This window comes from Ceratotherium simum, chromosome 26 (assembly GCF_057802395.1).
Source record: "Ceratotherium simum simum isolate JZ-2026a chromosome 26, ASM5780239v1, whole genome shotgun sequence".
In the NCBI taxonomy this organism is placed as follows: domain Eukaryota; kingdom Metazoa; phylum Chordata; class Mammalia; order Perissodactyla; family Rhinocerotidae; genus Ceratotherium; species Ceratotherium simum.
Genome location: NC_141925.1, coordinates 26,972,139 through 27,260,496, shown reverse-complemented (window position 1 = coordinate 27,260,496; position 288,358 = coordinate 26,972,139). Strand labels below are relative to the sequence as shown.

The 288,358-nt window shown below is 38.7% G+C and overlaps 3 protein-coding genes across 4 annotated transcripts; 2 read left to right on the top strand and 1 right to left on the bottom strand.

Moving 5' to 3' along the window:
* Nucleotides 1-49,431: 49,431 nt before the first annotated feature.
* Nucleotides 49,432-271,004, bottom strand: LOC101393488 (S-adenosyl-L-methionine-dependent tRNA 4-demethylwyosine synthase TYW1). 2 transcript variants are annotated; one of them, XM_004439505.3, is made up of 16 exons: nucleotides 270,843-271,004; nucleotides 269,676-269,803; nucleotides 268,913-269,050; nucleotides 261,523-261,624; nucleotides 259,756-259,950; nucleotides 257,583-257,870; nucleotides 248,499-248,621; nucleotides 233,033-233,150; nucleotides 227,340-227,392; nucleotides 200,637-200,755; nucleotides 188,013-188,122; nucleotides 177,250-177,427; nucleotides 156,644-156,779; nucleotides 96,109-96,219; nucleotides 87,872-88,039; nucleotides 49,432-50,640 (listed from the first exon to the last, which is right to left on the bottom strand). In XM_004439505.3, exons 1-16 carry the CDS (start codon nucleotides 270,844-270,846, stop codon nucleotides 50,419-50,421), a joined length of 2,193 nt encoding a protein of 730 aa, XP_004439562.2. In that variant the 5' UTR covers nucleotides 270,847-271,004; the 3' UTR covers nucleotides 49,432-50,418. The 2 variants fall into 2 exon arrangements, with proteins under 2 accessions (XP_004439562.2, XP_087273534.1); XM_087417408.1 differs by lacking the exon at nucleotides 248,499-248,621.
* Nucleotides 196,749-197,388, top strand: LOC147913643 (translocon-associated protein subunit delta). Its single transcript, XM_087417407.1, has one exon. The coding sequence runs from the start codon at nucleotides 196,771-196,773 to the stop codon at nucleotides 197,290-197,292; it is 522 nt and encodes a 173-aa protein (XP_087273533.1). The 5' UTR covers nucleotides 196,749-196,770; the 3' UTR covers nucleotides 197,293-197,388.
* An 885-nt stretch (nucleotides 271,005-271,889) lies between the features above and the next one.
* Nucleotides 271,890-277,030, top strand: SBDS (SBDS ribosome maturation factor). Its single transcript, XM_004439504.3, has 5 exons — nucleotides 271,890-272,183; nucleotides 272,850-272,979; nucleotides 273,791-273,991; nucleotides 275,486-275,650; nucleotides 276,230-277,030. Exons 1-5 carry the CDS (start codon nucleotides 272,056-272,058, stop codon nucleotides 276,356-276,358), a joined length of 753 nt encoding a protein of 250 aa, XP_004439561.1. The 5' UTR covers nucleotides 271,890-272,055; the 3' UTR covers nucleotides 276,359-277,030.
* The last annotated feature ends 11,328 nt before the right edge of the window (nucleotides 277,031-288,358 follow it).

Genomic DNA, 288,358 nt, shown 5'->3' with positions numbered 1-288,358 from the left:
ATATATTAGGTAACTAAATATCAGTAAACAATATCAGTAAACAATAATAAGCTTCACGTGGAAAAATAAAAATTCAATAATAGCCAGGAAACTACCACAAAATAAAAACTATGAGAGGCAACTAGCCCTATCAGATATTAAAATATACTACAAAGCTTTTATAATTAAAATAGTGTAGCCTTGGTACATGAATAGAAAAACAGACCAGTGGAAAAGAATAGAATATCTAGAAATAGATGCAAGTACATGGGGAATTTTAGTGTATGATAATGGTGATATCTCAAATCACTTGGGCAAAAATTGACTTTTGAAATAAATTATGCCAGGACAACTGATTAGCCACTTGGAAAAAGATAAAATTATATCCATCCTTCACACCATTTACAAAAATAGATTCCAAATGAATCAGGGATTTAGTTTTAACCTGTCTAGTTCCATCAAAAGGCTTGTTGGTATTTTCATTGGGATTGCACTGAATTTTTAAATTAATTTAGGAATATATATATTTATATCCCTAAAAATATATATCTTATATATACATTTTATATTTATTATAATTATATAACATTTTTATATATAATCTATACATATAGTCATCAATTTCTATTTTCTTGAGTGTTTTTGTCAGGAAAAGCTGTTGAATATTGTTGAAGGATTTTTCAGCACACATGGACATAATCATATGATATTTTTCACTTACATTTCTCAATATAGTGTATCACAGTATGGATTTTCAAATATTGAACCAACCTTGCATTTCTGAAATAAATCCCTTTTGATCACCATTCTCTTAACATAGTGTTGGATTCTTTTTGCTACTATTTTATAGAGACCATTTGAATAAACGTTCATAAGTGATTTAGATCTATAATTTTCTTATTTGTACTGTCTTTATCAAGTTTTGGTATCAATGTTCTACTTGCTTTATAAAAATAATTAGAAAAAGTGAAAAAAGATAAACATACTCCCTAGATTTCTCTTTTCTTTTTCTAGAATGCCTAGTAGAGTGATATTGGACTTCCTAGATTGCCTCTTTATATCTGAAATGTATCTTTCTCTCATTCCTCACTTTTCTTGGCAGACTACTCTAGTTTTAGGGTCTTATTCTGCACAATATCTCCGCAGTCTCTCTGATGATATTGATTAGAATTATGTAATTTATCTTTTCACCAAATTACCTATTTCTTCCGGGTTTTCTTGTTCTGTTTATTCATCTTGATCATTGTGTTATATGCTGTTGACTCTCTTCAAATATTCAAAGATCCTTAATAGTCATTCACATTTATGAAGAAAGGACTAAGTTGCTTAATAAGGGAAGCTGATCTTATTTTTCCTGACATTGGTTGGTTTATATCTCTGGCCAACCTTTCCCTTGTGACTTTGGAACTGTGAGCAACAGAATAACCCACACTCTTCACTTTAAATGCTCAGGTGTGGCTCAGGTAAGTTTGCCAAACCCTCCCAGGGGCCAAAAGAGGAGGTTTCACACCAGGATTGTGACTCCAGTATAGTTATCCAGCCTTAACAGTAAAAATTTGAAACTTTGCACACAACCTCAACATACATGTAATTAATTGAAAATTACATGTACAATTGTAATAGTTTATCATGTACACGAAAAACACACAAATAGAAATTATAAAAGGATTTGCCAAAGATTCAATAAATATGAGTACACAATTTTTAAAATGTATTTGTAATGATATAAAAATATTTTTCTTGGCTACCTATAATAAATGATCACAGCAAAGGAACTGAATGTGTAAATCTGAAGTGATTGCTATTATTCTTACTTGGTGATAAGTGCTGGCTCTGCTATTATGTTGTGGCGGATGTTCCTTGTATGATTAGTATTACCTTTCATCTGTGGTTTTTGCAGAAAATTTCTAAGCCACTTGTCTGTTTTGTGAGGGTTATATGAGCTTAAACTAGATAATATGACCCACATACCCACTCAACCAGTCAACATGCAGACTGCAATATGCACAATGCTCTGAAAGCGAATAGTGAGTGAGGGCACTGAGGACCTTTGCAGTTCTTATTTCGTGCTTCGCCTCAGGAGGCCTTGTGTGCACTCACAACCCATGACTATCAGACACAGGCAGAAAGGGAGGGGGCCAGGGTCAATCTGTATGGTAAATATCAGTAGAGTTTAATTTTTTATTTTCATAAAAATGGATTTAAATAAAAGTCCTAATATTTCCTTCTCACGGGCTGGTGGATTGCCTTGAACTTCAGCTGGGATACATGTTTTCCTCTTTGGAGACCAGAGCTCTAAGATGCCAACACCCTCATGAGGAACCATATCATTCCCAAGGAAGTCATTCGATTTCATTTCACCTTGGCTCAAAATCTGCTTCTTCTCCCTCCAGCCCTCCCCCAACACATGTACTAAGCCAGACTCAGCTACGAATGTGCTTTAGGAAAAAACTAACAACAGGAACTCTCGACATGGGACCTGCACTCTCCAGTTTTCCACAGCCCCCACTGCTCTCTACTGTAGTAAGCCTATTCACATTTGAATTTTCTACACTGCTTCAAAGTTTGGTTCACCCATTGTTAGCACGAGGGTAAACCCCATTGTTTCCATGTGTTCTGAACATCCATTCATTTATTCAGCAAATACTGATTGAGCACCTACTACCTGTTGGTCATTGTAAGCACAGGGGAATAAAACCAGACAAATTCCCGGCTCTCACAGAGCTTACAGTCTAGATGGGGAAGAAGGTGATGAAGGTCACGGTGGTAAAATGAAAAATTAAGAGAGAAAAGAGACAAGGATGGGAGGAGGGACTCTTCTAGATCAGTTGGACAAAGAGGCCTTTCTGAGAGGTGACATTTGAGCAGAGACCTGAATGAAGGGAGGGAGTGGGTTATGTAGGTATCCAGGGAAGAATATTCCAGGCAGAGGGAGCAGCAAGTGTAAAAGCCCCGAAATGGGAATGTACCTGCTGTGTTTGAGGAGCGGCAGGGAGGCCAGGGTGACGGGAGCAGAGCAGTCAGGGGAAAGCTGTGGGAAATGCCATCTAAGAGGCTGATTCTTTATGAGAATCAAATCCCATAGTCTTGAACACAATGGTAGGGAGTTTGGATTTTGTGATGACTGTCATGGGATGTTATGAAGTCTTGAGTAAAGAAGTGATATGGTTAAATTTCCTTTTTAAGAAGTTCACTCTGATCGGTCTACAGAAAAGTACACTTTGGGGCAAGGATGGAAAAAGGAAACCAGGTACCACGTTTTGTCAATTCTAAGACACACATTCTTTTCACATTTTAACTTCTCTAAAATCAATGTATGTTTACAGCTGAAGACTCACAATCACTCTTGGCCGCTGGCACAGATGGCTTAGTTGTCCTGCCCCGAACACATCCAGATAGTAAAAAGTGCCTGCATCAAGACTTCCAGAACAAGTGTTAACAGCTTATAAGAAAACCTGACAACACAAGCCATAGAAAGCAAAGGGACAAGGGGAGTGGATGAGATGAATCAGAGGTGTTTAATGATGTTCCCAAGCAGGATAAAAGGTGGGCTGGCTCAGCTGTCTTCTTTGCAGAAATTGACAAGCTGATCTTAAAATTCATATGAAAATTGAAAAGGACCCAGAACAGACAAAGCAATCTTGAAAAAGAACAAAGTTGAAGGGTCTTACATCTCTTGATTTCAAAACTTATTTCTAGTAAGTGTTACTGGCATAAGGATAGACAGATAGATCAATGGAAGAGAACTGAGATACCCCAAAATAAATCTCTACATTTATAGTCAAATGATTTTCAACAAAGACGCCAAAAAAATTCAATGAGAAAAGAATAGTCTTTTCAACAAATGGCGCTGGGAAAATTGTGTATCATGTGAAAAAAAGATGAATTTGGACACCTACCTAGTTGTATATACAAAAATTAACTCAAATGAATCAAAGATCCAAATGCAAGAGCTAGAACTCTTAGAAGAAGACAGAAGAAAATCTTTATGATCTTGGGTTAGGCAATGGTTTCTTAGATATGACACCAAAAGTATAAACAACTAAAGAAAAAATAGACGAATTGGCCCTCATCAAAATTAAAAATATTTACACTACAAATGCTACCATTAATAAAGTAAAATGACAACCAACGAAATGGGAGAAAACTTTTGCAAATCATATATCTGATAAGGGATTTGTATCCAGATTATTTGAAGAACTCTTAAAACTCAATAATAAAAAGACAAATAACGCAAATGAAAAATGGGCAAAGGGTCTGAATAGACATTCTCCAACAAAGACATACAAATGGCCAATAAGCACACAAAGATATGCTCAATATCATTAGTTATCAGCGAAATACAAATCAAAACCACGAGACACTACTTCACACTCACTAAGATGGCCATAATCAAAAAGACAGATAATAAATGTTAACTTGGATGTGGAGAAATCGGAACCCTCGCAAATTGCAGGTGGGAAGGTAAAATGGTGCACCACTTTGGCAAACAGTCTGGCAGTTCCTCAAAATGCTAAACATAAAGTTACCCTGTGACCCAGCAATTCTACTCCTAAGTATGTACCCAAGAGAAATGAAAAAGTCTATGCAGACTTGTACTTGAATGTTCACAGCAGCATTATTCTTAATAGTCAACAAGTGGAAAAACCCAAATGTCTCTCAACTGATGAATGGATAAACAAAATATAGCATATTCATATAATGGAATACTAATCAGTAATAAAAGGGAACAGAGTACGGATACGTGCTACAACATGAATGAGCCTCAAAAACATCATGCTCAATGAAAAAAAGCCAGACATAAAAAATATATATTGCATGATTCCATTTGTACGGAATTTCCAGAAAAGGCAAATCTATAGAGACAGAAAGTAAATTAGTGTTTGCCTATGATTGAGGGTGGAAATAGGGAGTGAATGTAAATGGGCATGAGGTTTCTTTTAGGGTGATGAGAATGTCCTAAAATCAGATTGTGGCAATGGTTGCACAGGTCTGTAAATATACTAAAAATCATTTAATTGTACATTTAAAATGGATAGATTTTATGTTGTGTAAATTACAGTTCAATAAAGCTATTTTTAAAAAGTGGGCAGGCTTTATATAATAGCAAAGTCAGCTGAGGAGCTCAGCAAGGATGGCCCTTAATTTTTTATGGATTCTTGTAAAAAATGCTGCATCACCTACATTCTTAATGGTTCATGAAATTATATAAAAAACACGCACATCAATAACTATGAGTTAAAAAGTGATTCAGAAGAGCGAACTCTGAATGTGAAGAAGTATTAGTCATACCTTAGTCCAGTGGTTCTCAAAGTACAGCTCCTGGACCAGCAGCATCAGCTCTCCCTGGGAACTTGGTAGGATACAAATTCTTGGGACCCACTGAAGCAACCCTCCTAAATCAGAAACTCTGGAGGTGGGGCCCAGCAATCTGTCCTTTAACAAACCCTCCAGGTACTTATGATGCATGCTCAGGTTTGACAATCAATGTCTTATTCAATTGTTTCACTTATCTTTTTCTTTTCATGGATGTGTAAGAGTAAGGTAGGATTTTAAAAAATCTATTTCTATACAACCACAACAAAAAGAAAAAAATATCTAGCAATAAATTTAACCAAGGAAGTGAAAGACCTATGCAATGAAAACTATAAGACATTATTGAAAGAAATTGATGATAACATAAAGAAATGGAAAGATATTCCATGCACATGGATTGGAAGAATAAACAGAGTTAAAATGTCCATACTACCTAAAGCAATCTACAGATTCAGTGCAATCCCAGTCAGAATCCCAATGACGTTCTTCACCGAAATAGAACAAAGAATCCTAAAATTCATATGCGGCAACAAAAGACCCCAAATAGCTAAAGCAATCCTGAGAAAAAAGAACAAAGCCGGAGGCGTCACAATCCCTGACTGGAAAATATACTACAAAGCTATAGTAATCAAAACAGCATGGTACTGGTACAAAAACAGACATACAGATAACGGAACAGAATTGAAAGCCCAGAAATAAAACCACACATCTATGGACATCTAATCTTCGACAAAGGAGCTAAGAACATACAATGGAGAAAGGAAAGTCTCTTCAATAAATGGTGTTGGGAAAACTGGACAGCCATGTCCAAAAGAATGAAGGTAGACTGTTATCTTTCGCCATGGACAAAAATTAACTCAAAATGAATTAAAGACTTCAAGGTAAGACGTGAAACCATAAAACTCCTAGAAGAAAATATAGGCAGTACACTCTTTGACATTGGTCTTAGAAGGATCTTTTTGAAGACCATATCTACTCAGGCAAGGGAAACAAAAGAAAAAAGAAACAAATGAGACTTCATCAGACTAAATAGCTTCCGCAAGGCAAAGGAAACCATGAACAAAAACAAAAAGACAATCCACCAGCTGGGAGAAAATATTTGCAAATCATATATCCAACAAGAGGTTAATCTCCAAAATATATAAAGAATTCATACAACTCAACAACAAAAAAACAAACAACCTGATCAAAAAATGGGCAGAGGATATGAACAGATGTTTTTCCAAAGAAGATATACAGATGGCCAACAGGCACATGAAAAGATGTTCAACATCACTAATCATCAGGGAAATGCAAATCAAAACTACAATGAGATTTCACCTTATACCTGTTAGAATGGCTGTAATTACCAAGACAAAAAACAACAAACAGAGAAGATGTGGAGAAAAGGGAACCCTCATACCCTGCTGGTGGGAATGCAAACTGGTGCAGCCACTATGGAAAACAGTAGGGAGATTTCTCAAAAAATTAAAAATTGAAATACCATATGACTCAGCTATTCCACTACTGGGTATTTATCCAAAGATCTTGAAATCAACAATTCAAAGAGACTTATGCACCCCTATTTTCATTGCAGCATTATTCACAATAGCCAAGACGTGGAAGCAACCCAAGGGCCCATTGACTGATGAATGGATAAAGATGTGGTATATATACACAATGGAATACTACTCAGCCACAAAAAAAGACAAAATAGTCCCATTAGCAACAACATGGATGGAACTTGAGGGTATTACGTTAAACGAGATAAGCCAGACAGAGAAAGATAAACACTGCGTGATTTCACTCATGTGTGGAAGATAAACAAATACATGGACAAAGAGAACAGATTACTAGTTACCAGAGCAAAAGGGGGTTGGGGGTTGGGCATAAGGGGTAAAGGGGTACATATATATGGTGACTGACAATAATAATGCACAAATGAAACTTCACAATATTATAAACTATTATGACCACAATAAAATAAACAAAAAAATCTATTTCTAAAAAATCTTTGTGTAGGTATAAAGATAAGAATTCTAAGTGTCAAGAAAGCATTGTGTCATCGTTTCATTAATGCTACCTGAAGAGATGGTGGGTCTGACAATCAGTGAAGTCTGGGGGGATGAAAGCCGCAGGCAGGCTGTGGGAGGTGGCATGCACGCGGGACAGGGGTCGGCCATGGTGCAGCTACTGCTCAGAGGGACCTTGGGGTGGCAGCTGGATTTGCGCCCTGTCCTCCTTTGCTCGCCATCCTTCACTCTGGGCTTGAGACTTCTCTGCGGCCCCACTGAGCAAAAGGGCTTCCCCATCCTAGCATCTCTTGGACCAAGGCTGCAGAATCCCTCAGCAGTTCCTCCACATCTCTGGTCAGCTAAGGTTTCTCTCCACCCTTGAGTCCTCGCCCCATGTTCACATCTCCTTGTGCTTCTTCTTGCTCATTTCAAAGGGAGTTGGGGGCAGGAAAGGCAAATGTGGGTTCAATCCGATGTCTTAAACAAAACCACCTTATACTTTTCAAGGAATAAATAGTTTTGATGTTAGACAAAGAAAAGAAAAAAAACTAGAACCCTGATATCAAAATCTGAAAAAAAAAAAAAAAAAAGCAGGAAGGAGGAAAACTCTACCCAAACCTCAATGACAAATGCAAATTAAAAATAGTGGCAAACCAAATCCAACAATACATTGAGAGTCACAGCTCCCTAGAGTTTATCCCAGGACTGCAAGAGAGTTGACTATTAAAATGTCTAATATTATGAAAAGTCAAAAAACTAGGTCCAATAAGAAAAATCACATCACAATTTCAAAAGAAGCCCTGAAAGACCTATGCTATTTAATACATACTTATTCTTGATAAAACACAATAACTAGAACTAAAGGGATTCTTCTTTAGCACGATAAAGATTTTATATCTTAATTCAACAGCCAACAGTATAACTCACAGTAGAGAACACTTTTTTTTTTTTTTTTTGGTGAGGTAGACTGGCTCTGAGCTAACATCCGTTGCCAATCCTCCTTTTTTTGCTGAGGAAGATTAGCCCTGAGCTTACTTCTGTGCTCATATTCCTCTATTTTGTATATGGGATGCCGCCACAGCATGGCTTGATGAACCGTGCATAGGTCCGCATCCAGGATCCGAACTTGTGAACCCCAGGCCGCCGAAATGGAGCATGAGAACTTAACCACTGCACCACCAGGCCTGCCCCAAGAACATTTTTGACTGGGGAATTTCCATAAAAACAAGAATAATACAAGGATGCCAACAAGCATGAGTACTATTTTACAGTGTTGCAGAAGTTCTGACTGATGCAAAAAGATTTGAAACAGACACAAAATGTATAACAACAGTAAATACTATCACATATTATCAATAGGAGTAAGTAATAGCACTATTATCAAATACCTAAAAATTCAAGTCTGTAAGAAACTCTGAAAATTAACAAGAAAATTCAGTAGGAAAGAACTTTTAAAATTAATAATTTTTCCACTTAGAAAAAAATAGAGGGTGGGGAGCGAATCAAAATGATAACAGGAAAGTACCCAAAATAACCTAACAAGAAAGTTTTCTGAGATATTTAACAGCATTGAGGTTGAATGTATTTTTGATGTTGAATTGTCTGGAAAGGTTTTATTTTTACTAAAAAGTGTTATGCATACTCTTTAAAAAGTCAAATAGGCTCACCCCACCCACCACCCTCAATTCCCTGACACATGGCTACTTCTTGGCTTTTCAGTTTTAGGCATGTTTATGGACTTCCCACTGTGGAAGATGAGGATTTGCCCTTTCATGTCGCATTCCCATCACTCCCACACGCCCTTCCCATCCCCCACATTCACAATGTGTTTATATCAGATGTGGGGGTAAATTACCATTCTGTTTACACAGATATTCCCTGTCATATACTATGAATCCTTTTCCTCTAGAAACAACCTCTGCTTCCCCTGGAGTTAACACATTTTTTGTTTTATTCATTGCATTTTATTTTTAATTAATAGACTTTATTTCTTGGGGAAGTTTTAGGTTTACAGAAAATTGAGCGGAAAGTATAGAGAGTTCCCATCTACCCCCTTCACCCCCTATACACACAGTTTCCCCTATTATTAACATCTTGTATTACTGTGGTACATTTGTTGCAATTGATGAGTCAGTATTGATACATTAGTACTAACTAAAGTCCGTGGTTTACATTAGAGCTCATTTTTTGTGTTGTATATTCTTTGGGTTTTGACAAATGTGTAATGACATGTATCCACCATTACACTACCATTCAGAATAGTTTCACTGCCCTAAAATCTCCTGTGCTCCACCTGTTCATCCCTCCCTCCCTCCCCCTGAACCCCTGGCCACCACTGATTTTACTACTGTTTCACTGTGCTTTGTTATATATATACTTAGCACTAATTCAAATCTAAATGCTCCTTCAATTGTCTATAACTCCTCTCCTCATATTTCAATGCAACAGATATTCGTCAATTTCATATTCTTGAAAAACTCTCTCCAGGTGTCTCCTGACCTGCTTCACCGGGGACCTGTTGCAGAAACTAATCTCGAAGGCACCTGGACTTCCCAGCCTCTGGAACTGTTAGAAAATAAATTGCTGTTGCTAACCCACCCAGCCTGTGGTATCTTGTTATGGCAGCCCAGGCTGACTAATATAGGAGTCATTGTTAGTTTTCAAAGGCATTGTTCCATTTTCTTCCAGTAACCAGTTTTATACTGAGAAATTCACAGCCATTATTTTTCTCTGAAAACCTCTAGGATCTTATTTTTCCCTTCAATGTTCTGAAATTTCACAGTGAAAGGGTGGCCTTCCCTAGCTGTCCCATCTAAAATTGCAGTCCCCTCCTTGCTATTTTATAGCTCCATTTCCTGCTTAATTTTACTTTTTTATCATGTTGATTTTTGTCTCCTTAACTAGTCTGTGCTTCTGTGAGGGCAGGGACGTTGGTCTTTCTGTTCACTGCTGTGTTCCCGAAGCGAGACCAATGCCTGGCGTGGAGCATCTGCTGATGGTGAATGAATGAAGGTCTGTGGTGTGGGTCTGTTTTCGTTTGTATCTTCAGTTTTGGGAAACTTTCTGGAACTGTTTCTTTCATTATATGTACCCTCCTGTTTTTCTGTGTTCTATCTCTAGAGCTTCCCTTTGGATGTTGGAATTCTCCCAGTAGTCCTTGAATTTTCTTTTCTCTCCTGTTTCCATCTCCTTTTGCTCTACCTTATGGGAGATTTCTTAATTTTGTCTCCCCAAAATTCTATTGAGTTTGTCACGTCTCCCAGCACGCGTTTAATTTCTAAGCGTTCCTTTTTGTTCTGAGCGTTCCTTTCTTTTTTTTTAAAGTAGCATCCTGTTCTGTTCTTGCTTAATGAACATATTATGCCCTCTTACTTCTCTGAGATTATTAATGATTGTTCTTTTTAAAGATTTCTTTTTCCTGAATTGTCTCTGTTTCCTGTTTGCTGTTTGTTTGTGTTATAATTTGTCGTGTTAGAGCATTTCCTTAGCCATCTGATATTCCTTGGTGTTCTACTCATGTTTAGAAGTTGCGGGCTAAGAAGCTGGCTGGAACCTGTGAACTCTCAGACTATGGCCTCGCATGGGAGGTGGTCTGACGGGCCCATTTTCTCAGAGATACCCTGGTGTCAGGCTCCTCAAGTCTTTTTCCTGGGCTGGTCAAGGTCATCAGCCATGTTGGGACTTAGTAAGAGAAGAGGGCTGGAGGTGGGTCTCTGCATTCAGAATAGAAATGTTCATTTTATTTCATTACTGTTCATTTGCCTTCACTTGGGCTGGTGTCCCCCATCCACCACAACACGCATCCATTTTTCAGATAACAAACCTCTGATCTTCGGCCAGGGTGAAGGAAGGCTGTTGCAGGCTGTATATTGGGGTGGGAGTGGGGAGCTGAGGATGCAATTGCTTTTCTTTTTCTTTTACTTTCTATTTTGAAATAATTTTAGACTTAGGTCGAAGTTGCTAAAGTAGTGTAGAGAGTTCTTGTGTATGCATCATTCAGCTTTCTCCAGTGTTAACACCCTACATACCATAGCATAAGAATCAAAAGCAGGATATTGAGATGGATACAACACCATCAACTAAACTATAGAACTTATTTGGATTTTACCAGTTTTGTATGCACTCAGGTGTTTTTTTTTCATGTATAGTTCTATGAATTATAGAATATGTATAGACTTGTGTAACTACCCCCACAATCAGAATACGGAATAGTTCCATCACCCCCAAAAACTCCCTGATTTTATTAAGATCACACCCTCTCCCCACTCCTAACCCTGGCAAACACTACCCTGTTCTCCAACACTACAATTTTTTCATTTTACAATGTTATATAATAGAATCATACAGTGTGTAATCTTTTGAGTTTGACTTTTTTCACTCAATGTAATGTCCTTGAAACCCATCCACCTTGTTGCGTGCTTCAGAATAGTTCCTTCCATATTGTTGCTGAGTAGTATTGCATTCCATGGATGTCCCACAATTTGTCTAACCATTCATATATTGAAAGACATTTGGGTTGTTTACAGGTTTTGGCAATTACAAAGAAAGCTTTTAGAAACATCTATGTACAGGTTTTTGTGTGAACTTGAGTTTCATTTCTCTCTGGAATGGAATTGCTGAGTCATAGAGTAAGTATATGTTTAACTTTTTAAGGAAACTGACATACTGTTTCCCTGAGAGGCTGTGTCATTTTGCATTAACACCAGCAATGTATGGGAGTTCCGGTTTCTCCACGTGCCCACTATCAGTTGGTTTTGTCCGTATTTTGAATTTAGCTATTTCTAGTAGATGTGTAGTGGTATCTCATCATGGCTTTAATTTGCATTTCCCCAATGGCTAATGATATTGAGTATTTTTCATATTCTTATTTTTTGTCTTTATATCATTTTTGGTGCAATGTCCCTTCCAACCTTTTGCCCATTTTTAAATTGGATTGTTTTCTTATTATTGCGTTTAGAGAGTTCTTTATATATTCAGGATACGTCTGTTGTTGGATATATGATTTGCAAATATTTTTTCTAGTCTGTAGCTCTCTTTCCATTCTTTTAACATCATCTTTCACAGAGCAAAAGTTTTAATTTTGATGAAGTCCAATTTATCATCTTCTTCTTTTATTGATTGTGCTTTTTGTGTCATGTCTAAGAAATTCAAATATTCCCAGTTTACCAAGACTTTCTTCTACGCTTTCGACTAAAAGTTTTACTTTCTCTGTTTAGATCTATGATCAATTTTGAGTACACTTCTTGTATAGGATGTGAGGTTGAGGTTGAGGTTCGTTTTTTGTTTGTTTGTTTGCCATTGGATGTCCAATTGTTTCAACACTATTTGTTGAAAAGATGATTCTTGCTCCACTGAATTGTTTTTGCATCTTGTTCAAAATTCAGTTGGCTGTACTAGAGTGGGCTTATTCTATTGATATGTTTTCTATCTCTCTGACAATACCCTACTGTCTTAATTATTGTAGGTATCTAGTGTGAGTTCTCCAATTTTGTTCTTCTTTTTTCAAAATTATTTTAGCTATTCTAGTTCCTTTTGGATTTCCATATAAGTTTTAGAATCAACTTATCTATATCTACAAAACATTACTCCTGATATTTTGATAGGACCTGCATTAATATTTACCTGGAGTTAGCCAAATGGCAAGGTTTGAGAGCACAGTCCTTCAGACTGCCAAGTTCGCTCAAGACTTCTGAAACCAACTGCAAGGTTGGGAGTTTCCCAAAACCATGCTCAGGTTCAGTAATTAGCTAGGAAGACTCCTAGAACTCATTGAATGCTGTTATAGTCATGGTCATGGTCACACTTATTACAGGGAAAGGATACAAATTAGAACCAGTGAAAGAAAGAGACATATAGGGCAGAATATGGGATGGGTCATCCTCTCCCAATGGAGCCATGGCTGGTGTTACCTTGTGACAATACACACACACAATTGCCAATCAGGAAAGTCCACTCAAGCTTTGGTGTCCAGGGTTTTTATCGATGTTCTTTATGTAGGCATGACTGACTGATTCATTGCCCATGTCATCGAACTCAATCTTCAGCATGCCCACCCCACTCCCTGGATATTAGGCTGATAACACATGGTCCAAGAAGCCTATCGTGAACAACCTCATTGGCATAAAGGATCAGATGTGGTCTAAGAGGCCCATCATGAATAACAAAGACACTCAGGAAATTCCAAAGGTTTAGAAGTTAGCCAGGGACAATGGCCACACCTCTCTTTGGGTGAGGCCAAATTCCTTACTCCACATACTAGATCAATTTGGGGACAATTGACATCTCTGTTATGTTGAGTCTTTCAATCCCTGAACATGACATCTTGCTCCATTTATTTAGGTCTTCTTTGATTTCTCTCATCACTGTTTTACACTTTTTAGCATACAGATCCTGTACCCATTTTGTTAGATTTATACCTAAGAATCTCATTTTGGGGACACTATTGTGTATGGTATTATGTTTTTAATTTTTGTTTTCAATGCTAATATATAGACATTCAATTATTTTTATGTGTTTACCTTCTATTCTGTGATCTTGCTAAGCTCACTTTTAGTTCTAGCAGTTTTGTTGTACATTTCTTGGGATTTTTCTCCATAGACAAGTATGTGGACAGTTTTATTTCTTCTCTTTTTCTTGCCTTATTGCACTGGCTAAGATTGTCAGTACTTTACTGAATAAGAGTGGTAAGAGCAGCTATTCTTGCCTCATACATAATTTTAGGGGAAAGTATTCTATTTTTCAATATAAATTATGATATTATCTGAAGGTATTTTTGTATATGCCATTTATCAAGTTGAGGAAGTTAGTTCTCTGCTATGTCTAGTTTGCCAAGATTTTTCATGAGTGGGTGTTGAATTTAGTTAAATGCTTTTTCAACACCAATTGATATGACCATGTGGTTTTTCTTCCATGGACTGTTAATATGGTGGATTACCTTGACTGGTTTTTGAGTGCTGAACCAGTCTTGCATTTCTGGAATAAAGCTCACTTGGTGGTAGTATATTATTCTTTTTATATATGGCTGAAACTGATTTACTAATATTTTGTTTAGTATATTTATGTCTATGTTTATAAGGGATATTGCCCTGTGGTTTTCTTTTTTGCACTAACTTTGTCTGGTTTTGATGCTAGAATAATGCTGGCCTTATAAAATTAGTTGGGAAGTGTTTTCTCTCTATTTTCTGGAAGAGATTATGTAGAATTAGAGTTATTTTCTCTTTAAATCTTTGGTAAAATTCACAATTGAAATGATCTGGGCTGGCGTTATGGGCTGAGTACCCTAAAGATTCATATGTTGAAGACCTAACCCCCAGTTCCTCATAATGCAACTTTATTTGGAGATAGAATCTTTAAAGAGGTAATTAAGTAAGTTAAAATGAGGTCCTTAGAGGGGGCCCTATCAAACATGATTGGTATCCTTATAAGAAGAAATTAGCACACACACACACACAGAGGATGTGAAGACACAGAGAGAAGACAGCCATCTGCAAGCCAAGGAGATAGCCTTCTGAAGAAACCAACCCTGCTGACATCTTGATCTCAGACTGCTAGCCTCTAGAATTGTGAGAAAATAAATTTCTGTTGTTTAAGCTACCCAGACTATGGTACTTGGTTATGGCAACCCTAGCAAATAATACAGCTAGGGATTTATTTTTTGGAAGGTTTTAAACTACAAATTCAATGTCTTTAATAGTTATAGGACTGAACAGAGTATCTATTTCATTTTGAGTTAGTTTTAGTAGTTTGTAGTTTTTTAAGGAATTAGTCCATTCATCTAGGTTATCAAATTTATGAGTGAAAAGATTTTTGTGGTATTTTCTTTTTATTTTTTAAATTTGTGTGAGGTATGTAGTGATCTCTCTTCTTTCATTCCTGATATTGGTCATTTGCATCTTCTCTCTTTTTATCTTTGTCAGCTTTGCCAGAAGTTTATTAATTTTAATGATCTTTTCAGAGAACGAGTTTTTAGTTTCATTGATTTTTCTCTATTGTTTGCTTGTAGTTTTATTGATTTCTGTTCTTATCTTTATTATTTCCTTCTGCTTGATTTGGATTTGTTCTGATTTTCTTGTTCTAGTTTCTTGATGTGGAAGTTTGGATTATTGGTTTGAGACCTTTCTTCTTTTCTTCTATAAGCATTTATTGCTCTAAATATCCTTCTAAGCTCTGCTTAGAATGTCAAAAGTTGATATGTTTTATTTTCATTTTAATTCAGTTCAAAAATACTTTCTAATTTCTCATCTGACTTCTTCTTTGACCTATGGGTTATTCAGAAGTGTGTTATTTAGCTTCCAAAGATTTGGGGTTTTCCAGATATCTTTCTGTAATTTATTTCTAATTTAATTCCATTGTAATCAGAAATTATACTTTGTATGACTTGCATCTTTTTAAATTTATCAGGTTTTCTGGCCCAGAATATGGTCTATCCTGAAAAGAAGGTGTATTTTGCTGTTGTAGGGGTTCAAACATGCCCTCCCAAAATATGCTGCTTTGGTGTATTGATTATTTCGAGCTGAAGGCACTTGAGAAACAGCAAATGAGAAGGCTCTCTGACTTTCCTCTTTTTACACAAAAGCAGATCATAAAATTTCCCATAAGAAAGATGCCCTCCCTGCACCAGGAAGAGAAGGACATTCTTTTTTTTGGTGAGGAAGATTGGCCCTGAGCTAACATCTGTTGCCAATCTTCTTCTTTTTTGCTTGAGGAAGATGGTCCCTGAGCTGACATCCATGCCCATCTTCCTCTCCTTTGTATATGGGACACTGCCAGAGCATGGCTCGATGAGCACCTGGGATCTGAACCCGAGAACCCTGGGCCGCCCAAGTGGAGCTCGCGTACTTAACCACTACGCCCCCGGGCTGCCCTGAGAAGAACATTCTCATCACCAGAGACTGGAAGTTGATGCCAAAATGCACCTGCACAAACGAGCTTACCAAAGAACTCTTTTCCCCCGTTAGTTTCCCCCATATATTTCCTGGTCACTGTCCCACAATTTACTGCCCCCAGCCCAAGCCCCTTTGCCTTGTCACGTCCCCACAATTTATTGTTCTTTGTGCAAAAAGGTATATAAGCTTTGGGGCCTCATAGCTTCTTCAGGTCCTCATTTTCCTTCTGAAGATGCCCGTCTACACGTGAAAAATAGTAAATCAATCTGTGTGCTTTTCTTCTGTTCATCTTTCTTATGTCAGTTTAATTCTTAGGCCAGCTGCAGAACCTAAGAAGGTAGAGGAAGTTTTTCCTCTCTTACCCCATTGTTGGATGGAGTGTTCTATAAATATCAATTAAGTCAAGTTGATTGATAGTGTTGTTGAAGTTCTTCTACCTCCTTACTGATTTTCTGTCTACATTTTTTATCAGTTTTGAGAAGATTGTTAAAATATCCAACTATAACTGTAGTTATAGCCATTTCTGCCTGCATTGCTGTTAGTTTTTGCTTCATAAATTTCCAAGTGCTCTTTTCAGACGCATAAGTGTTAGTAGTTAGGATTGTCGTGTCCTCCTAATTTATTGAGCTCTTAATCATTGTGAAATGACCTTTTTATCTCTGGTAATATTCTTTGCTCTGAAATCTACTTTGTTTGATACCAAGATAGCTACTCCAGCTTTCTTTAAAATTAGGGTTGGCGTGGTATATTTCTTTCCTTCTTTTTACTTTTAATCTATTTGTGTCTTTATATTTAAAGCGGGTTTCTTGGGCCCGCCCGGTGGCGTAAGCGGTTAAGTGCGCGTGCTCTGCTGTGGCAGCCCGGGGTTGCCGGTTCAGATCCCGGGTGCGCATCGACACACCGCTTGTCAAGCCATGCTGTGGCGGCGTCCCATATAAAGTGGAGGAAGATGGGCACGGATGTTAGCCCAGGGCCAGTCTTCCTCAGCAAAAAAAGAGGAGGATTGGCAGATGTTAGCTCAGGGCTAATCTTCCTCACAAAACAACAACAACAACAAAAATAAAGTAGGTTTCTTGACGATGGCATATAATTAGGTCATGATTGTTTGTCCAATTTGATCATCTCTGCCTTTTAACTAAAAGGGTGTTCATGCATGCCTTTTAATTAGGCAGTGTTTATATTATTTATGTTTAATGTGATTAATGATATGGCAGAATTTAATTCTACCATTTTGCTACTTGTTTTCTATTTATCCCACATGTTCTTTGTTCCATTTTCCTCAACACTAAGGTAAAATGCTTTTTAGTACTCTATCCAACGCTATTATGGCTGGTGGGAACAGGAACTGTTCCTGGTCCTGTCTGAACTCTGAGGATTGTTCCTGCTAATCTTTCCAGAGGATTCTTTCCCAACGTCAAGGAGTTCCTCACATGCACGCAGTGCTCAAAACTCAGCTAAAGTCTGAGTACCTTCTGCAGATCTCGGGTGCTCTCTTCTCTCCAGCCCTCTGCCCTGGAAACTCTAGACAGTTTGTCTCCCTGGACTCCCAGCCCCGTGTCCTCAAGTCAGGGAGACTGTTGGGTCTGCCTACTTTCCTCTGCATGCACCGTGGCCTAGAAACTCACCTTAGGCTGTCAGCTGGGGCAAGCACAGGGCTCATCTCATTGTTTTTTGTTTTAGGGATCACCATTCTTCATTGCCTGGTGTCCACTGTCGTGAGAGTCATTATTTCACATATTTTGTCTGATATTTTACCCAATTTTTGGTTGTTTCAGGTGAGTGGGTAAATCCAATCCCTCTTGACCAGTAGCAAGAGTCTAGAAGTCAGACACATACAAATTTTGTATATGATGAAGGAAGCATTTCAAATCAATAGTGAGGGATAATTTATGGCATGAATGGTTTTAGGGAAAGCAGTGAAATATATGAGAAAATATCAAATTAGATCTTGATTTCATGACATACACTAAAATAAACTACAGATAAACAAAAGACTAAAATAAAATGCAAAACATGAAAATACTAGAGGAAAATATGGATGAATATATTGATGATCTCTATGGGAGAAAATTTTCTGAGTCTGAAATAATGAAAAGAAGTAGAAGTAGAAAATTAAAAGATGGATTTTTTTGTTTTTAATAAACTTTTTATTTTGGAATAATTTTAGATTTGCGGAAAACTTGCAAAGATAGTATAGAGAGTTCTCATATACTTCTGGCCTATTTTCTTCTAAGGTCATCATCTTACATTATCACAGTGCTTCTGTCAAAGCTGAGAAGCCAACACTGATACATTTCTATTAACTAAACTTCAGAGTTTATTCTGATTTCACCATTTTTTCTACTAATATCTTTTTTCTGTTCAGAATCCTGTGTATCCACTACAAGGCATATTGCTTTTAGAAGACATTTTTTGAGTATATAAAAATCATTCAATTACTTATTTAAATATGCAAAAACAAAATAGGAAACTGACAAGCTGAGAAAAAGATTTGTAAGGAAATAAAGGATCAATAGCCTTCAAAATAAATAAGCTCTTGGGCCGGCCCCGTGGCTTAGCAGTTAAGCGCGCACTCCGCTGCTGGTGGCCCAGGTTCGGATCCTGGGCGCGCACCAACGTACCGCTTCTCCGGCCATGCTGAGGCCGCGTCCCACATACAGCAACTAGAAGGATGTGCAGCTATGACATACAACTATCTACTGGGGTTTTGGGGGGAAAAATAAATAAATAAAGTTTAAATAAATAAATAAATAAGCTCTTAAAAGTCAACATGTAAAATACTAACCCACCAAAAAAAAAAAAAAAAAAAACAGGCAAGGGACATGCACAGATGATTCAAAAAAGAATAAATACTATTTATTGGCTAAAGGACATAAAGAACTTTAGACTTTACTAGTAATCAAAGATATACATATATACGTATTTTTTCAACCTATCAAACTGGCAATGATTTAAGGAATAATACTAGTCAAATGTCATTAATCAGGTCCCTCATACACTGATGGTGTGAGCATGATGTCACATAACTGTTCTGAAAAACCTTAAAAATAAAGCCCCTTGGGCCCATTAAGTTCATATCTAGGATGTAATCAGAAATGTGGGCAAACTCTCTGGGTACACTACCACCAACTCCTCGTGTGGCACCCCAACTCCCTTGCCTGCTTCCACAGCCACTGAGGACACCCCACTAGAACCTCTGCATGGCCTCTCTCCCTCGTTGGCCTGCCTCCCTGGACGCTGGGTGACAGCATCCTCACACTAGGAGGGGAAGCAAGATGGGAAGGAAAAGGGAAAGGAACACAGAAAGGATAGAGAATATGAGAAGGAAAGAAAGGGAGAAATGAAAAATAGCAGTTACATTTAATGGAGAAAGTGAGAAATAATCTAGAGATCCAGCAATAGATAGATGTTAGTAATCATATATACATATCTATAGCTATATCCATATCTATATATCATGCATTCAAATAGGTTTTTAAAGAATATTTGATTGCACGGAAAAAATGTTCATAATAAATTTAAGTGCAAAACATAGACTAAAAATCATCTTTCCAGTTTTTTAAGAGTTAAAAAGTACATATTTGTGTAAGCAAAGAAACTCTAACCGTGGCTATATCTGGGCTATTGAACTATAAATGATATTTACTTTTTATATTATCGAAATATTCTATAATAAATATGATCAAAAATAACACTGAATATTTCCTTTTAAAAAGTTCTAATTTCTGCATAACTTGCCTGTGGCTTATAGGACTGAAAGGATGGTTTTCTTGTTCCAATCTCACGTGTTTGGCCCCACTGTTCTTGTCTGTCGGGAGCCTTCCTGCTGTGCAAATGATTAAGTGCACAGATTTTCTTTTGAACCAAAAGGAAATGTTATCAAAAGTCCTTAGATCAATCCAGAAGAAATGAATTAATTCTCCAAAGAAGAAAGAGACTTAACAGACCATTTGTGTTTGATGGTTTCTCTCTCTCTCACTCAGTCTCTCTCTCTCTCTCTCCTGTGTTCCAGACTTGGAGCAAAGATCCAGGCCAGGCCTAGCAGACTAACCTGTTTGGTGGGAAAGAGAATCGGTAGTGTCAAAGAGACCTAAGAAATGGCAGGGAGAAATTTCTGAGCCATGAGAAAGAGTAAGCATGAGCAAGACTTCAGAGGGGCGTTGGAGGACAACTGCTGTCCCCGGAACAGGGCTGGGCTGGGCTGGACTACACCTTTACAATATCTTGGAAAGGAGATTTTGTTCTACATCACTTAAAGACACATGAAGAGCCTTTACAGACAATTTGGTCAGTGATTGCAATATTCCCCTCCAAATACCCTCCATGTGTATATTTCAGTAGTCCTTGGTTCTCCATATCAGTGTTTCTCAAAGTAGCCTGAAGACCCTCAACATCAGAATCTTCTTGGGTGCTGGTTCAAAATGCTGACTCCAGAGATCTACCCCAGATCTACCTAAGGCGAATCTCTGGGCAGTGGGGCCTGGGAATCTGGATTGTAATACACACCAAGAAGTCTGATAGACATTGGACTCTGAGAATCATTTTTCCATATTCTGCTATTATCCATCAATGGAGGAGAATGGGCAAGGCTAGTCAGATGTATAGAGAATTTCATTTTCACGCATCATTCAATATATATTTATATTCCCTACTGTGTGTCAGGCAATGAGTCTAGTCCCATCAGATCACAGTCTAAGAGGGAAGGACATAGCTGCTCACAGTGGAGAGCAATTCATGTTCCTTAGGAAGGCTGCATTAGTGAAGATGTATTCCACTGTAAGTTAGAGACTAGCTAGCCAAAAGCAGCTTTAAATTACAGATATTTAATTATCTGTTAAATCAAAGAGTTTACAGGGAAAGCATTCTGGATTTGGTGAGCAGGTCAACAGTATCATCAAGGCTCTTGCCCCCTTAGCAGGCTGCCAGCATAGAGCAAATGTCACCTCCTTTGTCCTAGACGTAATATTTCTTTTAAAACTTGCTGCTTCTAAGCCACTTCACTCCGACATATATTTTGCACAGATCTGCTTTTATTTTTCTGTGTTGTTTTTCATTTAAATTTAAAAATTAACCTTTCCAAGACGGATCCTTTGCAGAGTAGCCTTGCAGAAGAGGAGTCACCCTCCTGCAAAGCAGCACAGAAACTAACTGCAGCCCAGCGCTTAAGGCCATCAATCCCACCCATCCACAAGGCTTGGACCTCAAACTCCTGATCACACAGCAAAGGAGGAGGGTGCTTCATCTGTGAGCTCTTATGTGATAAATCCTGTCACTGGGAACTGAAAAGGTTCATCTCTAGCCTCCTGATCACGCCAGGACAGAGGATGATGCCCGTTCCCCCCACACACACCATCTTGAGCTGGTAGGATGAGGCTGACGCATGCAAGATTCCAGCATGTCACATGGTTATTTTATCCTGGCCTCTGATTATGTGAAGTGTACATTTTGCCTACTGCTTTTCTAATTATGTGGCTTAAAAATCCCCCAGCTTGAGAGTGTGGGGAGATGAAGGCAGTTAGAGCTTGCAGAACAGAGTATAAGAAAGGACAGAGCGACCCAGAAAGAGAACCTCAGAGATCTGCAGAAGCTTCCCCTGGAGAATTCAACCAACATTGATCAGCACATTAGTGTGAGGAAAACGGCCCAAGGCTGGGGACAGAACCATCTGAAAGGATTAGCATGAGCTGTGCCTGGTGTTCACACAGGCACAGGGATAATGCCTGTTCCCACTGGTCAGAGGGGAAAAATACATAATTCATGGGGCACTGGGTAGAGTGTTCAAGAAGGTCTTGCCTCACAGTGGGGAATCATTACCCTAGACTGAACACTGCTCTGATTCCACCTAACAAATCTTTAAAGCAAGACTCCAAAGTATCAAACTGTTTCCAAGTTACTTAGCTGCATTCCAGAACAAAAGTCAAGGAAGACATGGGGCCAGCCCAGTGGTGTGGTGGTTAAGTTCGTGTGCTCAGCCTCGGCGGCCCAGGGTTCACAGATTCAGATGCTGGGTGCGGACCTACACATTGCTTATCAAGCCATGCTGTGGTGGCATCCCACATATAAAGTGGAGGAAGATAGGCAAGGATGTTAGCCCAGGGCCAATCTTCCTCAGCAAAAAGAGGAGGATTGGCAACAGATGTTAGCTCAGGGATAATCTTCCTCACAAAAAAAAGAAATAAAAGAGAAAGAAAGAACGGGGAGCGGGGGAAGAGAGAGAGAGAGAGAAAGCAAGAAAGCAAGCAAGAAAGAATATAGGAAAACAAAAATATCCAGCACCCAATAAGGTAAAATTTATAATGTCTTGCATCCAATCAAAGATTACAAAGCTTACAAAGAAGTAGGAAAACAGGACTCATCAGGAGGAGAAAAGGCAATCAACTGAAAATGACCCAGAACTGACAAAGATGTTAGAATTATCAGACAGGGACTTTAAAACAGTCATTATAATTGTATTCTATAAGTTCAAAAAGTTAAGTTGAGATGTAGGAAACATTCTTTCAAAAAAGATTCTAGAGATGAAAACTACAATACCTAAGATTAGAAACACAGGATAGGATTAATGGCAGATTAGACATAGCAGAAGAAAAGAAAACTTGAAGACTTGGCAAGAGAAATTATACAAAATGAAACACATGGAGAAAAAAGAATTTAAGAAAATGCAAACAGCCTCAGTGAGCTAGTCCTACAGGAGGGCAAGGCACAGAAAAAATATTTGAAGAAATAACAGCTGAAAATTTTCCAACTGTGATGAAAACTATAAACAAGAAACATGAAGACAACTACACCAAAGCGTATCGTTATCAAATTGCTCAAAACCAGGGATACAAAAGAAAATCTTAAAAGCAGCTGCCAGAGAAAAAAGGACATGTTACATACACAGAAACAAAGATAAAAATGACGGCAGATTTTTCATCAGAAACAAAGAAAATGAGAAGATGGTATAGCAACATCTTCAAAGTAATGAAAGAGAAAAAAGCTGAAAACCTATAATTCTGTACCCAGTGAAAGTATCTTTCAAAAAAATGGTGGAATAAAGAGGTTTTCAGACATAGAAAAGCTAAAAGAACGAATTAATAGCAGAGCCCCAGTCCAAAAATGTTGTTAAAGGAATTCCTTCAGGCAGAAGGAAAAAGATACTGAATGAAAGCACGGATCTACACAGAGGAATGAAGAGTACCAGAAATGGTAGACATAAATTTTTGTTGCTGTATATATCTCTTTAAAAGATCATTGACAGAGTATACAAAAATGAAAACAATGTATTGTGGAGTTCATAGAATAGGTAAAAGTAAAGCATAGGCCAACAATAACACAAATGTTATGGGGGAGAAATGGAAGCATCCTTTTAAAAGGTTCTTATCGTCTATGTGAGACTGTATAATATCACTTGATATATTCAATAAATCCTGAAGCAACCACTAAAATTTTTTAAAAGTGTTAGAGTTAATGAACCAACAAAACAGATATAAACATCATAAAAAAAAAACTCAAACCAAAAGGCAGCAAAAAAGGAACCAAGAATAGATGGAACAAATAGACAACAAATAGCAAGATGATAGATTTAAACCTAAGTAAATTAATAGCATATTATGTTTAAATTGCTCTAAACATCCCACATAAAAGGCAGAGATAGTCAGCTTGGGTAAAAAAGTAAGACCTAATTATATGTTGCCCTTAAATTGCACTTAAATAAAAACAAATAACTGTAAATAAACAAGAAAGAAAATAAATTGAAAAAGATATACTATGTAAACAGTAGTCCAAAGAAAGCTGGAGTAAATATATTACTATCAGGCAAAATAGATTTCAGAGCAAAGCATATTACCAAGAAGGTCATTTCATAGTGATAAAGGGGTCAATTAATCAAGAGGGCATGACAATTCTAGATGTGAATAATAAACATTGCTTTAAAATAGATGAAGCAAAACCTGAGAGATTACAAGGAGAAATAAAAAAATCCACAATTATAGTCAAATATTTCAATACCTCCTCTCTCAATAACAGAAAGAATAAATAGGCAGAATCAGCAAGGATATAGTAGATTTGAACAATATTAACTTGATCTGATTGACTTCGTGTAAAGCACTTTACCCAACAACAGCAGACTACATATTATTTTCTGGTGCACAGAGAATATTTATTGAGATAGATCATAGTCTAGGCCATAAAACACATTGCAATAAATTTAGAAAGAATCAAGTCATACAAGGAAGAGAAGATATTAGGAATGAAAGAGATGATGTCACTACAGATTTAACAGATATCACAAGGTTTATAAGGAAATATTATGAACAAGTTTATGCTTATAAATTTAATTACTTAGATGAAATGGACAAATTCTTTGAAAAATCACAGAGCTCAGTGAAGAAGAAATAGATAACTTGAAAAGTTTATATCAAAGAAATTGAATTTGTGGTTTAAAAACTTCACACAAAGAAACCGCTAGACCCAGATTGCTTCACTGTTGAATTCTACCATTTAACAAAGAAATAAAACCAATTCTGCTTAATCTCTATCAGAAAATTGAATGAAAGGGGATACTTCTCAACTCAATCTACAAGTCCAACATTATTCCAATACTAAAATTAGACTAGGACACTACAAGAAAATAAAACTACAGCCCAATATTGCTTATGAATATAGATGCAAAAAATTTTAACAGAACTTTAGAAAACTGAATTCAATGATATGTAAAAAGGATACATCACGACCAAGTGAGGTTTTACCCAGGAATGCAGAGTTGGTTTAACATTCAAAAACCAATCAGTTTAATTCACCATATTAACAGACTAAATAAAAAGAAAAATTGCACAAATATCCCAATAGATGAATAAAAGTATTTCACCAAATCCAACATCCACTCCTAGTAAAAACTCATATCAAACTAGGAATAGAAGGGAACTTCCTCAACCCTGAAAAAGGGCATCTACAAATACCTATAGCTAACATCACACTTAATCATGACTGAACAGTTCCCCCATAAGATCAGGAAGATGACAGTCATTTCTGCTCTTACCACTTCTATTCAACATTGTACTGGAGGTTCTAACCAGTGGAATAAGACAAGAAAAAGAACCAAAGTCATCCAGATTAGAAAGAAGTAAGTAAAAATTTTATTCACAGATGATATGATTAGTGGAATCTACAAAAGAGCTACCAGAACTAATAAATGAGTCTAGCAAGGTTGCAGGACACAAGATCAATATACAAAAACAAAAATAACTGTGTTTCTATAAACTAGCAATGAACAATTGGAAACTGAAATAAATAGAATACAATGTCATATACATAGCAGCAAAAAAATATGAACTAAGGGAAAAGTCTGACAAAATATGAGAAAGACTTGTCCACTGTTAACTACAAAACAGTGCTGAGAGAATTTAAAGAAGACATAATAAATGGAGAGATATATCTTGTTCATGGGTCAAAAGACTCAATGCTGTTAATATGTCAATTCTCCCCAAATTGATCTATAGATTCAGTGCAATCCCTACCAAAATTCCAACAGCCTTTTTTGCAGAAATGGAAAAGCCAATTCCCAAATTAGTATGGAATTGCAAGGGGCCACAAATAGCCAAAATAATATTGAAAAAGAAGAACAAAGTTGGAGAACTAACACATGCCAATTTCAAAATTTATTCTAAAGATGCAGTAATCAAGATATTGTGATATTGGAGTAAAGATAGACAAATAGATCAATGGAACTGAAAAGAGTCCAGAAGTAGATTCACATATATTTTTGGACAATTGATTTTTGATAAAGATGCAAAGGCAATTCAGGGAAGAAAAGAGAGTCTTTTCAACAAATGATGCTAGAACAATTAGATATCTATATATGAAGAGAGAGAAGAACTTTGATCCATACCTTGCCTCATATGCAAAAATTAATTCAAAATGGATCAGAGACCTAAATGTAAAACCTAACACTTTAAAACTTGTAAGAGAAAACATAGGAGAAAAATCTTTGTGACCTTGGGTTAGGCAAAGATTTCTTAAATACACCACCAAAGTGTGATCCAAAAGAATGAACTGATACATTACACTATCAAAATTAAAAACTTCTGCTCTTCAAAAGACACAATTAAGAGCATAAAAAGGAAAAAAATTCCAAAACCTGGAAGAAAATATTCATAAACCATAGATCTTATAAAGGACTTGTGTCCGGAATATATAAAGAACTCTCAAACCTCAATAATAGGCAAACAAACAACCCAATTTTAAAAAATGGGTGAAAGACTTAACTTCATCAAAGAAGATACATGGATGGCGAATAAGCAGATGAAAAGATGCTCAACCTCATTAGTCATTACAGAAACGCAAATTAAATCTACGTGAGATACCACTACATACCTATTGAAATGGCTAAAACATACCCCATATCCATATGACTGTGGAGGAACTGGAACTCTCATATGCTAGTAATAGAAATGTAAAATGGTACAAACGCTTTTTGGAAAGGATTTTGGCAATTTCCTTGATAGTTAACATATACCTTCCTTACAATCCAGCCATTCAATTTCTAGGTACTTTCCCAAGAGAAAAAAAAGCATATGTTCATACAAAGATTTATATGTGAATGTTTATAAAATCTTCGTTTGTAATAGCCCCAAACTGGAAACAACCCAAATATCCATTAGCAAGTGAAAAGAAACACAAACGGTGCGATATCCATACAACGGCATACTATTCAGCAATCAAAAGGAATGACTATTGATACATACAAAAACATGGATAGATCTCAAAATAAATATGCTGAGTAAAAGAAGCCAGACAAAGAAGAGTACATACCATATGATTTTATTTATATAAAACTCTATAGAATGTCACTAAACGAATCTTTAGTGACGGCAAGCAGAACAGGGATTGCCTGGGAGGGAGGAGCAGGAGAGTTTATAAAGAGACACAAGGACATTTTGGGGGGGTGATGGATATGTCCAGTATCTTGCCCAGCAGGCTGCCCCTCAAGCTCTCAAAGTGGAGGGAGCGGCAGCCCTGCTCAGGAAACCTGAACTCCTGGTTTCCTTAGATAGAAACTGATGAGCAGAATGGGCCAGGAATCTCAGAGAATTTGTCATATGGGCAATGGTGGAAGCTGTTGGTGTGTGGTCTGGAGAAGAGGGGAGACGGGAACCTCAGTGAGCAGTTTTAACCGACTCTACTTTCCAAGGTGAGAACCAAGACCAGGGGATGAGAACTACTGGGGAAGATTTGTTCCCACTCAACTACCAGACTGTCTTGTTAGTGATTTCATCTCTGTAGAGGTGTGCTCCTTTCAGTGGTGGTAAGGTTTTTATCACTAGAGGCATTCCATTCTGGACAGGACAACACCAGGTCAGGATTCTGTAGAAATAATCAAAATACTGGCTGGGAGTTGGGTTTCAGGACTTCAAGTGTCCCTTTAAATCTTCAATTCTCTACTTAAAATACCCATGCATTTTGTGTGCTATGGTTACCAGGCAGGTTCATATTGCCTTTACATTGGGAAGATTCCATAGGAAAGACTTGAAAGAAACACACACACGCACACACACCCTGACGTTAAAAAGCCTCAACCTCAAATATTCAGTTGGCTGAATATCTCATTTCCAAACCATTTCGGAAAACTGGGACATTATTAACCCTCATCACACCGCCTTCTATTAGAAGACTGGAAAGTTATTCTGGCAGAGACCCAGGAGCCTGAGGAGCCGATGATAGGAGTTGCTAACCCTATGCCAGGAAGAAGTACAGCAGAGGCTCTTTCCAAAGCTGTAACGGAACCAAGTAAATCAGCATCCCGGTGTCCAGCCCAGCCCACTGTTCCACACGGAAGGGAAACAAGAACATTCACTCAGACTCATAAAATAGAACCACACTGCCCATCTCAGGATGGTCAAGTATGGTCATGACTGCTATGGCTCTTGAATGACACCTTCTTGTAGGCGTCTCCCTCTAGGAAAACAGACAAAAGGAAACTGCTAGAAATTGATCATAAACAGGAATACAATTCTCTTAGTATTCCTCAGAAATAACTCAATGTCTTCCAATTGATTTACGGAATCCATCTATCTGTGACACAATAGGAAAGGCTCTCTCTCAAGGGAGCACTTTGGTTTTCGTGGCATAAGCAGAGGACAGAGGCCAAATCCCCCATCGATGCTCTCACATTTTGTTCTGTGACAATGACGAGATGATCACATTCACATGGCTGTTGGGAATCAAAGTAGAAAAACATCAAATAATTCTAGCGCATTTTATTCTATCTAATTTCCATTTGTACCTGAAAGAAAATGAACGTCTTAACAGCCCGGGAGAGCGAAACTGTCAGATGCAGTTGCCAGGATCGGAGAGGGAAACAAGTGGGCTCTCTGAGTCGAGAAGGGCTTCGGGGCAGCAAGCTGGCTTACCACGGGGGAGGCTGTTCTGGATTGTTCCACTAGAGCCTCTGTGTCCCAACTTCCTGGGGCCCCCAAAGCTCATGAGTCATAGGCCCTCCCCAGTGCGTCTGTCCACGGCAGGTCTGGCCTCCCCAGTCTGCCTTGGTTTCTCTGATAGCCCCCCACGCAGGTCCTACTGGAAGTTCAGCCCTGCCTGCTCCAATAGGGCATTCCCCGCTGCCCACCTCCCGCCCACCTTCTTCTGCATTCTTTTTCCAACCCTCCCTTCCTGCTCCAGCTGCTAGTGAGAGTCCGGCTGACAGTGGGTGACCTGAGACCACACAGTTGAGGCCTCTGCACCCCTGTCCTGGGCTGTGTCTAACCTCTGCCCGCCCAGATGTGAGCCCGTCTTCCCCACGTCCTTTCAGGCTTCTGCCATTACCTCACCTGCCCACCCCTTGGGGCCAGCCTTGAGTTTGCTTTTGGCTTTCCTCCTGTGATGGTTAATTTTTTGTGTCAACTTGACTGGCCATGGAGTGCCCAGATTAAACATTATTTCTGGGTGTGTCTGTGAGGGTGTTTCCGGGAGAGATTAGCATTTGAATGGGCAGCCTCGGTAAAGCAGATGGCCCTCCCGCACTTGGGTGGGCACCATCCAGTCCGTTGAGGGACTGAACAGAACAAAGGTTGGAGGAAGGAAGAATTCACCCCTTTTTTTCCCTGCCTCACTCATTTCATTTTCTCCTGCCCTTGGACTGGGATTTACACTGTTGACTCCCCTGGTTCCCAGGCCTTCAGACTTGGACTGAATTACACCACCGGCTTTCCTGGGGGTCCAGCTGACAGACGGCAGATCTGTCTCAGCCCCTATAATTGCCTGAGCCAGTTCCTCTTTATATACACAATCTCCTGTCGGTTCTCTTTCTCTCGAGGACCCTGACTGCTACACCTCCCCACCCTGCAGGCCATGTTGCTGAGCCCCTCCTGTTGTGTCTCAAAGCCAAGCTTTCCGGAATAGGATGTACACATATGGCACAGGCACAAGTCATTGCTCCCATCTGCCCTGGTTTGGTTTTGGGTCAGGTGGGAGCATGGAAATTTATCAGGACATGTATTTCCAAGGTCCAGTGTTGAATCTTCTCTTTTGAAAAATCCTGGTATATCTCTTTGGTGAAACAAATTGACGACCAAAACCAAGACCTCCATGCAAGAAGGAAAGGATGCACGCTGCCAGATCCCGACAGAGATTTAAGCTGTTTGCACTGATTTAGATTCAATAATTTCAAAATATTGTACTTCCCATTATCCACAGGGGACACATTCCAAGACCCCCCAGTGGATGCCTGAAACTGCAGATAGTAACGAATTCCACATCCACCATGTTTTTTCCTATATATACACCCCTATGATAAAGTTTAATTTATAAATTAGATATAGTAAGAGATTAACAACAATAACTAATAATAAAATAGAACAATTATAACAATGTACTGTAATAAAAGTTATGTGAACGTGGCCTCTCTCAAAATACCTTCTTGGACTGTACTCACCCTTCTTCTTGTGATGATGTGAGATGATACAGTGCCCACCTGATGAGGAGAAGTGAGGTCAATGGCGTAGGCATTGTGACGTAGCATTAGGCTACTATTGACTTTGTAACGATAGGATACGTCAGAAGCAGAGTCATCTGCTTCCAGACCTCCGTTGACCTCGAGTAACTGAAACCGTGGAGGCCAAAACCGTGGATAAGGGGGGACCACTGTATACATGATTCATTAGAGCACCTGGGGCTGCTGGTTCCAAGATGTGGGTGATTCTAGGGACACGCAGGGCAGACCCCCATCAAGTCACATGCCCAACAAAGTACCACCTAGAAGCTGCTGCTATGTGTGGAGTGCAGCTCAGTTGAATTTGGGGGACCTCTTAGGAGCCCCACATATATGGGATCCCCTTGCAGTCAAACCTGCTCTGAGTAATCTTTTCTCCCCTTCTTGTCCAGCAGGAGGCATGGTAACATTTCCTCACACATGAGCAGATCCCTGGTTTGCACTCCCTTTTGTCTGAGAACATTTTACCTTCATCGTCACCATAGATCATCAAGCTTCAGAAGGTAAGATGAGGTTTCTGAGGTCAGAGGAGGAAGTGAAACTTGCTTCCCCCATCCCTTTCGAGGCTATTCCAGCTCCTGTCCCAGAATGTGTTGTTATGGTGATGGGGGGAAGGGATGCTAAAACTGGAGATGGTGACATGTTGCAATGGGAAATGGGGTTTTGGAGGTTTAATGAGTCTTCTTCAAAATGTACCCCTTTTAGCAAGCTAAGGGGTGTCCCATGATTCAATGGGCTTGTAAGAAAACTTCCTTAGAGTTTTCAAACCTGTAAACCTCTGTCTTCTCTGCATGACCCTGAGCATCTGTATCAGTCAGCTTTCGCCATGTTATGCTGCAGTGATGAACAACTCCAAAACCGCAGGGGCTCATAACCACAAACTTTTGTTTCTTGCTCGTGTTACATGTTGACTTGGTCCAAGCGTCTTCATCTTTCTAGGGAGACAAGCTGAAGGGGCAGCTCTAATCTGGGACAGGCCATTCTCTTGGCAAAGGGGAGAAAGGAAGAGAGCTGGTAGAAACACTCATTGGTTCTTAAACCTTCTGCTGGGATATAATGTATGTCACATCTGCTCGCATGCCACTGGCCAAAGTAAGTCGAATAGCCAAGCCTGAAGCCAGGGGTCAGGAAGGAAGCCTACCCATCCCATGCGGGGGGGAACCAGGGAGGGCCCTGAAGTGATGGGCGCTCAGGTCCGTATCAGGACAAAAACATCAAAGATGCTAAAATATTTTGAATCCACTGTAAGAAAACTGTGATACAGATGTTATGACTCATTCAGAAATGTTCTCATTGCAGATTGGTATCCCTGAAAAGGATAAATTGGTCCTGCTCAAACTCAGAAAACCATTTAGGGCCTTTCAAAACCAAAAGAGGTGCCAAGGCATTTTGAAAGAGGCCATTAGTAACAGACGTGGCAAGTTACCCCTGACTTATTAAAAAAGAGAATGATTTTATAAATGAGTCCATTAGAAAGTATTCATGAGATATTAGAGCTCTGAGAACTGGTTGAACAGGAGGGAAGAGAAGATAATTAGGGCAGTTAGGAATCTGTTATTTTGTGAGCTTGCCAAAGGAAATAATTCCTACGTTCATTCTTCGGCAGAGTTATGACGGCTTCATAAGGGGCCTGCATGGAGCTGGGCACTGCAGGGAGGAAGTGACGGGGGCGCCGACCCCCGATCGGGAGCTCACTTCCGAGTGCGGGAGGGGAGGCAAACATTTAAACCAATAAAATGCAACCCCACGTGCAATGGACAATTCTAGAAGTGTGTACAAAGAAAGGCGCAGTTCCCTCCAGTGGGGGCACGGAGGGCCTCTGAGGGGCCGTGATATCTCGGCCATGAATTGAAAGTGAACAGACGAGCAAGAAGAGGGGGAAGCCGGGAGGGCGTGCCAGGTGAAGGGAACAGCAAGTGCAAAGACAGGGAATGTACGACTGCGAGGTGCATTTGAGGGCAGGGCTGCCGTGGCTGTGCAGCACACACACACGAATTAGGAAAGACACCACCTTTATATAGTTTAAAAAATCGGTTAGGAATATTATTGTGTGCTCTCCTAAGAGTGAGCCTGTGAAGGTTTATGTGGGAGGGCAGTGTTGATGAGAAGGCCTCTGTGCTCTCCTGTAAGCTAGTGTATGTCTGTGCTGTGAACCTCCTTACATGCAGCTCCCTTGTTTAGTTCACAACCTGAACAGCTGTACATGCAGTGCCTTGTTGGCAGGACTCTAAGCATCTGATATCGTTAGAACATAAAGTATAATCCTGATGAAGAGAAGAGGAAGCAGTGGTGGGAGATGCAGTTAGAAAGGTGGGTAGAGCCAAATTGTGAAGGGCCTTGCATGCCTGCCGACAGTTGGCAATGGAGAGCCAGAGAAAAAGAGATTTCCAGGCAGCACGTTCAGAAGCTCACCCTGGCTGCAGGGAGGGTGTGGGAGGCTGAGTACGGAGCCCCAAATCTCCAGGTCCTAATCCTTGGAACCTGTGAATGTTACCTTACATGGCAAGGGACTTTGCAGACGTGATTCAGTTAGGGATCTTAAGATGGGGAGATTATCCTGGATCATCTGGGTGGGCCCAAAGAAATCACTGGGGGAGGCGGAGGGAGATTAAACCACAGAAAGGAAGAAGGTGACAGCAGCCAGAACCTGGACCGGAAGATTCCAGGTAGAGTGTGAACCACAGAGCTGCCAGAGAAAATACTAGAACTTGTATTTTTATGGCATCCTTTTAAACGTCTATTTTGGTGAATGTTTTCTAACATATTAGTAAAGGTTTATGTATATAATGTATAAATTCACACGCATGTCCTAGGAGTGTCTGCTGGAATTTTTGTTTCCGGTAGGAGTGTGTGATCAGTAAGTGTGGACACCCCTGGCGCAGAGGCAGGGCGGGCAGTGGGGAGCCTCGCAGAGGCCCAGCAGGAGGTGGGGAGGGCTTGACCGAGGCGGTGACAGCAGTCGAGGGACGAGTGGAGCTCCACGAGAAGGCCTGCGACTGTGAGCGACGGCAGAGCAGAGCAACCGAGGATGCCCGCGGGGTCCTGACCTGTCGACGAGGGGGGTCGAGGTGGGTAGCGTCCAGCAAGGCTGGGGAGCAGACCCGCTGAGTGCGAGGAGCCGGGGGGGGGGGGGGGGGGGGGGGGGGGGCCAAGGCAGTCAGATAAAGGGGCTGGTGGTTCAGAGGAGGAGCCCGGGCTGGGGCCACCCATTTGAGAGTGATGAAGCCCTGAGTGGGCCGGGGAGGGAAGCTGGGGTCACAGTGTGCAGAGTGGAGAGGAAGGGAGAGAGCGGCAGAGAAGGCCGAGAAGTGCCTCCCCGGGCCGGAGGAGCGGGCGAGGGCTGAGGGACAGCAGGGAGGGGACATGAGAGCGCAGCGGTCCTGGTGGCGAAGGCGCCGGGAATCAGGACGCGTGAAGGAGCTGCAGCTGGATCTGCGGTTGGGCCGGTCCCTGGGGACTCGGCTCGGCAGATGCGGGGTCGTGGCTGCGCGGGCAGCCGGGCGGGAGCAGGCTCAGCAGGGAACCGATTGCGGTGAGGAAGGGGGTTTCTTCACCTGGCCTGACTCTTTATTCGTCAGAGTGGGAAAGGCGAAGCTCTCTCTTAGAGAAACATTTCCAGTTATTTGCAGGAAATCCTGACGCGGTGAGCGACTGGGTCCGGGCTCATGAATGTGAGAGCTTTATTTGAGAGCTTTTTCACAATAGACAGAGGGGCCAGGGGACCCGACACCCCGGGGAGCAGCGGCCTACCCCGGCCCGGGGCTCCCGGCACAGGCGCAGCCACGCCCGTCTCTCCACCCCCACGGGGCCGGACACCTGCTGTGGGGGTCCCAGCAGGCGGGGAAGTGGTCGTTAATGAGATAAAATCTTCAAGCATCATAAACACACACTTTTTCTTTTTTGGTGTGTTTGTGTGAGGCAGTGACTTTTTTGGTACTTCCTTATTTTCCAATAAAATTAAATAAACACGCATTAGCTTTAGTAAACAGAACACAGTACAATGAGTGTGCCGGGATGAGGGGTTGATGCGGTTTCCCTTGGTTTTTAATGAAATGAGTTTTAGGCCTTCCCTTCACCCCCTGCCCTGCTGCAAACAGCACTGCTATTCCGCCCCCCACAGTAGTCTTCGCCGTGTGATGAATTACATCAGCACCCCCTCCCGGAGAGATGGGCTGACCCCTTTGGAGGGGGTGCTGGGAAGAGCGGGACAGGATGCAGTGGCAGAAGAAATGACCAGTGTGAGATTCTGAGTCATGGATTGTCACAATTAGAAGGCAGACAGAGTGTGTTGCTGTTGCTGCGTTTGCTGCCTGTTCCCGGGAAAAAGCTTTGGGAATTAAAATAATGGGCTTTTAAAACAGGAGCGGGGTAGGCTCTTCGTCATGGCCTGTACCCGGCGCATTAGCTGCACACAGACCCAGACAGCCCTGCGGCCGACCGGTCCTAGTGAAGCCAGATTGAAATGTCACCCTCAGCAGCCCCCTGGGCGAAGGAACAAGGAGTCCAACAAGAGGGGACCCTCATGAGTCGTGGGAACAGGCTAAGAAAGGAGTCCCAGGAACCCTGCCATCGAGGCTTAGGGAATCGGGTCGGCCTGTTGAGGAGTGTAGCTTTGTGATTACACAGTAAATCGCTCGCGGACAAACCCCAACTCTTGAGCACCCTCCCGTGAGAGAAGGGCCCTGCTGAGACAAGGGCTTCGCGGGGCTGGGGGAGGCTTGGGAAGAGGGGAGACTGGCGGGAGGAAGGGGAATCGCCTGCTCTGGAAACCAGACTCCAAGACACGGCGACGCCCTGCGGGGTCAGCAGCATCAGCCTTCTCCATCAGCAAGGCCCCGGCCCAGCCCCGCTCATCAGGAGACCCGCACTGCATACTCGGGTAAGCGGAGAAGGGGAAGGAAGGGAAGGCCGAGTGGGGGGAGCCAAACCTTCCCGCCTTTTAGGTCCGTGTGCAAGTCTCCACCCAACAATCCGGGTCTTTTTATAGGCCTTGTGGATGGTCTTGCCAGCCCAGCTTTCCTCGAAGGAGTTACGTCGGGTTCCCAGCTCTCTGACTCACCTCCTCGCTGCTGCCCAATGGACTCCCCTCCCCGCCCAGGGTGTTGAGAGCTGCATCGAATCCCAACGCTGAGCTGCCCCTCCCCACTCTGTGCATTTCACTCCTTCACTGCATCTTCTGTAAGGCATGACTCGGCAGGGAAAGAGGCAGGGAAAGAGGAAGGCACTGTCTTCTCGCTGGTCCAAAAAGTCCTTGGGTGTCCCCTCCCCAGTGGCCATCTAGGGTGGTAGCTACACCTGCCCATCTTCCGCTAACACAGCCCTGATTTTGCTCAGGTGCCAGCTGGAGTTCCTTTGTGTGCGGGGAAGGCAGTCCTGGTCCCTGGCCTACTGGTGGGCATGTGAAATGCGGCTCTGGCCAGGGAGACATACAGGGAAGTCTGCTTAGAGGCTTCTGGGAAAGGCATTCTCTCCCTGAAAAAGGGCAAGGGCCGAGCAAGCATCAAGTCTTTGGCTGCCCTGGCCCTCCTGCCTTTGAACGTGGTTGTCAGGCCTGGAGCTATGGTGATCGTATTGTAAGGACAGGAAAATGGAAGGATAGAAAGACTTTGGGTCTTTGTTGACATTGCTGAGCCCCCAAAGCAAGTGCAGGACACCCACGTCCAGACGTCTTACCATGTGAGATGATTAAATGTCTTTTGTGCTTAAGCCACTGTTGACGTGGGATTGTTACCTGCAGCCAAATGCACAACGTCGGACCTCTGTGGTCTCCTCCATCCACGTCGACCCATCAGTGATGTCTACGCTCACCACCTCTAGTTCACGTGCTCCCCGGGTGCCCAGCTCTACCTGCGCCCCTGGGATCAGCCGTAAGAGCAGGTGGTGGCAGATCTCAGGACTCAGAATGGAATATGGGGGACCCTGCGTCAGGGCCAGGCCAGCTGAGACTGTGGGCAACGGCAGCAGCCTGGAGACCTGGGGTTCCAAACAGAAACTTAATGGGAGGCTGCCATGGTGGCCCCAAGGACATCCCGGCCCGAGGTCCCAGCTAGTTTCCTGAATCCTCACAGCAAGGCAGAAACAAGAGCTGGCCCAGGAAGGGGGAGGATTTAGGCCTTTCCTATGGCGCCAGCCAGGGACCCCAAAGGCCCCCCTAAGCTGCACAGGGGAAGGAATGCTGTAGAAGCAGGAGCAGCCCCGTGGCTGGCCTGGAGCTGCTCCTGAAGCAGACACTGCGATACGTTGTCATTTGAAGGGAATCAGAAGCCCACCCACCCCTAAGAAGTCCCTCAGACATCTGAAGTGTCAGCACTAACAGTGACTTCTTGGGAGTAAGCAGTGTCCTCTTTCTTGTTCCCTGTAAACTCGAAGTCCCCACATACAAGCAGTGCAATGAGTGCTCCTTTCTCTGGGAGATTTGGGTGGAACAGAAGTCACCAGAAAGCCGAAGGGAAATGACAGAGTCTGCAAACCTTTTCTGTAAATACTAAATAATTTAGGCATCAAAGGGCCATATGGTCTCTGTCACAACTGTTCACCTTCTGCCACTGTAGCGTGAAAACAGCCGCAGACAATATGTAAATGGTTGGGTGTGGCGGCGTTCTAATAAATCTTTCCTTACGGACACGGAAATTTGAATTTCATATAATTTCACATGTCATGAAATATTACTCCTGATTTTTTTTCAACCACTTAAAAATGTAAAACCCATTCTTAGCTCACAGCTGTACAAAAATAGGTCGCAGGCTGGATTTGGCTCCTGGGCTGCGGTTTGCCAATGCCAACCCCTGGGGTAGAGCGCTCAGGAGGAGAAAACGTACAGCCGAGCAGCCACTTATCTGATTATGGGAAAATCGTGTTGATGAAGGCTGGGAGAAACCTCAGCTGGTGGGCAGCCTGGGGAAGGGAGCTCTTGGGCCCAATGTGGTGGTAAAATGTTGCTGCTTTTGCCTGTGCCTCTGTGCTCTGGCCCACGGGTCAGCAAGTTACCCGGCTCCCGCGGGCAGGCAGACCCCCAAACACAGGGGTGAGGGCAGGGGCATCCCCCAAGTCGGGGTGTCATTGGGGCTGAACAAAGAATAAATGCCCCACACAGCAGCCACGCCACTCACTGCGGTTCTGAAGGACTTCGGTCCTCCCGACTGGAGAATCCCCAAGTGGAATGAGCGTGAATCTCTGCCACTCTAAGACCAGCCAAAGGGGCCGTGCAGCTCAGCCTTGAGAAGAGGCGGAGGTCCTTCAGAGCCGGGTGCTGACCGAGGCGGCAGAACTAAGAAGGGGTGGTGGTGGTCGGCTTTTGCAGAGCTCTGGACCTGCCCTTGCTGCTCCTTGGCCAGAAATGGCGTTTTCTTGCCTTCTTCATCTGGTAAACTCCTATTTTTCCTTCAACACACAGCTCAAATGTCACCTCCTCCGTGAAGCTCTCAATTCTCCACGACCAAGCTAGTTTCTCAGTCCTGCTCCCAGGTTTCAAGAGTACTCTGCATTTACCTCACTGAATTTCACTCTCTGGCTCATGGGTACTGCTGCTTTCCTGGGCAGGGAAGGAACCGAGTCTTACGACATGAAGGTCCTCTTCTAGCTCCCAGGGCAAGAACCTGGCCCTCAACAGGTGCTCCCTACCTGTTTCACAGGTAGATGAATTACATAGGCAAGAATATACCTTCTGTGGCAGGTGGAGTTGTTGTCCACTTTCTTCTCTCCTAATACAACCCACCTGCCATGACAGAAACTGAAAATGCCAGAAACTTGCACTCTCAGCCTCCCTTGCAACTAGGGGTTGCCAAGTGACCCACTTATGGTTAGTAAGACTTAAAGAGATGTCTCCAAGGGGCTTTTTTCCCCTTTTGATAAAAAGAGCAACTCGAGAGAGGAGGGCTCTCTTCCTTGTCCTTTTCCTTCCTGTCTTTGAACACTACTGTGAGAGAATGTGATGGCTGGAGCTGTGGCAGCCATCTTGAGATCTTGGGGCAACAGCCTGAAGACAAGAACCAGTATGTTCAAAATGATGCAGTAGAAAGATTGGAATAAGCCTGGGTCTTTGATTATTCATCCCTAGATCCGACCTGGAAATCGCCTACTTCCAGATTGCTCATATGAGACAATAAAAATGCCTATTGTTTAAAACCACTTTTAGTGGGTAATTCTGTTACTAGCAGCAGAGAGCATGCTAACTGCTACATGCTTTCACGCCCATAACAGCAATTAGGGACTCTACAGAATAAACAAACCTCTTTTCCTGTCTAGCACCAGTTTAGCAAAATGAAAAGACAAAACCACCTCAAACTTATTTTCACTTAAAATTATGAAAATATTATCCATGTTTTGTTTTCAAATTAAGTACACCAAAGTGAGTAATAATGTTCTGTGGCTTAAGCATAAACCCAGAGGTCAGAACTCCTGGGTCGGCACCTGAGCATGTGCAGTCTTGCTCGTCTCCTTTGGGGAGCATCACACCCCTCCCCAAGGCTCCAGGCCTGAAGACCAGGGCAACGTGAATAAGGATGCTCTGCCACCAGGGTAATCTCTCACTCGATCCGATCCTCACATGCTATGAATTATGCAAATATGTTGAAAAGCTCTGTGCTAAGTTGCCTTAGGTGAAAAACATCTAGGCAAATGTGTCCTTTACCAGCAAGCCAATAGAAGAATCTGAATGAGCTGAATCACAAACTCAAAAGTTTGAGTTGACAAACTGAGCAGGAGCTGGTCGGGGCATGGAGGGCAGATGGGAATCCAGATGGAAGCGAAGCACGAGCTGGCCCACAGGAGTGGAGAGGAGAGTGTGTAGGAGAGCAGGGGTCAGAGTCAGGCTCTCACGTCAGCCTGAGGAGTTGGACTTGTCTTGGGCTTGAAGGAGAGATGGGAGGGTTTAGGTGGAAGGCACATGGGTCAAATGTGCATTCTAGAACTGTCTCTCTGGCAGCCTGTCTGGCAGCTGGACAGAGGAGGGAGACAGAGTTTGGGGTCAGGCACAGAGTTAAGTTCTGACCAGTGCCTGCCATTTAGACCCCGAGTCTGGAGGGTGTAGGCATGCACAGTGCCTGGTATACAGGAAGGGCTCAATAAATGGTCACCATTACTGTTTCTATGCTGTGTGTCCCCCAGCACCGTCTGCAGACTGATGGCTACAGAGCACATCAACCAGGGGAACCCTGCGGCTGCTGGGCTTCTATCAGCCATCAACACCCCAACCCAACAATACAGCACACACTTGCCGACAACCTGTGACGGCGGCCCTTCAGCTGCGCCCTCCCCTGCCCGCACATCTTCCCATCTCCCACCTCCACATACATCTTCCCCGTCTCTCCCTTCCACGCACATCTTCCCGTCTCCCACCTCCACCGTCTACCTGATTCAGGAGGGCCTTGCTTGTCAGGCTGAACCCCAGCTCCAGGTCCACACTGGGGGACGGAAGCTGACTGTTACAGGAGCACCGACTTCTGGTCACCTGGGAGGGGCCGGCTCAGAGACAAGTCAGAGGAACCCGAGTCCCTGGTAAGAAACGTCCTGGGTGCCCTGGGGCCCTTCACCAGGACTCCCTGTTCTGTGTGCAGCAAGTAAGTGGCAAGAGTTCCAAGAGCACCCCGTGGCCCTGCAGCCATCACAGTGGGACTGCAGCCCTCCTGCTAAACCCAGATGTGCCGAACGCCCTCAGTGCGTGCTCAGGCAGCCCTTTTAACGGTCTGGGCTTGTCCCCTGTTGGCATGCTTTCAGGAAGCCATTTCTGCCCCGCTGCTCGCTGCTCGGGAGGCAACTGGACTGTCGTGACCCTCCTGGGCCCTCCTCTCTATGCCCTCACTTACCCTTGGGTGGGAGCAGCTAATACAATGAGACTGGCGTTTCCTAATCCCTTCCAGAGCTGGGGTCACATGTTGGGGGACAGCCCAGGCCCTCTGACTGCCCAAGTGACAGGCACAACAGGGGACCTGCAGGCTCCTCCTTGCAGGAGAGGGGAGGGGAGGGACTCGCTGTTGAAAAAACATTTCGATTTTTCAACAGTCCAAGTTACTTTATCCAACTTCTCCTTAGCCAATCATCAGAGAATAAATTTCTAACAGTCCTCGGTGAGAGCCAGTTAATTAGCTACACCATTAATTAGCTTCCTCAACGAGGAAGGCGAAGGCATTATCACTGGCTCACAGCGTCTTGATAAGAATTTTGCAAAAACTAGAGAAGGAACTGCAGATGTTTGCCTGTTCAGATTTTCTGCAAATACACGCTCTTTTCTCAGCCAGAATTGGGCAGTTCCCCTCACAATTAGTTGCAAACACACTCGCCTTATATTGAAGTCTGTCTGTGGCCACCATAGTATTTCTCTTTTTCTAACATCTAGGCCAGAATTCCTGAAATCAGTGAGTAGAAATCTGGACGCACTGGGGTTTCTTCCAAACAAGAGGGTCTTTTTCCTCCAGAAAATGCCCTGTACCAAACAGCTTCAAAGCCTAGTCATAAAGGAACGTGCTTTATCATAGTAAATGGAAAGGAATGGGTAAAGGACAAGAGCACTGAGCAGGCTAGTGGCCAACCAGCTCAGTCACTGCCAAGCTGCATTAAATCAACGGTGCCCCAGGAAGAGTTCATCAATTTGTATTTAAACAAAGAGTGAGAAAAACAACCCAGCACCCTGAAAAAACAACAAAAAAGATTAAATCATCTTTCAGCTGACAAAATATGCTGTTTGAATATATTTAACTCCAACCATAGGCTGAATTCCAATTTCAGGATCTTATTTAAGGAAAAAGCTTAGAGGCTTACTCCACAAAGTAGAAAACACATTTCCTCATACCTTTTATTGTGTTATTCTCATTAAAATAATACACATTCAGTCATATGTTTCTTCATACACATGATTTTTACATAATTAAGATAACTGATTTCATATTCTATGTTTTTAAACTTAGCGTTATATCATAAACCTCTCTGTCATTAAAAATCCTTCGGGGGGGCTGGCCCAGTGGCGTAGTGGTTAAGTTTGCACGCTCCGCTTTGGCGGCCTGGGGTTCTCCAGTTTGGATCATGGGTGTGGACCTACACACTGCTTATCAAGCCATGCTGTGGCAGCGTCCCACATATGAAGTAGAGGAAGATGGGCACAGATGTCAGCCCAAGGCCAATCTTCCTCAGCAAAAAGAGGAGGACTGGCAACAGATGTTAGCTCAGGGCCAGTCTTCCTTACACACACACAAAAAAATCCTTCAGGGGCCACCCGCATGGCGTAGTGGTTAAGTTCAGCACTCTCTGCCTCAGCGGCCCAGGTTTTCGGGTTCAGATCCCGGGTGCAGACCTACACCACTCATCAAGCCATGTTGTGGTGGCAACCCACATACAAAATGGAGGAAGACTGGCACAGATGTTAGCTTGGGGGCTAATCTTCCTCAAGCGAAAAACAAGGAAGATTGGCAACAGATCTTAGCTCAGAGCGAACCTTCCTCACCAAAAAAAAAAAAAAAAAAAAAAAATCCTTCTGTAACTTTCACCAGTGCCAACGCTCCACTGAAAGTGTTGATCAGATCCTTGATCCCCATCAAAAGGACACTTCCTGTCATCTTCCGTGGGTTCACGTCTCACTGGCCTCTGGCACTGCTGGCCAGTCTTTTCTTGATCTGCCCTCCTCCCTGGGTTTCTGTGACTCCAAAGGACTGGTTTCTCTCCTGTCTGTCCTGTTAAAGATGTCAAGGGACTTCTCCTCCTTCTTCTGCTGTGCCACTACCTGCTGGAGCTCCTCGAGGTGGGAATTCTCTTCTCACTTTATGTTCTCTCCTTAGGTGACCTCAGCCCTCCTTGAGGCTTCAATTATAACTTACAGTGATGATTCACACATTTCTTCCACCCCAGGCCTGTATGCCCGACCTCTGTCTCAACCTTCCCCTTGGAAGTCAAAGCCCACGTGTCTACAAATGAACTCTGGATCTCCCCCAAGCCTGGCCCTCTTCCAGTATTAGCCAACCTGGAGAATGGCACTATCATCCATCCTGTTCTCAAGCCAGAAACCCAGGAGTCATCGTGACATTCCATCCCCCTCCCCCCTAATCTAACCAATTTGTGGTCAAATCCATAAGTGTTTCCTTCTAAGGTCTCTTTCAAATCCTTCCACTGCTCTCATCCCAACAGGCAGGGTCAGCATGTAGGGGTACGCACTGCACAAATGCCACCACCCAGGCCATTACCTCTTGCCTGCTCTACAAGAATATCTACCAACTCATCTCCTCCCCTTTAGGTCTCTCCAAGCAATTTTCCAACCAGAAGCTAGAGGGATCTTATTAAAATGCAAATCTAATCACGCTGTTCCTTTACATAATTGCTCTCAGGGCCTGGCCTGGCCTGCATCCCCTGAGTCATCACCACTGTGTTCTCCTGGTTTCTCTGCGTGGCCGGGCGCTTTCCTACATCTTCTGCAGCATCCTCCAGCCACTGCGGCCTTCCTACAGCTACTCAAATGTGCCATGACCCTCTCCCTACGCGGCCTTTGAACATCTCAGTCCTCTACCTGCAACGTTCTCCTTCCCGACCCCACCTCTGGAATCGGGCACCCTTCCGCCGACTAGGGAATCTCTCCAATTACACACTTACGTGGAGACTGTCCTCTCCATAGCACTTATCATCACAGTGCATTTGATGTTTAACATTTATTTGTGTGAATCTTTGTCTTTGGTGAATGTCTGTCAGCATCACAATGGTAGGAATTATGTCTCTCTCTTTTTCTTTTACTTACGAATGAATCCCCGGCAAGGAGAACACAATCAGTGCTCAATAAATATTGGTTGAAGGAATGAATTACCTAGACAATATGTAATATAATTTTGCCATTCTTTCAAGAAATATTAAATGCCTACTACATTTTACATTTAGGTTTCCTGGTTTTTGCTATTATAAAATGCTATCATAAATATCTTTAAACATAAAACGATTTTTTCTTCCAATCATTCAGTCATTTTTTAAAAATAAAGGCTCTTGATATACATTGCCTAACTGCTTTTGAAATACCTCTTTTCTACCTTAATATAATGATAAACTTTGCTAATTTGATGAAAAAAAACTTTAATTTGCATTTCTTTGCTGAAAGTGAAGGTTTTCATGTTTTGTAGCTATCTATATTTCCTCATTGATAAATGTCCTGTCATTTATTTAATCAGTCAAGTCTTAAAATTTTTTAAATTAAACTATGTGAGCTTTTAGAGTAAGGATTTGTCAATCATATTTCACGCAAATTATTTTTCCCAATTTTTGCCTTTTTAGTTTATGTGATGTTTGATATTATTAGATACTTAAACATATTCCACAAACAGCTTTTGACCTTTCCTTTATGAGTTCTTACATTGTTTTTATATTAACGAGTGGTTCTGAAAGTGTGGTCTCATAGCAGTATTTGCATAACCCAGGAACCTGTTAGAGACGTAAATTGTTCTCCAGTACACACCTGTAATATCAGAAACTCTAGGGTGGAGCCCAAAAATCTGTGTTAACAAGCCTTCCAGGCACTTCTGACACATGAAAAAGTTCAGAGCCACTGGTCAAGAAAGGCCTCTAACCTAGGGTTTCTTCTGAGCTTTTCGTTTCATTTGACTCTTTTTGGTTTTTAGTGTAAAGAACAGAATTAAGTTATTTTTTTCTTCCAAATCCCCATTGATTCATGATGCTTCCTTTATCCTATACTGTTTTTTATAAACATTCAGGTTTGCTTCTGTGGGTTTTTTTAAACAGCTTGAGATATATCTTACATACCATAAAATTCACCCATTTAAAGTGTGTAGAATAGTTTTTAGCATATTTGCAAGGTTGTGCATTCATAGCTGATTTTAGTTATTTGCACCTTCCTTTTTCCTTGGTGAGTCTAGCTAAAGTTTTGTCAATTTTGTTGATTTTTTCAGAGAACCCAACTTTTGGATTCACTAATTTTTTCTATTACTTTTCTTTCCTTTCTTTCATTTATTCTGCCCTAACATTTATTATTTTCTTCCTTTTGCTTGCTTTGCCTTTAGTTGTTCTTTTTCTAGTTTCTCAAGATGGAAGGTTAGGTCATTGATTTGAGATGTATCTTCTTTTTTTTTGTGTGAGGAAGATCAGCCCTGAGCTAACATCCATGCCAATCCTCCTCTTTTTGCTGAGGAAGACTGGCCCTGAGCTAACATCCATGCCCATCTTCCTCTACTTTATAAGGACGCCGACACAACATGGCCTGACAAGCACTGCACTGGTGTGCGCCCAGGATCTGAACTCGGGCCGCCAGCAGCAGAGCGTGTGCACTTAACCACTAAGCCACAGGGCTGGCCTGAGATGTATGTTCTTTTTAACGTAGGCATTTACAGCTAAATTTCCCTCTAAGAGCTACAATAGCAGCATTCCCTAAGTTTTGGTATATTGTGTTTTCATTTTCATTCATCTCAAAGTCTTTTCTAATTTCTTTGTGATCTCTTCTTTGACCCAATGATTATTTAAGACGTTGGTTAACTTCTACATACTTGTAAATTTCCTGAATTTTCTTCTGCTGTTGATTTCTAATTTCATTCCATTGGTCACAGAACATACTTTGTATAATTTCAATCCTTTTTAATTTATTGAAACTTGTTTTATGGTTTATACTGAAGAACGTTCCATGTGTACTTGAGAATGATGTGTAGTTGGGTGGAGTGTTCTATAGAGGTCTGTGAGGTATAGTTGCTTCATAATGTTGCTCAAATTTATTTCCTTGTTGGTCTTCTTTATAGTTCTATCCATTTTTGAAAGTGGGTTATGCAAGTCTCTGATTATTATTGGATTGTCCTTCTCCCTTCAAGTCTGTCATGTTTTCCTTCACATATTTTGGGACTCTGTTGTTAGTGCATATATGTTTATAATCATTACATCTTTCTACTAAGATATAATTATAACTTAATTATAATAATTATTATAATTTATCATTATAAAATGTCTCTCAATTTTGTCCCAAAAAATGTACCAATTTTTGGTCTTAAAGTCTATTTTTTTGACATTAGTATAGTCACTCCAGCTTTCTTTTGGTTACTGCTTCCATGGTATATCTTTTCCCATCCTTTTATTCTTTGACTCTTAAAGTGAGTCTCTCGTAGATAGCATATAATTGGATTTTTAAAAATATCCATCTCTGTCTTTTGATTGGGGTATTTAACCCACATATATATATATATATATATATATATATATATATATATATATACTTACTCATATGGTAGGATATATGCCTGATATTTTTGCTTTGTTTTTTGAATGTCTTATGTCTTTGTTGTTCTATTCCTCTATTACTGCCTTCTTTTGTGTTAAATACTTTCTAGTGTACTTTTTCAATTCCCTTGTTGTTTCTTTGTGATATTGTGATTTATAATAAGAAATATATGTTTGCTCTTTGTCCCTGTTCCTGGCACAGAGCTCCTAACACCCTTAGAAATTCCTAAGTGATGAGTGGGAAAGGTCTTTTGCTATGTTAATGAGGTGACTTTTGGAAAGCCCCTAGGTAACCTAAGGATGAGGGCTGCCTGCCAGGGGAACCAACCGTGTGATCAGAGGACTGGAACGTTCAGTCCCATGCCCAGACCTCCAGGGAAGGGAGAGGGGCTGGAGTTTGAGCTCAATCACCAGTGGCCAATGATTTAATCAAGCATGCCTAGGTAATGAAGACGTCATAAAAACCCAAAAGGACGGGGTTTGGAGAGCTTCTGGGTTGGTGAACATGTGGAGGTGCTGGGAGTTTGGTGCTCTTGGAGAGGTCATGGGAGCTTCCAGCTCACTCTTCATACCTTGCCCTATGCATCTCTCCCACATGGTTGTTCTTGAGTTATATCCTTTTATAAAATAAACCAGTAATCTAATAATTTTTGAGTTCTATGAGCTGCTCTAGCAAATTAATCAAACCCAAGGAAGGGTTTAAAGGAACCTATAGCCGCTTGGTCAAAAGCACAGGTGAGACCCTGGACTTGTGATTGGCGTCTGAAGGGGATTGGGAGCAGTCTTGTGGGACTGAGCCCTTAACCTTGGGGATCTTACGCTGTCTCTGGGTGGACAGTGCCAGAACTGAACTGAATTGAATTGAATTATATGATACCCAGCTGCTGGTGGAGATTTGCTGGGTGTGAGGAAAAAACTCCACACAATTAAAATTGGGAGTAGAATCACAGTCTTTTACTATATTTTTAAAATTTATTCTGTCAGTGGATGCTCTTGGAATTACAACTAACAACTTAAAACAATCTACTTTGGATTCATACCTATTTAATTTCAATACTGAGTAGTCAATAATTGCTCCAATATACCTTTGTTCCTCCAGACTCCTTAGTGCTATTATTGTCATACAAATTATATCTTTATACACTATAAGTCCATCAACACAGCTTCATAATTATTGCTTTAGGCAGTTAGAACCAATAGGAGAGTTACAAACAAAAATATGTTTATACATTTAAAATGTATATAGTTACTTTTACCAGTGCTTTTTATTTCTTCATGTGGCTTTGAGTTAGTGTCTAGTGGACTTTCATTAAAACCTGAAGGACTCCCTTTAGTATTCCTCATAGGGCAGGTCTGCTGGTGATGAATCCTCTTATTTTTTATCTGGAAATGTCTTAATTTCTCCTGTATTTTTGAAGGAGGATATAGTTAGATATAGAATTGTTGGTTGAAAGTCTTTTCTTTCAAAAGACTTTCTTTGAAGATATCATCCCACTGTCTTCTAGCTTCCATGTTTTCTGATGAAAAGTCAATGGTTAATTTTATTGAGGTATAGTAGTTTCTCTTAATAGATGATTTTCTTGTAAAGCTTTGGTTAAATGTCAAAATTCTAAAATTCATTGATTTTAGTTGTTTTGCCTAGATTTTCATTGTTTTAGAGGGAGAGTGAGTTCAATAAGGTCCTTACTGTCAAGACATTATTGGCAGTTGATCTCTTATTAATATCATATTGTTTTAATTATTTTATTTATTTATTTATTTATTTTTTTTATTTTTTTTTTAATTTTTTGTTTATTGCAGTAACATTGGTTTATAACATTGTAAAAATTTCAGGTGTACATCATTGTACTTCTATTTCTGCATAGATTACATCATGTTCACCACCAAAATACTAACTACAACCCATCACCACACACATGTAACCAACTATCCCCTTCACCCTCCTCCCTCCCCTTCCCCTCTGGTAACCACCAATCCAATCTCTGTCCCTATGTGTTTGTTTATTGTTGTTATTATCTACTACTTAATGAAGGAAATCATACGGTATTTGACCTTCTCCCTCTGACTTATTTCACTTTGCATTATACCCTCAATGTCCATCCATGTTGTCACAAATGGCTGGATTTAAAGTTTCTTATGGCTGAGTAGTATTCCATTGTGTATATATACCACAGCTTCTTTATCCATTCGTCCTTGATGGGCACTTAGGTTGCTTCCAAGTCTTGGCTATCGTGAATAAGGCTGCAATGAACACAGGGGTGCATGTACCTTTGCAAATTGGTGTTTTCAAGTTCTTTGGATAAATACCCAACAGTGGAATAGCTGGATCATATGGTAGTTCTATTGTTGATTTTTTGAGGAATCTCCATACTGTTTTCCATAGTGGCTGCACCAGTTTGCACTCCCACCAGCAGTGTATGAGAGTTCCCTTCTCTCCACAACCTCTCCAACACATGTTGTTTCCTGTCTTGTTAATTATAGCCATTCTGACAGGCGTGAGGTGATATCTCATTGTAGTTTTGATTTGCATTTCCCTGATAGTTAGTGATTTTGAACATCTTTTCATGTGTCTGTTGGCCATCTGTATATCTTCTTTGGAGAAATGTCTGTTCAGGTCTTTTGCCCATTTTTTAATTGGGTTGGTAGTTTTTTTGTTGTTGAGATGCATGAGTTCTTTATATATTTTGGAGATTAAGCCCTTATCAGATGTATGGTTGTTTTAATTATTTTAGATAACATGTTTTAATATCTTATAAAGAAATTTTCTTTTAATAATTATTTTTCTAGAATAATTGCCTGTTTGGCTAATTTTTCAGCTGAATGTTAGAATCATTTGCTCAAGCTCCAAAAATAACTTCCATTGGACATTTAGAATGCTATTTTTTAAATATCTCACCTTCTTAGAACATTCAAGCTTCCCATTCTCTTTTACTTTAATACTGCTCAGCAAACTTACTGAATTTTTTTCACATAGATTCCACTGTATTTTCCTTAGCCATTTAAAATTTTTTTGTGTGTGCGTGTGTGTGTGTGTGTGTGAGGAAGACTAGCACTGAGCTAACATTGGATCCCAATCCTCCTCTTTTTTGCTGAGGAAGACGCCCTGGGCTAACATCCATGCCCATCTTCCTCTACTTTACATGGGACACCACCACAGCACGCCTTAACAAGTGGTGTGTGGGTGCGTGCCCGGGATCTGAACCGGCGAACCCCGGGCCGCCACAGCAGAGCACGCGCACTTAACCACTTGCGCCACCAGGCCGGCCCCCATTTAAAATTTTTTGTTGTGACTGTGAACTTGGATTAATATGCCATGTTATTTTTTTTAATATAAACCAAACATTTTCGGGGGGGGGGAGAAAAACTACTCATTTATATACCTGAAGTTAATGGAGTCAAGAAGGCTCATTCTGAAGGTGAGAGGTTTGCTATTTTTTTTTTCTTTGAAGCAACAGAATATTCTTGCCCAAGTTAAATCTTAAGCAGAACCTCAATACATAAAAAATAAAAGTTGTCTGGTTGAAAGAGAGATTGAGAGAGAGATGGCCCAAAGCCCTGCACACTCTGTCTCCTGCCTCGCTCCTCACGGCAGCCTCGGAGGCATTTTACAACAACTGGCTGCTCAGTTACCTGTCACAAACAGGAGCCCCTCTGTGGGCTCCTTAGCACAAGCTCTTGCTTTTTAACACTTCATTCCACTTTAAGGTGTTTTCCATCTCTATTCAATGACCACTAACGCATCTGAGTTTCAAGGAGATGCTGCCTCACTGACCTAGACTACTCCTGTCTCCCGTCTGTCTCATACATCAACAGAACAGGAGACTAAACATAAGCTTGAAGATGTGGGTTCAAGAAAGAACATAAGATTTCTGCGATACTTTGTCACTATCCCATCCTATGTCACAACTGAGAGAAGTGTTTTGACTCTATCACTTAGAAATAAATACAGTGCCCAGTTTTCAACTAAATGAGTAGGTAGATCATATTATCTATGAATTTTACTTCAGCAGAGAATAGAGGGTGTTACAAAACAGCTGATGTATGAGGAGGAAGTGGTCTGATAGGGCTTAGAACCACACAACTAGAAACATCTTTAAAATGAGCACTCAAAAGAAAATTTGTGTTCTAAGTCTTTACAAAAGATGTTTTATTAATTAAAATTTTAGGATAAAGGAATTTTAAAAATAACTACGATACTTTAAAAAAACCTACTGAGTAGTTAATGATGTTTCCAATTAGAAAAAACTTGAACCATAAAGAACAGATGGCATGAAGTAGCTGGGGCTACAGAGTGAAAGAAGCCGGAGACCTGCTACATGTGCAGCAATAAGAGGCTTAAACACTGACTTTTTCAACAAAAAGCAAATCGTACTGTTTCACAGTTTGTTTGTGAGACTAATTATTCAATGACATCCTATGGCAATTCCTCTTACAGAAGAGAACTTTTACTCTAATCCAGCCTATCTGTTACCTTCTATGGCAATTCGTATGGCAACACAATGAGATCTAGCACAGTTTCAGATCCAACTCAATTTCTAAAGCATTGGCACTAAGAAAAAATTTAAAGTAATCTATGTGGTATTTAAAAATAATTGAGAATTATGACAACTTAAATTACTTTCAGGAGGTGTTATCTTAAGATATAAGAGAAAGATGGAGGTCTTAGAGGGAGCAGATACACTCACCTCAGGGAGTATAATCCACAAAAGCCAACAGCCCACGAGGGGAAGAGGAAGAGATATTCATTCTGCACAACACTTTTCTGAATAGCATTCTAGGGAGGCTTACTAATTATAATTCAAAACTGTCAGTTATATTCTAATAAGGATGTGTACTTCCCCCCTAAAATGACTTTCCTCTCAGAAGTAAATCAGGAAGGGGACTGAGTTCTGGAAACGGTGAGGCCGAGTCCCAGGCACTCAAAGTTTGGATGCTGCCTTCCCCAACCCCGGGACCTAACTTGCATTCCCATGTTTTGCCTTATGGTCTCCTCAATATGAAATATAATTTGTGTTAGTTTGTCCTTGGAAAAAATCACAGTGGAGTCTGAGAACCTTCTGGGGCCATCAGTTTTTGTCCTTCAGTATCCTGAAGTCAGATAATCTCAACATCCAGAAACATCCTTTGATTTGTTCTTTCTCTGATATCTTGTGTCCTTGGGATCAAAGCCTCTTTCACTGGCACCAAATAAAGCCCAGGGAGGAGTTTTAGCCGTATAATCTTCTGCGCTGAAAGTTTTTGATCCACCGCTGTCTTCATATTCCTGGATGAGCTCCTGGAAGCGGTTATAATCGATCCACGTCCACCATTCTCTATCAATCTTAAACTGGAAAAAAAAATGTCATCAGGTCAGAAGTAAAAATATCCATAAAATAATATCAAATAAATAAAAAATGAGTCTGATCTTTTCCCCCTATCATGTTAGAGAAAATTCTTTCATGCTCCAGATACAGTTCCATATCAAAGCAGAATGTACTACAGTCAAAGGAGTTTCTTTCCCCTTAGGACTGCTGCCACACCAGACCGAGAAGACCCAACTGCTGAATAAAGAATACATCCTGGAATTGAAAGTCAAGTTTATCTTGACTTTCAATGATACTGCTTGAGCAGTATCATTGAAAGAGGGTTAATTAAATTTTTTGGCATAATCATGTGTTAATGGTCAAGCTAATTCTAATTCCTCTTGTTGCCACTTTTTATCTGCTATGAATTTTCATGGTTGTGTTAGCAGCACCTAGTGGAATCCTTTTTATTACTAAACTTCGCTTGAGTTATTAATGAAGCTTTAATCAATGACTTCTAATTCTGAAATGCTAACTTAATTACTCAAACTAGCCTTTTTAGTCTAACACGAATACAATATCTCATTAGGGGAAAGCCTTATTAAGAATTTCAATTCAATAAAGGGGAATAATCCAATTTTTACTGTCTTAAGAAAATTGCTTTTCAAAAGTCATTGTAGAAAATGACCAGGAATGAAGAAAACAGGAAGTTGAGGATGCTCTGAGGGAACTACTAATTGAACTGTGAAGGCTTTTAATTCAAAGCATCTATTTGGCATTCATTCCTGTAAATGTATAATACACTCATACTTGATTATAAACAGACAAATCTTTCTGTTATGCCACCATCTTTTAAGAAACCCTGATTATGAACCAAGTTAAATAAAAATTTCATGTTCTAGCTGAGAAAAATATTGAAAATATATAGGTTCCCGGATTTAGAATATTAAAATATACTGAATGTCAATGACATCTGATTTTTTACCCAACAGCTAAGAGCTTTCTAGGGGGAAAATTGCCAAATAAATGGAAAAGTTTACAATATCTATGAATCATGGGAAATTTTCTTCTAATAAGACCATTCTTTGAAATGGTGCCCCAAGGGCTCTTACGAACTCTACAACCCAAGACGTAAAATCCACATCTCTCCATCATTTTCCCTCTCAAGACTGACTGCTCCCGAGTGTTCTCTTTTACTGTGAAGACAATCACTGTCATCCCTGGGGGCTGGGACTCAAAACTAGAGTCCTCCCTTCCCTGGCCCTTCACATCCAAAAAACAGCCAGGCCCCCATCGCTGCTTCTTCCTTAGCAGCACTTCTACAGCCAGTGCCCTGACATGGCCCTGACGCAGGCCCTTACTTCTGGGACTCTGCAACAGGCTTCCAGCTGACTGATCTTCTGATTCCAGTTTTGGCTGCTTGCAACTTCTGCAGACTGCCTGAGATTACTATGCCTACAGCAGAATATAGCCCCATTATCTAAACATACAGTCTAAATATCAAATCTCTATCTGGAAGCTCTTCATGAGCTACCCTCCTCTCATGTGAGTGCCATGCTGTTCCCTCTGTTTGATTAACACCTACTTAGGCCACAGGTCCCCTCATAAATGTCCTTTGCTCTGGGAAGTCTTCCCAAATCCCTTTAGACTATGACAGTTGCCCTGCTGCAAGACCTCACTGTACCCTGAACTTGCCCAACAGCATATTATAATTGCATCTGTAGTTACCTCCCCCATCCCACTCTACCCTGCCAAGACTGCTGGCTTTGTGAATATAACTGACTTACTGTAATTTATACTGTCACTTAGGACATATAAGGGCCTAACCTCTTCCTCCTCACCTCTTAACAAAGCTAGAAGATCACATAATGAAAACAATTTCCACCTGTTCCACTGACATCTTGAGAGACAGGATCTAATTTTGCTGCTATTGGCTCCATAGTATAGTACGGACTCTTCACAGTGTATTTTCATGATAGAAGGCATGATATTCACACGTGTCTGGAAGCAGTGTGACTTCCCAACCAGTACAGGAATAAACACGTCAGTAACATGTATGACAGTAAAATAAGGCTGATAATGATGCCTACTTTTTATTCCTCCGTCCTATTAACATTTATGGAGTGCCAACTATGGACTTGGCCCAGTCATGGACATTTTAAAAATAATTACAGTACAATATGATCAATAAAAATAATATATATAACATTATATAAAATAAATAAAAATAATATAATATAACATCGTGTGTGCAGTGAACGAGGTTATGCACAAGGCACTTTGGGAGTGCAGAGAAAGATGTAATAAATCACATCCACCTCCCAGGAGCTTGGCCCTGCTAGAAGAATCCTTTTGGGGGCTCCTTGCTTTACTTGCTGAGTAAAATAGATAACCATATTCTCCTCTTCCCTATGACTTTCCGTTTTTGGGTTTGGATCTCTAGGTCTGAAGTCTGACCCCTCAGGGTCCACAGTCTTGGTCTTTTTCCCTCAAACTCTAACAGTGATGACTTGCCATGTATTCTAAGAGGGACTAAAAGATTACCTTGGACTAGAGCAATAGACTTAAAATCTTTTTTTTCCCACAACCTACAATAAGAAATACATTTTATATCTCAATCTAGTACACATACACACGCACACACATACACTCTCTCCCACACATACTCTGGAAACACAGTTTTCAAAAAACTATAGGCAGTGTATTTCATTTAAAAAATTGCTGACTGCAACCCACGAAACTGATTTCCTAACTCTAACGCGGTTTGAAGAAGATCTGGTCTCTTTTGACTATAAAATTCTACCCTGGCATAAAAGGGAAGAAATTAGTTGCACAGATATGACAATTGTAAGGTAATATCTGACAAGTGACAATTCCGATTGCCAATGTCTAAGAAAACAAACTAGAAGACCAAGGAACTGTAACACAAAGTAGGTGCCTTAGTTTGCTTGGGCTGCCATAACAAAATATCACAGACTGGGTGGCTTAAACTACAAAAATTAATGTTCTCACAGTTCTGAATGCTAGAAGTCTAAGATGAAGGTTCCAGCAGACAGCCACCATCTCACTATGGCTTCACAGGGCTTTTCCTTGGTGTATGTATGCAGGGTGCTCTCTGGGTCTCTTCTTATAAGGACACCAATCCTATCAGATCAGGGTCCCACCCTTATGACCTCATTTAACCTTAATAACTTCCTTAGAGGCCCCATCTCAAATATAGGCACACTGGGGGTTAGGACTTCAACATACGAATTTTGAAAGGACATAAAAATTCAGTCTATTAACGTAGGTTACTTTTAAATTAATGCTGAGCCATCAGCCCCCTCGACAAAACTGAATCTACATATGCCCCCTCTCAAGACAATCTGAGAATAATTACATTGAACGATATGCTCAGAAAAAGTCAAACCGCTTCATGCAAAAGGGAGGAGCTAAAAGGGCACATCTTAGTAAGATTCGTACAAAAATAATGCTGAAAGAGCTGCATAAACAGAGGAATGAAACCCCAAATCACAAAATTTGAGGTTAAGTATGCTGAGACATGAGATCATGAGATCATCTTGCTTCAAGAATTCCTCAAATCCAACAGTAAAGGAAGAGGCAAATCTATGCAGAATTACAAATAAACTCAAAAGGTCATAGATGATCTCAAAAACACATCAATTGTACAACAAGGTACGGCCTTGACTAAATAAAGCCAGGCTGCTAAGGATCTGTGGCCTTGCTGGCCAGATGAGCCAGTTCTACCAGCTCCCATTGTCCAGAACACGCAAACTGCTGCACAAAGGGTCTTGTTCTCATTAGTTCTCACCCTTCACACAGGGAAAATTTCACTAAACAGAATAATGACAACATAGGTTCTTTGTTATTTTAAATGTTTAAAAGATTATTTTAGATTATTTTTAGATTATTAAAGATGGCAGATAAACACTTTTACTTTCATTTCTTCTTGAAATCCCACTAAAATGACAGTAAAGGCATTTCTAAAAGATATGTAACCTACAAAAACAAAGAGATCAGGAGAGGAGAAAACAGTTTCAAACTTTTAGAAGCTGAAAAGACGATGAATGACCAATCACTCGCTTAGCAGACCCAAGAGAGCTGAATCGTAAGCTAGCAAATAAAGAAGTCCAAGATTCAACCCAATTTATGCTTCGGAATTCCCCAAATGCTCAAAAACTGTTGGCACCAGTCACCCTCAGGAACTGGGGGTAGCAGAGGCACCAACCCTCCCCCTAAAAAACCCAAAGATAGGTTTACATTCTATTTAAGAAACTGTTAGATCCACAAGTTCCTGACCCCCTGTACATGCACATAGCTGACCAGCTGCCCAGCCCACTCACCCTACGCCCAACAGAAGACAGAGGGGTTATTCTCAGAAGACAATACAAGAGAATCTATGGTCTGTGGGATAGCAAGTAGAGCTGAGAACAGGGCTGTCATACCGAAAACGGGACTAGAACAGCCCCATCACTCCCTACCTGCTTCCTGACTTCTGGTGGCCACACAAGCTGGGGAAAATTCAAAGACCCTCCTGACCAGCCCCAGAGGACTGACTGAAAGATACTGAGTTTGGGTTCCCTAAGGAAATGACCCAGCTAGATTTCTCTAAGATAAAGTCAAGCCCCATGCATGCACTTAGGACTCCCAATATGCTTTTTAATCTCCCACTTAAATATGAGCAGAAAACGAATGATCATCTGAGGAAAACTTCTAACATGAGAGATAAAAATAAACAAAAAGAAAAGAGTAATAGAGTAAATAGATATTATGCAAGGAGAAAATGACAAACGAAACAAAACGAAATAAAAACCCAAACAGTGAAACTAAAACAACTTATCCTCAGAGAAATGAGAGAAGATACTGTATCCATAAATAAATCTACACTAGGAAAAGGAACACTCAAAGAATAAAAAGACCTTAGATTTTAAAACTGTAGGGGCAGAAATGCAGGATTCATGAGAAAGTTAAGAAAATAAATTAAGAAAATTTCCTAGAATATAGAGTAAAAAAGATAGAAACTAGGAGAAAAAATATTAAAAAAAATTAAAGGACTAGCCCAAGAGACCCAATTTTAAAATAATAGGAGTTCTTGAAAGAAAGGAGGAAAAACAGGAGGGAGAAAATCCTCAATGAAATAATTCTGCAAATATTTTAAGAAGAGAAGGCCAGGGGCCGGCCCCGTGGCTTGGTGGTTAAGTGAGCGCGCTCCACTGCTGGCGACCCGAGTTCGGATCCCGGGCTCCCACCGGCGCGCTGCTTCTCCGGCCATGCTGAGGCCGCGTCCCACATACAGCAACTAGAAGGATGTGCAGCTATGACACACAACTATCTACTGGGGCTTTGGGGGAAAAAATAAATAAATAAAATCTTTAAAAAAAAATAAAAAAAAAAAAAAAAAAAAAAAGAAGAGAAGGCCATGAGTTTCCAGAGTCAAAGGGTCCACAATGGATAAAAATAGAAACCGTGTCTGAGGCACACCTCAGTGAAATTTCAGAACAATGGAGATAAAGAGAAATCTAACACGGAAAAAATGGTCATATACAAAGGATTTGGCATCAATGCCTTCAGAGTTCTCATCAACCTCATTTTATTGTGCTTTGCAGATATTGCAGTCTTTACAAGACCCTCCACTGGCAAAAAGATTACAACTCAGTGAAGGTTCAGATGATGGTGAGCATTTTTTAACAATAAAGTATTTTTAAATTAAGGTATGTATATTGTTTTTTTAGATATAATGCTATTGCACACTTAGACTACAGTATAGTGTACATGTAACTTTTATATGCACTGAGAAACCAAAAAATTCATGTGAATCCCTTTATTGCAGTATTTGCTGTATTGCAGTGGTCTGGAACCAAACCCACAATATCTCCAAGGTAATGCCTGTACATAGAAAACTAAAAGACAGTGGCTCCAATTGCACAGGGAAAATAGTTTCCAACTTAGAATTTTATATCCAGCCAAACTATCAATCAAGCATTTGGGAGAATAAAAACATTTTTGGACATACAAGGTCTCAATAAATTGCACCTCCCACATATCCTTTCTCAGGAATCTATTGGAGGATGTTTCACCTGAATGAGAAAGTAAATCAAAAAGAGACGTGGGATCCCAGGAACAAGACATCCCATACAGGAGAGAGCTGAAAGAAATCCCAGTATGACAGCTGTGTATTCCAAAGGGTGAGTCAGAGAGTGCCTCTGGAGAGACTCCTTTAAAAAGACAAATGATAGAAAACCTAACACGTCTAAAAGTCTGAAAGGAGATATAGATGATGGTAGAGTTTGAGAGTTGATTTAACTAAAGAACATAGAAATCTAAACAGAGAAAAAATAAGATAAATATTAACTCCAAGGAAACCAAAAAGTTGTGCTGGAAACAAACAGCAATCATAGGAAATTGCACTGCTCAGCAGTGAATAGTGTTCATATGGTCATAATAATGCATAGAATTATGATATACACATGTTGGGACAGGGAGGGAATAGGAAAGGGTATGATGAGAAAAGGTAGAAGAGAGCCTAATCCTCATCCTCCAAAGCAGAGAGTAAAGATAAGGAGCAAATAAAGAAAAAAAAAAAAGCAATAAATAGCAGCAATATTAAGTGTGTTAGTTAGATACATGGAGATAAATTACAAAAGAATCACCTGGAAAAGCTGAAAGTGGTTATCACTCGATAGGTGGGAAAGGAGGCATGTGTTTGAGGAGAGTACAAGGTACTGCTGATTTTTATAATAAAACTTTGACTCTTTAAACTCTGTCTATGTAGAATTTTGATAAAACTAAAGTTTAAAATAGTAACGACCAATCCATCCAAGCAAGGCAAGAATCTATTATCACCACCATAGCCAATAAATTAGGATGGAGGAGAGGAGAAGGCTTGCATGACAGTGGTAGTGACAAGTACTTCTGAAGTATCCCACTGTGTACTAGGCACTTGTGTATTCTACTTAACAAACACGCGTGGTTGGATTCCCATCTTTAAAACCAGGGCAAAGTCCAAAAAAGCTAAGTAACAAACGTGCAGAAGGTGCCTATCCTCCATAAGTGGACGAGCCAAGATTCAAATTCGAGGGTGTTCAAGAGCCCATGGGCATCACACTCCCACGTTGTCTGTTAGCTGTCAAACCAGAAAAATGACATAACTAATAATCATCATCATGTCTTTCAAGTATTTCTGAATGTAAGGAAAATTTTTTTTTACCCCAGACTTATTTATGTATAATATTTCTAAATTACCTCTCTTTGTTTAACTGATCTAAAAGTTACAGAAAATAATCTGTCTCTTCCAAATTCTTAGTGCACTTCAAACTCCCTGAGCATTAAGTCTAAACAGTGAGCACCCTCAGATGAAGCACGCTGTCTATGAATTCTCTCTCTATCCAAGTACAGCACAACAGAGAATGTCTGCTCCAAGGCAACTGCAGGGGAACCAAAAGCTTTATATGCAGATCTTTCAAGTCAGCTTGCTCTGCCTTTGACTGGTTCTGTTTTATTTACATAGCTTTCATCCCTTCTGGTAAAATAATAATTTAAAAAACTAAACTGCCATACTGAAAGACACTCCTCGCATTACCTGAACGGGTTCCTGTTATAGCAGTATAGGCAAGCATGCTGCTGCTGCTTCTGTAGATGAGGAACTGACTTCCCATTAGTTTCACTGTATCTTCCATACACACAAGTCCATACAGAAGATCCACAGCTACTTCGAACTCAAAACGTCACAAACAAAAATTCTTACCATCTGGCCTCCCCTATCCCCTGCTTCAACCACGCTCTGCTGAAGTTATTTCAGTTTTGAAATTATAAATACCATCTAGCTACTGAAAAAGTTCTAACCATTCAAAGGCATCACATTTCCATACATCCAAGAGTTAAAATAAGGAGGAAATCCTGCATATGAGCTGAAAAGAGCAAATCAAGAGCTATTTATTAACATCAACATTGGAGGTATTTTGTACGAGTATTCCTCCACGTGATACTGTACTATTCTTTACTGAAAAATAAAACAATCAGCACCTTTAGGGAAGAGCCTTTATTAAGAGCCTGTGGATGAGCAAAGCACTATTTTAGATGCTTTATATACACCATTTTATTTAGCCATCACAATAACCCTGTAAACAGAATTACTCTATTTTGCAGATAAGAAAATGAGAAATGGTGAGGCTGGGATTTGAAAACATACATATACATACACCAAAGTTCAGAAGTCTCCAAGACCACCCCCACTTCTGCCACCAATTGCAAATTTAGGGATTCCCCAGCCCACCTTCAGGTTTGACAATTCACTAGGGGGACCCACAGAATTCAATGAAAGCTGTTCTACTCATAGTATGGCTTTTTACAGCATAAGGATACAGATTAGACATCAGCCAAGGAAGAGGCACAAGGGGGAGAGTCTAGGCGAGTTCCAGGTATGGAGCTTCCAGTTGTCCTCTCCCAGGGGAGCCCTGGACAGTGCTTACTTCACTCAGCAATGATGTACGAAAATAGGCATGGAGTGCTGCCAACCTGGGAAGCTCACCAGAGCCTTGGTGTCCAGTTCTTAGTGGGTATGGTCACCTAGACATGGTTGATTGCCAAGTGGCTGACCTTAGTTTCCAGCCTCTCTGGAGCTCGAGCAGATACTGTATAGCCCCAAGCCCCTACCCTAAATCACATACTTAGTATAGACTATCCAGTGTGGCCCAAGGGCCCCAGATAAACAAAGACACTCTTGGGGGCCGGCCCAGTGGCATAGTGGTTAAGTTCGCGCGCTCTGCTTTGGCGGCCCGGGGTTCGCGGGTTCGGATCCCAGACGCGGACCTACACGCCACTTGTCAAGCCGTGCTGTGGCAGCGTCCCATATAAAGTAGAGGAAGATGGGCACAGATGTTAGCCCAGGGCCAATCTCCCTCAGCAAAAAGAGGAGGATTGGCAACAGATGTTAGCTCAGGGCTAATCTTCCTCACAAAAAACAATGACACTCTTATTAGGCAGGACATTCCAAGAGCTCAGAGATCACCTCCTAGAAGCTGAGGGCAAAGGTCAGCCCTTCATTGGGTAAGATTAATCCTCTTCTGTATTAATCAGTCCTCAAAGTCCATATTTAATAGACAAAGTAGAATAATACAAAAATAAGAATCATACATACCATTTTCATTTTCACACACGTAAGAAGGGCTTTTATGCGATCTTAGTATAAATTATTTTTTAGTTGGGTCCTCCAAACATACAGTAATACTTACAAACCAAACATCTGGGAAAGTTCTGGTTAAAGGATGGAAGAGGGGCTCTGCCAGACCTTGTCATTAACTCAGAAGAACATGCTAATTGGGAAGAAGCAGAGTAAGTTCCAGGGTAGTCAGAGGGAGAAGTGCTTTTGGAATACAAAAAAAAAGTGCTACAGTAGTACATTTTGAATTTCTCAGATTTATGAATTTTGTTCTTGCCTGTTGTAGCTACAACTGTGCTGTTTGTTCTTTGGGTTAAGAGGAGGCTAAGATCACACAGACAGACTTCAAAGTGCACCTGATTGCCTGCGACAGTGGAACACCGAACAGAGTTGACACCTTTTTCTAAGTTTACTGGTGACAAGTAGTATTCTCATGGCACAGCTGCCAGAGGAACCATTTTTAGAGGCAAAACTACAACAATGCGATTGAATTCTAGATAAATCCAAGTGCAATTAAAAAAATTTTTTTATCTGGAAACTCAGTTTCTGAGTTTCGATCTTAATCTCCAATTTTGTTGCAGCAGAGCTAAGTCTTCTCAGCAGTGTCACCAAAATGCCATTTTTCTGATATTTCTTTGAAAGTAATTACCGAGAGCATTCAGGCCTCTGATATGAGTGAGTTCCACATGTAACATAGAAGGGAAAATATTTAGTCAGTAGGTTTTGTTCAGAGAACACTGCACAAAACTCAAATGGAGACACAGCATTCTCTTCTTATTCTAAGAAGAGAAGGCATGGGGAGGTGACAGCTCTTCATTCCCTCCCTTCACAGATTGCAAGTTTCTATATCCAAGAGGGAGGCCTCTGTGATCAGTGCTTAATTACCTACAGGGCCTCAAATTGGGCAAAAACTTTCTCAGAGTTGATGATCTTGGAGGAGATCAAGGAGACTGCTGGTTGGTGAGCTGGGATAGAGGATTCTCCACCTTGTTTCCAATGGCCACTTCTCTTTCCCTATCTTGTCTACAGCATTTGAGAGTACAATGTTGTGGTACAAAGTAGGCTTTGTATTTTGAAAGATAACGGATTGAGCTCTAACTGTGCCCTATTTGTCCTTGGACAAGACTTGTACTCTCTTAGCCTGAGTTTCCTCCTTTGGAATATGAGGAAAAATAGTATTTATGACTCATAAAATTTTTGTAAGAATTAAATGAATTAATGCATGCACAGTGTTACCAAAGAGACCTTAATAAATATTACTGGTTATTGAGTTTATCAGCAGACACTAAAACTGAAGAATGATATAAGATATCTCATCAATGACGAAAGATGCTAGAAGATACTGAAAAGATTATGCTGGAAGACAATAGAATAATATCTTCAAAGCACTAGGAGGAAATACCTCAACTTAGAGTATTCTACTTTGATAATCTATCATTCAAGAGCAAAAGTGAAATAAAGATGTTTCAGTGGAAAAAAAGACTGAGTTTACCAATCACTTCAGCAAGAAGGTAACTGCACCCAGCAGGAACAACTGGGATGCAAGAAGTAAAGGGGAACCAAGAATGTGGGACTTATATGGATCCATCGAAACAAGCATTAATTGTAGGAAAGAGTACTGGGAAGTCGTTGTATTGTGCTGAAGGAGGACAGCAATGTTGATTAACTTTAGAATTAAACTAAGCATAAATTTTAAAAATATAAGAGTATAGGATTCTGGGAAGATGGTGAAGTAGGAAGCATCAAGTGTACTTCACCCCACCCAGACAAAAATTTTACTGGCAGAATCTGTCTGATGTAACTATTTTGGAACTCTGAAATCTATTGAAAGCTTGCAACTTGCAGCGGAAGGTTTGGACTATAAATTGCAGTTAATTTCAGCTTAGACTGGCAGCAGCTACCCATTCCCCACTCCCCACCCCCATGGCTGCCAGCTGTGAACATATTCCTGGAGTAGCCTGTATGCAGCCTTGGGAGACAGAGTGGGCAATAAGGACCCTGTCCTCCAAACACCGGGGATCTGTGTTCTGATTGTTGATTGCTGCTTCTGATCACAGAGATGTAAATAGATTAAACTCTCCAATCAAAACACTGAGATTGGCAGAATGGAGTAAAAAAAAAAAAAAAAAAAAAAACCATAATCCAACAATAGGCTGTCTATAAGAGCCTTACTTTATATGCAAACACAGAAATAGGTTGAAAGTGAAAGGACAGAAAAACATTCCACATAAATAGTAACCAAAAGAGAGCAGGAGTGGCTATACTAATATCACAGAAAATAGACTTCAAATCAAAAAGGTTACAAGAGACAAAGAAGGCCATTATATGTTAATAAAAGGTTCAATACAGCAAGAAGATATAACAATTATAAACACTTATGTACCCAATCACGGATCATCAAAATATATGACGCAGATACTGACAGAATGGAAGAGAGGAATAGAGTTCTACAATGATAGTTGGAGACATCAATACCTCATTCTCAGTAATGGACAGAACAACCAGACAGAGGATAAGTAAGAAAACAAAGGACCTGAACAATACAATAAATCAACTAGATCTAACAGACATATAAAGCACATTCTGCCCAACAAAAGAAAACAGTATACATGGGACATTTTCCAGGATAGACCATATATTAGGCCACAAATTAAGTCTAAATAGATTTTAAAAGACAGACATCATACAAAGTATCTTCTTCAACAATAAGGATAAAGTTAGACATGAATAACACAAGGAAAACTGGAAAATTCACAAATTTGTGGAAATTAAACAAAATACTCTTAAACAACCAATGGATCAAAGAAGAAATCACAAGGGAAATTAGAAAATACTTAGAAAGTAATGAAAATGAAAACACAACATACCAAAACTTATGGGACACAGTGAAAGCAGTACTAAGAGGAAAATTTATAGCTATAAATGCTCACTTTAAGAAAGGAGAAAGACCTCAAATCAACAACCTAACTTTACAACTTAAGGAACTAGGAAAAGAACAAACTAAACCAAAAGCTAGGATAAGGACAGAAATAATAAGGTCAGTGCAGAGATAAACAACTAGAGAATAGAAAAATAGAAAGAACAAAAAAAAGCAATGAAATCAAAACATGGTTCTTTGAAAAGACGAACAAAATCGACAATTCTTTGGCTAGACTGACTAAGAAAAAAAGAGGAAACATTCAAATTACTAGAATCAGAAATAAAAGTAGGGACTTACTACCAATTCTACAGAAATAAAAAGGATTAAAAGAGAATATTATGAATGATTGTAGCCAACAAATTAGATAATCTAGATGAAATGGACAAATTCCTAGAAAAACAAAACCTACCAAGACAAAAATCACAAAGATACAGAAAAATCTCAATAGATCAGTAACTAGTAAGGAGATTGAGTAAGTAATCAAAAATCTCCCAATAAAGAAAAGCCCTGGACCTGATCGCTCAATAGTGAGTTCTTGCAAACTTTTAAAGAAGAACTAACACCAATGTTTCTCAAACTTTTCAAAAACTGAAGAGAAAGGAATACATTCTAATTCAGTCTATGAGGCCTGCATACCAAAGCCAGACAAAAACACTACAAAAAAAGAAAACTACATACAAATATCCCTTATGAACACTAATGCAAAAATTCTCAACAAAATAATACCAAACCAAATTCACCAGCATAGTAAAAGAAATATACACCATAACAAAGTGGGGATTTATTCCCGGAATGCAAGGATGGTTCAACATAGGAAAGTCAATCAATGTAAAACACCACATTAATAGAATGATGGAAAAAAACACATGATCATCTCAATTGATGCAGAAAAAGAATGTGAAAAAATTTAACACCCTTTCATGATAAAAACACTCAACAAACTGGGAGTAGAAAGAAAATACTTTGACATAATAAAAGCCATATCTGAAAGATGCACCACAAACATCATACTCAATGGTGAAAGACTGAAAGCTTTTCCTCTAAGATCAGTTAACAAGGCAAGTATGCCCACTTTCATCACTTCTATTCAACACACTACTGGAAGCCCTAGCCAGAGCAATTAGGCAAGAAAAAGAAATAAAAGGCATCCAAATAAGAAAGAAAGAAGCAAAATTATTGCTATTTGTAGATGATATGATCTTATATGTAGGTGAGTCCTCTTTTGCGAATTTGGCACTTGAGATTGAACCAAGTGGTGGTGAATGCTTGAACTAAGTTGGTATCAGCAGTGACATGAAAATGAAAAAGCAAAAGAAGTCAAGAAAGAGAGAGGGAGAAAGGAAAAAGGGAGGGAGGCACTCAGAAAGACTGACAGACAGGTGGATCTGAGGAGTGCCTGACAGCTTCCTAGTTCCTTGTCCCAGACAGGTTCACTGGTGAATTCTACCACACATTTAAGGAAGAAATAACACCAATCCTCCACTGTCTATTCCAGAAAATAGAAGAAGGAATACTTCTTAACTCATTCTATGAGAGAAGCATTGCCCTAATACCAAAATAAGATAAAGACATTACAAGAAAAAAACTACAGAACAATAACTATCATGAACAGATATGTAAAAATCAACAATGTATAAAAAGAATTATACATCATGACCAGGTGGAATTTATTGCAGGTATGCAAGGCTGGTTTAACATTCAAAAATCAATTAATGTAATCCATCACATCAACAGGCTAAAGAAGAAAAATCATATATCATATCAATAGTTACAGAAAAAGCATTTGACAAAATCCAAACAGATTTATGATTAAAAACTCTCAACACACTAGGAACAGAGGGGAACTTCCTCAACCATAAACAACAACTACCAAAAAACTTACAGCTAACATCATACTTAACGGTAAGAAACTAGATGCTTTTTCACTAAGATCAAAAACAAGGCAAGAATGTCCTCTTTCACCATTCCTATTCAACATCACACTGGAAGTCTTAGCTAATACAGTAAGACAAGAAAAGGAAATAAAAGATATACAGATTTAGAAGAAAGAAATAAAACTGTCTTTATGTACAGATGACATGATTAACCTATGTAGAAAATTCCAAAGAATCAACAACAAAAATCCCTCCTGGAACTAATAGCAAGGTTGCAAGATACAAGGTTAACATACAAAAGCTAACTACTTTCTTATATACCAGCAATAAACAACTGGAACTTGAAATTATAAACACGATACCATTTACATTAGCTTAAAAAAATGAAATACTTATACATAAATCTAACAAAACATGTACAGTATCTATATGCACGAAACAACAAACTCTAATGAAAAAAATTGTGGAAGATCTAAATAAACGTAGGAATAGTCCATGTTCATGGATTGCAAGACTCAATATTGTGAAGATGTCAGTTTTTCCTAACTTGATCTGTAGATTCAGTGCAATCCTAATCAAAATCCTGGCAAGCTAGTTTGTAGGTACTGACAAATTGATTCCAAAGTTTATACGGAAAGACAAAAGACCTGAAATAGCCAACACAATAGTCACGAAGATGAACAAATCAGAGGACTGACACCACTCAACTTCAGACTTACATAAAACTATAGAAATCAAGACTGCATAGTATTGGTGAAAGAACAGACATATAGATCAATGAAACAGAATAGAAAGGCCAAGAAAAAAAAAAGAATCTAGATATAGATCTTACAGCTTTTAACATGTACCTTAGACCTAAAGATAAAATAAAAAAAACTATAAAATATTCTAGAAGATAACAAAAGAGGAAATCTAGGTGACCTCGAGTTTGGAGATACAGTATGATCCATGAAAGAAAAAAATGATTAAGCCTAACTTTTTTAAAATTAAAAAGTTTGCTCTGAGAACAGCACAGTTAATAGAATAAAGAGTTAAGTCATAGACTGGGAGACAATATTTGCAAAACACATCTGATAAATTACTTGTATCCAAAATATATAAAGAACTCTTAAAACTCAGCAATGAGAAAACAACCAGTCCAATTAAGAAATGGGCAAAAGACCTGAACAGACACCTTGCCAAAGATATACAGATGGCAAAAAAGCATAAGAAAAGATGTTCATTCATCTTTTCAAGACATTATGCACTTCTCAAAGGCTATAGAACTTTATAGCACAAAAACTGAACCTTAAAGAATGCAAATCAAAAAAATCACTTAGGAGGTCAGGGGAATCCCAGGAAGAGGTGCAGACTGTGACAAGAGACTCTAACTAAATTACAAATGTGTGAAATAACTTCAATAAAAGGGAAGGAGGGGAAAAGGTGCTGACCTAAGTAATTTTGGGAATGAGTGGAGCCTGTAAGACTAAAGGCAAAAGGAACTACATATAAGCACCGTATTCTAGGGTTAAAAATTCTGATACTGCTATACATGTATACTGGAATTGAACAATTAGGTAAACAGATGACTGACCATAGCAGCCAGGTTTCTCGTTGTTGGAGTGGGGATTTACAAATAAGCAAGGAGAGGAGGCTAGAATGAGTCATGTGGTAATGGATTAGAGTTTGACACATCAGTATGTTTAGCTTAATACAGATACAAATGGTTACATATGGAAATATTTACAGACGTGTGTATATACAAAGGTTAGTATACACAGATATGTTTCTTCATTCTGTCATCTGAGAGGGCCTAAAAGAAATGACACCTTAGTAGCAACAAGCACATCTTTATTCAGATCTTGGTTTCTAACACCGTTCTGCAATAAAACGAACCAGGGCTCCTGAGAGAAATGGCTTATTCTAGGACTGGGGCAGTAAATATACAAGATGAGCCTGGAGTAGGCTGTAGTGCCAGAAAGCAAGAAGTGCTCAAAACAAATAAAAACAAACACCTGCCTCCACATTAATGGTGGTATGTCAAAGGAGCACAGGAGCCAACTAAAAGAGCTCCAAATGGCCAAAGCGAGATCAATTTGAGCAAAAGAAACAGAGTAGAATTGGATTATAACCTAAAATATAAAATAAATATCCATGAGTCCATACTGATATAAAAAGTGATTGAATAAATTAATAAATGGGAAGAAGAGACAAAACTGTGCGGAAGAATTCTAAATAAGTTAAATAGATATTCCACCCTCGAAGATGGAGAGCATAACTCTCACTCCTTAGATATGGGTTGCGTATAGTGACTTCTCTCCAAAGAGTACTGTACAGAAAGGGAGAGGGGAGGAGTAATTTTACAGTGGAGAAACCTGATAAACACTACCTCAGCGAGCTGATCCAGGTCAACATCAACAGTCGTAAATAATGTGGACAGTATGCATCCTTAAAATGATGTGATGAAAATGGCACTTGACCTCTGTGACCTTCCTCCTAAAAACCCATAACCTGGGGCTTGCATGGTGGCGTAGTGGTTAAGTTCACACATTCCGCTTCAGCGGCCCGGGGTTCGCCAGTTCGGATCTGCTCACCGCTCATCAAGCCATGGCGTCCCACATAGAATTAGAAGAACCTACAACTAGGATATACAACTATGTACTGGGGCTTTGGGGAGAAAACATTTTAAAAAAAGAGGAAGATTGGCAACAGATGTTAGCTCAGGGCCAATATTCCTCAAAATAAAAAAACCCCAAAAACCCATAACCCAAGTCTTCTGGGAAAAACATCAGACAAATTTCAGTGGTGTATGCTACAAAATACCTCATGAGCACTCTTCAAAGCGGTCAATGTCATCAAAATCTGAGAAACTGCCATAGCCAAGAGGAGCCCAAAGAGACAAGACAACTAAACACGTGTTGTCTGAGATGTGATTCCAGAACAGAAAAAGGACATTAGGTAAAACCAAAGGAAATCTAATTAACAAACCATGGACTTTAGCTAATAATTAATGTATCAATATTGGTTCATTAATAGTAACACATGTACTATACCAATGTAAGATATTAATAACAGGCCAAATCCAGGGTATATAGGAACTCTGTACTATCTTCTCAATTTTTCTGTAAATTGCAAACTGTTCTAAAACATAAAGTCTATTTTTTTAAAAAGTAAAGAATTAGGTTTCAAAACAATGCTATGTGGATCCTGCAAGCCATACATATAACCTACCACTTCGTTTCCATAGGCAATGATCTATTATCATAGGATATCACCAAAATGTAGAGGGAACTATTTCTTAACTAAAGTGATCAAAATGTACTGGATTCATCAGGGCTTTATTAGTTTGCAGACTGACAGGACTAAGGTTACATTTAAGCTGCTAGACTGGAAACCCAAAAGTAGAAGGCTGATTATACCTCCTTATCCCAACTGCCCACTCCAAAGCACAGAGGTCCCCTCCTCTTGTAGACTGTCTCCTGCGGGCAACTGTTGTCATTTCTTTGTCCCTCTACCTCAACCTTGGAACTAAAATATGCTGACCTATTTATCTTAATGTGAGTCTGTTATGTCTTTCCTTTGTTCAAAGTCAGAGAAACCCCTTGAACTTTCTACTCCCATTTACTCTCCCATCCACTAAGCAGCCTGCCTCGTATCAATAGCAGAAACTTCTTTATCTAAGCATCACTTCTAAATGCCAAATTGTTCTATAGAGATAATAAAAATAATCATCCATGTAAAAAAATATTCCACTATTTAAGAACTGCTTTGCATGTGATATAGCATATGGCAATGACAAGATCAGTGTACTGCAAATGACCACAGGGTATTCTGGGTATGGACAAGGTAATAAAAATTAAATGGATTCTCCAGAGGCTATTTCATGTTGTAAAAATCTTACAAATTTAAGGTAGGATCTTTAAAGGTCATCTAAATGTAAATATTCAACCAATGCTTCAGATCTCCCGAGAATTTTTTTTTAAGATTCACCTTACATTTGGGACTATACAGTATCCTGGATCAGAGGAAATTTCTAACTTTTGAAATGGGTAAAGAAAGAAATGCCACAATTGGGGGATTTTCAATGCTCCACTTTACGACAGTGTTCTTATTTCTGCTAGCCAACTTTACTAGAATCAAAAAGTATACTACAATAATAAGAGAAACTTGCAACAAACATGGATGGGCATCAGTTTCATGCTGCAGAAAAACAGAGAGGAATGGTGAATGAAAAGGCAACTCGATTGACAACTAGCAGATCACTGATAACCTTTAAAATAGCAAACTCAGTAGAATAAATATTTATTGAATAAACAAATGAGTGCATGAATGATAAGGAAGAAGGAAAGAAGGTACCAAAATTAGCAAGATGGAACAATGTCTCTGATTTCAGAAGGTAAGATAATGAAAAAGGAAAGCAGATGAAGGTAAAGAGGTGGTTAATTCACCAAACAAACACTGAGAATCTAATATGTACCAGGTACTATAGGAAGTGCCAGGCATGATGGTCCTCGTGTTGCAGGAACCCACATCTTGCAAGAGAAGGCCACCTTATGTATGTGCATACAGATCTGAGAGAAGTGGTCTCCAAGTAGATATCTGTTCTACAGTTTTAAAGAGCAGAAATTCACCAGGGCAACTGGAGTGGTGGGGTGATGAGGGCATTTCTGGCAGAAGACATATCTTGGGCACATGTATAGAGGAAAGAAGCAACATGGCAGTGCCTTGCAAAGTAACAGGGAGTGGGCATGAAATGATGCTGAAAAGGACTTGATTGTGAAGGCCATTACAAATCAAATAAAATGTTTTCTCTCTTAAGTGCTCTGTGAGATGTTTCAAAAGTATAGCAGAGAAACAATAAGCTTGGGATTAGTAGCATAAACAATGAGGATGTTGAACAGTCGATACACACTCTCAGTTATTTATGCATTAAATGATCTGTTTTGTGCATTCGTCTAGTCTGTAGGTTTTGTTTTTCTTTTAGTTTTTTTCAGTTTCTTTCTTATGTATGCCTTTTAGTTGTATTTCTGCTTTTGATACCCTTAAAGAGGCATTAGTCTGTAAGTTGCTGGCCTACTTACTTTTTTTTTTACATGCAGTGAAGTTTATTTTTTTTATTTTTTATTTTTATTGATGTTTTAATAGTTTTTAACATTGTGAAATTTTGGGTTGTACATTTTTGTTTGTCCATCACCATATATATGACTCCCTTCACCCCTTGTGCCCACACCCCACCCCCCTTGCCCCTGGTAACCACAATACAGTTTTCTCTGTCCATGTGTTGGTTTATACTCCACATATGAGTGAGATCATACAGTGTTTCTCTTTCTCTTTCTGGCTTATTTCACTTAACATAATATGCTCCAGGCCCACCGATGTTGTTGCAAATGGGACGATTTTGTCTTTTTTTATGGCTGAGTAGTATTCCATTGTATATATATACCACATTTTCTTAATCCAATCGTCAGTCGAGGTACACTTATGTTCCTTCCACTTCTTGGCTATAGTGAATAATGCTGCAATGAACATAGGGGTGTATAAGCCTCTTTGGATTGTTGATTTCAGGTTCGTTGGATAGATTCCCAGTAGTGGGATGGCTGGGTCATAGGGCATCTCTATTTTTAATTCTTTGAGGAATCTCCATACCGTTTTCCATAGAGGCTGCACCAGTTTGCATTCCCACCAGCTGTGTATGTGAGTTCCTGTTTCTCCACATCCTCTCCAACACTTGTTTTTGAAGAGACCTTCCTTTCTCCATTGTATGTTCTTGGCTCCTTTGTCAAAGATTAGCTGTCCATAGATGTGCGGGTTTATTTCTGGGCTCTCAATTCTGTTCCATTGATCTGTGTGTCTGTTTTTGTGCCAGTACTATGCTGTTTTGATTACTATAGCTTTGTAGTGTATTTTGAAATCAGGGATTGTGATGCCTCCAGCTTTGTTCTTTTTTCTCAGGATTGCTTTGGCTATTGGGGTCTTTTGTTATTTCACATAAATTTTAGAATTCTTTGTTCTATTTCTGTGAAAAATGTCATTGGGATTTTGATAGTAATTGCACTGAATCTATAAATTGCTTTAGATGTCTGTAAAATACAGACATTTTAACTGTGTTAATTCTTCCAATCCATAAGCACGGAATATCATTCCATTTCTTTGTGCCTTCTTTGATTTCTTTCAAAAAATGTCTTATAGTTTTCAGTGTACAGGTCTTTCACCTCTTTGGTTAAAGTTATTCCTAGGTACTTTATTCTTTCTATTGTGATTGTAAATGGGATTGTATTACTGATTTCTCTTTCTGCTAGTTCGTTGTTAGTGTATAGAAATGCAACTAATTTTTGTATGTTGATTTTGTACCCTGTAACTTTACTGTATTTGTTAATTATTTCTAATAGTTTCTAGTGGATTCTTTAGGGTTTTCTAGATATAAAATCATGTCATCTACAAATAACGACAGTTTTACTTCTTCCTTTCCAATTGGGATACTTTTTATTTCTTTTTCTTGCCTAATTGCTCTGGTTAGGACTTCCAATACACGTTGAATAAGAGTGGTGAGAGTGGGCATCCTTGTCTTGTTCCTGTTCTTAGAGGGATAGCTTTCAGTTTTTCACCACTGAGTACGATGTTGGCTGTGGGTTTGTCATATGTAGCCTTTACTACGCTGAGGTACTTTCCTTTTATACCCATTTTATTGAGAGTTTTTATCAGAAATGGACACTGAATCCTGTCAAATGCTTTCTCTGCATCTATTGAGATAATCATGTGATTTTTATTCATTTTGTTAATGTGGTACATCACATTGATTGTTTGCAGTTGTTGAACCATCTGTGCATCCCTGGAATGAATCCCAGTTGATCATGGTGTATGATCCTTTTAATGTATTATTGCCTTTGATTTGCGAATATTTTGTTGAAGATTTCTGCATCTATGTTCAGAGATGCAGAGATGCAATTCAGAGATATTGGTCTGTAATTTTCCTTTTTGGTGTTGTCCTTATCTAGTTTTGGTATCAGGGCAATGTTGGCCTTGTAAAGTGAGTTAGGAAGTGTTCCTTCTTTTTGAATTTTCTGGAAGAGTTTGAGAAAGATAAGTATTAAATCTTTGAATGTTTGGTAGAATTGACCAGAGAAGCCAACTGGTTCTGGACTTTCATTTTTGGGAGGTTTTTGATTAGTGTTCCAATCTCTTTATTAGTAATTGGTCTATTCAGATTCTCTATTTCTTCACGATTCAGTTATGGGAGGTTGTATGACTCTAAGAATTTATCTATGTATTCTAGTCATCCAATTTGTAGGTATATAGCTTTTCATAGTATTCTCTTACAATCTTTTTCATTTCTGTGGTATCCATTGTAATTTCTCCTCTTTCATTTCAGATTTTATTTATTTGAGCCTCTCTCTTTTCTCTTAGAGAATCTGGCTAAGGGTCTGTCAATTTTGTTTACCTTTTTAAAGAACCAGCTCTTAGTTTCCTTGATCTTTTCTATTGTCTTTTAGTCTCTATTCCATTTATTTCCACACTCATTTTCATTATTTCCTTCCTTCTACTGACTTTGGGCTTCATTTGTTCTTCTTTTTCTAGTTCTTTAAGGCACAGTGTTAGATTGTTTATTTGAGATTTTTCTTGTTTCTTGAGGTAGTCCTATATTGCTATATACTTCTCTCTTAGATACAGCTTTTACTGTATCCCATAGATTTTGGTATGGTGTGTTTTCTATTTTCACTCATCTTCAGCTATTTTCTGATTTCTCCTTTGATTTCTTCATTGATCCAATAGTTGTTCAGTAACATGTTGTTTGGTCTCCACATATTTGTGACTTTTCCAGCATTCTTCTTGTAGTTGATTTCTAGTTTCATATCACTGTGTTTGGAAAAGATGCTTGATATGATTTCAGTCTTCTTAAATTTCTTGAGACTTGTTTTGTTTCCCAACATATGGTCTATCTTTGAGAATGTTCCATGTGCACTTGAGGAGAATGTATATTCTGCTGCATTTGGATGGAATATTCTATATATATCTATTAACTCCACCTAGTCTAGTGTTTCATTTAAGGCCAATGTTTCCTTGTTGATTTTCTGTCGACTTGATCTATCTTTTGATGTAAGTGGCATATTAAAGTCTCCTACTATTATTATGTTGGTGTCAATTTCTCCCTTTAGGTTTGTTCTTAATTGCTTTATATACTTTGGTGCTCCTATAGGTGCATATATATTAACAAATGTTTTGTCTTCTTGATAGAATGTCCCCTTTATGATTATATAATGTCCATCTTTGTCTCTTGTTATCTTTTTTGGCTTGAAGTCTACTTTGTCTGCTGTAAGGAATGCTACACCCGCTTTCTTTTTTGTTACTTTTTTGTTGAGGAAGATTCGCCCTGAGCTAACATCTATTGCCAATCCTCCGGTTTTTGTTTGAGGAAGATTTGCCCTAAGCTAACACCTGTACCAATCTTCCTCTATTTTGTATGTGGGGTGCTGCCACAGCATGGCTGATGAGCGGTGTAGGTCCACACCTGGGATCCGAACCCACGAACCTGGACCACTCTGATGTTGCCATTACTGGGCTCTCCACCGCCTCAGGTGCTGTTGCCACATGCACCACCTGCACTGCTGCTCCCAGGTTTTCTGTGGGTAGAGGCACCACTGCTGCCAGGTGTGCTGAGCTTGCAGGTGTCACTACCACTGCTGGATGGGCTGGATTAACAAGAGCCACTGAGGTTCCTGGAGCCTTTGACCTCGGGCACTGGTACACTTCCTGGAACCTCAGGTCATGGGCATCTGCCGCCGCTGCCAGAGGCATCGGGGTCTTGGATGCAGCCCCCACTGCTGGGAGGGCAGGGGTTGGAGGTATTACCACTGGAGGAGAGGGAGGAGACTGGGTTGCAGGTATCACCGTGGTTCCTGAAGTCTCTAGTCACAGGCACTGCAGCAGTTCCTGCGGTGTCCGGGAGCATGGGCTGCCTCAGTTCCTGGGACCTCTGTTCACAGGCATTACCACATTTCCTGGAGCCTCTAGCTGCAGGTGCAGTGAGCCTACTTATTAAATGGGATTTGATTAGGATTAGGAAAAAATGTTTCTATATAAGTTTCAGGGAAATTTTTCCAGTTACACTGCAGAGGCAGCCTTGCAACCATACTGGGTGACACTTAACATAAATAAAGAAAGTAAGTTTACATGGAAATAATCTGCTAATAATAAACAGTGCCAAGTGGACTGGCAATACTGTTTGCTGGGGAGATATTAAACCAAAAACTATAAATATAAAAACTGTATAGTTATAAAACTTCTGGTTCTGGACAAGATGGAGTAGATGTATTTCTCCCATTAAGTACAGCTAAAAACCCTATACATTATGTATAAAAGAAACATAAGGAGACTCTGAAAGGCGGAGATAAGAAGGCAGACTGGGGGCTGGCCCGGTGGCGTAGCAGTTAAGTTCGCATGTTCTGCTTCGGCAGCGTGGGGTTCACAGCTTCAGATCCTGGGTGCGGACCTACACACCACTTACCAAGCTATGCTGTGGTGGTGTCCCATATAAAGTAGAGGAAGATGGGCATGGATGTTAGCTCAGGGCTAATCTCCCTCACAAAAACAAAAAAAGAAGGCAGACTAGCTAGGGACCTCGAGACCCGAGGAACAACGTAGTGGTATGTTCCTTGAGTTTTATTTTTGGCTCACATATCCTGGACTGGGTGCTGGAACCAAGAAGCCTGGTTGAAGCCTTTAACCCAGAAAAACCAATGGGCACAAACAATTAAAAAGGAACAAAAGCACCAATAAAGCCTGCTGTCCCTAGCCAAAGGACCAGGAAAAGGGTAGCCCAGCAAGACAGAAAACTTTCAGACAATAAGCACCCTAGGCCATGAGAAAAACTGGCCTCATTCTTACCCCAGTCAGTAAACTGAGTGGGGAACCTAGACTTCCACCTTTGCCCAGCTGTACTGAGCTGAAACTGGCCCCCTCACTCCACTCCTCGGGAGGTGTCAGAGAAGGTGGAGTGGAGAATCTTGCCATCCCAGCCCCGCTCCATGGTGTCAGTGGAAACTCTGCAGGGAGCCTGGACTTTCACCCCGATCCGGTTGTAACAAAATCCCAATCCACACTAGAGTAGTGTCAGAGGAAGTTTAGCGGAGAGCCAGGACTTTTACCACTGCCCAGGCATGATGAGGCCCCCACCTCCATGCCACAATGTCAGTGGGGAGCAGCAATGAGGTGTCCTCACTCCTAGTCAGAGTGGTATCAGAGGAGGCTGAGGGGAGTGCCTGAATTTCCATCCCTACTTAGCAGCAGCAAGGCACCCCTCCCCCAGTAGATCAATGGAGGCTGAGTGGGGAACCGGGACTTCCACATCTACCTAGCAGTAATGAGGCGACACTCTCCCACATCTCATCCCCACTGGTGGAGTGTCAAAAGAGGCCTGCTAGAACAGAAGATTTAAATGAGATCCGGAGTCTCATAGCCTAATACCCAAAATGTTCAGGATACAAAGGAAAATCACTTGTCATACCAAGAAACAGGAAAGTCTCAACTTGAATGAAAAAAGACAATCAAAAGACACCAAGATCAAGATGATACATATGTTGGAATTATCTGATAAGGATTTTAAAGCAGCCATAAATACACTTCAATGGACAATTACAAACACTTAAAACAAGTAAAAAACAAAGTTAAATAAAAGAAAGAAGAATTAAATGGAAATCCTAGAACTCAAAAATACAATACCAAAATAAAATTCAATGGATGGGTTCAACAGCAAACAAGAGAACAGAAAAAAGAATCAGTGAACATGAAATTAGAACAATAGAAAGTGTCCAATCTTAACAACAAAGAGACAAAGACAAACAAAGCCCCAGGCACCTGTGGGACCATAACAGAAGATCTAATACTTGTGTCATCAGTCCCAGAAAGAGAGGAGAAAGAGAATGGGGCTGAAAAAAGTGTTTGAAGAGACAATGGTTGAAAATTTCCCAAATTTGTAAAAGACATAAACCTACAGATTCAAGAAGCAGAGCATACCCCAAACAGAATAAACCCAAAGATATCCAAGCCAAAAACATCATAATCAAATTTCTGAAAACTAAAGACATTAAAAGTAGAAAATCTTGAAAGCAGTGAGACAGAAACAACACCTTACCTATAGGAGAAAAACAAATAACAGGATTTTTCATTAGATACCAGGGAAGCCAGGAAGAAGTCTTGAAAGAAAAGAACTGTCAAACCAGAATTCTTATCTAGCAAAAGTATCCTTTAGGAATGAAAAGGAAACGAAGATATTGTCAGATGAAGGAAAACTAAAAGAACTGGTTGCATCACATCAGCTCTAAAAAAATTGCAAAAGAAAGTTCTTCAGACACGAAAAGATTCCAAAGGAAACTTGGAACATCAGGAAGGAGAAAGAACAGAAAGAGTAAAAATATAAGTAAATACAATCAACTTTTCTTCTTTTCTTGAGTTTTCTAAATTATATTTGATGGTTGAAGCAAAATTTATCACATTATCTAATATGGTTTTCAATGTATGTGTAGGAAATATTTAAGACATTTCAATGAGGGAAGGTAAGGGACATAAAGAGAGACAAGATTTTTACACTTCACTCAAACTAGCAAAATGTTGACACCAGTAGAGTGTGATAAATATGTACAATGTGATAGTTAGAGCAACTACTAAAAAGTCTGTACAAAGAGATATACTCAAAACACTATAGATAAATCAAAATGGAATTCTAAAATAGATTAGCAGGTACGTTAAAAAAGCATGACCCAGGGGCCGGCCCGGTGGTGCAAGCAGTCTGTGCGCGTGCTCCACTGTGGTGGCCTGGGGTTCGCCGGTTCAGATCCCGGGTGTGCACTGATGCACCGCATGGCAAGCCATACTATGGCAGCATCCCATATAAAGTAGAGGAAGATGGGCATGGATGTTAGCCCAGGGCCAGTCTTTCTGGGCAAAAAAAGAGAAGGATTGGCAGATGTTAGCACAGGGCTGATCTTCCTCACATAAAAAAAAAAAAAGCATGACCCAATTAGATGTTGTCTTCAAGAAACTCACTTCAAATATATGATATAGGTAGGCAGAAAGTAAAAGGATGGAAGAAGATATACAAACAGCATATTAAAAACACGCAAACAGCAATAAAAAAAAAAAAAGTAGGAGTGGCTACTTTATAGTCAGAAAAAGTAGACTCCAAAGCAAAGAAAATTACTAGAGACAGAGAGGGACATTACATAATGAAAAAATGGTGAAATCCACCAAAAAGGTATAGAAATTCTAATTGTGTACGCATCAACCAACACACTTGCAAAATATGTGAAGCAAAAAAATAATGGAACTGAAAGGAGACACAGAGAAACTCAGAATTACACCTGGAGACCTCAATACTTCTCACTCAACAATTGACAGAACTAATCAGCAAGGATACAGAACTCAACACCACCCCCAACCAGTAGGATGAAGTAGATGTTTACAGAACACTCACCAAAAAATAGTAGAATACTTATTCTTAGCAAGTACACACAAAACATTTACCAAGATAGACCACATCCTTGCCCATAAAACAAACTTCAACAAATCAAAAAGAACTGAGATCATACAGAGTGTGTTCTCTGACCATAACGGAATCAAACTAGAAATCAATAACAGAAACACAAGAGGAAAACCTCCTAACACTAGCAGACTAAACAACGAACTGCTAAATAACCACGGGCCATAGAGGAACATTTATAGCATTAAATGCTTACATTAGCAAAGAGGAAAAGTCAATAATGCAAGCTCTCATCTAAAGAAACTAGAAAAAGAAGAGCAAAAGAAACCCAAAGTAAACACAAAAAAGGGCATAATAAAGAGAAGGGCAGAAACCAATGAAATTGAAATCTGAAAGACAGAGAAAATCAATTAAACAAAAAGTTGGTTCTTTGAAAGACCAATAAAACGAACAAACCTCTAGAAAAGACTAACAAAGACAAAACAGAGAAGAGACAAATCAAAAATGAAATGGGATGTTGTGCAGACATCAAAAGGAAAATAAGGTTAACACTATGAACAATTTACTCACATAAATTTGACAACTTAGATGAAATAGACCAATTCCTTGAAAAGCACAAACTACCACGACTCACCCAAGATGAAAGATAATTTGAACAGTCCTATAATTATTAAAGAAATTTAATTCATAATTTTAAAACTCCTCCAAAAGACATCTTTAAGCCCAAGCAATTTCACTGGAGAATTCTACTGAACACTTAAAGAAGAATTAACACCAATTCTACACAACCCCTCCCAGAACACAGAAAATGAAGAAACATTTCTCAACCTATTTTATGAGGCCAGTATTACTCTGGTAACAAAACCACAGAAAGACAGAATTTAAAAAACCCAAAACTACAGACCAATATCCCTCATTAATAAAGAGACAAAAATCTTTACCAAAATATTAGGAAACTGAATTCAGCAATATATAGAAAAGAAATACACACCATGGCCACATAGGGTTTATTCCAGGAACACAATGATGGTTCAATAATCAAAAATCCATGTAATCCATCATATTAACAGATAAAAAGGAGAAAAATCACATACTCACATAAATTGAGAAAAAACATTAGACTTAATTCAACATCCATTCATAATAAAAACCCTCAAAACACTAGGAATAGAGGGAAACTTTCTCAACTTGGAAAAGAATATGCACAAAAACACTCGAGTTAACATCACATTAAATAGTAAAAGGCTAAATGCTTTCCCCCTAGAATCAGGAAAAAGATAAGGATGTCCAAAATCATCATTCTTATTCAATAAAGTATTGGAAGTCTTAGTCAATGTAATGGAAAGGAACGAATAAAACTGTCCCTATTTGCAGATGACATAATGATCTATGTAGAACGTCTTGAGAAATCTATAAAAAATTCTTCCTAGAATTAATAAGTTCAGCAAGGTTGCAGCACACAAGATCAACACACAAAAATTAATTGTATATCTGCATACTAGCAATGAACATGTGAAACTGAAATTGAAAATGCACTATAAATTAAAACAGCAATTAAACAAACAAGAAACATATATTAAAAAATTAAAAATACATTAGAAATTTAAAATACCACTTATAATTGCTAAAAAAAAGAAATACTCAGGTATAAATCTAACAAAGAATGTTAGGACTTGTATGCTGAAAACTATAAAATGCTCATTAAAGAAATCAAAGATCTAAATAGATGGAGAGAGAGATCGTGTTCGTGAAATGCAAATTAAGACCCAATGAGACCACTACAAACCTCTTAGAACAGCTAACTTTAAAAACGTCAGTATCAAATGCTGGTTAGGATACGGAGAAACCAGATTTTTCACACATTGCTGACAGGAATGCAAACTAGTACAACCACTTCTTTAAAAATCAAGAAACAAAAAAACCCCAAAACATACACTTACCATATGACCTAGAAATTGTACTCCTGGGCATTTGTCCCTGAGAAATAAAAACTTACATTCACACAAGAACCTGTACAAAAATGTTCAAAGCAGCATTATTTGTAATGGCCCAAAACAGGGAAAAACCACAATGTTCTTCAATAGGTAAACAGTTAAACCATGGTACATCCAGACCATGGACTATTACTCAGCAACAAAAAAGAACAAACTACTGACATGTGCAACAAGTCGGATGAATCTCGAGGGCATCACACTGAGTTCAAAAAGCCAATTTCAAAAAGTCACATATTTTATGATTTTATGATGTATGATTATATACAATTCTCAAGATGAAAATTATAGAGATGGGGAACAGATTAGCGGTTGCCAAAGGTTAGGGATAGTTGAGGGTGGAGGGTGGGTTCGACTATAAAGGATTACCAGGAGAAAGATCTTTGTGGTAAGAGAATAGTTTTTAACTTGATTGTGGCAGTGATTATATGAATCTACATGTGATAAAATGGCACAGAACTACACACACACAAGTGAGTGAGTTTAAAACTGGTGAAATCTGAGTAAGGTCTACTGATTGTACTAATGTCTATTTCCTGGTTATGATAATGTACCACAGTCGTGTAAGATGTTATCACTGGGGAAAACTGGGTGAAGGGTACAGGAGACCCTTCTGTACTATTTTTGCAGCTTCCTATGAATCTATAATTATTTCAAAATAAAGAGACTTAGTATTCAGTTTCTGGCTGTCTTCTGGTATAACAGGAAAGCAGTCCCTCCACGCAACTGTAGCTTGTACTCTCATTCAGAAGCCCTGGGATTACTAGCAGAAATTAAGCAATCTCCTGAGAAAACAGGGAATGATAAACAGTTGTTTGATGATTCTGACCTCTCTGTTTCAGGGGACCATTCCCAGCTTGTGAGAAAAAAGAAAGAGCCAATGTACCAGGTATGAGAAGTGACTACTTCATAAGAAGTCATACCATATTTTCATTTCTTTTACTACACACTACATAGGAACAGAGAGTAGGAAATGACTGGAAAATTATGAGATGTGCATACTTTGATCTCAACAATGAAAAGGAAAAGAAGCACCAGGAAATAGAAAATTGTAAATAATCCAAATGAGATTTCTATTTCACTTTGGATGGATTTCTGCATTATTTCCTTAGAGCCATGGTTCCCAAACTGTGAGCACAGAGTACGCACTATGATATTTTAAATTCTGGGGGGAAATGTAGTGACAATGGACATCTGTTGGGGGCCACATAAACTACCAGCTTGTAAAAGTTCACAGTTTCAACATTAGGTTGTGTTACATTTCTTTCAATTATGTCATAATAAATGGAACTGTCAGGTATTTCTTTCAACCTACAGTTCTTGTGAAACAAGTACTGAGGCACTAGGGCACCATGAATGAGAAAGTTTGAGAATTTCCGTGTTAGGGCATGCCTTAGGGTGAGCATTCTGGAGGACTCACCTTTGACCATCTTTCTCACTTTATGCATTCTAAGCAGAACCTCTCTCAATCTGGACTCCATAATCTGACATCTATATCCTTACTGAAATTTCTTGCTAATATCGCAGAGTAAACTTATTCTCTCTCTACCCCCATGTCCCCAAACAACAACAACAACAAAAAAATGCAAATAACATTACCTCAGTGAAACACACTATCACTACCACCCACTTACCCAAGTCAGGAACTAGGGAGTCACACTTGAATCCTCCCACTCTTTAATAGGCCTCATTTAATATTTTGCCAGGTGTACCCCTCTCTCTACTCTCCCCCTTCACACCCTTTGTTTCAGAGCCTCATCATTTTACCTTCGGACTACAGGACTATTACAACAGCTTTTAACTGGTTTCTCTATCTTATAGCCTTGCAATTCATCCTCTATAATGCTGCTAGAGAAATTTTTCTGATACTCAAATCTGACTGTGTCACTCCCCTACTTAAAACTCTTCCTGCCTGCCCACAACCTATAGGAAAAAGCACATTTATGATGCCATTCAGTGCCATCAATGGTCTTGCCCCTGCCTAATCGTGCCCCTTCCTCTCCCTTCAACCCTTCTCTTGACCTCCTGCCATACCAAATTACTTGTAGTTCTCCCCATGTGCCATGCCTCTGTGCTTCTCCATGGACCTTTTCTCGTACTGTTTTCTGCCTAAATATCCTTCCTACCTTGGCCATCATTTAAGATCCAGTCAAACAGCAACTCCTCTGTGAAATCTCTCCTGATAGTACCATATAGTTCCAAGTATGCCCCTTTGGACTCCATTCTATTCTTCCATCATTGCTCTGATAAAACTTTGGGGCATTTATTTGTTTAGATATTTGTCTTTTTCTGTTAGACCATTCTTAATAAGGCAGGGACCAGCTTTTTACTCATCTTTGTATTCTTTGTACCCAGCATAGTGCCTGACACACACAGGTACTCAACAAACATTAAAGGAAATAATGAAGGTCAATCTCAGACTCTCTCCTCTGTGCTGGCTTATACTCCATACCTATGAAGTAGCTATGTTACAGCATTTATCACACCAAATTTCAGTTATTTGTTTGGCGCCTTCTAAGGGCTCCCTATGGATAGGGGCAGGCCAATAAAAGCAGTAGTAACAACTACTATTTATTAACTGTCTATTTAATTTTAGGTTCCCTTCTAGGTACTTTAAATATGTTACCTCTAATCTTGACAATAACCTCTAAAGTCAATATTATTAGTATCACTTTTGAGATGAAGTTTAGAGAGGTTTAATGAGAGAGAGAGAGACAGAGAGAGGGAAGAGAGGAGAAACAAGCAGTGTAAAACAGTGGTTTAAAATAATTAAGTACAGTAATGAATTAAAAACCATTGAAAAACAGGAACTCATGAGTCCATATTATAACAAATAAATACATAAACTGAGGTACAGGGAGGGCTTTCGCTTACAGTACAATGCTGAGAGTAAATGTGAGGGAGTGGCTACTACTCAACATTTTGCAATCAAGGTGAAAATTTGTGCAGGCAAAAACCACCAATGAATGCTAAAGCTAGGGGGAAATTTTGATGAGAAACAGGATATTTGCATTGTCTTAAAGTGACTTTCCATAGATAGCTCATTAGTTACAAGGGAGAAAAAATGGAATTATACAGTAGAGAAATAGGACAACACTTTGATAGGATGAACAAAATCATCCTCATCAATGAGGGAGAGATGGACACCATGTGCCTCCGGGTATGACACTCTGAAAAGGACACATCATCAATGCAGAATTCCATCTGAGGATGCATAATCTCATCTAACCACAAGGAAAAAAAATCAAACAAATGTGAAATTAAGAACATTTCTATTAAAACAAAAGGAAGGGGGAGACTGTATTCTTCAAAAATATCAATGTCATAAAAGAAAAAAAAGGCTGTGGAAATGTTCCAGATTACATGTGACTAAAGAGATATGACAACAACACACAACATCTGACCCTAGACTAGGGGTTGGCTGACTGTGATTAGTAGGCCAAATCTGGCCAAATTTAGCCCACGGCCTGTTTTAAGAATGGTCTTTACATTTTTAAAGGGTTGTAAACCAAACAAACAAGCTAAGAAGAATATCTGACAGAGACTGTGACCCACAAAGCCTAAAATATTTACTGGGCCATTAAAGAAAAAGTTTGCTCACCCTGCAAAGAAGATCCTGTACTGGAGGGGGGAAATGTTATAAAGAACATTATAAAGTCAACTGACAATAGGGCCGGCCCCGTGGCTTGGTGGTTAAGTGAGCGCGCTCGACTGCTGGCGACCCGGGTTCGGATCCCGGGCTCGCACCGACGCACTGCTTCTCCGGCCATGCTGAGGCCGCGTCCCACATACAGCAACTAGAAGGATGTGCAGCTATGACACACAACTATCTACTGGGGCTTTGGGGGGAAAAAATAAATAAATAAAATCTTTAAAAAAAAAAAATAAAGTCAACTGACAATAGATGGTAGATTAAAGTAATATATCAATGTAAAGTTATGAAGTGGCTAAAATGTACTGTGGTTGCACAGGAGAATATTCCCAGTCTCAAGAAATGCACACTGAAATATTTAGGAGTAAAGGACCATGATGCATGTAACATTTTCTCAAGTGGCTCAGAAAAGAAAGGTGTGTGTGTGTGTGTGTGGAGAGAGAGAGAAAGAGAAGGGGGTGGGAAGAAAATGCAAGAGGGAAAGAAAGAGAGCAAGTAAATGACAAAGCAAATGGGGGAAAACGGTAACAAGAGGTGAATTTGTAATGTGTGTGTTCTTTGTACTATTTTTATTTTTGCACTTTTTGTAAATTTGAAATCATTTCAAAACTTAAAAGAAAAAAAAAAAAAAAGGAAAGAAGGGAGAAAGGAAGGGAGGGAGGGAGCAAGAGAGAGAATATAGGCTCTGAATTCAAATGCCAGGGTCTGAATTTCATTTCTACCACTTACTGGCTATTGCATCTTGAACAAGTTACTTAACCTCTTGATGTTTCAGTTTTTGCATTTATGAAACAGGGATATTGGGCCGGCCCGGTGGCTTAGCGGTTAAGTGCACGCGCTCCGCTGCTGGCGGCCCGGGTTCGGATCCCGGGCGTGCACCGACGCACCGCTTCTCCGGCCACGCTGAGGCCGCATCCCACATACAGCAACTAGAAGGATGCGCAGCTATGACATACAACTATCTGCTGGGGCTTTGGGGGAAAAAATAAATAAATAAAATCTTTAAAAAAAAAAAAACAGGGATATCAAAAGTTACCTACCTTACAGGGTTGTTATGAGGATTGAAAAATACACCTGACACATTATCTGTCAGATATTAAGTACTCATCAAATTAGCTAGTTTTATAAATAATACAAATAACAATAACTGAAGCAATAATTGAATCTTACTTTGAACCAGGTGCTGTGTTAAGTATTTCAAAACAATATTCTAAGGTAGTATTGTGCCCATTTTCCAGATGAACACCTAGAAAGAAATCGGGGGCAAAAATTCAAACCCTAATCAACCTGACTCCACACATAACCTCTTAATCACTCATTTACTGTAAAAAAATTAAACAACTTGCACAAATCCACCTAGTTAACAAGCGGTGCTGCTAAAATTTATGCCGTCTCTTTCAATGAATCCTGTATGCTTTCCATTCTTCATGCTTCCTAAGGTGTTGTGTCCCTCACTGCACAGCCCAGTGTCCAGAACTCAGCAGGTATTCAATAAACACTTACAGAACAAAATTGGCCTGAATGAGATAGGGTGCTATTTATTTCCTCGATTTCCGTGTCTATACTGGGAAGAGAAAAGAAATCTTAGAGACTGATGAAAGTATTGGTCTAAAATAAAACTGTCCTGTTTTAAACTTTCCTTTGAAAATGCTCAGTGGTTTCAAAAGATGCCCTGTAGTATAAGAAAGACCAACAGATGAGAGGGCAGAAGTCTAAATTTGGCTCAGCCATTTTATGAGACTTGAAGCGAGTCTCTCCACCATTCTGACATCAGTTTCCATATAGAAAAAGTGAGAGGGTTAAATGATATATCTCTAAACTCTCAGAAGAGATATTCTGATCCTAGATCTCATATTACTTCTATAAATAGTTTTCTAAATACAATGTACACAACACAGTCAGATAACAAGACACATAAGGAGACAAGAGAACATGAATGAGAACCAGCAGGAACAACAGATAACAGACACAAATTCACAGATACTCTAGATGTCGGAATTATCAGACACTAACAATAAAACAGTTATATTTTCAATATTCAAGAAGATAAAAGCAAAGCTTGAAAATTTCAGCATGGAACTGGAAATTATACAAAGTGACATATCATATTTGAAACAAACAGAAATTATACAACTGACAAACACAATATCCAAAATTAAGAAATTTTGATGGTTGAATTTAATAGCATATCAGACATAGCTGAAGCAAAAATTAGTGAAGTGGAATATAAGTCAAAAGAAATTGTCCAAAATGAAACATGGAGAGACAAATGAATAAAAAACACAAACAAGAAGTCAAGACATAAAAAATACAGTGAAGTCTGACATATGTTTAATTGGAGTTCCAGAAGAAAAGAGATAATGGGGAAGAAGAAATATTTAATGAAATAAAAGCTGAGAAAATTTCCAGAACTGATAGGAAGTATCAATCCACAGATTTATGAAGTCCAAGGAGTCTCCAGCAGAAAAAACAAAAAGAAGTCCACATCTAGACACATCAGAGCATAAAACCAAACAGTGACAAAAAGAAGCCAGAGTGAGAAAAATGGCTGATTACCTTAAAAGGAGCGACAAACCAACAGCTGACCTTTTATTAATGGAATTTAAAAGACAGGGGAATATCTGTATTGTGTTGAAAGGAAACAAATGCCAACCTAGAATTTTATACCCAGGCAAAACATACATTTTCAGACAGAGAAAAATTGAGAGTTTGCCATCAGTGGACCCCCACTAATGGAAATTTTAAAAGGTGTTTTTTGGGGAGAAGGAAAACAATCCCAGATGGAGGGTCAAAAATGCAGAAAGAAATAGAGAGTAAAATAGTGTTAAAAATGCAGGTAAATCTAAATGAATATTGACTACACAAAGTAACAACAATATTGTCCTTATACGTATTTATAATCAATATACACGACAATAACAGCATGTGAGTCAATAAGGGAAAAATAGAGGTTAAGTGTTCTAAAGTCCTCACTTGGAACAGTTAGGGGGTAAAGGTATTCTTTAACATTAGACTTTGATAAGTCAAGGATGCATGTAGTAATTTCCAGTGCAACCACTAAGATAACAGAAAACGGTATATAATTCCCAACCTAACTGGAGGAAAATTAAGACCTACTGTGTCTGAGAAAATGAAAAAACTGCAGAAAGAGAGGCAAGAACAGTTCAAGAAGCTGGAGAGGTAGACAGAGGCTGATCACGCAGGGCCATAGGGGCCACATTAAGGATTTTGATTTTCATGCTAAAAGCAATGGGAGGTTACCAAGGCCATCTAGGCAGCAGAGATGTGCATTCTATAAAGATTTCTTTGGCTATGATGTGAAGAAAAGACTCCATGGAGGACGAGAGAACTTTACCACCATTGTCAGATTTACTTCCAGAGCACTGCCTCTTCAATAAAAAATTTTTTTTAAAGGTACTATCTTACCTAAAAAAGTAACAATGAATAAAAAGCTAGAAAATAAAATTCAGCTTTTTGGCTTTAATTTTTAAGATTTACTTTGTAAGTTAATTACTTTTGTAGTTACTTTAATTAATATTTCAAATACCAGGTGGGCTTTATTTCTTTGTTCCTTGATGCTCCCAGAAGATATTCTTCTGTCTAAGTATTTAAGTGTGATAGATCCTAGGTCAGCTATATACAGTCTAACTGCACCCAAAGCACGAGGGCCTTTTAACCTCATATTTGTTTGACATGATAGCATGTGAAATTTTAACCGAATGATTCTCATATTATTAAATGTCATTAACCCAAGAAGCTGGTTCAGGAAGCCACTTAGGTTTTTGGGGAGGAAAAATTGAGCCTTTCATGTTCAAAGTAAGCCTCACTTTATCTGCATAAAAAGCATCTATAGGGGCCGGCCCAGTGGTGCAGTGGTTAAGTTCATGCACTCTGCTTTGGTGGCCCAGGGTTCTCGGGTTCAGATCCGGATCCTGGGTGCGGACCTACGCACTGCTCATGAAGCCATGCTGTGGCGGCGTCCCAAATATAAAGTGGAGGAAGACTGGCACAGATGTTAGCTCAGGGCCAATCTTCCTCACCAAAAAAAACAAACCATTTATATAAGAGGTAGTCCATCCTTGACCTTTATCACCTTTTTGGTATTAATCTGTCTTTTGTGATATAACTCACATACCACAAAATTCAGCCTTCTAAAGTGCACAATTCAGTGGTTTGTTGTATAGTCACAAAGTTGTGCAACTAACACCACTATATAATTCCAGAACATTTTCATCACCCCAAAAAGAAATCCCATACCTATTAGCAGTCACTTCCCAGTTTGCTCTTCCCCCAGCCCCTGGCAAGCAGCAATCTACTTTCTGTCTCTATGGATTTACCTCTTCTGGACATTTCACATAAATGAAATCATATAATATGTGGCCTTTCGTCTAGCTTCTTTTCACCTAGGACACTGTTTTCAAGGTTCATCCATGTCCGCTTTTTGTGAAAAATATTTTTTAATGGAGAATTTGGACAGAGAACTAGGCAGAATAGTATAATGAACCTCTATGTATCCATCATCTAGCCTCAACAACCCTCAACCCATCCACACACCCATGTACTTCTCACCTCGTATCATTTTGAATCAAACCCCAGATGCTACGTTATTTCTATGTAAATATTTCAGTAAGAACATACCATTATCATAGCTACTCTAACACTAGTCTTCTGATTAGAGTTTTTTCCTTCTCATTTTAATGACCTACCTCTACCAAGAACTGAATTTTTCCCTTGTTAGGCGTTATTTACACTAGATTCGGGTACCTATTCTGTCTAATAAATGCACTAAAGGGGAAAAATGGAAACTAGAATCCCAGAAAAATTTCTCCAGAGGCCAAGATTCAAAGTGATCTAAAATTTGATAAATACCTCAATATTTCTTCTTACAGAAACACTCATATGGGGGCTGTTTACTATTTTAGCTTTCCCTTGTCATTCTGGGAAAGGACTAGAGGTTATTACAAGGGTGTCTTGCTTTTCTTTTTTGGCATGCATCAATTACAAACCAGAAAGTACTTCCAGTGCCTAGGTGAGGGCTAAAAACAAAGCAATTTCACACAGAAAAGAGAGCTGATGAGCCCAACAGGCAGAATTCAGGACTTTCTTAATGTTTGTTTTAGGAAAGGTAGCAAACAAGCAGATATTCACTATAATAAGGTGAGGGGAAAATAAAGAGAAAAGAGCAATAAGGATAAGAGTGATAGAGAGTGCATATCTGAGTTATTCTTACCTTTTTGTGAGCTATCAGGAGGCAATTGGAGTGTTCATGTTCACAAGCAATTTCATAGCCGGGGATCAGATCCACCAACTCATGGACAAAGCGTACCACTTCCTCATGCCAGGGCACATTGGCCATGGTAAGACTGCTTGCCGAACTCTCTCCACAGTAGGTAACACCCTGTGGAAACATTACAACAGTTAGATATGATTACAGACCCACTTAAACGTCATAGAGTAAGAGTTTCAGAGCTGGTAAGGGTTCTAGAGGTCACCCAATCCAATCCAATCCGATCTGTATTTTAAAGTGAAGAAAGTGATACAAAGATGATAAAATCTGCCTTGGAACTCATACAAGCAGGTAGTGACAAAGACAGCACTGGAGATCCGAGGCTGATGCTCCTTCCACTCTATGACAACGCTGGTGCCTGGGCACCTGTGCTTTGTGCTATGTCACATTCTATGCTGTCTAATCACAATAATATTTTTGAACCAATAATATATCTTTTCATTCAGATTCATTTGTGCACTATAATAGATGAATTCTCAAGGGATTATAACCCCCTAGTACAATAATGGAGGCATAGTTGATACCTATAAAAATTCACTGAACAATTTATTCACTGGGAAAATAAGATGTCCTCCCATTTTTCAGTATAGTTTAGATTTGAGGTTGGTAACTTTTCTGAAAAAGGCCAGAAAGGGAACCCTTTGATTTATTCTTTAAGGAGAGTATTTTGCAATGCATTTTGTATACGGTACATATAAACACAGAATTGTGCCAAAAAGGAAATACAATTGTGGGTATACATACTTATCTTTACACATACCTCCCTGTATATACATGTACCTTACCTCTAAAGACATCCCTATTCAGTACAATGCAGTAAGATAAGTTGGCTTCTAACTCTTTTGAACTCTACCTGACAGCCCAGGCACATAAGACCCAAAAGTTTTGTAACTAAGTTCTCTATTTGGTAAGTTACATAATGATAAATGATTAATAACTAATTTTCTAATAATAAGAGATATTTTAACTTTTTAGGCCCTTTAAAGACCCCAGAATCAAACTTTCTTGACAAACAGTTTGAATATTCTAGATACGCTGCTACTAAGGGAATAACTAAAATAAAACAACAATAAAAAACACATACACAATCCCTCTCAACACAATGGACACAACACACGGACACACACACACAGACTAGAGGGGGTAGAATGACATCAAATGAAAAACCCACAAATGAGCACTGCAGAGTGAGTGACCCTGATCCTACAGATGGCAGAGCTGGGAGTTGGCTGAAAACTCAGATGAGTTCTGCAAAATGCTCTACTCCAGATGGCTGTTCAAAAAGATTACTGGTACACGAAACTGAGATGACCTTTGCTGAACATAAACTCAGGCGACCCGTAATAAACACGAGAATCTTCTCTATCAGCTCAATGATTTACAGAATTCACTAAACTGAGTTGGAGTTTTAGGTGAATAAAAAAAGCAAATAATACAGTAGTTTTAAAAAATCTTCAAGAAAGCAGGGCTGAAAAATTGTGCTAAACTTACCCAAATGTATAAAAACATGAAAATGATTTATTGATAGGTCAAATTAGTTATAAAAATAAACTTTACTTCAATTTAAATACTGTTTGTGATGTGTGAATTACATGAATAACCATGTGTACGGTAGCTAATTCAAAGGAACTTATTTTTAATATTAAAAAATTAGTTCATTGAAGCAGAGGTTTTAGATAAGATCTTACATTCATGACAATGGCTTGAAAAGTATTTTAATATTTCTTATTCAGCAATAATAAATCATGAAATGTTAAGGAGAGATTTGATTCAGAAATGAAATGAAAGAATGAATGCAATCATTATTATACCTTCGCATAATACTTTTCCATACGTTCACATGATGCTTATAGTTAACAAAGCATTTTCACATAAAAGTTCTCATTTTAGCCAGACAAAATCCTCTGAGGTAGGCAGCACGGGTAACTTCCTGAGCCAACCAGGACCTGAGCCTTCACTATGACAGAAATGCTATGGGCAGAAAGTGGTCTCGGTGAATCAGCATGTCGAGTCACCTTTAGGAACCCCTGAACCTTCACTCAGTGTGGCTCCTAATGCCCCATTCTCTGGTCTTCTCCTTTCTGCTTTGGCTACTTCACTTCATCCTACCATCTAGTCTACTGATGACTTGCCCTGACTTTATTCTTCATCATACTTGACGCTAAACTGTTTAAAAACGCTTCATTTCCCCTTCTATCGCAGCTGTCTGCCACCTTCTCATCCCACCATTACCCGTACCGCCACTCCCCATTTATCACCAGCAGCATGTTCTGCCCTCACAATCTTGAAAAAAGAATGACCTCAGGAAAACAGATGGGTACAATGTGGTAAGCAAAAGGCATTCACTCCAGAATCTACAGGCTGAGGAGTGATAAGCAGACCCAAAGAAAGTTCCTGAAGAACAGGAGCACTTATGAATCTCCAGGTTTGTAGTGAAAAGCATAACCTACATCATTACACTGGTGACTTCGGATGGATCACTCTGCTCTAGGAGACAGAGGCCATAAGGTCTTTTTTACTGGCTGCTTGGAAAGTTTACCTGTGGATTCAAGATCTGTGGGAAGAGCAGGATTTTGGCAGTTTGACTATTTGACATTCTAATTAAACTGACTGGGTATCAAAAGACTTCTGATGTTATTTTTGTCCCCTATAGTTTAATGAGAAAAGAAATGCTGTCTTATGACTTTTTGCAGCAATATACCCAAAATATGTCACTCCTTTATCCTAAAAATGCCTCAATAGCTCCCCCGCCAAAAACAGCCCAAGCTTCTCAGCATGGCACATAAGGCCTTACTGAACTGCACCATCAGCATCCAGTCTTTACCTGGCTACATTCTCCACCATCTCTTTAATCTCCATTCAGGAAGCCCTACCCGATCTGACCCCAATCTCACCATCTCCTGTGCATATCTCTTACCACATAACTCGTATAATGATGTGCCTCAATTCGGAGCTCTTAGAGGGCAGTGGCTGTACTTTGTTCTTCTCTATACCCCCAGCCAATCTATGCTAAATGCTCTAAGGATCAAGTCACATATTCTTCTATGACATTAAACTCCAGAACTCTTTTCTGATCTAATATAAAACATCATTCATATTATTCAGGACTTTTCTACTCTTTAATGATTATGAACCAACTGATAAACACTAGTTAGGTACCACTACATACATGAACAACTAGTAATGTTCCTTACCTTTGTGTGGAGAAAGAGAGCGAGGCTATGCTAAGACATCTGTTGTGCAAGATGCATTCTGCAAGGACTGAGCTCTGTAGGCAATTACAGTGCTAACAGTAAGAGAGTGTTAAATCATTTGACAACAAATAATTACTGAGCACTTACTATTGTCAAGGTGCAATGCCAGGCAGAGAACACAAAGACAGCATTTCATTTACAAATGGATTGTGTTATGAAAACTTTTTAGTAAGACAGATGTTTGTAACATGAAACATTTTCACAAACATGCAAGCAAATAATCATAGTTAAGATTTTCAGGCTAGCAAATAAAGGCCTGTTTAAGCCTAATGGAGCTAAAATATATGTTAATTTATAGGGAATATAACAGAAAAAAATATTTTACAAGACTAGCAATGAAAGAAAAGAAGAAATCAATAAAGAAATAGCTTCTATTGATTCACTTTAAATAAATGTACTTAATGGAAAGTGATCTAAACATTTACTGAATCCAGGCCTATGTTACCCCATTGAATTCTCAAAACAAAGCTATTAAATTGATATCATTCTAATTTTAATATTGAGGAAATTTAGGCTCAAGGAGGAGAAGTAACCTGTCCTAGACCACATCAGTACATTTGAGGACGGTATCAAAGCTGTGCTCTCCCCCTTCCTCATATGACATTCCAGTGTGTGCAGATTATGAGACCTCTGCACCCTCTACATACACACACGTCCGGGAAATATAGACAAAGGATATGAACAGTATTGTGTTTGCTTCTGCAGAGAGCCCCAGGCATATCACTAGCCTAGGGTCAACTCGTATTACCAATTTCTCATCTTCAGGGCATTTATGTGACCTTGAGGTACTATTAAATTTTAACGCCAACCTCTTTTGAGGGTTAAGCCCTGGGAGACTTTTTCTTTTTACCAAGAGCATAGTTAAGGGACAAGCCTCCAAGTGCCATTCTGTGTCAGTGGGTAAATTTCGCCCTTTCACTGAAGGTGAAAAGGCCTAGTCTTCTGTCCTTTAAACCCAAGTCCTGTCTCTACCGGAGCTGTGGAGTACCACCAGGCTGATCTCTCTTCTTCTAGCCCCTAAAGAGTTCCCTTATAGACCTGACAGATGGCCTATGATCTCAAAAGAATGTTTACCATAACATGTTTACTTCTAAGTGTTTGTTTTTGGAGGAGTTTGAGGTTATCTCAGCCTACCACATTGCTAGCTCCCATCAAATGTTTTTTGGAGAGGGTTTATTATAATTTTTAAAACTCCTCTTAGAAAATTTTTTTTTTTTTTTGTGAGGAAGATCAGCCCTGAGCTAACATCTGATGCCAATCCTCCTCTTTTGTGCCAAGGAAGACTGGCCCTGAGCTAACATCCATGCCCATCTTCCTCTACTTTATATGGGAAGCTGCCACAGCATGGCGTGACAAGGAGTGCATCACTGCATGCCCGGGATCCGAAACCACGAACCCCGGGCCACCGAAGTGGAGTGCATGCACTTAACCACTTGCGCCACCAAGCTGGCCTCCATATTTTAGAAAATTCTAACTTCAATTAATAACAAAACAACAACAAAAAGTTCCCTTTTCAGACATTAAATAGTTTAACCCTACTGAACAGGAAAGCACGCCTTCTCCATTTACTGATTTCATTTCAATCATATGAATCACAGAAGTAATGTATGCTCACTGTAATAATTCACACAACACAGAAATATGAAAAGTAAAATTAATAAGTCTTTCCTTCCCTATCTCCCAAAAAGAACACCGTTAACAATCTGATATATACCTTTCCATACTTTTCTTATATAAATATATGTAAACATACAGTTAAAAATGTATCAAATAACAAAATATTATTTTATAACTTGTTTCTTAATAGTACACTATATTCTGTAAACATCCCTTTTCCTACTTCAGTTTAAAAGGAAGATACTCCATTAACTTGCTGGACAAATGAGAGCTGAATTTAACAAAGCACATGATTCAGTCCCCAGTGGCCCAGCTACTTGATATTGCAGGTCTTCTAGAGACAAGTTCATCATCACCATGCCTTCCCCCACACAACACAAACTGTTATCTATCACATTATATTTTATCATTTAAATAAGACATTTTAAATTGTGATTAGATTACAAGCTACCCTCTCAAAGTAGCTCATTTTACTTCTGTAGACTTTGCCTTGTTCAATAAGACATTCATTTCCCAAATAGCATATCCATATCAAATTTTGTATCTCTGGTGCTTTGATGCTGCCTGGCACATGAAGAGAGCTCAAAAATATTTGTTGAATGCAGTGATAAAATAGTAAATGAAAATACTGTGTGAAAGAAACTATGTTGTTACAAAATCTCAGCTACAGACAGAAGGCTTTATCTATTTCCTAGTTATTTTAATAGTTTACCCAACTAAAAAATACCCATCAGAGAATTACACTGTTTACAAAGTAGCCATCTTTCTTTAAAAAATAGTATTGGTTGATTCTTTTCAGATTATAAAATATCTCATTCATTACAGAAAACATGACTGCAAAGAAAGAAAGAAGGAAGAAAGGAAAGAAAGAAGGAAAATGGAAAAAGGTGACGTGATCCAGCCAAGTTGCTTTATAATAGAGGTTTTACTGCAACATAATTTGAGGCAGCATTCTTTAATAGCTAAATCATAAATTGAAACACCACTAATCCCTGGTGTTGGCAAGGTTTTCTTAAACCAACACATATTTTTCAGATGTAGTTTGTATCTTTGCATCATTAGAGTTCTTGTCAAGGGTAGCCTTTTGAAATTAAGAGCAATTTCAAAAGAAAAGAGTGTCTTCGGCCTGACTAGAGATAAAATGCCACAATTCAGACAGCAACATTTCATCTGTTCCCACCTCCCCACTCCTCCAGAGTACAGTAATACAGAAAGCTGAATTTACTAAAAGACAGCTGTAGAATTCTGAAATAGCCTCTGATAGGACATAGAGTACATTCAGCCTCATAAATATCAACTGAAGAGTGGAGCTTTTGGACACTGGGTGAATTTTCCAGTCACTTTTTCTTATTTTGTGGATTCTTAGTTGTCCAACAAAGCCATTTGCCTCTTAACACTCCATAGCTTTAACTACCATCTCATGCTGGTGACTTCCAAATCATTATTGCCAGCCCTGTCTTATTCCAAGACCTCCAGACTTATATAACCCATGGCCAATTTGAACCTATACTTGGATATTTACAAGATACCTCAAATTTAGTAAGACCAACATAGAACTCATGAAATTACTCCCCAAAGTTGCCTCCCTCCCCCACCGGTCTTTTCCATTTCAGTAAACTGTTCCACATCCACACAATTGCTTAAGTTAAAAACCAGGTGCTCTTCTTGATTCCTTTTGTTCTTTCACTCCCTACATGTCATCTAGCAATAAGTTCTGTTGGTTCTCCTTTCAAAATTTATCCCAACTGCATCCACTCCTCTCCAACAATATTACCAATGACCTTCCTGAAAACCATCACATCTCTTGCTTGGATTAAGCAATAGCTTTGTAACTGGTCATTCTACTTCTACTACTGTCCTCTATAATCCATCCATGAAAGCAGCAGGGTAATCTTTCAAAATCATAAATCAGATCACATCCTCTCCAGCTTAAAACCCTTTCCTAGTACACCTAGTATTTAAAAAGCTTATCATTAAACTTAATATAAAATCCAATTCTCTTATCCTTGCTTGAAAGGCCTAACAAAATCTGGCCCCACCCCAGCACTCTGATTCATCTTCTGCCACTGCCAACTCCAACTGCCCCACTGAGATCACGCAGGACCTCTGTACACTAGCTGTGCCATCTGCCCAGAATGCTCTGACTCCAAGCCTCTGCATATTGTGTTGCTTCTTACTATTTAAAAACGGGATTTCCTCAGAAAAGCCTTCCTGCTTATGAAATCTAAAACAGCCAACCACAATACCTAGCAAAACAATATATGCATTTATCCTTTGACACATCAAGCCACTTACAAAAATCCATCTTAAAAAAACACTGGCAAAAATATGACACAGATGACCAGACATTACCTGCCTCCTGCTGGAAGTATACAATACTGCCAATGAAATAATCTTGAAATGCAAACACACACACACACACAAATCTGATCAATCTTCCCTTGATCTAACTATCAATCCACAGGAAACATAGGGGGCAGAGGAACATGCAATCAGCAAAATCTAAAATATAAATATGGGGAACTAGCCAGGGTAAACGATCCATTTTCTTCAACAAAATAAATTACAAGGGGGGAAAAAACACATGGTAGAGGAACTAATAGATTAAGAGAAATCTGAGAGATAAATAATCCAATTACAATGAATGGCCTTTATTTGGATCCAGATTCAAAAATACTGTTGAAATCACTGGTCAAGTTTGAAACCTTATATGTTCCAATACTTAAGAGATTACTGTTAAAATTGTTCAGTTGTGAGAACAGTATTCTGAATAAGTATTTAAAATGAGTACATATCTTTTAGAGATATATACAGTTATGGATGAATGATATAATGTAGGGGTTTGCTTCAAAATCACAGGGTAAGGGCAGAGAAAATGGGTAGGAATATAGTTCAAACATGAGTTGATAATTTTTTAAGCTGAGTGATGGACAGATGGGAGTTCATTAGACCAGTCTCTCTACTTCTGTATATGTTTGAAGTTTTCCATAATAAAATCTTATTAAAAAGCCAACCAATTACTCACTATAATACTATTTTATTTCTCAGTATATTAACGTTACTATGTCATTTTTAATTATTCCTTTAGTGTTGTCTACCTCTTACTAAAATATAAGCTTTATGAGAGCAAAAGCTTCGTCTTTATTGCTATTATCTCCAATGCCTAGAACAGTGCCAGGTTCTTGATTAATATTTCTGAATGAATAAATAAAACACCTGAGACCTGTAGAGTTTGAAAAGATTTTAACTCCACCACGGCCAATAGAGCATCATGGGAAATGTGCATGGCATTGGCCAGCAGGGGCTTACCTTTACTTCGATGAAGTCAGGACTCCCCAGGGACACCAGCTCAGCATAGGCCTGGAGTTCATCCACATTCCATGCTTTCACTAGAGTCAGTCTGTAGACAGTCCGCTGTTGCTAAAACAAAGGAAAAGATAACTGTTTTTTTCTTGGAGGAAGTCACACCTAGGAAGATTTTCCACTTTCTTCAACCCATACAGAACCCAAGTAAGGTGAAATCCAGCATGAGCTTCTATAAATAGAAGTTATATTTTGTAGAAAGATGAAAAAAATGTAAATAATGTAATAAGATTCCCGTAAGCCTTATAAAGGCATAGATATTGGCATATTGCTTTCCTCTCACTCAAAATATCTAACACTGTATTAAGCACCCAAAAGTTTCTTGACAAATACACAGTGAATTAGATTTAGTAAGGAATAGTAAATTGACCAGATAGTTTTAGACTGTGGAAAATTAATTCAAATAACCTCCAGGCTTTCAGGTACCAATCACTCAAGTTGTTTATGACGAGAATTTCTAATTACTCTTGTCCTCTTTCCTGCTTTCTCATTATTTAATGATCCCACTGGCAGAAAAGGCACACTTATGAACTGCCAGTGTTGCCATTTGTTTACCATATAACAAAAAGAGGTACTTGTTTTCTGATAATACCCTTTGAGACTTTTTAGCTCCCTTTCAGGACCCAAGACAAATTTTTTTTTTTAAAACAGACCAAACAGCCTCTTTATTTCTAGCAATAACCATCTAGAAATGTAAATGAGATAAACATTCCACTTGCAATAACAACAAATACTATTAGATATAGTCCAAGACAAATTTTTAAAGGCTCAAAGACTTATTTAAACATCTCAGAACAACATTATTAATGATAGCTTAAAATCTAAACCAAGAGTGGGAGCAGGACTTGTGACTTGCCTATAACCAAATGCATCGGGCGAAGGTGACTGATGCATGCGGTTATGTGTACATGATTACATCCATCCGTAGCAAGTTCCCAGGTAATTAATATCCATGCTGCTAAACCTCAAACAATGCTTTAAGTAGCAAGGCTCAAAACACTCAGAAAAATGAAGTGAGGTGAGAGATGAAGACAATGAAACCAATCTCTCTACTTCTATGTTTGAAGATTTCCATAATAGTAAAAAAGAACGCTTAAGATCTTCAATGAAGAAAACCAAGATATTCTTTAACAAACAGTATTAGGTCGCCATACCAGAAAATATATTCAAAACCTACTTTTAAAATGCAATATACAACACATGAAAAGACAGAAATCTTCCAGATTCCCTTTACATAGCTAGAATCCACCCAATGCCAAAACAACAAAAACGGTAGAGAACTGCAGACCAATCTCACTTGCACTTATATATGCAGAAATCTTATAGAAATTTTAGCAAATAAAGTTCAGCACTATGTTAGAAATTCTAGGAATGCAAAGATAATTCAATATTATGCTATATATTAACACAATTCATCACATTAATAGTTCAACATAGAAAACCCATGTGATCATCTTCATAGATACACAAAGACATCCGATAGTTTAAAAGCCATCCCTGATTTTAAAACAAAACAGAACAAATCAAAAACCATTTGGTAAACTTAAAAATTGAAAAACACATCCTTAATATAAAGAAAACACCCTTCAGTCAATAGTCAATGTCATTCTTAGTGGTGTAAAAAATAGAGGCATTCTCATTTAGTCAGACTAACAGAATAATGTCCACTCTATTATTTTTATAAACACTTCTCTGAAAGCTAAAATCAAAGCAATAAGGCATGAACAAGAACTATTGGACAGTATACAAAAAGTAATTACTTGCAAATGATGTAACTGGCTTCTTGGAAACCTAAGAAAATCAACTAAAAATTAGATTAAGGAGAAGTTGCCAGTTACCAAAGAAAAACATAAAAATGAACAGCTTTCCTGGCATAGAGTAGTGGGGTAAATGTGGACTCTGGGCCAGATTGAATCCCCGACCACATACTCGCCATCTTTAACTCTCTGTTCTCAGTTTCTACCTGTGTAAAACAGGGGTTATATACAGGATTCAAAGTGTTAATCCATGTAGCACCAAGAACCAAGCCTGGCAGCAGTAGGTCGTACCAAGTATTTGCTACTATTTGCCATATATATGCTACATATATACTACATGTACAATTATGAAACACAAGGCAACGAAAATTCTACTTACAATTGTAAAATACATCTATATCATACCTAATCATTAATTTATGAAATAACATGGACAGGGAATAAAATAAACTCTTCTGAGAGACTATAACAAAAACTCACCTACATGAAAAGCCATTATGGATTTATAAGTATAATCTAATTACAATGAGAGTTGAAAATTCCTCTGAACAAATAAACTGGCAATGATAACAACAATAACAAAAATAGCAGGAGTCAGCAATTCGTCAGCACTTATTATGTGCCAGCTGTTAAGTGCTTAATATCTTAGCAAAGATTCCAATATTTGTCTGATCTTTACAATAAATCTTACAAAATAGATTTGATCATTATCTTCACATTACAGATATGAAATTGAGGCCTAGAGCTGTTAAATAAATTTCCCAAAGTTACACAGCTGGAAAGCAGCAAAGCCTAAATGTGAACCCAAGCAGTATGAATCCAGGGAAGGCTCTCTCTTCATTTTCTAAACCTTTTAAAACTGTGAAATAAAACATGTATGTATAGCTAAAGGAATTAACATAAAGAAAATACCTACCACCCAGTCACCATCCACTCCCTTTGCCCCAAAGATATCTAATATCCTGACTTGATCATTATAGTTTAGATTTTAGCTTATGCTTGAAATTTATATGAATGGAGCCATATATTCTTTTGTGTCTTGCTTCTGTCATTCAACATTGTGTTTATAAAATTCATCCATGTTGCCGCATGTTCAGATTTGGTCATTTTCTTTGTTATCTAGTATTCCATCACGTGAATATACAACAATTTATTCAACCATTCCTCCACCGACAGATATTTGGATTATTTACACCTTTTAGCTATTACGAAACAATGCTTTTCTCTCTCATAACACTTGAGTTTAATTTTGCCTGTTTTAGGAAATTATATTCTATTATGATATATATTCTTCTATGTCTGGCTTCTTTCACTGAATTAGATGTTTGTGAGATTATCCATGCTATTCTATGTAAGCTGTAGATGCATTTTCATTGTCATTTAGTACTCCATTATATGAATATACTACTAGTGAAAGTTGTTTGTTTTTTCCCAGTTTGAGTGTCTTACAAAATTGTTCTATGAGTGTTGTACTTGACTCCCAATGTGCAAGAGCACACATTTTTCTTGGATATAGCTAAGAGTGGAAATACTGGGTCACAGGATGTGTATACATTCAATTTTAGCAGATACTGCCAAAATGGTTTCCAAAGTCATTTTACCATACTTCCACCTGCAGGGTGTCAGAGTTCCAGATGTTTCTCTTCTTCAATAACACTTGATGTTGTAAGTCTTTTAAATTTTAACCACTCTTGCATTGTTTTATTTTCTATTTGCCTGATTACTAGTGAAGTTGAGTACGTTTCTGGCCATTTGGATCCCCACTTTTGTAAAATACTTGTTCAAGTGTTTTGAATATTTCTCTATTGGGATATCTGTCTTTTTCTTACTTATTTTTTTTTTCAACTTCTTTATATATTCTGGCTATAAGAGCTCTGTTATAAATGTAGTGGAATTACTTTCATCCACTTTATGGCTTTCCTTTTACTTTCTTCATATCTTTTGATCAATATAAATAACTAATTTCAGTACATTTACCTTTTTATCTATAGCATACTTATATTCAGATTGCCAAAGACAAAGAGAAGCACTATGGGGTTACTGAAAAAGGAATGTTATTAGATTTGATTTGATTTAATTTCAAATTATCAACTTCACATTCTGTGTCTGTGAGGAGCTTCCTCAATGGAATGGTTTCAGAGACTTTATTTAAAGTCTGTTAAAATGAATTAAAGTACTTCCTAAAATCTATAGAAGAAGAAAAGGGTATTAGACTCCAGTCAGATTAGATTGAAACAAAAAATAGGTGCAGACGTTGCTTGAAAGGTGAAAACTGGAATTTCCTTTCTACAGGAAATACTTAACACTGTTATTTTATCATTTTCTCCATTAAAAAAGAAAAAGAATTGGAGTACCAACTGGATTATATTAATTTAATTTGAATAAAACCTATCTTTTTAAGTGTGGGGATTTAGTTACTTTAATTTGCATGGGTTCTAGATTGGTTATTACTGCACAATTTTCTGATTGTGGCATATTATCTGATAGGGACAGGGATGGTACAATGCTATGGAATATAAAAATGAGGACGAAGGTATTTAATTCAGGCAAACAGTTTCACTGCTTGCTATTCAGGCTACAATGTGATTTGTAAAATGTCACAATGTGATTTGTAAAAAATGTCAAGAAGTTGGCATGTCATAATTTCATGTATTTTCTGTTTGAGAGTCTAGGATTTTTTCCCCCAGTAGTGGGCACAAATACAATAATATAGAGGAGGAGGGGAGATATCTGAAAGTAACATTACACCGAATGTACAGCTGGGATGGGTGGCAAAAGACCTAGATGTTCACCTCTAAAATTTAGACCAGATCTTTGTGACAAATTTTAAATTCAAGTTTTAATTTATGTTTGTTTCTTAGATGGAAGCACTATATGAACTGAAAATACATGGAGTGAAAATTGAGGTCAAAACTCCAAAGGTAAGAGCCAGCCCTGCTGCCCTAGCAGTTAAAGTTTGGTGAGCTCCACTTTGGTGGCCTGCGTTTGGTTCCCGGGCGTAGAACCACACCACTCATCTGTCAGTAGCCATGCTGTGGCAGTGGATCACATAGAAGAACCAGAAGACCTTACAACTATACACAACTAGGTACTGGGTTTTGAGGGAGAGGAAGAAAAAAGGAGGAAGATTGGCAACAGATATTAGCTTAGGGAGAATCTTCCCCTGCCAAAAAAACAAACAAAACAAAAACCTCCAAAGGTAAATGTTAAATACTTATCAAAGGGAACTGAGGGAGAAAAGGATTAAGTGCAAAGTAGAGAAGGCCTGAGTAGTTAGGAAGGATGGGAGAAAAGAGGAAAAAGTATAAGATGAGGAAAAGAGTCCAGAGTAGGAATTAATCTACTGGGCTCTGGAATCAACTGTGTGAGTTTAGACATGCTCTTTATGCCTCTGTAAAATAGAGAGTGTAATAGTATCTATAGCTTATAGTATTGTTGTAAAATTAAAAGAACTAAAACAAATAAAGGACTTAGGACACAGCCTGGCACGTAGAAAAGTATGAATAAATTTCAGCTACCATCATCACCACCACCATCAGCAGCTCCACAGATTCATTTGTTCACATAGGCATCAACTCAACTAACAGTCACTGGGTTCCTCTATATGCCAGGCATACTTGTAGGTGCTGGAGATACAGCACTGAACAAAGCAAAGTGCTGACTGCTGGATAATTTACATTCTATTCTAGTAAATAAACAAAACCAGAGTCAGAAAAGAAATTAGCAACAATAGTAATTTCAAAAGAGGAGAGAAGCCAGGAAACCAGCAGTAAGACTCCACCACTCCTGCCTTTTGCACTGTCTCCTCAATCTATAAAAACTAAATTGAATATTGACCAAACCATATGTTTGTTAAAAAATTAAATCTGAACTAATTAAAGCAAAAAACAACTTAAAATTAAAACAATCCGTCACTGATGACTATTGTTTCTAAAAACAAAAAACATTTAATGCCTCTACTAGAAATTGGGCAATCTATCAAAGTCCTTAGACATCATACTTATTCTTGAAATGACTTTGACTAAGTTTTATACTGTTTATGGAAGAAAAAATGAAATATGTCAATCTGATAGGTCAAATAAGCAAAGAACGAGAAAATAAATTCAAAGATATAACTCAAAGATGATGCAGCCAAATGAAGCATTCTTTATATTCAAAGAAGATGAGCAGGAAAACTGTTATACAATTTCACCCAAAATAAATTAACTAAGTAACCAACCAATTTAAACCTTAACAAAGAACTGAAAATGTAGATTAAGGAAAGAGGGCAAAGACAATGTTATAAGACTCAGTGAAGAAAACCTGATCCACCAGGGAAAAAAATCATAAAAGGAAACACATCAAGCTATTAATAGTGCTTACTTCTGAGGAACAGAAGTAAGAGAAAAGCTGTAAGTTTATTATTTATATTTCTTTTTAAAGACCTATAGAACACCATGAAGTGTACCAACATATGCATTATGAAAGTCTCAGAAGAAGAGAGAGAAAATGGCAAAAAGAATATTTGAAAAAAGAAACGGCCAAAAACTTCCAAAATTTGATGAAAAACATGAATCTATACATCCAAGAAGCTCAAAAAACTCCAAGTAGGAAAAAGATACATACTGAGACACATTGATTTAATCAAACTGTCAAAAGACAAAGACAAAGAGAGACTCTTGAAAGCAGTAAGATCGAAGTGACTAATCAGGTACAAGGGATCCTCAATATGACTAAGAGCCAATGTCTCATCACCAACCACAGTAGTCAGAACGCAGTGGGATGATATATTTAAACTGCTGAGAGAAAAAAACTGTCAACCAAGAATTCTATACCTGGCAAAATTATCCTTCAAAAATAAAGGAAAAACTAAGTCATTTCCAAGTAAACAAAAGCTGAGGGAATTCATTGTTAGCAGATCTAGCCTAGAAGAAATGCTAAAGGGAGTCTTTCAGGATGATAAGAAAGGACAACAGACAGTAACTTGAAATCATATGAAGAAATAAAGAACTTCCAATAAAGGTAAATACATAAGTAAATATAAAAGCCACTATTATTCTATTTTTGGTGTGTAACTCTTCTTTTTGTTTCCTATGTGATTTAAAAGACATATACATAAAACAATAATTATAAATCTATGTTAATGAGCATGAAATTTCTAAAAACTAATCCATGGAATTAGCAACATAAAGGAGAGGGATAGAGTTGTATAGGAATAGAGTTTTTGTATCTTATTGAAGTGTAATCTGGTATCAATTCAAACAAGACTGTTATAAATTGAAGACATTAGACGTAATCTCCATGATAACCATTAACAAAATAACTAAAAAATATATACAAAAAAAGAAAATGATGAGAGAATCAAAAAGGTACACTATATCAATCAAATACAAAAGAAGGAAGTACTGCAGGAACTGAGAAACAAAAAAGATATGACACATAGAAAACAAACAGAAAAATAGTAGAAGTCTTTCCCTATCAATAGCTTTAAATGTAAATTGATTAAACTTACCAATTAAAAGACAGAGAGAATGGATTAAAAAAAAATTAACCAATTCTATGCTGTCTACAAGAGACTCACCTTAGATCCAAAGATACAAACAGGTTAAAAGTGAAAGATGGAAAAACTATATTCCATGCAAATAGTAACCAAAAAAGAGCTGCGGTGGCTATGCTAATATCAGACAAAACAGACCTTCTGAGAAATTGTCACAAGAGACAAGAAACAGCCTTATATACTGATAAAATGGTTAATTCTTCAAGAAGATATAACAATTATAAACAGATACGCACTAAACAACAGCCACATACAAGGAATCCTCATAGAATTGACAGCCAATTTCTCATCAGGAGTATTACCAACCAGAAAATTCCACATAAGCCTTTGGTGTCCAGAGTTTTTATTGGAGCCCCAACACATACTGCCCACATGGTTGAATTTTGGTTTCCAGACCCTCCTGGAGGTTTGGGGTCATACTTTTAGTTACCAGTTACTCTGGAGGTTGGAACTAATAATGGAATCAAAAATGAAACTAGGGGCTGGCCCCTTGGCGTAGCGGTTAAGAGCGCTCGCTTCAACGCTGGCAGCCTGGGTTAGGATCTTGGGCACGCACCAAGGCACCGATTGTCAGGCCATGCTGTGGTGGCGTCCCATATAAAGTGGAGGAAGATAGGCACAGATGTTAGCCCAGGGCCAGTCTTCCTCACACACACACACACACACAAAAATGAAACTAGTAATGTTACAAAGCCTCCATCATAAATCACATTACCAGACTGCCCAGTGGCCAAAGGTCCCAGGCAAAGACCCTTCTATCACACAGGACATTCTGAGAATCAAGAGATCACTTCCTCATAGCCAAGGGCAAAGGCCAAATCTCTTCTTAGGTAAAGTTAATTCTTCACTACACAACAACCAATGGGTCAGAGACAAAAATCACAAGGGAAAATACCTTGAGATAAATGAAAACAAAAACACAACATACCAAAATTTATGGAAAACAAAGAAAGCAGTGCTCAGAGGGAAATTAATAGCTGTAAACACCACATTAAAAAAGGAAGAAAGGGGCCAGCCCTGTAGCATAGTGGTTAAGTGTGCACACTCCACTGCTGGTCGCCTGGTTTCGGATCCCGGGTGCGCACCAAGACACCGCTTGTCAGGCCATGCTGCGGCGGCATCCCATATAAAGTGGAGGAAGATAGGCACAGATGTTAGCCCAGGGCCAGTCTTCCTCAGCCAAAAGAGGAGGATTGGCAGGGATGTTAGCTCAGGGCTGATCTTCATCACAAAGAAAAAAAAGGAAGAAAAGGGCTGGCCTGGTGGCATAGTGGTTAAGTACATGCATTCCAATCGGCGGCCCAGGGATCGTGGGTTCGGATCTCAGGCGCAGACCTACACACTGTTTGTCAAGCCATGCTGTGGCAGCGTCCCATATACAAAATAGAGGAAGAGTGGCACAGATGTTAGGTCAGTGACAATCTTCCTCAAGCAAAAAGAGGAAGATTGGCAACAGATGTTAGCTCAAGGCCAATCCTCCTCAACAAAAAAAAAGGAAGAAAGATCTCAAATCAATAACCTAACTTTACACCTCAAGTATCTAGAAGAGTAAATTAAAACAAAAGCTAACAGTAAGAAAGAAATAATAAAGATAGCAACAGAGGTAAAAAGAAATAGAGAATAGAGAAACAATGGAGAAGAAGAAACCAGAAGCTGGTTTTATAAAAATACTAACAAAATTGAGAAACCTTTAGCTAAACTAACAACAACAAAAGGGAGAAGATGCAAATAAATAAATCAGAAATGAAAGTCAAGACAATACTGTCAACCTCACAGAAATAAAAAGGATGATAAGAGGATACTATGAACAATTGTATGCCAATAAATTAGATAACCTAAATCAAATGGACAAATTCCCAGAAACACACAAATTACCAAAAATGACTCATGAACAAACGGAAAATCTGAACAAACCTGTAACAAGTAAAGAGACTGAATCAGTAATCAAAAAACTCCCAACAAAAAAAAGTCCAGGAACTGGCTTCACTGGTGAATTCTGCTAAACATTTCAAGAAGAATATTCTCAAACTCTTCTCATAAACAGAAGAGGGAACACTTCTTAACTCCTTCTCTGAGGCCAGCATTATCTTCAACCAAATCAGACAAAGATACCACAAGAAATATTCAATATCTCTTATGAATATAGATCCAAAATCTCAACAAAATATTATCAAACTGAATCCAACTGCATATTAAAATATTATACACAATGAATAAGCAGGATTTATCCCAGGAATGAAAAAGATCACATACTACATGAATCCATTTTATATGAAATATCCAGAATAGGTATACCATAGAAATAGAAAGCAGATTAGTGGTTGTCAGGGACTGGGGGTAGGGTGGATGGGGGAATAACTACTTAATGGATACAGGATTTTATTTTGGAGTGATGAAAATGTTTAGGAACTAGGTAGAGGTGGTGATCGAACAACATTATGAATGTACGAAATGCCACTGAATTGTTCACTTTAAAATGGTTAACTTTATGTTATTTGAATTTCATCTCAATAAAAAATAAAAAATCCCTCATTTGCTCATTTTGCAAAAAAATACAGAAACGCATATGGACCTAAAGAGCCAAAATAATTTTGCAAGAGAAGAACAAATTTGGAGGAATCACACTTCCTGATTTCAAAACTTACTCAAAGGTATACTAAGCAAGATTGTGTGGTACAGGCCTAAGGACAGACATATAGGTCAATGGAATAGAATTAAGAGTCGAGAAGTAAAACTACACATAAGGACAACTGACAGTTGACAAGGGTGCCAAATCCATTCAATAGGGGAAAGAATAGTCTCTTCAACAAATAATCCTGAGACAACTGGATATTCACATGCAAACGAATAAAGCGGGACCTCTACCTCACATTGTATACAAAAATTAATTCAAAATTGATCAAAGATATATAAATAAGAGCTAAGATGGTAAAACTCTTAGAAGAAAACATAAAGACAAATTTTATGATCTTGGATTAGGCCATCAGATGACACCAAAAACAAGCAACAAATGAAAAAATAGAGAAGCTGGAGTTACTCAAAATTAAAACTTTTGTGCTTCAGTTTGGCAGTTAATCAAAAAGTTAAATAGAATTACCATATGACCTAGCTATTCTATTCCTAGATATATACCTCAGAGAACTGAAAGCATATGTTTACACTAAAACTTGTACGTGAATATTCACAGCACTGTTATTCGTAATAACCAAAAGGTGGAAACAATGCAAATGTCCATCAGCTGAAGAATGGATAAACAAAATGTGGTATATCCATACAACAGAATATTATTCAGCCAAAAGAAAGGACAAAGTTCTGATTCACGCAGTAAGATGGATGAACTTTGAAAACGTTACGCTAACTGAAAGAAGCCAGACGCTATTAAAATGGTCTGAAACTAGATAATGCTAATGGTTGCAAAATTTTGTGAATTAACTAAAAGCCAGTGAATTATAAACTCTAAAAAGGTGAATTTATGCTATGTGAAGTATATTTCAATTTTAAAAATAAGAAAAAGGCTGAACATGTATAAGCATCTCAGGAAGTTAGAAAGTGAACAGTAATCTAAATACAACAAAAAAACAAATAAAAGAGTGGAAATTAATGGAAGAGGAAATACCTATAAAATAGGGATGTGATTGGGAGAACTAAATTTGTAAAAATGTCCATAATACGCAAAGCCATCTGTAGATTCAATGCAATGCCTATCAAAATTCCAATGGTATTTTTCACAGAAAATAGATACTGCCATAAAAATAGACACAAAGACCAATGGATCAGAACAGAGAGTCCAGAAATAAACCTGCATATACTGTCAACTAATATTTGACAAGGGAACCAAGACTACTCAATGGGGAAAGGATAGTCTCTTCAATAAATGGTGATGGGAAAACTGGATAACCACATATAGAACAATTAAATTGGACCCCTATCTCACACCACTCACAAAAATTAACTTGATATGGATTAAAGACTTAAATGTAAGACCTGAAACCATAAAACTCCTAGAAGAAAACTAGGAAATAGCTCTTTGACACTGGTCTTGGCAATGATTTTTTGGATATGACACCAAAAGCATAAGCAACAAAAGCAAAAATAAATGAATGGAACTACGTCAAACTAAAAAACTTCTGCACAGCAAAAGAAACCATCAAGAAAATGAAAAGGCAACCTGCAGAATGGGAGAAAATATTTGCAAACCATACATCTGATAAAGGGTTAATATCCAAAATATATAAAGAACTCATATAACTCAATAACAGAAAAAGCAAACAATCTGATTTAAAAATGGGCAGAGGAACTGAACAGACACTTTTCCAAAGAAGACATCCAAATGGCCACAGGTACATGAAAAGATGCTCAACATCACTAATCATCAGAGAAATGCAAATCAAAACCACAATGAGATATTAGCTCACACACGTTAGAATGGCTATCATCAAAAAGACAAGAGATAACAAGTATTAGTGAGAATGTAGAAAAAAGGGAACCACTGTTGGTGGGAATGTAAACTGGTACATTCACAATGGAAAATACTATGGAGGATCCTCAAAAAATTAAAAATTGAACTACCATATGATCCAGCAATCCCACTTCTGGGTACATATCCACAGGAAATGAAAATAGGATATTGAAAAGATATCTGCACTCCCATGTTTATTACAGCATTATTCACAACAGCCAAGATATGGAAACACCCTAAGTGCCCATCAACAGATAAATAGTTAAAGAAAATGTGGCATATATATACAATGGAATATAATTCAGCCATGAGGAAGAAGGAAATCCTGCCATTTGTGACCATATGGATGGACATGGACATTGAGGGCATTATGATAAGTGAAGTCAGTCAGACAAAAAAAGACAAATAATGTATGATATCCCTTATATATGGAATCTACAAAGCCAAACTCAGAAACAGAGTGTAGATTAGTGGTTAGTAAGGGCTGGGAGATGGAGGAATTGAGGAGATGTTGGTCAAAGGGTACAAACCTGCAGTCACAAGATGAATAAGTTCTAGAGATTTAATGCACAGCATGGTAATTATAGTTAATAATACTGTATTCTCTACTTCAAAGTCAGTAAGACATTAGATCTTAAATGTTCTCACCACAAAAAAGAAATGATAATTATGTGACATAATGAAAGTGTTAGCTAACACTACAGTGGTCATCATATTGGAATATAGAAATGTATTAACATGTACATCTTAAACTTACACAATGTTACATGTCAATTATTAATTATATCTCAGTAAAAAAGAAAGATGAGCAACAATTTCAAAAGTTATTTGTAGAAAAATAAATAAAATTAATAAATCAATGGAAAGTGATAAAAAAAAATCCATATAAAACTATTGTCAGGAATGAAGAAGAGACAATACTACAGACCCTATAAACAGTACAGAGATGTTAAAAGAATATTATGAGTAATTATACACAATCATTTTGAAAATTTAAATGAAATGGACAAAGTCCTAGAAAAATACAACTTAATAGAATTGATAAAAGAAATAGAAAATCTGAATTGTCTTATAATTATTAATGGACTTCAATCCATAATATTAAACTCTTTTAGAGAACAGAAAAAGAGGGACCATTCCTCTTACTCATTTTATGAGGAATGCATAATGCTGATACCAAAACTTGACATGGTCATTAAATTACAGTTCAGAATCTCTCATGAACAGAGTTAGAAATATCTTTTAAAACATAAGATATAAAAGAATCCCATGATACATAAAATAGATAATACAAAATAATGACCAAGTTGGGTTTATTTCAGGAATGGAACATGGTTTGGTATTTGACAATCAATGTATTTCAATCACCACACTAAAAGAATAAAGGAATACTATCATATAATGTCAACAGATGCAGAAAAAAGCATTTGATAAAAACTCAACAGCCATTCATAATAAAAAGTCATGGAAAATAAGAGTAAAAGGAAATTTCCTCAGTTAGATGAAGAGTATTTATGAAAAATCAACAGCAAAATTCATACTTAATTGTAAAATATTGAAAACTTTCCCAGTTTTGATAAAACAGATAAGAAAATGCCACCTCTCACAAGTTATTTTCAACATCATACCAGATGTTGAAGCCAGATCACTGACAGTGTTATAACCTAAGAAAAAGAAATAGAAGACATTATATGATTCAAAAAAAAAAAAAAATCTATAGATAAAACATTAATAAGTCATTTAGAAAAGTTGCTAGAGACCAGGCAAATATATAAAAATCAATTTTATTTCTATACATCTGTAGTAATTAGAAAGCAAAATTTTAAAAATATCATTTGCCAATGGATCCAACGTTATTATACATCTGGGAATAAATGTAACAAAATATATGCATGACCTCTACAGACATAACTATAAAAACATCATTAAAAAAATTAAGGAATACCTAAAAAAATGGAGGAATAAATACATTGTTTATGCATTTATACATCAAAATTCTAATGCAGGGGTCAGTAAATTATGGCCGACAGGCTAAATCTGGACCACTGTCTGTTGTTGCATGGCCTTGAGCTAAGAATGGTTTTCATGGACAACTACAATAAATTTGATGATAGAGAACAGTAACTTGGAACCCAATTAAGGAAAATATTAACACACACACACACACAGACACACACACACACGGCCAACAGATTTCAATGCATTCTTCTCTTTAGTAGACCTCTATTATATTAAAAAAAAGAGGTACTCAATCATTATTATTATATTTTGAAATTTGTAAATACCAGTTTGTGAAACTATGTTTTCTTTCTTGTTATGTCAATATCTACATAATATCCCTCATTTTATCTCAGGGCTTGCAAAGTCTAAAATATTTGCTAACCTGTGAGGTAAAGACATCATCTCTCCCCAAACTGAATACAGATTCAATGCAATCTCAATCTAAAATGTAGGTTTTTTTTTTTTTTTCAATTGACAAGAGATGCTAAAATCTACATGGAAATGCAAAGGGCCTAGAATAGCCAAATCAATCGTAAGGAAGAACAAAGTAAAGAACTTAGACTACTAGATATCAAGACTTAATAAAGCTACAATAAGACAGAGTGGTATTGGCAGTGGTATAAGCAGAGCAGTGGACCAAAACAGAGAGTCTAAAAACAGACCCAAACATGTACGGATACTTGATTTATGACAAAATTGGCACCACAGAACAGGGTAGAAAATGATGGCATTTTAAACGAACACTGCTGGGTCAAATGAATACTCAAGTGGGGGAAAAAACATACATACATAAAAAAAATGTTTTTAATGGATTATAGACTTAAATGTGAAAGGAAAACAACAAAATGTCTAGAAAAGAATATAACAATCTCCTCATAACTTTAAACAGTTTAAAATGTACTCAGTAGAAAAGTAAGAATGATTAAACTGAACTACATTAAAATTAGCAACTTCTCTTTATCAAAAGACTTGAGAGAAGAGAGAGACAAGCCACAGAGTGAAAAAAGACATTTACTCATATCTAGAATATATAAAGAACTCCTATAAACCAATAAGAAAAAGACAATGCAAAATAAAAATTGACAGAAGCCACCAATGTTCTCGTATGGCCTTGAGTAGGAATGGTTTTTATGATTTGGTGATAGAGAACACTAACTTGGAAGCAATTACCCCTCTCATAAGAGGTTATCCAAATAACCAATAAACAGAAATGCAAATTACACCCACAAGAAAATATTACTTCACAGCCACCACAAAGACTGACAAAACCAGGCGGCAGTGAGGATGCAAAACAACTGCAACAGCCAGCTGTTAGGAGTGTAAATTCATACCCTGCTTTAGAAATTGTTTGGCATTATCTACTAAAGGTGAATGAATGCATACCAAAAGATCTAGCAATTCCACTCCTAGACAGATGGCCAACAAAAATGAGCACATATGTACATCAAAAGACATGTACAAGAATATTATTAGTAGGATTATTCATAACAGCCAAAAACTGGAACAACATAAATATTCTTCAATAGTAAAATGGACAAATTGTGGCACAGTCATATAATGAAATATAGCAATGAAAATGAATGGACTATAGTTGTATACAATATCTAACAAACATATGTAAAGCAAAATATATACACATGTTTTTTCACAAAAGAATATATACTGCATGATTCCATTTCTATAAAGTTCAAAAACAGGGAAAACTACCAGATAGTATTAGAAGTTAAAAAGTGATTATTTTTGGACAGGAAAGGGCTAATGACCGACAGGAGACATGAGTGGTGCAGAACGGGGACTCTGAGGGTGCTCTTAATATTCTATCTCTTCAGCTTGTTGCTGGATACAGAGGTGTGTTCATATTGTAATAATTCACCAAGTTGTTCATTTAAGCTCTGTGCACTTTTCTGTACATTTGCAATACTCCAATAATAAATCCTATTAAAGATAAAATATAGGCAAAGTGCTAGGAGGAGGCATTCAACTTTTTAAAAAGTCCTTATATGTTATATACACAAGTATTCATGGATAAAGTTATATTATTTATTTGACTCAAAATATTCCAATGCCTCTCCCACCCCAAAAAAGCGGGAGGATAGATGAAACAAGAAATGTAGAATGCTGATAGTTGTCAAAGCTAAGATCTGGTTACTTAGGAATTCATTATATTATACTCTCTTCTCTTGGGTGTTTTAAAAATCCATAATTAAAGTTAAAAAATATACAGTTATGAATTAGAATTCTGTTCCTTCCAATTACGCAGCTTTTAGTGCTACGTATTCTGGATGAGGTTATTACATCCCAGGACTACAGCTCTTAATTTCAATGATTTATCTTGACAGTTGCAATTCAAGACGAACTAGAGTCGAAGCTGTGCCAAAACAAGATAAAACGGTCTCCTAAAATATAGTACTGAGCTACTAGTAATCAAAGAAATGCAAATTGAAGCAGTAATGAGGTACCATTTTGGCTTATCAAATTGGCAAAGATTTTTTAAAATAGCAATATTCAATGCTGCCGAGAGTTTAGCAAGACAGGCATCCTCATTCACTGATAGTGAAAGCATAATTCAGCACAAACATTTTGGAACGTAACATGGCAACGTGATTAAAGAATCTAAAAATATTCAAATCTGTTGACCCAATCATTGCATTTCTAAGAATTTAGCCTTTGGAAATGATAAAAATTGTGGACAAATACTGATGAATAAGAATGTGATTCTCAGAAAGGGCTAGAGAAGGGAGCGGGGGCTTGTTTTTTTCATAACCTTGCTCCCGTTGAGAATAACTGTTTTAGAAAAATGTTTAATGGTGAGGGGTAATTTTTATGTAATAGTACTGAATTTTTAAAAAGCTACTATCAAAATCATACATGTACCATGGTATAAATGACATAAATATATATGCACAGGAAAAAAAAAGGCTTGGAAGGAAGCACAACAAAAGTTGTGGGACATTTACCTGCACACACATACATACACACACACACACTCTTTAATGGTTCTGGCTCTAGAGATGAAACTGGATCAGTTTAAGCTTCTTGAGATGCCTGATCTCAACTACCCACTATAGGAGATGCCTTAAACAAAATTCTCCTGCTCAAAGACCTGACATTTGGTAAAGGAAGTGGAAAACGATTTGCCTTGGGTTCAGCAGAACCTCAAGACCATGCATATCTACTGGAATGTGAGATCAAGTGTGGCCATAGTTTGAAAAGTCGTGTACCCCTACAAGTTACTTACAAAAGAAAAGAAGGGCTTGACATCCTCCTGGCAATGTGTTAATATGCAGGAAGATGTTGCCTGTGTGAAGGAGAAGGAGGAGGATGAAACCACATATGTGCTCTATATCACACACACACACACACACACACACACACACACACACACACGCATTATATAATGCATATAATAGACACATGGTCAAAGGGGTGCTCTAAGTTCATCTCTTGAGAAACCACAAGAAGAGGAAGCTGAGAAGTGTAAAACGCAAAGACAAAAGAGGCTAAGAGCACTGGCAGCTGAATGAGACAAGGAGAGATTGTAAAAATAAACACTCAATAGCAGAAAAAAAATTCCCACTAGAGTATTAAAAAAGCAGCAGTATTTACACTTCAGAAAAGCAAAGGAGTAATATGAAGCAGTGTTTCTCCATCCTTTGGAGGCTGGGAGAGACTGGAAGATGTTGCCCCACTGGCATTTTGAACAGGACAGTTTTCACAGTGTGAAAATGACCTGTGCCCTGAGAACCACTAATACAGAAATTTACAACATGGGAATGCAAGGAAAAGGAAAGAAATGAAAATAATAACAATAACAAAAGATGATTAATAAGGGAGAGAGAATGTAAAGAATAAAGACAAAACCAAAATAAATGAAACAGAATAATAAACGGTAAGGTTTCTAGAGGAAGAAACATCCTACAAAATCATAGCGCTGCTCTTTCTCCTTTCCACGTGGGAGAAGATCTATACTGAGAAGTCTAAGGCCACCACATAAGGTGAATGAGAGAGGTAATCTATCTACAGAAGAGTAAATAGAAGTCAGAGAAATAATGTCAAAAAAATCAATAAGCAGAAGATCATGTTACAGCCTACACCAGGGTGCATACACAGACTCCAATCACTGAAGCAACACATTGACTTGGATGTCTGAGGATATTGACAAAAAAGTAAAATCTCTGGCAGTGTTCCCTCAGGCAAAGTCTATCCATCATCCTGCAGCAGACACAAACAGATAGAAACACCTAGACCCAAAGTGTGCAGAAGATGGTATGAGGAAGATACCTCCTCCATATAGCTAAAACATACCTCACAAAATTACTGAGACAAAGTAAATTTGAAAGGAATATGCAACAGCCAGAAATCATACATTCCTAAAATCAATAAATCCTAGAGATCTATTTATCCAGAAATATTACTTGTAACAATTCATGAGTTCAGGTCCCAAATGTTATATACTAAAGGATCCCTTCCTGGGGAATTAACTGTCCAAATGCAAACACTATGTAGTCAAGGAACGTTCAGATTGTTTTCAACCCACCAACTAACTTCCCTGTGCCTAAGCTTGGCTCTGCAAAAAAACCTCCAAAAACAAAAAAACCCCAGATTCATTAGAAAGTGACTTAGTCCTTGAAGTAAGCCTATAAAGCTGTCTGCCTGGAAAGCTTATTAGCAACTGTGCCTGTGTATACAGCACTGTACCTCCTATCTGACTCATAAGAAAGTGAATCTGGAATGACAGCAAAATGAGCTGGAAGAAGAAGAGTAGACGGCACTTGCTATACAAACACTAAAAGGCCAAAAATTAAGCCTTTCATCCAAAATCCTTACTTATCTAATTTGCGTTATTTACCAAATAATACATATGATGGACATATAGTCAAAAGGGCACTTTAAGTTCATCTCTTGAACCATTCCTACTGTAACACAGATAAAATGAAAAATGAAAATTAAATAGATAAAGCTGGTTAAAAAAATATAATGAAACAGCTCATGAGCATGAATTGGACCTAGCTGCCTGTTGAGCACACAAGTCACCAAAAATAACTACCTACTCAAAAGCCTGCAAACAATTCCAAGAGATGTGTGGAAATCTAACATTTCAGAAAGACAGCCAACATATTCTACAATTAGAGAACAAATTTTAGTCCAAGAAAAATTAAAGTGATAGAATAGGCAACTTTAAAATAAGAGATAAACCAGAAGATATGACTTCATAAAGATGGAAACTTTCCCAAATTAACCTACAAATTCAATGCAACTTCAATCAACATCCCAAAATTGTGTGTGTGTGTGAAAATTGACAAACTGATTCTAAGATAAATATGAAAATGTATTAAGGGGCTAAGAATAAGCAAGATACTTTTGAAGAAAAATTTTGAAGAAGAAAGAGGGGTCTTCTGTGCTAAATATTAAGTCTTATTAAAAAGCTATGGTAACTTAGTGCAGTAATGCAGCAAGATAGAAAAATTAACCAATAGAACACTAGTAAGTTCAGAAACATCCACATATATACCAAAACTTACAACAGGCAGCCATTACAAATCATGGGGTAGAGAATGAATTATTCAATAATTGATGCTGATTCAATCAATGATCCACACAGGGGAAAAAGAATCTCTGTCTCATACTACACTTAAAAAAATAAATATAGATAGATATGCACACATATATATGTGTATGTGTGTATATGTATACTACTTATAGAAACAGATCTTAAATCCTTAATAAAAAGCATTTGCAAGTCAATGAAAATCACAAACATCTCAAAAGAAAAAAACTGTAAAAAACTACTCACAGAGAAATACATACAAATGGTAATAAAAATACCACAAATTACTTTAATATCACAAATAATTACATACACATTGAAAAACAGGCATTTGTAAAAAACAAAAAATGTGTGGGGCCAGCCCTGGGCCAAGTGATTAAAAGTTCGGCACGCTCCGCTTCAGCAGCCCAGGTTCACAGGTTCAGATCCCAGGTGCAAACCTACTCCACTCATCAGCCATGTGTGGCAGCGTCCCACATATAAAAAAGTAGTGGAAGATTGGCATGGATGTTAGCTCAGGGCTAATCTCCCTCAAAGAAAAAAAAAGAGGAAGACTGGCAAAGGATGTTAGCTCAGGGCAATCTTCCTCATCAAAAAAAAAAAAAAATGTTCAGAGTAGCAATGTTCATAATAGACACAAACTGGAAACAATCTCAATGTCCATCAACAGTTGAATGAATTTAAAATTTTTTGTGATATATTTACAATGGAATTCTACAGAGCAATGAAAAAAATTAATTATTGCTACATACATAACATGGATAAATGTGAGAGACATAATGATACCAAAGAAGCTAGACCAAATAAAAGAGTACATATTGAATGACTCAGAATATTTGTTACTTCTGGGGGTGGAGAATGAAAGAAGATTTTAGGGTGCTAATTATACAAGTAAATTGACTTTATAAAAATTCATCAAGCTGTACACTTAGGATTTGTATACTTTCATGTGTTACACTTTAATAAAAAGAAAATTAACATTAAAAATGAGACATTATGAAAATGTATATAAAATAATACAGCTTTACTGTTTATAAAGCTGACTAATGATGGAATATTAATACCTGAAGTTGGTAAGAGCAGGCAGAAATGATAAGACTATATCATACTTACTAAAGGGCAAATTTGGCAATACCTATTAAAAACCTTTATACTTGTTAATCTCTTCTAGAATTTATTCTAAGTAAATAATCAGAAATATGAGCAAAGATGTGCATAGGTTTTAACAGTGATACTTAATAGTAGACAAGACAAGAAAATATGGCAGGGGGCCAGCCACATGGCCTAGTGGTTAAGTTTGGTATACTCCGCTTCGGTGGCCCGCATTTAGTTCCTGGGCTCGGACCTACACCACTCATTGGTGGCCAAGCTGTGGCGGCGGCCCACATACAAAATAGAAGACTGGCACAGATGTTAGCTCAGGGCAAATCTTCTTCAAACAAAAAAAAGAGGAAGACTGGCAACAGATGTTAGCTCAGGGGAAAATCTTCCTCAGTAAAAAAAATAATAAAGAAGAAAATAATGGCAAACCCATTTGATGAATGACTATGTGGCAGTTAAACTTAATGTAATAGAATACTTACACAAAGGATCATGATATAGCCCTAAGTGAAAAAAATCAATAACCTAAGCCTCCACTTTAGGAAAACAGAGAAAGCAACTTAAGCCTAAACCAAGTAGAAGAAAAGAAAAATAAAAATTAGAGCAGAAATCAGTGAAAGCAAAAACAGAAAACCAAGAGAAAAATCAACAAAACCAAAACCTAGTTCTTTGAAGAAAAAAAAAAAAAATCAATAAAATTGATAAACCTCTACCCAGGATAAGCAAGAAATAAAGAGAGAAGACATAATTTTCCAATATCAAAAGTAAAAAGAGGGATCATCACTATTGATCCCATGGACAATAAAATGATAATAAAGGAATACTACAAAAACACTATGTGGACAAATTTGATAACACAAATGAAAAGGACAAATTGTTTGAAGACAAAATGCACACAAGGAGAAACAGATCATCTGAATAGGACTATGTATATTAAAGAAATTGAATCAATAATTAATAACCTTCCAAAACAGAAAGAGCAGGCCCAGATGGGTTCCGTCAAAAATTTAAGAACGAAATGATATCAATTCATCACAATCTCTTCCAGAAAACAGAAGCAAAGGGGACACCTCTCACCTTATTCTATGAAGCCAGCATTATCCTAATACCAAAACCAGATAAAGCCATTTTAAAAAGGAAAATGAAGTCAACAGCTCTCATGAGCATAGAGTAAAAAAAAAAAAACTCCTCAACAAAATATTAGGGATTGAATCCAACAATGTATAAAAATAATAATACACCTGTTGACCAATTGGGATTTATTCCAGGTATCCAGGGCTGGTTCAATATTCAAAAAATCTCTCAACATCACCCATCAACAGGCTAGGGTAGAAAAATCGTATGATTGTATGAACTGATACAGAAAAGCATTTGACAAAATCCAACACTTCTTCATGACAAAATTCTCAGCAAACTAGGAATAAAGGGGAATGTCCTCAACACGACAAAGAATCTCTATAGAAAGCTTGCAGCTAATATCACACTTAATTGTGAGAAATTGGACACTTTCTCCCTAAGATTGGGAATAAGGCAAGAATGCCCCTTCTTGCCACATCTATTCAACATGGTACTGTAAGACTTAGCTAGTGCAATAAGACAAGAAAAGGAAATAAAAGGTAAACAAATTGGAAAGGAAGAAATACTTTTTATTTGCAAATGACATGATTATCTATATAGGAAATCTCAAAAAAGGGACAAAAAACCTCCTACAACTATTAAGTGAGTATACCAATCTTGTATCATAGGACACAAGATTAATATACAAAAGTCAACTGCTTTCCTATATACCAGGAATGAACAATTGAAATTTGAAATTAAAAAAATAAACGATTTATAATAGCACCCCCAAAATTAGATACTTAAATATCAATCTAACAAAAGTATGTGTAAGATCTATGTGCATAAAACTATAAAACTATGATTAAAGAAATCAAAGAAAACCTACATCAATGGAGAGATATTCTGTGTTCATGAACTGGAAGACTGTTAAGATATCACTTCTTCCCAACTTGATGTACAGATTCAACACAATTTCAATCAAAATCTCAGCAAGCTATTTTGTAGACACTGACAAACTGATTGTAAGGTTTATATGGAATGGTAAAAGACTTACAATAGCCAACACAATACTAAAGAAAAAAAGTTGAAGGACTCACACTACCCATTTTCAAGACTTACTATAAAGTTACTGTAATTAAGACAGTATGGTATTGGCAAAAGAAGACACAGATCAACGCAAGAGCCAAGAAATGGACCTACACAAACAGAGTCAACTGATCTTTGACAAAGGACTAAAGGCAATCCAACAGAGAAAAGATAATCTTTTCAACAAAATGGTGCTAGAATATTTGGACATCCATATTAAATAAGTAAACAGATGAACCTAGATGCAGACCTTACACGTTTCACAAAAATTAACTGAAAAAGGATCATAAACCTAAATGTAAAACGCAAACCTATAAAAGTTCTAGAAGAAAATCAAACTGACAGACAATATTTGCAAGACACACATCTAATAAAGATCTTTATTCAAAATATACAAAAAACTCTTGAAACTTAACAATTAAAAAGACGAACAAAAAAACCCAACTCTGTTAAGAAACTGGCAAAAGATCTGAACAGACAACTCAAGAAAAAAGATATACAGATGGCAAATAAGTATTTTAAAAGATGTTCAACATCATTTACCACTAGAGAATTGCAAATTAAAACAACAATGAGATACCACTATGTGGCTATTATTAGAATGGCTAAAACTAAACAACTAACAATACCTAATACTAAATAGGATGCAGTGCAAGGAAACCCTCCATTGCTAGGGGAAATGCAAAATGTTGCAGCCACTTTGGAAGACAGCTCAGCAGTTCAATACAAAGGTAAACATCAACTTATCATCAGTCCAGCAATGGAGCTTCTAGGTATTTACTCAACTAATTTGAAACTTACATTCACCCAAAAACCTGTACGCAAATGTTTATAGCAGCTTTATTCATAATCACCAAAAGCTGGAAGCAACCAAGATGTCCTTCAACAGGCAAACAGATAATCTGTGGTATATCCATGCAACGAAATCTTAGTGATAAAAAGAAATGAGCTATCAAAGCTATCAAATGAGATATGAGAAGACATGGAGGAACCTTAAATGCATATATGTAAGTGATAAAAGCCAGTCTGAAAAGGCTACATACTGTATGATTCCAATTATACGACATACTAGAAAAATACAAAACTATAGAGATAGTAAAAAGATAAGTGGTTACCAGGGATTTGGGGAGAGGTAGGGAGAATTGAATAGCAGAAGCACAGGAGATTTTTTAGGGCAGTGAAATTGTTTCATATGACACTGTAACACTGGACACTATATGCATTAATCAAAACCACAGAACTTGACAGCACCATAAGAGAACCTTAATGTATACAATCTTTAGCTCTGTGGTCTTCCTCCCAAAAACACATAACCCCAGTCAAATCATGAGAAAAACATGTGACAAATTCCAATCATGGGACATTCTATAAAATACCTGACCAGTTTTCCTGAAAACTGTCAAGGCATCAAAAACAAGGAAAGTCTAAAAAAAAGAACCAGCCAAGAGAATCCTATGAAGACAAGACTACTGAATGTAATGTGATATACTGGATGGGATCCTGGAACAGAAAAAGGAAATCTGAAAAAAAGTATGAATTTAATCTATCAATATTGGTCCATTAATTATAAAAAATGTACCATACAAATGTAACATGTTAATAATAGAGGCAACTGGGTGAGGGGGTGCATGGGAACCCTCTGTACTGTCTTCATAATTTTTCTGGAAATCTAAAATTGTTCTAAAATAAAAGTTCATTAAAAAATAAAAACATGCTCAACTATTTATAACAATAAACAAATGGAAATAACCATCAGTCAGAAAATGGTTAAAAAATGATAACATATCCATGAGACACAATGCAGCTACTTAAAAGTATGAAGTAAAATTATTTGTATTCAAACAGAAAGAAGTACAAAATATATTGATAAACAAAAAAAAGCAACTTGTAGGCAGTATGTAAGGCAAGATCAAACTTATATTTTTAAAAATTCAAGTATAGTTCGTGTAAAGAAAACATGCCAGTGAAGATACTTTCTAAAGTAAACAGAGATCCCTTCTGGAGAGTGAGATTTAAAGGGAGAGCAAGTTGGGATTCAAAAGGGCGGTTTAAGTTTTAGTTTTTATATTTCTATACTTTTTATGAGAGTAAATTCGAGAAAGTAAATTTTTTCTTAGAAAGACAGACTACAAAACAGTACATACAGTATGATACCTTAAAAAATAGGGGTAAGTGTGCATATAAACATATATACATAAACATAGGATTAAAAAAATACATTCAGTATGTATTGCTTTGGCAATTTAGGCACAACGCCCGAGAAACGTAAAACAAACATCATTTAGCAACTACAAGTGTGAATTAAGAGTAAAAATGACTTCTTCCTGGTGAAGAGTATTTGGAGATAGCAGTGCTAATAAGAAGAATGAGGATAAGGAGGAAAGTAGGTTTGAAGGGAGACAAGTTCAGTTTCACTCATTTAGATGCCGAAGTGCCAGCAAAGCAACTGGTGACTAAGTCTAGGAGGCACGTTTAGTTAGAAAATGGGAAACGGAACTCAGGAGAGGGAACCGGGTTGGGTGGAGGAAAGGGGAGGACAGAAGGATATGCTCAAGCAAGATCATAAGAGAGATAGCAAGCCTGAGGACCAAAGCTTGGGAAACACCTCCATTGAGAGGGTGAAAGGAGGAGGAGAGCCTAAAGGAGGACAAGGCAGCAAAGAACAAGAAAGAAAGTGAGAAGAGTGAAATGTTCTCAGAAACCAAGGGAGAAGAGAGTTTCAAGAAGAAAATGGTGGTAAGTAAGGTGAAACAGTACCGAGTTCAGGAGGACCAACTAGGAAGCAGTTGTCGATGTGGCAGTTAGTGAGCAAAGCCTCAGTAGAGTAGTTTCCCAACATCCTAAAGGTGGGTCTAATCTAGGGATCACAAACTTTTTCTGTTTTAGGCTTTGAGAGCTAAATGGTTTCTATGGCAACTACCCTACTCTACCAGTATAGCAGAAAAGCAGCTACAAACAATATGTAAACAAGAAGCACAGCTGTGTTCCAATAAAACTTTATTTACAAAAACAGGTGCAAGCTAGATTTGGACCATGGGCTGTAGTTTCCCAACCCCACACCAGTCTGTACCACTCCTACCGGGAAATAACTGCTTTCAGATTCTGCCTCTAGACACAGTAATCCCTCCTCAGTCACCAGTTCCTTGTTTGTAAAATTCTACCACTTGTAGATTTACTCCTGTATATATTTTCCTTAACTGTGAACATTTAACTGAGAATGTAGAGGGATTTTTAATAACCACTATTGGAGATGTTAGAAAAAAAGAGCGATCTAGGAATCAGTAAGAGAAGAAAGGATAGAAAATAAAAGAGCAGTGGAGGTTTTTGGATTATTGTCATGAGTAAGTATTAAAAGGATAAAACAAACCCAGGCCTTAACAATGCACCTTGGAACCTATTAAGAGGATAGGAACAATCAGGATTAGGGTGCCCCACTAAATTCTGGTGAGGTCTGGTGTAAAGTTACCGCGGGTTGGCACTAAAGGTAGCTAACTCTATGTGTTAAAGAAGCATGTTTTAAAATATGATAAACTAAATGGGTTAAACAAAATTTACTCCCAGGCTTTTAATTTCAAGCATCAAATTCTCTGGCTTTCTTTAACCACAGTGGAACCAGAAAGTCAACAATTCATGGGTCAGACAGGAAAAAAGAGCACAGGCTTTATTTCTATGCATAAACACAGAACAAAACAAATTTATAATTATCATGTGGTTACTATATGGAGTCTTAAAATGTTACTGCAAGCAAGAAGCAGAGAAGTAGAAATTAACTGTATAGTACCCATTACTAATTAAAAGATATGAAAAATGTTACTAATATTCTCTGTATTCAATACGATTTCTTTTGTGTTTTTATTCAATGAACATAATATTTAGAAGGGCTTTCACTGATTCACTATAATTCCCAACTTCAATCTAAATTTTCCTTTAAGGTGCTAAATTCTTCAAACTTGACTTCTCCTACTACATGGATTTTTTAGAATATAATCTTTACTTTTGGTAAAGAAACCCTAGTATTCAAAAATGTAACTCCATTAAATGGGACCATCTAAAAAGATGAGCAGGAGATGGTTTTGTGGACTGTACTTCTCTACTTCCCTCTTAGAGATTATGAGGACTAAGTTTCTGGAAAATAAGGTGGTCTCCAGCCTTCCTCCCATCCTTGCCCTCAGTCCCTACATCCTACCACCCCCTGAAACTGGCAACCAGGAGTCCAAAAATAACCACTGCCTTTCCCAGGGGAAAAATGGGGATGAAGCACTCTATTGTAGGGTTATAAATATACAAATGGACCTACAACTGAAGGATTCTCCAGCGTCTTCAGTGTCTACCAGAGATTGTCAAAGTATATAAAGTCAAATGGTGATAATCTTCCAACATGAGCCAGCAACAGGACAAAATAGAAATGCTTTAGGGTAACATAAAATGGGGACTTCCTTCAATCACTGGACAAGGTCAGGGTCTCCTGACATCTTGAGAGGTGGTTCACAAGTTAGGAGGAAGATGACTGACATATGCCCTTCAGGTTGTTAATACAGGCAAAGAGGTGTTTTTGGTTTCTTTTCTTTTTTTTTTTTTTTTTTACGAACTCCAAAGCTAGAAGACATCTCATCAGAAAGACTTTAAAACTGGTGGAAATAAACTCCAAGGGTTGTTCAAATTCTATTTACATGATTTTTAACATTTCAAACTTGTCACAGGCAAAATACCTTTTTTCCCCACTGTGTGGCTGGATTAAATGAAGGTGCAAATGGCTGAACATAAATTTTATTTATTTCAATCCAACATCTCAGACTATGAAGGAACTAATGGCATAATTTTTTTATTCTTATGAAGGTGGCAAATAAGTGTTCGCCACATAGACTAGCTTCTTATGGGCTACGTCAGAGGAGCAAGTTATCTTCACGTTGCCATAAATCAAACAGAACCCATAGTTCCCACTGTCTTCGTTTTCCTAATGTGCTAATAAGGGTCTTCAGATGTCGGTTTGAGAAAGTGCTTCCTTCTTTCTGGCTTCAGTAAGCAAAAGAAATTAGTTTCTGACCATTCTTTTTTTTTTTTTTTTTTTTTTTTTTTAAGATTTTATTTATTTTATTTTTTGCCCCCAAAGCCCCAGTAGATAGTTGTATGTCATAGCTGCACACCCTTCTAGTTGCTGTATGTGGGACTCGGCCTCAGGATGGACAGAGAAGTGGTGCCTTGATGCGCACCCGGGATCCGAACCCGGGCCGCCAGCATCGCAGCGCGCGCACTTAACCACCAAGCCACAGGGCCGGCCCTCTGACCATTCTTTTTAATTTCCCTTTCCTCCAAACTCTTTTCATAAATCAACAACAATGATTCTCATAAAAAGGTTCAATTCTAATCACCAAAATGGCAATACCTAAGCTAAAATTTTTCAAAAATGCTTTGAGATGAATGGCCTTGAATGATTCCATTTGGAAGAAATGAAAGAGGATGAAATCTATGAGGACGCAGGAAAAAATGCCCACTGGTCTCTTAGTGATGGGGGGGGACAGAGAGTCTCAATCATTTTTAACTCCAAACCACTTTTGATAAACATGAAAATTTTCCTTTAATGCTACTTGAAATTTCAAAGTAAATACCAGTGAAGACAAATTGAAAGTGGTGATCATTTTTGAAAACATCGGTTCAAACTACCTGCGTGCACCTGGAGTGTCCCTCCCCAACCCTTTGCCAGGTGAAAATCTATGATCCGTGCACACTAGGACAAATAACTCCATCTCTCAAATAAACCTTGTTAAGAGACCTTAGTTTCAACTTGGTGTCCAGGACTATCACTATTTTTTTAAAAATCTTACTAAAAAGCACTGGCTGAATGAGTATAAAGAATATTATTTATTTTAACAACACATCACAGTAACTGAGAATCCTGAGGCAATAATTATCCTAGAAAATTAACCCAGAAATTAGAAATAAAGCACACCTCTATGTGAGATAAATAAAGATCAAGTATCTCTTACATCTTCCTCTCTACCTACATGTTCATGTTCAGGCCTCCTCTACTTCAAACCAAGCAACAAATAACAGCCCCCAAACAAACCCCAAAGCTCTCTGTCTCCCTTTCAAGACATCATTTGTTTTCTGTCCTTCTTACAAACGTTATATAATTTGCCTTCTGTCTCCACCAAACCACTGAGATAACTTTGTTAACGGGCATCAGTAACCTTCCATATGTCCAATATTTGGGAGTTTTTTTCCCCCAAATTAATCGATTTCTTCTTTTATCTTGATTATTTCCTTCTTCCTAATAGGCTTATTTTGCTGCTACTTGTCTAACATTTGAATTTAATGTTTAGTTCATTGATGGTAGATTGCTAGTCTACCAATACCCATTCTCCCTTCTTTCTTATAAGCAGAACGTCTGAACTATTTGGGGACAGTAGTACACTCAGCTAAAAGAATACATTTCCCAGACTCCCTGAGCAGGATATAGCTAATGGACTAAGTTCTGGCCAACAAGATGTAAATGGAAGTGTTATACAAATCATCTTAAAAGGAAGAAGATGTGCCCTTTCTGTACCCATCCTTGTACTGCCTGCTCAAAATGAAGGCTGGAATGCCAACATGATGGCTGGGACTCTAGCGAGCATTTTAGACCATAAAGTCAACTTCAGAATGAAAGTCATGTTGAATGCCAGAGGAGAAAGATAGGAACTTGGGTTTCTGATAACACTGTGAAGCCACTGAGTAGGAAAAACTCACTGTCTCTCTTGTTTCTCTTTTACTTTCACACTACTACCACATTCACAACACTTCTGACCCCAGATGTGTGGGGTTTTTGCCCATACCAAGCAATTATGTGACACCAGCTGAGTATCCTATAATTTAACTCAATTCTAACACTATCTACCTGGAGATAGCGACAGATCTCACAGGTTAAGGGCTCAGTCCCACAAGACTGCTCCCACTCCCACTTTGGATGCCAAATGCAAGTCCAGGTTGCTACCTCTGCTTCTGACAGATCAGCTATAAATCAGAGATTCCCACAGCCTCTTCGGGTTCAATTAATTTGGTAGAGCAGCTCACAGAGCTCAGAAAAACAGTTTACCTGCTATATCAGTTCATTGCAAAAGGATATGATAAAGGATACAGATGAACATCCAAACAGAAGAGATGTGTAGGACAAGGTACGTGGCAAAGGGTGAGGCGCTTCCACGCCCTCTCCCAGCACCTCCATGTGTTCAGTGACCTGGAAGCTCCCTGAACCCTGTACCTTTGGGACTTTTATGGAGGCTTCATTATGCAGGCATGATGGATCACTAACTCAATTTCCAGCCCCCCCTCCTTCCTGGAGGATATGGGATAGGGCTGCAAGTTCCAAGCTTCTAATCAAGGCTTGGTCTTTCTGATGACCAGCCCCCAACCAGGAGCCCACCAAGAGTAACCTCATTAGAACAAAAGACACTCCTATAACCCAGGAAATTGCAAGGGATTTAGGAGCTCTGTGTCAGGAACCGGCGTCAAAGACCAAATATTAGAATAAAAGATGCTCCTAGTGCTCTTATCCCTTAGGAAATTACAAAGGTTTTAGGAGCTCTGTGCCAGGCACTGGGGACAGAGACCAATATATGTATTTTCTATTATTTCACAGCCCTTGGTTCACCATATTAGCCCTTGGTTCACCTATATTTGGGCTTCTGTGACATTAGAAGAAAAAGTATTTTGGGGTCAGCCTGGTGGCACAGCGGTTAAGTGCACACGCTCCGCTTCGGTGGCCCGGGGTTCACAGGTTCGGATCCAGGGCGTGCACCGACGCACCGCTTATCAAGCCATGCTATGGCGGCATCCCATATAAAGTAGAGGAAGATGGGCATGGATGTCAGCCCAGGGCCAGTCTTCCTCAGCAAAAAAGAGAAGGACTGGCATTGGATGTTAGCTCAGGGCTGATCTTCCTCACAAAAAAAACAAAAAACAAAAAGGAAGAAAAGGTATTTCTAACTTGATTATCCCACTCACTATTTGAGGATCTCTGTTATATGCAGCTAATCTGAATCCCAAGTGATACAGTTCACCATTGGTTCCATTTTGGATATTGTTATGTAGTATTCTGATTTTCACTGTTTTACAAATATCTGTAATTGTAGTTTTGATTTTCTTTTACCTAATGAAAATTAGAAGTTATTCTTCTGAACTACCAAGTGGTTGGGCTTTGTTTAAACTTTTGTTGGTCTTACCACATTGTGTTTAGTGGCCTATAACCAGTATTTCTTCATCTATTTATTTACTGTCTCTCCTACCAGAGAACAGGGGCCTTATGTGCCTTATTCACTGATTCCCAGTGGCTAGAAGAATCCTTATCAAATATTAAGCACTCAATAAATATTTGTTGAATGAATGAATGAATGAGTGAATATGGTTTGTGCAGTTTAGACCTTTTAAACATTTTTTATGGTCTAGGATAATAAATTTTATCACACATAAGAGGGAATCATAATAAAAGTGAAAACGTAAGGGAAAATTGATAAATATTGGAGAAAGGTAATCCATCATTATCAGTAAATAATAGAACAAGATTATATCATAGGATGGAAAAATACTTATGTTACAAAGGAGAGGAGGAAGTCAAGATGGCGGTGTAGGCAGACTCTGAACTCACCTCCTCCCGCGGACACAGCCAATTTACAACTATTCATGGAAAAATTACCCCTGAGACAGAACTGAAAACTGGATGAGAGGAACTCCTGCAACAACAGACAATCCTAACTGAGGTAGAAGAGGCAGAAACTCCCTTCTGGAGAGGAAAAACGCCGCCTTCACAAGCCACCAGCTTCACTGCCGCCCGGGAGCAGATCACAGGTACGCAGCCTCCCTGGAGGAGCGGGGCCCTGAGCCGGGGAGCGCCCCCGCTGTGGGCATTTTGTGGACCCAGCACAATCGAGATGAGTGGCATAATATCTGACTTTGCCTGCTACTAAAACATTGGGGAATACCCCCAGAAAAGCTGGTTCACAAAGAAATTAAAACCGGTTCTTAAAGGGCACACGTGCAAACTCACCCGTTTCAGAAAGCAACCTAAACTCACCAGAAAGAAAGGTGCACAGTGCTTTGGTGAAAAGAGACTCATCTAATAGGCCCTGTGTGCATCTCGGTGAGAGGTGAGACCTCTCCAGGGACTGGAACATTGGCAGCGGCCATTGTTGTGGCCTGGTGTGGGCGTGCTGACACAGACGACATTGGAGTTCTCCCTGGGGCCTGCTAGCCCAGGTCTGCCCCACCCGCTAGAGCTCAGCCAGGGCAGGCAGCCCACCCTAGAGACTGGCCCCACCCAACAACAAGCCTTCGGGCAACTTGTGGCCCTGCACAGATTGGTGATTGGATTCTCTGCAGCCTGGTAATGGAGCCGACATCAGTGGGGCAGGGCGTGCACAAGGAGCGGGTGGAGAGTGTGGGGCAGTGGTGGAGTGTGTGGGGCTCCCGCCGTGGAGAGACTGGGTCCGCTTTGGGAGGTCGGGGCACGCACACAGGGCAGGACTGTGTTGACTGTGTGTGGACCTGTGGGTGGCAGGGCTTGTCAGCTGCAGAAGATTTGTGCTTCTCAAAGACCCACGTAGGGGGTTTGCCTCACCTTCCAAAGCCTGAAACAACTGGGTGCTCCCGTGCCTGAGGCCAGCCCCACCCAGCTGCAATCCTCAGAGAGCTGACAAGAGACCTAAAGGCTGGAGGCTTATAGCAACTGTAAGGCCCCGAGCCTAACAACCTGCCACGCTGGGGGCCTACTCACTTAAAAGAAATACTGCAACACAAATGTGGTATTAGAACTTGCAGCCAACTGTGCTGGGGCTCCCCATACCTGATAAAGAGACTGAAGGGCCCACAACAACTACAAGCAGCAGAGCATTACAACAGCTAGCTAGGAGCATAACTCAGCCAACCTGGGCGCCTACAGAGAGAGCAAACAGGCCACAACAGAAGGACACACGTAGCCCACATAGGGGTCACCCCTGGAACACTGAGAACTGAGGGAAGCACACGGCAGGCCTCCTAAGCCATCACTTACATAAGGTCACCTATCCAAGAACAGGAGTAATACATAGTCACAAGCACAGGGAAAGAGGCAAAATGAGGAGGCAAAGGAATACATTCCAAGTAAGGGAACAGGACAAAACCCCAGAAAAGGAACTAAGTGAAACAGAAATGAGCAACCTACCTGACAGAGAGTTCAAACTAAGAGTGTTAAGGATGCTCACTGATCTGGGGAGAAGAATCGATGAACTCAGTGAGAATGTCAACAAAGAAATGGAAGATATAAAAAAGAACCAATCAGAAATGAAGAATACAATACTGGAAATGAAAAACTCACTAGAGGGACTCAAAAGCAGAGTAGGGCATACAGAAGAACGGATCTGTGAGCTGGACGAAAGACTAGAAGAAATTACCCAAGCTGAACAGGTAAAAGAGAAAAGAATTAAAAAGAGTGAGGACAGTCTAAGGGACCTCTGGGACAACATCAAGCGCACTAACATCCGTGTTATAGGTGTCCCGGAAGGAGAAGAGCGAGACAAAGGGGCAGAGAATCTATTTCAAGAAATAACAGATGAAAACTTCCCTAACCTAAGGAAGGAAACAGACATCCAGGTACAGGAAGCACAGAGAGCCCCAAACAAGATAAACCCAAAGAGGCCCACACCAAGACACAGCATAATCAAAATGTCCAGAATTAAAGATAAAGAGAGAATCCTAAAAGCCACAAAAGAAAGTCAAGTTACATACAAAGGAAACCCCATAAGGCTATCAGCTAACTTCTCAGCAGAAACCTTACAGGCTAGAAGAGAATGGCATGATACATTTAAAGTGCTAAAAGGAAAAAACTTACAGCCAAGAATACTCTACACAGCAAGGTTATCATTCAAAATGGAAGGAGAGATAAAAAATTTCCCGGACAAGAAAAACTTAAAGGAGTTTGTCACCAAGAAACCAGTGCTACAAGAAATGTTAAAGGGACTGATTTAAGGGGAAAAGAGAAGACCACAAATAGGAAAAATTATCTATTTCCAAGATTAGAACGTAATGGATACAAATGCACAAAAAAGAAGTTAGATATGATATCAAAAACATAAAAGGAGGGAGGAGGGGAGTTAAAGAGTAGAGCTTTCAGACAGAGGTCAAACTAAAGAGACCATCAATTCTGTATAGAAGAAGAAAGGAACAGAGAAGGACTACTAAAACACTGAGGAAAAAAAAAGGTAAAAAATGGCAGTAAGTACGTACTTATCAATACCTACTTTAAATGTCACTGGACTAAATGCTCCAATTAAAAGGCATAGGGTGGCTGATTGGATAAAAAAACAAGACCCATATATATGCTGCATACAAGAGACAAACTTCAGACCTAAAGACACTCACAAACTGAAAGTGAAGGGATGGAAAAAGATACTCCATGCAAATGGCAATGAAAAGAAAGCTGGGGTAGCAGTACCCATATCAGACAAAATAGACTTTAAAACAAAAACTGTAAAAAGAGACAAAGAAGGGCATTACATAAAGATCAAGGGAACAATCCAACAAGAGGATATAACACTTGTAAATATCTACGCACCCAGTGTAGGTGCACCTAAATATATAAAGCAATTATTAACAGATATAAAAACAGAAATAGACAGTAACACAATAATAGTAGGGGACTTTAAGACTCCACTTACACCAACGGATAGATCATCCAAACAGAAGATTAATAAGGAAACATTGGCCTTAAATGATACACTAGAACAGATGGACCTAGCAGATATATACAGAGCATTCCATCCAAAAACTGAAGAATACACATTCTTTTCAAATGCACATGGAACATTCTCCAGGACTGATCGTATATTAGGCCACAAAACAAGTCTCCATAAATTTAAGAAGATTGAAATCATACCAAGCATCATTTCTGACCCCATGGTATGAAACTAGAAATCAACTATAGGAAGAAAATCAGAAAAGCCACAAATACATGGAGATTAAACAAAATGCTACTGAACAACGACTGGGTCAACGAAGAAATCAAAAAAGAAATCAAAAAATACCTGGAGACAAATGAAAATGAAAATATGACATGCCAGAATTTATGGGATACAGCAAAAGCGGTTCTAAGAGGGAAGTTTATAGCAATACAGGCCTATCTCAACAAACAAGAAAAACCTCAAATAATCTAACAATGCACCTATAGGAACTGGAAAAAGAAGAACAAACCAAGCCCAAAATCAGTAGAAGAAGGGAAATAATAAAAATCAGAGCAGAAATAAATGAAATAGAGACCAAAAAACAATAGAAAAAATTAATAAAACCAAGAGCTGGTTCTTTGAAAAGATAAACAAAATTGACAAACCTTTAGCTAGACTCACAAAGAAAAAAAGAGAGAAGGCACAAATAAGTAAAATCAGAAATGAAAGAGGAGAAATTACAACAAACACCTCAAAAATACAAAAGATTATAAGAGAATACTATGAAAAGCTATATGCCAACCAATTCGACAATCTGAAAGAAATGGATAAATTTTTAGAATCATACAACCTTCCAAAACTGGATCAGGAAGAAGTAGAGAATTTGAATGGACCAATCACCAGTAAGGAGATCGAAACAGTAATCAAAAACCTCCCCAAAAATAAAAGTCCAGGACCAGACGGCTTCCCTGGTGAATTCTACCAAACATTCAAAGAAGACTTAATATCTATCTTTCCCAAACTCTTCCAAAAAATTGAGGAGGGGGGGAAGCTCCCTAACTCATTCTATGAAGCCGACATTACCCTGATACCAAAACCAGACAAGGACAGCACAAAAAAAGAAAATTACAGGCCAATATCACTGATGAACATCAATGCAAAAATCCTCAACAAAATACTAGCAAATCGCATACAACAATACGTTAAAAAGATTATACACCATGATCAAGTGGGATTTATTCCAGGTATGCAGGGATGGTTTAACATTTGCAAATCAATCAACGTGATACACCACATTAATAAAATGAAGAATAAAAATCACATGATCATCTCAATAGATGCAGAGAAAGCATTTGACAAGATCCAGCACCCATTTATGATAAAAACTCTGAATAAAATGGGTATAGAAGGAAAGTACCTCAACATAATAAAGACCATATATGAGAAACCCACAGCTAATATCATCCTCAATGGTGAAAAACTGAAACCTATCCCTCTAAGAACAGGAACCAGACAAGGATGCCCACTCTCACCACTCCTATTTAACATAGTACTGGAAATCCTAGCCAGAGCAATCAGGCAAGAGAAAGAAATAAAAGGGATCCAAATTGGAAAGGAAGAAGTGAAACTGTCACTATTTGCAGATGACATGATTTTATATATAGAAAACCCTAAAGAATCCACCAGAAAACTTTTAGAAGTAATAAACGAATATGGTAAAGTTGCAGGATACAAAATCAACATACAAAAATCAGTTGCATTTCTATACAACAACAACGAAGTAGCAGAAAGAGAAATTAAGAATACCATCCCATTTACAATTGCAACAAAAAGAATAAAATACCTGGGAATAAACTTAACCAAAGAGGTGAAAGAGCTGTACATGGAAAACTATAAAACACTGCTGAAAGAAACTGAAGACACAAAGAAATGGAAAGATATTCCATGCTCTTGGATTAGAAGAATTAACATAGTTAAGATGTCCATACTTCCTAAAGCTATCTATAGATTCAATGCAATCCCTATCAAAGTTCCAACAACATTTTTCACAGAAATAGAAGGAAGAATCCTAAAATTTATTTGGAACAACAAAAGACCCCAAATAAGTAAAGGAATCCTGAGAAAAAAGAACAAAGCTGGAGGTATCACACTCCCTGATTTCGAAATATACTACAAAGCTATAGTAACCAAAACAGCATGGTACTAGCACAAAAACAGATACACAGATCAATGGAATAGAATCGAAAGCCCAGAAATAAACCCACACATCTATCGACAGCTAATCTTTGACAAAGGAGCCAAGAACATACAATGGAGAAAAGAAAGTCTCTTCAACAAATGGTGTTGGGAAAACTGGATACCCACATGCAAAAAAATGAAAGTAGACCCTTACCTTACACCATACACAAAAATTAACTCCAAATGGATTAAAGACTTGAATATAAGACCTGAAACTATGAAACTTCTAGAAGAAAACATAGGCAGTACACTCTTCGACATCGGTCTTAGCAACATATTTTCAAGCACCATGTCTGACCAGGCAAAAGAAACAATAGAAAAAATAAACAAATGGGGCTACATCAAACTAAAAAGCTGCTGCACAGCAAAGGAAACCATCAACAAAACGAAAAGACAACCTAACAATTGGGAGAAGATATTTGCAAACCATACTTCTGATAAGGGCTTAATCTCCAAAATATACAAAGAACTGATGCATCTCAACAACAAAAAACTAACAACGCAATCAAAAAATGGGCAAAAGGGAGTGACGTCAGCATCATGGCGGAGTGAGCTTTCCCGTGAACTCTTCCCCCGACAAGATACAACAAAAGCAACAGTCACAGACCAACAACGGAATCCCAGACAGTGAAAACCTAGAGCGGAGAGATCCACACTGCCGTACATCTGAGAGCGGAACGTGCTGGGCCCCCGGAGGAAGTGGGGAGAGGTAAGGAGAACTCCTCTCCCTCCCCATCAGATCAGCGATCCTGGTCCCCGTGGCTCCCAGAGAGGGGGGAGGGGGGCCCTTGGCGGGGAAACCGTGGCTCTTCGGACTCTCTCAGCCAGTGGGAAACTCCCGGACAGAGGACTCAGAGGAGCCACAGGGCTACCATCAACATCTGAGCACCCCAGAGAGCGGATAAAGAGGGGCAAACGTGAAGCCTCCCACGTCAGGGACCCAGAGGGCAAAAGAGAGAGCTCCCCGCAACCCGGACTCCGCAGCTCAACCGACCAGACCAGACCTAGCGATCCGAGGCAGACCTGATCAAACGACTGGACCAGTGGATCGCAGCGGGAAAATAAAAAACCAAAACTGCGGATCGCAGCAGAAAAACCGGGGCAGAGCGCAGGGGGCTTAGACTACACAGCCCTTTACCACCAGACAGTGGCGGCAGGTGGAAATTGCAACCAGAGACTTCCAGGATGAGGAAAAACAAAACCAACACAGGAACCACAATGCAAAAATATATGAAATCACCAGACCAGAAACAAAATGACAAGCACCCAGAAATCAACCCCCAAGACACAGAAATCCATAAACTAAATGACAGAGATTTCAAAATAGCTATCATAAAAACACTCAACAAAATACGAGACAACACAGACAAACAATTCAATGAGATTAGGAGTTTCTTCACAAAAGAGATTGAAATCATAAAGAAAAACCAATCAGTGCTGATGGAGATGAAGAACACAATGGAGGAGATAAAGGAGAATCTGGAATCTTTAAAGAACAGAGCTGACAATATGGAGGAAAGAATTAGTACTTTAGAGGATAGGAATACAGATATACTCCAGATGGAAGAGGAGAGAGAACTAAGACTAAAAAGAAATGAAGAAAGACTCCGAGAAATATCTGACTCTATTAGAAAATGTAACATAAGAATTATAGGTATTCCTGAGGGAGAGGAGAGGGAAAGAGGAACAGAGAGCCTATTCAAGGAAATAATAGCTGAGAATTTCCCAAATCTGAGGAAGGAGCAGGAAATACCAGTAAGCGAAGCCAACAGGACACCTATCTATATTAACAGACAAAGGCCTTCACCACGACACCTAGTGGTAAGGCTAGCCAGGGTCAACGACAAAGAAACAATATTAAGGGCAGCTAGACAAAAACAAAAAATAACGTACAAAGGAACTCCCATCAGGCTCTCAGCAGATTTCTCAACAGAAACTTTTCAGGCTAGAAGAGACTGGAATGATATATTCAAAATACTGAAAGACAAAAACTTTCAGCCAAGAATACTCTATCCAGCAAAAATATCCTTCAAATATGATGGAGAAATAGTAACTCTCCCAGATAAACAAAAGCTAAGGGAGTTCATGGCCACGAGACCCCCACTACAAGAAATACTCAACAAGGCCCTCAGGCCTAAAAAAAAGAAGAGAAAGGGAACACAAAGCTTGGAGGAAGGAGAAAAGTAGGTAGACAAAATCAGAGAAATAGTAGATCTTTACCGGAATAGGTTAGCAACCACTTAAATACTAAACTCAAAGATCAAAGGAAGAAATTCACCAAAAATAAATTTAACCTCATCACTGTAAACATACAGCCACAACACAAGATAGAATAAGGTATAACAAGAACAACTTAGAAGGGGAAGAGGAAAGTGACTGAATTGACTTAGTATAAGGAAATAGGAGGCTATCAGATAATGGACTATCTCATACACAAGATTTTTTGCCCAAACCTCAAGGTAACCACTAAACAAATAATCAAAGCAAAACCACATATGATAAACAAAGAGAAAACTAGAAGAATCATAAGACAGAACAACCAAACTGAAGTGGCAGTCCAAAACAAATGGGACAAGAAACAAAGGAAATGCAAAAGAACCAGAAAATAAGTGACAAAACAGCAACATTAAGCCCTCATATATCAATAATTACCCTAAATGTAAATGGATTAAACTCTCCAATCAAAAGATACAGAGTGGCAGGATGGATTAAAAAGCAAGACCCAACAATATGCTGCCTTCAGGAAACACATCTTAGCACTAAAGACAAGCACAGGCTCAGAGTGAAAGGATGGAAGACAATACTCCAAGCTAATGGCAAACAAAAGAAAGCAGGTGTTGCCATACTCATATCAGACAAAGTAGACTTCAAGATAAAACAGGTTAAGAAAGACAAAGAGGGGCAATATATAATGATAAAAGGGACACTCCACCAAGAAGACATATGAATTATAAATATATATGCACCCAACATAGGAGCACCAATGTACATAAAGCAACTATTAACAAACCTAAAAGGAGAAATCAACAACAACACAATAATAGTAGGGGATCTTAACACCCCACTTACAGCAATGGATAGATCATCCAGACAAAAAGTTAATAAAGAAATATTAGACTTAAATGAAAAACTGGACGAGATGGACCTAGTAGACATATACAGAGCACTCCATCCAAAAACAGCTGACTACACATTCTTCTCAAGCGTGCATGGAACGTTCTCTAGGATAGACCATATGTTGGGAAACAAAGCAAGCCTCAATAAATTTAAGAAGATTGAAATCATAATAAGCATCTTTTCAGACCATAAGGCTATGAAACTGGAAATGAACCATGAAAAAAAAACTGGGAAAGTGACAAAAATGTGGAGATTAAACAACATGCTACTGAACAACCAATGGATCATTGATGAAATTAAAGGAGAAATCAAAAACTATCTGGCAACAAACGAAAATGATAACATGCCATATCAAACCATATGGGATGCAGCAAAAGCGGTCCTGAGAGGGAAACTCATAGCGATACAAGCCCACCTTAACAAACAAGAAAAAGCCCTAATAGGCAACCTTAAATTACACCTAACAGAACTAGAAAAAGAAGAACAAACAAAGCCCAAAGCCAGTAGAAGGAGAGAAATAATAAAAATCAGAGCAGAAATAAATGAAATTGAGACCAAAAAAACAGTAGAAAGGATTAATGAAACAAAGAGTTGGTTCTTCGAGAAGATAAACAAAAATCGACAAACCCTTAGCCAGGCTTACTAAGAAAAAAAGAGAAAAGGCTCAAGTAAATAAAATTAGAAATGAAAGAGGAGAAATTACAACAGATACCATGGAAATACAGAGGATTATAAGAGAATACTATGAGAAATTATATGCCAACAAATTGGACAATCTAGAAGAAATGGATAAATTCTTAGACTTATACAACCTCCCAAAATTGAACCAAGAAGAAATGGAGAATCTGAATAGACCAATAACAAGTAAAGAGATTGAAATAGTAATCAAAAACCTCCCAAAAAATAAAAGTCCAGGACCAGATGGCTTCTCCAGTGAATTTTACCAAACATTCAAAGAAGATTTAATACCCATCCTCCTCAAACTATTCCAAAAAATAGAGGACGATGGAACACTTCCTAAATCATTCTATGAGGCCAACATCACCCTGATACCAAAACCACACAAAGACAATACAAAGAAAGAAAATTACAGGCCAATATCGCTGATGAACATTGATGCAAAAATCCTCAACAAACTATTGGCAAACCGAATACAACAATACATTAAAAAGATCATACACCATGATCAAGTGGGATTTATACCAGGGACGCAGGGATGGTTCAACATCCGCAAATCAATCAACGTGATACATCACATCAACAAAACAAAGAATAAAAACCACATGATCATCTCAATAGACGCAGAGAAGGCATTTGACAAGATACAACATCCATTTATGATAAAAACTCTCAATAAAATGGGAATAGAAGGAAAGTACCTCAACATAATAAAGGCCATATACGACAAACCCACAGCTAACATCATACTCAACGGGGAAAGACTGAGAGCCATTCCTCTGAGAACAGGAACGAGGCAGGGCTGCCCACTCTCACCACTCCTGTTCAACATAGTACTGGAGGTTTTGGCCAGAGCAATTAGGCAAGAAAAAGGAATAAAAGGAATCCAAATAGGTAACGAAGAAGTGAAACTCTCACTATTTGCAGATGACATGATTGTATATATAGAAAACCCTAAAGAATCTGTTGGAAAACTATTAGAAACAATCAACAACTACAGCAAAGTTGCAGGGTACAAAATCAATCTACAAAAATCAGTTGCATTTCTATATGCTAATAATGAACTAACAGAAAGAGAGCTCAAAAGATAATACCATTTACAATTGCATCAAAAGAATAAAATACCTAGGAATAAATCTTACCAAGGAGGTGAAGGACCTATACAATGAGAACTACAAGACATTATTGAGGGAAATCCATGATGACATAAAGAAATGGAAAGATATCCCATGCACGTGGATTGGAAGAATAAACACAGTTAAAATGTCTATATTACCTAAAGCAATCTACAGATTCAATGCAATCCCAATCAGAATCCCAATGACATTCTTCACAGAAATAGAAAAAGAATACTAAAATTTATATGGGGCAACAAAAGACCCCGAATAGCTAAAGAAATCCTAAAGAAAAAGAACAAAGCAGGAGGCATCACAATCCCTGACTTCAAAACATACTACAAAGCAATAGTAATCAAAACAGCATGGTACTGGTACAAAAACAGACACACAGATCAATGGAACAGAATTGAAAGCCCAGAAATAAAACCACACATATACGGACAGCTAATTTTCGACAAAGGTGCTAAGAACATGCAATGGAGAAAGGAAAGTCTCTTCAATAAATGGTGTTGGGAAAACTGGACAGCCACATGCAAAAGAATGGAAGTGGACCATGTGCTATCGCCATTCACAAAAATTAACTCAAAATGGATCAAAGACCTGAAGGTGAGACCTGAAACTATAAAACTCATAGAAGAAAATATAGGCAACACACTATTTGACATTGGTTTTAAAGGAATCTTTTCGGATGACATGCCTACCCAGACTAGGGAAACTAAAGAAAAAATAAACAAATGGGACTTTATCAGATTAAAGAGCTTTTATAAGACAAATGAAACCAGAATCAAGATGAACAAACAAACAACCAGCTGGGAAAGAATATTTGCAAAACATACATCTGACAAGGGGTTGATCTCCATAATATATAAAGAACTCACACAATTGAACAACAAAAAACAAACAACCCGATCAAAAATGGGCAGAGGAAATGAACAGACACTTCTCCAAGGAAGATATACAGATGGCCAATAGGCACATGAAAAGATGCTCAACATCACTAATCATCAGGGAAATGCAAATCAAAACAACACTAAGATACCACCTCACGCCTGTTAGAATGGCTATAATCACCAAGACAAAAAACAACAAATGTTGGAGAGGATGTGGAGAAACAGGAACCCTCATACACAGCTGGTGGGAATGCAAACTGGTGCAGCCTCTATGGAAAACGGTATGGAGATTCCTCAAAGAATTAAAAATAGAGATGCCCTATGATCCAGCCATCCCACTACTGGGAATCTATCCAACGCACCTGAAATCAACAATCCAAAGAGGCTTATGCACCCCTATGTTCATTGCAGCATTATTCACCATAGCCAAGAAGTGGAAGCAACCTAAGTGTCCCTCGACTGACAATTGGATTAAGAAAATGTGGTATATATATACAATAGAATACTATTCAGCCATAAAAAAAGACAAAATCGTCCCATTTGCAACAACATGGATGGGCCTGGAGCGTATTATGTTAAGTGAAATAAGCCAGAAAGAGAAAGACAAACACTGTATGATCTCACTCATACGTGGAATATAAACTAACACATGGACAGAGAAAACTGGACTGTGGTTACCAGGGGCAGTGGGGGTGGGGGGTGGGCACAAGGGGTGAAGGGAGTCATATATATGGTGATGAACAAACAAAAACGTACAACCCAAAATTTGACAATGTTAGAAACCATTAAAACATCAATAAAAAAAAATGGGCAAAAGACCTGAACAGACATTTCTCCAAAGAAGATATACAGATGGCCAATAGACACATGAAAAGATGTTCAAAATCATTAACTATCAGGGAAATGCAAATCAAAACTACAATGAGATATCACCTCACGCCCGTCAGAATGGCTATAATTAACAAGACAGGAAACAACATGTGTTGGAGAGGATGTGGAGAGAAGGGAACTCGCATACACTGCTGGTGGGAGTGCAAACTGGTGCAGCCACTATGGAAAACAGTATGGAGATTCCTCAAAAAATCAAGGATAGAACTACCATAGGATCCAGCTACTCCACTGTTGGGTATTTATCCAAAGAACTTGAAAACACCAATGCATAAAGATACATGCACCCCTGTGTTCACTGCAGCGTTATTCACAATAGCCAAGACTTGGAAGCAACCTAAGTGCCCATCAAGGGACGAATGGATAAAGAAGATGTGGTATATACACACAATGGAATACTACTCAGCCATAAGAAACGATGAAATCCAGCCATTTGTGACAACATGGATGGACATTGAGGGTATTATGCAAAGTGAAATAAGTCAGAGGGAGAAGGTCAAATACCGTATGATTTCCTTCATTAAGTAGTAGATAATAACAACAATAAACAAACACATAGAGACAGAGATTGGATTGGTGGTTACCAGAGGGGAAGGGGGGAGGGAGGAGGGTGAAAGGGATAATTTGGCACATGTGTATGGTGATGGGCTGTAATTAGTATCTGGGTGGTGAACATGATGTAATCTATGCAGAAATAGAAGTATAATGATGTACACCTGAAATTTATACAATGTTAAAAACCAATGTTACTGCAATAAACAAAAACTTAAAAAAAAAAAAAGGAGATAAAGTTACACATATAGTATGATTACAACTATATACCCAAAGCTCAAGATTATGTCTAAATAAGAACTAAAAAGATAATGCAAGAGAATATAAGCAGTGCTTCCCTAAATACTATAAATTTGAAAAATGCAACTTAAAATATTAGCAGGCAGCAGAAAGACATCCAGAAAAAATAACCACAGGAAACACATAGCGAATACATTTCAAGAGCCATCATATCACTGGTTAATAGAAATGATGAAACAATAGTAACACAGGCATCTCCCAGTTAAGAGCAGTAATCTGTTCCTGAAATCTAACATTATGCATAAAAATGCTAAGTGAAGTGTATTTCCCATTATTTAAATGAGAAAAATTAAAATGTGTTACACATCAACTGAAAACCTCCAAAGACTTTCTTAAAATGAAACTAAAACAGGGTAAAATGCCCCTAAATGTAACAACTATTGTGTTAGTCTGTAAAATATGTAAAACACTACTTCCTGATTTAACAACTAAAAACAAACAAACAACAAGGTTAACAGCAGCTGCTAAGTCAAGGACAGTGGCCCTTCTCAGTGCTGGCACCATCAAGAAGCAAATCCCCCTCGGATGACACTGGGTGAGCTTCTCAAAACATCTACACCTGACTTTGATGATTGTATTTGGAATGTCATTCAAGACCTTTCTTGCATATTGTTTTGTTTTGAATTCTGTATTAAGTTTTGGAAAATAAATATAAATTTTGCCCTTGTAAATATCAATTGGAAACATTGTATTGAAAGGCTTCTCTGTTAAATGAAGTTTGGATATTAAAAAAAAAGGGGGGCCGGCCCCGTAGCCTAATGGTTAAGTTCGGCGCACTCTGCTTCAGTGGCGCTGTTCACGGATTCAGGGCACCGACCTACACCACTCGTCAGCCATGCTGTGGTGGCAAACCACATATAAAAACAGAGGAAGACTGGCACAGATGTTAGCTCAGGGCTAATCTTCCTCAGCAAAACAGAAACAAAAACAAAAAGGTGTTCTACTGGGAAACCAATAGCCTACGGGGAGATGGTCTGTAGGGTATGCCTGTATTTGGAAGAGATGTCTTTTCCGATATCCTTCAGACAATCTGATGATATATGAACTGAAGGTTGAAGAGTAGAGAAAACCCTATTAACTTGTGGATAGCTAGATCTTTAAAACCATTTCTCATTTTTTGAGCTGTAATGTGTCACTATTATTCAGTATTATTCAAGCCACAATCTACTCAGGGCTGACCTTAATATACAGCAAGCTTCATGTAAAAGACACTTTCTCAAATGGAAAAAAGCTTTGGCCCTAAAAGTTACCCACCCAAAACAGATACTACTCTGTGTATTTGGTTGTTTAGACCATCAACTTCTAGAAATTTCTGCTGAATAAATTATCTACTGCTACATTAATGAACTAAATAACATTACAGCAAACCTTAAAGATAAAATATAAATGTTCTTCTCTAATGTTATAGATTTTATTTTTAATGAAAACTGAAAAACATGTTAAAATATCACCCATGACCCCACAATTATACAGCTATTACAAATATTTTTGTTCAACATAGTTTTAAGCCAAAAAATATCTAATTAGAGGGGCTGGCCCCGTAGCTTAGCGGTTAAGTGCATACGCTCCGCTGCTGGCGACCTGGGTTCAGATCCCGGGCGCGCACTGACGCACCGCTTCTCCAGCCATGCTGACGTGGCGTCCCACATACAGCAACTAGAAGGATGTGCAACTATGACATACAACTATCTACTGGGGCTTTGGGGGGGAAAGGGGAAAAAAGGAGGAAGATTGGCAATAGATGTTAGCTCAGAGCCGGTCTTCCTCAGCAAAAAGAGGAGGATTGGCATGGATGTTAGCTCAGGGCTGATCTTCCTCACACACACAAAAAAAGTATCTAATTAGTATATACATTAAAAAATGCTTTTTCAGCTTCAAATGACTAATTGAGTGTTTTAAGAACCACAGAATTATTTTAACAGATTTTTAAAAACTCTGTGTTGTGGGAGGCACTATTAACCTGTGGATAGTTAGATTTTTAAGACCATTTCTCATTTTATGAGTAGTATGGATCTGTTTTTTACCACAGTTGAGGAACCTCCTTCCCAATACTCATGTCATTCCATTCCTCACCCACGCCAGCCCCTTGCCCTGGGATTCCAGTAGAACCGAACTAACAGGCCACTCGTGCTGTCACGTTTCCAAGCTCTGCTCTTATTCCCCACTGGGAATGCACCTTAGTAATCAGCAGTGGCTCTCAAGGAGCACTGGGCGGCTGGGAGACTAGGGCTGGAGGGAAGCTTACTTTTAATTCCATATCATTCTGTGACATTTACAGTTTATACCAGGTGAATGGATCACGCATTAAGTGATAATTGACTGTTAAGTCAGTTCAGCTGTCATCTCTTGCAGGCAGCCGCCTCTGATCCCAGAGTCTCTTTATGCTCTTGTAGCCCTTGTGCATACTCCTACCCCAGCACTTGTCACCTCATCTGAAATTGTCTATTTGTCCCAAGAAGACTGCAATTGCTCTAGGGCATTAAGCACATCCCAGTTGTAATTACATCCCCGAGCCTAGCGCAGGACTTGAAACATAATAAGCTCGAAGTAAGAGTTGGCTGGAATGAATACAGCAAGAACAAAGTCTTCAAAATGTTGAGAATCATTTGTAACCAAAAATTATTCTGAGAGGCAAATGATCACTATTTAAGTCTGAACTCATTTTATTAATAACAGCACTAACATTATTGAGCCCATGTGCCAACCAATGTACTAAGAGTTATACATGTGTTATATCATTTAAGCCCTAAACATAATCTGACATGTTAGGATCTACTCTTAACCCCACTTAACTGGTGAGGAAGCAAAGGCTTTACGGGAATTCAGTAGTTTAGCCAAAGTCACGTAGCTGGTATGGCGCCGGCGTGGAGTCAGATACCTCCGCTACGCTCACTTTCTGAGAGCTGGAAAGACCCCCATGGGGTTCCAGTGAAATACTTTCTCTAAACACTAACTGCAAGAACAATCACTGCCTGAAAGCTTCTAAAGGGCAAACAAACAAACAAAAAAAACTAGATGAAGTATGAAAGAAAAGTCAATGTTTCTCAGTAAACATTGTACCAAATGGTGATCAAATAACATGTTTAAGATGACCAATAACTAGTGTAAGTCTTGGGAAATTATCTTATGTGTTGATTAGAATATTTAGGAAAAACATATGTAATGTTGAAGAAATAAGAGCTCAAGATGAAAATGTTTGTACATGAGACAATTAACATGCCCTACTTTCTACAACCCTCCTCGATCTGACTCACATCATATTTCTGCTCTCTGCTACAGGCTTTTTAAAATCTTCTCTGCTTTACACAAGCTTCAGTAATGACTGTTAATACCAGAAAGAAGAAGAATATAAAATGGTATTTACAATTCTTTTCCCTAGAAAAATTATCTTCTTGGGGCCGCTTCTGTTGGTTATCCTTTTTAAAAACAAGTAACACTCTGCGGCCGGCCTGGTGGCGCAGCGGTTAAGATCACGTGCTCTGCTCTGGCAGCCAGGGGTTCGCAGGTTCAGATCTCAGGCACAGACCTACGCACCGTTTATCAAGCCATGCTGTGGCGGCGTCCCATATCAAGTAGAGGAAGGATGGGCACAGATGTTAGCCCAGGGCCAGTCTTCCTCACCAAAAAAAAAAAAAAAAAAAAAACAGAAAAGATCCACAGATAACTACACACAGAAATAATAAGACAACAGGGAAGATTAAGTACTGCAGATATTTGTATGAAAACTCTTCAGAATCTCCCTCATGAACTGAATTTCTCCTGCCTAAAAAGAGTTACAGTGTAAAAAAAAAAAAAAAAAGGTTATTTCTCGTCTTGAGAATAAACATTCAAAGCAGAGAGACCAGGTAAACTCAGAATCCTTTAAAATGTACATATCCAAAATAGATATAAATTCAAGTCAGTGTTTTCACTGAATAATTTTTTATTTAAAAGAATATGTATTTTTAAAATTCAGGACATAAAGTCCTCAACATGAAATATAGATTATAAATTTTCCTTAAGCCATTTTGGAGAGTTATAAATAAGTTATTTATTAAATCTTACTCTGTTACAGGCCATTCCAGTAAGCACTTTCCATAACAACTCACTTAATCCTCACAACAACCCTATAAGGTAGGTGCTCTATTGTCCCCATCTTACAGATGAGGAATTGAAGCACAGGGATGCTGCCTAAGATAACAAAGCTCTGAGAGGGAGAGCCAGTTCTCAAACACAGGCAGTGTGGATCCAGAGTGCGGGCTCCTCAGTCACAATGCTGTCAAAAGAGTGCTATAGGGCGCTGGCCCCGTGGCGTAGCGGTTAAGTGCGCGTGCTCCGCTGCTGGCGGCCCGGGGTTCACATCCTGGGCACACACCGATGCACCGCTTGTCAAGCCATGCTGTGGCAGCGTCCCATATACAGTGGAGGAAGATGGGCACGGATATTAGCCCAGGGCCAGTCTTCCTCAGCAAAAAAAGAGGAGGATTGGCATGGATGTTAGCTCAGGGCTGAGCTTCCTCACACACACAAAAAAAGAGTGCTGTAGGCCATGTGTGGATCTACCTCATTGTCCTCCTAGTATTAGCAATGTTGATAATCAGGATCGGATCTCAAGAGCAAAGGAGTTTATTATAACAAGAGCATCCAACTATCACTTCTTCCTAATAACCTCTTCCATCCTTCCCCACCTTGAACATGGCCCACTGGAGAGCACTCTGCCAGGTACAAGATCACCAGAGTTAGAGCCAAGCCTGCATGCAGTGGAGTACATCCAAACAGAGCTACCTAAGTGTAGATCATGCCCACCAGGACGTAGTGACTGATCTGGTTGAGAAGTACCCTGCCCTTGCTTCCCCATTTATGTACCCTCATGGCTTTTGATTTTGGTTAAGGACAACTGTATGCAATCTATCCTTGTCAGAATTCCCTGATCACTTTCAACTGAGATCGATAGCTGGAGACTAAGACAAAGCCCTTTCAGTGTGTTCAATGTGGATGAATGTAGGATGACCTGCCAGCAGTACCCAGAGATTCTCAGAAACCACTGATGTCCTTGACTGCCCAGGAGGGCTACCAGTTCAATACCCCACATTCTCTGTTTGGCACCATATGGATGCCTTGGCTAAATACTGCACATTTCCTAGGGTTCATATGAAGTAAGGAGCCATAGCTGCTCGAGGGCAGCCCAAACCAGGAGGCTTGCAGAATCCAGAAGTAAATACAGAAGGGTATTAACAAGCAATGGTGATATCTTGGCCCAGAAGATCACACAGGATTTTATTTATCTCCCGCTTAGGTTTAGAAGTGGCTACACAATCTCTGGAACCAAGCCTCATGAAAGCCAAGGCTCCAGAGAACAGGGTGGCAGTACAGAGGCTGTCCCGGCTAGGCTGAACTCCAAAGCAATCCCTCGGCCACAACGAGGTAGCTGCCCAGCGCCTTTCTCAGAAAGCCACTTCAACCATTTAACAAGAACGCAAGGTCCATTCCAGATCAGCAGCCATCTCCCAGGTTTCTTGGTCTAAACTTATTTCTCAGTACCCTGAGATCACGAGGAAGAAGTGCATGGAGCGAGAGTGGGGGCCTCTCTCTGCTGCCAAGATAAGGTCGTTTTCAGCAGTGGCTGTGATGCCTCTTTAGGGAAGCACTTACTAAGCACCACAGTGATGAAAATACAGGCCCTTCTGACAGGATGCCTAATGCAGGGGGACTTCATGGATTCCTCCTATAGGCCACCTCAAGGACTTTTTTTTTAAGGCTGGGTCTCAATCCACACCTCCAGACATACAAATCTATCCACTGGGGAAGCTGGAATGTTCAGCCATGCACACTAAGTCACCCAACAACGCCTCCCAGAAGCCTTGTTTAAACTGGCACCATACTGTTGAATCATTCCACTCCCACTAAGCTTGAATTCCTTTTATATGGGTTTAGGAGCATTTCACCCAGTGGAACCAGCAAAGAGCTCTTTACCATTTCCTGTTAGGCAGGACTATCAAACATATTCTAAATAAAGTGAAGTTAGGAATATTCTGTAATTCTCCCACAGAAAGGGATGAAGAAAAAGTCTTAGTCTTAGAAGACAGTAACATTTAATGAATAAGGCATTAACTGCAAGAGAGTAGGAATTCTGAGGACTTCCTTAGAATAACCTCTAGTTTTAACATCTTTCCTTCTAGAAAATGGTGGAGGAAGGTGTTCACTGGAACCAACCAATTCTCAACCAAAAAATCTTCAGGAAAATAAGAAAATAGGAAAACTTGCAACTTTTTTCCAATCACTAAAATATATTAGTTTCGACAGTCAATCATTTTAAGTTTTTCCCGCTGATTTACCACATTATATTGATATATAGTATACGGACCTAAATTTCACCAAATTACAAAGACTACTATCATAGTCTTCATAGTTCATAAGGGAGCACTTTGAATTACACACTATTGTAATGATTAAATCCAAAACTATTTTCTTCCCATATGAAACAAAAGGCAATTTTCAATTTAAGAAATTATTCAAATCAGATGAAATCTTCCTCCAGTACTAATAATATCTTGGCAATGGATCATTACAGAATTATATAACTGTAATGTTGTCACAGACTTCTGCTAACATGAACATCTTTACCTCATCACATTATATACAGTCATACGTCACTTACTATGGGGAACATTCTGAGAAATGCATCGTTAGGTGATTCATCATTGTGTGAAAATTGTAGACTGTACTTAACACAAACCTAGACGGTATAGCCTACTACACACCCAGGCTATATGGTATTAATCTTATGGGACTACTATTGTTTAGACCCTGGAAGAGCAGCTTCCCCAGAAGGTAGCACACACTTTACAGAGAAACACAGTTGTAGAACTAAGCATGAGCTATAAAGGATTTTTTTAAAAAAATGTTTTAACATTATAAATCAAAAAGAAACTTGTTTAGGGTGATGAAAATGTTCTGGAATTAAATAGTAGTGATGGCTGAACAACTTTGTGAATACACTAAAAATCAGTGAATTGTACATTCTAGGAGAATTTTATGGTATGTAAACATATCTCAAGTAAAAAAAAGAAAGAAACATGGACATAGAACATTTGTCTCTCCACTTCCATGGTTCTGAGGAGTTTTCATCCAGTTGTAGGGGGTTGGGGGGTTGCCAAGGGGAGACTGACAGAATTAAGAATGGTTACCTGCATCTTCGTCAACTTCTTCTAGCCTAGCAGAAATCTTTTCTGCTTTTCCCTAGATTCTCTGATAAGTTGGACACATTCACCCTGCTGAGGTGGACAAAGTTCTTCAGATAAATGCTATCTTTTTATTCTCTTTTAGCACTTCTTTATTCTAATAGCCTGAGGTGGAGGTAATCATTTCTGGAAACCTAAATACCAGCATACATGCACTCTTATATTCATTCTATAAATATTTATTAAATACATACTACAGGCAAAGTACTGTTGTAAGCACTGAGGATACAGTAGTGAACAAGACAATGTCCCTGCTCTCACAAGCTTACACTGGCGCTGGGGAAGAGACACAATAAACACAAAGTCAGGTAGTGATACATGCTATGGAAAAAACAGGCAGGGAAGAGGGACAGGGATGCTGCTGAGGAGGGGTACTGTTCTCCATGGGATGGTCAGGGGGTGTCTCTCTGATAAGTTGATATTTGAATGGACTCTTAAAGAAAGTGAGAAAACAAACCCCACCAATCTTAGGGAAAGACCATTACAGACAGAAAGAATCAAACCTAAAAATAAAAACATAAATATAAAAACCACAACCAACCAATAGAGAAATGGACAAGTAATAGAAAGGTAATTAAAAGAATGGCCCAAAACTTGAAAAGATGCTCACCCCACTAATTAGAGGAATGCAGAACAAAACCATGAATAGATACCAAGTCACATCCATCAGATTGGCAAAATTTAAAAAGCTGACAATACCATGTATTTGTGAGGATAGAAAATGGAAACTCTAATACACTAGTCTCCAAAGTATAGCCACTCTCCTGAGTACTTTGAAAAAATCTAGTTAAATTGAAGATGTATATATTCTACAATCCACCAATTTCCACTCCTAGGTATGAACCCTAAAGAAATTACCACACATGTACACAAAGAGACACTTTCAATAATGTTCATTACAGAGCTGAAAACTTCAGAAAAACCCAAATGCCCAACCATAGGAGAATGAATAATATACACTGTGGAATATTTATAAGATGGAAGGCTACACAGCAGTTACAATGTCTCAAAAACTAAATGTATCGACTTGAGTAAATCTAACAAATACAATATTAAACAAATAAAATTAAGTTGCAGGAAGGAAAGAATAGGGAGTTATTTAACCAGTATGTAGTTTGGGAAGATACAAAAGTTCTGGAAATGGATGGTGGTGATGGTTGCAAAACAATGTGAATGTATTTAATGCCACTGAACTGTACATGTAAAAATGGTTAAAATGTTAAATTTTTTTTTAAATGGTCAAAAAAAAAAAAACCAAGTTGCAGAACGAGACATATAGGATGATACTACTATGTACAGATTTAAAATATGGAAAACAGCTCTGCTGTTTATGGAGTTGTAAATATAGAGTGAAGTATAAAAACAGCATGGAATGATAAGCACCAAATACAGAATACTGATTACCTCTGAAGGAGAGGGATGGAAAGGAAATATGATAGGAAAGAGGCTCACAGCAAGTGCAACTGAATTTATAATATTTTATTTCTTAAGTTAGATGGTAGTTACAGTGGCATTTACCATCTTATTTATTATATCTTTTTATATATCCAAAATATTTAATCATACATACAAAATTGGTGATAGAGGATATTATATTTTAAAATTTAAACACAAGTACCCCGGGCCGGCCCCGTGGCTTAGCAATTAAGTGCGCGCGCTCCGCTACTGGCGGCCTGGGGTCAGATCCCGTGCGCGCACCGACGCACCGCTTGTCCGGCCATGCTGAGGACGAGTCCCACATACAGCAACTAGAAGGATGTGCAACTATGACATACAACTATCTACTGGGGCTTTGAGGAAAAAAGGAGGAGGACTAGCAATAGATGTTAGCTCAGGGCCAGTCTTCCTCAGCAAAAAGAGGAGGATTAGCATGGATGTTAGCTCAGGGCTGATCTTCCTCACGAAAAAAATAATAAAAATAAAAAAATAAACACAAGTACCCTATGATGTTTTTAGATGTTTCTATCTAGACCTTACAAGGTTGGCACTGTTATTAACCCCATTTTACAGATGAGAAAACTGAGTTCCTCCCCCAATAGTAAACAGCCAAGAAGTGGTAGGAGACAGGATTCAAACCTGGGTAATCTTATTTCAAAATCCCAAGTTCTTAACTACTACACAAGACAGATTGTTGGGAAACAACTAAATATATATCAAGAGAGGAGTGGATAAATCCAATTTGTTCATTCACAAAACATTTTATCATGTGGCAATTGTGTATCATAACTGTGATAAGAGCTGGCAATACCACAGTGAGCCAAAAAAGACATAACGTATACCATGCCTTCTCTCAGGGACCTCTCAGTTCACAAGAAGAAGGACAAACAACTAAGCAACCAACCATGGTAAGTGCTGTGAAGGAGTGTTCAAAGAAAGCACAAGGCAACATTCACACAGAGGTGCTGATATAGACTAGAGAGGAGGAGAACGAGGGAGTTAGAGAACACCGCCAAAGACAAGACCTATAAATTAAATTGTTATACCCCTAGAATAAGATATCATCCAGACAATAAGAACAGTGCTGTAGTGTTGTATTTACTATTGTAGAAAGACGTCTATGACACACTGTTCATGGAAAAAAGTTCAAAATCAACACATTCAACATTTTCTTGGAATGGACTGGTACAGACACACGTTTCAGTATATAATAAAAGTGGCTTATCAAATCAGTGCATAAAAAATGGATCATTCAATAAATGGTACTGAATAAATAAAAATGAACACTAAATTGTATCCTAATTGGATTAAAGAGTTAAATTTTTTTTAAATTAGGCCATGAAAGAATAGGAAAATATACATAAATATTTTTATAACCTAGGGGGGGTGGATGAGGACTTTTTAAGCATGTCACTAAAGGCAGAATTCACGAAGGACAAAGATTACTATATCTTAAAGAAAAAAGCTAGAAGACTTATACTACCAGATTTCAAAATTTAAAATTAACCCTGACATGCTATCTTATGCCATATATAAAAATTAATCTTAGATGGTTCATAGACTCAAATGTGAAAGAAAAAAATAAAGCTTTTACAAAAAAACTATAAGAAAATATCCTCATGACCTTGGGGTAGGTAAAGATTTCATAATTAGGATTTGAAAAGCATTAACCATAAAACTTTAAAAAATTTGATAAATTAGACTTTGTTAAAAGGAAGAAGTTCTGTTTATCAAAAGATATTATTAAGAGTAACCAGGCAAAGACAAACTGGGAGAAAATATCTTCAGCACATGTATCTGATAAGGACTTGTATCCAGAATATATTTTAGAATGTCTACAAATCAGTAAGAAAATAACAATAATCCAAATAAACAAGGAACAAAAGATTTGAACACACAATTCACATAAAAATGATATCCAAATGGCCCATAAACATCTGCAAAGGTACTCAACATAAAAAGTACTCATCAGGGAAATGCAAACTAAAACTATAGTGAAATATCACTAAACAACAACCAGGATGGCTAAATTAAAACAAACAAACAAACAAGGGTTGATGAGAATGCAGAACAACTGGCCAGCTCACACACTGTTGGTGGAGTATAAATTGGTACAATTACTTTGGAAAATTGGTAGTATCCACCAGAGTGGGACATATACTTACCCTGTAATCTAACAATTCCAGTCCACGTATGTACCCAACAGAAATGCAAATACATGTGCACCAAAAACACATACAAGTATGTCCATAAAAATTATTTGTAATAGTCAAAACCATAAAACAATTCAAATGTGCATCAATGGTAGAAGCACTAAATAATTTGTTGTATAGTCATATGCTATACAGCAATAAAAATGAACAAAAATTGTTACATATAACAACATGGAGGAATCTCAAAAGATGATACTGAGCAAAAATATCAGACACAAAAGAATACATAATAAATGGTTCCATTTGGATAAAATTCAAAAATAGGCAGAACAAAAATAAATTTAAAAGTTCAAGAATAGGCAAAATTAATCTATGGAAACAGAAGTTGACATAGCTGTTCATAATATTTTAAATAAAAAATAGTTGTAAAAATATGTACAATATGATCTCATTTTGCAAGTAAAATACACGCATATATACACGAATTAAAACTCTGAAAGATATACAGCATTACAGTAATAGTGTTTTTTATCTTTGCATTTTGGTGGTGCATGAGTCATCTTATTTCCTTCATTATGGTAATATTTATTCTCTAATTGGTTTTTAGCAGATATGCTTATGTAATTGTTTTATCTGATAAGAGGAAATGCCTTTAATTTCTTCATTAAATAATATTATTGCTCTTGGTTCAAAAGGTTAATATTCATTACATTAATATCTATTGTTCACTCTCTCCACTTCCATCCTTCTCATTCAACCCACTACACAACAGCTTCTACACAAAACACAGTATTCTACTTCTTTTTGACATAGTCATTAGAGACCACCTGGTAAATCAAGTTTCTTTTTCATCATATCTTAACCTTCCCTTCACATCTTTCTGGAACCTCACTGTTTCTCTGAATTGTTTGTAATACACGGCACTTGCATGAAATTGAACCAACACCTTTATCAAATTCTTCCCAGATTCACTCTCTATATGCTTTCATCTTGAAAGCTTCAAAATTTGTGTTCCTTAAGGTTCCTTCTTTGGAACCTCTTTAGACACTTGAATAATTCCATCCACTTCCTCGCCTTCAACTGCAATCTACTGCTACAGAGATGACTTCTGAATCTACATATTCATACTCCAACATTCCTCTGAGTCTCCAAGCCATATAAGCAATTATCTGCTAGACACTACCTGGTGCCTCAACATGAACGTAGGATGCAGCATGTTCATCTTTCCCTAAAACAAGCTTAGGCAGAAGTCAGACTGGAGAAAACCTATTTACTAGTGAATTTCCTGGGACTGGAGAGGACTAACCATTTTGCAGACACTGGCTTTGGATAACACTACTGGAGAGATCAAGCACAGAAGTCTTGAAAAGTGGCTAAAACTAGAATACCCTTTTAGCCAAGCAGAGGAGAGTAAAATGGCATTAAATCCAGGCTGGATGGAATCAACATCCTAGGAGATCTATGCCTGTGGAGAGGGTTCACAAAGGTTAGATGAAGGTAAAGGGCAAGATAAAGCCTAAGACAAGGTGAAATAAGAAACAGACATCCAGACCACAGCCAGATGGACTAAGGCTCAAGGATAGACCCTGGCATCAATGATGGAAGGCAAAAATTTTAAAAATAGGTCAATAAGCAGGGGAACCAGTCAGAACGATGCAGGGGAGACTAGCTCATCCTAAAAGGGAGGAAAGGAAGAAGATATATTATTACACTGACTCCAAGATATTCTAGATTGTAAGACACACAATATTTTATGTACCATTATGTTATGTCTTTTGTTCATGAAAGTAACAATACTACCAATTAAATATGACATGCCATCTCTGGCTGCATCTGATTTTAGAAATGTTAAAAAGTGACAAAATAACACATGTTGCAACTAGGGAGCAGTGGAAGCATGGAGGCTCCCTGTCAAGTGTGCTGAGGGCGGGGAACCTGACCTACTGTCAGGCCCCCACTATGTGAAGAAGCGTGCTGGAACATGACACAATCTTGCTAGACCTAGCTACCAGGCAACACGCGTGAAACTGAGTAAGATGAAACACTAAGCTGTCTGTAACATGAAGATCATAGAGAAATTTTAATAGCATGGAAAAATGCATATGATCCGATAGTAATAAGAACAAAAGCAACATGGAAAACTGAATAATATATGTAAAAAAGCAGACCTCCTCAAAAAAGGATTAAATAGAAGTACTTCAAAATGTTAGTAATAGTTGTCTCAAGGTCCTGGAATTACAGGTAATCTCTTTTCTTGCTTCTTTATATTTCTCTTTACTTCCCCCAAATTTCTATAATCAGCACGTAATATTTTTATAATCAGAGATAAGAACATAAAATATTGTTTGTTTTTCAATCTGCAAATTGCAGGCCACATGGATACACTGTTTTATTTGAATATTAGATACAGAGCTATCTTGTTAATGTATAACAAGCCCTTCTTAACAACAGAACATTACTCCAATAATGTCAGGTCAGAGCATGCTCACATCTGTACAAAGAGGGCTCATGTTCATTTTTGATAGCCAAGAAAGTGTGATGCAGGGAATTATTTTTGTCTTTCTTTTCAAATGAGGTTTTAAGAATATCAATATTATTGCTTAAACATGGAAAGGATTAATTACTTCAATTTCCTACTGGAAATTTGACTTGGCATAATAACATACCAGCAGAAACGCATCTGGCCACACTGCTGATAAAAGTTTCCTGCCAAAGGTAGGCAGTGTTGTCTTGTACATGATGGATTTCTCCTTCTTAAAAAAATGATTGCTTGACAAGTAGGTATCACAAAAGGAAATTGAAGCTAACACATTTTTTTGCTGTTATCTAGATGGAATTGCTTTTTAGCCCCACATACTCAAGTACCAATATATTTCTCTCCTCACATTTGAAAAGGAACATTTTGAAAAAGGATAAAGACCTGGAAATGTAAACATTACACTTGCCAAGGGCAGAAAAACAAAATATGCCACCTCTCCTACTTTGGGTTGCACTAGCTAATTAACACGCTGAAAATCTTGGGACAAATCAAAATTCTTTGTTTATAATGTTCAAGAAATTCTCTCTTGTCAAATGCCTTTCCTTGCTCCGGTATACGAAAGCCTAAAGAAGTAACAGAAGATAACAGTATGGATATTCTAATTAAAATATCAGAAATAGCACTTTTACTTAAAAGTTTTCATTTAAAAACTCAAATGTTATCAGATCATAGTAATAATATGCTTGACCCTAGATATAGCTACAACATACATGCTTTGTTTTTGAGTGTTAAATAGCAGTAAAACAGACCTTTCTTGATAGCATCTACTGCACCAATAATAACAGATATTCAAGAGGAAATAACATAGCTTGAGTTAATTAAAGAAAACTTTTTATTTTAAGAGCAGCTTCCTGTGACAGATCTTTCTTATCTTTCTTAAACGACAATATAAACAATACAAGAATGAGAAACATAAACTCTAACTGCTACAAAATGCTTAGAAAGCAACTGCCCTAATCTGCGGGCAGATAGTTTAAACAGCCCAAGGAAACTCTTTCAACTAGAGTTACGTGGACACAATAATCATGTTATACGTGAGAAGCTCACAGGTTAGAAAATACTGTAGAACTTTAAGTTACTGCATTACTGTCAGTGAGTCAACCCAGAGCACTTACAACTGAATTGGACATCCAAAGGCTTGTAACTTCAAGATAAGAATTCATTTTGTGGAAAATTTTGGCCAAAAGAAAAAAAGTAAGCTATTAAGCCATTCTGCTAATGCCTATTTCTCATCTTCCACACACTAACTCAGAATACAACCTAGACAGCCTCAGATATTGCCAACTCCTGCTGTTTACTCCCATCTAAATCCATTCTGATTTTTATGCTATGTATCTCCTGCCTCAGCAACAAGTAAAGATGATTCAGCTAAAGGTGAAATCCTAAGACAAAGAATTTTAGGAACCCAAGAAGCACCTAGCTGCTAGCTTTATAAATAATCCAAGACAGATCAGAAACTAAAGTAATGCTTATTTTGTATTTCTTACAAAACAGCAGCGTTAATCACCAAAAAAGACACTGATTTAACTTCTCAAGCATAAAATAGGAGGAGGGAGGGAGATTTAATCTGCAAACAGTCAAGAAAATGTATATGGTACATTTTAGCACTACTGAGCTCTGGTGAATTTCCATTTATTCATCCTTTTAAAAAACATTGATCAAATACCATAAAATGTGCTGTGCTAGACATTGTGTGGAATTCAGACATGTGTAAAGAATCCAATTGGGGAGAGAGAAGCTAGGATAAAAGAGAAGAAATAAAGTGTATTTACAGGCATGTGTCACTTAGCCACAGGGACACATTCTGAGAAATGGGTAGTTAGGTGATTGCATCATTGTGCAAACATCATAGAGTACACTTACACAAACCTAGATGGTATAGCCTGCTACAAACCTAGGCTATATGGTACTAATCTTATGAGACCACCGTCGTATGTGTGGTCCATTGACCAAAAACGTAAGTTATAAGGTGCATGACTTTATAGATATAAAACTTAGGAAGAGAGAAAGGGGCAGTTATTTATAGCTGGAAAAGGCTTCACGGTAGAGGTAATAACGAAGTGGAGACTTGAAGGTTGCACAGAATTTCTACAAGTCAAAGAAATGGAAAGAAAGGACAGTCTAGACTCTGAGGAGGTAACCAAGGACTCAGAGGAAGTGCTGGGCACCTTTGTAGAAATTCCAAGATAAGCAGGGAAGTATAGCATTCCTGGGGAATATCGTGAACAATGAACCTGAAAAATGTCCACTGTGGCCAAATGGTGATGGGTTAGAAATGCCAAAGTAAGTGTTGGGCAACGGAGAGAAAGGAAGGCTTCCCGGGACAGTGACACCCATATCTGGTTGCACATCAAAAGTCACCTGGGATGTTTAAAATGCAGATTCTCAAATCCCACTAAGAATAGGAAATACTAATTATTTAAGCTCCTGTAGTGATTCTCAATATCAGTCAAATTTGGGAAAAGCATGAAGAACTGCAGGGCAGAAGCAAAGAGAATAGGAAAAGGGGAAATGGCTATAAGAGAAGAAGAGAGAGAGAACTAACAGAAAATACCATCTATTGAGCTATGGGGCTAATGCCTATTTCTCATCTTCCACACACTAACTCAGAATACAACCTAGACAGCCTCAGATATTGCCTAATGGAAAAGAAGAACCAGAAGGTTACTTTAGGTCTAAAAGAACAGGAAAGTAAGTATGCCATAAGAGAAGACATAAGAAGAGGTAAATGTTTGCAGGAAAAGACATTTAATTTGGATATTCTAAGGCTGAGTTCCTTATTGGGTAGGAAATTTGGTTCTAGAAATTCAGGAAAATTAACTTCACGTTTAAACATGTACAATTTGCTGGCGCCTCTTCTAGGGTTGCTAGCTACTGCTACTTTACCATGTGTTATTAGTTAACTTTGGGAACGTGTATGTCTCTCCCTAAATACATGAAGGGCAAATATTACATATAAGGCAGACTGCTACAAACTTAAGAAGAACTCAATAAATATTTATTGAATAATAAAAGTGGAAGTCTAAAAAAAAGGTGAAGATTTTATTTAGTCTTTTTTTTTTTTATTTTAAAAAGAAAAAAACCACACCTCTATTTCTTTTTTTCTGTTTTTCCTTTTAGAGATGTCATAATTCCTACCTTTGCTGCCAAGGCTTTTAAACTGTCGAGGAATCTTTGCCAGAAATCCTTGAAGAGTGGGCGGTCGATTTTCTTCAGACTGTCTTTGGTGCTAGCATCCACACTGACATACAGCTGGGTAACTGGTTTGAGATTCCTTGGTAATTTAAAATAAAAAAAACAACAACAGAAAAACAAAATTATGCCTATGTCAGGCTTTTCATGACGTAAAACTTACAATCTGTAATAGATGTAGTCATTAAACATTTCACTAGGTCTAGAGGCTTCCACCTCTCCCAGAAGAATGAAGCAATGATTTTAATAATGTGACAAGATGGGGTGTCAGTTGGTTCTTTTTAAAAATGACTGGACACCACCCATAACAAACTGAAAACATTTAATTACTTAAAACTGGTCTTTCTTCAAACACTAGGTTTTAGTGGAAAATAAAGAAAACAAGATCGAGGTTTAGGTCTGGCACCATTAACCCAGCACAATTAGAGGGGGCTCTCAGACCAAAGTTTCTCCATAAACTCTGCCACTCAAGACTTATACAGCTGAAATCTCACAACCATGTGGGGTCTGTGCTGGTGGGCTCTCTCTCATCGTCAATTCACTGATGGAAGTTTTCTAAGGAACAAGAAAAAACCCCAAAAACTCAAGTCTTCTTTGAAGGGCACAAAGCCACACCAATGCCTCACCTATGCCTGCAAGAGCAGGAGTGGGTTTAAAGTCAAGCCCTATGTGGGCAAACAATGACCTATTCAGGGAGCTTTAAGCAATGCAGAGCTAGAACAGCAGCAAACAAAGCACTTACAAAGGAGCACAACCCAGAAGAAAAATGGATGTTGCAGATTCTTATTTTTCTTTGACTTCTTAATCAGTACCCATGAATACCACCATTCTCCACTTTTCTCAAATTCATTGACTCATTTCACAATGTCATTCTTATCTACCAGATTTCTTGCCAGTTATGTTGTAAGCCCAGATTGTACTTTTTCCAAAGCCTCTCTGATCTCCCTTCAAATGGCTCTCATAATTCATTCTCTTCAATGAATTTAGAATTAGAAAGAAGAAAGAAATTCCTCCTTAATAATCCTCTGACCAAATTCTCCCACTATTAATTTACTATAACTATTCCACAATTTGTATTTACTCCTGGAACATTATTTATGCATTTTTTTGTTTCAAAGTCTAAACACTTTTAAAACCTGAAATATAATTCACATGCCATACAACTCACCATGCAAGTGGTTTATGTGCTTTTTATATCTATCAGAATCAGTCTTATCCATCTTTGAGTATAAGACCCTGAAGGACAGGAACCCTATTTTTCTTTTTATCCAGCCCTACAGGCAGACACGTAAAGCTATCTTTTAGTTGATATTGTTGACCTTAGCTGACAGAACTTTTAAGGGCATGAAGGCCAAACAAACGCTTGTAATGATCTGGCTTAGTAACATACTAAAAAATCAGAAGAGTCTAAACCTAAAGTTATTAAAAGTGGAAAAACTCCAACCAAAGTTACGAAAGAAGTGATTAAAATACTGGCAGCCTCTCACTGCTTTAATCCCTCTCCAATACTAATACACAGAGGGAATCCTTAGAAGTTCAGTAATGTGTCACTACTGAGCAAAGGATATCAATTACTGAAAATGCAAAACAACAGCATACTGTAATGGCAGCATTGTCTCATCACCCCTTTTGCTGGGGGCATCTTTAAAAACAGAAATGCTATACTACCTTAACTGGACTTTATGTTATACAAAAAATAAAAAGATTGTCTTAATGGATACTGCTGGCTATCATCTTGCGATACTTACAGGACTTTGTCATAAAGCTGCCTGATGCAAAATGGGAACTGGCCTGACCTTTTCACTATGCCTCCATAACTACTTAAGATTATGAACAGTAAATTCCAAAGGCCATAGTTATTTTACAAACCTACATCATTTGCAAAACAGGAAGCCCTGGACACTGACAGTACCAATAAGGAATTTTTGTCAATACTAAACGCCTGAGATGCCATAATCAAGGAAGTTTATAGATCTCTTGCCAGGGAGCAGAGGAAGAATGGAGAAGAGGAAAAGTTCCTAGGAATTATAGAGGTCATTCCTAAGGGGCTCAAAAGCAGTAAAAGGATCTTGGAGAAATTTTCTGAACCTAAGGGACCTTATGTCTGCCTGGTACCGGCCTCTATTCCCCAGGACAGGCAATGATGCTACCAACATGGTCATTTGCCCATCTCCACTCTACAGAGAGATAGCATCGTTTTAGTTCCCAAAAAGCAAGAGAATGTTATATCCTTAAAATCATCATAATAATTCCTGTGTCTGAGAATCCCACATTGCTGCCGAGAACAATTAAAAAGGACAATATAATAAAAGGGATATATAACCTTAAGCCCAATCCCCAGTGAAAATGCCCAATGAATCTTGATATGATTACTGTGATGACCCTTAATCCTGCTAATTTTAAATCTCTGAGTTAAGAATGATCATATATAGAAATGCATTGTAATAGAACAAAAAATTCCCTTTCCCTTTTTCCCTTTCTCTAGAAAAGGAGAGAGATTTATGCTTGTAAGAAATCAAGTGGCGGGCCGGCCCCGTGGCTTAGCGGTTAAGTGTGCACACTCCGCTGCTGGTGGCCCGGGTTCGGATCCCAGGCGCGCACCTACGCACTGCTTCTCCGGCCATGCTGAGGCTGCATTCCATATTCAGCAACTAGAAGGATGTGCAACTATGACATACAACTATCTACTGGGGCTTTGGGGGAAAAATAAATAAATAAAATTATTAAAAAAAAAAAAGAAATCAAGTGGCTTAGTAAGATTGATGCTCCTATTGGACAAAAAATAACTGAAGCGGCCCAAACATCCAATACTGTTATCTTCAAGAAAATGTGGGGCTGTCAAGCCAGGTCAAATAATTTAGGAGGAGGACAGAAAGAGGATGAAGGAGAAGGAGAAAGCTATTTACCATTTACTGGGTACTCATCATGTGCTGGCGCATTGTGCTGTGTGCTTTATCTTCTTGTTCAGTTCATTGAATCCTCATAATAAAACAATGAGGTAGTTGCTTACTTATGCCCATTTTAGAGATGATGAAACAGAGGTTCAAAGAGGTTAAGCAGTTTGGTCAAGGACCCACAAAGAATAAGTGTCAACAACGAGATTCAAGCCTAGAAGTCACTCCAGAGCCTATTCTCCTAGTCCTCCAACAGAACAGCCAGTTTGTGGGCAGTGCAGGCCGGGCCTCTTGTCACAGGAAGCCAAGAGCAGTATTTCAAGCCTCCCGGCAGTTTTTCTGCAAGTGCGGTCAGGACCATCTGCATCAGAAGTACCTGAAACTCTGGGGCTTGGGCCTCTTCCAAGACTGAATCACTCTCCAGGGATAGGGCCTTGGAAAGTGTATTTTTATATTGTTTTCAGTAACTTCTCAACATTGATGAAAGAAATTGAAGACATAAATAAATGGAAAGATATCCCATGTTCATGGATCAAAAGAATTAATATTGTTAAAATGTCCATAATACGCAAGGCAATATACAGATTCAATACAATCCCTATCAAACTTCCAATGGCACTTTTTACAGAAATAGAAACAATCCTAAAATTTGTATGGAACCAAAAAAGACCCTGAATAGCCACAACAATTCTGAGAAGAAGAAAAAAGCTGGAGCTGAAATCATACTTCCTGATTTCAAACTATACTACAAAGCTATGGTAGTCAAAACAATATAGTACTGGCATAAAAGCAAAACCACAGACCAATGGAACAGAATCAAGAGTCCAGAAATAAACCCATGCATATATGGTCAACTAATATTTGACAAGGGGGCCACAAATACTCAATATGGAAAGAATAATCTCTTAATAAATGGTGATAAGAAAACTGAATTCACATGCAAAAAATGAAATTGGACCCCTATTTTATACACTCACAAAAATTAACTCAAAATGGATTAAAGACTTAAATATAAGACCTGAAACTATAAAACTCCTAGAAGAAAACATAGGGGAAAAGCTCCTTGACATTGGTCTTGGCCATTAATGATTTTTTGGATATGACACCAAAAGTACAAGCAACAAAAGCAAAAATAAACAAGTGGAACTACATCAAACTGAAAGGCTTCTGCACAGCAAAAGGAACGATTAACGAAATGAAAAGGCAACTTACAGAATGGGAGAAAATATCTGCAAATCATATATCTGACAAGAGGTTAATATTTAAAATATATAAGGAACTCATACAACTCAATAACAAAAAAACATACAATCTGATTAAAAAATGGGCAAAGGACCTGAATAGACATTTTTCTAGAGAAGATATACAAACGGCCAGTAGGTACATGAGAAGTGCTCGACATCACTAATCACCAGGGAAATGCAAATCAAAACCTCAATGAGATATCACCTCACCGCCATTAGAAGGCTATTTTCGAAAACCTAAGAGCTAGCAAGTGCTGACGAGGATGTAGAGAAAAGCGAATTCTTGTGAGCCACTGGTGGAAATGTAAATTGGTATAATCAGGGAAAACAGTATGGAGGATCCTCAAAAAATTAAAAATAGAACTACCATATGATCCAGCAATCCCGCTTCTGGGTATATATAACCAAAGAAAATGAAATCACTATCTTGAAGAGGTATTTACATTCCCATGTCCACTGCAGCATTATTCACAATAGTCAAGGCATGGAAACAACCTAAGTGTCTGTTGACAGATAAATGGATGAAGCAAATGTAGTATATCTATAAATGGAATATAATTCAGGCATGTGAAAGAAGGAAATCCTGCCATTGCAACAACACAGATGAACTTGGAGGACATCAAGCTAAGTGAGATAAGCCAGAACTCACTTAAATGTGGAATCCAAGAAAGGGACAGTTTGTATTTGCTATTTTCTTCTCTGTGTATGGGCCATAATCTTGTTTCTTTGTCTATATCATGACTTTTTGATGAAAACTCAACATTTTAAATAATACTATGCGGCAACTCTGTAAATCAGCCAGAGATAAGAATATAGGGCCTTGTCAAGTCTTCCCACATGCCTACAGCCCTGCCCCTGCATGCGGTCTTCTAGATGCCCAGGAATATGCTGGAGCTTTTCAAAGTCCTCTATGGATATCTCACTCCCCAGCCTTTCCTTTTAAGTTTTTTGTTTAGCTTCTTGTTTGCCCCAACTGTTATTGCTGCCTCAGGCAGCTGTGAAGTTAAACAACTGCCGATAACTGTTTATGAGAAACATCTCAGAGAAAGGCTTTTTCACTGGGCAAACTCTGAGTCACTTCAAATAAAGACAATCCTTGTGAGTGACGGTTTCCAGGGAACCGCCACGCGAGCCATATAATGACAATTATCTGAGAATGGGACTTTGAAGGAGTTCCAACACTGTTGCCCCCTCCTTTGGCTGCCAAGTTGCTGGTTTTTACTACGACTGTAGGCTATTGGTTTTTAAGGCTACTGCAGAGCTGAGGAAGTTGGAATGGAATAGGACATGTTAACACATCACAAAGCTTACTGTTTTATTGAGATTCAGCCATTTTTCTAGAATAAATGCTTCTTAGATTGTTGCATACCATTGGTTAAGAAAAAGTTGATTCTGACAATTTTTGCCAGTGTTCTCACTGTTTCTATCGAAGAGTAGGTTTTTGAATGTCTGTACTGGGCTATTCCTGCTTATATCCAACATACAAGGTTTGTTTTTATCTTCATCACCATTCATCACAATATTTTCTATGTCCACTGTGATTTCTTCTTTGACCCATAAGCAAATAAGAAGCACACTGCTTAAATTACAAACATATGGGAATATTCTAGTTATCTTTTCACATTGACATAGTTTAATTCCATTGTGTTCAGATATCATGCTCTATGTGATTTCAACACTTTGTTGAAACTTGCTATAATGCCCAGCATATGGCCATTTGGTAATCGTTCTGTGAGCAAGTTCTATGCTCTCAAAAAGAATTTGTGTTCCAAAGTTTCTGGTTTCAATGTTCTATTTCTGTAACATAGGCTAAATTTGTTAATTTAGTTGTTCAGATCTTCACTTCTACTACTGATTTTGATTTGCTTGTTTTATCAGTTTGAGAGAAGTGTGTTAAAAACCTACTATTTCTCCCTGTAGTTCTGTTAATTCTGAGATTATGTTATTGAGTGTTTACAAATTTTGAATCGTTATATTGTCTTATGTTCCTGGTGGGTTTAAATATTTAATTATCAAGAAAAGTCCATCTTATCTCAAGTAATGGTTCTTGCCTTAAAGTACACTTTGACCAACATTACTTAGCCTACCTTTTCAAAGGTGAAACTTTTGTTTTTCATGTATTATCTCATATACTCACAATGCCACTATAAGATAGTCATTATTATTGTAATCATTTTACAGGTGAGGAAACTATGCACTGAAAAGTTATCTTTCCAGTGTCAGAAAGACAGCAGGAGATCCAGTGAAGATTCAAACCCAGATCTCTTCCAGACCAGAGCCCAAGTTCTTCACCACCTCCCTGCACTGCCTATCTAGATATCCATATTTCTGAAAAGTGTTCCATCAATTTATAGACATAAGAGAAGACCATATTTTAAACTTAACATATTTACTACAAACAAAACAGGCTGGGAGGAAAAAAAATCTTCTAAAAGGATCAGATGGTTCTTATACTCAATCTTCATTTCATTGTTGCAGTTTTCTGTAACCACTTTGAGCTAACAAATACAAGAAAACTTTATTTTTATTAAAATCCATGCATTTCTTCAAACACTTACTAAGCACCTAGTATGTGCAAAGCTATCTTACAGAGGTTCTCTAATACACATGGTGAAATTCTTAGCAAAAATTAAAGAAAACAAAACACAAAGTAAACAAGATAACAGAAATACAGGTGGAAAAAGCAAAAAGAAAGAGAATGAAGTTCACACACAGTTTCAATGAAGAAAGTGCTCAAAAGTAAATGTACAAAGGGACAAATTTGGTGGTGAGGGGCATGGTCTGGGAAGTTAAGTGTTAATTGTCATAGTTAAGTAGGAAACACAGCTCTGTCTTTGATAAGCCTGCTACCAGACAGAGAGCTATGAATTAACAGTATTTACCAAAAAAGAAAATATGTAAGATTTTAAATGTAAATCTAAAAATAATATAAAATAAATAGATAAGAAAAATATGATAAAATAAAAGTAAGGGTGGACTAAAGATTAAGCTAAGAGGGAGTCAGTCTACAGAGGGCTATACATTCAACTCTAAACTTTCTAACACACAAAGTGGGAGACATAGTTATAGGATCCAAACGTCCACAAAGTAAGAACTAGTTTTCTGAGGGTGCTCAGGGAGAAGAAATTGTTCAGTGTTGTGGAATGTCACCCTCAACAACTTCCTACCTGACAACATGATGACTTCCAGAGGTCTGCTTTTAACAAGGTGGCTTATTATAGGTCTTCAGCATCATAGCACAGAACAATTTATAAGAACAAATGACATGGAGTGCTCTAGTGGAGCAATGATATCCAGGTGTGATGGACCTGACTGCAGGGCTGAGTGCAAGCATAGATTGTACAGAATCTACAATAAGGGTCTTAAACTCACATGTCTGTAGAAGCCAAGGATATAATGTGAGTCATGAAAGCCACTTTTAAAGGAAAAAGAAGTTCTCTGGACACCAAAATACAGATCGCATATGAAACACACAAGAGTATTCTTTCCTTACTCAAAGCAATATGTTTCCGTTTTCTTGGACTATGTCGTACCCTCAGTCTACCTTTCGTTGTTTCACGTTTGTCAGAAATGATGACAGAAATTTCTCTGCTATAAGAGGATCAACACTGCAATTCCTCTGAAAAGTAGCAGATGACATTCAGCCTAAAGGTTGAGGAGACAACAAAATGGTGAAGAGTGTGGCAAACAGAGAAGCACAGGCTTCATCGAAAAGATAATCCTTACTTGGTGTGATACTGTGATATAATAAGAAATATATATTTGGTCTTTGTCCCTAGTTCCTGGCACAGAGCTCCTAAAACCCTTGGAATTAAATCCTGAGTAACAGAGATGAGAGAAGCATCTTTTGTTATTCATAATAAGCCCCTTTCAATCATACCAGAATTTATACTAATGAGGTGACTCTTGATGGGCCCCTAGATAGCTTCAGGATAGGGGCTAGTTGCCAGAAGAACCAACAATGTGATTAGAGGATTGGAACTTTCAGTCCCACCCCCCAAACTCCAGGGAGAGGAGAAGGGCTGGAGACTGAGTCAATCACCAACCAACGGACAATGATTTAATCAACCCTGCCTATGTAATGAGACCTCCATAAGAACTCCTAAATGACAGGGTTCAGAGAGCTTCTGGGTTGGTGAAAACATCAAGGTGCTGGGAGGGTGGCACCCCTGGAGAGGGTTTGGAAGCTCTCTGCCCCTCCACATACTTTGTCCCATGCCTCTCTTCCATTTGGCTGTTCCTGAGCTGTATGCTTTATAATAAACCAGTAATAGTAAACTGTTTTCCCTGAATTTTGTGAGCTGTTCTACTAAATTATCAAACCCGAGGACAGGGTCATGGGAAGTCCCATCTATAGCCGGTTGGTCAGAAGTACAGATGACAAGCTGGGACTTGCGACTGGTGCCTGAAGTGGGGGACAGTACTGTAGGACTGAGCCTTTAACCTGTGTGGTCTGCAGTAACTCCAGGTAGTGTCAGAATAGGATTGAGGAGGCGGAGTCAAGATGGCGGCGTAGGCAGACTCTGAACTCACCTCCTCCCGAGGACACAGCCAATTTACAACTACTCGAGGAAAAATTACCCCTAAGACAGAACTGAAAACTGGATAAGAGGAACTCCTGCAACAACGGACAATCCTAACTGAGGTAGAAGAGGCAGAGACTCCCTTCTGGAGAGGAAAAACGCCGCCTTCACAAGCCGCCAGCTTCACAGCCGCTGGGAGCAGCCCACAGGTACGCACCCTCCCTGGAGGCGCAGGGCCCTGAGCGGGGGAGCGCCCCCGCTGTGGGCATTTTGTGGACCCAGCACAATCGAGATGATTGGCATAATATCTGACTTTGCCTGCTACTAAAGCATTGGGGAGCTCCCCCAGAAAACCCGGTTCACAAAGAAACTAAAACTGGCTCTTAAAGGGCTCACGCACAAACTCACCCGTTTCAGAAAGCATCCTAAAATCACCAGAAAGAAAGGTGCACAGTGCTTTGGTGACAAGAGACTCACCTAATAGGCCCTCAGTGCATCTCGGTGAGGGGTGAGACCTCTCCAGGGACTGGGACATTGGCGGTGGCCATTGTTGTGGCCTGGTGTGAGCATGCTGACACAGACGCCATTGGAGTTCTCCCTGAGGCCTGCTAGCCCAGGGTCTGCTCCACCCACTAGAGCACCAATTTAATCCAGCTCAGCCAGGGCAGGCAGCCCACCCTAGAGACTGGCCCCACCCAACAACAAGCCCTCAGGCAACTTGTGGGCCTGCATAGATTGGTGACTAGATTCTCTGCAGCCTGGCAACTTAGACAATTGAGCGGGGCAGGGTGTGCACAAGGAGCGGGTGGAGAGTGTGGGGCCGTGGCGGAGTGTGTGGGGCTCCCGCCGTGGAGAGACTGGGTCCGCTTCGGGAGGTCCGGGCGCTCAAACGGGGCAGGACTGTGTTGACTGTGTGTGTGGACCTGTGGGCGGCAGGGCTTGTCAGCTGCAGAAGACTTGTGCTTCTCAAAGACCCACATAGGAGGTTTGCCCCACCTTCCAAAGCCTGAAACAATTGGGTGCTCCTGTGCCTGAGGCCAGCCCCACCCAGCTGCAATCCTCAGAGAGCTGACAAGAGACCTAATAGGCTAGAGGCTTACAGCAATTGTAAGGCCCTGAGCCTAACAACCTGCCACACTGGGTGCCTACTCACTTAAAAGAAATACTGCAACACAAATGTGGTATTAGAACTTACAGCCAACTGTGCTGGGGCTCCCCACACCTGATAAAGAGACTGAAGGGCCCACAACAACTACAAGCAGCTGAGCATTACAACAGCTGGCCAGGAGCATAACTCGGCCTCCCTGGGCGCCTACAGGGAGAGCTAACAGGCCACAACAGAAGGATACACGTAGCCCACAAAGGGGTCACCCCAGGAACGCTGAGAACTGAGGGAAGCACACTGGAAGCCTCCTAAGGCATCACTTACATAAGGTCACCTATTCAAGAGCAGGAGACGTAGCTGACCTACCTAATATGTAGACACAAGCACAGGGAAAGAGGCAAAATAAGGAGGCAAAAGAATACATTCCAAGTAAGGGAACAGGACAAAACCCCAGAAAAGGAACTAAGTGAAACAGAAATGAGCAACCTACCTGACAGAGAGTTCAAACTAAGAGTGTTAAGGATGCTCACTGATCTGGGGAGAAGAATGGATGCACTCAGTGAGAATGTCAACAAGAAATGGAAGATATAAAAAAGAACCAATCAGAAATGAAGAATACAATACTGGAAATGAAAAATTCATTAGAGGGACTCAAAAGCAGAGTAGAGGATACAGAAGAACGGATCTGTGAGCTGGACGAAAGACTAGAAGAAATTACCCAAGCTGAACAGGTAAAAGAGAAAAGAATTAAAAAGACTGAGGACAGTCTAAGGGACCACTGGGACAACATCAAGCACACTAACATCTGTGTTATAGGTGTCCCGGAAGGAGAAGAGCGAGACAAGGGGGCAGAGAATCTATTTCAAGAAATAATAGATGAAAACATCCCTAACCTAAGGAAGGAAACAGACATCCAGGTGCAGGAAGCACAGAGAGCCCCAAACAAGATAAACCCAAAGAGGCCCACACCAAGACACATCATAATCAAAATGTCCAGAATTAAAGATAAAGAGAGAATCCTAAAAGCCGCAAGAGAATGTCAAGTTACATACAAAGGAAACCCCATAAGGCTATCAGCTAACTTCTCAGCAGAAACCTTACAGGCTAAAAGAGAATGGCACGATATATTTAAAGTGCTAAAAGGAAAAAACTTACAGCCAAGAATACTCTACCCAGCAAGGTTATCACTCAAAATGGAGGGAGAGATCAAAAATTTCCCAGATAAGCAAAAATTAAAGGACTTTGTCACCAAGAAACCAGTGCTACAAGAAATGTTAAAGGGACTGATTTAAGGGGAAAAGAGAAGACCACAAATAGGAAAAATTATCTATTTCCAAGATTAGAACGTAATGGATACAAATGCACAAAAAAGAGGTTAGATATGATATCAAAAACATAAAAGGAGGGAGGAGGGGAGTTAAAGAGTACAGCTTTCAGACAAAGGTCAAACTAAAGTGACCATCAATTCTGTATAGAAGAAGAAAGGAACAGAGAAGGACTACTAAAACACTGAGAAAAAAAAAAAAAAGTTAAAAAATGGCAGTAAGTACATACTTATCAATAGCTACTTTAAACGTCAATGGACTAAATGCTCCAATTAAAAGCCATAGGGTGGCTGACTGGATAAAAAAACAAGACCCATATATATGCTGCATACAAGAGACATACTTCAGACCTAAAGACACTCACAAACTGAAAGTGAAGGGATGGAAAAAGATACTCCACACAAATGGCAATGAAAAGAAAGCTGGGGTAGCAGTACTCATATCAGACAAAATAGACTTTAAAACAAAAACTGTAAAAAGAGACAAAGAAGGGCATTACATAAAGATCAAGGGAACAATCCAACAAGAGGATATAACACTTGTAAATATCTACGCACCCAATGTAGGTGCACCTAAATATATAAAGAAATTATTAACAGACATAGAAATAGGGAGTAACACAATAATAGTAGGGGACTTTAAGACTCCACTTACACCAACAGATAGATCATCCAAACAGAAGATCAATAAGGAAACACTGGGCTTAAACGATCCACTAGAACAGATGGACCTAGTAGATATATACAGAGCATTCCATCCAAAAACAGAAGAATACACATTCTTTTCAAATGCACATGGAACATTCTCCAGGATTGATCACATATTAGACCACAAAACAAGTCTCCATATATTTAAGAAGATTGAAATCATACCAAGCATCTTTTCTGACCACAATGGTATGAAACTAGAAATCAACTATAGGAAGAAAATCAGAAAAGCCACAAATACGTGGAGATTAAACAAAATGCTACTGAACAATGACTGGGTTAATGAAGAAATCAAAGAAGAAATCAAAAAATACCTGGAGACAAATGAAAATGAAAATACGACATGCCAGAATTGATGGGATACAGCAAAAGCCGTTCTAAGAGGGAAGTTTATAGCGATACAGGCCTATCTCAACAAACAAGAAAAATCTCAAATAAACAATCTAACAATGCACCTAAAGGAACTGGAAAAAGAAGAACAAACCAAGCCCAAAATCAGCAGAAGAAGGGAAATAATAAAAATCAGAGAAGAAATAAATGAAACAGAGACCAAAAAACAACAGAAAAAATTAATAAAACCAAGAGCTGGTTCTTTGAAACGATAAACAGAATTGACAAACCTTTAGCTAGACTCACCAAGAAAAAAAGAGAGAAGGCACAAATAAGTAAAATCAGAAATGAAAGAGGAGAGGTTACAACAGACACCTCAGAAATACAAAAGATTATAAGAGAATACTATGAAAAGCTATATGCCAACCAATTCGACAATCTGGAAGAAATGGATAAATTCTTAGAATCATACAACCTTCCAAAACTGGATCAGGAAGAAGTAGAGAATTTGAATAGACCAATCACCAGTAAGGAGATCAAAACAGTAATCACAAACCTCCCCAAAAATAAAAGTCCAGGAGCAGACGGCTTCCCTGGTGAATTCTACCAAACATTCAAAGAAGACTTAATACCTATCCTTCTCAAACTCTTCCAAAAAATTGAGGAAGGGGGGAAGCTCCCTAACTCATTCTACGAAGCTGACATTACCCTAATACCAAAACCAGACAAGGACAACACAAAAAAAGAAAATTACAGGCCAATATCACTGATGAACACCGATGCAAAAATCCTCAACAAAATACTAGCTACTCACATACAACAATACGTTAAAAAGATTATACACCATGATCAAGTGGGATTTATTCCAGGTATGCAGGGATGGTTTAACATTCGCAAATCAATCAACGTAATACACCACATTAATAAAATGAAGAACAAAAATCACATGATCATCTCAATAGATGCAGAGAAAGCATTTGACAAGATACAGCATCCATTTATGATAAAAACTCTGAATAAAATGGGTATAGAAGGAAAGTACCTCAACATAATAAAGACTATATATGAGAAACCCACAGCTAATATCATCCTCAATGGTGAAAAACTGAAAGCTATCCCTCTAAGAACAGGAACCACACAAGGATGCCCACTGTCACCACTCCTATTTAACATAGTATTGGAAGTCCTAGCCAGAGCAATCAGGCAAGAGAAAGAAATAAAAGGGATCCAAATTGGAAAGGAAGAAGTGAAACTGTCACTATTTGCAGATGACATGATTTTATATATAGAAAACCCTAAAGAATCCACCAGAAAACTTTTAGAAGTAATAAACGAATATGGTAAAGTTGCAGGATACAAAATCAACATACAAAAATCGGTTGCATTTCTGTACACTAACAACGAAGTAGCAGAAAGAGAAATTAAGAATACCATCCCATTTACAATTGCAACAAAAAGAATAAAATACCTAGGAATAAACTTAACCAAAGAGGTGAAAGATCTGTACACCGAAAACTATAAAACATTTCTGAAAGAAATTGAAGACACAAAGAAATGGAAAGATATTCCGTGCTCTTGGATTGGAAGAATTAACATAGTTAAGATGTCCATACTTCCTAAAGCCATCTATAGATTCAATGCAATCCCTATCAAAGTTCCAACAACATTTTTCACAGAAATAGAACAAAGAATCCTAAAATTTATATGGAACAACAAAAGACCCCGAATAGCTAAAGGAATCCTGAGAAAAAAGAACAAAGCTGGAGATATCACACTCCCTGATTTTGAAATATACTACAAAGCTATAGTAACCAAAACAGCGTGGTACTAGCACAAAAACAGACACACAGATCAATGGAATAGAATCGAAAGCCCAGAAATAAACCCACACATCTATGGACAGCTAATCTTTGACAAAGGAGCCAAGAACATACAATGGGGAAAAGAAAGTCTCTTCAACAAATGGTGTTGGGAAAACTGGATAGCCACATGCAAAAAACTGAAAGTAGACCCTTACCTTACACCATATACAAAAATTAACTCCAAATGGATTAAAGACTGGAATGTAAGACCTGAAACTGTGAAACTTCTAGAAGAAAAACATAGGCAGTACGCTCTTCCACATCGGTCTTAGCAACAACTTTTCAAACACCACATCTGACCGGGCAAGAGAAACAATAGAAAAAATAAACAAATGGGACTACATCAAACTAAAAAGCTTCTGCACAGCAAAGGAAACCATCAACAAAACGAAAAGACAACCTAACAATTGGGAGAAGATATTTGCAAACCATACTTCTGATAAGGGCTTAATCTCCAAAATATATAAAGAACTCATGCATCTCAACAACAAAAAAACTACCAACCCAATTAAAAAATGGGCAAAAGACCTGAACAGACATTTCTCCAAAGAAGATATACAGATGGCCAACAGACACGTGAAAAGATGTTCAAAATCACTAACTATCAGGGAAATGCAAACAAAACTACAATGAGATATCACCTCACGCCCATCAGAATGGCTATAATTAACAAGACAGGAAACAACATGTGTTGGAGAGGATGTGGAGAGAAGGGAACTCGCATACACTGCTGGTAGGAGTGCAAACTGGTGCAGCCACTATGGAAAACAGTATGGAGATTCCTCAAAAAATCAAGGATAGAACTACCATAGGATCCAGCTATTCCACTGTTGGGTATTTATCCAAAGAACTTGAAAACACCAATTTGCAAAGGTACATGCACCCCTGTGTTCATTGCAGCGTTATTCACAATAGCCAAGACTTGGAAGCAACCTAAGTGCCCATCAAGGGACGAATGGATAAAGAAGCTGTGGTATACATACACAATGGAATACTACTCAGCCATAAGAAACGATGAAATCCAGCCATTTGTGACAACATGGATGGACATTGAGGGTATTATGCAAAGTGAAATAAGTCAGAGGGAGAAGGTCAAATACCGTATGATTTCCTTCATTAAGTAGTAGATAATAACAACAATAAACAAACACATAGAGACAGAGATTGGATTGGTGGTTACCAGAGGGGAAGGGGGGAGGGAGGAGAGTGAAAGGGATAATTCAGCACATGTGTGTGGTGATGGGTTGTAATTAGTATTTGGGTGGTGAACATGATGTTATCTATGCAGAAGTAGAAGTACAATGACGTACACCTGAAAAAAAAAAAAAAGAATAGGATTGAATTGTAGGACACCCAGTTGGTGTCCACAGAGAACTGGAGAATTACTTGGTATGGAAAAATCCACTCATCTGGTGTCAGAAGTGTTGTAAGTGAACAAACAGATAAGAGTGAGGTGTTCTAGTGTTGTAAAACAGCACTTCATATCTGGCTCTTGACAATTTTTCCCAGACTGTCTTTTTGTCAAAAGTCAGAATCCAGATTTTATGCACAATCTCTGGATTTTAAATGTTGGCTCAAAAAAACAGTTTTTAAACATGGTCTAAGACAAATAAGACCAGCTTCTCATCAACTGCCAGTTTGATACCTCTGGTCTTAACAACCCTCTGGCTATCCCACATAACTATAATTTTTTTTCAATTGAGTTCCTGAAAACTACTGAGTCCCAGTGGTTCAATGTCATCCTCTTTGACAAGTACAGTCTGTTGTGCTATATGGTAGACTGCAAACACGGCCATATATTCCTCCTCTCCCTATGTCCACGTCCCCTTGCCCTGTAGCTTTGCGTGCCCTCTCACTGACTCTAAGCTCGGCAGTGTGACTTGCTTTGGCCAATGGGAAATGAGCAAATGTGACACAAGCAGAGGCTTGAAAGATGCTCGTGCACTGGGCCCTGCCCTCTCTTGCTGCTTGTTGAAACCCTGCCACCACTTAATGAAGTTCAGGAAACTTGCTGGAGGATAAGAGGCTATATGAACAGAGGCCCCAGTTGTCCCAGCCAAGGTCATCATAAACCAGCCAGCCCAGTGAATCCACCAACTGACTAGACACATGAACAACACTGAGACCAGCAAAGCCAGCTGATGCGCAGAATTATGAGCTAAATAAATGGCTGCTAGTTTGAATGACTCAGTTTTAAGGTGAGTGGTTACAGCAAAAGATAAATGATACATACTACAGTATATCAGTTATATACCTATCAAAAATACCAATATAAAAGCACTTGTTTTGGTAGAACTAAGAGGAGTTTTCCTCAAGAAAGGGGCTTTTATCGTCCAAACACCAGCTCTATTATTAACACTAAGTGTCTTACGCATTCTTGTCACTTTTATTAGCCTCTGTGTTGACAAACAAAAACATAAAGCTACTCAGAATGCAACAGCTTTCTCATTTACCTGTTTGCTTCTATCTTCCATAAATCCTTGAGGACACTCACTGTGAAAACTCCCCTCGGTAGGAGCACTGTCAGCAAAGAGTCATATGCTTTGGATCTGGAGGGGAGACTGAAATCCTCTTAAGGAAAAGTTAAGTATCCTGAAAAGGCCACTCACCTGAATGTAACACTTGCATGTGGGTCAAGTGAGGGGTAACTGACAGTCAAGATTCTCCTCAAAAGATACCAGACTGGGGCCAGCCCTTGGCTTAGCAGTTAAGTGCGTGCGCTCCGCTACTGGCGGCCCGGGTTCGGATCCCGGGCACACACCGACACACTGCTTCTCCAGCCATGCTGAGGCTCTATCCCACATACAGCAACTATAAGGATGTGCAACTATGACATACAACTATCTACTGGGGCTTTGGGGCAAAAAAAAAAAGGAGGAGGATTGGCAATAGATGTTAGCTCAGAGCCAGTCTTCCTCAGCAAAAAGAGGAGGATTAGCATGGATGTTAGCTCAGGGCTGATTTTCCTCACAAAAAAATAAATAAATAAATAAAACTGTTAAAAAAAAAAAAAAAAGATACCAGACTATGGGTTAGTATTACTTCCTAGTGTATGCTCAAAGATAAAATGGTTATAAGAGCTTTACCTAACAGCTGAATTTAATCAGCTGACCTGCTGTATAGACTTAGCACCATAAACATTAGGGGTAATTTCCAAAATTCATGACCTCTGCACCATATTTGTAAATCTATAGCCTTGTTTTTCTGAAAGAAACTAAGACACCAGAGATAATTGTTATTTAGATTCCTCCTAATTCACAGAAATAAAACAATATTATCTGCACTTAGAGAAGTATTTCTCTTTCCATCTTCTCTTGGGCCACAGGGGTGGGAGTGAGAGAGCCCTTAGCTCAACTCAAAGAGGCCTCAAGTTATGGAAGTATTAGTTTAAAGTAGGGACATTCTCAGCACTATTTTGTTTCACTACTCTATAGTCCAGAGTATTTGAAACTTGAGTTTTACAACATATCTTAGTATGTCTTACAGCAAATTTCATTGCTCTTCTTTTAAATTTTTTCTGAACTCTTCACATCTTTCATTGGGGAAACGTGAGAGTAGGAGGGTTGCCTTATATTTAGGACCCCTAACATTTGGACACATACATTATTGTTAAGCCCGTACGATTGCTCTCCTTCAGAGATAGGTACACCTAACGGTTATGCTCTTCAATTCGTCTCTATCAGGGTCTCAATTATCAGAAATTCTTCCTAGATCCTAGCAATAATCTGTCAATCTCAGCTTTGTTTTTTTTTTCTCTATGTCTAGACAGGTATTTCGGTGGATAACGAAGACACGTCAACTCTTTAAAGTCCACACCTAAAGAGTGGACTTTCTACATATTCTCTCTTATGCCCAGAAAAGCACATAACTAAAAAAGGGGTGCAATTCCCTGAATATTAGGGAATATTAGGGAGCTTGAAGAATACATTAAAAATCCAAAAAAGGAACTTCCCTTTTCTAAGCATTCCTTCTTTCTTGCATATTTCTCATAGAGTCAGCCCTGGTGGTTTAGTGGTTAAAATCCAGTGCTCTCACCACCGTGACCCGGGTTCGTCTCCCAGTCAGGGAATCACTTCACCCATCTATCAGCTGTCATACTGTGGTGGCCGCTTGTTTCTGTGATGCTGAAAGCTATGCCACTGGTATTTCAAATACCAGAAGGGTCACCCATGGTGGATAGGTTTCAGTGGAACTTCCAGACTAAGACAGACTAGGAAGAAGGACCTGGCCACCCACTTCTGAAAAAATTGGCCATGAAAACCCTGTGAATAGTAGCGAAACATTATCTGATATAGCGCCAGAAGGTGAGAGGATGGCACAAAAAGATGGGGCAGGGTTCCACTCTGCTGTACACAGAGGCGCTAGGAGTCGGAATCAACTCAATGGCACTAACCACAACAAGAAATTCTCATAGGGTACACTCTTCTATTTTTTAAACTCTTGTCTTCAAAATGGGAGAAATTTGCTAATAACCTATTCCTCCACCCCCGCCACCTTACTTCTTCCTTTTTGCCTCCCTCTCAATTTGCCAGTACCCACACTAAAAGACTGGTTTAGTCAATCAAGAATTACTTATTTGGAACCATACGCCACTGTATCCCATTTGTTTGTTGACAGTAGTCAAGACTAGTACTGATGTCTTATTGCATCATGTCTTCCTGCTGACAAGAGAAGGCTCATCAGCAAGAGTGGGGAAGAGAAGCCCAATAATATCTATCCAATGTTCACTATGTATCAGGCATTTTTCTGGACACTTTCAAGTACATATATTATTTAATTCTCAATAATTTTCCTCAATCCATGATGACATTCACAAGGAATATCATGCATGATCAAATAATGAATCATCCTCTCTGGTTATCATTTTACATGCTACTCCTACCAGATTCAATTCTTTTTAGGCATATATGCCTTAAATTTAGGATAGACTCCCTTTTTATATATATGTGGTGTATATATATATATATATACATCTCAACACCACTCTATCCCAATTTCTCCCTCATGAGCCATCTGAAAAGTCAAGGATTTTAAACCTAACAAAAGTTAAAAAAAAGGAATGGTGACCATACACAAAATTTACACACTGACTTTTTAAAAAATTTTTCCCTTTTAACTTTACCTTTTTATACAGCTTCAAAAAGCAGTATTTTAGCTGTCTTTGTAACAATGTACCTGATTTTCATATTATTGCCCGGTAGCCAATAATTTTAATCAACTCTTTGATTTCCTATGACGCTAAATTTTAAACTTTGTGCATGACTGTGCGTGTGCATGTGTGTGTGATCATTCCTTCTACACATTATAGTGTCTTTTATATTTGACAATTATTTTCTCCTTTTTTCATGTTATACCTTATTGGCCAGTATTTACAAAACAAATTTGAATTCAAAAAGATCATTGTCTTTTACTCCTATGTGGGAATTTCCCCAATACTTCACCAGTCATCTACAGAGCACCTACAGTGTATCAGGCTCTATACTAGTAGCATGAAGCTAAATATGCAGGGGTGACTGGCAAGGAACTTAGTTTGATGGGGAAAGCACAGGTAAATAACAACTAAGTAAACTTTAATGTTTTCTGTGCTATAAAATGTGCACGGTTCAAGTAAAATGCAAAAACAGGTCATTTCCAGGCCCCAGGAGATGGTCATCTCCATCTGGAGAGCCTTCCCTCTAAGTCATCCAAACCAACCTCATCATCTTACCTCCTAAACCTGCTCCTTCTTTATGGGATCCCTCCACTGTTACAGGGCCCCATAATCCTAGCAATCAACATGGCTAGAACTTTCCGTGTCATTTTTTAGTCCTCTTCTATGCAGAGATCTCAGAGTCATACAAACAGCATGCCAAGCTTATCTATTTTGCCTCAATATTATCTTTTTTTTAAGACTTCTCATTCTCACTGTCACACTTTCATCCTTATAACTCTTACCTAAACAAGCATATAATCTCCTATCCAGTTCCCTGACTTTCGGCTCTCCCATTTTATACCATGCTAGCACATTACTCTGCAGAAAGCAAGATCTTTCTAAAGAACAGCATTTGAAGTCCTCCACAATCTATTCCCAACCTTTCCAACTTGGTTTCTAGCTGCCAGTCTCTTTCACACATTCTGTGATTCAGATTAATTATATTTTCACAATGGTATCACAAATACCCTAACTCTGTATCTTTTTTGGGAGGTTCTTATTAAAAAACTACAGTTTCTGACCTCCCCAAGTACCAATCCCAGCCATAGTTTAAGATCCAAATTAAATGCCTTCTCTGAGAAGTTTTACCCTGCTTCTCCCATCAGCAAAAAACTGCATTCTCTTTTGAAATCCCCCAGCAACATATTTGTGCCTCTACTCTTATGTTCTTACATTCTTATATTCTATATTCTAATATTATCTTCGCTAAAAGAATGGATTTTTAAGAGCAGGACCATCTCTGCCCCCAAAAGCCAATATTTGTACATAGTCAGTAATCAATAAAACCTTTTTGAATATATTAATGCCTACTAGTTTTACTTTTCAGTCAAATGCAGATTCAAGCAGCATATTTTAAGCTGGACCACTCACCTGATTTCTGCAGGGAATTGTGCATTTGTGACCAGGAAACTGGAGATTTTATACTCGTGGAGTAGTTTCAAAAACCTGTTGATTTCTGGGTACATGATGGGCTCTCCTACAAGTGACAATGCACAGTGCTTTACTGTCATTCCTTCTTCAAAGCGTTCTTCCTTGACACCTGGAACTCCTGGAGAACACAGTGAACAGGAACAAGCTCAATAAGGCACAGACAGAAGATATCACTTTTATTCTTCTTAATTAAAAAATTTTAATTTTTCTTAATGGTTCTTTAATTTTACAGGGCAAATTCATGTTTGATACCAGCCAATAATACAAAACAAAGGCCAAAGGGGAAAAAAACTAGAGTTACTAAATCCAAAAAATCAGCAATCTCATCCTTAGTTTTAGGGTTTTAGTAGTAATTAAACTACATCAATACAAGCAGGCTAAACTAACTTTGTTAGCTAATTATTGGAACACAGAACATATTACTTTCCATAATTTGCTTAGCTCTGCATTCTTTCGTGTTGGTCTAAGAAAATGAACTCAGTATATCTACATAAGAAAAAGCCTCTCCAGACTAATCATTTCCCCCTTCCTTCCTCACGTACATATTCTGAATTGAGAAACTAAATGTAGCTGGTCCAAAAGTACATAGGAGAGAAAAAGAAGAAATCTGCAGTTCTCACCTTTGGCTTCATATTGGGAATCACCTGGAGAGCATCAAAAACTACTGCCGCATAGGTCCACCGCCAAAGACTCTGTTGAATTGGAGTGGGTGCAAGCCAGGGTAATGCGAGCTTTAAAAGTTCCTTAGCTGATTCTAATGTGCAGCCAAGGTCAAAAACCACTGCATAACCAGAGGTCCCCAGATGTGTCTGCACATTGGAATCACCTGGGAATCTTAAAGCTTCCAAACTCCAGGCAGCAGAAGACAGCAACTAAATCACAGACTCTGGGGAAGGAGCACAGGCATGAGGAGTTTTTGAAGCTCCCCAGACGATCCAATGTGCAGACAAATCTGGGAACCACTGACACACACCATTGGTTCTCAATCCTGGTCAGACACTGGAATTACCCAAAGAACTTTGAAAAATCCCAGTGTCCATGCAGTATCCCAAGCCAAGTAAATGGCAGTCTCTGGGGATGAGACTCAGGCATCAGTATTTTTTAACTGCTCCCATGTGATGCTAGTGTTCAGCATAGGTTGAGAAGCACTGCTCTAGACTCAAATGCAGAAGACATTCATAAAAAGTCCCTCAATCTAACACACAATTTGAAAGACTTGGAAAGAGTGTAAAAAGGCAAATAAAAATCTGTCTCCTTTACTTCAGATATTTCTACCAATTATCTCTAGGTTCTTTTTGAAGAACACATTCTCTCTAAAGGATACAGATTCCTCATGGAGACTGGGAGTGGGAAGAGCGTGTTCATATTCCTTCTCAGTCACTTATTAGCCATCTCTGAAACCTAGTTTTCTTAACTGTAAACAGCACCTACCTCAAAGAATTGTTGTTAGGACGAAATGCATGTAAATGCATATACAGGCTTTAGCAGAGTGCATGGCACACAAGAAATATTCATTAAGAATTTGTTATTATCACCTTTATCCTGGTTTCTTAAAATAATTAAATCTCAGTCACTATCACCTTAACAACAACAAAAAACCTGGATAAAATAAAGTTAGCTTTCACTGCTCGCTTGTGCCTTGGTTTCCAGGAAGTGATTTTAATTTACACACACACATACACACACACACAATCTACTTGGATAAGCAAGTGCAAGTAAATACTCAAGAGATCAAACCAACATAATACAGGCTAAAATCAGAACAATTTCAAAGTGGCAGGTGATATCTTCTTTTATGACATCTAACTGCATTTCTAAGAATGTATTTCATGTCAGTATTTCTGGATGATTAATTTTTTAGGTTATAGAAATCTAAGATCTTAACTCAAGTGAATCAAGGTTTTAAATAAAACTTGATCTTTAACTCACTCTATGTTGCCAAGGCAACTCAGCATTAAGCATAAAATTTCCTTTTTATAAAAAATATCATTAAATTTATCCCTCTCTGAGCAGATTAGTAGAAGGGCAGATTTAACCTGAACTGCAAAATTAACCTAAAACTCAGAAAGCAGAATAACTGAGCATTGGCTAGGCCTTAAACCACTGGGAGTGAGATGCACCAGGTCCAAATTCTGGCTCTACCGCTAAGCTGGTTTGTGTCCTTGGTCAAGCCACTCACCTTCTCTACAGCCATTCCCTGATCTATAAGATGGGGATTTCACACATACAGACACACACAGACACAGACGCACACACAGCTATTGTAAGAATTCAAGGAAATAAGCATGTAAAATAACTAGTGTGGTGCAGGCCCAGCACAGCAGCATTCAGAAAATGTTGGCTGCGAATATTTTTATTATAATAATTATTATTTATTTTGTGAATTGAAATATAAATTCAATTATTTTTATTATTTTATTTATTACTGAATGGTAATCCCATTCAAGTCAACATATATTTATTGATCACCTACTATGTGCCAACCACTGTTCTATCAGTAAGGTAAGTTTTCTATCAGTAAATAAAATAGAAAAGTTTATACTCTTGCATTATCAGAGAATAAACATTAAACACAATAAATCAGTAAATTCCATAGCAGAGCACTCCAATAAAATTTTCTGAGATGATGGAAATGTTCTCTATCTGTGTTATCTAATACAGTAGCCACCTGCCACATGTGACTCTTGAGCACTTGAAATGTGGCTAGTGTGACCTGAGGACCTAATTTTTTTTATTTTATTTAACTTTCACTAATTAAAATTTAAAGGGCTGCAGGTGGCTACTATTAGGCTACCACAGAGGATACGCATTTCTTTAGCACATGAGAAGGAGATAAGCATATGGGAAAAAAAGGTAGAGCAGAGTAAAGAAGATTGGGGGTCCCAAGAAGAAAAAAAGGCAGGCTGCCCTGTGAGATAGGGTGGTCAGGAAAAGGCCCACTGAAAAGGTGAGACCTGACTTGAGAGACAGAAGGGAGTGGGCTGAGAGGAGAAAGAAGGAAAGAGCACTCCAGGCTATAGACAGCAGAGTACAGGCCCTAAGGTGGGAGCATGCTGACATGTTCAAAGAATCTGAGTAACATGGGGAGCCACTGCACAGTTTTGAGAAGGGTGGCCTAATCTAATTTTGTTTTAAATGGATCACATTGGGTGCTATACTGAGAACAGAGGGGCAAGGAGAGAAGCTAATCTACCAAGAGGCTATTATATAATGTAAGCAAGAAATGTGGCAGCTTGAACCTAGGTGGTGACAGTGGAGGTGGCAGGAAGGGATGACCAGCTCGATCTGGTCTGAAGGTATTGTTAACAGAATTTTCTAACGGATTGGATATAGGATATGAGAGAAAGAGAGGTATCAATGATTTCTACAGTTTTTGGCCAGAGCAAAAGAGCTGCCATCAACTGAAACAAAGAAAGCCTTGTAGGTAATAGGTTTGGGGCCTAGGGGCTGGCGGGAGAAGACCATGTGTTCACTTTTAGACATGTGAAGTCTGAAATGTCTGTTAGAAATGTGAATGTGTGTCCAACATTCAAGTTTGAATTCTGGGAGAAAGGACTGGGTGGAAATCAATACTTTAACGCACAGATGGTATTTCCACCCAGGGGCCAAATAATTTACCAAGGCAATAAGTGTAGATGGAGAGGAGGACCAAAGACTCAGTCCTAGGACACTCATACATCTGGGGAAAGGAAGAGGAGCCAGCAAACACTGCCAAAGAGCAGCCAGGGAAGGAAGAAAACTTAAAAGCAAAGAGATCAACTGCCATCTTCTCTGAAAGCTACAAATAAAAATATCATACTTGCCCATTTAGACAACTAAAAAAACAAGCAAACAAAAACCAAGACAAAAAAAGCCCTGTGGGTAAACCTTTTAAAGTAATGATTCTGGGATTTAAAAATTATCCTAATTTTCTCAAAAGTAAGGCATTGAGACTATGTAAAACCTTGATTCTCTCCTTCAAAAAGCACATTTCTATTTCGTGCTCACTGCCAGAGTCTATTACAGTGGTCCTCCCCAAAACAAGGCCCTCCGGGACTCAACCTCATGCATTCCTTCACTGTCCTCACAGAAATGTGTCAGAAAATAAGACATCCTCTAAATTTCTAATGGAAAGAAGTCCTGGAGCAGGAAGACAGTCCAGGGAACGGCAGACACTACATTTCAGTAGCAAATCTATAGGGATGATTTCCCACTATGTGGCGCGTGTGCGCACACACACAATCTGTTCTCTTCATGTTTCCCTAAAACCAATCCTTTTCACAACTATAACCTGCTTTGTTATTCTGATTTTTTGTTTTTTTCTTAAGCAAGTTTTCTGACATTTCTCTTATCCTGAACATCTTCCTAATCCTGGATGATCACTACAGTTATCAGATTAACTGAGAAGCATACCTTATCTCACTGAAAGATGCCAAAGCAGAAACTTAAGATTCCAGAACTTTTATCCTAATGTCATTGCAATAAGCCAAATAACACAGAAATAAACATGATATATTGTTCACCATAGAGTATTCTTATTTCTTTGTGGGGGCCGGTGGTTAACAATGAACCTTTATTCTGAATACTTTCTTATGTCTTTTTTTTTTTTTATTGAGGTATAACTGACATATATGAGTATTCCTATTTCTAAAGATTGGACCAATCAGAAATAAAATATTCTCTTCTTTCTTCTCACAATACAGTTCCTAGCCAAAGATCTTCCTAAGGACCCTTCCTGGCTGAACATCATACATAATATATCTTTGATACAGCCACTTCCACTGTGAGGTTTTCAAAAATAAGCTTCAGAAAACAATTAGCAGGTGGTGCTCACTTCCCCACCTGTCCCACGTTTCTTTTGGATGTGCACATTAGCACATTTCCCTTGTGAAAACCATCTGTTGGAAACCCTTTATTTTTTCCATTACTTCACTTCTAGTTTAAACTATAGATAAAACAACTAGCAACAAACGATGTCCGTTTCATCTTTGTACCTTCAGCACCAAGGATGTTCCTGACAAAGAGTGTTCACCCACTTGAACTGATGGGAAACTGAGCTAAAGAAACCTCAGCCCCACTCTTTGAGAACTAGTTCTCCCTGCTGTGGTGGTATTTAGAGGGGGGGAGTCAGTATTTTGAAAGGATGCTGAGTTGCACTGAAATTCTGACCCACTTGTAATCAATATAAAGTTAATTTTGCATGGGTATAAAGGGAAAGCTAATAAAGGTCATGAGAAGAAAGATGGTTTAATGATTCGACGAAATAACTGAAAAGACAATGATTGCCCTCCAAATTGAGAATAGAAGCACAAAAGGGAAGCATTTAAAAAATCAGAATATCTTCAAAATCTCTTCAAGGCTGGCCACTCAGCTAAAGCTGGAAACTCAGAAGCAATAAACAACAATACCCACAAGTCTCATCCTACACAAAAATAAAATCATAAAATGACTGAACCAGACCCATGGGAGACAGCAAGTGTTCATGATGGGTGGGAATGCACCCTATGAAACAAAGCCAGAGTAAGGGAAATTATTAATGAGTTAAAAGAGCGGGCCTCTAAAGCAAGGTTAAAGTGGAGATACCCAGAATACAACTAAGAAGAAAATGGCTGCAAACCTTTGAAAATTACCTGCAATTTCCAATTTATAGGAGTCCTGTTCCTAAGCATTTCTGTTTAAACCTGAAATTCATATTCCCACAGATACAATATTATTAAAATGGAGATTAAGTTACCATTCAAACCCCCAAACATCAAATTAATCTGTAATATACCTAAACTATAGTACTAATAAACCTATTTCAATATCACCTAATCAAGTTCAAATATTTTTTCTATAGGAGTTCTAACTAAAGAAACCAGAAATATACCTTTCCTTTTGGTCTATTTTGTTTTGCTTTTTAAGCCACAAGGGGACACTCGGGCTCACACGGGCTTTAACAGGGAGACTCTAATACGGGTGTGCAAGAAGAGAAAGAGGAACTAGTTTCCTGCAGGTCATCTGTAAGTGACTAACTCTATATCACAGGAGATAAGCCACTTCTCCAAACCAATCGCTACTGAGGAGTTCAGATCTGGGGAAGACAGAGAATAGACTCACCACCAGGGGCTGAAATAAGATCTAGAGTTACATTCTTGTATCTTTAGAGCTCAAAAGTAGAATCCGCGCAGGAGCTGCACCCAGGTGAGGGTACTGCATTCAGAAGAGGTGGAGTGACTTGCATTAGCCTCACCATCTTTACCCTGAGGCTGACGATCCAGAAAAGAGGGTGACCTGTTTTATTTATACCCTATTCTCTAGAGATGAAGGAAGGATAGAACACAGAGATTTCACTGATTGCAGGAGAAATTCGGGTTCACAAAAATGAAAACTTTCGACTATAATCACTGACAAAGACTGAGTGAAGTTATAAAATCTCATTGCCTACTGAATGTCTACAATAAAATAAGCAACCATCAATTTGAACGGTTTAGATAAATTTCTGCCGAGAACCAAGAGGATAGAAAATACAACCGATATTCTGAAATAATAAAATTCTATGATTTTGCCAAAGTTAAGACATTTTTAAAAAGAAAACAATTAACGTTTTTGTCTTTTAAGTATTGCAGACCACCACCAGTTTTCCAGAAGAGTTCAAGATTCTTACAAGTTATGTATTTCATCCTTTAATAATTAGGTTTTTTCTTTTCTAATACTATAGTTTCACAGCAAGATTTACTGTGATTATTACAGTAACAAGACAGACTTTCAAAAAAGTAATGTCTTATTTAAGCTCAGAATGATATTTACTCAAATAATTTACTAAGCACTGACAAATAGTTACCACAATCCAAAAATTGGAAATTAAGAGAGTTCTCACTTTGTGAAAATATAATGAATGAGCGTTCCTTTATACCCAGATGCTGACCCCGTCTATGACCCATCACATCTTCAAGTATACACTTGTTTTCTACCACTACTTTAAAGAAAAATTGCTTTGGTACCCTGAAGAGTATAGGTGTACAAGTATCCAATTTGAAAACCTTTCTAGAAAATTTATTGCTGATTAAATAGATGTTTTGCTGACATGGTAACATTTTGTCAAGTCAATTAATTAAGGTATGAAGAAAGAATCATTTGTGGGAATTCCTAGGGCAAAGCAGATGCTCTCTATAAATGCTATTTTTAAGCATGAAATTAATGGCAGTTGTGGAACTTCTGGAGATCATTCCCTCCCCCTTAGGATTCTAACCCCTATTCAGGATTCACGTATCCATAGACATGCTCTATTCTTTTTCCTTGGCTGACGAGTGGTATAGGTCCACACCCGGGATCCGAACCCGTGACCCTAGACCACCGAAGCAGAGTGCACCAAACTTAACCACTATGCCACGGGGCCAGCCGTGACATGCTCTATTCTTTCTCCCTGTGGTCCTGTATCTATCATCCCCTTACAAGACAATCTATATTTTAAAACTCTTTTGTTTTTTATGCCATGGGAACCTGAAGAAAAACTATCTGAGATGCCTACTGACTAAACTAAGCCCAAGGTTACCAAATCAGATAACATCTTTCTGCACAGAACAAGCCCCTCACTAAGCTAGGCAGACAACAAAGAATATGTGCTCACTGAGCTCACCTAACACATGTTATTTAACGTGAATAAAGTCGGCCTCATGATTTATTCATCACTTACTACCATTTAAAGTACATTTGCAAAAATGTTCCTGTCAGAAATATTACTATGAAAACTCAGATTGTCATTCTGTATCAAGGACATCTCAGAATGGAAAAATGAATGTCTACTCCTCAGGGCTGCTTCCTCCCCACACAAACTGCCTGGAACACAATTCATTCAGAGAGATTCCTAGATGTCCAGAAAACATACATCCTCAGTCATCGCCCATTTTTTAAGGGTCCAATTGGCACTTTAAGCACTAAATCAAAACAAACGTATTAGAATATAAAGATAAAACTACTGGTATTTGCCTGCTTCTGATATTACTATCTGTGATGGTTAATTTTAAGTGTCAACTTGGCTGGGCCATGGTGCCCAGATACCTGGTCAAATATTATTCTGGATGTTTCTGTGAAGGTGTCTTTTGGATGAGATTAACATTTAAATCAGTGGACAGCAAGTAAAGCAGATTGTCCTCTAGAATGTGGATGAACCTTATCCAATCAGTTGAAGGCCATAACAGAACAAAAGCTGACCTCCCCCAAGCAAGAAAGAATTCTGCCAGCTGAAACCCTTTCCTGAATCTTCAGCTTGCTGGTCCAAGCTGGTCTACACTATCAGATTTTTTTTTCTTTTGACTGGCCAAGGTTACACAACCATGTGATCCAACTCCTTAAATCAATCTCTCTCTCTATCAATCTCTCTCTCCACACACAACAATATCCTGTTGACTGTTTCTCTAGAGAACTCTGACTAATAGACTATCCAAAAGAAAACAAGACTTTGCCTAGAAATTTATTTAAAAGACACATGGTTTATTTGAAGTTCAACAATCAATAATATTAACTAAATCAACAATGAGTCTAAGAAAAGCTAGTCAAATTCCAGATGTGGAGACTTCCTACTTCTTCACCAGTTTCATTTAATTTTCCAAAAGACTGATAAGAGACACTGCTTTATCCAAATAAGAGAAAGTAATTTTTTCAAAAAAAAAAGACGTTGAGACTAAAAGTCAAGATGAAATATTAAAATATTGATTAGCATCTTTGCAAATGTACAAAAATAAGCACATAATAGACATACACAAATACGTACAGGTAAACTTTTCCTAGAAAATTCATAAAGAATAAAATAAAGGTATAATTATTGACTATTTATAAAACTTACTATTAACCTTGAATCATTATTTGCACTACTTTTCTCAATTTTTCATAGGTAATAAGAACGGTAACAGGAAGTACTGTGGTATAGTAAGAAATATATTTGGTCTTTGTCCACAGTTCCCAGCACGAAGCTCCTAAAACCCTTGGGATTTCCTGAGTGTCTTTTATCATTCATGAAGAGCCCCTTCAAGCATACCAGAGTTTATGCTAATGAGGTAATTTAGGGTAGAATCTCTAAATAGCCTCAGAACGGGGCTGGTCCCCAGAAAGACGGAGTGATTAGAGGGCTGGAATTTTCAGCTGCACCCATGGACCTATGAGAAGGTGAAGAGGGGGCTACAGATTAATCTTTATAAACACTCCTGAACAATCTTGTTGCTCAGGAGTTTTTATAGCTTCCAGGTTGGTGAATGTATCCACTTGCCAGGAGGGTACTGCGCCCCACTTCCATGAGGACAGAAGCTCCTGGGCTCAGGACTCTTCCAGTCCTTGCCCTGTGCACCTTTTCATGTGGCTATTTATCTGTATCCTCTATAATATCCTTTATAAAAACTGGTAAACATAAGTAAATGTTTCTCTGAGTTCTGTGAGCCACTCAACGAATTAATTGAATCTGAGGAGGAGGCTGTGGGAACCTCCAGTTTACAGCCAGTCAGTCAGAAGCACAGGTAATAACCTGGACTTGCTATTGGCGTCCAAAGTAGGGGCAGTCTTGTAGGACTGAACCCTTAACTTGTGGGGTCTAATGCTATCTCCAGATAGTGTCAAAACTGATTTAAATTTGTAGGACGCCCAGTCAGTGTCTGCTGAAAACTGGAAAATTCCTTAATGGTGTTGGAAAAAACACACACCAGAAGCACTATAATCTCAAGAAGCAGTGACCTAACAAATTTCTTTGCATAAAGAATCACCTGATCTTCAAAATGGTAATTATTGGGGTTTATAAAGACTCCCATATATGATATTAGCACCACAAGAGTGCTTATGGCAAAACAACCTTGGTTGGAATTCTCTCTTTATTTTTGTATATGAAAGGAAAGGAGAATGTGGGGGAGAAGGACTTACAAGTGCTAGGTGGAGACAGAAGCATACAGATTTAACAGAGAGCCTAACAAATTTCAGTTCATCATCTGCAGCTGTCTTTATAAACCCATCACTTTATAAGTCCACCATATCTATCTACAATAGTGGGTCTCAAAGTGTGGTCCCCAGTCCAACAACATGAATATCACCTGGAAATCCGTTAGAAATGCACATTCTTGGTCCCTACCTCAGACTTACTGAATCATTCTCTGTGGAAGGAAACCAGGAATCTATGTTTTAACAAGCCTTTCAAATGATACTAAGGTTTGAGAACTAGTAATCTCCAGTCAAATACCTTTAACAATGAGACAGAACTAAATCAGGAAATTCCAGAAACTGAGTGGCAGAATTCTACTACATCACAATGAATCATGTGGAGGAAATTTTACTAATATTATCCCTCCTTTTTTATATGGCATTTATTCAAAAATGCTTTCCCAATACTATAACTGATATTAAGAATTTTCCAATGATTTAAAATTTTCAGTCCAGTCATAAGGCTTCTTTATGCCCACCAAGATAGAACAATAGCAACAGTTTTTAGGAAGGATGACGATACATTCCCAGGCAAAACTTACAGGCTGAGTACACCATATTATAAATTGCTAAACTCTGAATTAAGTTTTTTAGTTCTTCCAGGAAATGGGATATAAAGTTATCAGTAAAAACTAAACAGGCCAAAATGTATATAATACTTCTAAAGAGTTTTCACTTCCCTCTATGAAAATTTGCCAGAGGGGACAAAATCCTGCCAAAGAGGCAATTCCTCTGCCAATTTAATTCAAGTTATTAGCATGCCTTTGTAGATGGAAGATAAATACCTTTAAATTGCTTGATCATGCTCTGATGGTTTTCGATGGCTTCCTTTAAGATCATTTCAGGCTGGTCCATTTTCCACCGCCATTCAGTGCCCACTGGATTGGTGTGGTGCCTAGGAAAAGGAGGCAAAAGTTCTAAAGGACTCCCTGTAATAAGATCTCAGCTAGTCATCTACCACAAGGTAGTACATAAAAATAACAAAATCAGAGTTGGTTTCCTTCTAAGAGCTCAGCTATTTATAGTTGTATTTTCCAACTTATTTTAAGTCATGACACCTGGCAGAGAGCGGTGGCTAGAGAAGTACCTTCTGGCTGAGACTGAGGTTTTAATCAGAACAATACAAAATGTGCACCCCTCCCCGTCAGCCACCCACCACCAAGCTAACAAGCATCTAGTAACAACAAACAGTAGAATATTGCTGCCAGAGTTGCAAGATCATAGTGATAAACTCCCTGAGAGGCAGTGCAATGAGAAGACCTAAAGCTTATGATGGATCAGACTTGAGAAAAAAACCTGTAGCAAACCAGCCCCCATGCTATACCCAAGGTATCCCTAAAAGATACCAACAACAAAGGCCTAGCAGAAACAAAAGGTGTGCCGATTTCCAAATACAAAAAACATTCACCTCAGTCTCTAATGTACTAAACGAGATGTCCACCTTTAAACAAAAAAATTATGAGACATACAAAAAAGCAAGAGAACCATTTCCAATAGACAAAGCAATCAACAAAACCAAACTCTTGACACAAGTGTTGAAACTATTTGAAAGGGAATTTTCAAAAACTATGATTACTACATTAAAAGCCCTAATAGAAAACGTGGACAACACACAAGACGAAATGGGTAATTCAGCAGAGAGATGGAAATTATAATACACAATCAAATAGAAATGCTAAATATGAAAAAACAGGCCTTCAACAGGCTCAACAGTAGACTACAAACAGCTGAGGAAAGAGTTAAAAAACTTGGAGAGGCCAATGCAAATAAGCCAACTAAAATACAAAGACAAAAAAAATTTTTTTAAGTGAAAAGAAGGACATAGCATCCAAGAGCTATGGGACAACATCAAAAAGTCCAAAATACACACAACTGGGATACCAGAAAGGAAGGAGAGAGAACAAAGCAAAAGAAATTGTAGAAAAATTATGGCCAATAATTTTCCAAAGTTAATGAGAAACAACCACAGATCCAAGAAGCTCATAGAACAACAACTAGGATGTTTTAAAAAGAAAAAACAGCCTAAAAATATCATATTCAAACTGATAAAAACAAAAGAAAGTGAAAAAATTTTTAAGTTAGAGAAAAAAGACACATTACAGAAGAAAAAAGATAAAAATTACATCTGACATCTTATTAGAAAACAATTAAGCCAGATGAAACTATAATGATACCTGAGAAGAATGCTTAAAGGAAACAAACAGACAAACTTGTCAATCCAGTGAAAATATCTTTTAAAAACAGAGAAACAAAGAACTGTGCAGACAAAATCTGAGAGATTTTCTTGCCAGCAAACCTATATTACAAGATATGATAAAGGGAATTGTTCAGGCAAAAGAAACGTGATACCAGATAAAAACTTGGATGTCTTCCTCAAGAGTTGTGATGTGTCATTTTATTTCAATGCTGCCATGTTCCAGCAATCCCCTTCACTGATATAGTACCTTTGGACCACTATTATAGACAGGATTTCTCAACCTCAGCACAATGATATTTTGGACTAGATAATTCTTTGTTGTGGAGGGCTGTCCTGTGCATTATAGGATGTCTAAGAGCATCCCTGGCCTCTACCCAGTAGATGCCAGTAGCACCTCCCTCAGTTATAATAATCAAAAATGTCTCAAGACATTGTTAAATGTCCCAAGTTTCCCCACAGGGTGAAAAATAGCAATTTTGCCCTAGTTGAGAACGCTCTGATTTAACAGGATGTCCCAAGAGATACTTTTCAGTCTTTTCACTATATCCTTGGATAACTAGAAAAGGGAATACATGTCAAAGAACTTAATATGAGATGATGGTATTATGGCTATACTATTTTTTAAAAGGTCTTATTTTTTATATTATCTGTCAATTGAAGTATGTACAGATACAACAGTATGATGGCTGGGATTTGCATCAAAATAGTGAGGACTAGGATAGGTAAATGGAACATGATTGGCCATATGTTAACAAGGGTACACAGAGGTTCATTATACTATTCATTCTACTTATGTTCAAAAAACTCCATAATACAAGTGAAAGAGAAAAAAGAAACCTAACACAGATCTCACCAGACAAGTAAACAACCTGCTGATGACTGCATCAAAAGATTACAGTTCAGGGAAACAACATATGGCTGAATGCCTAGGGGGAAAAGCTGGGAGACAGATTCTTGGTGAATCAGAGCACTGAAAAGCATTTACATATACTGAGAATTTACAGAGTCTCAAACGTGCCCAGAACAGGATGCATGCTAAGAAAAGACCTGAGAAGACCCTAAACTTCCACCTACATCTAATTTTTAGGCTCAGCACAAGCAGGAAGTGAAGGCAAAGGCAGAGTTGTAAATGGTCTGGCTAAGCTAGGAAGAAATGCCCCGACAGAGTCAATCTGCAAAGACTGGGAGAGTGGTTGTTTTTTTTTTTCCTCTTTTTTTTCCTTGCCTCCACGTGCTCAAGGAAATATCTGTCAACACATTTGCTGACCACTAAACCACAGATTTCACAGACTACACAACAAAGAATAGAATCTATACAAAAACAGTTTAGAAAACTCCCTAAGCAAACAAATACATAAAACCCAGAGCAAGAAACAAACAAACCCTGAAGAATGGGAAGAATCTGATTTTGAGAGTTAACACATTATAATATTCAAAATGTGCAGTTTCCGGGCCGGCCCCGTGGCTTAGCAGTTAAGTGTGCGTGCTCCACTGCTGGCAGTCCGGGTTCGGATGCCGGGCGCGCACCGACACACCGCTTCTTTGGCCATGCTGAGGCCGTGTCCCACATACAGCAACTAGAAGGATGTGCAACTATGACGTACAGCTATCTACTGGGGCTTTGGGGGAATAAATAAATAAATAAAATTAAAAAAAAAAAAAGAAAAGGCAACCTACAGGATGGAAGAAAACATTTCCAAGCCATCTATCTAATAAGAGGTTACATATAAGGAACTCATACAACTCAATTGCAAAAACCAAACAATCTGATTAAAAAAAATAAAATAAAATAAAATAAATAAAAAAAAACAAAATGTGCACTTTCCAATAAAACATTACAAAGCATACAAAGAAACAAGAAAAGTATAGCATATTCACAGGAGAAATTAACAAAAACTGTCCCCAAGGAAGCACAAAATAGACTTACTAGAAAAAGACTTGAAGTCAACTTCTTAAATATGCTCAAAGAGCTAAAGGAAACCATTGACAAAGGGCTGAAGGAAACCAGGAGCACAATGTCTCAACAAATACAGAATATCAATTAAGAGATACAAATGACACAAATGGAACCAAAAAGAAGTTCTAGAACTGAAAAGTATAATAAAATGAAAAATTCAGTAGAGGGTTTCAACAGCAGATTTGAGCAAGCTTTGAGTAGACAGAATCAGTAAACTTGAAGATACATCAAATATCCAGTCTGAAGAACAAGAAAAAAAATTGCAAAGAAAAGTAGACAGAGCCTCAGAGACCTGTGAGACACCATTAAGAATACTAACTCAGGTACAATGACTCCCAGAAGGAAAGGAAAAGGAGAAAGGGGCAGAAAGAATATTTGAAAAAATAATGGTTGAAAACTTCCCAAATTTGATAAAAGATGTGAATTTACACATCCAAGAAGTTCAATGAACTCCAAGTAGGATAAACTTAAAGAGATCCACACCAAGATACATTACAATCAAACTGTTCAAAGACAAAGAAAAAATCTTGAAAGAAGCGAGAGAAGATACTCATCGTATAAAAGGAATCCTCAATAAGATTAACAGCCAGTTTCTCAGCAGAAACCATGGAGGTTAGAGGCAATGGGATGACATATTTAAAATGCTAAAAGGAAAAACACATCAACCAAGAATTCTATATCCAGCAAAACTATTCTTCAAAACTGAAGGAGATATTAAGACATTCCCAGATAAACAAAGACTGAAGAAGTTCATCACTAGTAGACCTACCCTATAAGAAATGCTAAAGGCCATCCTTCAGGCAGAAATGAAAGGACACTAGACAGACTCAAACCACACAAAGAGATAAAGAACAACATAAAGGTAATTATATACGTTATATACGTAAATACAAAAGTCGGTATTATTGTATTTTTAGATTCTAACTCTTCTTTTTTTCCCTAGTGATTTAAAAGACAAACGTATAAAACAACACTCATAAATCTATGTTAATGGGCACACATGTATAAAGTTGTAATTTGTGACAAGAACAACATAAAGGGGGAAGAATGGAGCTTTGTATGAGCAAAGTTTTTGAATACTATTCAACCAAATGTGGTATTAGTTCAAAATGAAGTCAGTCCTCATTATTTGCTGATTCCATATTTGCAAAATTACCTGCTTGCTAAATTTATTTGTAATCCCAAAATCAATACTTGAGGTATATTTGGGGTTATTAATGGCCAGGCACAGAGCAGCAAAAGATTTGAGTTGCCTGGTACATACCTTCCCAGCTGAGGTCAAACAAGGCAATGCTTTCTCTGCCTTTTCTTTAAGCTCACATACTGTAAACAAGTATTCTTTTGGCAGTCAATTTAATTCCCATTTTTTGCATTTTTGTGCTTTTTGTTGGTGATGTTGCTGTTTGAAACAGCTCCCAAGCACAGTGCTAAAGTGCTCTGTAGTTTTCCTAAGTACAAGAAGGCTGTGATGTGCCTTATGGGGAAAATAAGTGTGTTATATAAGATTGGTTCAGGCATGAGTTACAGTGTTGTTGGCCATAAGTTCAATGTTAACGAATCAACAACATATATTAAATAAGGTATCTTTAAACAGAAACATACATAAAATTAGTTATGTATTGATAAGATGATGAAAAGTTGTGACAAGAGGATTGTAGAAACCTAATCCTTTTATTCCCCTTAAGAGTGATAGTTCAGTATTCACTCATGTAGCATTCATGTAACTTTACAGAACATAACTACCACAAATAAAAAGAATTGAATGTAGATGGTTATAAGTTTAAGAGGGTAGTTGTAATCCCCCGAGTAATAACCACCAAGAAAATAACTAAAAAAATGTACAGAAAAGGAAATAGAATGGAGTCAAATGGTACACAACAAAAAAATCAGACATAAAAAAAGAAAGTAAAAGAGAAAGTAAGCAACAAAAAAGATACAAAACATATAGAAAACAAATAGCAAAATGTAAATGGATTAAATTCTCTAATTAAAAGCCAAGGATTGAGAGAACGGATAAAAAGAAAGATCCAATAATACGCTGTCTACAAGAGATTCACTTTAGATCCAAAGATACAAATAGATCAAAAGTGAAAGGAGGGAGGGCCGGCCCCGTGGCTTAGCAGTTAGGTGCACGTGCTCCGCTACTGGCGGCCCGGGGTTGGATCCCAGACTTGCACCAAAGCACCGCTTCTCCGGCCATGCTGAGGCCACGTCCCACATACAGCAACTAGAAGGCTGTGCAACTATGACATACAACTATCTACTGGGGCTTTGGGGGAAAAAAAAGAAAAGGAGGAGGATTGGCAATAGATGTTAGCTCAGAGCCAGTCTTCCTCAGCAAAAAGAGGAGGATTAGCATGGACGTTAGCTCAGGGCTGATCTTCCTCACAAAAAAATAAATAAATAAATAAAACTGTGGGGGAAAAAAAAGTGAAAGGAAGGAAAAAGATATTTGATGCAAACAGTACCAAAAGAGAGCTGAGATAGCTATACTAATATCACACAAAATAGACTAAGTCAAAAATTGTTGCAAGAGACAAAGAACATTATATATTGATAAATGGGTCCATCCATCAAGAACATGTAACAATTGTAAGCATACACATGCCTAACAAAAGAGTACCAAAATACGTGAAGCAAAAATTTATAAGCTGAAGAGAAAAATACAGTTCTACATTAATAATTACAGAATTAAAAAAACACATCTTAAATAATGTTGATAAAACAACTAGGCAGAAGATCAATAAGGAAATACAGCATTTGAACAGTACTATAAACCAATAATACCTACGACATATACAGAACAATACACCCAAAACACAACAGAATACACGTTTTTTTCAAGTGCACATGGAACATTTTCCAGGATAGACCATAGGTTAGGCCATAAATCAAGTCTCAATAAATTTAAGAAGACTGAAATCATACAAAGTATTTTCTTCAACCACAATGGAATAAAAGTAGAAACAAAGAACAGAAAGAAAACTGGAAAATTAACAAATCTGTGGAAATTAAACAACACACTTTTAAATAGCCAATGGATCAAAGAAGAAATCACAAAAGATATTACAAAATACTTAGAGATGAATGAAAACAAAAACACAGCATACCAAAAGTACAGAATGTAACTAAAGCAGTGCTCAGAGAGAAATTTACAGCTGCAAACACCTACATTAAAAAAAATAAAAAACATCAAATCAATAAGCTAACTATATACTATAAAAAACTAGAAAAAGAAAAAACTATACTCAAGGCAGCAAAAGGAAGGCTACAGTGAAGATCAGAGTAGAAATAAATAAAATTGAAACCAGAAAAACACTAGAGAAAAAATAATGAAACCAAAAGTTGGTTCTTGCAAAGATCAAAAAACTCGACAAAACTTTACCTAGAATGAGTAAGAAAAAGAAAAGAAAGACTCAAATTAGTAAAACGAGAAATGAAACTGAGGACATTACTAGCAACCTTACAGAAATAAAGAGGATTATGAGAATACTATGAGCAATTGTACACCAACATATTAGATAAACCAGATGAAATGAACAAACTCCTAGAAACACACAAACTGTCAAAACTGACTCACATAGAATTAGAAAAAGCTGAACAAACCTATAACAAGTCAAGTAATTGAATCAGCAATCAAAAACCTCCCTGCAGAGAAAAGCCCAGGAACAGTTTCACTGGTGAATTCCACTAATCATTTAAAGAATTAACACTAATCCTTCTCAAACTCTTCCAGAAAATAAGAGGAGGGAACACTTCTTAACTCATTCTATGAGATCAGCATTAACCTGATACCAAAGCTAGTCAAAGACATCATAAGAAAAGATAAAATTGTTTTTCACAAAGGTGTCAGTTAACAATTTCTTAAAGTCCTTCACATGCATATACTAAGGTTGAAGTGAATATGTTGTAGATAATGAGAGCCAGGCCAGGTTTCTCACTGTCAGAGAAAAAAGTCACAAACAAGCAAAAAGGGAATGCTAGAATGAGTTCTATGGTGCTGACTAGAGTTGGAAGTGTCAGTAAAAACTCATGGTTTGGGGGTTTTGTATTCTAATATACAGAGGTCAAGACACATACATGTATCTCCTAGTTTTATCTGCTGAGAGGGCCTAGAAACACAAACACTCCAATTGAAATGAGCATACAAATTTTGGATTCTAAATACCACTCTTCAGTAAAAGGAATTAAGGTTCCTTAGAGAAGTGGTTGATTCTAGGGTTGGGCAGGAAAAACAGAGCATGAGCCTGGACCCTCTCTGGAGTCAGAAAATACAGAAGTGTTTTAAAAAGAAAGAAAGAAAAGATACAGAAGCCAATCCAAAAGAGTTCCCAATAGTCAAAGCTGGAAAAATATGAGCAATAAAATGAATAATAATAGTATTGGATTATAACCAACGGAATAAATATCCTTGAGTCCAAATTAATACAAATAATTTAATAAATAAATAAATGAGGGAGAAGTGACTCTTCCTTACAAAGAATTTCAATTATTAAATGTAGAAAAAAAAAGAAAAGAAAAAATAACCATTGTAACACCAAAGTAATAAGTGATACAGGTAAGAGCCACCAATGAATGAAAAATTTAATGGGCAAAAGTTTAAGGAGAAACAGCATATTTGCATAGCCTCAAAGTATCTCCCCCCAAATATTTATTAATTACAAGGGGAAATAGTATTTTTATGGTGTAATTTTACATTTGAAAACCTGGCAGACACTATTTTAATCAAATAATGAAGGTTAACATCACCAGTAATAAGACATATTGATACCATGTACTCCCTAATATGACATGCTGAGGGTCACATCACTTCTATGGTATTGTTTCCAAAATGCATAACTTCACTCTAACCATGAGAAAACAATAAACAAAACCAAACTGAGGGATATTTTACAAAATATCTGACTAGTACTCTTCAAAAGTGTCAAAGTCATAAAAGACAAGGAAAGACTAAAGAACTGTGGCAGACGGGAGAAAACTAAAGAGACATGACAGCTAAATGCCATGTGGGATCCTGAATTGGATCTTGAAAGAAAAAGGACATTAGTGAAAAAATCTATGAAACTCTAATAGTTTCCAGTTTAATTAATAGAATTGCATCAATGTTAATTTCTTGGTTTTGATAATTGTTCCAAAGTTAAGTAAGGTCCTAACATTAGAGAAAGTTGGATGAAAGATACACAGGAACTCTAGTATCTTTGTAACTCTTCCATAAATCTAAAATTATTTCAAAACAAAACGTTTATGCCTACAAGATTTTAATGGTAGAGCAAGAGTCTTATACTAAAAAAAAAATAAAAACAAGATATAAAACAGAGAGTAGAGAATTATTTCAACCATGTTTAAAAAAAGAAAGAAAAGCTCTTTTTTCCTCGGCATAGAAGAGGCGATGGCGGCGCTGGCATCTCTGGGCGCCCTGGCGCTACTCCTGCTGTCCGGCCTCTCCTGCTGCTCAGCAGAGGCCTGCGTGGAGCCCCAGATCGCCCCTTCCTACTACACCACCTCGGATGCTGTCATTTCCACCGAGACTGTTTTCATTGTGGAGATCTCTCTGACGTGCAAGAACAGGGTCCAGAACATGGCTCTTTATGCTGATGTCAGTGGAAAACAATTTCCTGTCACCCGGGGCCAGGATGTGGGGCGTTATCAGGTATCCTGGAGCCTAGACCACAAGAGCGCCCATGCAGGCACCTATGAGGTCAGATTCTTCGATGAGGAGTCCTATAGCCTCCTGAGGAAGGCTCAGAGAAATAACGAGGACGTTTCCATCATCCGGCCCCTGTTCACAGTCAGTGTGGACCATCGGGGCACCTGGAACGGGCCCTGGGTCTCCACTGAGGTGCTGGCCGCAGCCATCGGTCTAGTCATCTACTACCTGGCCTTCAGCGCCAAGAGCCACATCCAGGCCTGAGGGCGGCCCCCCTGCCCCCTGCTTCTTTCAATAAACGGTCACTGGCGTTGCTGTGCTTCCACACACAGGCAGAGCCAACGGCCAGCATCCCCCGTCCCCTCAAAAAAAAAAAAAAAAAAAAAAAAAAAAAAAGAAAGAAAAAAACAGAAAGCAAATACTTCAAAGCATTTAACAATGATTTGTCTGGATGCTAGAATTATAGATAGTTGCTTTTCTTTACACTTTTTGGTATTTTCCAAAATTTTCTACAATAAGTATGGATTCTTTTTTTTTTTTTTGGTGAGAAAGATCAACCCTGAGCTAACATCCAGGCCAATCCTCCTCTTTTTTTGCTGAGGAAGACTGGCCCTGGGCTCACATCTGTGCCCATCTTCCTCCACTTTATATGGGACGCTGCCACAGTATGGCTTGACAAGCGGTGCCTTGGTGCGTGCCCAGGATCCGAACCCCGGTCGCCAGCAGCAGAGCACCCGCACTTAACCACTACGCCACGGGGCCGGCCCCAGCGTGGATTATTTTTATGATCAATGAAATAAAAAAATATTTTTTAAAACAGAATTATAGCTCTTGCATCAATATGAAAGATAAATTAAGGGATGACATAGACTGGAAAGTATTAACTCATTTCAGTTGTTAAAGGGTGAAATAATGAGAATCTAAAACACAGTCAATGGAATTAGGTAGGCAAATGGACAACAAAGTGAGTTAGAGAAAGAGAGAAGAGATTTTCAGTCTAAGACACTGAAGGATAGCTAATGGTGTCATTACCAAAATAGGAAGAAGAGGTTAACAGAGAGCATAATAAATTCCATTGTGGACAAACTGGGCTTGAAACGCCTGTGGATCATCTGAGAGAATATATCCAACAGGCAAGCCCTAAACAGAGAATGGAAACTCAGAAGGGAGACTGGGGCTAGAGACAAAGAATTTAAAGGTGTCAAACCGCAAGTATTCAATGAAGCCATGGAGATGGCTTACTACTCCTACCATTACAATGTAGAGTAATAAAAGAAAGCTAAGGACAGAATCAGAGAGAATTCATCAGGCAACGAACAAGCCAAACAAGAGCTAACATGAGAAATTAAAAAGAAACTGGCAAAGGGCTGAGGGAAAAACCTAGAAGAGACTGGTATATCTGAATCCAGTAGAAGAAGTCTTTCTTTTCTAGCTTTGCTAGAGTTCAATTAAGATGAGAATTAAATCACCTCTATTAGATTTGATGGTAAGGAAGTCATTAGTGATCACAAGAAAATGAGCTGCAATGGAGACATGAGTCAGCCTGTAGGGAACTGAGGAGTTGAAGAGTAAGCAGTTGTCAGTGAAAGAGAAAAATGGATTAGTAGCAAGCACGAAAGAAAAGATTTCTGCAATTTGGGCATTTCTCAACTTACTTAAAAGATTCAATTCTACATATGATGGACTGTAGCCAACTTGAAAATAACTCTCGGGGCTTGTATGTCCAGCAAGAAAACCTGAAATGCCTCCTACAATGTAACATTCAAACTGATACCTTACCATAAAAGTGTCTTGGTTAGAAAAAAGATAAAGAAAAAAGTATAGAAAAGCAAGGTAAACAGAAGGCACAAAATAAGAGAATAAAAATAAATATTTATCAATTTGTCAATATTTATCAGTATCAACAATCACTATAAATAAGACCAACTCAACTCATCAGTTAAAAGGCAGATTGTCCAAATGGATTTTTAAAAATCTAGCAATTCCATACACACGTGAAAATATTTGTCTAAAAAAGACTTGTGCAGTAATGTTCACAGCAGTTTTACCAAGTCAAAATAACAACTCAAATATTTACCTAGAGGTGAACAGATAAACTGTGGTATAAACCATACAACTGACTATTCTTCAGCAATAAAAAGGAACAAACTACTCATATACATAACATCATGGATAAATCTCAAAAATATTTTACTGAGCAAAAGAAACCAGACACAAAAATGCATACTGAATGATTCGATTTTTATGCAAGTCTATAGAAAAAGCAAACTAATAAATATTGTCAAAAGGCAAATCAGTTTGCCTGGGGCTGGGGTGAGAAAAGAGAAACTGACTGGGAGCGGGGCACAAGGGAACTCGGGGGTAACTAAAATGTTCTTCATCTTGATCGTGGTTGTAGTCACACAGGTGTACATATTTACCAAAACTCATGGAATTGTACATTTTAAATAGGTGTACTTCATTGTATGTAAATAAAGTTGCTTTTAAAAAACTGATCCAGCCAAACACTTGTTTATAAGCAACTCACCTAAAATACAAGGACACATAAAGTTTGAAGTTACATAAAGGAAGGAAGGAAAAAGAAAGACCTGGAAAGTATTAGTAACCAAAAGAAATCTAGTATAGTTATATTAATATAAGTAAACAAACTTTAAGGCAAAAAGCATTATTATGCATAAAGAGAACTACTAAATAATGATAAAACAAATAATCAGTAATATAGGTTTTACTGCTGTTTTATTACCCAACAATTAAGAAGTACACTCTTCTCAAGAGTATATGATAGATTCTTTTTTCCCCCTCCCCAAAGCCCCAGTGCACAGTTATATATTCTAGTTGTAAATCATTCTAGTTCTATGTGAGCCACCACCACAGCATGGCAACTGACAGATGAGTGGTGTGGTTCCACGGCCAGGAACCAAACGCGGGCTGCCAAAGCGGTGAACTTTAAGCACTAGACCATCGGGGCTGGCTCTATGATAGATTTTTAAAACTTGACCATATACTAGGCATACAGCACTTCTCAATAAATTTTAAATAGTTTGTATTAGAAACCATGTACTATAACAATAATACAATTCGGTTGAAATTTAATAACAAAAATACAATCCCAAAAATCTAATTTATGTGTAATTTTTAAAATATTTCTTTCATCCATGAGTTACAAAAAAGTCATAGCAAAAATTTAGAAATATTTACAATTGAAAAATAATTAATCAAAATCTATGGAATGTAGCTGAGAAACTACTTAGAGGGAAATTTATAATTAAAGACTTACAGAAGACTGAATATTAATGGACTAATAGTCTAATTTAAGTTAGAAAAAGAACAGGGGGAAAAACAGTAGTAAACTATTGAACAAGAAAACAAAGATATAATGGAGAGGATTCACAAAGCTAAAATCTAGATCTTCAAAAAGACTTAAAAAATTGGCGAACTTCTGATAAAACTGGTCAAGAAAAAACAACCAAATGCACAAATATAATGGAAAAGGGGATTAATTATAGACATAGCAGAGCTTTAGGTAAAAATGAGTGCAGTGTTGGGCAGAAATTGATTATTACAGATCATTACATATTTAGTCACCATAGCCATTCATTTTTACTTACCGCCAACAGAAGACACATTTATTTGCACATGCCAAGCTCGGAGTAGTTTCCATGCAACGATGGCTTTCGATGCCATAGAATGTATGTTTATAGCAACCTCCTCTCCCTCGGAGCATCGACTGTGAAAGTAAAAAACAAATGATAATTTGAATAAAATCCTCAAAGCAAGGAAACAAAACACCAAGGCATCATTTTTAAGAAGAAATCATGTGTTTCATAACCATAAATACCCCTACTGGTATCTGCAGGATGCAGAAAATTAATTTTATAGCATTACAGTGTTTTGATGGTGATTTGGGTTTTGATAGTGCTTTGAGTTTTCCAAAACCCAATGAAATAAACCTATGATTCATTAACTCTGACAGCTCTATAGGGAGGACCACTGATGCTTTCATACTCAAATCCATCCAACTGCCTCAAATAATATTAGTACAATAATATATAATGCCAAGGGATAGATAAGACAGGCTCCTAGGAAAGGGGGGCAGCACTCACGTGAAAGGGACGGTGGGTAAGGGAATGCATCCTGGAGCACATTCTGAGTCAACTGAATGGTAGAATTTGAACATATTGAAACTGCTGAGGGGACAAGCAGCATGTATGTAAGAAACAGATTCTTCCAAAAAAGAACACCACTCATTATGTGAGTGGTAAAACCATGGTAAGTGTAGTGTGAATGGATAACTGAAGAAATACTGCAGATCAACTTAGAGTTGGAATCACAAGATAATATCAAGCTTTTTGAGGTATCATCAGAAAGATCCATCTAGAAGCTCTGTGTAAGATAAGCTTGATTTCAGTAAAAGTGAAACCCTGTGAGGAGGTTATACAAGAAGGTCATAGTGACTTGGCTTATAATATTAGTGTAGTAAAGGGGAAGGGTACTAAAGAGGTACAATCAATGGCATTCCTTATTAGAGGGGCAAAACGGAGGAAGTCATTCAAGATAACTAAGATTTTGAGCCTACGTGACAGAAATATGATGGAATTAACAACAGGAACAACAAACGAGGAGACGGAGATGGGTAGGCTTTACGTATACATATCAGTGTACAATATACATCAGTGTACTAATATAATGCTGTTCACAGTGAAGGAAAATTACATCAAATCTACCAGCTTGAATACTACGTCAGTTGATCACAAAGTCTTTTATTTTTTTGTCCTGATAAAAGGGGTTCCCCTATCCATCTCACTTAGTACTTACATTAAGAAAAAAAAAAGGAGTGAAGTAAAAATATTGTTCAGGATAACTGTGCCTACAAACTCTCTTCCAAGTTCCCAAGAAACTATCCAAGGCCAACAAAACATTCAAATCTTGCAAATACCATTGAAAACTAAAGATAAAAGTCTACCAAATGCCAAAGTCACAGAATAATTACCACTAAATATCATGCCAATGGAGAAACAAAGTTAAGACCTGCACATTTCATTTATTATTTACTGAGAAGTTAATATACCTCAATCATGATATTTGTTGAATGTACAATGATGAATAAGACAGAGCCCCTATCTGTGATCTGGTCCGAGGAAATGGCAAGCAAGCAGGCAAATGTGCAACCCTACTAAGATAGGGTGATTGGCTCAATCAAGATTCTGTTGCAAGCAAGAGAAACCAACTCTAGCTAAACAGAAAAGGAATTTATTGAACGTATCTCCCAGCTCATAGAATCTTTAGAAAGGCACGAATGAAGGAAGGCTGGCAGCAGGACCACCAGTCAATCCCCCAGAGGCCATCTACTACAGACACCACCACTCTCTGGATACCATCAACTGCACCACTCCTGAAAAGCAGATATTGCTGCCACAGGTAGAAAAATGAGTTCTCCATGTCCCAGTTCCTATCCATCACTCACTCCACACTCAAAGTCTCAGGCTGAACAGAATGACTATCCTAGATGACATTTTTATACGCGGGTTGCCAGAGCATGGTACAGGAAGCAGTATCTGTCCTCCTTAGCTTCTGTAGCAGGCAGTGAGCCCCTGAGCCAAAGAAAGCCCATTTTACAGGGAATTCCCCAAACATGAAAAGGCTCAGATGCTAGGCAAGCAGAGAAGACAAATGCCCATCATGGTGTTACTGGAGCCCATGAGATAGACGACCAACCCAGCCAGCTTTGCAGGACCAGTGAGAACTTCCCAGAGGTATGATGTCTAAACTGAACACTGAAGGGCTAAAAAGATAAAGGGACAAAGACATATGAGAGGAGGGATGCCATATTTTTCTTTAAAAAACTGTTTTTTTCCTAAAAGTTTTATAGTTTTACACTTTAGATTTAAGCTCATGATCCATTTTGAGTTAATTTTTATGTAACGCGTGAAGTTTAAGACAACGTTTTTGTGTGTGTGTGTGTGTATGTGAGCACTTTTGGTATGTGCAGTTTGGTGGTAGTGGTGGTGTTTTTTTGGTTTTTTCCCCTATGGATGTCTAATTGCCCCAGCACCATTTGTTGGAAAGGCTGTCCTCCTCCAATGAACTGCTTTGGCACCTTTGTAAAAAATCAGTTAAGCAACTTTGTGTGTTCTTTTCTGGAATCTCTATTCTGTTCTATTGATCTATGTGTCCACTCCTCCACCAATACTACTGTCTTGATTACTGTGGCGATACAGTAAGATACAATATCAGGGTGTACGATTCCTCCCATTTTATTCTTCTTCCTCAACACTGTTTAAGCTATTTTAGGGCCTGTGACTTTCTTTATAAATATTAGAATAAGCTTGTGTATTTCTACAAAAAACCTTACCGGGATTTCAACAGAAATTGTATTACACCTACCAATCAATTTCGGGAAAACTGATATCTTACTATATTGAGTCTTCTAATCCATGAACATGTATTTAGATTTCTATTTAAATTTATTTAGATTTTCATTGATTTCTGATCTGAGATCTTTCCTCATTTCTAATACAAGCATTTATTATTGTAAATTTCCCTCTGAGCACTGACTGAGCTGCATCTCACATATGTTTTATTTTTATTATCATTCAGTTGCATGTATGTTTTCATTTCCTTTGAGATTTCCTCTTTGACCCATGGCTTTTTTGGGAATGTGTTGTTTAATTTCCACATATTTAGAGATTTTCCTTTTGTTTCTATTATTGATTTCTAGTTTGACTCCATTATGGTCAGAGAACACACTCTGTATGATTTCAATTCTTGTAAATCTGCTGAGGTTTGTTCTACAGCCTAGGACATGGTCTATCTCGGTGAATGTTCCATAGGCACTCAAAAAACATGAGCATTCTGCTGTTGCTAGGTGGTATGGTGGTATATTCTAGATATGGCGATTAGATCCTACTGATTAACTGTGTTGTTCAGTTTTTCTACATCCTTGCGATTTTCAGTCTAGTAGTTCTAGCAGTTGCTGAGGGGGTTTCAAAGTCCCCAACTGTGGATTTTTTTTTTAATTTCTCCATTCAACCATGTCAGTTTTTGCTTGATTTACTTTGGGCCTCTGATATTTGGTGAATACTCATTTAGTATGCATAGATCCTTTTATCATCATGAAGTGCCACTCTCTGTCTCTAGTAATTTTCTTTGCTCTGAAGTCTACTTAATCTGGTATTAATATAGGCAATCCTGCTTTTTGAATTACTGTTGGCAAGGTATATATTTTTCTATCATTTTACTCAACCTACGTATATCACTGAATTTGAAGTGAGCTTCATGTAAACATATGTACTTGGGTCATGTTTTTTTATCTACTCTGCCAATCTCTATTATTTGATTGCTATATTTAGAATATTTACATTTGAAGTAATTACTGATACATTAGCCCTTAAATCTGCTCTTTTATTCCACTCGTTTCCTCTGGTTCTCATTCCTGTTACTCTTTTCTTGATTTCCTGCAGGTTACTTAAACATTTGTAGGATTCCACCTTAATTTATCTTGTTTTTCTGAGTATATCTCTTTGTATAGTTTTTGTAGTGGTTGTTCTGGGTATTACAATATACATACACGACTTATCACAGTCTACTAATATCAACATTTTACCACTTCAAGTGAAGTGTGGAAATATCACTTCCATCCAGGTCTCTTTAACTTTTCCTCTTTTAAATCAAATATCATTGTCTTAAGTATCACACGGTGTTATAATTTTTGTTTCAATCATCAAATACAACTTATAAAACTCATGAGGAAAATGATCATCTACTGTATGTACCCATATTTCTGCTCTTTCCATCATTCTTTCTTCGTTCCAGGGGCTCCAAGAATCTTTGTTTTATCATTTCATTAGGTTTGAAGAACTTCTTTTAGCTGATCTTTAAGGGCAGATCTACTAGCAAAAAATTCTTTTACTTTTCTTTCATCTGATAACGTCTTTACTTAATCCTCATTCTTCAAGGATAGTTTCGCCAGGTATAAAATTCATGGTTGACAATTATTATTTCTTTCAACACTTGAAAAATGTGTGCCACTCCCCCTGGGCCTCCATGATTTCAGATGAGAAATCTGATGTCAAATTAATGTCAGTACATTGTTTAGCATCTTTCAAGATCTTTTTCTTTTTTAGTTTTCAGATCATTAATTTTAAGGTGTCTTGGTGTGGATTTCTTTGGTTTTACCCTATTGCGGGTTCTCTCTCTCTGTTGTTCAGACTGGGTAAATTCTATTGACCTGGACTGTTCACAAATCATTCTACTGATCTGGTAAACTCACTGGCTCTATCCTCTGTCATCTCCACTCTACTTCCAAAACCATCCAGTGAGGTTTTTGCTATTTTTCATTTTTATAATTCCCTCTTAGTTCTTTTTATAACTTCCATTTCCTTGCTGAGCTTTCTTATTTTTTCATTTGTTTCAAGAGAATGTGTAACTGATTGCTGAAGCATTTGTATGACAGCTGCTTTAAAATCCTTGTCAGATTATTCCACCATCTGATTCAACTGGTGCTCGGGTCAGTTCATTATCTTTTCTTGTTCTAGTTGTGACTTTACTGGTTCTTGGTATGACAGGTGATTTTTTTATTACACCTCAGACATTTTTCTACTATGTTAGGAAACTCTGGATCCTATTGAACTCTTTTACTTTAGCAGGTAGCCACTTTGTTTCGGTTCATTTAGGGGGAGGGAGTCTCAGCAGGGATGGAGAGCATTTCACCAGCCAGACCACTTGCTACAGGGGTGGGGTGATGGAGAGGGGAACTCTTTCCACTTTCACTTGGCTGCCCTGGTATCTCTTGGCAGGAGAGGGGAACTTCAGGTCCAGCAGGGAAGGAGAGCACTTGCCCCAGCTGCTTATTATTAGTGGGGCTCCCAACTGATCCCCTTTGCCAGTGGTACTGGGATCACCTGATCCTGTCGGTGGCACTCCCATTCCATACTAGAGAGGAATCAGCCTCCCTAGGCGGTCTTCTATTACCAAATTCAGGGTCAGGAAATACGGGGTCTGAGATGCCCTCTTCTTTAGGTGAGGGGATGTAAGACATCCTAACTGCTGTTGTTCGTTTAGTCCTGGGGTCCCAAACCAGTCAAGCTCCCTCTTACCACCTTTCAGAGTTCTCGTTTGGTTGCCTCTTGTGTTTTCCAGGGTTTAGAGTTGTGCATAGCAGGAACGAGCAGGGTTTATGCCATCTTGCCCAGACCAGAAGTCCTCAGAAATTACATTTGGAAAGGAAGTACTCCCTCATCTAAAAATTTAGATAAACAGGGTGGAAAAGGAAAAGACCTCAGAGCAATACATGTTTAGAATTAAAAGTGTTCACGTTACGAATCTAGGGGAAAAAAATTATAGATAGTCTCAGATTCATTAATCCATGAATTCTTGTCCTTGAGGCAAACAAGAGTCTGAGAAAATACAATCACAGTCCAGCAGAGCCACACTGAATAAATGCAAGTGTGAAATTAATAAAAGAAACCTCAACTAAACTGGAGTCAGGGAAGGCCTGCAGGAGGAGCTCTCACACCCTATCATACATGGTCAATCACTCCAAATGGGAAGAGATACGTGCATCTCCAACAGGAAGGTGTTTTCTACTTTACTACCCAGCAGGAGGAAGGAAGATTCCTCTCCCCACCTGGCAACAGCCCAGCCAATGAGAGACTATAGCAACCCAACCAGCGAGAAGCCTCTACACTTTGGACTCCCAGCTGCCTCCAATGGACTCTTTGTTTACTACAGCCCCTCTCAACTCCCCCTTTTCCTCTAGAAAAGCAAGCCCCTTCCTTTGTTTCCCTGGATTTGCCTATGGGCTGCCATAGTCTGCATATCTGAAATTGCAATTCTTTTAGCTATTCCTAAATAAACTCGTTTTGTGGGTAAAGCAACAGGCAATATACTTTTTAAGTTGACACAAGACACCATCATTAGGAATGCTCTGTGCGCATCAACTTGGGGTGGTGGAATGGAGATGGGATGTTGGGAGACAATTTTCCATGAGTTTCTCTCTGAATGTCCTGCAAGCTGAGGCATTAACTGTCTTTATTCTAGACTATCTCTTCAAAAAGTTTTGTATAGTGAATAGCCCTGGAAGACATAGTGTCTCCCTCTGTAGCAAATTATAGGTATATTTACTATCCAGCATAATAAAGATGTGTCCTTCTAGGGCAAAGGCCAGGCAGCATTATTGCCAATTATAAAAGATTCATGTTCCCTAAGCTTGCGGTTCCTTTCCTATAATCTATGTACAGATCTTACCTGGCCCTCCTAGTGCTGCTTAATGGGAACTAGGGCTCAGGAACCAGGGCAAAAGATGATATTCTGGCTACTGCTATTATTACGAGTAATAAACTGCCCTTGCCTTCTGCCAGCATCCATGAAATTGTGGCAGGCTAACTTGTTAGCTTGCAAGCAGGGTAAAATTTCACGCTCTTCAATTTTTCACAGGGCATAGAGAGCTCAATGCAGAGGTCAATAAACTAGAGCCCATGGGCCAAATCCAGTCTACTGCCTATTTCTGTAAGTCATGTTTTGTTGGAATACTGTCACCAACATTTGTTTACTTATTTCTATGGCTGCTTTTGTGCTATAATGGCAGAGTTGAGAAGTTGTAATAGATCATATGACCAACAAACCTCCAAAAGTCTCTTTCTGCCCCTTTAAGAAAAAGTTTGCTGACCCTTGATTTAGATGTTTATTTCATACTCCAGAGCAAAATAAATTCCAAACTGATTAAACCAAGTGTTTTAAAAAGCACAAACCAGGGGCAGGCCCAGTGGTGTAGCAGTTAAGTGTGCAGGCTCTGCTTTGACAGCCCGGGGTTCACAGGTTCGGATCCCAGGGCCCACATCGACGCACCACTTGTCAAACCATGCTGTGGCGGTGTCCCATATAAAGTAGAGGAAGATGGGCACGGATGGTAGCCAGGGCCAATCTTCCTCAGCAAAAAGAAGAGGATTGGCAACAGATGTTAGCCCAGGGCTAATCTTCTTCACCAAAAAAAAAAAAAAAAAAGTACAAACCAGAGGAGGATTTAGGGAAGATAAAGGAGAAGGAAGCACCAGGAATCTATCTCCCCACTTGGAAAACTGCACTGGAAGAACCTGTATGATATAACTATTTCGGATATTACTAGTCTGGAGTCTGCTGAAGGCTTACAATTTCCAGGGAAAGGCTTGCACGGCTCATTTCAGTCATTTTAGCTCTTAGCACAGTAGGAGCTACCCATTCTCTACCCCTAGCCCTGTAGCAGGCAGCTGTGCACATGTTCTTGGAGCAGTTTCCAACAGCCTGTGGGAGCTAGGGTAAAAAGGATCCTGTCCTCCAAATATTGGGGATCTGTGCTCTGATTGCTGATTACTGCTTCTTATCACAAAGGTACAGAAAAAGAAGTGAGCAGCCATTGTTGTGGCACCGCCACCCCTTTTTGCAAGCCCCTCCCCTTCCAGGTGAAGTGACTTGCAGAAGATTTAAAGGGCCGCTTCCTCTTTTTACCCCCTTTCATTTTTCACTTTTCCCCTTTCAAAAGCCAGACATTAAAGACTAGAACATTCAAAAACAACCGCATATTCAGAGAAAAACAGAAAGTGACTGTGCACGTCCAAGGAAAGGTTCAGAAAAGACATAAGAAGACACTAAGTTGACACCTCAGCATGGTTCTCAATACAGCCTAAAAAAATCAAAAACACAAAAAAAATAACAAAAAGCAGCAAACCCTGGGGAAGAGGGAGAATCTGATTTCCAGAGTTATCACATTACTAGATTCAAATGTCCAGTAGTCAACAAAAAAAAATCACAAGGCATGCAAAGAAACGGGAAAGTATGACCCATTCAAAGGAAAAAAACATAATTCAACAAAATCTGTCCCTGAAAAATACTTTATGGCAGATATATTAGAGAGATTTTTTAAAAACTGTCCAAAAGATGCTCAAAAAACTAAAAGAGGATGTGGAGAAAGTCAAGAAAACAATGTGTGGAGAAAGTCAAGAAAACAATGTGTGAACAAAACGGAAATAGCAATAAAGAGATAAAGGTCCAAAAAGAAAAAGAAAGTCCAGAGCTGAAAAATATAATAACTGAAATGAAAAATTTACTAGAGGGTTTCAAAGGCATAGTCGAGCAGGCAGAAGAATCAGTGAATTTGAAGATAAGGCAATGGAAATTATTGAGGCTGAGGAGCAGAAAGAAAAAATAATGAAGAAAAGTAAAGAGAGCCCAAGTGACCTGTGAGACATCATCAAGTGGAACAATATGGGCCTTGTGGGTGTCTCAGAAGGAGATGGGAGAAAGGGGCAGAGAGAATATATGAAGAAATAATGGCTAAAAACTTCCCAAATTTGATAAAAGACATGAATATAAATATCCAAGATGCTCAACAAACTCCAGTGAGATGAACTCAAAGAGACCCACACAGAGACACATTAAAACCAGATTTTCAAAAGACAAAGAGCAAATCTTGAAAGTGGCGAGAAAGAATTGAATCATCACATACAAGGGATCATCAATAAAATTACTTGCAGATCTCTCAGCAGAAACTTTGGAGGCCAGAGCACAGCTGGTCCATATATTCAAAGTGCTAAAAGAAAAAAACTGTCAACCAAGAATCCTATATCAGGCAAAATGGTCCTTCAGAAGTGAGAGAGAAATCAAGACATTCCCAGATAAACAAAAGCCGATAAAAAAAAGTTTGTGACTACTAGACCTGCCCTGTAAGAAATGCTCAAGGAAGTCCTGCAAGGTGAAATTAAAGGACACTAGACAGTGGCTCAAACACACATGGAGAAATAAAGATCTCAATAAAGGTAAATACATGAGCAATTACAAAAGCTAGTGTTATTGTAACAATGGTTTGTAACTGTACATTCTGTTTTCTACATGATTTAAGAGACTAATATATTTAAAGGAAACAAAAACCATTACTAGTGTAAAAGCTAGTATTACTGTAACTTTGGTTTGTAACTCCAAATCTCTTGTTTTCTACATCATTTAGGAGATTAATGCATTTAGAGGAATTATCAATTTATGTTTTTGAGCTCACAATATATAAAGATGTAATTTTGTGACATCAACAAAAGGGATGGGGACCAAGATGTAAAGGAGCAGAGTTTTTGCATGTTACTGAAGTCAAGCTGCTATAAATTCAAATTAGAATGTTATAACATTAGGAATGTTAAATGTAATCCCCATGGAAACTCTAAAGAAAAGAGCTATAGAATATACACAAAAGGAAATTAAGAAGGAATTTAAACATCTCACTAAAAAATCAACTAAATACAACAGACAGGAATGCAGAAAATGAGGGTCAAAAAATTATAGGGCATATAGAAAACAAATAGCAAAATGATAGAAGTAAGTTCCTTTTATCAGTAATTACTTTAAATTTAAATGGATTAAACTCTCCAATCAAAAGACAGAGATTGGCAGAAGGGATAAAAACACATGATCCAACTCCATGCTGTCTATAAGAGACTCACTTTACATACAAAGACACACATAGGTTGAAAGTGAAGGATGCAAAAAGATATTCAATGTAAATAATAGCCAAAACAGAGTAGAGGTGGCTATACTAGTATGAGACAAAATAGACTTTAAATCAAAAAAGATTACAGGAGACAAAGAAGGATATTATATATTAATAAAAGGTTCAATACAAGAAGAGATAACAATTATAAACATTTACACACCTAATGATAGACCATCAAAATATATTAAGCATAAATGGACAGAATTGAAGGGAGACATAGTGCTACAATAATAGTTGGAGATTTCAATACCCCACTCACAATAATGGAGAGAACAACCAGACAGAAAATAAGTAAGGAAATAGAGGACTTAACACAATAAACCAACCAGATCTAACAAACATATACGGAACACTCCACCCAACAACAGCAGCATACACATTCTTCTCAAATGCACATGGAACATTTGCCAGGACAGACCATAAGTCAGGCCACAAATTAAGTCTCAACAGATTTAAACAACAGATATACAAAATATCTTCTCTGACCACAACAGGATGAAGTTAGAAATCAAGAAAATAAAGAAAACTGGAAAATTCACAGAACTATGGAAATTAAACAGCACATTTTTAAACAACCAATGGATCAAAGAAGGAATCATAAGCGAAATTAGAAAACATTTAGAGATGAATGAAACTGAAAACACAAACATACCAAAATTTATGGGATGCAGTGAAAGCAGTGCTAAGGGGGAAATTCATAGCTATAAATGCTTACATTAAAAAAAATAATAACTCCAAATAACAACCTAACTTGACAACTTAACAAATTTAAAAAAGAAGAACAAACAAACCCAAAGCTAGCAGAAGGAATGAAATAATAAAGATTAGAGCAGAGATAAATGAAATAGAGAACAAAAGAACAATAGAGAAAATCAATGAAACAAAAAGTTGGTTCTTTGAAAAGATCAACAAAATCGACAAACTCTAGCTAAATGGACTAAGAAAAAAAGAAAGAAGACTCAAATTACTAAAATCAGAAATGAAAGCAGGGATATTACTACCCATTCTACAGAAATAAAAAGGATTTGAGAGTACTATGAACAACTGTACGCCAAAAAGTTGGATAACCTGGTTGAAATGGACAAATTTCTAGAAACACAAAACCTACCAAGAGTAAATCACAAAGAAATAGAAAACCCGAGTAGACTTATCCCTAGTAATGAGATGGAATCAGTAATCAAAAATCTCACAACAAAAAAAAAACCCTGGACCTAACAGCTTCACTGGTGAATTCTACCAAACATTTAAAGAACTAATACCAAGCAAAAAACAGCAAAGGACTTGAATAGACATTTCTCCAAAAAAAAAATACAAATGGCCGATAAGCACATGAAAAGATGATCAACATCACTAATCATTAAGGAAATGCAAATCCAAGTAACAATGAGATACCACTTCATACCCCTTAGGATGGCTACTACCAAAAAAACAGAAAACAACAAGCGTTGGTGAGGATGTGGAGAAACTGGAACCCTTGTGTATTGTTGGTGGGAATGTAAAATGGTACAGCTGCTACGTAAAATAGTATGGAGGTTCCTCAAAAAATTAAAAATAGAATTACCATAAGACCCAGCAATTATACTTCTGGGTATATACCAAAAAGAATTGAAAGTAGGTCTCTAAGAGATATTTGTACACTCATGTTCATAGAGGCATTATTCACGATAGCTAAAACATGGAAGCAACCCAAGTGTCCATCAACAGATGAATGGATAAAGAAAAATGTGGTATATACATACAATGGAATATTGTTCAGCTTAAAAAGGAAGGAAATTCTGCAGTATGCTACACATGGATAAACCTTGAGGACATTATGCTAAGTGAAATAAGCCAGTCACAAAAAGACCAATATAGCGTGATTCTACTTATATGAGGTACTGAGTATTCAAAATCATAGAGACAGAAAGTATAAAAGCAATTGCCAGGAGTTGGGGGGAAGGGAAAATGGGGAATTACTGTCTCATAGGTATAGAGTTTCAGTTTTGCAAGATGAAAAGAGCTATGGGGCTGAATGGTGGTGATGGCTGCACAACGAAGGTGAATGTATTTAATACCACTGAACTGTATACTTAAAAATAGTTAAGATAGTAAATTTTATATTTAACAGAATAAAAAAAATTAGTCTTCATAAAATAAAAAACTATAAACAAAGACAGAAGTGACTATTTTCCAAATCCCCAGGTGAGAAAAAATTCTGTAAGCTTAACAAAGTACAAGAGCCAAGAACATACAATGGAGAAAGGAAAGTCTCTTCAATAAATGATACTGGCTGGGCTGGCCCTGTGGCTTAGTGGTTAAGTGCGTGCGCTCCGCTACTGGCGGCCCGGGTTCGGATCCCAGGCGCGCACCGACGCACCGCTTCTCCAGCCATGCTGAGGCCGCGTCCCACATACAGCAACTAGAAGTATGTGCAACTAGACACACAACTATCTACTAGGGCTTTGGGGGAAAAAAAGGAGGAGGATTGGCAGTAGATGTTAGCTCAGAGCCGGTCTTCCTCAGCAAACAGAGGAGGATTAGCATGGATGTTAGCTCAGGGCTGATCTTCCTCACACAAAAAAATAAATAAATAAAAATAAATGATACTGGGAAAACTGGACAGCCACATGCAAAAGAATGAAAGTAGACCATTATCTTATACCATACACAAAAATTAACATAAAATGGATTAAAGACTTGAATGTAAGACCTGAAACCATAAAACTGTTAGAAGAAAGTATAGGCAGTACACTCTTTGACATCAGTCTTAGCAGTATCTTTTTGAATATCATGTCTCCTCAGGCAAGGCAAACGAAAAAAAAAACAAATGGGACTACATTAAACTAAAAAGCTTCTGCATAGTAAAGGAAACTATCAACAAAACAAAAAGATGGTTCTACCAATTGGGAAAAGATATGTGCAATTCATATATCTAATAAGAGGTTAATATCCAAAATATATAAAGAATTCATATACTCAACAACAAAAAAACAAACAACCAGATCAAAAAATGGGCAGAGGATATGAACAGACATTTTCCAAAGAAGATATGCAGATGGCCAACAAGGCACGTGAAAAGATGTTCAACATCACTAATTATTAGGGAAATACAAATCAAAACTACAATGAGATATCACCTCACACCCATCAGGATGGCTATTCTTAAAAAGACAAGAAATAACAAGTGTTGGAGATGATGTGGAGAAAAAGGAACCCTCATACACCGCTGGTGGAAACGTAAACCAGTGCAGCCACTTTGGGAAATAGTTTGGAGATTCCTCAAAAAAATTAAAACTAGAAATACCATATGATCCAGCTGTTCTACTTCTAGGTATTTATCCAAAGAACATGAAAATACTAATTGGAAAAGATATATGCACCCCTGTGTTCATTGCAGTATTATTCACAATAGACAAGACTTGGAAGCAACCTAAATACCCATAACAGACGAATGGATAAAGATGTGATATATACTTATAATGGAATACCACTCAACCATTAAAAAAGACAAGATCTTGCCATTTGCGACAACATGGATGGACCTTCAGGGTATTATGCTAAGCGATATAAGTCAGAGAGAGACAATTATGGTATGACTTCACACATATGTGGAAGATAAACAAACAAACACATAGATACAGAGAAGAGACTGGTAATTACCAGAGGGGAAGTGGGTGGGGGGAGGGTGAAAGGAGCACATGTGTACAGTGACAGATGGCAACCAGGCTTTTGGTGGTGAACACAATGCAGTAGATACAAAAGCCAAACATAATGATGTACACCTGAAATTTATATGATGTTATAAACCAATGTGACCTCAATAAAAAAAAGAAAACACAAGGTAACATTAAATGGATAAAAATACATAAAAATGTAAAATTTAAGTACATCAAAAAAAATAAACTAGGAAAAATATTTTCAGTAGATAACAGACCCAGTCTTTGTTAACAGTTCTACAAACAGTTCATAGAAAATTATAAGAAAAGATTGTCAGCAAACGCTTTCAATTGGTAATGTCTTCTCTTGGATTTCACTCTAAGAAAATAATCTAAATACAAATAAAACGATGTAAAAACATATTCATCACATAATTAATTATAACAGTGAGGAAAAACCCTGGAAACAACCATGTCATCACCAGGTGAATGGCAAATTGAATCATGGCATGTTCATCAATAATTATATAGTAATTAAGAATTATACCTAAAAAATATTTTTCAATAGGAAAAGGCTTATGTTATAATGTTAGGTGAAAATAACTGACACAAAATTTCATATACAATATGACTTTAAATATGTAAAAACATACATAAACATGAATAGTAAAAAAGGTTGAGGGCCGGCCCAGGTTCGAGCGTTCGGATCCGGGGTGTGGACCGACACACTGCTTGTCAAGCCATGCTGTGGCAGTGCCCCATATAAACTAGAGAAAGATGGGCACAGATGTCAGCCCAGGGCTGCTCTTCCTCAGCAAAAAGAGGAGGATCGGGGGGGCCGGCCCAGTGGCACAGCAGTTAAGTTCTCGCGCTCCACTTCAGTGGCCCAGGGTTTGCGGATTCGGATCCCAGGCGCAGACCTACGCATCACCTATGAAGTCATGCTGTGGCAGCGTCCCATATAAAGTAGAGGAATATGGGCACGGATGTTAGCCCAGGCCCCATCTTGCTCAGCAAAAAGAGGACTGGCAACGGATGTTAGCTCAAGGCTATTCTTCCTCATGAAAAAAAAAAAAAAGGTTGGAAAGGAAATACAGCAAAATTTCTGCAAGGTGGAATATAATTTTTATTTTATTTTCTATATTTTTCTTACTTTTTACAAAACACGTGTTATTTTAAAGTAATTATTAAAAGTAATTCTGTTAAGGACAAAATTTGAATCATAAACTTGAAACAGCAACATCCACAAGTTTGTGAATCTTCTCACCAAATATGAGGCCACAAGTTTAAGCTCTGTCTGACCTTACATTTCACCAGAATGTGAGAGCTTTTCCAACTGCTACCTGCATAATTCATCACCATGCACTCTACTTTACACGATTCTCAAGTGCTGACAACGTGCTTTTTGATCGCTTACTTGTGGCCCGGCATTTCAATAAGACCTATAGACACTCTCCTGCCCCAATTTATCGTGTTCTAGCAGAACTCAAAGTAAGGGAACAATGATATGAATTACTGAGAATTTCTCATCAGAAACCACAAAGGCCAGAAGACAATGGAGCAACATCTTTAAACTACGGAAAGAAAAGATGTCAATCCAAAATCCAATACGCAGCAAAAACAAAGAATGAAAGCAAAATAACAGATACTCTTAGGTAAAGAGAAACTAAGAATTCACTGCCAGCAGACCTGCTCTAAGAGAAATGCTAAAGGAAGTTAAGGCAAAACAATGGGGAAAAGTATAATATACAAGCACTAACCAAAGGAAAGCTGGGAGGGTCAACTTCTGAACAAGGACTCATTACATAATGATAAAAGGGCAGCCTCACCAGGAAGACATAAGAATCCTAAATGTGTACGCACCTAACATCAGAGCTTCAAAGCACATGAGGAAAAACTGATAGAACTGAAATGAGAAATGGGCAAATGTACAATTAAGAGTTGGAGTCTTCAACACTCCCTTCTAAGTAACAGATAGAACAAGTAGACAGAAAATCAGCAAGGATATAAAATGACTAGTATCAAATCAACTTCTGATCTGGGTTTGGGTTTCCTGGAGTTTTATTTGGGGGTGTGGAGGAGGAAACAGGAAAATACATAGAAAGTAAAGACAGGAGAGGGACCTTTTCACCAAGCTGAATTATAAATTCAATGAGGGCAGGCCTCCTTTATATCCCTATTACCTTCCATATTATCTCTAGGTACATAGAAAGCATTCAATATTTGCTGAATGACTGACAGTAGTGTAGTGGTATCACAATTCCATTTCTCCTACTCCCTATGACTTCTGTAGTCCTTGTGATTTTCTATATTACTACTGTTACTGAACAGTAATAAAGCCACATTCATAATGAAAAGTAAAAATGCTGTATCAAAAATGATATATGCTATATATATGGTATATATGTGCATATATATATGCTATATATGTTATATATGTGCATATATACACTATATATATGCTATATATGAGCTATATATGCTATATATAAATACACATATATATTTATGATAAATATATCATATTTATTTTCAAGACTAGGACACTGCAATGGTCAGGATAGGAAAATAGACTGTCAATTAAATTAAGTGACCATCAAAAAGGCAAGTCTTCCTCCAATAGTATGCTCAAAGTCATGTTTTTCTGGCTGAAAGAATCTCCTACTCCAGGATTCCATTCAGATGACAGAGGTCTAGAAAAGGAAGATCATGAGCCAGTCCTGATGGCCTAGTGATTAAAGCTCGGCGCGCTCTACTTCAGTGGCCCGGGTTTGGTGCCCCAGCACAGAACCACACCACTCGTCTGTTAGTAGCCATGCTGTGGCAGTGGCTCACATAGAAGAACTAGAAGGACTTACAACTAGAATATACAACTACGTACTGAGGCTTTGGAGAGGGAAAAGAAAGAGAGAGGAAGATTGGCAACAGATGGTAGCTCAGGGTGAATCTTTCCCAGCAAAAAAAAAAAGAAAGAAAAGAAAGATGGCAAAGCCACAAAGCATCTGACAGAACGCTTGCCAAGCCCTTAACCTTTCAGGCAAATACTCCTTGATACAGCACTGAGAAAAGAAAAAAAAAACATCACACTTCCTGTGCTTCACTCAGCATGCTCATCTAAATATCTATACCATGAGAGTTGCTTTAGCTCAGAGCTTTCAGCAGTTCAAGCTTTGTCATTCCTATGACTGTTTTCCCCACCAAACAGATCTTTAACACCCACCACATCAGCAGCAAACCATGACCACTTCTTTATAAGTAGCCAATATCATCTGGTTCAGGTACCTGCTGTTGCATAACACACTGCCCTTAAACTCAGTGGCTCAATACTACAGCGATCTTATTTTCTCTATTAATTGTGCGGTTCAGCTGGGTGGTTTTTCCACTCCCTGTAGTGTGTGCTGAGGTCACTCATGCAGCTGTATTCAGGAGTTTGGCGGAGCTGCACATCCAAGAAGACCTCACTCAGATGTTGGATATTATGCAAAACCGGCCTAGTCTCTTAAACAAATCAGTGTCACTTAACAAAAAATAAAAAAAGACTGGGCTTGATTATAAAAGAGACTTAGACATAATCAGATGAAATGCAAGGACAAACCAGTTATAATGGTCTTTTGGGGTCAATTCAGGAAATCTAAATATGTTCTGGGTATTATATGAGATGAAGATTTACTGAAAAGGAAACTGGAGATTCACTGCCTGAAAAAAATATATATATAAATATATTATAAAATAGTATATACAGTATGATCTCATTCAGGTTAAAATGCACATACACACACAGAAAGCATATGCATTAAGGTGTTAGTGCTGATTTTGCTATGATGGAAATATAATATTTTGCCTTGTTACTTTTATGAGTCTAAATTTTCTCATTTCCTACAATACACAGATAGTGTTTCTGCAATAATAAAAGGTTACTTTTTAAATGAATCAGAATATATATCCCAATGGGGCAATGAGGCATATGCATAACATTTGTGTTATGAGGAAGAAACTGACAACTGCTTTCAGAGAGACGCTGAAAAAGAGCTTTGGAATCAAGAGTAGTCAATAGTTACTTCCTGTTACGGCTATTTAAATTTAAATTTAAATAAATTAAAATTAAATAAAATTTAAAATTCAATTCCTTAGTCATACAAGCCACATTTCAAGTGTTCAATAGCCACAGATGGTTAGTAGCAGGTATGTGGTTAAGTATCAAGTATTACATATCACATTAGGTGTTAGGCATATGGTTAGTATATTGTATTGTATAGTGCAGATATAGAACATTCCCATTACGGCAGAAAGTTCTACTGGACAGAGCTAAAGAGATGGATGTAGGTGTGGCTCCTCTCACTACGACCACCAATATACCACTCACTCCATTGCTGCCTTCCATCCCCGGAACACTGACTCCCGTTTACAGGTTCCTAAGGGAAGAATGATTCCACCAGATTTCAAGGAAGTTCTGTTAATGGACAATTCTCCATGGTGGTTCTGCATCTCCTAGATCAGCTTTAGTTCCAGACTATCTTTTCAAGGATGTTTGTAGAGCAAACAGGCTTGGAAGACAGAGTGTCTCCCTCTAGTGTAGAGGGCAGATATGTTTCCTGACCAGCATAATAAAAGATAATGTCTGCCGATCCCAGCTAAAGGTTGGGAAGGTTTGCAAGCAGCCCTCTTATAAGATTGGGGGTTTCCTAAGCTCAGGGTTCCTCAGCTGTAACATAAATCCACTCTGTGTCCAGCATTCCCCTGCGCCCATCTCCACATCACCTTCACAGTATCTGGGGGGCAAGGGAACCAATGTGAACATGAAGCTCAAGCTGCCTGCTGTACTTTGACTTTGACCCAAGAGTCCTGTGTCCCCTGCCAACACCTGTGAAACTCTGCCGGGCTAACTTGTTAGCTTGCAAGTCGGGTAAAATAGCAGACCCTCCACAGTTCTTGACAATTAACACAATCACCTGGCTCCTGAGCTCCTCATGTCACAGAATCAAAAATTTTGTCAGGAACCAAGGCAATCTCTGGGGCATCTCTTAACACTCCCACGTACAGTAGTAAAAGTTAAGAGAAGATTGCAGGAGGGCCCACTACTGGCTCACTCTTCATTGAGACTGGATCACTCGCCTGGTAAGGAACCATCAAACGGAGGTACTGACAGAGCACAAAGGAAACGTGACCTGGCTAGTGGAAGAAGGAAGTTATGAATACAACTACGACCACGTGACCAGGTGCAAATATGAGGATAGCTATAACTATGCATATTGTCTTCCTTGCTTTGATATATATAATTTTTTCCCCTCTCCTCCAACTGTTTTATATAAGATGGGTCAGAGGTAGTTAACCTTATAATTTCATCCTTAGGTACAGGATCTCAAAAGAGTATTTTCCCTTTTAAAGGGAGAGAGCGATACATCCTCCCTGGTATGAGTAAAAATTTCAACAGGTTAGGCAGAAGCAAATGTTTTCTTTATATTATTGTTTGAAAATGTAAATACAGGTTGAAGGGTGTGTATAGATGCTGAGTGCCCAAAGAGGTCGACTGTGTTGTGTTCAGTCCCCTGTCTGCCCTTCTAAGCAGGGACTAAAAGCCCTAACACCCTATCTCTCAGATTCCCTTGTCTGAAAGGTTATGATTTAGACTCCACCAATAAGAGGCACTTATGCAAGATTTAGAAGGCAAGAAAGGAGAAACTATTACTGCTCCCTGGCAGCAGCTGGCAGACACAAGGGCGTACAGCAAACATCAAGTCAGCAGCAGCTTCCAAGCGAGCTCCTGGGAAACATTCGCTTTAATGCTGCCAGCAGCTCAGGTCACTCAAAGCAGTGTCCTGTGAGTCCAGCACTTTTCAATTTTCTCAAAGCCAGAAGCAGTTCTCTCTGACCTTCACTACCCCAGGCCTTTCAACAGCTTTATAAGCATTTAGTTAATTTACTTTATTAAATCTGTTCTTGCTAAAATACCCGGAGTGGTTTCTGTTTTCCTGATACAGACGGGTAGGATTTGGTCAGGTGGAGATTAGAGTGCGGAAGAGAAGCAGCATACAATGTACAAAGGTTAAAACAGAAAGTAAAGTTGAACAAGCAGGTCAGAATTATACTGAGGAGGATCCTCCTTGGGATCAGGCCTTTATTCTATTAATTCTTTCTAAGCAATCATTACATGCCCAGGCTCTTTTCTCGGTATTAGAAAGAAAAACAAAGACTCTTAAGTTGAGGAGGGCTGAGAGGGCAAGTGAGGAGACAGAAAATAAACAAAGATATAATCTATTAAGTGGTAATAAGTGCTATGGAGAAATTCCAAGCAGTGTCTTTCAAGCAGCGTAAGGGGATAAGAGGGAAGGTTATTATTTTGTTGTTTTGTATAAGGTGGTCAAGGGAAAGCTTCTCTGACAGAGGCGCTCTCAGCGGAGATCTAAGAGAATGGACAGAGGCGGGAAAGCTGGGGGGAGTCTGGGCTCAGCGTACTCGGGGAAGAGCAAGAAGGCTACTGCGGCTGGACTGAAGGATGGAAGAGCGGATCACAGGGGCCTTGGAGGCCGCTGTGAGGACTTATGCTTGTATTCTGAGCGAGTCGGGAAAAGTAAAAAAGTGTAAAAAAGTAAAAAAGTAACATGAGTAAAAAAGTGACATGATCTGATCTATCTGGCTGCTGTGTAGGGAACAGACAGTGGAGGGCGACGAGAGCGGAACCAGGAAAAGCAGTTAGGAGATCACTGAAATAATATAAGGGACATACGACAGGGACTTGGACCAAAGCATAGCAATTAAGTGGTGAAAAGCAGTTGCATTCTAGATATATTTTGAAAAGAAGATTTGCTCATGGAATAGATATGGGAGAGGAAGAAAAACAGAAGAGCAAAAACAACTCCCAGGTTTTTGGCCCGAGCAACTCTAAGGATAGAGTTCCGTTAACTGATAGAGTGAAGACTGACGGGAACAGATTTAGGAGAAGAAACCAGGAATTCAGTTATCACATGTTAAGTTCAAGATGCCTAGTACAAATCCAAAGGGATATGTTGAGTGAGAAGTAATGGAGAGCAACTAAAGGCTTCTGAGAAGGGAGTAGCTAGATGAGAACCGTACTTCAGAGATTACTCCGGTAAATGTGAGTTAAATTGGGCAGAGGAAGTAGAGTGGGGAGGAAGTTGAGGGGGAATAAACTAGCTGCATTGTTCAAGAGGATGACCTGGACTTCCCGGGTGGTAGAGAAAATGGATTGGGGCAGAGGTTCTCAACGGGGTCAACATCACCCTCTGGGAGTATTTTGGAAATCTGTGGAAATATTTTTATCACAATGGTTAGGAGGCACTACTGGCAATAAGCACATGGGGCCAAGGGTTTCACATCTCCTGCAATGCTCAGGATAGTCCCATGCAAAAAAAAAAAAGTGTCCTATAGTCCACTTCCTTTCAAATGATTCACCGGACCTCCATACTTGCGAAAAACCTAATGATAATTATCTAAGCCTAGACTCTAACTTCATTTTGCAAATAAAGTATTTTCTGCACAATTTTACCACACACTGAATTTTCCAGGAATGCAGCTACCATGTAAACTGAGGGAAGAGAATACTGTCTTTTATGCAAAACTTTTACAAGAAATTTTACCATTTTGAAAAATCATGCCACAAAAAGCAATACTGTTTCTAGTATTTAAGTCACCAACAAAATACCTGTCTCCATGTTTTAATCTGTAGATGTCACCTACAAATACATTACAGAAGAGATTTGAGATGCTTCTGGTAGACTTAGAACCAAATAAATTAACAGATACATGAAATGCAGGATTCTCACTAAAAAACGTTGCTTTAAAAATTATGGTCGTTCTATATATTGCTAATTTTTATAGCACAATGATGAGAAATTTGTCTTGCAGTACTGATTTGAAATTGGAATTGTTTATTTTGGGGTGGCCTGTCATTTTTAAATATTACTCTGGAACTGTCACCAGAGGTCCACCACACTTCTCTCAGCCACTCTTACTACCATTTCCGTTTCCAATCCATCCTCTATTCCCATTGTCACTTAAAGGATATGGTCTTCAAAGTTTTGTTACAAATTAAAGACAGAATGTAGATCTCAACAAGATATGTAATTTCAAGACAGGAGATATATTTTCTATGACAATTCATCACTACTCCTCCCAAGTTATAACATAGGAAATTGTTCTGATTGAACACTTACAAACCAGACCCCACTCATTTGCAAGTACATCCTACTTTCCCTTTTTTCCATTTTGATAGTCTATAGCTTGCTGGCATGTGAGCCCTACTTCAATTAGGATTATTTCTCTTTTTGTTATCATATATAAGTCTACGTTGTTATTACTTCTTGTACAGAATAACTTCTCATCTGTTTACTTCTCTTAAACATAATCTTATCCATTATAAGTAGGTGTAAGTAGCTGTTTCATTATGCCTTCTAATGTAGTACCGTCTGAGCATTTCGTACAGAAATATAAACTACTTTAAAATAAAGTATTTCCTTTTTCCTCTCTTTATATTATAGCTAGAGCAAAACACTGAATTTTTTTTTAAATTATGTATGTGAGCTTATATTTATAAATCCGTAAATTTAATCCAACAATAGTAAAGAATGTTAGAAAATACTGGTTTTAAGCAGAAGGCATTGAGTCTGACATTACTGAAAATCACTAGATTGGAAGAAACAAATATGAAATGTTAGAAGGGTTGAAAAAACAGACAGCTGAGCACAAGAATATGCTGAATGACAGAAGGTGCCAGAATTGTCATCAGCTGGAATGTTCATGCCCCTAAGGATGAAGGCAGAGGAACAGAGGTAAAAAAGGAAGAAGTTTCTCAGATATCCACAAATAACAGCAGCAGGCCTAGGGAGTAGATGGCACTAAAAGGATGCAACAGAGAAATGCTGAGAAGATATGATATTCTGAAAACAACAGGGGCTGGAGAAGCAGGTTCTCCATTAGGGAGGGCCATCAAGGCAGCTGAGGCACCAAAGCAGAGGTCAGCTGTGGATTACGGCATTGAGGGCAGGGGCATTCCAGGAGAAAGATGAAGACAAAAGGATGTTTCCTGCCAGGTACAAGCAGGCACAATAGAAAAGGCCGGTACAAGAAGAGGCAGGAGTCATGATGATAGGGACACAAAGAAATGAAAAGTAAAAGACAGATAGTAGGAGGTAATAGCGTGAACCTAGGATAGAAATTTTTAAGACCAGGAATAAAGAACGTAAAAAAGTCAAGCATGACTAGAGAAGAAAGGTTGGTTTATTTAGAACTGTCAGGTTTGAGCGAACCAAAACCGCAAGGAGAATAGTTCTTTATGGGGAACGTTGCCAGGGACAGGACAGGCTGGAAAAGGTCTGGAAGACAGGATTAGGGGTCCTGCATCACCAGGAGCTGAATTACTGGAGGCCTGCAGCAATTCAGCTTCTGGTGATGCAGACACAAACAGCAGCAGAAGAGGCCAACCACACCTGTGATAAAGAACTAGTATCCAAAATAAATGATCAACTCTTACAACTCAACAGTAAGAAGGCAAATAACCCAATTTTAAAATGGCAAAAGATTTGAATAGACATTTCTCCAAAGAAGATACACAAATGGCCAATAAGTAAAGGAATACATGGTCAAATACATTTGTCATTAAGGGAAATGCAAATCAAAACCACTACAAGATAACCATTTCACACCCACTAGCAGCTATAATCAAAAAAACAGACAATAACAAATGCTAGCAAGGTTGTGGAGAAATTGGAACCCTTGTACACTGTAGGTGGGAATGGAAAATAAAATAGTACAGCCACTTTGGAAAACAGGTTTGGAGTTCCTCAAATGATTTAAACACTGAGTTATCATGCCCTAGCAATTCCACCTGTAGGTATATCACCAAAGCACATGAAAACATATGTCCACATACAAACTGGAACATACAGTAATGTTCATAGAAGCATTATGCACAATATCCAAAAAGTGGAAGCAAACCAAATGTCCATCAACTGAAGACTGGATAAACAAAATGTGATATATCTATACATGGCATACTGCTGGTCATAAAAAGAAATGGAGGGGCCGGCTCCGTGGCTTAGCGGTTAAGTGCGCGCGCTCTGATGCTGGCGGCCCGGGTTCGGATCCCGGGCGCGCCCCGAGGCACCACTTCTCCGTCCAACGTGAGGCCGAGTCCCACGTACAGCAACTAGAAGGATGTGAACCTATGACATACAACTATCTACTGGGGTTTTGGGGGGAAAAACTGAATAAATAAAATCTTTAAAAAAAAAAAAAAAAAAAAGAAATGGAATACGGACATATACTACAATATGGACGTACCTTGAAAACATTATGCTAAATGAGAGAAGCCAGACACAAAAGGCCACGTATTGTACGATTCCATTTATACAGAAGGTCCAGATTAGGCAAATTTATAGAGACAGTAAGTAAATTAATGATTCCTTAGAGCTGGAGAGAGGAAGGAGAATGGAGATTGACTGTTAATGGGTACATGACTTCTTTTAGAAAGGACAAAAATGTTCTAAAATTAGATTGTGATAATGGTTGCACAGCCCTGTGGATATACTAAAAACTACTGAACCGCACACTTTAAATGGGTGCATCGTATGATATGTAAATTACATCTCAATAAGGCTATTAAAAAATGCTATCTTATTTGTACCCATAGGATTTTAATTTGTGGAGGTGACTGAGTGCCGACATGGAGAGACCAATGCCACTGAAAGACGAATATATTACCACTTAGATTTCCCAAGAGAAGGAGGCACACCATGCCACACAGGATGCCGGAGGAGCACCAGGTTTCTTCAGGATGTAGAGAGAGGAGTGAGAATTTAAGAATTTATAAATTCTTAAACCAGAGCCTTTTTTGAGTTTTCCTCAGGAAAGGCAAGGCAGGGCAGGGTAAACAATGTAAGACTGGCCAGTTTGAGTAATTCATGCAGGCTTTGGGCTACAAGGGCTGTCTCTTGTTGTCTGGTACCTGGCTCTGGGATGATTGAGAGCAGGGACTATATTGGCTTAGTGTGTGCGAGAGTTAGATAAGGAGGTAGCTGAAGACTACAGATTCAGGATTGGTTGGTTTGCATATGAAAGGCACGTTTGGGCAAGCTGTTATCTTGAGGAATTAGCTAGCCCAGGGAGAGACACTCTCTCCCCGAGGCCCCCAAATGCCAAGGCAACAAGAATACAGAAAATAAGAAAATATAGTTAATGTAATTGGCCCTGTGATAAATGGATGGCAAACAGACAAATACAGAATCTAAGAAAACAGAACAAATACATACAATAGAAATTCACAGGCTGATTCTACGAATTTATAAATTCTTAAAATTTATATTAAAATTTAAATAATGCAAAGTATCCAGAAGAGTGGAAACAATCTTGGAAATAAAAAAACCAAGACAGAGAACTTACACTGCATGATTTCAGACTTATTACAAAGCTATAGTAATCAAGACAATGTGGTAGTGGCATAAGGATAGACAAACACATCAATGGAACAGAATAAGAAGAGTCCAGAAATAGGCCTACCCATATATAGTTGACTGATTTTCCACAAAGGTCTAAAACTAATTCAATGGTGAGAGGAAAGTCTTTTTTCAACAAATGGTGCTAAAACACCTGAATATCCATAAAGGAGGGTGAGGGGGTGGGAAGGAACAAATCTCGACCCTTACCTCTCACCATTCATAAAAATTAATTCAAGATAAGTAATAGACAAATATAAAAATTAAAACTATATATGAAGCTTCCAGAAGAAAACACAGAATATCTTTGTGACTTTGAAGTGGGCAGAGATTTCTTAATATACAAAAAGCATTAACCATAAAAGAAAAAAATGATAAATTGGACTTTATTCAAATTAAAAACTTCAAAAGATACCATTACAGAAATGAGAAAGGAAGCCACAGACTAGGAGAAAATATTCACAATGCACATTAGGCAAAAGATTCATATCCATAATATATAAAGAACTCCTACAAATCAATAATATAAAGTCAAACAACCCAATTTGGATAACAGATTTGAACAGATGCTTCACAAATACGAATGGCCAATATGCACATGAAAAGGTGTTCCTCATCATCAGCAATATGCAAATTAAAACCACAATGATACAACTTCACACTCACTAGAATGGCTAAGATTAAAAAGACTTGCAAGACCACGTGATGGTGAGAATATGTAGCAGCTGGAACTTGCATAGATTCCTGAGGCAAGTATAAAATAGTACAACCACCCTGAAAACAGGTTGGGAGTTTCTTATAAAATTAAATATATACCTACCCTATGACCTAGCAGTTCCACTCCTAGTTACGTACCCAAATGAAATTGAAACATATAGTCACAAAAAAGCATTGTAGAAAAACGTTCATAGCAGTTTTATTCAGGATAGCCAAAAACTGAAAACAACCCAAATGTCTATCAATAGCTTAAAAACTGTAGTACGTTCATACTATTGATTAGTACTCAGCAATAAAAAAGAATGAACTACTGGGGCCGGCCCAGTGGCGCAAGCGGTTAGGTGCGCGCGCTCCACTGCAGTGGCCCGGGGTTCACCGATTCGGATCCTGGGCATGCACTGATGCACTGTTTGGCAAGCCATGCTGTGGCGGTGTCCCATATAAAGTGGAGGAAGATGGGCATGGACGTTAGCCCAGGGCCAGTCTTCCTCAGCACAAAAAGAGAGAGGAGGATTGGCAGATGTTAGCACAGGGCTGATCTCCTCACAAAAAAAAAAAAAAAAAAAAGAATGAACCACTAATACATTCTACAACATGGATGATGAATCTCATAAACATTATGTTGAGTTTTAAGAAGCCACTTGCAAAAAGCCATACATTATATGATTCCATTCATATGAAATTCTAGAACAGGCAAAACTAACCTACAGTGATAGCAACTAGAACAACTGTTGCCTGGCTGTGGGGGCCTGGTATTGACTAGCAATGGGCACAAGTGAACTTATCGGGGTGAGGAAAATAGTCATATCTTAAGTCAGGTGGTGGATAAGGGTTTTCTACATCCATCAAAATTTGCTGAACTCATTTAAGAAATTCATTCAAAATCATTACATTTTATTAAATGTAAATTATACCTTTAAAACAGTAAAATTCATTGATTGCATATAATAGCCATACAAAAGTTGCATAAAACAGAAATAACATTTGAATAAAAACAAATACCTTTGTCCACCTGCAAAGCTTCACCCCAGAGTGGCTCCCAATTAACTGATAACCTGAATGGAAAAAAGAGAACACAAAATTGAATTGATTCAAAGCCTTATATCAAAAGATGATTATAAAACTGTAGCAAAATCATTTTTCTCTGCTTAAATAATGGTAGGCAACAACCCAGTGGCAAAAAACATTAAAACGTTAATTCACTAGGATGATAAAATAATTTAAAACATGTATGCATCTAATAAGAGACTCAAAATACATAAAGAAACAATAGGCTAATCCAAAATCAGAGAGAGAGATTTTAACATCTCTCAGCATCTAACAGATCTCATGAACCAAAACTCAGTAGAGCTCTAAGATCTGAGCAACACAGCAAACTTGATCAAGGACACATAGAGAGCACTACACTCAACTACAGAACGCACATGCTTTTCTTTTTTTTTTTTTCCCTTTTTTTTTTGTGAGGAAATCAGCCCTGTGCTAACATCTGCCAATCCTCCTCTTTTTTTTGCTGAGGAAGACTGGCCCTGGGCTAACATCTGTGCCTATCTTCCTCCACTTTATATGGGACGCCACCACACCATGGTTTGCCAAGCAGTGTGTCGGTGCACACCCCGGATCTGAACCGGCGAACCCTGGGCCGCCACAGTGGAACGCGTGCACTTAACTGCTCGTGCCACCAGGCCGGCCCCCAGAACGCACATGCTTTTCAAGGACCCAACGAACATTTATAAAAATGAACCGAAGATATACAGATGGCCAACAGGCACACGAAAAGATGTTCAACATCACTAATTATTAGGGAAATGCAAATCAAAACTACAATGAGATATCACCTTACACCCATCAGAATGGCTATAACTAACAAGACAAGAAACAACAAATGTTGGAGAGGATGTGGAGAAAAGGGAACTCTCATACACTGCTGGTGGGAATGCAAACTGATGCAGCCACTATGGAAAACAGTATGGAGATTTCTCAAAAAATTAAAAGTAGAAATACCATATGATCCAGCTATCCCACTAATGGGTACTTATCCAAAGAACATGAAATCAACAACTCAAAGAGATTTATACATCCCTGTGTTCAGTGCAGCATTATTCACAACAGCCAAGACGTGGAAGCAACCCCACTGTCCATCAATGGATGAATGGATAAAGAAGATGTGGTATATATATACAATGGAATACTACTCAACCATAAAAAGACAAAATCGTGCCATCTGCAACAACATGGATGGACCTTGAGGGTATTATGCTAAGTGAAATAAGCCAGACAGGGAAAGACAAACACCGTATGATCTCACTCATATGTGTAAGATAAACAAACACATGGATAGGGAGAACAGATTACTGATTACCAGAGGGGCAGGCGGGGAGGGTAAAAGGGGTAAAGGGGTACATATGTACAGTGACAGATAAAAACTAACCTATTGATGGTGAGCAACATGCAGTCTATACAGAAACTGATATATAATAATGTACACCTGAAATTTATACAATGTTATAGTCAAATATGACCTTAATAAAATAACTTTTTTAAAAAGATGAACCAGGGGCCGGCCCCATGGCTTAGCGGTTGAGTGCGCATGCTCCACTGCTGGCGGCCCGGGTTCGGATCCCGGCTGCGCACCGATGCACCCCTTCTCCGGCCACGCTGAGGCCGCGTCCCACATACAGCAACTAGAAGGATGTGCAGCTATGACATACAACTATCTACTGGGGCTTTGGGGGAAAAAAATAAATAAATAAAATTATTAAAAAAAAAAAGATGAACCATATGCCAGGCCATAAAGCGAAAGCAAGCAACAATATATTTCAAATGAATGACTGGAGAACTCTCATCAGTAATCTTTGAAAAAGGATGAAGAGTCAGATGGGCAACAGAAGAATAAAATAAAGAAATATTACCCAAAAAAGTGGAAAAATCAAATCCTAGGAACTATAACCTAACATGAATCCTCAGCACCACTTCACAACCTATCATTTAAAATTTTTGAGCCATATAAGCCATGAAAAGCATAGAAAAGCCATGCCAAAGTAATCACATTTCCTTTTTTTTTTTTTTTATGAGGAAGATCAGCCCTGAGCTAACATCTGCCAAAACTCCTCTTTTTTTGCTGAGGAAGACGGGCCCTGGGCTAACATCCATGCCCATCTTCCTCTACTCTACACGGGACGCTGCCACAGCATGGCCCGCCAAGCGGAGCGTCAGTGCACGCCCGGGATCCGAACCGGCAAACCCCGGGCCACCACAGTGGGGCGCACGCACCTAACTGCTTGCGCCACCAGGCCAGCCCCTCACATTTCCTTTTTTTAACAAACTAGTAGAGCAAACAAGTAGAACATTCTGATTTCAGAAAGCATTTAATAAAGTTTCTCATGAGGCTTCAAGTAATAAGCCACAATTATCATGAGTCTCTTGCACAAAAAGGCTCTTGACTTGCAGACAAATGAGGCAAATGGAGAAATACATTCTGGAAGATGGCATAAGTGGATCGGTGGCTGGTGACACATCCACATTCACAGTGTGATGATTAATGGAACAATGTCAATTTGGATTACAAGTCTCTAGTGGCAAAATTACAGGGCTTTGTCTTTTATCCTCTTCTACATTTATGTCAACATCTTGCATATAAATAAACAAAGCACTGCTTATCTACGTGAAGACGGAACTGAGTCCAACTAATAGCTAATCTCAGATACAGAATAAGCATTTAAAAGATTCCCAGAGAAAATTCTAGCTCTTCTTTTGGACTCCTATATCATATGTTCTTCATACCGTCAGAGAAATCACACTCTATTATACTAGTTCTTTATATCTTTCTCCCCCCCCAAGATACAGAGGGTTCTACAAAATTTTGCATTTAGGTAGGTATGGAAGAAACTGCACAGTACAGGATAGAGAGACCCATAGCTGACCACAACACCAAGCTAAGCCAATAGTATGCAGCTGCTGAAAATCACACTGCAGAATCTGCTTCTAACCAAGATGGAGTAACAGAGGGTTTACTCTCCCAGCTGAAATACCAAAAATGGACAAAATATATGAAACAAGTTTTCAAGACATGAAACATCAGGCAACATACGACAGTGACCCCAGAGAGACGGGAAATAAACAAGAGGGGCCCTACCATTACCAAGCTTACTGCCTTGAAAGCTTCCAGGCTGTGCAGCAGGGAGAGGCAACCCAAGCAAAGCTCGGTGTTCTCCCCGAGTTGAGGACATGGAAGCGAGAATCTGGAGAGCCCACGTGGCTCGAGTTTGCAGGACTGAGTACCTGAGAGAAAAAAGCTACACAGAGATTGAACTCAAGAGTCTGCAGAGGATTCCTATAAGTATTTGCCTGAGTACTGCTTAGTGCATATGGGAAAGAAAAACTACCCAAGAAAGGGAAAGAATCATCTGCGGTATCCCTGATGCTCAGGGCCAGCTGGGAACTGTGCCTGTTCCTACCAGTCAGACAGGAAACCTCAAGATTCACAGGGCACTGGCAGAGCACACAGAAGTGTCTTGCCTCAATAGTGGGGAATAATTAGCTGTATACTGAGCCAGCTCTGGTCTCACCTAACAAGTCATAAAAGAAAGATTAAAAGGCTCAAACTGTTTCCAAGTAACTTGTCTTTACCCCAGAACAAAGCTTAAGAATGTTTATAGGAATACAAAAATGTCTAGCACCCAGTAAGGTAAAATTAGATCTGGCAGCCAATCAAAGATTACCAACCATGCAAACAGATAGGAAAATACTACTAATAATGTGGAAAATAATTCAGCAACCAAAACTGACCCAGAAATGACACAGATGTTAGCAGATAAGGACATTACAACAACTGTATTCCATAAGCTCAAAAAGTTAAGCAGAGACATGGAAGATATAAAAAGACCCAAACTGAACTTCTAGAGATGAAAACTACAATGTCCAAGCTGAAAAATACACTGGATAGAATTAATGGAGAATTAGACATTAGAGAAGAAAAAATTACTAAATTAAACTTGAAGACACAGCAGTACAAACTATCCAAAAATGAAAAGTGGGACAGAAAAAAGAATTTTAGAAAATGAAAAGAGTATCAGTGAGCTGTGGGTCAAATTCAAGTGGCCTATTATACACGTTAACTGGAATCCCCAAGAAAGAGGAGGGGGGTGGTGACAGAAAAATATTTGAAGAAATAATCACCAAAATTTGTAGGAATTTGATTAAATCTATAAATCCACAGAACCAAGAAGCTCAACAAACCCCAAGTAAAAGAAACATGAAGAAAACTACGTTGAGACACATTGTAATTAAATTGCTCAAAATCAGTAATTGAGAGAAAAATCTTAAAAGAAGCCAGGGGGTAAAAAACATTACATTCAAAGGAACAAACAAAAGATGACTGCCAAGCTCTCATCAAAAGCAGTGCAACGGAGTGGACAGTGGGGTAGCATCTTTAAAACAGCAAAAGAAAAAAGCTGTCAACCTACAATTTTACATCCATCAAAAAATATCCTTCAAAAATGAAGGCAAAATAAAGCCTTGTTCAGATATACAAAAGCTGAAATATTCATCACCAATAAACCCACACTACAAGAAATGCTAAAGGAAGTCCTTCAGGCAGAAAGAAAACACTGTTAGAACACAGATCTACACCAAGGAATGAAAAGCACCCAGAAGTGGTGACTACATGAGTCAATATTTAAGATTGTTTCTAACTGTTTAAATCTTTAATAGATAACTGACTACTTAAACCAAAATAATAACAACGTAAAAGTGAGATGTGTAATAACAATTGCATGGAGATGGAGAAGGGGAAATCAGAGGTACACTATTGAAGGTTCTTCTATTGTACACGAAGTGCTGGACCACCACTCAAAGATACACTATGATATGGGAAGGAGGCACAGCATAGAACCTCGAGCAACCGCAAAATAACACAACAGTGCCACAGCTAGTAAGCCAACAAAGAACATAAAACAGAATCATAATCTAAAAGGCAGAAAAACAGGAAAAAAGAAATCGAAGAACACATGAGACAAGTAGAAAACAAACAGCAAGATGACAGATTTAAACCCATCATAAAACCACTTTAAATAGTCTAAATACTCTAATTATAAAACAGATTTTATATATATAGCATATCTATTATTTATATACTATATATAATTTATATATATATTATACATAAAACCTGCATATCCTTATCTGTCTCCTCTAATAGGCTGAGTTCCTTGAAGGAAATACTGTATCTTATGTTTCTCTGCATTGCCAGAACGTCACATAAAAGGTTCTCAATAAATACAGAAAGAGAGAGGGAGGGAAGGAAGTCAGTCTATCGACTCCCAATTGACTACTTTCTTCTACAGGAAACCAATATTATTACTCATTCATTCGACTACAGCCTTCTTAATTTTCCATCTTCTGGCATGTTCTATCTGCATACCTGAGCCACACTGATGGTAAAGTAACATCCCAACAAACCAAGCAAAGAGGAAATTTGCTGGCCCAGGCAGCTGACACATAAGTGATCCACAGAAACAAGACAGTGACTCCTCAGACAGCTACAGCTTCCACAGTAACACAGCTGCTGAGCCAACTACAGAGCAACTTCATCATCTGTTTTCCTCTTAGCAATCCCTAATGTATGCTTCCTCTTTTAGGTATTAAATTAGAATGCAGAAGAGTGTAGTATCATAACAACGATTCTTGAGGACTTTCACCTTGTTTAGTAAGGGCTTCTCGGAGAGCAGGAGTTATCATAGCTCTTCTTTCACTGGCTTCATTCTTTGCTGTGTTCCTGAACAAACTAGTTTTCTCTTCCTGCTGCTCCTTTTCTCTCTGTATTAAAATAAAAAGAATGAAATCCAGAATTGGTAACGTACAATGAAAATAACAGCACAACAATCAGGAACACGTAGAATGGATAGAAAGGTTCATCACGAACCATGGCCCACAACTGTGTTCTCTCCAACATTTCCAGGCAGACAACGATCTAAAGATATAGCAGAGTCTTTTTTTTTCCCCAAAAACGTTAACTACATACTCAAACACACACACCCACAAAACATAAATCAACAATCCACTTATCTAGATGTCAAATATTTTTAGCAATCTGAGTACAGACAGCTGTCTAACTTCAGCAAGTTATTTCTCTGAATTTCAATTTCCCCACCTGAAAAAGAAGAAAAGTAATATCTATGGAGCAGGAATATGTTGAAGATTAAATGAAATAAAATCATCTGGCACAATGCCTGCCACATAATAGGAGTTCAATAAATTGTAGCTACTGCTGGTTATTACATCGGCAAACCCCAGAAAAAGTCAAAAGAATGCTCTCAGCTGCCCAGAAAGCCGCCTGCTCAGAGACCAAGTTACTCCACCACCTCCACCTCCACCTCCATGGCTCCTTTTGAAGATCCAATGGAGAAAATTTGTCTTCAGTGATAGAAAGAAATCTGAAACACAATATAAAACTGACTGTGTTTCCTTTTGACTTTGGCCACTAGAAAATTCAGCGACACACCTCTGATCACTGTATAAGGCCTTGCATTCTGCCTGTCTTGTATTCTCTGTAAGTGGTTTCATATTACAAGATGACCCTCATTCACTCTTTACACTGATTTCTTCCCCTTTTTTTAAATCTTATCATACGTATGTATATATTTTTTAAAGTTATCTCAATGTCTTTTTGGAAGATGGTAGAGTGCCAATTAATAATTTCGAGACAACACACAAAGTGTGTGTTACCCTTTAGAGGAGACACTCAGTAGATCTTACTAAGAGCTGCAGACATTCAAAATAACTCTCCTTGGCAGCAGCCCTACCACCAAGCCCCAGACTACCCTCAGTGCCTGCCCACTGCCAATGTCAGTGAGTGGACTCACAGTAATAGCCTTTCCACCTAACAATGAAAATACCTCACAGATGAGATGATGCCTGAGACCTGCATCAAACTAATACAGAAGGGAGGATGGCCCATGCTTGAAGTTGGGCATTAGGTGACAGGGATTCACTGTATCATTCTGTCTACTTTTGTGAATGTTCAAAATTCTCTATAAATAAAACAGATAAAAAATTTTTAACAAAATGTTATAAGGTTAAAACAATGAAATTCAGAGATAACTTCTCTACCTTCTCTGTTACTTCAGGGACTTGTTCTGAAATGAGAAGTCAGTGAAAAGACACTTTAGAGAGTCAAATGTACCAAGTGAGAAACATAAACCTACAGTTAGTCCTATCTGTCCCTAAAAGTCAGCATTACAAATTACTAAATATAATCAAAATGCCAAGTTAATAAACAATTTTGCTTCTGTTAATAGAGTTCTCAACTACACATTTCCAGATGGAACTGAAAAAAATTATAAACAAACATCGATCATTTGTTCTTATCTATCATAAAAGTAATAAATTCAATGCTGGGCATTTTATTAAAAAATTAAAAGCCTCCAGCTACTATTTTAAAATATTTAAAAATAAAAGAATCCTTTGGTTTTTTTGGTCTATTTCAGACCTAAAAGCAAAGATGTGAGCTTTAAAAGGAAGTCTTGTGATTGAGCAAAATGAACTAACCTTGACCTTGAAGCATTGAAATGTCTCTGAAGTAATTTTACAGCGAGTTACTGTAATTCCCTACTAATCGTGCAAGAATTGACAGGAGGCAGCAGTATCTGCTCTGGAAAGCCTCTGTCACCCCAAAACATCATCAGCTTATTTGCTTGCCCCAAAGGCCACATAAATCCAAAAGTGGAGCCAGCCCACGACACTGGCCTCTGGCCACTGTGCTCAGAGTTCTACAGACACTCTCTTGTGTTTTTAAAAAAACTCTGACCCCTATGAAATGAACACACTCTTAAAGGATGGCCATGGAACACTGTCCATGTCCCATAACTAGAGAAATTTTCTATTATAAAATGTGAGTGTCACTATTCCAGATTCAACCATTTAGACACAAAGTTTATATGGAAAGAGATCATCAGAGGCTATGATTAAAGGTCTTGAGTATTCAGGACAAACAACATTTATCACTCTTTGCCTCTACGGTAGTTTAGTCCTATCTTCCACATGCAGCAGCAACTTCATTGCCAAAAAGAAATACACTGGTTCCCAACACTCCCCAAGGAAATGCAAAGCACCATTCCAATTCTAATTCTAATCTCCTAAATGCAGACGTTTGCCCAGAACATAACAATACAACAACTACAGAGGATTTAGATATTTTTATTTATTTTTTAATAGCTGTCACATAGCCTTAGCAGAAATAAACGAAGATCCCAGAATTGGTCAACCTTGATTCCTCCCTCTCCTGTATACCCCATTTGACAATGGGTGACCAAGTTCTAAAGTTTTAATTCCTAAGAGATTGGTTCCCTCCATCCACAATGCCACTGCTTTTGCCCACAGCCTTGGCTTCTTCTAAGGAACAACCCCAATAGTCAAACTAAATGGTCTCCCTGTCTCCAATATCTACATCCCTTTCCAATACTGAAAACTCTTCTTCGGGTGTAACTAAAACTCCTGCTGCTGAAATTTAACCCCACTTCTGCAGGTTCCTATTTCTTTAATAAAGGAATCCCCTATGTACTACTCTTTTGTCATAGCTCAGTATTTAAATGACCAATTTTCAACAAGATACAAAGCTTTCTGTGTATACTAGGTTTTAAGGATGCTTTTTGAACTTTTTGAAAAGCAGTTTGAGCAGGTGTGTCAAGAGCTTTAAAATGGTTTTCCTCTGACCCAGTGATTCCATTTTGGATAACCTGACTTAAGGAAATAATTCCAGAACTCACTATTAAGTGCTCCTGGCTGCACAGACAATGGGTGAATCAGGCTGGTTTAAAGGCAGTATCTTGGGGTTGAAGGGATGTCACCTTTTGTTTCTGGGTGAATTACATCTCAAAGCCTTGAGCCAGCCCCAACGGCCTAGTGGTTCAAGTTTGGTGCACTCCACTTCGGCAGCCCAGGTTCAATTCCCAGGCGCAGAACCACACCAATCGTCTGTTAGTAGCCATGCTGTGGCGGCAGCTCACACAGAAGAACTGGAACTTATAACTATACACAACTACGCACTGGGGCTTTGGGGGGAAAAAAGGAAGAAAAAGGAGGAAGATTGGCAACAGATGTTAGTGTAGGGTGAATCCTCCCCTGCAAAAAAAACTCAAAGCCTTAAAAATAACTATGAAAGAACTTGCTTCATGTTATTCCACTGCAGTACTATGCAACTTTATAATCAGAACTAGATACACTGAGATCCTTCCGTAAATTGAAATGTTTCTTCAGTGAGCAATTACCAAGCATTCTCCATTTATTTCCAAAACTAATGATACTGATAGCACTGTTTGTCTGCTTAACCAGAACATGCTGCAGGGAGCACTTAGCAACATTTATTTACTGCAGAAAAATAAAAGTAGCAATCCACCTTATATTTACAAACTGCAATATGAGAGAAACAGAAAATAAACAACCTAAGAATTGCCAGGCTCTTCCTGACATCTTGTTCTCCACCCCAACTCTTCAGCTTCCCTTCTGGGAACAACTTCCCCCCTGGAGAGATAGCAAAGAGGGGTGAAACAAGGAGATGGAGTCCAGGCTTGACCCACCACTTACCAGCCAGCACTCTGACCTCGGACAAATTGTTTACTTCTCTAAGCCTGTCTACCCTGTAAAACGGTAAAGTGGAGATAATAGTATGGATATCAGGGTCACTGTGAGGACTGAATGAAATAATCCAATGTGTACTCTGATTTCCCCTAATACTCTGAACCAATACTGGAACTACTCTCTCTCCCCACATCCCCAGCCTACTCATCCTATTCAATCAAATCACACTGCTTCTCACGGTCTTTAGGATAAAGCTCACACCTCCATGACAGAGCATGAAAAGGCCTCCAGGATCCTGCCCCTGCCTTCCTTCTCTATTTCACCTCTCTGCACACCCCCACTCGCACTCGACTAGACATACCAAACTGTTTGAAGTTCCCCAAATGTGCCATGCTTCCTAGCACCCATCCCCTCTGCATCTGAATCTGTCTTCCTAACTTTCCAGTGTTTCAAACTTTAGCCCTCTTTTTCTTGGACATCACTCCCACACTTCAAATTCTCTTCAGCTCTAGAATTACTGTCTTAGACTTTACTACAGAAGGAGAAAGGCAGAACACCATTCTGGTATACTAGTCAAAACTATCCCATTTGAAGACAGCTTCTTATATAATAATAGTTAATAGTTCTCAAGTACATACTATGTGGCAGGCAATAAAATAAAGGCTTTAGATGGATGAACTTATTTAACCTTCATAACAACTTAATAAGGCAGTTGCTGCTGCTGTTATCTCCCACTTTATAGAAAAGTGAAGCACAGAGAGTGAAATAACTTGCCCACTGACGCACAAGCTGAGAGACAGTGTGATCCATGAAAGTTAGAGAGTATTATTCAAAAGAGGTCTTACAATAGGAGTGCTTTGGCCCAACTCTAGAAGTGATGCTCTTAAGTACTAGGGCCTCCTCTACAGTAACAACTCAGGCAATTCAGTGTGATATGTAACAATGATCAGGCAGAAAGCACCTCAGGAATACATGTGAATGGACCCAAAAAAATATGAAAAAGAAGAGCCAAGCAGTAATAACATCCACCATTGAGTTTAGTATACTACATCCAATATAAAACGAAAACACAAGACATATTTGGAAACTAGCTGCAACTTAACAATAACGTAAAACAAAAACCGGTGGCTTATTTTCATCTCATACTGAAGTTTGAAAAACTATATATTTTTACCCCAAATCTAATGATTTTATCAGAGATTTTTAATGAGAATTCTGAAATATCATAAACCAACTAAAGTTCATAAAGTCCAAAACCTTTCCATTTCAAAAAATAATTTACATGGATGGCCAAAATTTTTGTCAGTGCTTTTTCTCGAGTGCCCTCTTATGGACATAAGATGAAAACGCAAAGAAAAGAATGCACCCTCAAATTATCCCAAACTCTTATTGTACACTAGAAATGTGCTGAGATTAGATCTTAAGTGTTCTTAAAACACACAGAAAAAAACAGTAACTATGTGAGGTTATGGATGTGTTAACTTGATTGTGGTAATCATTTCACAATGTATACATATATCAAATAATCACATTATACACCTTAAAAAAATCACTTTATACAACCTAAATATATACAATTTTTATTTGTCAATTATACCTCAATAAAGTTGGAAAAAAAATTATTCCAAACTTTTCACCCACTACAAATAAAACTTTAAATATCTTCTCTTAACCTAGTGGAAAAATCCAGAAATCTATCTAAATCAGATCACTCATACACTGAAATCTATCCTGTTTTAAGACAGTTTCACCACATGAAGAGCCACAAAATTATACATTTGCTTTGACCCAGTATATCAATTTGAGGAAAATATAACCAAAGAAAACATTAATACATTTTTAAAAAGTAAAAAAGGTCTCAGATCAGTCCTAATTATAACAGCAGAAAACCTGAAATAGAATAAATGACCAACTCTAGGAAAATGTATAAGCAAATTTAAAATGTCTAAGCAAACTTACTTCTCATTTTGACATCTGCCAGGCTTTTAGACATTGTAACGAATTTTCCCATACATGTTCTCATCTGACTCATGACAACTCGGTGAGGAAGGCAGAGGCTGCAGGCCATGTTTCTCAGACAAGGGGACTAAGGCTAAGGAAGGTTAAGCTGTGCCCTTAGATCACCAAGTTACAAAGTGGCTGGGCCAGGCCCTGAACCTACATTCCCACACATTGTCATTCTTAATATGACAGGGCTTCTAAAATACAAAAGCTACTAAAAATGACAGAGACAACGCCAACACATGGAAGTATTAGGAAATAACTAACAAAATGCTGCAACAACAGGAAAGAGAGTAATTTTAAATTCAGAAAATAATTTTGGATATTATAGTTTAGTTTTACACTCAAGAGTATATTTTGGTTATGAGCTCTACAAAAGAAGCCAAACAGCCCAATATAAAAATGGATACATGACAGTGTGTAGTGAAGAATTTGGCCTTGTCCAAAGAGAAGTCTGGCCTTTGTCCCCAGTTCCTGGAAAGTAACCTCTAAACACTTGGAATTTCCTAAGTCATAGGAGTATCTCTGCTATTCATGGTGGACCCCTCAGATCATACTTGACAGTTTACGCTGAGGCGACTCACGCCAAAGTGGGGAGGTGGGGTGTACTAGAGACTGAGTTCAACCACATGGGCAATCAATCAATCAATCACGCCTACATAATGACGCCCCAGTAAAAACTCCGGACATCGAAGCTCAAGTGGGCCTCCCAGGTTGGCAATACTCCATGTGTACTGTCACACATGGATGCTAGGAGGGTAAAATGTCCTGAGGACATCGAATGAATGCTTCCCAGAAACTGCTCTATGCATCTCTTCCTTTGGCTGATTTTCTGTACCCTTTCCCAGTAACGAACTGCAAATGTGAAAATAACAGCTTTCAGTAAGTTCTGTGAGTCTTTCTAGCAAATTATCAAGGCTGAGAGTGGTTTTTAGGACCGCCCCCCAACCCTGCAGTTGGTGTCAGAAGTGAAAGCAGTCTTGGGACTGTGCCCGGGAGGGCAGAGATGTTTGTCTAACTCCAGGTAGACAGAAAGAAATGTTCACAGGAAAAAAACACATTCGATCTCACTCAAAATTAAAGAAATGCAAATTAAAATCAGGTTATTATTTTTCACCTTTCAGGTTAGCAAGATTTAAAAGACTGATAACACCTGAAGGGTAGCAAGGGTATAGAGAAATAGGCAGTCTCATCTCTCTCCTGTATGTAAGAAGAAATAAAAACGTTCAACTTTTTACAGGGCAATTTGGAAACATCTATCAAAACTATAAAATTCCGTTTGACCCAGAAATTTCAATTTTATGAATTTATTCTTGAGATAAATTTATACCAGCCACAAAAAATATAAGAACAAGAGTGTTCATTATAGAAATTAGAAAACACCTAAATGTAAATCAACAAGAGTTAAATAACTATGGACTACTACAGAAACATTAAAATGAATTAGGTAGATCTACATGACAGGACTAGAAACCTGTCACGGTAAATGAAAAAAAGCAGTCTGTAGACTTACAGTACACACCCACATGCAGGCGTGTTTACAAAGGCAGTAAGATACCTGGAAGAATAATGCCAAACTGTAAAATGTGGTTACCTGTGAAAAGTAGGTCTAGGAAGAATAGGAAGAGGGAACTGTATTCTTTGAATTTTTTAAACATATGTAAACAGGGTATTAAATGAAATTCCCAAGAGAGAGTCAGATCAAGTCATAAATTTTCAAAGGAAATATCTGAGAACCAGTTTAACAACTTTAAAAATGCCTCCCTCATGTCAAGGATATGAAAGGGTAGAAAGTTTGAAGATAACCAGAGGTGATTTTTGAAGATTTCTTTGGAGAATGTTGGTACAGGGTATTTTGAGTTCCCTCCTCTGCCTCAATGGAGAGAAGCTGTGGGAGTGGGTGCCTGTCTCTCACCTCAAGCCCCAGGAAAGCAGCAGGGATGAGGCCCCTCCAAGAAGCTACTATGTATCCCCTGCATGCAGAGAGCATCACAGATTGGTTAAGGACTCCTGCCCAGGAAATCCAGAGAGCAAAAGGACCGACTAGTTGCTTTAGCAAGTGAGCACTGCTGCTGGGTAGGAACTGGCCTGTCCTCCCAGAATAAAGAACTCAGGAGGGTTCCCTTGGGAGTGGGGTGAGGGAGGGGGAGGTGTTAGATCCTGACCAATTGGGCAACTATCAAGGAGAACAGATGACAGACCTCAAAAGAGAGGAAGCCAGAGGTACAGGGCTCAGAGGAATGAGTAAGTGATCATTAGAAATTAGAAGCACATTTCTCAGAGTACACTTGCTCAGTACAAGAGACCAGGCTGGAAAACAGCCTTGGACAATGTCTCCAAAGAAACAATGAAAATTCTGCCAGGAAGAGTCAATTTTAAACACCTGATGAGGAGAGAGAGCACAAAGTCATCTTATGATGGTGCCAAGGAAGAACTTTCCTACTTCTACCTCTCCTGCCTCCCCCATCACTCCCCAAACCCTAAGCAGATCAAAAGTAGCAGCTAGCAAATAGATCAGAAAGTAGACAATAAAGAGGGGAGAAGATTCACCTTTGAATTAAATTGGAAACTTTGACTCAGTTTATTTGGTATTACTTAGGATTACATAGGACTGGACATTCTACTGCTTAAATAAGACTTTGTGTCTTAAAGTACATATAACACTTTATTACCAAAAATGACAAGAAAAGTCATACAGTCGGCCAGAGTTTTCATCCCTAGATGGGAAGGGTTCTCCCTCTTGTGCAGGTTGAAAAGGACATTAAACTCAAAATAAAGCAGCTTTTATAACTTTCCAAAAGTAATCTTTGTTGTAACACAGGCTATTCCAGTATTTATTACTTTTAAAAGATTTTTCTTTAAGATTTTTAAACAAGGTTATAAAGACTATCTGAGAATACGACAAACATTTTTATAATAAAATAGAAATTTAGGTGAAACAAAATTTAAATAAATATTCTAAATTCCAAATACTAATAGCGATTTTTCTGGGGAAATAGTTTTTGCTCTTTCTCTATTTTCTAAATTTTCATTGTTACAAGTATGTTAATTTATAGTGAAAAAATTTTTAACTAGGCAAAATTAATGTTAAATTTGTTTCCTTAAATTACCATTTGTTATAATATGGGGCCACCCAAAGTAAAATTAGAGGGTCCTCACATTTTATGCAAGGCGTAAGTTCTGAAGACCTCATATAATTCAAAATTAGTCACCAACTAGGCCTATCAAAAAATGGAAGATGCAGAAATTGAAGTACAATGATGTACATCTGAAATTTTTACAACGTTATAAACCAATGTTACTGCAATAAACAAAAAATTTATAAAAAAAATAAAACGTTTCCAGAACCAAAAAAAAAAAAAATGGGAGATATTTGGGGCCAGCCCAGTGGTGTAGTGGTTAAGTTCACGCACTCCACTTCAGTGGCCCAGAGTTCACAGGTTTGGATCCCAGGAGCAGACCTATAGTACCATTCATCAAGCCATGCTGTGGTGTCGTCCCACATACAAAATAGAGGAAGACTGTCACAGATGTTAGCTCAGGGACAATCTTCCTCACCAAAACAAAAAAAACGGGAGATAGTCTCACATGGCAATATCACAGTTTATAATTCAGTTGATACTAGTCTTTTTTGTTTTGTTTTGGGGCCATGGAAAGTAGTTCCCCCATACTTTTTATTTCAAACTCACAGAAAAGTTGAAAGGTGCAATGAAGACCCATATTCCCTTCACCTAGATTCACCCCTTTTGCTTGACTATTATCTACGCATCCATCCATGTACACAGATATTTATAAAATATACGTGTGTATGTACATAAATAAAATTTTGCTGAACAATTTGAAAGTATGTTGCCAAGAGCATGACACTTCACCCTTAAAATACTGCAGAATTCATCTCCTAAAAAAGCACATGATCCTATAAAACTACAATACTGTGGGGGGTCAGAATTGACCACCCCAAAATGTAACTCTTTGGTTAAGGACAAAAGACTGAAAAAAACTTTGACCTCCCCTGCTAACTGCCTGAAAGAATTTAAGATAGAAGGCCTGTCACCAGGACAGGCCATCACCATAGATAACTCTGGGTATGGGTAGACTGTGAGGATCCTTGCTAAGCCCATTCTTATCAAAGTTCTGCCTACCAAACACTTGCTTTCCCACTTCCATGTGAACTGCCTTCCTCCCCTTTGAAGCCCCAAACCACTACCCCCAACATCCTCCTTCATCTTTAGCTGAAGATGAGATTTAAGGCAGCAGCTTTGGCCATTGTGACAAGTTATTCAGCTTTCCTGGGTTTCTGCCATGTATATCATAAAGCTTTGTTTCATTTTCTCCTGTTATTCTGTCTCATGTCAATTTAATTCTTAGACCAGCCAGAAGGACCTAGAGGGTAGAGGAATTATCTTCCTCCCCTACAATACCATTATTATAATGAAGAAAATTAACAAAAATCCAATATTATCTAAATAAAAATCCATTTCAAATATCCTCCAAGGTCCAGACAATGGCCTTTTCTCTTAGATTCAAGATCACAGTTTATACAATGAGTTTGGTAACGTTTCATTAGTCTTTTTTAATCTTAGAACAGTCCTCGCCCCATGTTTTATTGTTGTTATTGTTTATGACATTGACCTTTTAAAGAGCCTGGCCAGTTGTCTCACAGACTGTCCTACGTTCTGGATTTGTCTGATTGTTTCCCTTCACTATGATTAGATTCAGGTTAAAAATTTTTGACAAAAAACTACATAGATGATGTTATATACATCTGCTATATGTGCTTATGTGATCAGGAGGCACATAAGGTCAAGTTTTAATACAGATGATGATGCTAAATTTGATTGTTTGGTACAGGTGGAAATCACCTAATCACTCCATTTGTAAAGGTACATTTTTCCCTTTGTAATTAGTAAATAATCTGTGGGGTATTTTTTTTCCACTGATTTATTTATTCTTGGCATGTCTAAATGGTCTAGATTCTGGGATGATATTGTGCGACTATAGAGATATCTGTTCCCCAAAGACATTTCACCCAACCCTTGCTTAAATCAATTATGACACTGGGGATGGAAAACAGGGGACTTACTAATTTTATCATGCCTTCTATACTTATTATCTGGAAACCTTCCATAAAGACTTTCTCCTGGGGCCGCCCTGGTGGTGCAAGCAGTTAAATGCGCACGCTCCGCTGCGGCGGCCCGGGGTTCACTGGTTCAGATCCCAGGCACGCACCGACACACTGCTCGTAGAGCCATGCTGTGGCAGCGTCCCATATAAAGTGGAGGAAGATGGGCACGGATATTAGCCCAGGGCCAATCTTCCTCAGCAAAAAGAGGAGGATTAGCATCAGATGTTAGCTCAGTGCTGATCTTCCTCACAAAAAAAAAAAAAAAAAGACTTTCTCCTGTGCCTCTCCTTTATTTGAATAGCACAAGGATTGATTTTTTTTTTAATTCAATGTAATACGATCCATTATGTTCATTATACAATCATTATGTTCATTTTTGATGCTCAAATTGTCCCAAATTTGGCCTGTGGGAAACCTTCAAGCTTGTTCTTATATCCTTCTAACCTGTCTCCATCAGTCACTGAGGACCTACTTGCTCAACAAGATGTTCCAGGTCCATCTGTCACTCTCCCTTCCTGAACCATGGAATTAACCATTTTTCCAAGGAGCCGATGTTCCTTTTAGTGGGGAATGATATGTAGAAAACAAGATCTGAGTGCTTACTACATTTGTTTCTAGGTCTACGGCATAATAAAAAAATATATCTAGTCTTTGTCCCCAGTTCCTGGCACAGAGCTTCAAAAACCTCAGCATTTCCTAAGTGATAGAAATGTCTTTGTTATGCTAATGAGGTGACACATAGGGGCCTCTAGGTAGCTTCAGGATGGGGGCTTGTCACCAGAAAGATCAACCACATAATGCAACTCTGGGCCAGTTGGGTCTCCAGGGAGGTGAGAGCGGAAGGGAGGTTAGCTGGAGATGGAGTTCAATCACATGGCCAATGATCTAATCAATCATGCCAACATCATAATGAAGCCTCAATAAAAACTGTGGATGCTAAAGCTTAGTAGATCTTCAGAGGTGGTGAACACATTGATGTGGTGGGAAGGTAATGTGTCCAGATTCCACATGGAGAGGGCACAAAATCTCTGGGTCTCTTCCCTAGCCCTCCAATCCCAGACCTAGCTCTATGCCTCCTTTCCATTTGGTTGTTTCAAATTTGTATCCTTTATAATAAAACTGTAATCATACATACGGTGCTTTCAGTGAGTTCTGATTCTAGCAAATTATCAAACTTGAGGGGGTCCTGAGAACTCCCATATTTATAACTAGTTGATCAGAAGTGCAGGTGGCCCCAAGACTTACAGCTGCCACCTGAAGCAGGGGTAGTCTTGGGCAGGAATATGCCCTAAACCTGTGGAGGGTGATGCTAACTCCAGGTAGTGTCAGAAGTGAATTGAACTGCAGGTCATTTGAACTGAACTGGGTATTAGTTGTTGTCAGAAGATGAAAGGTCCTTTCCCTGAACACAGCTACAAAACAGTTTATACACACACACACTTAAATTATAAATTTGCAAATACGACATGACAATAAATATATATATTTTTTAATCTTAAGTTCATATCAGCCTCCAAATCAAATCCAACACCACCTGGAAATCATATTAATGCAAATGGATCCACCTTACTTTTCACAGTTGCACAACAATATTACATTATGTGGACATGTGCTTTTTTCAACCAGTATCCAACAGTTGTTTGCTATATATGCTGCAAGGCATAACCTTGGACAGATGCTGTTTTGTATTTGTAACAGTGTATCTTCAAGGCAAATTCACATAAGGGGGCCTGCTGGATCATGGGTAAACGCATGTGATTTTGGTCACCACTGCCAAAACCCCTCCATAGGAGTTATACCATTCTGGACTCCCATCAGCAAGGTGTGAGTGCCTGTTTCCCCAGAGTCTCACCAATTGTGTGTGCTGTCTAATTTTTGAATTTTTGCTGTTTAGATAGGTGAGAAATGTATGTTGGTGTAGTTTTAATTTGCATATCTTTTATTATAAGTGAATTTGAGTGCTTTTCCATATGTTTAAAATCTATTTGTACTGCTTTTTCTGAGACTCACCTATTCAAATTTTGCCCATTTTTTCTTTTAGGGTTTAGGTCTTTTTTTTTTTCTTTCAAGAGTAGAAAAATTAACCCCTTCTTTATGATATAAGGGGCACATATTTTTCCTCACTTTATCATTTGTCTTTTGATTTTGCTTACAGCCATGTAAATCTTTTTTAAAAAATCACTGATAAATTTAATCTTTTATTGCTTTTAGATTTTGAATCATATAGACAACCTTTCTCCAAGTTATAAAATAATGCATCTAACTCTATTATATTTATATGTTTTTTCAACATTTAGATCTCTGACCCAGTTGAAGTTTATTCTCATGTATGTATGAGGTACGGAGCCAATTTTATCTTTCCATAAGTAGCTAGCCAGTTGTCAACATCACTTATCTTAAAAGTATATTTTCCTGGGCCAGCCCCCGTGGCTTAGTGGTTAAGCTCGGTGCACTCCACTTCAGCAGCCTGGGTTCGATTCCCAGGCACAGACCTACACTGCTTGTCTGTCAGTGGCCATGCTGTGGTGGCAGCTCACATACGAAAAAAGGAAGACTGGCAACAGATGTTAGCTCAGAGCGAATCTTCCTCAGCATTAAAAAAAAAAAAAAAAAGTATATTTCCCCCCTGGGGAAAGAGATGCCACCTTTACCATAGATGAAATTCCCATATATTTTTGGGTCTATTCCTGAAATTTTATTCTGCTGCACCAAGCAGGAACTAGTACCACAGTTGGGGCTAGTCTTTCTCATTATTACTTTTGCCAAAGTTTTCCTAACTGTTCTTGCACGTTTATTTTTCCACATGAATCAACCAGTCTAGCTCCAGAAAAAGAAAAATATTACTGGAATTTTTAATGGGACTGCATCAAATTTATGTATTAAACGTAAAATCACTGATATCTTTACAATAGTGAGTCACCATATCTAAAAACGAGAGGTGTCTTTCCATTTGTTCAAGGCACTTTTATATCTTTCAGGAATGTTTTAAAGTTCTCCTCACATAGATTTAGGATATTTCTTTTTAAATTTATTCCTATGTACTTCTTTATCTCTTATGTGGCTGTTGTAAATAGCGTCTTCTCTTCTACTACAGCTTCTAACTGGTTATTGTTTGGAAATATAAAGGCTATTGACTTTTAATCTTATTATATCCTGCTACCTTACTGAATTGTTTCATTTGAGTTTCTGTTAATTTTATCATTGATTTTCCTGGATTTTTCCATAGTTTTACTTCTTTCGTTTCTAAGACTGTACGCAATTGATACATTTTTAGTTTAGGATATTCTCATTTCCCAAAACTCACACATAAGTTAAGACTATATATTATATTTTTATATTATGGTATATAGTATTTCAATTTTAGATCATTGAAATCTGCATAAAATCCTACTGCACTGTACATTCTCACATTCATCTAGTCAGTAAGACAATGACAACCCAGACTAACATTTCCTATATTCCCAGGGCCTCCACCTGTAACAGCTAGATCTTAAGTTTGCATGAGGGAAGCCACCTTAGAGAAAGGAAGCAATATTGTAACTATGACCCTGACTCATTAGTCTCTGAGAATGCACTCTAGCCTGCACATAGCCTAGATGATTAAGTACCTCTCACTTTTGCAAAATACATGATCTGCTAGTTCTATGACTCTTGCTTACATATATCTCCCATCTGTGATAAGATAACTTTCTTCTCTGAGTTCCCCAGGAACATGATGACCTCCAGAAAGAAAAACTCTGCGTTGGTACCCATCACAAATGACAGAAGAAAAAGATTATGAGGCACCTTGAAGTTCGTCACACCAGATGATGAACACCCCAAACCCCCTCCTTCCCTGCCCATTTCCCCTATATAACTGCCTCAAGATTCTCTATGACTTTAATATGGTTCTTTAGGACACTAGTCTACCATCTTCTGATTATGCTAGCTAATCATATAAACTTTCCTTTCTCAACCACCAGCTTGTTTGCAATTGACTGGCACTGGATTGCGGAGAGCAGAACAAGCCCCTTTTCACTAGGTTACACACCCACACTGACCTCAACACCTATAGACCAAGCTGCGATCCCTAAGCCCAACACCACTCAGTCTGTACGACAGGGAAGCAACTTTACATGAGAGTTCCAACTGGAACCTCAACACTAGTCAATCTTATCATGATGTTCATGCTGCCATCTTCAGCCACAACACTGCATGAAGTCCCTCTAACCATCTACCCTTTCCTCAGTTCTTGTCCTAAAATCTTGTGCCTATCCTACCATGAGCTCATTTTCACAGGGCTGAGAGGGAAGATTTTCACAAAGCTCATGTAAAAATTGCAAAAAGATATAAAACTCTCAAGATAGGAGGCAAAGAAACAAAACTATCTAATTATGAGGTCAGATGGATTACACACCAATACAGAATTCTAGATGTTAACCAACTGTAGGATCCAAGTTCACTATTTCCCAAAATCACAGTACCTTTTCTTTCTTCACATGATTCATAATTTTGCCGAGGTCCTCAACATCAATGACAGAATTTAGACTCTGATGGTCCTCAGTATCAGACTCTTCCTCACTGGTGCTCTCAAGGGGCTCCTCCTCCTGGAACATCAATGCTTCAGAAATACATTGTCCAAAATAGTAAACCACCTAATACTCCCTCCCAAATTATGAGTTTACTGGAGGGATTTGAGATATTCTAGGCTAGAGGTCAGCAAACCACGGCCCACAGGCCAAATCCAGCCAGCTTCAAGCCAAATCTAAGGGAGACCATCATTTGCACATTATCTATGGCTACTTTCTTGATACGTGGCAGAACTGACAGCTGAAACAGAAACCATATGGCCCACAAAATAGCTGAAAATATTTACTAGCTGGCCCTGTAGAGAAAAAGTTTCCTGACCTCTGTTTTAGACAAAGAATGAACCAGACTTAAGTGAGGAAGTAAATGCAGGAATGAGGAAGTAAATGCAGGAATGAGGAAAAAGAAGGAATCAAGCAGCACTCTTAGATTTCTTTTTTAAGTAACTGAGATGGTGGTGGCATTTACTAAGATGAGAAAGACTTGGGGAGAAACAGACTTAGAGAGGGGAAATGAGGAGCTCCATTTTGAATTTGTGAAGCATGAAATGCCTTAGACACCCAAGTAGAGATTTTAAAGAGACAGTTGCCTATATGAGAACAAAATTCAGGGTAGACCACTGAGCTGAAAATACAAACCTGGAATAACTGGCATATAGACAGTATTTAAAGCCATGAACCTAGATAAGATCATCCAGGAAGAAAGTATCAACAAAGAAAAGAACCAAGCACCAAGCCTTGAATCACTCCAACGTGTAGAGGTTAGATAAAGGAAGAAGATCCAAGTAAAAAAGGAAGAAAACCATGAGAATGATGTCATGAAAGTCAAGACAAGAGAGTTACTCAAAGGAGTCGGCAATATCAAATGCTGCTGAGAGGTCAAGTAAAATGAAGACAGAGATATCCACAGGGCTTGACAACATGAAGTCCCTTGGACCTAGAAATGAGCGGCCTCAGTGGGATAGAGAGCCAAACTAGAGTGGCTGAGAGTAACTGGGACTTCTGCTCCCAGCTGTAGGGTGGATTACATTGAACAACTCTCCTGTAGAAAATAACTAAAAGTGAATAATATAATATTTTAAAACCATAATTTTAAATGTATCACTGAGTTGGCAAAAATGTAAGGAATCCAAAGAGGACAACTATGAACTAAAAAGGAAATCCTAGGAGGTAAGTCAGAAATGGAGCTGAGAGTATCTGCTGAACTCTGGAGAACCTATTTTGACAGCTAGACAGGACAAAGTAAGAGCAGGTAAAGTCAAGGAAATGATACTAGTAGGAAAGCCTAAAACAGAAGACCAGAGTCAAAGCTGGGAACCCACAAGGTTGCATTCTTGGTATAAAGGTAAACTAGAAATAAACATCCAATGGAAGAGGAGAAAGCAAGAAAGACAGGCAGAGAATTTGGGAGGAAGAACTGAGCAAAGGACAGATGGCTAGAGGGATTTTATTTGGAAGTTCTAAGGTTTCTGGGAGGGGTGGAGGAGGATTATACAATAAAAATTCAGAACCAAATTAAACTAGGATTCCCAAAAGCAACACTTTAACTAGAAGACAATGGATCAATGTGTTCAATTTTCTGAAAGAAAACTACTCCAATCTAGAATTTTGTACTCAGCCAAAGCATCAATAAACTGTGAAGGAAGGATAAAAACATGCAGATATGAAAAGTCTGAAAATTTATTTCCAAAACACTCTTTCTCAAAGAGCTACTGGAGAATGTGCTCCAAAACACAAGAGTCAAACAAGAAATAAGAAGATATGAGATTCTGGAATCAGGGAATCCAACCCAGGAAGCTAGTGAAAGGAAGGCTGTGCATCACAGTGGATTGAAGACACAGGATTTCAGCTGCATCAAGGCTTGGAGAGCAGCCACGTCAATGTGGAGCAGAAGAAGAGGACTCACAAGAAGCCTCCAAGAAATCAATAAAAGCTACAAAACACTGAAAAACAATTTTCAGTTCTGTTCGAGTTTTGGAATGAATCAGTGATATAGAGAAATCAATGCAGATGTAGTAATTATCTTAGAAGAAATAAATATATAAAAATGAAAATGTAATAATATAGTATATAAGACAGGTGTGAATATGTAGTCACAATAATGAAACAATGAATAACCATCTAACCAGAAAGTATGATACAACTATACAAGAAAATGAAAGGAAGGGAAGTGATATTGTCTCTCTCTCTTTCTCTCTCTCAATCTGCACGCGTGTGTGGTTTTGAAATTTTAAAAAAAAGCAAGAAATAGCAGGAAGGGCCTATTATTTAGGAATACAGAGGTAAATGTCTGATAAAAATGGTAAAAGAGGGGCCGGCCCAGTGGCACAGAGGTTAAGTGCGCGCGCTCCGCCTCGGTGGCCCGAGGTTCAAAGGTTTGGATCCCAGGCGCACACCGAGGCACCGCTTGTCAGGCCATGCTGTGGTGGCATCCCATATAAAGCAGAGGAAGATGGGCACAGATGTTAGCCCAGGGCCAATCTTCCTCACTAAAAAGAGGAGGATTGGCATTGGATATTAGCTCAGGGCTAGTCTTCCTCACCAAAAAAAAAAAGGTAAAAGATTTAAAAGTGGTTGCCTTGGGAAAATAAGAATTAGATAGAATGAGGCAAGGAAGTACAGTTTTTAGTTATAAACCTACAAGTACTATTTGAGGTTTAAAATGTACAAGTGCTACTTTTGGTTTAAACAAATTTTTTTAACTTAAATTTTTAAAATATTAAGAACTAAGAGTGATAGCAAAACTAGCACAGTAGGTAACTCCAAGGGCCTGTCCCCCTACAGAAACACCTAAAAATTAAACAAAAACCAACAGATTCAACTTTGTCAGAACTCTGGGAATTAGTCAATGATTTACAAGAATCAAGTAAAAAACTCTGAATCAAGAAAAAGGAAAGCTAAAAATGGCATTCAAGGAAATTTGTCAAAACACTAGCTGGGCACAAGCTAAAGAAACAGGCTTCAGAGACCACACACAACAACAGAAACAGTCTTTACAAAAAAAAAGTTTTAAAAGGTTACTAAATAAATAAATAATTACAACCCAGAGCAAACTACAAAAATAAACCCTGAAGAGGGGAAAGAATGTGATTTCCAGAGTTAACACATTATAATATTCAAAACATGCATTTTTCAACAAAACATTATGAAGCATGCAAAGAAACTCAAAGGTATGGCCTATTCACAGGAGAAATTAACAGACACGGTCCCTGAGGAAACACAGATGTTGATCTCACAAGATAAAGACCTTAAGTCAACTGTCTTAAACATGCTCAAAGAACTAAAGGAAACCAGGAACAAAGTGCTGAAGGAAACCAGGAGAACAATATCTCAACAAATAGAGAATACTAACACAGAGATAGAAATTACAAAAAGGAAATACCAAGAAATTCTTAAGCTGAAAAGTATAATAACTAAACTAAAAATTTCACTAGAGGGTTTCAATAGCAGATTTGATCAGGCAAAAGAATCCACAAACATGAAGACAGACTGGTTGAAATTGTCCACCCTGAGAAATGAACAGATCCTAAGAGGACATCCTCAAGCATACCAACATGCACAAAAGGGGAGTTCCAGAAGGAGAGGAAAGAAAGAGCAAAAAGAGTATTTGAAGAAATAATGGCTGAAAACTTCCCAAATTTGATAAAAGACGTGAATCTACACATCCAAGAAGCTCAATGAACTTCAAGAAGCATAAACTCAAAGAGAACCAAACTGAGACACACTATATTCAAACTCTCAAGACAATAACAAGGAGAGAATCTTGAAACCAGCAAGAGAGAAGCCATTCTTCACATACAAGGGAGCTTCAATAAGATTAACAGCTGATTTCTCATCAGGAACCTAAGAGGCCAGAAGGCAGTGGAATGACATATTTAAACCACTGAAAGAAAAAAACCATCAAGCAAGAATTCCATATCCAGCAAAGTGATCCTTCAAAATTGAAGGAGAAATGGAGACAGTCAGAGATAAGCAAAAACCGAGGAGTTCATTACCAGCAGACCTGCTCTGCAAGAAATGCTAAAAAGAGTCCTCCAGGCAGAAATGAAAAGGACATTTGACAGTGACTCAAAGCTATACAAAGAAATAAAGAACATGGGTAAAGGTTAACTACAAAAGTAAACATAAAAGCCTATATTACTGTATTTTTGGTGTGTAACTCCTTTTTTTTCCTATATGATTTAAAAGACAAATGTACAAAACAATTAACTATAAATAAACTATAATGAGCACTCAATGTATAAAGCTGTAATTTGTGACAAGAACAACAGAGAGAGGAAGGGACAGAGCTGAATAGGAGCAGAGTTTTTGTATGTCAAGGTAACAATAATTCAAATAGAGTGGTATAAATTAAAGAGATTAACAGCAATCCCCAGGTACAAAAAATAACTACAAAATGTACAGAAACAGAAATGAGAAAAGAATCAAAATGGTACACCACAAGGAAATCCATCAACCTCAAAAGAAGGCATTAATTTAGGGAGGAGAAATTCAGGAACAAAAAGATGTAACATATATAAACTGCATAATGAGAGAAGTGCTTCCTCATCAGTAATTACTTTAAATGAAAATGGATTAAACTCTCCAATTAAAAGGTAGAGACAGGTAGAATGAATTGAAAAAAACAGGACCCAACTCTATGATGTCTACAAGACACTCACTTTAGATCCAAAGATACAAACAGATTGAAAGTCAAAAGACAGAAAAAGATATTCCATGCAAATGGTAACCAAAAGAGAGCTGTAGCTCTACTAGCTACAGCAACAGCTAAAGCTATACCAACAGCCGATAAAACAGACTAATATGTCAAAAATTGTTACAGTAGACAAAGGACATATATTAATCCATCAATAAGATATAGGGGCCAGCCGGGTGGCATAGCAGTTAAGTGCGCGAGGTCCACTACGACGGCCCAGGGTTCGGATCCCAGGTGTGCACCGACGCACCACTTGTCAAGCCGTGCTGTGGCGGCATCCCATATAAAGTGGAGGAAGATGGGCACGGATGTTAGCCCAGGGCCAGTCTTCCTCAGCAAAAAGAGGAGGATTTGCAACAGATGTTAGCTCAGGGCTGATCTTCCTCACAATAAAAAAAAAAAAAAGAAGACATAGCAATTATAAACATAAAGCACGTAACAGAACCCAAAACATATGAAGCAAAAAACTGACAGAACTGAAGTGAGAAAAAGACAGTTCTACAATAATAGTGGGAAACTTCAATACCCCACTTGCAATAATGGATAGAACAATGGATAGAAGATCAATAAGGAAATAGAGGGCTGAGACAACGCTATAAAACAATTAGACCTAACAGACAGATACAGAACATTCCACCCAAAAACAGGAGAATGTACATTTTTCTCAAACGTACATGGAACATTCTCCAGGACAGATGGTACGTTAGGCCACAAAACAAGTCTCAATAAATTTTAAAAGATTAAAATCATCCAAAGTATCTTCTCTGACCACTGTGGAATTCAATAGCATCTAAAGGGGGTCAGCCCCGTGGCTTAGCGGTTAAGTGCGTGCGCTCCGCTGCTAGCGGCCCGGGTTCGGATCCCGGGCGTGCACCGACGCACCGCTTCTCCGGCCATGCTGAGGCCGCGTCCCACATACAGCAACTAGAAGGATGTGCAGCTATGACATACAACTATCTACTGGGGCTTTGGGGAAAAAGAAATAAATAAATAAAATTATAAAAATAAAAAAATAGCATCTAAAGGAACAAAATACCCAAGAAAAAATTTAACCAAGGAGGTGAAATACTTGTACACTGAAAACCCAAAATATTGCTGAAAGAAATTAAAGATGACCGAAATAAATGGAAAGACTTCCCACGTTCATAGATTGAAATACTTAATATTACTAAGATGACAATACTACCCAAAGCAATCTATAGATTCAAGGCACTCTCTACCAAAATTCCAACAATGTTTTTTGCAGAAACGGAAAAACCAATCCTCAAATTCATATTGAATTCCAAGAGACACCAAATAGCCAAAACAATATTGAAAAAGAAGAACGAACTTGGAGGACTCAGTTTCTGACTTCAAAACTTAACTACAAAGCTTCAGTGTAGTACTGGCATTAGATTAGATATACAGATCAATGGAATAGAATTGAGAGTTCAGAAATAAACCCTCACATCTATGGACAATGGACTTCTGACAAGGATGCTAAGTTCATTCAATGGAGAAAGAATACCCTCCTGAACAAATGCTGCTGAGACAACTGGATATACACATGCCAAAGAATTAAATTGGACCCTTACACTTCACACCATATATAAAAATTAACTCAAAATGGATCAAAAACTTAAATATAAGAAACTAAAACTATAAAATTCTTAGAAGAAAACATAGGAGTAAATCTTTTTTACCTCGGATTTGGCAATGGAATCATATAAGACCCCAATAGCGTGAGCAACAAAAGAAAATATAGGTAAGTTGGACTTCACAGAAATTGAAAACTTTAGTGTATCAAAAGACACGATCAAGAAAGTGAAAAGAAAACCTACATGGGGGTAAATATTTGCAAATTATATATTTGAGAAGGGTCTACTATCTAGGATATAATAAACAACTCTTACCACTCAACAACAAAAAGAGAAACAACCTAATTTAAAAAAATGGGCAAAGGACTTGAATAGACATTTCTCCAAAGAAGATACACGAATGGCAATAAACAGATGAAAAGATGCTCAATGTCATTAGTCAATAGAGGGAAACGCAACTCAAAACCACAAGAAGACACCACACTCACTAGGATGGCTATAACCAAAAAAACAGAAAATAAGAAGTGTTGGTGAGGATGGGGAGAAATTGGAACCCTGTACATTGCTAGTGGGAATGTAAAATGGTGCAGCCACTGTGAAAAACAGTTTGATGGTTCCTCAAAAAGTTAAATACAGAATTACCATATAACCCAGCAATTTAATTTACTCCCAGGTATATACCAAAAAAAATTGAAAACACTTGCTCAAACAAATACTTGTACCTGAATGTCACAGCAGCACTAATCACAATACCCGAAAGGTGGAAACAATCAAAATGTCCATTAGTAGATAGATAAATCATCAAAATGTGGTCTATCTATACAATGGAATATTATTCAGCCATAAAAAGGAATGAAGTACTGATACATGCTTACCACATGGATGAACCTCGAAAACATTATGCTAAATGACAGAAGGCAGACACAAAAGATCACATATTGTATGATTCCATTTATACAGAATATCCAAAATAAGTAAATCCATAGAGACAGAAAGCAAATTGGAGGTTGTCAGGGGTGGGGGGAAAGGGAATAGTGACTGCTTAATGGGTAAGGGGTTTTCTTTTGAGGCAATTAAAAGCTATTGGAACTGGACATAGATAGTGGTTGCAAAAAATTGTGAGTGTGCTAAATACCAATGGATTGTATACTTTAAAATGGTTAATTTTATGTCCTGTGAATTTTACTTCAATTTAAGAAAAAGTTTTAAAAAATCTGGAGCCAACTGGAGGGAAGATAAGCAAATGTAAGCAAAAAGGTTAGCTAGAAAAGAGAACAGAAAAATGAAACAGCAGCTGAAAGATATAGAACAAAGGAAAGATTTATTTTTTATTTGCTTTTTGTGTTTGTTTAAACACAGGTGATTCCAGATCATGTTTCTGTATCTATGGGAACAATCTAGTAGAGAGGGAGAGATTAATAATGCAGGAGAGAGAGATGCAATAAACAAAGGAACAAAGTCCCTGACTCCAAAGTATGCCTATTGTGGTCTTTTGACATGAACCAGACACCTGGTCTTCTGTGACAGAAAAGATGATGAAGATTTGTAGATAGGGTTGGGGGACTAAGAGAGTTCTCCTCTGAGAGCTAGAGGAAGGGGTAGGGAGAAAAAGAATACAAAACAGTCATCTTGGAGAGTGAGACAGAAAATTTATGAGAGAATGTTGGAGATTGTTGGGCAGGTCTGAGGGCATGCTTGAGCCGGTGGTCATGCATCTGTGGTCAAACAGCAAGCAGCAGGCAACAGATAAGGCAGATAGCAGGTTTCACCCTCGCTTGGGTTTTAGCCAATTGAGTTAGAAAGGAAGTGGAAGGCAGAGCGATTGAAGATGTTTATAAAAGAATGAGTATAAAATCTAAACTGGGTAAGAACAGAAGAGAAGTAAGCAGTTTTCACTATCCAATGAAAAAGATACGGGATCGAAAGAATTTCAAAGTAGGAGCACTAGACAGAGGTCAAGGTTTGGGTCATAGGAACATGAAATTTCAGAGGTGACTATGGAAGGGAGAGGTCAAGGTCAGGGAAAAAAATGGTTGCTGGAGGTTCGAAGGCCAGGAGACTGGCAGGCCAGGGTGCTGGATAAATCATCTACATGGATGACCTAGCCACAAAGAGTAATGACAAGACCAAGAATAGAGAGAAAGACAGTGAGTCAGAAGATAAAGTTGTTCCTGAATGACGCAAGTGACCATGTGGCCAAAAGCCAACAGCTGTGAAGATGGCAGCAGTGATACAGCCTGATGACATGAGTTTCAAAGGAACTGGGGTATCTGAAGAAGGAAGAAAAAGAAATGGTTAGAATGTGAGGGATGAAAGAGATGAATCCAGGATGACCTGTAGCCTTCAAGTTTGAGTCATTAACGGAGTCATTAAAGAAGATAGGTCAGGAAGATATGTGGTTTGGGGATAAAAGGATAGGAGCTCAGCCTGGGACATATTTAACTTCTCAGGGCCTCTGTTTCCTAACCTGCAAACTGTGGTAGAAATCTATGCGACTCTAGCAATGCAATGATTAAAGAAGAGATATAGGAAAGCATCCAGCACAACATGGCTTAACTCCTGAGGCTGTCCTCTCTCTAAAACACTACCACACGAATTTCACATCTCCCTTCTATGCAGAAGCCAATGAGTCTCTCAGGGCAGAAGTAAGAGTCAGCATCTCCAAACACAAGAGGAAAGCAGCAAGACATGGACACACAGGCTACACACCTCGGTGTCTCTCTGATGCAATCTGTCTTGAGTGTGAGACTCTGCCTCCATCTCCTCTGAGCTGTGCTGATTAGATTTGCATCTGCCTTTCTTGCAGTTGCCACCACAGGATTTTTTCTCTCCTTTAGAAAGTGCCTGTAGCCTCGAGATGAACTTGGTCTTCCAAGCTCTGAAGTCGCCTTCAATGCTGCCATGTTTGCTTTTAACCACATCACAGTCGCCCTCCCCTCGAGTCATCAGGCGGTGAGCACCGAGCATCCAGAGCCACTTATCAACATTCTTGCCAACCTGCAAGAAAGAGAGATAGATGAGCTAAAAACACAATCCTCTAAATCAGAGGTTTACAGACCGTTCTGCGAAAGCCCAAAGTTCCTCTGGGGCCCTGTCACAGACTGCTGCTGAGGAAGAGGAAACTGCTCAGCACAAAGGGCTTCGAGCCTTTGGCCCAGCCTTGACCCAGAAGAGCTGCAGTTTATATATTCCAATTTTCTGTATAAAACTTTTTAAGCCAACGGACAGACAAACTCTTTTATTTTATTTTATTTATTTATTTTTTTTTTTTTTTAATTTTTATTTATTTTCCCCCAAAGCACCAGTAGATAGTTGTATGTCGTAGTTGCACAGCCTTCTAGTTGCTGTATGTGGGACGCGGCCTCAGCATGGCCGGAGAAGCGGTGCGTCGGTGCGTGCCTGGGATCCGAACCCAGGCCGCCAGCAGCGGAGCACGTGCACTTAACCACTAAGTCATGGCGCCGGCCCCAAACTCTTTTATTAAACTAAGTATTAATACCTAAAAAAGAATTTGAAAACTACTATTCTAAATCATGGTCAGAATAAAATAACTCAGTAGCAAAATAAATTTGTTCCAAAACGTAACAAAGCCTATGGGGCCAAAGCCCATTTAACAACAAAGCACAAATGGAGCCCATCTGGCAAGACTCTTGATTTCATAAAGTCAAAAATTAATCTTACTGCATTATGAAGCAGTTAAGCTGAGGCACAGTGGTTATCAAGAAGCACAGTTAAGAATTCAGGGCCGGCCCTATGGCTTAGCGGTTAAGTGCGCGCGCTCCGCTACTGGTGGCCCAGGTTCGGATCCTGGGCGCGCACCGACGCACCGCTTATCCCGTCATGCTGAGGCCGCGTCCCACATACAGCAACTAGAAGGATGTGCACCTATGACATACAACTATCGACTGGGGGTTTGGGGGAAAAATAAATAAATAAAAATTAAAAAAAAAAAAAAAAGAATTCAAAAACTCATCAGGGTTCCTGAGCGGCCAGGCCTTAAACAAAATATTTAGATATGTGAATTTTATCATTTTTTGTCTAATTCCTCTGAAAATATGGGGGGAAATATACATTTTGATATAACAATTGAATGAAAACAAATTTAAAGAAAGAGCTCCACTTTCACCTATACTCACATTCTGCCGAAGACAGGTGAGCCAGGCTGGGCACATAACTGGGGAGACGGACACAAACAAAAGTTCTAGTAACGTTCTAGAACCACTAAGAAACTGAGAGGCTCCGTATTATTATTTTTTAAAGTATAGAGAACAGAATGCAAAAGAAAAGGATTAAATTAATTAAAATTAAATTTAATTTAAAAGTTTTAAATTAATTTTTATAAAATTAAATTTAATTATAAATTAAATTAAAAAATTAATTCCATTTAGAAAAAAAGATCCAGGAAAACAAAACAATTAATGTTTTATTACATAAAGGGCAGTGAATATTTTTCCTCTATTTTCCATTAGAAATTAATGATTAAAAGACAATGAGTTCAACTGTATTAAGTGTTAGCTTGGGCAGTGAAGGTTGTTCAATAACAGAAGAGGCAATTGAGAAAGTCCAAAGAATAAGTGATTTTCCATCCATAAGGTCCTGCTTGGGGACAAGAGGCTGGAGTTGATGGCAATGAGTGAAGGCCGCTAAGACACTAGACAATAGGAGGCATATTCATTCATTTGATTCAATAAAAATTTACTGAAAGCCTACTATATACCAAGCTTGGAGATATACATGTAGCAATTCCCAGCTATAAAGAATAACACAAGAAGTTTATTATTAAATACCAAAGTTTGTGGATTATTTCACAAATGTGTGAATATTTTTTTAATTAAAAGAGAATTTAGCCCAATAATTCAACATATACCTACCTTGTACCTACCTTGTTGAAATGGCTCGCATAGGCAGAATTTCCCAGGCCAAACACCGCATATCTCATACCCTTCAGGTAAGTTTTGCCAAATCGAAAATCGATGGATGCTTCCTCTAACCATTTGCAGAACCACTCTGCACTCTCAGTTGGTCGACCATCAGTATATGTTGCAACCAGGAAGGCACAAACATTTTTACTAGTAACCTAATCAAGAAAATAATTATTTCAGAATATTCAATATATAAGTTATCTCAATGAAGAAAATCCTTTTTTAAAATGCTGACATTCATATCATACTAATCTCTAAGGACAAAGGGTGCTCTCAGAAACATTAGTCATTTTCAAAAGTGAAAGAAACACAGCACAGACACCCTGCACAGAGGAAAACGCCCAGTCCCTTGCTCCTGCCAACATGCCTCCTGGTGCCCTTCACCATATACTCCATTCCATTTCTCAGACTATAAATTCCTATCATCTCCAATTTGTCATACTGCAAACAAAATCCAAATCAGCCAGGAAAAATACAGAAAGATCTCTAAAAATTACCTGAAAAATTAAAGCAATAAAACTTTTTAAACATAAAGTAACTTAACACTTAGCACCATCATCTACATGGAGAAACAAAACACGTATTTAGTCCTGCTAGCCACAGTATTTCATCTGCTTGAACATAACAGTTCCAAGTCATGAGGTAAGTTATAAGCAATCCTTTACTAATAATTAAGTATCAAAGCTAGTAATTTTTCACAAATAATTTAGAGTACATTTATAGCTCATTCATTTGCACTCCAATGTTTTCCTGGAGGAGAAAGAAATGGACAGTTACAGCTAGAAGTTTACCCACTAAGATGGGGCTGGCAAACGACAGCCCATAGACCCAACCCAGCTCACTGCCTATTTCTATAAATAAAGTTTTGTTGGAACACAGCCACACTCATTCATTTACACATTATCTATGGCTATTTTGTGCCTCAAAGGCAGAATTGAGTAGCTGCATAGCCCACAAAGCTGATGATATTTACTACCTGGCCCTTTACAGAAAAAGTTTGTCGACCCATGCCTTAAATGCTTCTCCAACTTTAGCTTCTTCAGAATCACCTGGAGCACTTGTTAAAATACAGTCCTATGTCCAGACTTTGATTCAGTGGGACTGGGCTAGGACTTGAGAATCTGCATTTCTAACAAGTTCCCAGGAGATGTTGGTACTGCTGGTTCAAGGAGCACACTTTGAGAACCACTGCTGTAAGGCAAACTTCCCTACCTGGGTATGACTAGAGGAGAGGCAGTCGCAGTTTTCAGGTGAAGAAATTAAAACTTCATAGACCTAAGCCATACATGGAGGTCACATAGCTAGTAAGAGACTTCTCTAACTCCAAAACTCACAGTCCTTCTGCTACTCAGTGGCTCCTGACCTTTCAGTAGGCTTCCACACGGTTCATATGCTCGGCACACTGCCATCAATAACAACTCTCCCTTGATTAGGAGATTCGAAGCAGGCAGAAGGAGGAACTTCACACCACCCAATCTTTCCCACCCTTACCCCCACTCCAAGAGAGCCTAACACACCATAGGGACAGGTCCCACACCACTTAAGACACTACTTTACAAATCAATGTACACACATTCAACACCTCTGATTGACACTGAAAACTCAACCAACTGAAATCCCTTAGTAAGAAAATAAAAATTTATTCTGAAGATTCTATTTATCCCAGAACATAAGAGGTCAATTAATTTGAGAGTTTTTATTGAAGGAAAAATAAGACAATTACCAACCTCTTCTACTAGATGATCATCTGGATCATATTCTTTCAGATTAATAATTGCGACAGGCAGACCTAGGGAGCTAACTGCTTCAGCAAGAATTGTTGCAAATCCCTAATAGGAAAAAAAATAAAGTCTTCAATAAGTTAAGTAACCAAAGTACAGTCTTCGTTTACCCCTGTTGGCAAGCGAATGAGGTATTTATCATAAAAAATATTCTGGTGACTGACATTTATCATTGTAAACACAAATACTACTCTCACTTCTACCATTTTCTCAAGCTTCTTTATAGAGATCAATCATTCAACCGTGTTGTTCTCACTCTATGGGTACATATATGGGACTAAATCTAAATTGGCTTTTTGACATTCCAGCTGCTTTGCCCCATTAAAATAAACATACAGACGTACAAAAAGAAATACTGAAGAGTGAATGGGAACTATAAGAAATGTTCACACATTTCTGGAAGATAGAAAGCAAATGAGAACAAGTTGACAGGAGAAAGGCTTATGGGAGAGTTCATATGCCTGACAGAACCCCGAGAGGCTCTGGCGGAGAGTCAACCCCTACAGCAGAAATGGGAGGGAATTTCGGGGCAGAGGAGAGCCAATCAATAGACAATTTGTATACGGGGCAGTGCACACAAAGCCTATGCAACATTTACTCTTTACCCCTAGCCACAGCACCTGCCAGCTCTTCTCCAAACAAAATGACCAAATGTTTGGGGAAAGCTAAAACTTCTAGCCAGATGTCAGCACCCCAGGAAAATGCCTTCCTCTTTTTCACTCAGTAGTCTAACACCTGGCTCCCTACCTGCCAGGACTAAAGCTAAGCCTGCCAAGCATCTATTCCTTTACTGGTTATCTACCATGCCAGACCCAGTTCTGGACAATATTATACAACACTGAACAAGACACACATTGTTCCTGCCCTCAAGGAGCTTATGTTCTAATGGACAGAGAGAAAATAAACATAGAAATGAGAAAATACACAGGCTATCAGATGAGGATTAGTGCTAAAGAGGAAAATAAATCAGGATAAGGGATAAGAATATAGTATTGGAGGTATGGGGAGAGTTGTTATTTCACATAGGGAGGGTCAGGGCGGGTGTGTATAATAAAAAATAAATATTCAGAGGAGGATGGGCACGGATGTTAGCCCAGGGCCAGTCTTCCTCAGCAAAGAAAGAGGAGGATTGGCAGATGTTAGCACAGGGCTGATCTCCTCACAAAAAAAATTAAAAAAATAAAAATAAATGAATAAATATTCAGTCTTTGTCCCCAGCTCCTGGCACAAAGCTTAAAACCCTTGGAACTTACTGTCTTTGGTACATAAATGAGATGACTCATTGAAAAAAACCCTTGGAACTTACTGTCTTTGGTACATAAATGAGATGACTCATGGAGGAAGAAGGGGGCTCCACTTAGCTTCAGGATTGGGGCTGGTCACAGGAAAACCAACCCTTGGATTCTAGGTTTAAAACTTTGAGCACCCTCTGCCCCTGTGGGAGGGGAAAGGGGCTGGAGATTGAGATCAATCAAACATGGCTAATGATTTAATTAATCATGCCCATGTAATGAAACCTCCATAAAACCCCTAAATGACAGGGGTTGGTGAACACACTGATATGTTGAGGAGGCAGCATGCCCAGATAGAGCATGGAAGCTCTGTGCCACCCCTTCCGCCCAAACCTTGCCCTGTGCACATCTTCCATTTGTCTGCTTCTGAGCTGTATCCTTTATAATACACCAGTAAACATAGGCAAAGCAATTTCCTGAGTTCTGTGAGTCATTCTAGGGAATTACTGAACCTAAGAAGGGGATTGTGAGAGCCCTCCAACTGACAGCTTGATCAGTCAGAAGTAGGGGTGGCCCCTGGGACCTGTGACTGGCATCTGAAGTAGGGAGAGTCTTGTGGACTGAGCCCTTAAACCTGTGGAGTCTGAGGATAACTCTGGGGAGTCAGTGTCAGAATTGGAGAATTGGTGTGGAAAAACAACAAATATTTGGTGTCACAAAACACTCAAACAGGTCTCAAAGATAAAAACTTAAGCCAAACCTGAAGGAAATGAGAGAGCAAGCCATAAAGCTATCCCAAGCAGAGGGAACGTTAAGTGAAAAGGCCCAAAGGAGGGAGCAGGCTTGGCAAGGAAGTTAATTAGATTGGAGAAGTGGGGACCAAGACACGAGGTAAGAGAGAGTATGGAGAACCAGATGTGAGAGCCCGTTGGCCACTTCGAGGACTCTGGCATTTACTCGTAGTGAATGAGGGACTCGTTGCTGGGTTTTAAGATGAGGGGAACATGATTTCACTTAAGTTTTCAGAGTCACTGCAGTTGCTGAGTTGAGAGTGCACTGAAGTCGGGGGAGGGGCTGAGCAGTACGTAATGAAGGAGACCAACATGAGATGACTGCAGTAATCTAGACAAAACACAAGGGTGGCTTGGACCAGGGCAGTAGCAGTGAGGGTGGTGAGAAGTGACTGGAATCTGGGTCTATTTTGAAAGTAGAACAAACGAGATTTGCTGACAGATTGGATGTGGGTTGTAAGAAAAAGAGATAAGTCAAAGGTATTTTGAACTAGGCAAGTGAAAGGATGAAGTGTCATTTACTGAAATGGTAAAGATTATAAGTGGAACAGGTTTGGGCAGAAAACTGGAAGTTCAGTTTTGAACACATTAATTTTGAGATGCCTACTGGACATCCACATGAAGATCTAAGACAGGTAACTGGATATGATAGTCTGGAGTTGAGAGAACAGTTCAGATTAGAAACATAAACCTAGACGTCATCATCTAACACGAGTTAGCAAACTAAGGCCCGCAGGCCAAATCCAGCCCTCCGTCTGCTTTTGTAAGTAAAGTTATTGGAACACAGTCATGCCCATTTTTTTACATATTGTCTACGGCTGCTTCCTCTCTACGTCAGCAGAGTTGAGTATTGCAACAAAGACCGTATGTTTGGCAAAACCTAAAAACCTAAAAAATATATATAAAATAAAATATCTGGCCCTTTACAGAAAAAGTGTGTCAAATTCTATCTAGTAGATAGAATTTAAAGCTCTAGATAATAAGATCCCTTAGAGAGTAAAGTGAGCACAAATAAAGACATGGTCTCAAGGACTGTGCCCTGGGACACTCCTACCCTAGAAGTCAAGAAGATGAGGCGAAATCAGCAAATGACAGGGAGAAGAGTAGCCTCAGCAAAGTAGAAGGGACTATCTAGAAAATGTCTCCCGAAAGTTCAATGAAGAAACTATTTCAAGAAGAAAGGGGTGCTAATGCAGCTAATGGGTCAAGTAAAACGAAGACTGAGAATTTATTAGCAAGATGGAAGTCACTGGGAGCACGTCGGGGCATGCAAGCCTTCTAAAAACAGAAGTAGAGAAATTGGAGACAGCAAGCACAGATAACACTTTCAGGGAGTTATACTATAAAAAAACTTGAGGTACGTGTGGACGCAAAATAACCATAACCATTCTATAGACAATAGAGATAAAGTGACCTTTACTTGAGCCAGGGTGTGGATTATAACCTGGGAAGGCAGTTTCCACAAAGGAAGAAAGCATTCCAGAGAAGCACAGCTTTCAGTACAGTCTTATACCTTTTTAGAACAAAGAACATACATTAAACATGCCCAGGATACATAGTCATCAAAGTTTCAAAGAGGTATTCAGTTGCAAATTAGCAAGTCAACATGACCTGGACGTCCAGGAAAGGGAACTTATCTTTAGGAGTACTAACACAGGCGACAGGCGTTACCAATACTGGCCTCCTGGTCTCTGTAGGAAGGGAAGCATCCATTCTTATCTTGAGAGTGCATTCTTTACTTTAATGGTGAAAGCAGATGTACCATGTATGTCTAATGGCCATAAGTCAGGCTTCTTTAGTCCAAGCCGAATCAGTTTCGAACCAGAATAGCTACCCCGTATACCTCAATACGTAAAAATCTCTTGTTAGATAGTAGTTAGAGAGGGATATGGGACCAATAGGTCACACAGCACACCCCAACCCACCCTGCACAGAGCATCCAGTGAGATGAAACAAGTCTGTTCATATAGTAACAGGGAAAATCCACACCAGCTACCCCATCATTCTGTCCTAAATATAAAGAGAAAACCACGGATTACCAAGAACATAATAAGAACAAGCAGCAGGAAAGAGAAATACTAGCCGCAGGAAAACTGAGAAAGCAGATAAATCAGGGAACAGAAAAAGGAATTCAAGAAGATATATTCTTAAATTATGAACAAGCCGCTATAAAAATTGACCAAAAAGGCATTTTTGCAATTACAAACATAATAGCCAAAATAAAACAATCAAAAAAAGGTTTGGAATTGAAATTCAAGAACACAGAATAGAAAAGAAAAAGTTACATAAAAAGTATGAAAGCAAAGATAAAAAGTATGAAAGAAAAGATCTGAGGCATAGAAGACCATCTAAAAGGTCCAACATTCAACTAACAGGAGTCCCAGAAAGAACAGAGAAAATGGAAGGGAAAAAAATTTAGCCAGGAAATATTGGCAGAACTAATGCACACAAATCTTCAAAAAAAGATCCCAAGTGTCCAGCACAATGGCTGGAAAAAGATTCAACTTAGACACCATCTCACAAAGTTTCCAAACATAAAAAACAAAGAAATGATTCTAAAAGCTTCCAGAAACACAAAAATCAAGTCATCTACCACAGAATGCAGGGACAAGCCTTCTCATCAGGAACACTACCTGCTAGAAGACAATAAAGTGATGCATTCAAAGGTGTAAGGAAAAAAACTTTAACCTAGTCTTCTACACCCAGCCAAAGATAAATCAGCCAAATGTGAAAGCAAAATAAAGAAATTCAAGAAACAAAAGCAAAAATAAACAAGTGGGACTACATCATACTAAAAAGCTTCTGCACAGCAAACGAAACCATCGACAAAATGAAAAGGCAACCTACTGAATGAGAGAAAATATCTGCAAATCATATATCTGATAAGGGATTAATATCCAAAATATATAAAGAACTCATACAACTCAATAGCAAGAAACAAACAATCCAACTAAAAAATGACCAGAAGATCTGAATAGAAGATTTTTCCAAAGAAGACACATAGATGGCCAAAAGGTACATGAAAAGACGCTCTACGTCACTAATCATCAGGGAAACGCAAATCAAAACCACAATGAGCTATCACCTCACACCTGTTAGAATGGCTATCATCAAAAAGACAAGAAATAAGTATTGGCATTGTGAATGAAATTTGCTTTTGTTTCTTTCCTCCGATGTGAAGAAAACGGAATCATTGTGCACTGGTGGGAGGAATGTAAATTGGTGCAGCCACAATGGAAAACAGTATGGAAGTTCCTCAAAAAATTAAAAATAGAACTACCATATGATCCAGCGATTCCACTTCTGGTATTTATGCGAAGAAAATGAAAACACTAACTTGAAAGGATATCTGCACCCCCATGTTCATTGCAGCATTATTTACAACAGCAAGCTATGGAAACAACCTAAGTGTCTATCAATGAATGAATGGAAAAAGAAAATGTGGTATACCTATATAATAGAATATTATTCAGCCATTAAAAAAAGAAATCTTGCCATTTTCAACAACATGGATGGACCTCGAGGGCATTATGCTTAGTGAAATAAGTCAGAGAGAGAAAGACAAACACTGTGATCTCACTTATATGTGGAATCTAAAAAAAACAAAGAAAACCAAGCTCATAGATACAGAGAACGGATTGGTGGGGGGGAGGGTAGAGGGTGGGCAAAACAGATGAAGGGGGTCAAAAGGTACAAACTGTCACTTACAAAATAAATAAGTTATGGGGATGTAATGTACAGCATGGTGACGACTGTATAATAATACTATATTGCATATTTGAAAGTTCCTAAGAGAGTAAATCTTAAAACTTCTCATTATAAGAAAAAAAAACTTTTTTTGTAACTATGTAAAGTGACAGATTACCATAGTGACCATTTCACGATGTATACAAAAGAAAGAAAGAAATTCAGATGGCACAGCTTTAAGAAGGCAGGCCATCTAACCCATATCAACTATGATACAGGTAACAATGTTAAGCCACTGAGATTTGAGAAATGTCTGTGTTAACTGACTAATAAAAAGAGTCAATAACTTTTATGTAATCTTGATAAATCTAGAAACACAGCACAAGCAGGTTAAAGAAATAACCATCAGAAGAACTAAAAATAAAAATAGTTAAAAGAGAGGCTCTGGAAAGTACTTTTCATTATGAACCTTCTTTACACCTGGATTTGTTACCATCTCCAAGTATTAATTCAATCTTTTAAAAATTTTTTAAATATCATAAAGAGGCTCTGAATTAGGTCTCTCATGAGTAACATAAAAGGACTTTGTTCTGACTGCTCAGATGCCCTTTCTGCCTTTCCTCTGGTTTCCCACCTCTGCTGCTTAAGATTGAACTTAATAAATAATATGCCACTTTCAACTATGATGTGGACCAAAGTACCTACACTGAAGCACAGAAAACCTAAAATTATTCTACAAAATATCCACAAGGGGGCAGTAGCACCCGCTTTAGTGCTCTGCCAAAAAAATGGACTTTGATTTTTTTAATTCATTTTCATGTTAGCCTTAGAATCCTTTCCTAGAAAGCACTACATAGCCCTGACCTTCATAACAAAGAAGCAGGCAGCATCTAGATACAATTAAAGAATGGAAAGCATCTTTCAGCTAAATATCTGCGGCAGACACAAACAGTATTCAATGTCTACTGTCAACACTTTTAACACTATTAGAAATCAAAACATGGGGCCGGCCCCGTCGCTTAGCGGTTAAGTGCACGTGCTCCGCTGCTGGCGGCCCGGGGTTCGGACCCCGGGCGCACACGGACGCACCGCTTCTCCGGCCATGCTGAGGCCGCGTCCCACATACAGCAACCAGAAGGATGTGCAGCTATGACATACAACTATCTACTGGGGCTTTGGGGGGAAAAAATAAAAATAAATAAAATCTTTAAAAAAAAAAAAAAGAAATCAAAATATGTTTCTTTACATAGCTGTGTGAAGTTGTGAAAGTCAGGGCCCATACTGGACACTCCTGCTGCCATTTTCTTTTCACTATTCCCTACCCCTATACCCACAGGAATCAGCAACAGATTCAGAACTCTCTCCATTCTGCTGAAACAAGAAGCAAGCTTCAGAACAAAGACCCCACATGACAGTGACCACCAGATACCACCAAGCAGCTAGAAGTGGGCACAAGAGATAAAACCCACTCACCATCCCAGAAAGGAAAAATGTATGCTGGAAAAGGGAAAAAAAGAAGACTAAAGAAAATTAGAAGACGAATTCAGTTCACCACTAAAGGACACTTTTAGGGATTTTCTGAAAAGATCAGGAAACCCAAGGAAAACCATCATGTAAAGTTCTTACCTTTGCTGTACCAGTCTGGGAACCATAGAAAATCTTTACTCCAGACACAAAGACTTCCTTCTCTTGAAGAGAGAGATCACCATTTGTCATCAAATCCTGAGTTGCTTTTGAAACAGATTTCTCCTGTGAGTTCTTGTCCTTGAGGATAAACGATTGCACAAAATCCATCAAGTTTGAATCTTTTCCCAACTTTGGTAGAGATGAAACTTAGACACTAACTCATTTTATTATTCTCTTAATCTTTCTGGTTGTACTCCTCAAATATAACTCCTTGGTATAATTAGGTCTTTTAAAGGGAGGACCCACATTTCTTAAGACTATAATGATTCTCATTCCCTCCAGGATAAAACTATACATACTTTCATCCATAATGTGTCTTAGTGGAATAACAGAAGGAATCTGTTTTCTGATTCTTAATTAGTGGAAAGAAAAGAGAAGACTACTATCCTTTAAAGGTGCTAAACAGATTTTTTTTTAATGAAAGTTTAATTTTTCATTACAAATCTTCCTATATCTTAAAAATGAGATATTCAGGGCCCATCAAAGAAAAGGTAAGTAACTTAGTTCATAATAACTTAGTCTCTAAAAACTGAAAAGAAATTTTTTTAGGCATTAAGAAAATGTCTAGAGAACAAACATAAAAGTGATTTTAAGTTCCTTTTAGCTTTTCTGTATTTTTCTGAAATTCTTAGAAAATCCGTACTATGAATTCTCTATAAAATATGATGTCTAAATACTCTCTATAAAAAATAACTCCACTTACCTGCCTCCTGATGACAATCTGGAAACAAATCCAAAGGCTAAAGCCAAAAGCAAAGCCCAAATATACGTAAAACCTGTTTATCCACAATGATATTAAAGGTGAGAAGTCCCATGTATCCAAAGAAGGATCTAAATTTGAAAAGATACATAAATGTAATTTTATTTAAAGCTATATATACAAAGATGTCCATCCCTATTTTAAGAATAAAAAAAAAAGACCTTTATATTCAATAACCTGGATAAGAAATCTATCAATAATCAACTCTAATAAAAAATATATACTATGTGGTAACGTGATAAAAATACCATAATGATAATGCGACCTCAAAAAAAAGCAGCCCCGTGGCCTAGAAGTTAAGTTCTGCGCCTTCTGCTTCAGCGGCCTGGGGTTCGGTTCAGGTGCTGTCCTACACTACTGTCTGTCAGTGGCCATGCTGTGGTGGCGGCTCACATACAAAAAAAAAAAAAAAAGGAAGATTGGCAGCGGATGTTAGCTCAGGGCAAATCCTCCTCAGCAGAAAAAAGAAAATAAAATTGTACCTTCATTTGGATATACCATTTGGAAGAAAGAGAAAGGAACAAAGTCAAAACATCTTATGTGGAACTATGAGTTAATTTTGGTTTGTTATGCTTGCTCCGTACAGAAAAACCTTTAAAAAGTACTTAAAAGTATTCCCTTTCTTCTAATTGTATTTTTAATACAATACTAATTGTATTTTTAATACAATACGGCTATTTGTAAAGGGTTCTCAAATAACTGACCTCATGCCCCATCTTTTGGAAGCACATATAGATGGACCTGGCCTCAAATGTTGAACCTGGGGGCAATTTCAAAAGGCGAACAGTAAAACTGGGGGTTTAACGGTGCTGCTCCACCCTGGAAAGGACCAAAAGCTCTCAACACACGTGGGTAAGTGTCGGGGGGCAGTTCTCTCCGCTTTTTGAGCTTAGAAGCATAGTTCCTTCTACACTCACCCTCTAGCCTCAAAAGGCAAAAGCCAAATCAAAAGCAGAGGTCAGTCCTCCCTTGCCCCCAGCGGCAGCCGTCGGAGGCTGACAAGTGCAACTGAAGGAAGGGTCCCGAGGACGCCACTCCGTCGGGATAGGGTCTCAGACAAACGGTTTCCTCCCCTCCCGACCCACGAATTTTGCCGGCCGGCGCCCTTACCCATTCTCCTCAGAGCCCTGGCCCTGTAGACCGACAGGAGACTAGGACCGCAGACCTGAAAAACCTGGCGGCCGCCGCGGGTACCGGGACACCCCCAGAACTACCTGGCAGCATTGGCTGTACACCCAGACACCGCAGAGCTGAGGGCAGCCATGCCGCTCGCAGGCCCGTCCGGATTGGCTCAGAGGAGGAAGGGGCGGGCCCAATGGGGAGCCCCGCCCAGAGCCCCCGGCGAGGGCGCCGGAGCGCTCCCGGTCCCGCTCCGATTGGCTCAGAGGGGGAAAGGGCGGGCCCACAGGGTAGCACCAACCAGAGCTCCGGGCGAGCACGCCGGAGCGCTCCCGGTCCCGCTCCGATTGGCTCAGAGGAGGAAGGGGCGGGTCCGTCAGGACACGAGTGGCATAGGGAAAAAAAGGGGCAAGAAGTAGGGGTAGCTAAGAGACGAAGGCATCATCAACCGAATGCCATCTGTGGGCCCGTTTGGATCTCTGTTGAAACACATCGACTGTAAAAAGGCATTATGTAGGGAAAATTTGATTATGGACTGGTTATTAGATATTAAGGAATTATGGTTCATCATGTTGGGTGTCTCTGTTAGGAGTATAGACTGAAGTATTTAAAGCTCAAACCTTAACGATGATTTGCTTTAAAATACTCCAACAAACAAAAGAGGGAGAAGGAAACAAGTATTGCAGAAGGCTGATAGTTACTGAATCGGGGTGATAGGCACATGAGCGTTCATTACACGTTTTTCTCTACGTTTTTTATGTTAAAAATTTTCCAGAATAAAAATTAAACTGTGTGTGGCCCTGAACTCTGCGGAACTATGAGACGCCGGCGTTGTGTTTCCACTGGCTCAGCAAACATCAGCTTTTTCACCCAATGACAGCTCTGTAGCTCATTGGCTAAAGTAAATTACGTCAGGACGAGTGCCTCTCTTTTCGGCAGGAAGGATATCGTAAAAACCACAGTGCGCAGGCGTTGTTGCTCACTTTTCCTCGCCTGGCGTTCGCAGCACCTGGCGCCTGCGCAATAAGTTAACCCGAGCGTACTGTGGCAGGCGGCCCGGCTGAGTGAGTCGCGGGGTCGCGCACTCTGCGGGCGTTGCTGCGCCGCGCGCCGCCGGGTCGTTACAGCGAGAGGCAGGCGGCCCTCAGGCCGGCGGCGCGGGTCTACCTTGGTTCGGCGGACCCAAGGTCTGTGAGCAGCCGCCATGTCGATCTTCACCCCCACCAACCAGATCCGCCTAACCAATGTGGCCGTGGTGCGGATGAAGCGCGCCGGGAAGCGCTTCGAAATCGCCTGCTACAAAAACAAGGTCGTCGGCTGGCGGAGCGGCGTGTGAGTGACCCTCACCCTCCCGGCCCTGGCCGGAGCTGGGAGCCTCCGAGGTGTCCTTCCTCTGGTCGTCGAGTGAATGGGCCAGCCTGGGGTCTTGTCAGGGAAGGAAATGGAAAATGTAGTCTTGCTGTGAGCCTGAGACTGTCCTTGCTGAGCTTAGCGCCTAAACCAAGCGTTCTTTTTTCGTTTAGTTGGTTTGGTTTGGGTTGCTGGTTTGGGGTTTGGTTTTGCTTTGTTGGTGTCATAAAAGTTACAACCAAGCAACCCCCACAATTATGGTCTTTTTGCCAGAATAACGATACAGGCAAAGGGCCTAGTCTTCCAAATACTTCCATAGAGTACCTCTGATATTGCAGATCTTAGCGCAGTTTCAGCCAAGTGCGTAGTGTCTTCACTGCTGCCACCTAGGGGCGGTGTTCCGTGGCAGCAGCCCGACCCCACCCCGCCCCCTGTTTCAAACCTTCTCCCACGAGGTTTTTCTCCAGTGAGTAAAAGCGAATACAAATGCGGTTCTGAGTTTTGGAAATGTTCCCTCGGCACTGGGGGTCATTTAGAAGTATTGGTTGTTTCTTAGGATTTATATTGTTGCCATCTTGTTTTTAAATGTGAATGAATTCCGAACTTTCAAGTGTATTCACTTAGGACTTTCTTTCTTGCCCTCACAAGGGAAAAAGACCTTGATGAAGTTCTACAGACCCACTCAGTATTTGTAAATGTTTCTAAAGGTCAGGTTGCAAAGAAGGAAGATCTCATCAGTGCCTTTGGAACAGATGACCAGACTGAAATCTGTAAGCAGGTGGGTTCTAACAGCCGCAGCATAATGGCTGCATACAAACTACCATTTGTAGTCTAAGTACTTATATGTATGTTACACTTTAAAATATTATTTTTGGGAGTGAACCATTACCACTTATATGTATGTTACACTTTAAAATATTATTTTTGGGAGTGAACCATTACCATTGATCTGCACAACATGACTCTTTTTTTTTCTTTTAGGTGAGGAAGATTGGCCCTGAGATAACATCTATTTCCAATCTTCCTCTTTTTGCTTGAGGAAGATTGGCTCTGAGCTGATATCTGTGCCCATCTTCCTCTATTGTGTATGTGGGTCCCCAGCACAGCATGGCCGCTGTCAAGTGGTGTAGGTCCGCACCAGGAACAGACCTGGGCTGGTGAAGCGGAGAGCACCAGAACTTAATCACTACACCACTGGGCTGGTCCCACAACATCACTTTTTAATAATTCAGGATGTGGATATTTTTTGCCAGAGACTTCAGAAATTAAATTTTCTACTAAATTGCCTTATTTTGGCCATTCGTGTATCTTTAGTGTAATATACCTGATAATAGAATTTCTATTTAAGTATTTCATCATTTACACCCTTTGCTAAGATTGCTTTTTCCCCTTCCCCCACCTAAATAAGTGACATTTTGGAGCACAAGATAATCCAGTGCATCCTTTAGGCAAAGCTCAAACATTACCTACATATTAGTAGCTGGAGAGGGTGAAATTTAATTTTCTCCTCAGTTATTAATTCTTCTGGTTCATTAACAAATAGTGTGTAATAAAGACATCGCTTTCTTAAATTTGTTGGGTTTTTTTAGATTTTGACTAAAGGAGAGGTTCAAGTATCAGATAAAGAGCGGCAGACACAGCTGGAGCAGATGTTTAGGGATATTGCAACTATTGTAGCTGACAAATGTGTAAACCCTGAAACAAAGAGACCATACACGGTTATCCTTATTGAGAGAGCCATGAAGGACATCCACTATTCAGTCAAAACCAACAAGAGTACAAAACAGCAGGTGAGTGGTCTTTACGGTCATCAAAAAGTATCTATGAAAACTAGTTTTCTATGAAGAAAACATTAAAATAGGCTGTAATAATAAAATGATACTACTTGGAAGCAAGTGGATAGGAGGTTTTGGGGAGATGGGTGGGAAAGGATGGGGGTTGTAGAAAGGAGTAACGGAGTTCTTTTAACTAAACACAAGTATACTAGGACTCTCATCTTCCTATCCAAAGCAAACCTTTAAAGATAAAACTTGGGTTTTTAAAGAGTCATTTTCATTCTGAATTTCAGATTTTTTTAAATTTATATATAATTCACATACCATAAAAGTCACCCTTTTTAAAGTGTACAGTTTGGTGTACATATTCACGAAGTTTTTGCAACCTTCCCTACTACCTACTTTGAGAACATTTTCATCACCCGGAAGAGAAACCTTGTACCCCTCAGCAATCACTCCTCATCCCCCCATCACAAGGCCTGGGCAACCACAAATTTGCTGTTTCCATGGACTTGTCTATTCTGGACATTTCAGATAAATGGAATGATACGGTATGTTGCCCTTTCAAGGTTCATCCGTGTTGTAGCATGTGTCAGTAATTCATGACTTTTTAGGATTGAATAATAACCCATTGTACATATGTTTCCATTTCTCTATACCCAGGAATTGCTAGGTCATACAGTAACTATATTTAACTTTTTGAGGAAGGGCCAAACCATTTTCCAAGATATCTGCACTATTTTACGTTCCCACAATCAGGGTACAAGGATTCCAATTTCTCCACATCCTTGACAATATTTGTTGTTGTCTGCCTTTTTGATTATAGCCGTCCTGGGGAAGTCATTCTGATTTTGATTTGCATTTCACTAATGACTAATGATTTGAGCATCTTTTCATGTGCTTATTGACCGTTTGTCTTCTTTGGAGAAATCACTGTTCAGATCCTTTTACTATTTTTTAATTGATTATTTGTCTCTTCATTATTGAGTTGTAAGAGTTGTTTTTTTTTAATTTTATTTATTTATTTTTTTCCCCCAAAGCCCCAGTAGATAGTTGTATGTCATAGCTGCACATCCTTCTAGTTGCTGTACGTGGGACGCGGCCTCAGCATGGCCAGAGAAGCGGTGTGTCGGTGTGTGCCCAGGATCCGAACCTGGGCGTCAGCAGCGGAGCGCGCGCACTTAACCACTAAGCCACAGGGCCGGCCCATATAAGAGTTCTTTATATGTTCTGGTACTAGTACCTTATCAAATGTGTGATTTGCCAATATTTTCTCCTATTTTAGGAGTTGTGTTTTCACTTTCTTGATAGTTTTTTGAAGCACAAAAATTTTTAATCCAAGTCCAGTTTGTCTATTTTTTTCTATGGTTGCTTATGTTCTTCATGTCATATCTAAGAAACTATTGCCTAGTCCAGCTAGATGGAAACTGCTTTGTTTTGAGTGTCTTACGAAATAAGTCATCAGAAGAAGCAAAGAAACTGCAAACGTTTTCAATTTTGTCTTGCTAGGCTTTGGAAGTGATAAAGCAGTTAAAGGAGAAAATGAAGATAGAACGTGCTCACATGAGACTTCGGTTCATTCTTCCAGTGAATGAAGGGAAGAAGCTGAAAGAAAAGCTCAAACCACTGATTAAGGTTATAGAAAGTGAAGACTACAGTCAACAGTTAGAAATTGTAAGATTAAATATTTTTATTTCTTTGCTTCCATGTTATCAAAATGGTGTATTATTCATGTCTTGTCTTCAGGGCTTTACAGCTTCTTAACAAATAAATGAGCTTTAGGGGGTTGTTGAACGTTCCACTCTACTGTGAAACAATACTTCTGACACTCTTTGAAGTTCTAAAATCTTTTCAAAACTTTTCCCATGGTTTCTGAATAGGCCTTCAAGCTTCTTTTTTTCCTTCAACTGTGGATAAAAAGAGGTGATTTCATTGAACTATAAATTTTAATGCTAAATTTTACTATGAAAAAGACCGTAGTTTCTTAGTTCAAACACTTCATGTTACAGCTGAGGAATCTGGATAAGTCCTCAGACAGGGAGGGTAATTCCTGTCACAGGGGCCTACATGGCAGAGGCTTAAGGGCAGAGGCTGGACCAGAACCCTGTCTGCTGCCCGTGCCTTATCTTCTCTATTACACTGCAGAACTGGAGTAGTAGAGATATCTAGAAAGTGTTGTGCTTGTGTCTTAGAGGAAGATAAAGCTGTGTTCAGTCTATTGTATGGCTCATCTTCATGTGTTAAATGTTTCAGGTGTGTCTCATTGATCCGGGCTGCTTCAGAGAAATTGATGAGCTAATTAAAAAGGAGACAAAAGGCAAAGGTTCTTTGGAAGTACTGAATTTGAAAGATGTGGAAGAAGGAGATGAGAAACTTGAATGATATTCATCAGTCTCTTCAGCTGTAAAACACTAAAGCTTTTTCATTTCCACAGTTCTGTTTTCTTTCTGTGGTCTGCCAAATACTTGCTCAAGCTATTTGACGTTTTCCATCTTTGTGTTAAACATACACACAAAAAGACTTCCTAAATAAGTGTTATGATGTGGGATTAATTTAGTTTTAGTTATAAAGTGAGGTTTTAGGCAAGAATGAAAAATCCAAGAGACAAAGTCCAGAGGAGCATTTTGTTGCTGCCTCACGCCTTTGTAGCTTTCCACAGTGAAAGTTATTTGATGCAACTCCTGTGGATAAAAAGTTAAGTTTTGTACATTATAGTAAAGATAAATTTGGGAGGATATGTCTGCATGACAAAAAGGGAGTATTTTGCTGAAAAAGAAAACATATAATGTCTTATTTCTACTTAATGAAATGTGTGTTTAGGGGTAACTATTGTGACCTAATTTAAAGCTTGGATAATGACTTCCTGATTTTCTGAAAAATAGATATATAATGACTGTGTAGGACTTAAATAATATCCATTGAACATGCTGCCATAACCTAGATTATTCTTGGTAAAAAATAAAGTCATTTATTTCTAATCCTTAAAGTTTATAATATATATTAATATAGCTGAAATTATATATAACCAATAAAACCACTCTTTATTTTATTAAACTATGGCTTGTGTTTCTAGACAGCTCCCTAACTCCCTTTCTTACCTCTGCCTCTTGTCTGGTAGGATTGGAGAGTTCTTAGCAGGATTAAATAAGTCATTATGGGGCCGGCCCCGTGGCTTGGTGGTTAAGTGAGCGCGCTCCACTGCTGGCGACCCGGGTTCGGATCCCAGGCTCACACCGACGCGCTGCTTCTCCGGCCATGCTGAGGCCGCGTCCCACATACAGCAACTAGAAGGATGTGCAGCTACGACACACAACTATCTACTGGGGCTTTGGGGGGAAAAAATAAATAAATAAAATCTTTATTAAAAAAAAAAAAAAAAAAAAGATCTTAAGTCATTATGAGGAGTACCTAGAACAGGGCCTGTTGTGATAAACACCTGATAAATCTTAGTGATTTAGGATGTAATTGAATTTAATTATTTTAGTATGTAAACACTTAAGTGGACAACCTGCAAGTTTTTTTTTAATCTTATCCCCAAAAGAGATACTCTAGAATATGAATTAGAGTTTCACTCAAAGTAAACATACAAGGCCAGCCCCGTGGCTTAGCAGTTGAGTGCACGCACTCCGCTGCTGGCGGCCCGGGTTCGGATCCTGGGCGCGCACCGACGCACCGCTTCTTCGGCCATGCTGAGGCCGCGTCCCGCATACAGCAACTAGAAGGATGTGCAACTATGACATACAACTATCTACTGGGGCTTTGAGGAAAAAAAAAAAGGAGGAGGATTGGCAATAGATGTTAGCTGAGAGCCAGTCTTCCTCAGCAAAAAGAGGAGGATTAGCATGGATGTTAGCTCAGGGCTGATCTTCCTCACACAAAAAAATAAATAAAAAAAAGTAGACATACAAATGTGTTTTGTGGACAGAATTTTTTAACTGAAAAAAGTTCTTGAACAGGTCCTGATTGGTTTTAAGCACACAGAATTCACTGCTAATACAACTTCTTGGAAATGTCCCATTTTAAAATAACTTCAGTTGAAATTATGAAGTCAGAATTTTTTCTTGTGGGGCCAGTCCAGTGGCGTGGTGGGTAAGTTCATGCGCTCCGCTTTGGCAGTCCAGGATTTGCAGGTTCGGATCCCAAGCGCAGACCTACACACTGCTCATCAAGCCATCCTGTGGCAGCATCCCACATGCAAAATGGGGGAAGATTGGCACAAGTGTTAGCTCCGGGACAATCTTCCTCAAGCAAAAAGATCACTTCCTCACTGATTTCATTTTTCTTTATACTAAAGTTTGTTGTTTTATAAAGATGATCTAAACTTGAAGTCCCAGGAAATAATTTTAACCAATGAAGTTTACACTTTAATTTATTTCCAGCTTAAACAGTTAAAGCAGTGCTTCAAGTTGAAAGTCATAGTTACTAAAAATGCTCAATAGCTGCATCTTGAGTAGGAAATGATAAAACAATTACTACAAGATTGCCTTAAGTTTTTTTCTTTCTCATTATTCATCTCTTCTAAAAAGCTAGAATTTCAAGAAATGTCAAGTGTAGGTCACATCTAAGCAATGCTTCTGAACCTACAAAAAATAAAAATTTTTATCATATTAATCTCTTTCTTTACTCAAAAGTAGTTAATTTTGGTTTGCGATCATCTTCCCAGTACCACTGCTAGGATGGATTATTTTAAGGATTGATCTGTTTGTTTTGTTTTTTCAATGCAAGATGTATTGTGTACATTTGGTCGGAGTGACGTTTCAGAATTAACCCTCCCATGAGCACAGCTCTTCTCTGTGAAGCTTCCCTTGTTCCCGTATGCAGTGATTTGCTCCAGCCTGTGGAACCCCATCCACTTTGAAATTTTCTTATAAGCCTTGATTTCGCCCTATCTTGTATTATAAAGAGCTGCTCTCGTACCTGTCTGGCACGCTAGATTGTGAGCTCCTCAGGGCAGGAGATTAGCCATTGGTGTGCATCCCACCATGGTTTGGACCTAGTAGATGTGGAATAAATGTCTGGGGAATAATAAACGTACTATCTCAATGAGGGCCCATGCCATCAGAAGTGAGGATGGGTTGATGACAAATTTGACTGGCTAATGACTTGTCACTTTTTCAAATCCATCGTAAAAGCTGGAATAGAGCTTTTGTCAGCTAAGCCAGAGCTTCCCACCCTTCATTCTGATGCATGCTGGTGTCCCACCTGGTGGTTTCTGGCCTGCACAGATCCCTCAGCCCTCGAAGCATTTGTCTTTGCCTGCATGCAGCCTCTCACATTTGCCCCAAGGTGTCAGACACATGTCATATTCCATGGGCTGTAATGGGGGGGAGTTGGGTAGCACCCATTATTATAAGCAATAACCACACACATGATCTTACCCTGCGTGCTACCCTCAAGCCCACATCATGAGGTCCCTATGATTTTGGCAGTAGTGACATTCGTTATTACCTTTGTAGTTTTTTGTGTGCCTGCTCTTATGTTACTGAAATTCAAGGTATTGATTATTTGAAAATATTTTTCTGCTGCTGTAAGATGGAGGTGGTTGTGGATACATAGTTTGCCGCTAATAGCATTTAATGGCTGAGGGGACAAAGGCCATTGATTTTCATCTCCTCATGTATATATCCACGATGGTACCTACGAAATAAGAATCTAAATCTAATTTTACAGCATCAGCAAATCTGAGTTTAGGGATAATCCTGACCTAAATCTTTGTCAGCTTGGATATTCCAACTTCTACCCAGGCACAATTTCACAACACTAAGCACACGTAGTTGAATTGCCCAGGGCTCCTTCCAAACACCCCTGAAGAGTCATCAGTTTCACCAAATTCCTAGTTGAATTGCTACAGATTTTCAGTTGGCAGAGAATGGAGATAAATGGGTTTGAAATTGAAGACAGCAGAGTCATTTTTACTGCAGAGAGGAGTAGACCTATCTCCTACTCTCAATACCATTTGTATCTCAGGAGATTTTTCTGTCTGGTGAGCCACTTTACTGCCAAAAGATTCATGAATGCCACTCTTCCTGTGGTGGACAAGGATAGGTGACATGCTTTACAAGGGAAGAGGGCCACAAGCTTATTTCTTATTATCGTGCAGAGATAGAATGGATAAAGACTAGGAATCCTGCATGTAGTTAAAGTAAAATAGTTTGTGGATTTAAAGTTAAAACTTTGCAGATTATAGAAAGGTTTTGGACATAATTGACAAGGGGTAATAGTAAAGAAAGAAAGCATTTCTTAAAGAAATTTGTATGAAGAGATAATTGTGTGAAGCTTGATTGATAACTGCCTGATTTCCTCAGAGACATAGGATGATTGTTCAGAAGTTTAGTTACTGTATTGAACATGCTGCCATAATTAATGTTTCATAATAGTATAAAATATTATTTAAAACAACTTACCACTGCAGTTGTGATTTTGCTTTGAAGTAAAAAACAGTTGTTAAAGGACGTTCCAGCTATGTAAATAAAATTGTCTATGTTGCCAAATCAAGCAAGGACAGCTAGATGGATCTTTTCCAGATATGGAGGGTATAACTTGAAATATTCATAAAACTCACTTTGGTGACCCCTCTAAGAAAGACAGACATCTTCCAGACAGGGGGAACTGGGTACAAAGAGGCCGTTATGACTTCCATCAGGAAAGCGGAGTAAGTCTGGTATTGACCGGCCATGCATGGAGAAGATAAACTGCCTGAGGATGTGAACCCCCAATCCAAAGCCACAAGGGCAGCCAATCACAGGCATTGATTTACCACAAAGCTGCTTCTCACGGGGGCAATTCTACATAGTGTGTTCTTGTGTCAAAAGGGCCAGAGATTTATTTACAATAGTTCATTCCCAGGAAAGCCAACTAGTCCTTAATAAAATGTTTATCCCCAAACTCCAAAATCCCTATCCTCAACAGTTGTCCCAAAGTTTATGTTTATGAAAGCAATAGCATGAAAGTTTTTCATAAAATTTTTAGCATAAGAATTTCCCGGTGGCATAGTGGTTAAGTTTGAGCACTCCACTTTGGCAGTGGAGGGTTCGGATCCTGGGTGTGGACCTACACACCACTCATCAAGCCATGCTATGGCGGTGTCCCACATACAAAATAGGGGAAGACTGGCACAGATGTTAGTTCAGGGACAAACTTCCTCAAGCAAAAAGAGGAAGATCGGGGGCTGGCCCAGTGGCATAGTGGTTAAGTGCATGCACTCCACTTCTTTGGCAGCCCGGGGTTTGCAGGTTCAGATCCAGGTGCGGACCTACACACCACTCATCAAGCCATGCTCTGGCGGTGGTCCCATATAAAGTAGAGGAAGATGGGCACAGATGTTAGCCCAGGGCCAGTCTTCCTCAGCAAAAAGAGGAGGATCGGCAGCAGATATTAGCTCAGGGCTAATCTTCCTCACAAAAAAAAATAAATAAAGGAAGATTGGCAGCAGATGTTAGCTCAGGGCTAATCTTCCTCACAAAAAAAAAATGTTATAAAGTGTTTAGAAATTTTTTGTAAAATGATTGCTCTCCCAACTCCCTGCTAGAGCAACTCCAAAATGACTACCAAAATCACTATGGCTGACATTAAGAGTCTGGAAGAAAGCCTGGATAAGGACTGCCCAGACAATTTTGAAAAAGAAGATTAATCAAGAGAAATTGTCTTACCAAATAATAGACCTTTCTATAAAGCTACTATGATCAAGGCAATATAGAACTGGCACAGAATAGACAAATCAATCAATGTAACATAACAGAACCCAGAGACATGCGCCCAAGACCCAACAGAGATGAAAACGTAATATATGATAAATGCAGCTGTGGTGGGCAGAATAATGCCTCCACCCACCCACTCACTCAAAAGATGTCCATGCCCTAATCTCTGGAAACTAAATATATTTTCTTACCCGGCAAAAGAAATTTTGCAGATGAACTTAAAGTTACCTTAAAATTAGGAGACTATCCTGGATTATCCAGGTGGTCCCAGTGTAATCACGTGAGCCCTTAAAAATGGAGCCGCAAAGCAGAACAACCAGTTCAGAAAGATGAAACGATGGAAGAGGCGCAGGCGAAGTTTGAAGCATGAGAGGTACTCGACCCGCCATTGCTGGCGTTGGAGATGGAGGACTGGGACCATAAGCCAAAGAGCACGGGCAGCCTCCAGAAGCTGGGAAGCACCCTCAGCTGACAGCCATCAAGAAAATGAGACCCGAAGGGAACTAAACTCTTCACCAACAATCTACAAGAGTAAGGAAACAGATTCTCCTTAGAGCCCCCAGGATGGAACACAGCCCTGCCCAACCTTTGATTGTAGCCCAGTGAGATCCACTAAACCGTAAGGTGACAAGTTTGTGCATTTTTAACTGCTAAGTTTGTGGTAATGTGTTATGACAGAAGTAGAAACTGATTATGGGTATTTCAGTATGATGAGCAAAAAATGGTTAATTAACAAATGACATCTACATAATGGGCTGTATATCTATCACAGACTGCTCCATCGTAACATAAAGTTAATTTTACATGAACTGTAGAACTAAGTGTAAAAATAAAACCATGAGAGTGTTAGAAAATACAGGAAAATAGTTAACCTAACAGCAAAAGAGACTTTCTTAAGGAAAACAGAAACCTAGAAACTATAAAGGAGAATACTAAGAGATTTAACTACATAAAAAGGTGAAGTTTCTGAATGACAAAAGACACTTCAAGAAAGTTTAAAGAAAATATGGCTGGAAGAAAATACGTGCAACGTGTAAGACGGGCAGACTATCAACAAGGCAGGATAAACCAATAAAAAGGTTTATGCTCACCCGTCAAGCCCTAGAACTTGGGATACGTGAATTTTAAAATCAATGCAAAATAAGATAGTCAACTTCTCTCAGAAAAATGCAAATATTGAGACATCATTTTCTACCCATCGTATTGAAGCAAAGGTAAAAGACTAATTCTAATGTTGGCAAGGATGTGGTGGAACAGGCACTTTCATGCATTTACTGATGGCAGTATAAGTTGCTACAACCTTTTACGAAAGTAATCTGGTGGTATCTTTAAAATTTTAAATATGTATACATTTGATATAGCAAACTTACATATAGCAAATCTATCCTCCAGAAATAAAACTACCTAAATTCTAAAGATATACGTACAATGATGTTTTCTGCCTTTAATAGTAAGAACGGAAAATAAATTAACCATCAATAGCAAATAGTTAAATAAGTTAAGATACTTATTTAACTATTTAACCAAATATTAACTTATTTTAATTGTTAACCAAATATTAAATTATACTTATTAACTTATTTAACCAAATACTTAAAATATTAAATAGTTAGGGTTTTTTTTGGTGAGGAAGATTGGCCCAGAGCTAACATCCCTTGCCAAAAAGAGGAAGATTGGCCCTGAGCCAACATCTGTGCCAGTCTTCCTCTATTTTGTATGTGGGACGCTGCCAGAGCATGGCTTGATGAGTGGTCTGTAGGTCTGCACCCAGGATCCAAACCCGAGAACCCTGGGCCACCAAAGCGCAGCGTGCGAACTTAACCACTACGTCACCGGGCCAGCCCCTGAGTAGTTGTTTTTATAAATGAGACATATCTACCTGCGTGTCCTTTAGAGACCTGTAATATTCCATAATATCCACGATAAAAAGTGGAGGCGGGGGGAGGGGTGTGGAAGGGAAGCAAATTACAATGCAATGTATTATGGTTTGATCCATTTTTGTACCTTTTTCAGAGAAAAACCCCTAAATATGCATGTATAGATATATGTATGTTTGAAAGAGGAATCTGTGGAAGGATATACATGTGGCTCTTACACAGGCGTATTATAGCCAGCGTGATTACTTTTGAAATTAAAAAGTAACAAGTTTTCAAAATATAAGAAAATACTAATTTTAAACTATTGTGTCTTGAATACTACTGGACCCAAATTTTAAGGAAATTAAATCATCAAAACGTTCAACTTATAGAAATAAATTGGGAGGGATAACTCTTCATAGAATAAAATGATTCACCACAGAGGAATTTTTTTTAATAAGCTTTTTGGTAAATTTAAAGTGACATTCAATCTTTATTTTCATCGAGGTTCATTTTCAAGGATCTCTTCTGCTCCGTCCTTTGGAAATTGTGGGAGACTTCCCTGGTTCTGGGAACTTGAAACTCTGTGCCTCATGTGACCAGGACCTTCGAAGGTGACTCTGACCCCAAGAGGCAAGTTTTGAGAGCAGAATGCCCAGGGAGGAGCTGTGGATGAGTTGTTCCACGTTGAGATCTTACACCTTCCTCAGGCATCTGATTTAATAGCTACTTGGGACAGAGGGCAGGGAAGCCATGAGGAGGATTTAAAAAAAAAAAAAGGCGGGGGCTGGACTGGTGGCATAGTGGTTAAATTCGCGTGCTCTGTTTCGGCGGCCCAGGGTTCACAGGTTCAGATCTCAGGCGCAGACCTAAGCACTGCTTATCAAGCCATTCTGTGGCGGTGTTCCACATATAAAGTGGAGGAAGATGGGCACGGATGTTAGCCCAGGGCCAATCTTCCTCAGCAAAAAGAGGAAGATTGGCAACAGATGTTAGCTCAGAGCTAATCTTCCTCATCCAAAAAAGCAGAGACAGGGAACAGGTGGAGACTCCCAATGAAGAGAGAAGATGGGAAGGTTTCAAGCAGAGCACTTGTTTCTTGCCGCAGTTCATCTCCCTGGGGCAGACAGTGTGTGTGGCCCCAACTTTTTTCCATGTACCTCTTCCTCTAGGCCAGGTCCAGTGGCCCAGGAAGTTGGTGCCAATGAAACAACTGCCCCATTTTTTTGTCCTTGAGTCTCACGGCGTGGATCTCAGATTCAAGCTCTTTTAATAAGTTTTCAGATGTTTTGCTTTTCTCCCAATAGTCTAGCCTATAGTAAACCACAGAAGGGCAAATGAGCAGGGTGCCACACGCAAACATTTTGGGAGCAACCCATTTTACATTTTCCATCATGACCCAGCATAGGTGTACATATGTCCTTGAGATACAAGTTTTTCCCAGAAGAAATACCCTTGCTACATGCAATGTGCTCTGACATTTTCTATTTTACTAGTTTTCTTTTTTCATGCAGTCCATGACCCACAGTTTGAAAAACGCTGCTCTATGTGACGTCATCCCAGATAACAAGCAAAGGCTTTTGGGAAGGATTGTGGGTTTTCCATTGTCCTTTGGCTTTAGAAGTGATACTTGAACAAAGTATCCTCCCCTTGCTCCTCTCCTCTCCTGTCTCTCCTCTCCTCCTCTGACACTGACACAGAGGGAGCCCCACACCTGTGCGCTCACTCCAGCTGAGGACCTGCCCTCAAAGCCAGGCGTTTGTACACCAGAACTCCCAGCTGGCAAACCATATGGTTAGTGTTTGTAACCCTTCCTGCGCTGAGCCCCAAGACTTCAGAGGGCAATTCCCAACAGGTCCATTGCATGACAAATGGCTTTTGCAAAGCTCTACCTGTCTTTCCATCTCCAAGGAGAGTCTCTTTAGGCCCATATCTCCCAAATCCGACTTCACAGATCCCTGTTCAGATGCAAAGATCATTTGGAGTTGAAAGCTGTTGAGGATTACTGTACGAGGGCTGAAAAAGATAATTAAAGAACCAAAAATAGAAGAATTCTAGTTCAGCTAACAGTGCAACTTGCCTATATTCATGCCTCCTTCTTTCTCTCTGAGCATTTAGGGGGCTTTATAAATTCGGCTATTCTATAAACTATAGAAGAAAGGGTGTGGACTCTAGAGTCGGAAAATCCTGGCTAATCCCAGCTCTGCCGGTTAACAGCTGTGCAACTTGGCAACTCGCTTAACCTCTCTAAGCCTTTACTATTTCCTCATCAGTAAAATGGAGCTGATAATGTACGCAAAGCCTAAAGCTAACCCAGAGCACATGCACAGTAAATTGTTGTTGATATTATTTCAGAGAAGTTCAGTGATACATGAACACAGCCACAGAACAAGCTGTTGGCTGAGCGAGAGGACATCGCTTTCCTCAGGGGCAGAACATGGCACCAAGGTCCAGGCTCTAACACAGGCTTGCTGTGGCACTCTGGACAAGGTCATTACTCTCTCTGACGTTCAGATTCCTCACCTTTACTTTTTTTATTTTATTTTTTGTGTGAGGAAAATGAGCCCTGAGCTAACATCTGTTGCCAATCCTCCTCTTTTTGCTGAGGAAGACTGGCTCTGGGCTAACATCCGTGCCCATCTTCCTCCACTTTATATGGGATGCCACCACAGCATGGCTTGACAAGCGGTGCGTCGGTGCGCGCCCGGGATCTGAACCTGCGAACCCTGGGCCGCCGAAGCAGAGCTTGTGCACTTAACCGCTACGCCACCAGGCCGGACCCTAGATTCCTCACCTTTAAAATGGACAAAATACCCGATCTACCTCACAGGGTGAGGTTTAAATGACATCATTGCCTAACAGGACTTCAAAATCAGACTCACAACATCTCCAAAGTTGCTCATTCTAAAGAGAAATGCCAGCCATCCACACAGGACCCATCCACCCAGGATATGGCAACTGGTGGGTAAAATCCGAAGAGACTTGAAAAGCTTTGAGGTATGGCCCCTGGAACTTTAAGGACACAGACACTGATGCTTGCCTCTTGCCTGGAAAAGTCTAAAGGTGAAAAGCTGAGAGCAGAGCAGAGAGGGAGAACTTCAGTTGAGCAAGGTGTTATCCCTCTCAGGGCAGGGCAAGGGTGGCTGTTCCCTTGGGCCGGAGTGGACACCGAGGAAGCTAGTTGACCCAAACCATCTGCAAAAGACCCCACCCAAGAGCTAGGTACTCCCAACTGCCAGAAGCAGAGCTGAGAAGGGAGTTGTACTCTGCCAGCTGAGGAGGATTTGCATGAGGGAACTCTACATTAGGAGCCCCCATAGGGTGGTGGGCAGAAAACCCACAGAAGCACCCCACAGTGCAGTGAGCCAACACTTGGGCATCTGCCACAAGCAGAAGATACCAAGGTCATGTAGCAACTGTGCAATCAAGGAAAACCTCTTCACCCCCGTACGATTCTTCCTCCATCCCGTGCCCTCAGCAGAGCAAGTGGGGGAGGAGGCATCCAGAGGAGAAACTGGACGCAGTTGCCTTCACTGCCGTGACCCATTTCCAGGTCTGGATCAGGCTGGAGCTGTGGGAAAGGGAAGGACCTTTAAACTGTGTTCATTTCCTTGTTTGTGAAATGGGTGGGGATCAATATCACCAACCTCATAAAGATGAGGATGAAATGAGGTCATATATGTGATGTGCTTAAAGCAGTGCCTGAAATAAGCCCTGGGCCCAGGTCGGAATACCCAACCCACAGTCCAGTAACTCTGGCTCACGGCCCGGAGCCTCCATGTGGCTCTTCCTTCAGCTTCTCTGGCTTTTTGTAGGTCTTGTCTCAGAAGTTCAGCCTTTTTGGTTCTGTTCAAAGACAACAACCCTGAATTGAAGCAGCAACGCAGCCCAGCAATTTCTGTTCAGAGGGGACCTCATCCCAGGCTCACTGGTCTGGTGCCCACTGGACAGGACAGGCCCCTGGTCCTGGCCTAGAGCCTTAGAGCAGCCCGAGCACAGGCCACATGTGCACCACAGACAGTGAGGAGCCAGCCGACAGGAGCCACCCCTGGTTTGGCCTTGCCTTCTCTCCAATTCCTCCCACTGCCCACTTCCTCCCTGATGGGAACTCACAGGCCTTCAAGCCTCCTGGACTCAGATAACTTCCCACTCCCATCCTTTGGAGACTGGTGTAACATGCTTCAATTCAAATCCATATTAACACGGCTAATAACCAAAGGAGTCCAACAGCTTCAGTGGAGACATGAGTATGAAAGGCATTCGGTAGTGATACAGGGGGGACAGCGCCACAGACCACTCTGTCAGGAGAGCCAACAAGCAGAAGGCATCAGGTGTCAGTGTCCGCTTGTAGTAACTCAGTACATCTGCCTCTCACTCGAGACCACTGCTCTGCTGTGCTGACCACTCTCACACCTTCCGTTTGCAGCCAATCTTCTTGTGGATTCTCCTGACTCTTCTTGTTTCCTTCCTCTTACCACTTCTCAACCTGCTGCTCCTGGCCTCTGCCCCGTCACTTCACTGCGTGGACCTTTCCCCAGGGCTAAACCTGGGAGGCACTTGTCAGTCCTTTTCCTCCTTGATATATCAGCAGGAACCAGCACAATTGAAAACCCCTTCCTTCAGAAACACTCTCTTCTGGGATGCCACGTTCTTGTGGTTTTTCCCCTACCTCTTTAGCCAATTTTCCTCATTTTTCTTCCTCTGCCCATTCCATAACGTTGTCATTTCTCAGATAGCACATTTGGATTTTTTTTCTCGCTTTGTACTATATTCCTGTCACCTCCACTTCTCTCTGTCCCCACTGCCCCAGTGAGAGATGATGCCCACTC

Excerpts from the sequence above, each read along its gene's own strand:
- SBDS (XM_004439504.3), top strand. The coding sequence starts at position 272,056 with ATGTCGATCTTCACCCCCACCAACCAGATCCGCCTAACCAATGTGGCC. Across the intron at positions 272,184-272,849 it reads GTCGGCTGGCGGAGCGGCGT|GGAAAAAGACCTTGATGAAG; the intron begins GTGAGTGACCCT and ends TGCCCTCACAAG. Across the intron at positions 272,980-273,790 it reads AGACTGAAATCTGTAAGCAG|ATTTTGACTAAAGGAGAGGT; the intron begins GTGGGTTCTAAC and ends GGGTTTTTTTAG.
- LOC101393488 (XM_004439505.3), bottom strand. Across the intron at positions 156,780-177,249 it reads CAATTCCCTGCAGAAATCAG|GAATCTCAAACCAGTTACCC; the intron begins GTGAGTGGTCCA and ends TAAATTACCAAG. Across the intron at positions 88,040-96,108 it reads CTGACTTCATCGAAGTAAAG|GGTGTTACCTACTGTGGAGA; the intron begins GTAAGCCCCTGC and ends ATGTTTCCACAG.
- LOC147913643 (XM_087417407.1), top strand. The coding sequence starts at position 196,771 with ATGGCGGCGCTGGCATCTCTGGGCGCCCTGGCGCTACTCCTGCTGTCC.